Genomic DNA, 269,012 nt, shown 5'->3' with positions numbered 1-269,012 from the left:
TATGTAGGTCTTAGAGTGAGATGGAAGTTGCTGTGGGAGCTCTAAGGTTGTGTGACTTGCACGATGGGGAACATTTTGAAGGCCACCGAGTTAGCTGCTTGTTTTGAGCACAATGTGAGAGGCTTTATTGCTCATTTCTTGGTTTTCAGCATGTGATGTTCTTTAAGATCTTGTTAGGGCTGTATAGCCTTCAGTTAAAGGCAGATGTTTATTGGGGTGTTGATTGTAGTGCTAACTCCTTAAAGCAAGTTTAGTCACTGTGGCAGTGAAGCTTCAGTCAAATCAGGCTTTTAAATCTGCCCAGTTAAGGCACTGAAGTGTTTGTATGAGCTAAGGTAGACTTGAACACCTGCACATTTATAAGAAATGTGTGTTGTAAATAGCACATCAGGCTATACTGCAAAGGCATTACATTAAATTCTGGATCATATGTCTGTTTAATAGCAACACAGTAGGCATCTAATGGTCTGTGCTGTCAGTGTTGGTCGTTAACTAGAACAGCTGTTGATGTGGAGCTGTTGGGCTGTTCGTGTGCTGGCTGCTGTGGATGCCGCTGGAACTGGTTGCCCTGATTCTGCAGGTGTGCAAAGCAAGTTTGGTTTGTTTAATAGGGCTGTTCTGTATCATCAGCCTCAAGCTGAATAGTGTTTATAAAGGCTTTGATAATTCCGATTAAACACATCATGCTTGTGCGCATGGGATGTGAAGACGAGTCGGTTACCTGAGTGGTGATGTTGCGTTGTCTCTGTGTATGTAATTTGGGAGCACTGGGGCAAAGATCAGAAACAGGCGGTGCTGCCCTTCTGTAAAATGTTGAGATTAAACTGAGTGCTGTTGTGAGAATATAGCGTTGGTTTGGTTTAATTTCCCCACAGCACTGACTAGATATTCTTCAGGGTAGCAGCATTTTGTTTGTGTAGAAAGGTGATTGATAGGGCGCTTTTTATGCTCTCAGGTTTCTGAGCTTATTTAAGCATCCAACTGACTTGCACTGTAATGCAAAAACTTCCAGTAGGTTGGTTTAGGCTCTTCACTGCTCCAATAACAGCTGCTGTGTTTCTAGAAGACTTGAGTGAAAATGAAATTACATACTTGCTTTATCAGATATTTTCTATGCCTTTAATTCATTGCTAGAAGAAGTGACCATGAGCCTAGTTTTCTCCAACTTGTAAATCACTTTGTGCTTACTAATGTTCTGATGATACTGGTGTAGTTTGTATGATTACACTATGGGGGAAGGATGCGAGCTCTCCATTCTGCGTATTAATAAAACAGTCACAGGCTCATAAAAGGAAAAAGGAGTCGACATGTAAATTTTAGTATCTAGTTTTGGTACAAAATATTCGGTGTCTTTAATCTTCCAGCTAAATGGGTGGCTATTGTCAATGTGTGGTTTTAGTCAGCCTGAGAAGACTAAACAATAAATGCCCGAAGCATCTCTTCAGAAGTGGGTTTATATGCTACAAAACCAGCAGAGCGCGGAAAGCAAGCAAAAACCTGCTGTGTTCAGGGAGGTGTAAGAACTAAAATATAGGCTGGGAAAAAGGGGTAAAAGACGAGGAATATTTCTGAATTATCGACTTCTGGGGGTGCTGCAAGCCTGGGGCTGGGCAATGCTTTTCATTGTCGCTTTGGTTGTCCTGCTGCACTGTCACTGTCTTGTGTTTCAGGATGTCTTTAGCTCAGGAAACTTAATGTTACCCAAATTCTGCGGACTTGGACTAGTAGCTTTTAGCAAAGCTTGGACTGAGCTCCAAACTTCCACCTAATGAATTTTTTCCTACAGAAATGCTTAGAAAAACAACATTCTGGGTTCCATGGGACCCTTACTAAATGAAAAAAGAATTGCATTTCTGCCTAGTAAAGCGACATGGGACTTCCCTTTGATATATGTGACCTCCCTTGTTTCCAGGAAACTTTACTCTTGAGTCTGGGCCTAATGGTTTTAAAACTAGAACTTAAGAACATCCTGCACTGAAGTACTAAATAAAATTGTTGAGCTTAATAGCTGAACCCATAGAGCTTTCAGACTGCCTAGCACTTAACTTTTAGGTGACTTTACCCTCTTAAGAGCTGTCGATGGTTTCTGCAATTTTTGTGTGTGCGAGTAGGTTTTAGGTAGATCTTTGTCACAAATGTTTTTATGCACAATTTGTGCCTTTTCATATTGGGCAAGGAAACCGTTTCTACCTGTTTCACTTGGTGTTTCATCCCTGTCTATCCACACTAGACTAGGAGAGCAGCAGTAAGGAACCGGTCCTGGCTACTGAATGCCCCTGCTGGCCCTCTCCATCATTTCAAACCTCCAGAAGCTGTTAAATCTTGACTTTTTTTTCAATGTTGATCTCTTTGCACGACGCTGCAGCTGCTTGAACTTGTACATTTTGTGTTCCAGCAGAATCTTTTTGCAGGTCTCCAGCTCTGGCACTGCAGCAAAGCCTTTAAAAAGCACTTAAATTCCTTCCCCTGGGATAAAAACCTTCTGCTCTTGCCTGGTGGCTGTTGGCACTTGCCCAAAAGGCCGATGGATGCCCCTCCAGCCTTCCCGTGTTGAAATAAAGCAGGTTCTGATGTCCAGAGCTCGTTGTGAATTGTGGCTGAGCACATGATGATTGTTATGCTTCCCAGCATTCACTTGTTATTTTGTGTGATGCCTTAAATATAAAACACATCCTAGCTGAATTCAGTCTGTTGGTATCAAGTTTGCCTGCTAACCAAATGTAACTCATATTATTTCCCTCCCCATGAGGCTGTGACGAGCTTAGCTGTGAATTTGTGGGGTTTATGACTGCCTGTGTGTTTCCTATCTCCATTTTAAAATAATCCTGATACTTTTCAAGCCTTATTAAAACACATTTAATAAAGGGAAAAATGACCCTGAGCCTGGTCACTGCTTTTTTGGTCACGATGATACCGCGGAGAATTCCAGGTGTTGCTGAACCCAGATAGAGACTGTGTGTGACTCCTTATCATCTGCTTATGGGATTTTCACTTTTTTAACCTTTAGCCATGTAAGTATGACAACAGTGAAAAATGATACTTGAAACTATGTGTGACTATATCATATATAAAAGCAAAAAATGACTCATCTATTTTTTCTATTTTTTGTTTCGAACTAGAAAACTGTTGTTATTTCTAAAAGGTTTCTTTGAATGACTTTCTGTAATTGTTGGATTTTTGCTTACAATGGGTAGTTTAGATTTTTTTTTTCCTCTTTATGTCGTGCCTATTAATGTTGTTGAGGAATTGGAGCCAACCTCATAGTTGAGGCTTCACGTTCTTTGAAGTAAAGCTGGTTTTTGAGCCTTATCTTCCTCCATATGTGCAGGGTAGTTATCCTAGTGCACCTCACCCCGAGCCGTACAAATACACAGCAAGTATAATGGGAAATTGGAAGGTACCACTTGATTTCTGTAGCTTGAATGAAAATAAAGCTTCTGAGGAACTGAACGTCTTGGCTTCTTGACTCTGTACGGGATGTAGAGAAGTGCACATCAAAGGTAAATGAGTGACATGCCGCTTTGAAATGTGTTCGCTCTTCAGTTTGGAGTTTGTTTGAAAGTTTCCCTGGACCTGGAAAATGAATCCTTGAGTTATTCTGTGAAGGCAAAGGAGACCTGGGGGTACTAGTTGACAGGAAGGTCAACATGAGCCAACAGTGTGGCCAAGAAGGCCAATGGTATCCTGTCCTGTATCAGAAATAGCGTGGTCAGCAGGACGAGGGCAGTGATCCTTCCCCTGTGCTCTGCACTGGGGAGGCCACACCTGGAGTATTGTGTTCAGTTCTGGGGCCCTCAGCTCAGGAAAGAGATTGAAGTGCTGGAGCGGGTCCAGAGAAGAGCAACAAGACTGGGGAAGGGACTTGAGCACAAGCCCTATGGGGAGAGGCTGAGGGAGCTGGGCTTGTTTAGTCTGGAGAAGAGGAGGCTTAGAGCTGAGCTCAGCACTCTCTAGAACTACCTGAAGGGCAGTTCTAGCCAGGTGGGGATTGGTCTCTTCTCCCAGGCAGTCAGCAATAGGACAAGGGGCCATGGGCTTCAACTCTGCCAGGGGAAATTGAGGCTGGAGATTAGAAAGCAATTCTGTGCAGAGAGAGTGGTCAGGCATTGGAATGGCTGCCCAGGGAGGTGCTGGACTCACCGGCCCTGGAGGTTCTTAAACTGAGATTGGACATGGCACTTAGTGCCATGATCTAGTCAATGGACTGGAGTTGGACCAAGGGTTGGACTGGATGATCTCTGAGGTCTTTTCCAACCCAGTCCATGCTGTGATTCTGTGAATTATCTGCAGGCTGCTGTCTAGGGGCATGTGCATTCCAGATTGGTTGGGTAAAACGTAAAAAGCTTAAGAGGCCTCTTAAGTCTGTCTTAATTCATCAGTAGAGGTGAATCTTCCCTGTGCATAAACTGGGGAGGATGAGCTGGGGATAAAGGGCAGAACTAAGATTTTATTTTCTCAGGTCATGAGGGTTGTTCAAAGCTTATTCTGGGGAGAAATAAAGATTGAAGATGAGCTTCAAGCCACAGCAGGTTTAGCTGAAAAGCAATGCACTTCTAACCTTTGTTGCAAGGAACTGGTGTTCCTTAAGCTATTGCAAAAGTGTCACCTCTAATGCTCTATAAAGTTGGTGAATGACTTTAGGACACACAGATTTGTCTTATTTTACCTTGGTTAAATGGGATTTAACAACGTTTTGGGGGTTGGTAATAGTGGTGCAGACTAGGGAACTGTTTTGGGAATGTATTGCAAAGAAAGGTGGATGACTCCTTAAGCAGCAGATGTTATTGCACTAACCTTGTCACACGGTTCTGAATGTGACACAATCCAGGGTGAGTATTCATGTGACATTCTAGGTGCTTGGCCAGAACACGATTAATTCGAATTGAACCCAGCTCAACCAACCTTCCCTCATTTATGCTCTTGAGGCTCCATCTGAAGTGTATGGTTTAGGGTCATCTTTGCTAAAACTACCTTGGGGCAACTCAGTGCTACTCGTCATCTTTTTTATAGGAAGGGAATGGAACACAGGACTGAGCTGTTTGTGGTGACATCTTTTGCTGGCTGCTGCTGTGCCTTGAGAGGCTTTATTTTTGCCTATTTTGTAAGGGTTTCTAAGGATTTCCCCAGCATTGTTGAGCTGTGCTCCATGAAAATTGTGTTGCCAACACCAAAACTTTGAGTAGTTATGGAACAGCGTGCTGCTTAATGCGCTCTAATGCTTTTTAATGCTCTTTAATGTCTCTTCCAACCCAAAATCTTCTATGAATCAGTTGTGCCCATTATTATCTGCCAGCAGCAGGTAGAGGAAGAGCAAAGAGTCCCAGGACTGTGCTGCAGGACAGTGAAACCACCGCTGAGGATCAACCCAAAATACTATTAAAATCTGTAAGTTTTGCCCTAAACATTATAATTCCTCCTTTCTGTAGGTCTGAGCCTAAACACCTCAAAATGTCAACCTTTCGAGGAAACATTTCAAGCCTTGCTGTGTGTGTTTCTGAGTCCAGTAGAGGCTTTTGCTGTGCGCTTTTGGGTAGTCTTTGCTTAGTTAAAATGCAGCTGCTGGGCTGTAAGCAATAAAAATTCCTTTACTGGACATAAAGTTTCAAACCATACCTTGTCATGGCATTAGGGCATGTGCCGGAGGATTTAGCATCATCCAAATGTTCATTCCAGTGAGGAAATGTGTATTAATGATGGTGATGAAGACCAACTGAAGGCAGCTGAGCCAAAGCATCTCCCTGGGCCTTGGGCAGGTGCTGAACCTGGAATTGGACATGATAGAGATGGAAGAGGTTTTACAGCTCATCCTCAGCATGAAATCCTTTCGAGCTGCTCAGTGACGTGACTATTGTGCACGTAACAGTTTTATCAGTTGCTTACCTTAATGCAACATTTCATGTTTTTCTGATTCACCCCATGTTGGCCCCTTCTTAGAGTAGGCAGAAATTGCTTTGTGAAATGGTTTTGTCAGCAGATGGCTCTCGGGTCACATTGAAGTAGGAAAGGCAGGTTAAAACAAGCTTCTGGGACTTCTGCCCAAGTCCATCCAGGCCTTGTGTCCGTGCGGGGAGTGCTGGGGTAGACAATGCCACCCATGGGCTCCCCTACCTGTCTCCTATCGGTGTCCTTGTGGTATTTCACAGAGGGAGAATTCATTTGAGTTTGAGGTCTTATAGAAGGAGAAACAATCCAGACAAGATGCTACTTAAACCTTCTATTTTGGTCACTTAGTGAGACCTAGTGATTTTTTTTTGGCAAATATCAGTGAGCACAGACAACTGAGTCCTTGTTTTCCAATAATTCCAGCCCCGTGGTTTCAAATCCACTCGGTCTGGTCTGTTCTTACCACATTGTTACCCATGCAGAAAATAGTCATTGACAGCTTAAAAATCTTAGTCTGTTGTGGTGTGGTTTTTTTTTTTTTTTCCTTTCAGCAAAGTTTCTTTTGTGCTTTGTCATTAAGCATCATGGGGACAGCCTGTGATTTAGATTTAGGCTGTAAAAAAGGACGGGGATAGGAGTGTGCGGATTAAGAATTTTCACAGAATCACAGAATGTCAGGGTTGGAAGGGACCTGGAAAGCTCATCCAGTGCAATCCCCCCATGGAGCAGGAACACCCAGATGAGGTTACACAGGAAGGTGTCCAGGCGGGTTGGAATGTCTGCAGAGAAGGAGACTCCACAACCCCCCTGGGCAGCCTGGGCCAGGCTCTGACACCCTCACTGAGAACAAGTTTCTTCTCAAATTTAAGTGGAACCTCTTGTGTTCCAGTTTGTATCCATTACCCCTTGTCTTACCATTGGTTGTCACCGAGAAGAGCCTGGCTCCATCCTCCTGACACTCACCCTTTATATATCTGTAAACATGAATGAGGTCACCTCTCAGTTTCCTCTTCTCCAGCTCCAGAGCCCCAGCTCCCTCAGCCTTTCCTCACACGGGAGATGCTCCACTCCCTTCAGCATCTTTGTTGCTCTTCACTGGACTCTCTCCAGCAGTTCCCTGTCCTTCTGGAACTGAGGGGCTACAACTAGAGACAATATTCCGGGTGTGGTCTCCCCAGGGCAGAGGGGCAGGAGAACCTCTCTGACCTACTGATCACCCCCCTTCTAATCCACCTCAGGTACCATTGGCCTTCCTGGCCACAAGGGCCCAGTGCTGGCTCATGGTCACCCTGCTGTCCACCAGGTCCCCTTCCCCTACGCTGCTCTCAAGTTTGCCCTGGATAAGCCCCTCAGTGGCACAAACCTGGGGGGTATTAGGAAGATGCAGCAGGGTGCTGTGCTCCCTCATGGAGACGTTGAGCCAGAGCGTTCCTCTTCAATTCCAGCGCCTTCCCTGGCTTTTGCGCATCCTCCCTTCCATGCACACACACAAAGGAGTGTTTCAGAGCCTCACCAGGTGTGTGTATTATTCCAGATAAGCTTGGGAAAGGCTTAACAGCTTGGCCTGTTCCCACCTCCTTCCTGGCTGAAATGTTTGGATCCTAATTCAAACACTTGCATGGGCACATTTTCCAGGGGCTGACCTCTGGCTATCATCTGCCTGCAAGCAGTAATAAAATATTAACGCAGAAAATTGCAGGTGGCAAACTCAGGGAGGTAGATGTTTTGCACGGGGGCAGTGGGTGGTGTGTCTCAAATGGAACTCTGCTAAATAAAAAGCACGGACAAAGCAAGGCAGAAACCAACAGCGCCTCGTCTGTTCCCCACAGATGGTGGTGTGTTTGTCTGTGGCGTGTGTAGGATCACACAAAACCTTCGCTGTGTTTTCCTGTTGATATCCGCCCCAGCAAGAGGGACCTAAACACAACACATTGGGAAAAATCAATAGACTTCAGCTGCAGGGGGATGTGGTCTGAGGCGACTTCTGCACTGAGCCCTTTGGAGAGCTTGTTTCTTTTATCCATGAGATGTATAAGAGGAAAATATCTGTTGCAGAAAATGTTCCTGTGCCTTGCCACAGCCCAAGGAAGCAAGAAATGCCACGGTTACAGCAGTTCTCTGCAGCTGTCCCGATTAGAAAGGTAGCTCTTAAACCATGGTAGATGCTTTTGAAAGCATTGATGTTGGTTTTCAGCATTCAGTTTGACGTGATTGTTGGTCTCCGTTCAGTTCAAGAGGACAAAACCGTGCTATTTTTGTCCCTATGGTTATCTATTACTATAGGCTGTGGCATAAGTAGGAAAAATGAATTATGTGTAACAATAACACTGGGCTGACAGGAATTTTCTCTCATTAAACTCATGTTCTGTAGACTTAAATGTCACTAAAAAGGGATTACGCTTTACTTTTTCCCCTCTGGTGAAATTCAGGGCTTGTTTATCCTTTGTAGACAGTTTAAAAGAGGAAAAAATCCCCCAAACACAAGGGTTTCATTACTGCTAGTAGAGTTACGAAAATATATTTTATGACTTGAGAGTGTTCCATGCAGAAAATTGCTTTTCTGGCTCACTTGGGAGCCAGGATCGCTGCTCTTGTCTTCCTTTGTATTCTTGACGTGCGCATTTTAAACTTGGGGTTGACAGAAAAGGTGTCCTCCTATCTACTGCCTTGGTTAAAATATTAACCTAACACTGTGCACTGTTTCCAACAGCGGCTAATGACAGATGATGAGAAAACAGCTTAAGAAAGGAAGGATCTGTAATGTGACCTTTCCCCTGGGACACCTTGTCAACCTTTGGCACAGAAACCCGCACCTAGACTATTGTGTTTAATAGCTGCTGATTGATCTGTCTCCATGAATCCAGTGAGTCCATTTCTGAATGAATTCGTGGTGTTGGTCTTAAATGTTCTCATAGCAATTGAATTTCCAGCATAGAGATACATTGCGGGACTGCAGTTCCATCTGTATCATCCTCTTTAGCAGCTTCCCACAAACAATTCTAGTTCTAATGAATTTCTAACTCAGCCTGGTGACAGACACACCAGAGCTACCGCTTAACAAAAGAAGGTGGAGATATTAATACTCATCTTTGCTTTAGATTTCTTTTTTTCCAGCTACATTCTCTCTACTAAGCCTGTTTACAGCTTAGTTTGCTTTTCCCCTTCTGTTGGGTTGTTCGGTGCTGGAAATCTGGTTAACAACTTAATGTCTTCCCCCTAGGGCAATGGAAACCACGCAGTTACAGTGTGTAAATAAAAGCCTTGCGGTTTAGCAGACTGCACCTTAAAAAGAATGGAATTACAGAAGCAGAAAAGCTGATTTTCAACTAGAAGAAGCAACTCTGATCAGCAGCAAAATAGTGCCGGCTGCCCCTTCCAAGTCCACCTCACCTCATAACGAGGACCAGGTTTGTTTCAAATGCAAGCCTTGCTTTTTTGACCCTGGTAATGGTTGGATCATTAAGTCCAGATTTCACTTGGCAGAGCTGTCCGTAGTTACCATGTGCTCTTCGCTTTTCTGCCGCTGTTAAGTCCTCTTTCTGTTAAAAACAGGCAAATTTAAACGGTGTATGCTTCCAAAGAAGCCTTTTCTCTCCTGCATGTGTTAGCTATTTCCAGACAGCCCCATGGGTTCTTGAATACTTTGGGAACCTTGTGACATAACAAATGAAACAGCCATAAACAAAGCCAGCTTAATTTTTTCACGTCAGGCATTTTGCCACGGAAAAGCCAGCGCTGGCTGGTTCAGCTCTGTTGTCAAACAGAAGAGGTACCGGGAGAGGGATGATTCATCACGTAAACTCATATTGCCTTGTCAGGGCAAGGGAGCTTTAGGTGATCCTGTCTCCCTGGGCTCTGCCGACCAGGGGATGCCCCAGCCTGACGGTGCCCATGTGCAGGGCAGGTTCACCTGGAGCGTGAGGAACGTTCCCATGTGGGTGGCACACACCTGTGTCTTCATGCCGCCGCCTTCCAGAGTTCACGCTCCCTCTTCCACGAAAAATACGCTTCTCTGGCTTTCAGAGAATCACAGAATGTCCTGAGTTGGGAGGGACCCACAGGGATCATCGAGTCCAGCTCCTGTCCCTGCACTGACAACCCCACAGGTCACCCCGTGTGTCTGAGGACGTTGTCCAGTCTCTTCTTGAACACTGTCAGGTTGGGGCTGTGACACCTCCCTGGGGATCCTGTTCCTGTGTCCAGCACCTCTGGGTGAAGAACCTTTTCCTCATGTCCAACTGACCCTCCCTGGCACATCTTCTGCCATTTCACAGAATCCCAGATTGGAAGGGACCTGGAAAGCTCATCCAGTGCAATCCCCCCATGGAGCAGGAACACCCAGATGAGGTTACACAGGAAGGTGTCCAGGCGGGTTGGAATGTCTGCACAGAAGGAGACTCCACAACCCCCCTGGGCAGCCTGTTCCAGGCTCTGCCACCCTCACTGAGAAGAAGTTTCTTCTCATATTTAAGTGGAACCTCTTGTGTTCCAGTTTGTATCCATTACCCCTTGTCCTATCATTGGTTGTCACCGAGAAGAGCCTGGCTCCATCCTCCTGACACTCACCCTTTATATATCTGTAACCGTTAATGAGGTCACCCCTCAGTCTCCTCTTCTCCAGCTCCAGAGCCCCAGCTCCCTCAGCCTTTCCTCACACGGGAGATGCTCCACTCCCTTCGTTGCCCTGCGCTGGACTCTCTCCAGTCCATTCCCTTGGGTTCTGTTGTTGGTCACTAAAGAGAAGAGTTCGGCACCTTCCCCTCCCGCTCCCCTTGTGATGAAGCTGTAACCACCACGAGATGTCCCCTCAGTCTCCTCCAGGCTGAACAAACCCAGTGACTTCAGCCGCTCCTCATGCAGCTTCCCCTCCAAACCCTTCACCAACTTCGTAGCCTCTTCTGGACACTCTCTAGCAGCTTAATATCCTTTTTATGCTGTGTCCCCAGCCCTGCACACAGTGAACGCTCCAGGTGAGGCCAGAGCAGAGCGGGACAGTCCCCTCCCTGCCCGGCTGGCCGTGCTGTGCTGGATGCACCAGGACACTGGTCCCTCTTGGCTCCAGGGACACTGTTGGCTCATGTTCAACTCACCATCCACCAGAACCCCCAGAGCTGCTCTCCAGCATCCATAGCGCTTAAGGTAACTACAGTAGCTCTTTGTTCTAAAGCTGACCTTCAAAGGAATAAATGCTGTCAGCTGGATCCTGGTTTGTCTGCTCTGTGCTCTATGAAGAAAGGCTGAAGTGAGAGAGACGTTTGAAGATGCCCTGATTTCCTTTATTCTCTTCTGCTTGCTCTTTACCAATTAAGATCTCATCTGTCCTGGATATCAGAATAGCAGACCTGGAAATGTAGCGCAAGTGTGAATTCACAAGAGCAAAAATCAGATCTGCTGGAAGGGAAGGGTCCTTTTTTCTTTGGTTGTTCTAGTATAAACTAATTCACAGTGAAGCTTGCGAAAAGGAAGGAACTACTGCTAGTGATAAATAGTAGTATGTACAAACCCCCCATTTTCTCAGAGGTATTCTTACTATTTTAGGGAATCTGGCCTGTTGCTGAATTTCAGTTGTGTATGGTTTCCTTGTTTGAGAGTCTGTGGCTGCAAAGGAGTAAAAGCCTCCCCCTGGTGTAATTGCTACAATTTCCCTATGTAGAACTGATAATTTTTCTCTGCTGAAGAAATGTCTTATCAGACTTTCATGTATTGTGTTGCCTCCTGAAAAGCTTAACTCCTTCCTAGAAAAATTTAGTTGGGGATAGAAATACTTTCCAAACCAATTGTGGTTTATTTGTCCACAGGTTTTACCAATAGGGGAAGTTTAATGAATATCTTTCATCTTGCCTCCATAAAACTAGCCTTCACACATATTTACTGTAATCTACCAATAAAGCTTCCTTGAGGCTTACAAAAATACCAGCCATTCCGCTTAACGGCTTCTTTAATATACATTTTTTTACATTCCAAGGGTGAGGGTATACAAACCTTTCAAGAAGCGATAGAAGACAAGCTCAAATAACAAAAAATTCCAGCTATAATCTACTTTGCTGTGAGAAAAGGGGCGGGCGGGGGGAAAGATTGTAGGATTTATGGATACACCACGTTTGCGTTGTATTTCAGTCCTCAAATTTAATTGTAGTAACTATTTGTGTTATGGACCTAGATAGGTAATGCATAGGCTGCGTTAAGTGTCTTTATCTCAGATGTAGTTTCTTAAGAGAGAATGTAATGTAGCTGTAAACTGAGATGCAAAAACTGGATGTGGCCGCTGCTGGGTCCTGCCCTTGCTGCTGAGGGACTCTGAGAACACATCATATACTACATAAATGTCAGTGTTCTGTGCATGGATGAGCTTATTTGCTTCTTGCAACCAGTCAGGTTAAAATTCAGTCATGCTTGTGAAAGTCAATGGAAAAGAGACACGAAATCACAAGCTAAAAGTGTGGTTTTCCCCCCAGAAATTGTTTGTGGTGTCTGTCACAGGATGGACTCCTGCAAATGTACATCTGCCATAGGAAATGGCTTCACAAAAAAGTTGCATAGCAACGGGTGTTCCACGTCTTTAGGTGGGTTCACCCAAGACGTTGTGGATATACATTTGGTTAGGGAAAAAAAGATGTTATTAGTGTGACAGTTCACATCCTATCAAGGAGAGTGCTGTTTGCAGTTCTGGTCTGGGTCACACTGGACTAAGCACTGCATGATGACAATCAGGTGGTGCATCCTGTTAGGTTTTGTTAAAAATGCAGCTGGCTTGCTCTCCCACCTGCCTTGCGGTAGTTATCTTGCCTTAGATGATATAAACTAATGTCACACCTTTTCTCACAACCAAAGCCAAGGCCACTTTCACGGGGGATGTGGTTCCTGTCAGTCTGTACAGCAGATAATAGATCTGATCTGCAGCTGCTGTCAGTATTAATTTGTGGAAGTCCAGGTTTCAAGCTTACCCGGCTGCCTGATGCCACCAGCCTTCCCTTTAGATGTATTAGTTGGATCTGATTTTAGCTTTATTTACCACTAGGCTTGTTTTACTGCTCCGAGTAAGGGTTGGCCCCCTTGCTAGAGCAGAACATGTGGTATTTGTCAGAATGAGACAGCTTTAAGGCCGCCAGATAACCCAACCAGCCTGCAAACAATTTTGTGTGCCCTGCTGATAACGATAAAGCAACTGCACCGAAGATGATTAGGAGATGCTGATGTCTGTAGGGGGGCAAGGCTCTCAGTGGCAGACTAGAACTGCTCTGGCATATGATTGCCATTAAAGAAAAGCGCTTGCAAACTTATCAACATTTATAGCATCTTTTTACTGATGATGGCACCCATCTGCAGTCTTTCCGCTGTCACTGTGTGTCATCAAGCCCCAGATGCTCATTATTTCATCCTCATCAGAATCACGGCTGTGGTTTGCAAGCCTGCAAGAAACTCTCCAAGGTTCTTTGCAAAAGCTTAATGATACCGAGCTCCTTCCAGACCAGTCTGGGTGGTGCTTATCAAAGGATTACTCATTCAGATCTTGCCTGTGCACGGCATCAGGACTGAGTGCAGCTGGATCCAGGGAGCTGCTTGTTCTATTAGCTCTGCTCAATCTGTATCAGAAACTGATTTTTAAGCTTTGCAGGATTAATATAAGCTTTTTCATTTAGGGATTATATAGACCTATGAGGTCATGCTGGTGCCATTTTGCTGGTACTCATGCTATGTGAAAGTTGTGTTATAGATCAAATTCAAAGGGACTCAAGTATTTTAAGACTGTCATTCAAACTTCTATGGGACAGTCAAGTTTATCTGGTACTCATCTATAATGAAAACCCTGAGAAGAAGAGCAGAGCCCTGTTTTTCAATACAATGACAGCAACAGGGAAGCTACGGCTTTAGGTTTAGACTTTAGGTTAAACCTGTCAGGTTTCACCCCTGCAGAGAGGTAAGGAGTGTAACAGCTACATCCTCCCAGCAAACCATGCAAATAGAAAAGCAAAGACTACAAAGCAGAAGAGGGAAGATCTGGCTCTGAGGAGGACGCAGCTCAGGACAGGTCAAACAGAAGCACTGAGTGTCCTACAAATATTTGCTTGATGAAGCACGGAAAGGCATAAAAGCAGCCTGAAAACTCGACTATTCGCCATCTGCAGAAAGAAAGAAGGGAAATCAGAGTGCAGGTATTGCTCTTTCCTCTCTGGCTCTATTGCCAAAGAGCCAAGACAGGTAATGGTTGCAGACACAGCTGGTACCTTCTCCTTTCTCCAGGGGATGTGGGCAACCTCGCAGCCTCCTTGCATCGCTTTCATTTCTGTACAGCTCTGCTTCTCACACCGAATTCTTTTAGAAGATCTGTGGACTGTTACTGCCTGCCCTTGCTTTTCCCTGTGCGATTTTTGCAGCAGGAGTGGATGGGTTTTGCTTGACACGACTTCCATGTCTGCTGCCTTTAAATCACCTTTGGCTGATGTGAGGCTTGAGGCTGGAGTCGTTCTGTGACCTGGAGAAGGTGGTGAATGTGTTTTGCTCTCTGTAAATGCCGCGCATTAAGGGAGACAGAAAACAGGTGTGTGGGAGGAAGCCCTTCCTCAAACCATTAATACACCTAAATGTGAAGAAAGAGGATTTGGTGTCAAAGTACATCTGTTGCCCATGGTTTGATACAGCCAGCATGGCATGTATTGCTAAACCTTTGTTCCAGCTGTCATGAGCACCTAAATGTCCACAGTTGTTTGTTGTGTGAGCAGGCAGGGTGGGAGTGTTGATAGCACATAGCTGACCATGCTGTGCTGACAGCTTTAGTGCAGCAGGATTTCAGCTTCCTGGCTTCAGTTGTAGTTTGAAAGAAATGGAATCAAACTGCACAGCTCTCGTCCTCTGATTCAAAATTCCTAGAGATTCTTGTCCTAGTCTACTCTTTCTTTGCTATAGAAAGGAAAACGCACATACTTTTCCCTTTATATTTAGAGCACAGGCACGGATTAGGCTTACTGAGCAATAATCAGCTTTCAGTGGTTTAAAATTAACTAAAAGAGCACTAGTTTGTTGGTTTGGGGTTTTTCCTCTCAGCTTGTAGGGCTCAGGAGGTGTCTGAAGGAGCCTGCTCAGGCTTTTGTGGCGGGTGAGGAGGGAACTGACCTGCAGCAAGTTCTCTCCATGGCCAGAGCCACGGTGTCATGTCCACCTGGATGGGTTTCCCTGGCCTGGCCTCCCTGTTCACCTATACCCCTAAAGAAATGTCATGTAGGTGCTCTCCTCTCCTGCACTGCGCTGACAGGGAGCTATTTATTTTGAGTTGTAATTGGAATGGGTACGTTGGGGATTGTAAATCCCTGCCTGTTGCAGTGGTTAAGGACACTGAGAGGATTTATTAATGACCTTATCAATGTTTACAGATATATAAAGGGTGAGTGTCAGGAGGATGGAGCCAGGCTCTTCCCAGTGACAACCAATGGTAGGACAAGGGGTAATGGGTACAAACTGGAACACAAAAGGTTCCACTTAAATTTGAGAAGAAACTTGTTCTCAGTGAGGGTGGCAGAGCCTGGCCCAGGCTGCCCAGGGGGTTGTGGAGTCTCCTTCTGTGCAGACATTCCAACCCGCCTGGACACCTTCCTGTGTAACCTCATCTGGGTGTTCCTGCTCCATGGGGGGATTGCACTGGATGAGCTTTCCAGGTCCCTTCCGATCCCTGACACTCTGGGATTCTGTGTGATTCTGTGATTTCACTGCCTTAATTTCCTTCACTGTCCTAAAGTGCTTGAGCGTTCTGACAGAGGATGCTGTACCACAGCCAGATCATTTCTCAGTCCCGCTAAAGGCTGGTGCTATGACCTCGCCCCTACCCCTGGAGAGGAAACATGTTCTTGTTGCATGACCTGACCCTTTGTCAGTGTGTCCCTCCAGCTGTTTGTGCCCATGTCCCTCTCGCTGCCCGTGGGCTCTGTGTGCCAGCAAAGGGAGCCTGGAGCCTGCGTGTGCCCCAACGCAGCTCCTCCCCTGGGGGGCTGAGCATGTTTGATCTTACTTTATCTCTTTCAATTAGAGTGTTCTGGTTTGATTTTCTGTTTGGATGTGGGGGGGTGAGGGTGTTTTTTAACACACCTACCATCTGGAACTCTGTAGTGTAACTTTAGTAGTGTGCATCTTCATCAGGCTCGTGTTACACTTGGTTTGAATTTAGTTTCTTTTTATTATTATTATTTTTTATTTTTTTGGCAGAGCAGCAGCTGAAGTTTTTGCTTTCCCACTATTGACCAGTTGGGCCATGTGAAGTATCTTCAAATCTCCTCTTAGACAGCACTGAACAGCAGGAGACTATTTTCCTTTCCTAGCATTAGGGGGAGCACAGCTGTCAAGAAAAAGAGACCGCATGGTAAAAATAACCAAGATACAAACAGAAAAACAAGTTCCAAACCTTATGAGTCCAGTTTAAACCCTGCCACTACATTATGGTCTGCTTATAACCCCCTTGCCATCAGTAACAAAGCTTCTGCAGATAGCCAAGATTGTAGGACCTTGGTCTCAGAGACATCAGGCAAAGAGGAGGAGTGGAAATGGACAGTCCTATAATTTTTCAGTCACCTAGAAAGAAGCAAATATAACTGAGTGGCATTAGCAATTGTTAAAACCTTGTCTGGCATTCCAGAGGCCTTGTCGACAGCAAAGCTACAACAGCCATCCAGGGATGCTATTACACCACCAGGACTGCCTCTGAAATGTTGTGTTTTATAGGCTATCCCCTCTTGTTTTAGCTTCCAGCGGGGTAATTGCTGATTGTACGCAGGGCCTTGGCTACAGAGGAAAATATTCTTCTCTTGTTGTACGCCCTTGGCTCTGCAGATGGGTTTTGTTTCGTCCTTTGGTAGGAATGTTTCCCAACAAGCTGTGTGGTAAAACCTCTTCGCCCTCAGCCAAAATCACAAAACTCCTATTAATTTCTTGCAGCTGGGATTTCACGTCAGGACTCAAAGTTCGTGGACCTACGTAATTCCTCTGCCAGGATTGTGCTTGCTCCCTCCGCTCAGGAAAAGCACCTTATTGATCAGGTCTCTTCAAACCCGTCAGGATACTTCCCGGCTACTCTGTGAGCAAGGCCAGCAGAATCAGCCCCTGTGTGCATAAAAGATGCCAGACAATGATATTTAGCACAAATATTCTATCAAGGATATCTTCATATGTTTTTCCACAAGTCAGCACATATTTTAATCATTGGAATGGACAGCCTGATTGGTTGCTTGGCTGATTCCCCTAGATTCAGTGCCCTAAAATAAATGTTTAAAAGTTACATAATGTTGGAGCTAGGACTGCTCTCTTGTTTGGAAGCCAGAAGTCCAAGCTGGGGTTTGGTGCTTTGTGGGAGAGCAGGGCAGATCCTCTGAGAGCCGGCAATGATGGGCAAGCCTTGGTTTGTAAAGACAGATCAAGAGGGAGCATGGTGGTTGGGTTCAGCTCCTTCCAGTGATGCCATCGGTTGGTTCTTGTTGGTGTTACTGGCTTGGTTCTATCAGGTTCACAGGAACACGTCAGCATCCACGCATCTCAAGCCAGCTCATTCTTGCACACACTCAATTAGCTGCTTTAGGAACATACCGATGTTAGTAATGCCGAGAGAAGTGAAGGGCAAAGTGATTAAAAAGGATGATTCCTTTCAAGAGAGGAGTCTGGGATGTCCAAAACAGGCATGCATGGGTGGCAAGCAATGGTACTGCTAGCTATACAACTGTATGTGTGGATCCTTCCTTGGTAGTATGATTCAAGTTTCTATGAGACTCGTGTTTGTGGTGCTTCCAGAAGTCAGGGGAGGAGATGTGGGAGAGAGCTGGAAAGGGACTGAAGAAGGAAGAATCTTAGGAAGGACAAGAAAGAAAGTCAAAGAGAAAAACCTTTGCAGTTCACTCTACGAAATGCATGAAGGCAACACATGCCCCAGAGTGACAGTGCTGCGAAAGCTAAAACAGAAATCACCAGTGGGAAGGGATACTTTTCTTTTCCCCTATTAAAAAAAAAGAAAAAAAATCAAAAGGATGGCAGGAGCATGAGGCAAACTGTTATTTATGTAGTGGGGAAGAGACACATATGCAGACATCTGTTTTAAGGAGCTGCTTCAAAATAAACCACGGGAGTGGAGTGTGTTTGCAGAGGCCAGCAGGCAACCTGCAGAAAGTCCGCCAGCAGTGATGCCCTGAGTGCAGACAGCCCCGAGTGCTGCGGGACTCTGTACATCTGTACTCACACAATCACACAATCACAGAATGTCGGGGATTGGAAGGGACCTGGAAAGCTCATCCAGTCCAATGGAGCAGGAACACCCAGATGAGGTTACACAGGAAGGTGTCCAGGTGGGTTTGAATGTCTGCAGAGAAGGAGACTCCACAACCTCCTGGGCAGCCTGGGCCAGGCTCTGCCACCCTCACTGAGAACAAGTTTCTTCTCAAATTTAAGTGGAAGCTTTTGTGTTCCAGTTTGAACCCATTACCCCTTGTCCTACCATTGGTTGTCACCGAGAAGAGCCTAGCTCCATCCTCCTGACACTCACCCTTTATATATCTGTAACCGTTAATGAGGTCACCCCTCAGTCTCCTCTTCTCCAAGCTCAAGAGCCCCAGCTCCCTCAGCCTTTCCTCATAAGGGAGATGCTCTACTCACCGCCAGAACCCCCCACCCTGACCCCAGCGGGTGTTTTACAAATCGAAGGAGGTGCTATTTCCATATTTTCTGCCCAAGAACATCGATCTGTGTTGCGCTCCTTCCCGGCTCCTTTTTATTAAGTCAGCAGCTTTTAAATTCCAGTTTCAAGTCTTTAAAAAAAATAACGCTTTTGGTGAATATCCAAAATGTATGGTGGAGGAATGTGGATTTGGATACTACACCATCCCAAAGATGAGGCCCTGTTCACCTGGAGGAAAGGAAAAGCAGACTGAGAGATTTTGAGGCAGAATTATCACATTTAGCATTCTGCCATAGTCTCTTACTGCTGAGTGTGGGAACGGGCAGCAAACTCAACCACTGATTTACTGAGGTGCTGTAAGAAAGTCCATTACAGCTCATCTGTTGCCTCAGCTTCCCAGTGGGTGAAACAGAGAAGTAAAAAAGCACAGATTTCCTGCTTGTTTTCCTTCTCAAGTCTGTGGATTCAGACAGTTCCCAAAGTGTTGCGGTGTAGGATTCAACACAACCTCTCCATGGCCAAACACTCCTTTGACCAGAACTCTGACAAAACATTCATGAGCGGTTCGCACCCTTAGCTACTTTCCGGTTTTTGGTAGGATAATTAATGGCAAATACCACTTCAAACGGCAAACCAGGTATGCCCCCCTGTTTTTTTAGCCGTCCATTGTAGGTAACAGAAACGTTACACAACTAGGAGTGAGAGTTTGAGATATAGTAGCTGATATCGCTCTAGTAGGAAACAGCTGTATTTCTCTTGTACCCCAGTGGCTGTCAGCAAGTAACGCTGACTGAGCTGACAAGGGAGGTTTTATCCTCTGTACTCCCTCCAGTATTGTGTTTTCTGATAAACACCAAATGTGTCTGCTAAAATCAGTTCATGCTGCAGTAACTCATCAGAATTAAACTTCGTTTTCAGATACAAAAATTCTCACAGCACAAAGTTATTCTGTATTTACCTGGCTATGCCTGGTATAACCATGACTGTACTTTGGCCAGTGTTTTGTAGCCGAGTTTAACTTGCCCTGCAGTTTCATGTGTATGTAAGCCAAGAAAGGGATGTGCTTTGGACAAAATATAGTATTTCAAGAGTTCAGTAGCAGTCAAAACACCTTGGAGTAAAATGTAGCAATAAGGAATTTAATATCGTGCAGTTACTCCATAAATTAACAAACATAGTGGCAAGCAATTTACATCCATCTGTATAAGTGAGGCAGTATCTTTAATCTGGGTTGTTTTAAGTAAAGCACATCTATAGTTGTATAAACAGATAATTGGCTTTATGTTTTTACTGAGGTTCAGGTCACATTGAAACTAATGGTCATTAAATGTCCAGACTGCTTAGGCAATTCCACTGGATGCCTCTTCTCTCATTCTATGTTTTTTATTCTTTCCTTGAAGTATTCCATGGTTTACTATTTTGACGTCTCTTCAGGCCTTGCCAAGATTAAGCTTTTTCTATTTGTTTGTAACCATATAGAAAATACAAACCAGTTAGCTCTCAGTGAATTTGGTAGGTGTTTTATTCTAGCTTAGACTAAGCATATGGTTTTCTTTGTGTAGCTGATTGGATTATTCTAGTTCCATTTGTGACAAACTGGCTTACACCTGCCTCTCTTTTCCTTGTCTGAAGTGGGACCTGAGTGTATTGTACCATTCTGTTGTGCGTATCCTCTGGACATGCTGTTCTCTGCTACGTAACTATGGTAAACTGCCCCAAATTTACCCTGAATCTGCTGTCCAGGTGGAAAGTGCAAGTTTGCACACCAGCATAATTTACCACTAGATGGCTGGACCTGCTCTTTGTCCAGCTCTTGGTTTTGTTGCTGGGCTTAGAGCAGAACAATGGATTTGTAAACTCTCTGCCCACCCCCTTTTGTGGCTCAACATTTTTAAACAGCTGATGCTTTTAGCAAATTTACCTTTAAGATGAATAGTTCAAACTTTTCAAACATACTGAAAGAGCTATGGTAATATCTAAGAAAATGATGGATGTTTAGCAAGACAAAAAGATAAGGCTCCCTACTCCTGTTATTTTTTTCCATTCCATTCCATTCCATTCCATTCCATTCCATTCCATTCCATTCCATTCCATTCCATTCCAATGTACTACAATTTTCATCGAGTCTTTTATTCCATAGGTGTATGCATAAGCGTGACCCATTTAACAGTTCATCACTCAGACTGGGATATTGCATATTAAAGTCCTGAGAAGCTGTGATATAGCAGCCACATATTTTGCTCTGGTGAATCTGGTCAGGTGCTGACGTTTATGTGACTGTGAATTGGGATGGAAATGTCTGTCCTGAGCAGACTTAGCTTTCCTTTAAGAAGAATTATTTTGCTCACAGTCAGTCTCTTTGAAAAGATTAATACTTCTGGGTGAAAAACGTCAACTCTCCTGGTGACATCAGCCTGATCTATTATACAGAACAAGGAGACCTACTCCAGAAGAGAGATGTTCTCCCACCTGAAAGCAAACAAGAGGAATAGACAAAGTCTGTATCTGTGTCTTGAAGACACCACTCTTTGGTTTTTTCCTTATCAGTCTCTTCTTCATATTTGGAGATCATATTTGTATTTACTGGGTCCCCCTTATGTTCTTATAGACATATCTGTATCCTTGACTTCAAAACAGTGGAGAGGTACGTTATAAAATTAAAATCACTTCCATTGTTTTGTTGTTGCAACACTAGCATTTTGTATTTGAGACTTGCAGGAACATGGAGGAAACATATTCCCTGCCTCCAAGGTAGTATAATCTAAAATATCAGACCTGGAAACCTTGGAGCACTTTAACAACTTTGTGAGAGGCTGAAGATGAGTGTAAAGATGGTGATATGTGGCATGGTGAGATAGAGATGAATCTAGAAATAGGTCTGGGGTGGGATTTCTTTTATTTTCCAAATATTGTCTCAGGTATCAGCCACTCACAGTTCAATTTTCTTAAAGCGCTATGACCACAAAAAAAGCTGATGGTATCATGAGAGTGATAGAAGAACAGGAAATGAATATGAGCTCCACCCATCCAGACTCACAGAGAAATGCAGTGAAGCACAGAGCAAATGACAAGTCTCTGAAATAAACAGATTTGAAAGGCTCAACACAACAAGAACATCGGTGGCTATTCTGTTCTCATCTGCAGGAAGGCTCCTGGTTTTGTTGATAGAACAGGAGAGAGTAAGAAATGCTTGGAAATTTACACTTACCAGACTTGCAAACAAGTAAATTGTATATTTTTCAGAAGTGCCTTCCTTTTGAAGGTGCCTGAAGGGTAATATGTGCAGGTTATTTATGAAGTGTGACCTTGCACTTGGAAGTAGTCCAGAAATAGTCTGGACCCAGTTGACTTGCTCTTTGAACTCTCCAAAATACCGGAGTTCCCAAGGAAGCAGAGGAATCATGTGGCTCGCTTGAGTCTTATCTTCTGCTACTGGAGCTGTCACACGGGATGCTACTGCTGAGCACACAGGGCTCTCTGCCAACGATGCAGCTTTGCCACAGGTGTGTTATTCCTCCCATGACGCTACAGGAAGCAAAAAGCCCTGACAACACAGCACGGTTTTGTAATCACAGAATGGACTGGGTTGGAAAGACCTCAGAGATCATCCAGTCCAACCCTTGGTCCAACTCCAGTCCATTCAGTAGATCATGGCACTAAGTGCCATGTCCAATCTCAGTTTAAGAACCTCCAGGGCCGGTGAGTCCAGCACCTCCCTGGGCAGCCATTCCAATGCCTGACCACTCTCTCTGCAATGAATTGCTTTCTCATCTCCAGCCTCAATTTCCCCTGGCAGAGTTGAAGCCCATGGCCCCTTGTCCTATTGCTGACTGCCTGGGAGAAGAGCCCAATCCCCACCTGGCTAGAACTGCCCTTCAGGTCGTTCTAGAGAGTGCTGAGCTCACCTCTAAGCCTCCTCTTCTCCAGACTAAACAAGCCCAGCTCCCTCAGCCTCTCCCCATAGCTCTTGTGTTCAAGTCCCTTCACCAATGACTAATGACTCTAGTACTGCTATTTTATGCCTTTTGAGAATGTTTACAAAAATGTACTTTATTTACCTTGTTCCTAAGCAGGTCCACCAATATAAACGATACAGAATATTGTGGTAAATTACCTGTTTACTGGTGTTATTAAACGTGCTATGTTTGCTGTGGTAGCTGACTTTGCGTAACATCTGAGAAATCGAAAGTGTCAATAGCAAAGGTAAAGGAAACTCTGGTATCTTTGATCCTGTTGTCAGATATGAACAGAAAGGATGTGTACAAAGAACCAGACATCAGGTTAAACATATCAACCACCTTAATCTGGGACATTAATCAGCTCATTTGCAGAACACTTGTACAGTCCTAATAAACTGGTAGAGGTCCTGGATACACTGACGGACAGGAGGCACCGATGTCACAGCACAGATGGGCAGCCATCTGCCACTCCCGTTGCTATGGGTGAGATGAGCAAGCATGTTCCTGGCGGAGGTCAGGAGGGGGCTCCCTGCAGCTGGACTGCACATCTGGGGCTCCCTGCAGCTGGACTGCACATCTGGGGGTCCCTCCAGCAGGCGCTGACTCCCTTGAGCACTTCCATCGCTCTCCCAAGGGGGTTTTGGATCAACTCTCTGCTGTGAAGGTGAATGACATAGAGTCCCTTCAGATCGCAGCATCTCTACAGCCATCTGAATCAAAGAAACAGTGAAAAAAGCATTGCTTATGTTTAAAATGAGAGCTTGTTGCACAGTCGGCTTTTCTTATTCTGTTCTCAGCAGAATGATCTAAGGCCCCGCCTGCACAGAGGTCTGGGAGCTGAATTGCTGACCAGGCTGGCCAAACATCTTCTCCAACACCTTTTAGCTCAACTCTTGGCCAACTCTAAAAGCTGGACTCTGAGATTAATCGATCTGCTAGTCTCCCCTCCCTCCCAGTGTCTGCAGAGTAGGAGACTCCACAACCCCCCTGGGCAGCCTGTTCCAGGCTCTGCCACCCTCACTGAGAAGAAGTTTCTTCTCATATCTAAGTGGAACCTCTTGTGTTCCAGTTTGTACCCATTACCCCTTGTCCTGTCATTGGTTGTCACTGAGAAGAGCCTGGCTCCATCCTCCTGACACTCACTCTTTATATATTTATAACCATGAATGAGGTCGCCCCTCAGCCTCTTCTTCTCCAAGCTCCAGAGCCCCAGGTGCCGCAGGGCTGAGTAAAGGGAACCCTTGAAGGAAATCATACTCAGAGATTATTTAAAACAGTGAATTTGCAGAAAATATTATCACTGTTAAAAACAGAGGAAATCCTCACACTCCTGAGTGTTATTACAGAGTAAACACTGTATGTTAAACCTCTGGGCAGTAAAGTGAGGGTGTCCTGTATTATTTGATGAAGAATGGCTGAAAGCACCTCAGAGGGCCTTGAATAACTTCATGGACCTTAAGAAAATCATATGGTGCTCCATCATGGGACAAACAGTGGTTGCCCTTTTGGACAGAGCATCGTCAAGAATTACACCAGAACCTTCAGGTGTACACAAGCAATAGCCTGTGTTTGGGAAGGGAACAGTTTCCAAATTTGCGGAGTTTGTCCGGTGCGTTTAGCAATGAAAAGAAGGATAAATTTGGCACTCACTGAAATCTGAGTTTATATCCGTATATTATAACCGTATATTATATCCGTATATCCACCACGGTCCTGTAGCACCAGTGATGAAAAGGGAGGCGACTGCGCATATTCTGATTGTAGCCACCCCTAATTCAGGGCTGCAAATCTGTGCCACTTTTGTAGAATAATGTGTATGTTTTATCTCATTTATCTCATTTTGCATGTTTGCTCCAAAGGGACTCTTGGGGCTGCATCTTCATGTCTATCTGCTTAGAGTGCTGCAAGACTTGTCTGGGCTCATCTTGGACAAACCGGCTTGCAGACTGCAAGGAGCAGAGCTTGGCTGAGCAGACTTTGTGACCATTATCACTGATGCTTTGTGGTTCTCTTTTAGCAGTTAGCATCTTGGTTAGTTGCTCTCATCATCTTTGTTCCAAAACCCGCCAAATGCTGGTGAGAACTGGAGTGAATACAACTTGCAGTTTCTCTATATATTTACTCTTACTTTAAGAACACATGAAATAACAGATCTTTACACCAAAAGTACAGCATTTGGAGAAAGAAAATTAAGGCTCAGACACACATTCTCTTGAGAAAGTGAAATCAGACATAATGCAGTTGGTGATCAGCTATTACTTGGTATTGCCTTAGCTTCAGATTCTGGCCTCTAACTCTGTAGATGTATAGACATCCTTAATGCTTTGTGAGTGATTCTAACAACAATGTTGTTATCAGATTACAAGGTTAGGTGGGTGCTGCAAGAGGATATTATCACCCAGTACTGAGAGCTAAATTTCATACTGACAAAGTAACTTAATACTCATCAGAAAGCCACCAGTGTTAGCCATAACCGTAATTAGTCAGTGCTTGCACTTGTGAATTAACTGAAAAGTTGTGTGTTATTCTCGTGGGAAGCTGAAGTCATATTCACAGTTGGGACACGGCATGCAATTCCACCCAGGCCAATGTAACTCATATCACCACTTGAGTTTGGTCCTATGAAATTCTTCTCTCAGAACTCCCTCTAAACCTAAAAAACAACCCCTCATCAATGCTCGTTCATTTCCTAAGCAGAAAACAAAGTGTTTTTATGGTTGCGAAACTATCAAATGAACACAAATGGCTTTACAAGCTGTACGATATTTAGACTGAAAAATATTCTGAGTTAGGTAATACCTCTGACTCTATAAATCTTGTTGCATGTCAGAAAGGTCTGTGGCTTCCCCATGGAAAAATACTGCTATCCTATGAATTTCAACTAAAATGAAGGGTCTAGGAAATAACTAGACGGAGGGACACAGGCACTGAACTTTTCTTAGACCACAACTCTTTATCTCACTAAATGTGGCACGTGATGAGATCAGCAGTGCGATAACTCATAGCACTGGAGTCTTCCATGTGCTGCTTAGCCATTTCTCATCTCCAGCACTTAGGCTTGCATTTCTTCTTCCCTGGAAAATGTCAAAAAATTCATAGATCAAAAACCAGGAGCTGACACAGAGGTGCTGGATCTAAGAAATGATTGAATTGGGGAACCGGGATGAGAGAGCTTCACTTGGTGGGAAGGAAGAATTTCAGAGCCTGCAACTGTACTCCTTTCAAGAAATGAACTTCTCAAACTTCCTGCACTTGGTAGCATCAGATTTGGCCAGTCTTTGGTCAGGAGAAGTGTGTTGATATCTACATCTTACAGATAGGAAGTAGATGTAATCATTCGGGTGGGACTTCTTCTCCGGTATCAGTAGTAAATCAAAGCATTGCCTAGTGTTACAAAACGCTGTGCTACTAGAAACACGGCTTTGTCATTGAAATACTGTCCATTAGTACTCCTGTGACTAGATGAATTATGAACAGAATTTGAATAACTCTCTTGCCATGCTGCAAAGAAAGGTAAATATTGCTCCTGCTTAGTATCACCTCAGGCATTTGTGCCAAGACATCACACTGTAAGTTAAATTTAAAGTGCTGTCACAGTTGTCTTGCTCAGCTTTCAGACCTAGGTGGCCAAAGCATGTATGAAGGATGGTGTTTTGTAATCACTGTTTAGGACAGGGGGCGAGATGTGTTTGTAAAGCAGAGGCTGCTGCAGGTGCCGAGGACTCTGTTCCAGCTGCCATGCTGAGAGATCAATTACCGACACCAAAGCTGTTCTGCTGCCTTTGCTGCCTTGTTGCTCACTTCTGAGGCTGCACAGGAGCCACACACACAAAGTCAATTACAATAAAAAGAACAGACTTCTGTGTTCAACACCCTCTTCAAGTTAACACCAGACATCCTAAATTCTCCTTAAGATGATCAGATTATGGAACAACGTGAAATGCTTTTGACACTTGGCAATGATAATATTATTCTTGATTGTGAAAGCAAGTGAGGTAACGTGATGCTACAATTGATGTAGCTTGCACTTCTTTTCAAGTTGTTGATTGGGAATGAATGGATTAATAGGTAAACCATCTGAGATCGTAACTGAATTTATCCCAATAAATATTAGTCTGCATCTGCAATGTTTTCCTGTTGCCTGTGAAGCATTAAAATGCTGCAGGGTGCCAACACGTGGTGTTAGCTGGGTGTTATGACAGTAATATGATAAATGTTTGTACAGGTTGTCACCAGTATTTGAAGCCACTTGTAAAAACAGCACCTTAATGTAATACCTTATTACCATACTCTAGTGTAAGTGTTGATGTGCTTTTACTTGTTGGTACAGAACCTACGTATTACTAATTACTCACCCTTTTCTACCCTTTTCCTATGGACGGTCTTGCAAAGACAGTGTTAGTGATACTTTAACAACAGACACAGGGATAACATTCACGTGCTAAACTACAGAGTCATAGTTAAATTGTGTAGACATGTTGCGTTAATTTCTCATTTACCAATAACTTTGCTTATTTTCATGGATCCTTTTCAACAGATAGTTTTTCTTCTCAACATCTACTAGACCTGACAGACAAATGTTTCCCTTCTCTGTCAAAACGACACACAACCGAGGCCTCATAGCCAACATGAAGTGATCTTGAACCAAAACTACCTTTGTTGTTCTAACAATGTCATGCTTTCGAAGTGTGTTATCTTTGCGAAGTTGCAGAGATGGGAAATGTGATTTATTACAAAGAAGTCTTCCATATTTTGAATTAAAAGTATTGCATTTATAGCTGGACCAGGAAACTCTGAAGACTTGAAACACTGAAATGATGATATTCTTCAGCAAAGAAATGCTGTTAATTATGCTGTAAATTCCAGACCACGTGGACTCTGAATCCCAGCGTATGAATAAAACTAAGCCTCCTAACTTTGCAGTTGTCAGGTTCAATAGAAATTCAGAGTACGTTAAAATACAAACTCTAGAAAACACCACAAAATAGTTCTTCATGTGTTCCTGTGTGTGTAGTGCATACGGATTCACGTGGGAGTGATCTGAGGGCACCCATTCAAAACCATCGCCGCAGTACAATTATGGTCTTGCTCCTTCTCATTATAGCAGCCAGCCTAGAACCACACTGATGTCCTGGCTCTGTGCGTGCTATGGAGCACTGTCCTGTTCCCTCACACCAGCCGGGCTGTTTATTCCTCGCTGTCTCGGCACTGGAGGGCCTGTGTCATCCCCCAGCAGTTGGAGGGAAGGATGAAACCCCTGGCCCAACAGCTCTGGGTTTTGTGCACCTGCCGAGGGAGGTGTTGAAGGAAGAAAGAATGAAAAAAGCCTTGACTTTGACTTATACAAAGAGACGGGCTCATTGGATACCGTCACTCCTCACGGGCATCTAACACTGAAGAGAAGCTGCTAAGTTAATGTGCACTGTGATTAAGTTACAAAAGACATACCCATCGTTAACCAGTTGACATGATCAATGCTTGCTGACCACCTGCAAAACGAGGGGATATTTTTCAAGTTTTACATCCTTCTGCATGACAAGAAGGGGACAGAAGATTAAGTCACACATTGTTTAAAGCAGAGTGCTTAGTTTATATTTAACTAATCATTAATAGATGTTTGTAAGCAAGAAACTAAATAATTATAACTAACATCAATTTTTTCTTAGAACAGATGTATGTCATTTTTTTCAAAAACTGTAATGCATATATAATAATTATGTGAATATAAGCAATGCAAGAGCATCCAGTCTTTGGAGCACTTATGGAGGATGATCCCCAGTGCTGATAAAATAAAGAATGCCGCTTAACAGCACCATTGACTCTGCTGTTATTTCTTCAACACAAACCGAACTGCACTGACCGCACTCACAGGTGCGGCCCCTGACACCCGTTCCCCGGCGCAGCTGCCCGAACGGCCGCTCCAACGCGCACCCCCAGGCCCGCCAGCCCCGTTACGTAACCGAGGCGGCCGCCCCCGCCCTCACCGCCGCAGACAAAGCCCGGCGGGCACATCCCCGCCGCCACCAACCCCTCCATGAACCGCCCCACTGCAGCCCCTTCTCCCGGTCCCCCCACCGCGGCCGGGCCGCGAACCCGCCACCCCGGCACGCCGCGGGGGATGCAGCGGAGCGGACGCCCCCGAGAGCGCCGCGGAGCAGCGGCCGCGCAGTGGGATTGCCGGGGCGCCACGTCAATCACGCCGCCGGTGCGACCATTGGGCGCGCCTTTCCCCGCCCACTCCGTCCATCGCGGGGCGGCGCGCGCGGCGGCGGTTGCAGCTGCGGGGGCGGCGCAGGGAGCGCAGCGCCGGCCGAGCCCCGCGCGTCTGCCCGGGCGGCTCCTTCCCCGCCGGCCGCCCCGCTCCTGTTCGCTTCCCCGCGCCCGCTGCGAGTAGCCGGGGCCTCCTCCATGCGGGAGAAGAGGAGGAGGAGGTGGGAGCTGCTCGTCGGCCATCCCCGGCGCCCGGCAAGTCGGAGCCGACCCGCCGCCGCGCCGCTGCTGCCGCATCTCCCCGCGGCGCGCAGCCGGCGCTGAGCTCTGCCCGCCGCGCCGCCCCCAGCCCCCTCTTCATCGTCCTCCCCCCGCTTTTTTTTTTTTCTTCATTTTTCCCCGCTTTGCTTCTCACCCTGGCTGCGAGTGAGCGTCTTGATGAGCGCAGAGGATGTCCGGGAAGCACTACAAGGGGCCTGAAGTCAGTTGTTGCATCAAATATTTCATCTTCGGTTTCAATGTCATTTTCTGGGTAAGTGTTCCGGTGTCTTTCTCTACCACCTTCTCCCTCTCTCATTCCCCCCCGCCGCCGGCTCCCGGGCTGGGTGCTGCATTCCTGCACCTCCCCAGCCTGCCGGCGCCTCTTCCCCTCCGAATCGCTTTTGTTTTAGGTGCGAAGAGGCTTTCTCACCTTTTTCCTTTTTGTTTTCCTCCTTCCTTTCCATCCGTTTGCTTTGTGGTGGGAGAGGGAGCAGCTAGCCACCCAGGCCTGGAGGACCCATTGCTCTGCGTGTTTTCGTGCTTATATCCCTGCTAGAATAAAAATGATTGAAAAAATAATAGCAGCTCGAGTTGTCTGAACGGTGCTGTGATTGCACAATGCCGAGGTTGTGTTTGTTATGATTAGCTGTTACCGTGTAGTAGTAGTAGCAATAATAAGAGGGAGGAAACAGAATTCCCACCCATCCCTAAAGTGAAAGCCCACGGGGGGCTTGGTTGGGCATTTGCAGGGATTTCTGGCTCTGCTGCTTGATTTGGCTGCACAGTGTCTTGTTGCACCATTCTAGCACTGGCTATAGAATAGACAGAACTGTGTAGTGAAATGTAACCTGCATATAATAGTACTTCTAGCACCTTCTCAGTGTGTTGGGCTTGGAAGAGAAGCAGCTGGTTTGGGATGTATACACCAAATTTGATAACCAGAGAGGGAAGGGGTGAGCGTTCTCATATGAGGTTTTGTCAGTGAATAGAACGTTGAAGTTGGGTGAATGCTCTTACATGTACAACCTCCCTTGCTTCATGATATAACCCAGGTACGCCAAATGTGTTTTTGAGGGCTTTGAAGGTGAATACATATCTGGTATAGTGGTGTCTTTGAATTAGAAAGGTGAATTGTGAAAAAAAACAACACCTTTAAGTTGTATGGATGAAGGTGGGGAAGAACACAGGAGAGAAACGTTCTAACCAATACTGAGCATGTGGTTGCCACCTTGGTGAGAATAGAGGAGGGTGGTTACGTGGTTAGCGGGTATTCGCAGTTAACTTCATGTCTGTGTTCCTGGAAGCTAAAGATGCCTGAAGAGGATGTTTTGGAAGGATGGGAGTTTTTGATTAATTCAACTTTTGTACTGAAATAACTTAATCAGGAAAGTAAGCTGCTAGAGTGAAGTTGACTTTGGTTTTATGTCAATGTTTACTTGGCCCAAGACCAGCCAAAACTTTCTAGCATTCTGCCCCTGCGGTAGCTGCTTTTATTGTACAGTTTGCTCAGGTTTTAGTGTTGGAGTTTGCCGTGGTTCTTTTCACGTGTCTGTTTTTCCATTTTGATTCCCCTGGGTGTATATTGCTGTGCACACAGATGTTTTTCAGCAGGGAACAGAGCAGCGTGAGGAACACGTGTGTGCCAAGTCCTTGGACTAAAGGAGGGAGACTATGGTGAAATATCCATAAAGGTGTTATCTTGCTCCTTCAGGCACTGTCAGTCTATAGGAAGCTATATACCCTGTGATTTCCTTCGTCTGATTCACTGAAGGTTAATGTGCAGATGGCGCAAGTGGGGAAGTGGTATCTTTTAGGTGTTTTGTTGCTCGTCTATTTCTTATTCCTGGAGTGTAGCTTTTGCAGGGTGTCAGATGTTCCTGTGTTGTAAGTGAATGGGTTAAAGGGTATCTCACCAGGCCATGAGGCTTTATACTGCTGGATGCTAATCTGAAGACCTGAGCGTATCCACCCACTCTGCCATTTCCTTGATGTGTGGCCCCTTGCTTGTGTATCTCTCTTTTGCAAAATGCTAATAGTCTCATTTGTGTCCTTGGCTAAACTTGAAATCCACAGAGGCAAAACACTTTATAAGAGTATAGTAATTTCTTCAGAATGCTGTAATCTCTTTCTCATAAAACCTGCGTTTATTACCACGTCTCTCATGATCTGGAGTGAAAACATAGGCAGTTACTCCTGTAGAATACATTTTAATGTTGTTTATACTGAATTAATGGCAAACCTTTCAATAGGCTATCAGGAAACTGGGCCAGAAGCGCTGTAGATGAAAATGGCAAGTTAGACTGGCTGTTCACAGAAAGTGATAATAAAATATAGCGACTAATGGAGTAATTTTAAACAGATTGAAGTGACGAAGAGGTCATTGTATTAAGCCCATGTCACTCTCCAGGGATCTTGTGAACGTGGAGATACGTAGAACCCCTTTGTTAAAACTTTGGCTTGAGGGTTATTATATAGCGGGTTTAACACAAACTTCTAAATTATTAATGTAAACAAATGGCAAAATATTCTGCACGATAAAACAATGGACTAAAAATAAAGAGAACAGAGTTGGGAGAACAATGGTTTTGACAAGAAAATTGTGCCTTGAACAGAGGAATATTATAGATCTGCTGAAATTATGCGGGGAGTGGTCGTACATGCTACTTAAACTGAAGATATTACAAAAAAATGGAAGCTTTATATGCCAAATTAATTATCAGACCTTTTTGTAATTTTTTCTTCTTTTGTGCTGGTCTGTTATTTCTTTCCTTAAAAACACAACTGAATTATTAGAATAATGAATATGGAAAAGTTGCACTCTAATGCTGTGTATTTAGGTGGAACTAAAGGTGTCATTATGCTCTTCAGGAGATAGTTCTGAGTCTTGCACCACCCCAGGTAACGTGTTCTTGTCTCTATGTGATTCAAACTGTGGCAGAAAACAATATTGTCCACTGAATCTATGCATAATTAATGTACTGGGTGTAATTAATGTTTTTTATATATATATATTTATATATAACTAATGTTCTAGGTAGTTAAGTATTAAAGTTGGTAAATATGCTGGAAGCATTTGTTCAGAAAAACTTATTTTAGGAGATCACAAAGCCCTCGTGGAAAAGATTTAGATGAGGGCTACAGCCATAATATAAGATAACATAAAACCTTTTCCAGCAGTTAAAGCAAGCAGGCTAACAACGCCTCCTGCCTGCCTTTTCCCTTCCACTTCCAGGTACAATTATGTCAAAGGTACAATACAAAAAGTAAAAGTAGGCCTCCCTGCTTCCCAAAAGGCAAGAACCATTGCCCCATCTGCTTTTGCAAGACGGTTTTAAGCTTCTAGTTCCAAGAACTGTTTTAAATTGCTCTCTGTGCTTTATTACGCTCGATGGAAACTGTGGATGTATACTATTAACTCTGAATCTACACTTGATTCTACTGGCCCTAGTGTGGTCAGAAAGATGTATGGAAAGCATTGACACCTCCGACGGAAACCTTTGCTTTATCTGATGGTTCACTGTAAATGGTGAGATATGCTGCGATTATGATACATCAGTGTATTACAAGTCATAATTTGTGTTTTAATTTGCTTGGCATCTGCTGGTTTTGATGGCAACCATATGGGAGTCCAAATAGACTTCTGAATTACAGGAAGATAGTGGGAGGAAAACTGAATAAGGTTATATGAGTGTGCGATGGGAAGTGTTGGAAAAGTGCACTGACCTTTGAGGGATGACAAATAGACTGTGTATTAAATTTTGTACATTGTTAATAGTTTGTTATCAAAGGGGCAAAAGATTGTTTTCAGGGATGCACACAGAAGTTCTGGTTATGTCATTTTCCCTTCCCACAGTGGTTAGAAAAATCAATGTGAAGCTTGTTCCATGCAACTTCCAAATGCATTCGGTGGCATTTGATCTTTAAAAAATTGCATTGGGAAGATGCCCTTGCAGTGGAAGTGGAAGCGTTCTGTTCACTCCCCTCCCCGCCTTTTACGATCAATTGTCTTTTTTCCATTTCTAATTAGCACAGATAACTTAGCATTTAGCAAGTGATCTTGCCAGAAACAGAACAATGACCAGAACGTAAATTCCCCTGGGAAAATACACAAGTGTTTTGTAAGCGTGGAAGGCGATGATGTACATATTGATGAAATAGACGCGCTGTTGTGAGCTTGTGATTCCTGAATTCCTCAGTGTCTCTTTCAGCAGATGTAGCCCCAGTCTTTTAAATGCACATAAAAATATAGTAACTGTTGGCTCCAGGGGACTTGCTTCAGATTTCTAGAGGTTATTATTGGAATAAGAGTCTTCCTTGCCGTGCCTTCCCTTGTAACTTCATGTCAGGCTGTATCCATTGGTTATACAAAAAGAAATAGACGAGGAACATGCAGTTTCCTTTCTCCCCAGTGTTTGTTTTGCCAAAACTAGGTGTTTGTAAATATATTAAGTTGTTCCATGTTTCTAGTTTATAAAAGATTGATGAAGCATAAGGGCACATGAACTAGAAAAAACAAATTGTGTTTGTGTGACTTCTCGTGTTTGGTGTCAACATACTTCAAGTGAATATTATTGGAACTATTAAATGCAGCTTATGTGCTTTTCTTCTGTGTTAAAAATGCATTTAATAAATGCATTTACCAGTGTCCCACCTTAACTGAATTGTCATAGCAAGTTTTACGTGGTGGGACATGTATCTCAACGTGTGAAGAGTTCATTTTGAAGCTTTAGTTTCCCAATCGGAGAAAAGCCGATGCACGTAAATGGCATCCAGAGTAGAGGCAGCCCCAACAGAATACTTGTGCAAGTGTCTTATGGGTATTTGTATGTGCAGAAACAAGTTATCCTTGGTCCTAGTCCCATCCCCCTTGTTGCATGTTGGTAATGGTTTCTTAATAAAGGCAACAGATCCATGTTCTGTAACCCTGAATTTGAAGTCAGCATGCTACCTTAAGTCAGTAAGACAGTCTTTTCCTTTGGTGTATCTTTAGGTACGTATTTAGCTGCAGTAAATGATGTAATAGGCACACAGGGAAAGCAAACATGAGCTACACTGGGGAAGAAAGTTGTGGATTTTTTCCCCAAATGGGAACCCAGAAAACATCTTTTTGAAAAAGAAATTGCTGAGGTAGTGCAATAGATGTAGGGCAGTTTTCAAGAGGAAAATGTGAGGGAGAAGGTGTCAAGTGGACAGAAGTTTGAAAATACGTGTGTAATCTGTCCTTAAAGAACACTTTCTAAAACCTGGTTCCATAGATTGCAATAATCCTGAAGTACTTCTTAGCAAACTTTATTCCTTAAACTCTGTAAGACGCAATAATTAAGGGTTAGTAGAGGATAAGAAACTTGGGCTTAGACTTAGTGAACAACACTTTTTCTCCTGAGGCCCGTTCCTACAAATACAGTTTATAATGCATTTTCAATAAGAAGCGTATTTGGCACCAGGGCTACTACAAGTTTTACATTTGGAGAAGGAAGCTGATGTTTTGTTAATTGCTCAGTCTACGTACAGTTAATATTTCATTAACTGAGGGCACTAACCTGTGAAGATTTGCTATAAGCATTTAGAATATAACGCTTTGCTTCCAATTAGAACTGGGGGTGAGAGAGAATATTTTTGACTCAAAGAAATCTCCTGACCTCATTCTGCCAGTTAGGGAATTCCATTCTTAAAATATAATGCTGTAGGATGGAATCAGCCTTCATATTTTGCTTTGCCCAAAATACGCAGCCCGTTTCTCAAATGCGTGGCCAGTAGCCTGTCAACAGGACCGTAATTGTTTTATTGATGTAGACAGGAGCAAGGAGCTGAACAGCTGATGGAGTAACCCAGCTCAGTTAGTGATGACCCAGAAGTCACTGTCAGCATTAACCATAAAAGTACCTTCTGGAGTGGTAATTCTTTAATCTTTTCTAAATATCTGACTTTTAGCAAGCATTTCAGAGTGACTTCGTACTGGATTTCGTCTTTTTCCCCATTTAAAAATTAGCAAATAATGTTGCAATGCAATAAAGAATTAACAACAAAAGCTCCTCCATTTTTGCCAATGTACTGAATTGCGTTCCACTACCGTTTTACAATGCAAAATCCAGGAAAACACAGATTATTTTTCACTGGTTTGAGGCCTAATTTGTTCCTTTTCCATTGTACTATTGTGCGAGTTTGGAGAACATCCCATTTATTGTGATTGTGCTGCTGCTCCTGCCAAAAATGATCCTCCCTCCTGGATCCTGGTGGATATAGGTTTGCAGTGCATTCAGCAGGACTTTGTTACAGGTATAAGGGTTGGTTGGGGTGGATCACTCTGTCAGTGTGATCTCATATAACCTCCAGATGGCCCGTCTTGTAGGGATGCTAAAAACACTCAGATCCCACTCCTTTAGCTGTAGAAAATACATGAGGCAAATGGCAGTAGCAGTGTTTATTTATTTCAATACACATCACTCTCCACGTTAAATTCTTCAGCTAATGTTTCAACTTCCCAGTCGCTTTCCTCAGGACAGCATTTAGAATAAGTATTGCAGTGCACACAGAGGATCTTCTGAATGAACTGTCAATTTCCCACAGAACTGGGAAAAATCAATATGCATCTTCCAGGCTTTGAAAATCCCTCTGCTCCTCCTGAAGGCTCCATTACATCAAGTGATATTGAAAATCATTTCAAGCAAAGTTCATGATGTGCGGTGATGCAAGTGCGTTTTTTTTTCCTTCAACAAGGCAAATACGTATTATGAAAACAGTACGTATACCTATTCTGTACCTCTTACCATCTGGTTTTCTCATCAGCAAAATTTCTAGTGGAAGAATCAAAGAATTGTAGGAAGTTCTGCCTAAATATGTTCTTCTTCTCCTCAATAGGCACGTAAAATTACTTCTATAAGTGTTTGGTGGTGCTTTGTAGTAATGTATTCAAAGAAAGAATTAAAAGAAGACTAGATGCCTTTAGATATATGAGGTGTTGTCCTGCATATAGTGTTAATGAATTAAAACCTGATTATGTCTACTCTGGTAGCTCCAGTAAGTTGCGTTTATAGGGTAAGGAGTATGATATAAATGAGACTGCAAGGATGCTTGCAATAATTCAGCCTACTGGGTGTTTCCTAGCATTAGTAGCTTACATTTAATGAGAGTCCCGCTTAATTTACTTTGATTTAGGGGTAAATCTTCCATGATGTGGAACGTTATTGTATGTCAGGAATTTGTTTCTCTGGTGCGCCAAGCAAAGGTGCTGCAGCACCATGTGTGGGGTTCACCCCTAGCAGATCCACCTGATACCTCCTTTTGTCAGAGCCTGTGTCACAGGTTCTCCCTGTTGGACACCTTTGCTTTATGTACATGCAGAGGGCGTATATTTACCTTACACTGCACCTCTTCTGTTTTCCCACCATCCGCGATTATCAAGAGCTTGAAGGGGGTTCCCTCGATGTGCTGTAAATGGTTTATATATAAAAGCAGGCACGCTGAGAACAAAAGTTAACAGGTAATATATGGCGAAGGTTTTGTTGGTTCACGCCATGCTTCAGTTAACCATGTCACCTTGTGGAAGAGCTCTCTGAAGTTTGTCTTTGCAGTGCCGTGTGGTTTCAGGCTGGACAGCAGAGTTTGGGAAAGGTGATAGTTCAAAACATTAGGTCCTACCAGCTAATAAGAAAGAGGGTCAGCAAGTATCTCAGCTGGGAGTACTTTGTGATGTTCTTCGATGCACAAATCAAGGATTTCCAATTTTTTCATGTTAGTTTTTGCCACTGGAATATAAAAACAAAAGGGTTCTGTTTTCCATGTGGGTCAAATACAGCATTTTGTAGAAGTCATCTTCCTGACTGTCTGTTTATGTTGGTATATGTCTGAAGGATTAAGTGTGAATTAAAGTAATTAAAAAAAGAAGAGGAAAAGAATTTGAAATTAGAAGCCCTGTTTTCCAAGAAGTGTTGTAATTAATTTCTAGATGAAAATTCAGCCATATGATTTATGTGAAGGCTATATAAATATGTATACACAAATATAAAATATATATGATTGCAGTTAATGAATAACTAAGATCTAGTTTGTAATCAGTATTGCTTGATATCACAAAGATCGTCTTGTTTCTTTCTCTTGGAATCCAGGGCGATATGATGTCTTGCTGCTTTTCTAACAGTCTAAATCAATTTATTTTCCTCTCCGAATGACTGGGAGGACCCATTTCTGTAGGGGGGCCACTTCTTGCCTTGGTTACGGCAGCGGTTTCATGCCTGGTTTTGGGGCTGCCGTCCAAATTCTGGGGTCGAAATGGGAGCGGGAGGCTGCAGAACCAAATGTGTTGGTACAGCTTCAGTGGACTGAGAGAAGGCAGACAATGTCAGCTGGTCTCTTCTCATAATTGTAAAATGACTGTACAAATATGGCCTGTTTCAACTCTAGGTAAGGTGGGTTTGGGCTGTGGAGCACACAGGACATGACTATTATGTAGACATACTCTGCTTGGGGTGCTCCTCCAGTATGCTTTGGTCTTCTCTATTTTAGTAAGATTCATGATTGTTATCTATTTTCTCCTGATTGCTCAGTGATGTTGGAGAAAGAAAGAGTAGTGGTAGTCTATGAGGTTTATTTTAATGTGAACTTAATTTGGATTTCAGTGGACGGCTCCATCATCTACCTCTCTGGTTTCTTTTCCTTTCCATAAGCGTTATTCTCAACACCATTCCACTCCCTGTAATAAGCTGCTTCGGTGGAGTGGCCTGCTGGAAGGGGTGTCAAATTATGTCCCTAATGAGAGTTCATAATGATTATCCATTCCTAAGTAGTATGTTTTTATGGCTTTGTTGCAAACAGAAGGTTAATATGTGTTTTATGTTGGAAATTCATTGATGTTTTTTGTATATATGCATACATAGTTATATATATGTATATAGAATAATGTTATATTTTAAAAAAAGAAGTTAGACTTGCTAGAGCTGAAGTTCATTGACTTGAAAGCAGGACTTGAAGGGGCTGGAAGACCATCTAACTCCTGTTACATGTAAGAAAAGGCCTTTTTGCACTGATCTTCCTCTGGCTGTGTTCTGTTCTGCTGCTGGGAGCTCTGCCACGCTCACCAGGAGCGTTCCCACTTTGCTACACAGGGCTGAGGGTGGTTTAAAAATGGTGCTTTCTTTCACATGTAAGCAGTCTCCTTCTTGCAAGATGTCCTTTTACTTTGAAGATGGCGAAACTGCTGCCTGGGTAGTCAAAAGGTTTGTGGTGGCATCTGAATTGGTGCTTTATTCTGCAGGATCTCTTCCATGCAAGTAACTGGTGCGTTTGACTCGGGAACACAAAGCAGTTACATTTTTATATGTTTTACATCCTTTCTGGCCTCTGCTGTTGTTCATTTTTGCTAAACCACTCTCATACCTGTGGGAAAAGAAGTAGATCCTGAGCAGATGCAGTTAATAGCTTTGCGTATTAAAGAAAACCAATACCTGTCTTGATGCGACTGATACTGAAGGGTTCTTGCCACAGCAGCAGGTGAATGAGTTGTGGCTCCCATCTGGCTGGTTTTTGTCTTCTGTTGGAACTACTCTCCTGTGTCCCATAGATTCATGACCCTATGAGCTGCAGCCTTCAGCTTCTGCCTTCAGCTTTCGCCATCCCAGAACTCTGCGTGTGCTTAGGATGTCCAGTGATCTTCTATCATCCAGTACTTCACTCCAGTATTTTAAATATCATATCTAATAAGTGACAGGTCTGTAATGACCTGTACAGTATTGCCGTGAACTGTATATTGACCTAAAGAAAATGGGAAGAGCAACAGTAACTCCAAAGTGTCAGAAAATATTTAACATTCAAACTTGTTTTCTCACGGCCCAAAAGCCAAGCCATATTCAAATACAAAGCCTCTTCTTGTCAACAACTGTGACCACTTTAGAATGAACCAGTTCCCTGCATGCTGAAGCAACATTGCTGGTCAAGAAACCAGTTTCTAGCATAGCGCTGTTTGTAGTTACTTTTGCCTTCTCAGAGAGACTGCAAATAATAAGATGTAGACATTAACACCTCGTGAATACATTTAGCTTTCCATTTGGCTATAGCTTTATTCAGCGTGGCTGTGGATGAGGGTCGCAGCGGACGATCATTGGAGCCTGGAGAACTTTCTAGCAGAGAAATCTGCTGGCTCTGTTCCTGCAGTCCAGAGGAAAGTGGGAAGCAGAAGCAGAGAAAACAGCACTGGCTTTTTGATACCATTTTATAAGACATTTGTTCCTACTTGACAAACAATTTTTTTCCATAAACATGTGCCTTTTTTCAGTGCAAGCATCTCCTTTTGAAACAGCAAGCCTCAGCGCTGGTGTGAGACCTCCCAAATACCACCTGCAGAGATAATCCTTCTTTAGTTGATGTGTCAAACTGTAAGGCTGGTGAATATCAAAACTATACACACAACTCAAGCTCTGTAAAGAATTTCACGTTTTAGCTCTATAAACAATTGCTGCAGGACTGAGCCTTATAGGATCAGGTGACTATGGTGGAGTCTGGCACGGTCAGCAAAGATTTGAGGGATGTGCTGAGTTCTCCTGTTTGAATCCCATGGAAGTCTTGTCCTTGAAGCACAGGGTCCCAGTAGTGTTGCTTGAGGCTGGAGTACAGGCACCAAATCAAGAGGCTGGTGGTTGTTGCTGCTGTACTAATTAGAAGCATACTGTGAAGTCCTAAGTAGTAAGTCAGAATTGTTCACGTGAGCAGGATTGGACTCCTAGCTTGAGGAGTTAGAAGGATGGACTTTGCATCTGTATAAATGGTGGAGTCAAGAGAACCCTGTAACTTTTCACAGAAAGAGTAGGAGTGGAACATGTCACTTTCTCATAAAACAAAAGGTATTTAACTTTAAGAATGTAATCTTCTAAAAGTGGGAAGGTAGTCGTATTTTGTCTGAATAAAACCTGCCTCATTTTCTATTCCACCTCCATGTTACCTTCTGGGTAGATATTTTTCTGCGGTTATTGTTATCAGAGTGCCACTTTGGGAGCTTTCTTGCCATTATTTCACTCTGTTTTGTTAATAGAACTTCACTCGTTTAAAAATGCTCTAGCATCACCACAATAAGGCAAACCAAACCAAACATGTACATAAAGACGTTTCAGAATTCACAGGAAACAAACTGTGGATCAATTATTAAGTACCTTCCCTCTCCCTTATGCAGTTCCTGATATAGTATTAATTTTGAATGAGCCCCCTGCTTAGCCTGCCTTCATCTGCTTAGGCTGTAGAGCACAAAGCTTTCAGCACTGTAAGTTCTTGGGCCCTTATTACAGACCTGGGCATAGAGCAGCTCCTGTTGGCTTCAATGAGGATCACTTGGTGGCGGCAGTAATTGGTTTTCAAGCAATGTCATGTTTTTTCTTTAAAGGGGGATGTGGGGAAGCCCAAAGAGATCCTCCAAACAAAACCCTGCAAAGACTTTGAAAAGAGCTAGAGCAATTACTTCATTGCCTAAGTAGCTAAGAGCTGACAATAAGGGTGAAACACTAGTCTATCCAAAAAACTCTGGCAGGGAACAGTGGAGCCTATCAGGCAGTGTTTCTGCTAGTTTGTGTCTCAGAGTAAGCATCCTGCCTGCCCATTTTGATGCTTTAAATGAAAACTTCCCCTCAATAATAGGGGCTGTATGTGACTCTAATACTTGCAGCATTGAGAGAATTTAGCTGTTGAAGCACACCGACTCAGTTCATCCACAGCAGGCAGTTGTGACTGTGCTCTCTCTAGTTGTGCAGTAATGGTGTGCTTGTATGAAATGGCTTTATATGTGCTGAAATATCACTTAACAGTGGTTTCTGCAGGCTATGTGCCTTGCCACTGGTCTGGACAGCAAGCTGGTCACCACTTGTTTTTTAAAACTAGTGATGCACTGTATGGTATTGAGTTCTGAGTCCTTGCTTTTGCCAGGCACGTACGTAATAGCAGCAACTTAATGATTTGTCTTTGTCTGTTGGAGCTACTAATGCTCATCTGTTAAGTACCAGTACTTTTGTGGTGTGCCATTAGCCACATAAGAAATCACCACGTTTTATTAATGGCTTCTGAACTCGTAACAACATCTTAGGCTGAAAATAATGGCTTTGCATGACATACATTCCACTACTGCTAATGGTGTCTTATTGAGTAAGCCAGTGTGGCAGATGAAAGAATTTCTGTAAACAGAGCATAGGAGAAGCTATGTATATAAATCAAGCCTGGAAGTCAGTTTATAGCTGAATGGAAACTGAACATCTTGGACTAATTTTGTTTATGCTTTAGTGATTGATAGAGAAAAGGTAGAAAAGTCTGTCTAAAGGCAGAACTTGATGAATATTGCATTTATTTTCTGCTGTTAAATTGTTTCAGCGGTTTGTGGTAGCGCAATATCAGTAGATAGTTATAGTCTGTGCTAATACCAAATGTTTCAATACTATTAAAAGTAAACAGCAAAAATCACCTTTTTTGTTTAAGGAGGGCTCTAAAGAAATGTAAAACTGATTCTTATTGATGGCTGTAAAAAAAGGACAAGATTAACACTCCCTGCTTTTAGGCTCATCGTACCACCAAGGGAGATGAAGAAGTTCTTTGAGCTATTGCAATGAATCTTTAATCCGCTAGATTGTCATGTACATTCAAATGCAACATTAACCTACAGAGCCCAAAATTGCTCCGGGTTTTGCAGATGTGCTGAGCCTTGCCTTTGGACTAGATTCGGTGCAAGGCTGTTCCCTAAGGGAAAGAATCCTGCTCTTTATTTCTCTATTATGTGAAGAAATGATATAGCAATGCACCTCCAACTCTATTAAACAAGTTGAAGATAAGTTCTCGTGATAATTGAAAAAATGTTTCTTTGAAGATTGTGTAGTTGTAGTTTCTGTTGACTTTGTGCGTGTTGCCTTCTGATTTAAAAAAGTGTTCTAGGTATCTAAAAGTTGTCATCTTTCTGGATATTCTTTAATTTCCAGCTAGGGTCTCATGCAGTTCAAAGGTAGTTGAGGGGTTTGATGGTCTTGTCTAAGAGAGCATTTCAAGATGGTATCTTTGCCAGTAAGAACAGCTTAACTCAGTTTGTGTGCCGGTGTGCAGCATAAGATACGGCTTCATAAACCAACTGAGGGGCTACGGTAGAGCATCATAGGAAGAAAGTGATGTGACCGGGGGACTCAATAGACCATTTTGCTACTGAAACACCCAACTGGTTTAACTGCCTTGACCTGAGCTGTGTGTTTGTGAGTGCTGTCCACGTCAAACACCAACCCTGCAACTAGTATTTGCCGTAATTAGTAGTTTATATGGACAGACCCAATCTGGAAAAAAAAACGCTGTAGACTGGACAACGTATTATTTAAGTATTTAATCTTAATTAGCTCTTAAGTCTCTGGATGTGTTGTCGTTGCGCTGTTGTTTTCAAGGTTTAATACCTTTGATAAGCTGAAGCTGAATTAGGAAAGCCTAAATAGTGAAAGGTATGTTGAAATCTGCAGAGCTACAGTTACTACAGAAGTCATAGAAACTAAACCATTAATATAGATAAAGATGTCTGGTATGACCCAGGGTGAGTTTGCCTGGAATGGTGTTTCTGCTGTATTTTCCTGAAGGTGGTAAAGGTGTGCTCTTTGCCTTCTCCCTTGAGCTTTGGGGTGAATGTGTAAGTGTTTAATGAATACTCTTCTTTCTGACTTAACCTGAGATAATGCCAGCAGTTTGGACTTCATAGTCTTTGTAAACTGTTAGGAAATTTCAAAATGAGTTCTCAGTGTTCAGAATGAGAACAGGGTAAGGTTATGAAACTGTTGTTTGTGAAGTGTTCATAAAGAACTATAATCATAGCTAAAGAAACTGGGAGCAAAAGGAGTAATACTCAGTTTCAGAGTGAGTATTAGAAGTAATTTTGTGACTTTTATTAAAGGTGACTCTGAAATTTTGAAGAAATTATGTTAATAAGTATATACAGAAGAATTAAGACATTTAAATTGAGATATAGTTACACTCATAAAGCAGTGTTTTGCCTTTAATAAGGAACATTTTGCATTTAAAATCAAAGGGAGTGTTCTTGGATTTGGATACAATGCAAGAATGAAAACTTGCGCAGGGCCGGACAGAAAGTTGTTTTGAAGCCCGTTAGGGAATATGCTCTGAATGCTCAGCCTTCAGAGACAGAATTAGGAGCTTTGTACATATTATCCCTAGATTGTGGTGTGTTTTTTTTTTTTTTTTTTATTTGTGAATTTGTCTGGTTGGTCCTTGAATCTCTAACTTTTTGAAGTACGTGTCATCGGATTGTTAGTTATACCTTTTCCCTGTTAGTTTTGGCTTTTGGGGAGAGGTGGAGTTCCAACAGACATGTAATCAGCATTTTTCTCTGCTCCCTGCCATACCCTGTCCCTGACTTTTCCACACAGTACTATTTAGAAACAGATTTTGGATACCTTCCTTTTCAGTAATTGAGATGGTTGAGTTACAAGTGTTGGAGGCGTGTAAAGTCGAGTAAGTGAACCAGTCCAAAGCAAGAACAGCTGGATGTCACAGGCAGAAAAACTTGCTGCTGAGAAGCTGTAAGTTTCCAGATGGTGACCTAGTTGGATCTTTACACAGCTCCTCCAGTTATAATGAATTAAACATTTTCAGCCCAGTCCATGTTTGACAGCAAGATATGTAGCTGACAGTTTAAGTAGGATTGCAGTTACCCACAGTTCTGTCCTTGTTCATCCTCTCTTCCCCTTGCCTCCCAAAAGGAAGCAACAAGCAAGCCTACACCCCCAAAAATTCTTACTTAATTCTGCCGTTGGATACGGTGGATCCTTATTCAGTAATAAAATAGGGATGAGAATTCTGTGATGGGCAGGTGAATCTAAAAACTGTTCTAAGGCAGGTGCCAGACTATTCCTTCCTTTGATTACTGTTTTGGAATACTCTAGTAGTTAACTTGAACATAAAAGCTCAAATTGAGCATTATCCATCATTTTGGAAGAAAAGGTGGAAATTTCCTTGCTTGTCTAGGTCCTGAGAAGGGTCCATAGGCAAATCTGTGGCTTTTAGGGAGTGCTGCCTGGGCTGTTTCTGAAGGAGACACCAATGTTGTGCTACGAGTATGATCTTGAGGGGTTGCGTAAGGTAAATCAGCGTTCAAATAGTACAGGGGAGCGAGTCATTAGTGCTGTATAAGCATGACATCCCTAAGTCTGTAAGGCTGTATTGTAGTCCAAGCAAATTCTTTAATCAATACAAATGTATAGAAGTGCGTTATACTGCAGCATTTGACATCTGATAGATAAAATGTGAAACTCTGCTTGTTTACTTGCATAATAGTCATGGGAAGAAAGGAAGGAAGAACGTAAATGGCATGGATTAGTACCATTTACTGACTGACAAAGATGAGATTGGCAAGATAGCAACATAGCTCGCTGGTATGATTCTGGCCAAAAAATAGCAGATCCTTTAAAGCCAGCCGACTGTGCAGAGGCAGAAGGTACATTTCAGATTAAAGTTGGTTTGCTTGGCTTGGGAAGAAAAAACAATCACGTTTACAGAGTTCTAAGGCTTTTTGTTTTCCTAAAGAAATAAACAAGTGCTTCTGAATGCCTTTGAAAGTCCTTGTTCCCAGGGCCCATGTCCATGATCTGATCCCATTGGGAACTGGACTGCCAGGTAAACAACTTTTTAGCCTAAATTCCTGTTGCTATAGGAAAACTTTTTTTCAAAAGAAAGAAAAAGGCCTGAGAAAACAGTTTGCTAGCTGTTCATCCTGAAATCTCTTTTATTTGCTGCATGGGGATCTGTTTTAGAAGCACTTCAATGAAAACTTGAACAATGGAACAAAACAATTTATGGCTTAGCATTTAAAGGTGTCTTGTCTGGTTGATAGTTTTGGTGTTTTTAAGTTTTTGAGTGTGTGCTTTTTTTGGGGTGTGTGTGTTATTTTTGTTTTGTTATATATATGTGAAGTAATTTGATGAATTACTGTTCTCTTGGCAGCAGCCAAGAGTCGTTCCTCCTCTGGCCCACCTTGTTGCTTGTTGTATCTCTGTGTTCTGCATCATGATCTTTGATATGGACCTTTTGCGTGAGAAACAAACCCATCCTGCAATCTGGATTTAATACTTTAGACTAGGTATAATCCCAAAGGTGTAATTGCGAGAAAATGTGGTTCCTACTAGCATTAATAAAATCCAGTGTAAGCAGTGGATGTCAGGATGTTTATTAACATATTTAGGTGTGTTTTTGTGTATTGTTTTCCCCCAGTTCTGTTTTTCTCTGTCTGCTCTGTATCACTATTTCCGAGGCGAGTTGAACGGGACAGCTTTTGCTCTTGCTAGCCAGAAGCTGGGTTTGCAGCGAGGGGTCCCTGCTGGGGAAACCTTTTCCTATGTTCCCTATCTCGATGGGGTAGCACCATCAGAACTACCCCCCCCGTCTGCTCTGCCGACAGCCGCGCGTCCTCCGCTCTCCCGCAGCAGCTGCTGCTGCTCAGCCCGGCCGAGGGAGCATCAATTAAAATACAAAGCTCTCCTGTGGCCGCTCTTGGCTGACACCGCGATGGCAGATCAGACCTTCCTACGTCGTTTTCACTTTCTTCTTCTCCTCAAGAATTTCCTCCGCATTTGTATCAGTCACAGTCTTTTTACCGCTGGGATGAATAGGGGCAGCAATTCAGTCGCTCCAAATGTTTTATGTACTTGAGTGGCTGGAGCAGTTTGTGGGGAAAAGAATTAGCAATGTGAGTTTCTTCAGAAGCCCAGGTTTTTTTTGCTTTTTATACTGCCTGGAGAGGATGGACTATTTTTGTGCTTTTTATGGCTGTTGAAGATCCAGGGTAACTCCTCCTCGTTTCCCTGTGAAGGCAGGAGGGTGTTAGAAACAGCAGAACCATTGTGTGTGTGACCGAAGGGAGTGTTTTTTCCCATGGGTTTTTATTTTCTTGAAGACTGGTGTCTTATAGTGTTCATATGGGGGGTCTTTAACTCATAGGGGGCACAGAGGGAGCTATTTGGTGGCGGGATGGAATGTCACAAAATTTGCTATGATTTCCTGAACTGTGTGTGTGTTTTTGGGGGGTTTGTTTTGTTTTTACCCTGTGTTTGTCATAGCAGAGGTGACAATGATTAATAATAAAATTGTAATTCAAGTAACTATGCCCACCTTTTCTCTGCTTTTCCCAGCTCTGGACCCCACAGGCTGGTTGGCTTATACTGGGCACCAACATTTGGCTCATGCCATTGGTGTAGAATATTCTTCTGTAAGGGTGACTACTCACATTTTTGCTATCCCTATTATATTTATTTATTTAAGCCAGAGCCTGGATTCCTCTATATATATATATATATCTATATATCTATATATATATATATATATAGATATATATATATATATAAAACCCAAACAACGCCGAAACCAAACAAAAACCCAAACCCAAACCAAACCAACCAAACAAAGCAACTGACAAATATTTTGTTTGAGTTTTTGTTGGTTTGTTTTTAATTCTCCTTCAGATTTCTTCATTCCCCACCCCCCATGGAATGGAAAAAACATGGTTAAACTTGCATCCCCTTGCGTTGTTGCTTCTGTCATGATGGATTTCTCTTCAGGGCATTGGAGAATTGGAAGGCAGGCCTCAGAAAAAGCATTTCAGTGAAGGGTTCATCATGCAAGACATGAGAAACTGTTCCTCTGTATCTCCTTGTATGTACTTGTCAGCTAGTCCTCAATGCAGGGTTAGTCTGGTCCTCTACTCATCTGGTTCTCTAGACTATGGATATGGAGGTTCTCCGTGATTTGACTCAGTGGTTTCTCTTCAATCTGGATATATTTGGCTTCAAATCAAGCCTCCACAGCAATGCAACCATCTTTCTGATTTAATCAGATTGCCTCTTGGCAATCCATGATTTGGGTGTAAATGTATTGCTACATCTGTATGTGAATTTCACATCCTTTCTCTTTTTGTTTTTAGAGAGTTATTTAGGCCTTAGCTGGACATGGATAAACTTCAAGCACTTGGGGAGCCTTACTTGAAGCGAGTGGCACTGCCTTTGTATACTGCTGAAAAAGGGTCCTCATTTGCAAAGGCATAATTTAGAGGAAAAAGAATTGGATAAAACTTTGAAAAGCAGTGTAAGCTGTGACTGTCATCAAAAGTGCCTTCAGACTGATGGAGGCTGATAAGAATTTCTCATTGCTAATATGATAAAGTGAAGTCCATGTTGAATGTTGATCAGAGGTTTCTAAATCATGTAGGTGTTCGCCTAAAACTTGCCCTGGTTTTAATTTCTTCCTTGAAAGTATGATAGTAATTATGGAAATTATATAAGCGTATAGTAATGTTTGGAAATAATCATGGGACCAACCACAGAACTGCTGTTCTGTCTACCAATTGGACTTAACAAGAACAAAATTCCATTACTACCTTCGTAATCAGATTTATTTTAATATCGTTGAATAAAATGCCTTTGGAATCAACTGCTGAGTGCTTTAACTGCTTCCTTGCTGCTTAATCAAACAGCGGCCTCGCCAGGCTGCCTGCCAAGGGGGTAGCTGCCTTTCTTCCCCGTATATTCGGTATCTGCAACATTTTCAGTGATGCCTAATGCAGATTATGCAGTAATGAGATGCAAGAGGAGCAGGGTTAATGTCCCCATATCTTTAGTCACGTTTTCCCTGTGTGGTGTATATAACGGCAGACAGACAGCATCGAAGGGTCCCCTTCTTCAAACTCGACACCCAGGTGAACTCTTCTCTAAGACCAGTGGGAAAAATGTTCCTCCCACCCCTCACCTTGAATTGTTTTACTCATTAAAAAATAAAAGCCCATCCTGATAAAAAGGTTCTTCCACAGTACTTTCTTCAGCCTGTGACTTTTAACGGCTGAATTACTCTCACAGCAGGTTTCACTTATTCAATAACAATTGGTCAATATAGAATTATGGTGCTATTAGGTGAGTTGAGGAGGGTGATAATGGGACTGGTGCCTCCTTGCCCACGGGGAGAGTGGGAGGCATCTGAATGGTGTTCAGGATCAAGCTGTTACTGTGGCTTTTTGTCTAATTCCCCAAATCTGGAAGCAATGAAAACTGCCAGTGGTAATTCAAATAACTCTCCTGAATGAATACATAGATTTTATCACATTTCGTCATGCTTAATAATATTCTGCATTGTGAAAACCTGAAACCAAAACATGCCTAAACTTAGAACCTTTTTATCCACAGTTGTGTTACATTAAAATGATTTAAATAATTTAATTTCTAGTTTGGGAGAGAGTGAATTAGCAGGACAGAGACTTGCTCATGCTGCTCCTTTTGTTGTGCTGATGAGGCAAGCAAAAGCTACCCTGGCGATGGGGCAAGAGAGCAACTTAGTACAAGTCAACTGTTACGTGAAAGCAAATGCACACATGGTAAATAATGTATGCATTTTTTTTCTTCAGTAAATCTCGTGCTATTAGCAGGTGCCAGATGAATAGTCCTGTAAGCTGGCATCCTCTGTTTTTGTGTCACATACAGCAGGATGAGCAGGAAAGCAAGTGTCCATGCAGCATCCTTGCTGCAGAGCTTCTGTACCATTAGCAGCTCCTTCCCGGTAAGGCCACCCCGAATGGTACAAACCATAGCAGGTCTGTGATGTGAACTTGCCAACTAGTGCTTGGATTGAGTAAGCTGATCTTTGTTAGCTGCTCTTCTGGACAGTTACTGCCTTTTAAACAGTCAACCCTCTCTGTGGAGAGGATAAGAATGTTTTTGTGAGCTGCTGTTGCTTGACTCCATGGTTGATTCAGAAGATCGGCTTTTGCGTAAAGCTCCTCCCTGTCCTTCTGTGGCTGATTAAATAAATAACATTTCCCTGAACTTTTGGCATACCTTCGTGTTATCCTTTAAAGGTGAGGAAGAGGACTGAGCAGCATATCTGCATCCTCTTCCTATGTAATACCGTAACTAGAACAACAAATGTCAAGAGTTCATGAGGGCACCTTTGATGTTCGTGCTGGTCTCTTCTGCAAGCTGGAAAATCAGCAAACGGAAACAGTACCCTGAAGTACTCGGTCAGTTGTAATTGCCTACTGTCACGCTGCGATTTGGAAAGACTGTAGAGGCAATATAAATAGCATTGGTGGTGGGTTTTTTCTTTCAGGCAATATTTGTTCCACTCACAGTTATGACCAGTGTGCTTTTATTACAGCTCCCTATCTAATATGAGTTGCAGAGACTCTTTTAGCAGTAGCTCGGTGTCAGAGAGGGAGTGTGTAGCTACAGTGTAGAATACATTATTCTGTGAACTGATACTGGTATGATCCAGCTGACAGTTTTTAAGCTCGCTGGTGTGGCCCTTTCGCAATATAAGTCCCTTTGTTCGTTTAATAGTGTTCTAGGTGGTTGCCATGCTTTCAAACAGGCTGATCATGAGATTTTGAGGTGTGGGTAGACTGCACTAGCCCGTGTTTCCTGTGGGTACTAGAGCAGGTGCTGTAAAATAGAAACAATTCTACCTCTCTTTCTGACCCGGCATATTCTTGAAATGTCATTCCAAGCGAAATAACGAAGAGCAAATTACTAACAACATTCTGTGCTGCTGCGGCTTGGTTTTCTTCTCCGAAATAAGAATTCCCTGGAAGCCAGTGGGAACTGGGGGGGCTTTTTAAGGAAGAATGAGGTATGCAAGTGTTGCGGTTTTGCTGTTTGTTGTGTGTGGGTTTTTGTTTTGTTGTTGTTGAGACTGAGCTGCTCGTGTTTCCCTGGACCCTCTCCATTTTTTTTCATGGCACCTTGGGAAACAACTACTGATATATCACCTTCAGGGCATTGGAAAGTGTTGTTCAGAGGAGTAGTTTGCTCTGTTCTGTTTCCTCTGCTTCCTGCTGCAATGAGCCTTGGCCTGGTCTGTGTGTTAAGCAGCCAATTACTCTAAGACGGGATCTCTCTTAGGACTATAGACAAGCACAGTGGAAACTTGCCTAGAATTTGGTGAGGTTTTGGACAGGAATAATAGGCTTTGGTTCGGTGCGACGTGCTCTTTGCTCAGAATTTGGTAGGCTAAGCAGGTAGCTGGCTACTTAGAATACACTTGCAACTTTTTTTCCTGTTAAAACAACACGTATTTTCACACTAAGTAAAGCACTTCCTTGCTGATCTTGCATTTGTTACTAAAAAGTGGTGCTTGTTGAAAAATAATGATCATTTAGTTTTGAGCAGCACAGAGAAACTAATCCCATACTTCAAAATACGAGCTGTGGATTCTTCGCTCCGTTGAGTGAAATATGACTGGTGCGACCTGGTTTATTTGTGTGTTTAATGTACTACATACTTTTTGTCCCTTATTTTTTTTCGCTTGTTTCCAAGGAAACATGCACTGGTATAGGAGAGAACAGTTGTATGGAGACCGCTGCCTGTCTGAAACATTGTTCTTTTGTAGGTGGAAGGCTTGAAAGGGGAAAGAGCCGGAGTTTTCAAAGACGTCGTTATTAACCAAAATAGCACAAAGGTGTTTTTCACGCTGCTGTGCAACTTGTCAATGTATTTATATTTTCTTCGGTAGAACTGTGTTGTAATGGTGTTATCTAGTAAAACTAGTATATCTGCTCCCATTCAAGGGATGCTACAAGCGACTGAATGAGTGACTAATAAATGGTTGTTTCTGTCATTCTTGCTGAGCACCATGCAGATGAATATTTCTAAAAGTGTTTTATTTTTAATTACCTGGAATAGAAACAATAACGCAGATTTTCGGGTTCGAATGAACTTCAGGAAATGGTATTTTTCTTAATGGATTAAGTCAAGAGAGGGCTGGGAAACCTTTTTTAAATATGAAAATGGTCTTCAATTTGTCATGCTGCTTTGCTGTTTTGGGTTTTCAGCCCAATGTTTATTGTTGCAACATTAAAAGAAATAGGTGTGCTTGTTGCAGTGTTAATTTTGAAGCTGTGAGGGTGGGAATGGTTTTGGGGTTGGTAATGCTGAATCTTGCTGAGTGGTGGAAGAAAACTCAACAGAAACTGGCTCGCCGGTTAACTAATGAGAGCAATCTGGGGGGTGATGTTGGGTTCTGAGAATACGGATCCAATTGGAGGAGGAAAATAAGGAGGATCTGTGAGCTTTTGGTAGTGCGTGGCTGGGGGATGAGTTCTTAGCTTTGAAAGTGCTGTGCCATTCCACTTTGGTTTTCTTCACTGGCTTCAAAAACGACAATGTAGGGACCAATAATTGATGGTGGAGGAAACGTAAAGCTGTGTCTCTTGTAATTTGTGACTTACTCTGTCGTTTCCGAACTGCTTGAATTGAGCGTGTAGCACGCGGTGTCAGTCTCTTTAGTACATAGATCACTGATGCCTGAGTTGTGCTTAAGGAGACGAGTTGCTCGCTTGCATCTTCACAGTCTGACAGCTTGTTTCTTTCTTGCTGTTGTTTCAGGTCTTGATAGCTGTTCTGATCATTTTCCTTTTTTACGTAGTCCGCAATGCATTGAGAATATTGGCAGGATGAGATAAATGCATGTATCTCCATGTTTCCCTGCCAGAGCTTTATTTTGCACCACTTTATCCAGCCCCTTCCTGAGGGACAGGCAGTTCACAGTAGCAGCGTATGATCCATGGGCCTTCTAGAAAGGTGAAAAAGATAAAGGGACATGGAGCTTGGTTCCTTTGTTATTGCTTTTGGGTTTGGAATCCAGCAGAGCTAATGCTTTGTCCCTATTTGCCAGTAATATTGATATAATGCATGCTTGCTGCCTTCCCTAAGGATTATAACTTTCAAAAGGCTACACAGCTTTTGGTAATAAAGTGCAGTGAAGACACATATAAGACTCTGAAAATCTGATGTGTGGGGGTTTTGTTTGTTTGTTTTTCAAATAAAAATGTGAAGTTTTGGAAGTAAAACTATGCCTTTAGTGCAAGAACTTGGGGATAAAGGGAGAGTGAAGCAGAATGAAAACCTAACCAAAATACATCTCCAACAGTGTAGAAGCACGTCCACCTGGCGAGCGGAGGCTTTGGATCGTAAAGCCACGAATCTGTGATGCTGGGCTGCTGCTGGGAACCATTTCTGAAATCTTTGAAAGGTTTCTCAGCATTGCTAAAATTAGCTTTTCTCTAAGGTTTTGGAAACCAGCTGCTCTGAGGAACTGAAACTGGTGGCCACCCAGAAGAACAGTGTCAAACAGGTGTCCCAGGTTGATGTAAACTGGCACTGATGGTATGGGGATGTATTCTCATCATAGCTGTGGTGTTACTGGGGTACCATGATGTGGATTAAAGTGTGTGTAGTAGTGCCTACTGGAAGAGTACTTCCCTTACTTGGGGTTCCCTCTAGGATGTTGAAGGGCTTTGAGACATAATGGTATGAGAAGCAGAATATAAGGACTCTTCTCAAGTGTGCTGTTTCTCTTTGTTTTCTTCAACACTGCTCTATAGGTCAAAACTTTAGTTGTGCAAAATCCTGTGTGTGCAAAATAAATGCTTAAGTGTTGCATCTCGATCATTGTCAAATACGTTCTAGTCCTTGCAGAACAGATCTGCAAGAAGGCAATGAGGTGTGACTAACATGTCTGCTGCTTTCATTCAAAGTAGTTCATTATTAGGACTCTTAAGTGGCAAATCTTTGTATAGTAATACTGTTTTCTAGTGCTTCCAGTTATATTCAGTAACTCTTCACAGAGCAAAATAGAAAATAGCGTCCCCCTTAATGATGCTTAGTTTGTTTTGAGGAGCATCCATACTTCCAGAAAAATTTCAGTGAGTTTCAGCCAGGTGTAATACGAAGTGACTGGCTGGCTTGGTGGCAATTCACCATCTGCTGGTAGGTGTCTACTAATTGTACCGGCATCAATTTTGGTTTAACAGCTCTCTAAACCGAAATGAAGTTATATATTTTGCAAACATGCATCAAGCTTTTTTGGTTTTATGTCTTATTTTGTTTCTTTTAAAGACTATATGATTCATAGTCCCAGTTCAGAGAGCAGCTAAAGACTGATGGTAGTGCCTTGAGGAAGAAGCTTCTGTCCCAGGGTGGAGCAGGAATAGTGGAGAGAAGATCTGAGTCTTCAGATCTGTTGCTGATGAATAATTATTTGCATAACCACAGCCTAAACCCTGCCCAGAGAGGCCATCATTATGTGCACTCGTGTGACGTTTGATAGGAAAATCAGCATTAGCTGGAAGAGAACATAGTGAGGCTGCTCTGTGTTGTCAGTTTTCTGCTTGCAAGCTAAATGCAATGAGGTAGTGAATTTGGAATGGTAGAAACTTAAAAAGGCTTCTTTTGAAGCAGAAGTGATAATGGGTGGATGTTTGAAAAGTTTATTGAAGATTGTGGTTTTTAATGGGATTATAAAATCTATTTTGCTTCGGTTGCTTTTTACCTACCTGTAGTTCCTGTGTGTCTTCTGGTTTTTTTTTTTCTCTTCATTTAATACAAGTTGCTCGTTGCCAGGCTACACAATCCTTTTTTTTCTCCTGAGTAAGTTGCTGTCTATTCGTATAATTATGCAATGAACTTTCATTTTGTTGCTCGCTTCATTCTTTTTAGTAGATGAGCAGGTCTCCGTAGCACAGAAATCTCTGCAACTTTTGAACTTTTAAAAATTGTGACCTGCGTTTTTATATGTCAGAAATAGAGTTGAGTGATTTACTGTCAGAGTAACGTGTGGTTTGGGTTATTTTGACCTGAGATTTCTGGGGGATGTTTTTTATGATTGAATTACTGCTTGGTTTTTGGTTTTTCTTTTGCTTGCATGGTGATTAGTGCATGTATACTGAATGGAATAGGGCAGGAAGGTCTTCCTGTCTCTATGCTAGATTATCCTTAGCAGCTTTGCAGAGAAGAGAGAATTGATGTTTTGAATTAACTGCAGTGCTGATGACATTATTGTCATGTAGTCATGGAATCATAGACTAGTTTGGATTGGAAGAGACCTTTAAAGATCATCTAGTCCAAGCCCGTGCTGCCATGAGCAAGGACATCTAATGATGATGGGGCAACCACAGCTTCTCTGGGCAATCTGTTCCAGTGTCTCATTACCCTTAATGATGAATGATAGCTTTGTAATAGTAAGGAAGAAGTTTTTGTAGTGGTCAGGAATAACCTGCCCTGCATTCTCATGCAAAAGGTCAGATCACACACCCTGAAAGAACAAATAGGAGATGGGCTTGGAGGTCTAGGTGCATCCATACGGTGTTTAGCTGGCACAGTTTTTGATAGCTAAGTGTGGCAATGTGGTAGTCTGCTAGTAACTTGGAAGGTTGGTGCTGGTTCTTGAGCAGTATCGATGTTTACCTCATCACCTCTTCTGATAAAGTATGTAGTAAATAAATTAAATGCATGAACATTGCCAAGAGAAACCTGACATAGCTGGTGAGCAGCCCTTTCACTTTGAGCTCTCTGGATGAGACAGGGGCACCCATTCGGGTGATAATGATGTACAATCTTTGTGTTCCGCCTGCATTTTGAGTGTAGGGTGGTTGATGTTTGTTTGTGCTTATTCATGGGTCACTCCCTTCCAGTGCTTCCTCAATTGGCTTCAAACACTGTGTTCCTGCACTGTTCTCAGGGTCGTTCTCTTCCTGCAAGGACTTGGAGTGAAATGCGACCTTATGCTCTGGAAGCAGCAGATGGAAAACTTCTTGTTGCAAAGGTTCTTATGTTGCTGGTTCATCGATGATCTTGAGTTCCTCTTCACATGTGGCTAGGTGGAATTAACGTGCCAATCTGTTCTATCACCCTTGTTAACGTGGCTGCCCGTGCTTTCGGCACACTTCAAGGAAAGCAGCGCTGCTGGGAGGAGTGATGTGGTGGAACCTGTTTTTCATATACAAGAGTAGCAGATCTACCTGCGTATGGAAAGGCCGGTACTCTTGCTTTTATAGTGAACGCGTTCTAGTCAACTGGAGTCAGACCACCTTATCTTGATATTTTCTCCCAGAAGCCGTACTTTTGAGTTTGCTAGAAGTTGCTTTATTGTGGGAGCCGTACTGGCACTGAGGCTACTGAAAGCCTATTTTATGTGACAAGACAGCAGCAAATTTGGGTGAATGCTTTTAAAGCCTTTTACAAGAGCTGAGATTCAATGCTGTGGTTTTTTTTTTAATGGGTTGCGTTTCAAATAAATTGTTTTCCACCCTCTTTGGATCATCTGTAGGGTGAGCAAAGCAATTTGAGGACTGACAAACAGGTGCTGATCAAAATACATTTATAGCAGCTAGTGATAAAGAAATAACACTTTTATAACACTGGTTTTCTTGCTGAATCTAAGTATTGTTCCCTCTTATTCATTTATGTGAGATTACTTTATTCATACATTGAAATATTGCTGTTCTCCAGCCCTGTGTGTATTGATCAAGTCAGAGTGTATGTATCGGCTCTGAAGATGGAGCTTTTTGTATAAAGGTCATGCAGCATCCATTTTCTTCATTTCCTTCTCGCTGTGAGGGGAGCTGCCCCAAGCTGTCAGTGCCATTATATACTGCATTATATACTGCAGCAGCAGGCCTGGGAATAAGCTTCCCTGAATTCCCCTCCTCACACAACAGTTTCTGTTCCAGAGGCTTTGCTTTATGGGAATTCAGTGTGATTGTAACTGAGAATGAAGCCTATAAGGACTGTGATTTGAAAAACTGAAGTTCAGCAAGTCTGTGAGGATCATTCATGAACTGAAAAACTTTTTCTAAGGGCTTTATGCTGCACATCATATCCTAAATAGAGATGGCTATTGGTTGGTGCATCCGCTGCTGTGGTTTTTAATTTGGCTATTAACCAAAGGGAAAGTTAACTTAAAGTATCTTGGAAATGATGCATTTTTAGCAAGGGTTTAACATGGGGAAACTTAGCATTATTAATGCAAAGGTATTTGAAAAAACTGTGTCAGTTTGGAGATGATCTTGTCTCTGGGGTTCTGGAAGTTTGGGGGTTTTCTGCCTTGCATGTGGGCAGCTCATTGACAAGTGGAATTATTTTAGCCCATGAGATTACACTATTGTAAATGTCTGCTTTGTATCTGGGTTAAGATGTAACACTGTGAAGCCCTTTGCTGGGTGCACTGGATGTACAGCTGTTCCTGCTGCCCCCCAGCCACAGTACAGCTGATAGAACCATAAACACTCAATACACGATCAGTCTGGATGATGGAAGCCTGCCTGGTTGCTTTGCTGTTAGATATTGAAGAGTTCTAACCAGGGGATGCTGGGGCTTGGAGAGAATTTGATAAACTTCTACCACAACTCCCGCCTTCTTCTTCACACGCTCTTGGAGCGGTGGAAAGCAAAACAATTACAAGCTTATTTGGATCTGGGGAGAGAGAAAGAATTCATGGAGATTTGCCAGAAGCAGCTCTGATAGCAGGCGGATCGGTTGGTCCCTTCCATGCTGCTTAAGCCATAAAATAAAGAATCTCTTGGGGCCAAGCGTCCCAGTGCCAAGCCTGGGTTGATGTCTGGGGGTTTTCATGAAGCAGCATATCTCCAGAGCTTGGTGACAGGGGAGGATAAAAAAGCCACTCTGTAGCTCCCTTTTCCATCCATCTCTGTATTTGACACAGCAAGACTTGTTGGACTGCAGCAGGAGAGGTGAGGTGAGCGCTGTGTGGTGCCAGGAACAGAAAGGATAGTGTGTTGAGTTGAGTATTTTAAAAATACTTCTTAATTGTGTATGTAGTTACTCAAAATGTGTGCTGTGTAATCCTTAGACCTGAAGCTGGTGGCTTGTGAAGATAATTTTCCCCAGAGCTGGTTAGCGTGCGTTTCTATGTATAAAACACATTTTGTAACTCTTGCCTAAACAGTCCAGTGTCACAATCAAGTTACTGCCCTTTCTTCTCATTTATATAATTTTGATGCATTGTGTTGCACATTTTTGTTTAAAGGCTTGTAGCCAGTTTTCTATGTGAGGCTTAAATTTGGAGGACTTGTCATCAGTTCTAACATGTTCATGATTCATATATAGTGCCCAATCAACACTTTATTCATTTTTTAATTAAGATTATTTTATATCTGGCAGTTTTTTAAAATATCAGTCATCACTCTTTAAAAAATGGTCATTCTGCATGTTTTGAAAATGAAATCTGAGTACTTTGCTTGTACAATTTCTGAGGTTATTGCTCCTTCTGTAAGCACTTGGGAAGAGGGACAGGCCACTCCAGCTAATTGTGTTGGAACTGTCCCGGTGGCTGTGACAAATTGTGTCAGCTCTCCTACACTTAGGAGAAAAAAATGAACTATAAACATAGACTTGATGCAAAGGTCTGGCTTTATTTAATAACGTGTGGTTTGGTTTGAACTCTCGCTTTTCAGCAGCAGCACTGTTAGCTTGATGTTTAATGCATAGTCTGTTTCTGAGGGCTCTGGAGTTGAAAACTACAGGCATATAAGGGTAAAGGATTCTGGTTTATATTTTGTACACGATCTTGCCTCTGGATAGTTCAGCCATGCAGTTCCTCAATTCAACCATTAATTTTGTTTTGGCTTGTTAATTTTACACTGGTATCCCAAAATAGCAAGGCATAGGTAAATAGCCAGAATAATTTGTGACTACTTAAAACTGGGGGTTTTTTTGGGGGGGCGGCAAGGAGGGACATATTGAATTGTGCAAAATCTTGGTCCTTACCGTCCCCCACAGTGGGCTGAACGATGGCATTTCTGTGTGACAATTCTTGTACCACCATGTAAACAGTAATCTTTGAACTTTTGCTGACCTGCTGGCAAGAATACAGAGGAAGGAAGGTGCTAAATGTGTAATCGTCTCCTCCTTCCACCTCTCAAAATTCTCCAACCCTTTGTCGCACATCTGCAATATTTATTGGGAGGAAAATGAATATATGCCTCTAACTATAAGCAGCGTTGGGAGTTCTCACTAGTAACACCTTGCCCAAAGGGGGATGGAGTAGGAACCTGCCACAGAGATCTCATTTTATAGACAAAAGCTTTCTGAGCAGTTAAAGCTCTGAGTCATCCTCTTCCAGAACTTGAGGGGAAATGAAAAGCTAAGAATAGCCAAAGCATCCCTTAATACTTCAGATCGTAGCTCTGTTGTCAAAGGAAGGCAATGGGCAAAGCTACAGATGAGTTAGCGAGAGGTCTACACCTGTGAGTTGTTGGTTGAACATGGGAGTGGTGGCCTGGCTTTCACTTGATATTTGGCTCTGCCATATTCCCTATGACAGGAATAGACTTCTTAGGCAGCAGTATATGCAAGCAGGATGAGAATGTGAGTCTACTACAGCAGTTGGTGAAAACAACATATGTTTAATTTGATGAAGACTTAAAGGCAGATGGTGACCCGTGGGATAATTACATAACAGCCAAAAATTCTCTTAACGAATCTTTTTATAATAGCTGTGATAATTACTCATAAGTAGCCAGTCATTTAAGTCTTTTTCTGTTTCATAAATAGTACAGGGACCTAGTTTAGCCTCACATGAAGTCTTGGGTGAATTTGTTCTTTAGTCTAGGTTATTTTTTTCCCTCGGCTTGTCATCTCTAGTCTTCCCTTATTCTTGACAAGAGGCCCAACTGTGTGCTTCTGTGCAATCAAGTGAAATAAAGCTGAAAATGTCACCTCTCCCTTACATCTGCCTCTTTCAGGGTTATTTTCCTTGCCTCCACGGATTCCCTGTGTTTTTCTCCTCCCAGTCTCTTGTCAGACGAGATTAACATTCCCCGAAGAAATTGCTTACTGCATGTTGCCCTGTAGTCTGCCTTGGAGGAATGGAGCACAGAATTAAGATCTGTTTTCTGGGAACTGCTGGCTCTCATCCAGGATCTTATCCCCATTTCTTCAACTGTCATCTCGCCTGTTTATTGCATGACTGGAGTGGACTGGGAAGTTGTGCAGATTGCTGGAAGAATTTTTAGGACTGGGAGTGAGCTGGACAACTACTACTGACGCATCAGAGCAGCCTTTGAACCACCAGTGGCCCTGATTGATCTGACATCAAGATGAACTGCCTGCTAGCAAGGACAGTTGCCTTTTGTTGAGGATTTTCAGGGTTGGATTTAACAAACAATGCCCTTTCTTCCCTCTCTGTCTAAGCCTTTCAGTATCCAGTAGCTCAAAACCCATCTGCTTTCTGTGTCCAAAGGGCAATTTGCCAGCTCTGTGCAAACCACAGGTTACTCCTTGATCTTAGGGAGAAAGGACAGAGAGAAGCTTTTTTCTAGTTTGTTGCTTCCATCGTGCTCGTGCTGATTTCTGCTTTTTCTATTGAAGATAATATGCTGGGCAGGGATTCAGATACAGGTGATATTAAGTAGGCTGGCCAAGATTAAGGAGATATTAAAGTGGGGAGGGAACAAATTCTACTAACACAATATTTGAAGTGATGCTAACCAAAAATAGAAGCATATATTGAGCAGTAGCCAACTTGTCTGTGAAGTGTGCTGCTTATTTCGAGGCCTCTTTGTGTGAAGCTGTATCCCCGCTTTCCCCAAGGAAGCATTGATGGCTTCCTTGCTAGCCATGGACCTATACCAATCAAAACAGATTAGGGTTTGAAGAAGTAATTATAGGAAATACAGCAGCAAAAGTACTTTGGCAAATGCCACTACAGTTTCTCAGCTGGAGAAGTACGAATGTTGAGTTCCTTTGGGACACCACACTTTGCTCTCAGTGGTAGATGAGTCAGTCTGGCCCTTCACAATTTTGCTTGAGTAAAGTCCAAGAAAGTTCCTCATAGCAAGAACAGCTCAGGACTGCAAAGTAGTAGAGGGACTGTGAGTTAGCCAGGTCATTCCTGTTTGAGAATGAGTGACTCTCATGTGAACCTATGCACTGAGTAACTTACTTTCATGCTGTTTTACAACAGCGTGAGCCCTAAACAAATCCCCTGGAGCAGTCGGCTGGAAGCACATCAAAGGCTTCTGCTTGCTGGGGTGGATCTGTCCAGGCAAGGATCCTGGAAGCTGTGCATCCACCTGTGAAAGCACAGATAAGGAAATACTCAGTGGTTTTGGGGTGAGGCTCTTTGGTAACCTTTGCAGGTTACCAAATGAAACCGTTTCAATAATAACAAACGGAGGAAAATTTCCCTTTCTAGGGTTGAGCAGCTTACTGAGAATCCAACAGATTGGCATTTCTTTATTAATGAAGTTTACCAAGAAAGTATCTAATTTTTATTTAGGGCAAAGCATTCCCCTACATTTGTTCTTCCAATATGATTTTATATGCCATTTTTTCCTCCACAATTTATTGTCAGGATTGATGTGTTTTTTTTATTGAAGATCTGTTCTGTAGTATCCCAAGGTGATCAAAATCAATATTTGTAAATCAATAGATCAAATGACTGCATTCCTTTCATAATGGAGAGCTACTTCTGACCTTTTTCCATGTCCTACTTTATTTCAGCCTATTAAAATTACTCCAGTGTTCTCAGTCTTGTCCTTTTATATGGAGATCTGGCTCATGCTTGGACAAATGAGTACCCAAATCTTGTATTAAAATCTTGTGTGTGCATCTGATATGAAGCCCATTTAGGAATGTGATATATTTTGTTCTGTGTTTGCTCAGTTTGTCATTCTGTAACTTGCTTAGGGACTGTTTGTATATAAATCAAGTTGCAAAGGCACATAGTTTATATTCGTGAGAGTACATAAATGCTTGTTGACTTGTTTGTTTCTGAGAACAAGTGAGAATACTCACTCTTTTTTCACCCTAAAGAATTCCCCAATAGTGTTGGATTATTCTCCTGTTAGTTTGTTTGTGTCATGTGTTGTAATTAGTATTATTTGCTCTGAGAGACCTGTGGCCGGGTGTAGGACTCTGCTGATCTGCAGAAATTATTGTTAACTCAGCTGAGTTAGTTTATAGATCTTGTTGCAAGACCTGGGAGTGCAAGAGGATCACTAGAGATCCAGGACCCAACCGGAGCTTTCTACTGTTACACCTTTCATGTCAAAGACATTTTAATACAAAATGGAAATTGCACGTCTTGTTGCTTAATATGTTACACATACTAACTGCATGCTTATTATTTAGTTATTGTACATGGCCTTTAAAGAGCTTTGTGGTGCTGATATGGGCAATACTTATGTTGAGAATTGTTTGCACTTCCTAAGATGTGCTATACAAGTTCAAGATGGATCTCTTAGACATAACAAGCTTGCTTTCTTATCTATTAATAAAAACATCAATTACCCAGTAAGATGGAGTGATGAAATAGTCACAGCAAGGTGATTTCTGACATTACCAGTGAAAAATACCAAGGCTCCACGATATGAGACTTGATTTTTAGTCGCAATTTATGCTAATATAATGATAGTTTTGGACTACTAATTTTTATCTTTGCCTATGAAAACTAATGGGCCAAGCAAAACTGAGACTCTCAAGTAATGAATAAGTTAGCTAGAGTTAACAATGGGTAGCTAGAGATTTGTGGGAAAACCTAATTATTATGAGGCCCATAAAACACTGTCAAGAGTTGATGCCTCTCTATTTTAAGGATTTCCATTTTCTGGTGCTGAGACTGGGGGAAGGTCTTTAGGGCTTCAAGTAGTATTGCTTGTTGTTAATGAAAAGGGCTTGCATGGTGGTGACTTGAGGGAACAGAACACCAGTTGGTAGGAAACCCCACTGATGTTCCTGCTGAGCAGGTGGGGATGCATTTGTGTCTTGTGTGAAGAACAGGAGTCAGATAAAATGTGAACTGACAGGAGTTTCCTTTTCTGTAGTAGCCTGGGAAGATGTCGCTCCTCTTCCTCTTAAAAGGTTATTGAGCATTTGACCATGTCTGGAGAGGTGCTATTATTATTCCCACTATTCAGAGACTTGCAAATCCTCATTAATGAATGTTGGAATAACCTGGCCTATGCTAGAATAATGCATGTACCTGGATGTGTATTTATATACACAGATTTTTCAATTGCTTTGTATCACAGAAATTCCTCAACGCTTCTTGCATTTTTTTCCAACCTGTTTTGCTTTGCCCTTCAAACAGTTCATGCAATTTTTTTTTTCTTTATACATTATTTTTTGTTCAGGTGGGGGAAAATTCCTAGTAATTCTGTTAGCAATGTAACCGTAGCAGGCATCTGTATTGTTTGTGAGTTATGTTTTTTTGTGAGTTGCGTTTTCTTTCTGCTAATTTAAATGTGACTGATTGCACTGAGCTTGAGGGGGAACAGCTGTTTTTAGGGAAGGGCTCTGAGGTTTCTCCAGTTTAGATGCTCTCATGCTCTTCATCAATAGAAGGTTGACAAGCAAAACGTGTTTTGTTTTGATGTAGAGATGAGGATTATTTAAGACCATCTTACACATTACAAAGCGAGAGGTACTCACTTTTACACATGCAAGGATACATGCAGTTAAACTGCAGCTTCTGTATGGTCCCTATACTGTACATAAAAAAAAAAAACCTGTAAGAGTTCATCACCATTAAACAAAAAAAAATGCTTAAAACAACACTCATACTGTTTAAATCCTCACCATGTCAAAGGAACTTGGAACAACTCAGGAAGGTGAAATCATCAACAAGAAGATTAACACATAGGGTAACTATTGCATGCTTAGCAAAGCTGAATACTGGCAGCAGTGCAATGCTACACTTGATGATAAAAACCCTCGGCCCTGAATTACGAGGTACTGCTTTCTTCACCTTTCACTGACCTTACAATAAAAACAACTGCAAAAACACATATAAACCTTTCTTCTCGTTTAGCATTAATAACTTGAATCAGGAACTTTTACTAACTTTTCCCAACGTCATGAACTTTTATTGCCATACTAGACTGTTTGCCATGTACTATCAATAATCGGCTGATTAAAGGTCTCTCAAGTCCTACAGACACAATAGACCATGCCAGGTTAATGATCCGCTTACTGTAATTTGGTGTAAGATACTTCTACGAATTAACATTTTGTCATTCCACATTAGTCTTCATATTTATGAAGAAGTTTAGAAACAAGACCAAAAAACCTGAAGCTATACATTAGGTGGTGAACTGAAATAATAGAGAAGACAGGCCTGTCTCCAAGCTGATGGTTGAGTACAATACCATCCCTATTGTATAGGCACAAAAAGAGTAGTTTCTCAGGCTCAGCAAGGGCAAAAGTGTTGATGAAACACTCGTTTCTTATTGTTCAGTTTAACAAGAATGGATTTGATGAGGTTTTCTGACAGATTCTTGCTGGTTCACTTCCACTTTAACATACTGACTGTACAAGAAAGAAAACAGCATCTGAAAAAGCATTTAGTAAAGGTTTTATTTTAGCAATACTACTAACGCTCATTTGCTTTTAGCCATACGTGATTACAGTGGGTCACGAGAGATTGGTAGATTTTAACAAGTCTAGAAGACAATATTGAAGGAGGGAAAAGGGAGATAAATGCAGCTGTAACTGAGTGACACTGTTATCATACGATAAAAGTACGGAGCGAAAACCCAGAGGAGATGCAAGAGCAGTACGGAGGCCCATCTTTTCTAGTGGCCTATCTTAAATGCCACTGGAAAATAAACCTAACAGCAACCTTATCCACCATTCACACCTGACAAACTTTTATCAGCATCAGGACATTAAAGGTTGTTTTGACATCTCTTAGTCACAGCAGACGGCTTTACTTTAAAAGATGCAATTACCCTGTCTGACAAAGGCAATTTGTCAGACCAGACATGGCTTTTTTTCTTTATAAAAACCCGAGAGTCAAAGGATGGAGAAAAGGAAAATAAAGCCAAGACCATAAAAAGCAAGACAGAGATGGTTCATGTGACTTGTGCTGTCTAGTTCTTTTTCTCCTTGCTTGTCCTAATTAGAGTGCATTTGGGATCAACACAATTAAGTCTAATAATGCCACAGAGGATTCTAAGAGAGCACGGGCTCTAAGCTTTGACCTTGCCTGAGTCATCTGAAGGGCTGACTAGACCAAGAACTGCCCCTTGTGATATTTTTGCCACCCTCAGGCATCACAAATAAAAAAATCGGGGAGCTCCAGGCTGGTAGGAGTTGAGATCACAGATGGAAGCCAGACAAGTCAATGAAACGATACCAGCAACAACGTGAAAAGAAAGGAAAACCCCCAAATTGTGCAGAAGCTTCTGTTAACATTCCTCTCTATGGCCGTACTCACTACCCCTTATCTTTTGGCTGTTCCAGATTTCCTCATCTGTTCTGTATGTCCACCCAGTTCTCAGAAAAGGAGCAATTCCACTATGAAATGAGGCTTGGAACAAAATCCCCATCCTGGGACAGCAGTTTGCTTCCATTTCATTTCCACTGCAGATTGCATTCACTGAATCAGGTTATTTTAAAAACAAACCAACCACACAACAAACAAGAACAGAAACTTGTTCCAATGTGCCTCTAGGCAGCAACCGGCTTTAATCAGCCCCTCCAGAGACACCGAAAACACACTGAATGACCAACCCACACCCTGCAACGTGACATCCTATGAATTACTGTTCAGTGACAAAATGTTCTTTAATGTTCTCTGACAATGGTATTGGCAATGGAGACTGCAAAACAGATCTGCCTACATTTTTCCATATGAATTATCAGTTTTAAGCAGCTACTAATAATCTTGGATCATTTAAACTAAATATTTGCTGTGCAGCCCCCATGATTACTGTCCTTAAAGGGTAATTTCAAAGTAGAATGTTCTTGGCCTCTTTAGGTTGAGGGCTGAGTTTTTGTTTGGGGGGGCATTTTGTTTTATTTATTAAACAAAAAAAAGTTACACTTACAAATAGAAGAATTTTTAGAATTTTCACTTTTCCTTTCAAAACATTGACTCTGCTCGTTCAAATACTTTTATTGCTTCCTATAGATTGCCAATAATCACAAACAGCAAAGTACATTTGATATCAAAATTGGCAGAGTAGGTAAAGCATATTAGATACAGGAAATGACACTCAATTTTGTAAAGTTTGAAAGCTTCAGAAGGAAGCATCTCCTTAGGTATTCTTACTGTCTTTTTTCTTTAGAGTCCTCTAAGGTACTTTTGAGAAACCAAAAAGGGGGGTGGGAAAGGGAATTTAGGCTACTGCTGCTTTTTCAGCTTAGACAGTAGACGGGAATCAAAACACAGGCTCACGATAACCTGGTTTCACAGAATCCCAGAATGTCAGGGGTTGGAAGGGACCTGGAAAGCTCATCCAGTGCAATCCCCCCATGGAGCAGGAACACCCAGATGAGGTTACACAGGAAGGTGTCCAGGCGGGTTGGAATGTCTGCAGAGAAGGAGACTCCACAACCCCCTGGGCAGCCTGGGCCAGGCTCTGCCACCCTCACTGAGAAGAAGTTTCTTCTCATATTTAAGTGGAACCTTTTGTGTTCCAGTTTGTACGCATTGCCTCTTGTTCTGTCACTGGTTGTCACCAAGAAGAGCCTGGCTCCATCCTCCTGACGCTTACCCTTTATATATCTGTAAACATGAATGAGGTCACCCCTCAGTGTCCTCTTCTCCAAGCTCCAGAGCCCCAGCTCCCTCAGCCTTTCCTCACACAGGAGATGCTCCACTCCTTTCCTCATCTTTGTTGCTCTTTGCTGGACTCTCTCCAGCAGTTCCCTGTCCTTCTGGAACTGAGGGGCCACAACTGGACACAATATTCCAGGTGTGGTCTCCCCAGGGCAGAGCAAAGGGGCAGGAGAACCTCTCTGACCTACTGACCACCCCCTTTCTAATCCACCCCAGGTACCATTGGCCTTCCTGGCCACAAGGGCACAGGTTTGTCATGTACCAATGCAAACTTCTGCCAAGTTTTGTCCCACTTGAAAAAGCAACGGAGTATCCATTAGTTCAGATATTTATCAAATGTCCAAAATCAATAACGGCTCTGAAGCACATCAGATAATGAGCAGCAGCTTCTTTTCCTCCTTTCAGATGAGGACAAATATAACTAGTAAAAAAAGAGATGAGATAAATCCAATGGCTGTCTTTGTATTCTTTATAAAATAAAACCTGATAGAAAGACTATTCCTACTATTTCATGCCCCAAGACTGCACTTCCATTGCACATTTTAGGTGTTCTTACAAGACACTCGCTGCATTTTGATCAAAACCGTTTCCCTGAGGACACAGACACTGCAGCTGCGCAATTTGCAGTTGAAACTATTTTGATTAACGTCAACCTACAAAGTAAAAAATCCTATTCTTACAGCAATATCCACCCACAAGTTCTCTTGTACCTGTTCTGGACCCCATTATCACCCCATTAACTAGTCTGGAGCATTTTGCAGGAATTTTCCTTAAGACACTCTTATAAACAACTTTGGGGAAAGCAGGAACCTAGTAGGATCACAGTAGGAATGAAGAGAAAAAGCTAATTAAGCAAGTAATTACCAATACCTCACTAATGGAAGGAGATGACAAGTAAGTTTCTAGGTGCCTGTCCTATGTCTAGTATCATTCAATATTTTTGTTAAGAACCAGGATAAAGGAAAGCAGCGCATTCATTAAGCTTTCCTATAGCAGTTAGAAGGAGACGTCAAGCTTATTTTAACAAAGTACAGAGATCTAGACAGAATGAACTCATCATTCAGTGGAGACAACACACAAGCAGCCACTCGAACGCTGACACAGTCAAGTGCAGAAGTGCAAAGAACAGCATTGAACACGTGGCAGTTCCTCACAGAAAATGGTTTAAAATAGGATTACTCAGATGGCTCATGCTTGTTTAGAACCTCAGAGCAAGGAAATTCTGCCCCAAACTTCCAGGTCCCGGATACATATACACACATACAGCACTTAGACACTTCTCAGGAGGACTCCCCCACTTCCCATGGCTTTCCTCACTCCAGGAATTACAAAATAATTACAAAAATAAAGCTTAAAAATAATAACACGTTTCAAAGACCTGGGGTAAATTTTAAGTTGAATGAGCCAACAATAAAAAGCTCCCCCACACAAACCACAAGCTTCACACCGGAGCATAAAAATGAAGCGGTATAATCTGCAAAATACAGAGAGTAATCCTTATGCTATATTTAGTCCCTATAAGGCTTAGCTGGGTGTTATATCTAGCTCTAGGCACTTCTACAGTGACATGGATCTTTTGGAGTCTATAAGAAAGCAAACAATTGATTGCTGGCCCTAAAAGAAGAAACAAGCTTAGGATCTTTATTTACAAACCCAAAGGATAGCAAACTGGTAAATGCTTTTAATGACTGCATAAAGAAAAAGGAATAACCTGTAGTCTGTAGTCACCAAAAAGTGGGTCGGGCATAATTTGTCTTGTGTAAAAATGGTGGTGACTTTGGGCTTGTACACGTGCTTCTGGCAAAACTCTTGTGTAAACAGCAAGGTGAGGGTGACATGAGGTTGCTTCTATATACACATTTTCTTGGCGCTTTTTCAATAGAACGATCCAGTTGATGTGTCTGTTGGGGTGAAAAAGATTACTTTCATAAGGAATTGTTTTTCTATGTGAAATGGATAGCAGTAGACTTATTCAAAAGGATTAAAAATAGCTGTCTTTCTACACTTTGAAAGCTAACAATTTGTATAGTTTTATTATAAGGTGTTCCACAGTGCCCTTTCTTAGAGGCATGGAAGGGATAGATGGACTACTGGTTCACCTGCATCAGGTTTAATAACATGACAATGTTACTGAATTTCTGTTCTTTTAATAATGAATGAAAGAAGCTTCTAACGTGAAAATTCAGAGTAAAAATCTGGAAGTAAATATTGTGGCACAGGTGCCCACACATCGGCAGCTTTACCATAGGTGTGGAAAACCAGAAGCACATCATTTCTTGAGGAGCCAGGCCAAGCTCAGAGCCTTGCTCAGTGTGGAAGTCACTCATTGAGCACAGCTCACCTGTTCTACAAACAGATACCGTGTTTTTCCGTGGTATTTTTAATTGCATATTTGGTATGTTTACTTTCATTAGGAAATGAGGCGTCTTGCTAATGAGAACTTACCTGGGTGCTTATCATGCAGCTTATCATGCTGTGCGTTGTACATGCTAAAAATAACAGTAGTTTAGTGTAATTCCAAGGGGACTTCTTCAGATGGGCAATTTTTAAGGTCGTTGAATACAGGTAGGACTATCCCAATTTGTGAGTTTGATTGCAGTGTAAATATTAGGAACGACTTGGAGCTACACACTCTAAAAAACAAAAAGAAGAAAGAAAATAAGGGAAGGAAGGGGTAGAAGAGTCTGAGGTCTGGGAAGTATTTTTATTAGTGTCTCATTATATTTTATCTTTTAGAGCCAGAGAAATATTCTGATCAATATGAAAAAAATCTTATTCCTACAAAAATATACCCAGCTTCTGATTTTGCATTTATTAATATCTCTCATTAACTTGGAAGACTGTGTATTGGTGAGAACTTTTGCACAAAGGTCTAAGTGCGTGCATGTGGTTTATATATACACATATATACGTCCATGATTATTTTAGCATCTATATTATTACCTTGTCTATAGCTGGAGTAATGGGATGGCTGGATTACTTGGAAAGCCCTTGGTGACGGGATTTGGAAGAGTGAATTAAGTAGAAAGTATATGGCAGAGCTTAAGCTGAGCTCTTAATTGCTTCTGTCAGCTGAGATTTACCCATGGAGTAGCTGTCCTCTTGCTTTAGTACAAACTGCCAGTGTTCTCAGCCCCCAGTTATGGAAAGGCTGTGTAGCAAGTATAGCGAACTAGGAAGAAAACCCCTTTTTATTGTTTGCTCCAGTATGTAGGACATGCTGTTGGGGAGCTCAGGGTCTTTGGTTTTGCTCCCACACTTATTGCTGATTGATACAGCAGAAGTAGGAAAAGCACTAGATTCTGTTTAAGTAAGTTACATTGATCAGTGAAGTTGTTGAGGGGAAAGAATGGATGTATTTAGTAAGTATATATGAATATTTTCTTATTACTCAAATTGGATCTAATTATTTAATATTTACTGGGAACTGAGGGAGCCCTTGAACTGATGAAGAGGGAATCCGTATACACGATACTTCCTTTTCTCCAGCAAAACTGTGATCTGTAAGATGCTTTAATTTTGCAAGGGAGATGACCATTTAAAAAAGTAAATAGGACTGATGCATTACATGAGGGAACACAAAATACAGGTAGCTATTCTCAGGTGGAAAGGTGAAACAATTTCAGTTGCAAACCCCATTGCTTGCGTTTCAAAATGACAGAGCAGAAGATCTGGTAAGGCTGGGAGGTATTCTCATTAAAATTAGGCTTTCTAAAATCAAAACTGTTTTGAAAGAGGAGATTCAGGTGGCTTCAGATAAAGTGGTACAATTTTTAGCCTACTGATTCTGTAATATGAATGGATGGCATCTGAATTAAGGAAAGCGTACCAGTTTACCATAATGGGTAATTACCATACTATGTATGGTAATAAATTGGTTCTCTTAAGTCAGGTGGATATTAGCAGTAATTACGGGGAGAATTTTCAAAAGCTTCCAGTAGTTCTCAGCTACCGTTAAGGTCAAGAGGGAAGTCAAGAGAGGATTGTGCCACAGTTTAGTGTGTTCATATATCCCAATTGTATATTCCCAGAGAACTAATGATTCCTAATTTTTTCTAACATTAAAAAAAAATTAAACTTTTTTTTTTCCAGTTCTATTTAATATATCCAGATTGATAATATTAATAGGTGCAGTATGTCATGGGGACAGACAGTTGGCTCAGCCAGCAGCCACAACCAATGTCTCTTAGTCACTGGAACCATTGTGGAGTGTGGGTTTTCTCCTGCTGCTGCTTTCGCAGCTCCAGCCTCCACACGGCCTGATCAGCAGCTCTTTGTTTGTGCATATATGTGATGGTGTTGGTTGGAGAGTGCAGGGGCTCATTTTACCAAATGGGGCTTGTAAGTTCCTGTAGCTCATCCTCGGAGACGTGTGTTTTGTCAGGAGTTGTGTAGGAGACGCAGGAGTGGGAGCACCGAACAAGTCGGTGACAGACTACACTGACAAGGGAGAAAGCTATGGGATAGATCTGTTGTCCTGCCCTGTTATATAAACATCATCTATATTGACTGACACGGCAGGGCAGGGGAGGAAGCCCTTTCCTTAATTTGGGGTGTATCACTTCAACATGTGCATGTTTTTTCCTGAGGCAAGAGCTAGTAGTGCTAATTACTGTAATAACTGAAGGAGAGAGAAAAATCACTTGGTCTTCATGCACGCTGTACACTGTTCCCCATTCTCTCTCTTTCTAATGCCCCGAGGGTGACTGCTGTAGAGTAATTGCTTGATTTGGTGCATGGAGAGGGAGGATCTGACGTGCCACCCTGCACTTGTTTGTTCTCTGCCCGTTTGGCAGCGCCAGGAGGCGAGCAGAGGTCGTGTGAGTACAACTGGAACAGCGTGGCGGTGCTGGGAGCGCGCTGCCATCACACTGGGCTCCTTTCATGCCTCCTGTGTGAACAGCGCCGAACCGAATGTCGTGGGGTTCATTTGGGATTGTTATGGAGATGGATCCAAGTGGCACACACTGAGGAACCCGACCTGGAAACACAGCATGTTGTGCTTTCTGGGCAGGTGGGGAGGGCTGGCTGGGGGTGGTTGAACGAAGGTTTGAATTAAAGTGTGTTGGTGAGAGTGACTTTGGGGCAACGCAGTTATGGACCTGATCCTAGAAAACCCTATACCTGCTGTTTGTATGGCACGAGCTGGGTCATCTACCAGGAGACCCAAGTTTAACACGAGGAGATGTTGACATGTTCCATAATAAAAAGCCTGGCACCCTAAAGGGGCAGGGGTGTCGTCTCATATGCTTCTGTTTGTGTGTTTGCATTTAAGTGTATATTCACTGGGATTCCTCATCTCCCTGGTTTTGCTGAAGTACAGTTAGTGAACCTGCAGCTTTATGCTAACAGGCCCAGCTATATCCTAAATGTTATGGGTCTATGTACAAAAATCCTGAGTTTACTCATTGCTGAGTATTGGAGGGGCACAGCGAGGTCTCATACAGGCGTTGTAATGTGTGCTGCAACACGTACAGTTGGACACTGCTACTGGTTGAGGTGACATTTGAAAGAGGAGCCTGCAGGCTACAGCCATACTGGTGGTGCTGGTCATTTTAGACCTTTGTAGAGATATGGAATTGAGGGAAACTTAGAGAAAGCAATTACATTCTTTCTGAGAAACTTTTATTAAATGTCACAAAATCTTATTTTGCCTTTTTGTATATTCCATCAACTTGCTAGCTCACACACTGCATGCAAATCCAAGGCTGTCTTCTGCCGTGTTTCCAGTGAATACATTTCCAGCTTATAGCAGATATTTTCTTAGTCCTTAAGTATATGATACTGTTTGGATTGTTAAATTCCATTCCATCTGTACGGCACATATGTTCAGCCCTCCTACTGCTCCCGTTTGTTTGCGGTCACCTTTCTTCACTATGTGAAGGGAAGGACATGAGCTACTGGTGAAGGATTCTTGGTGACAGTTTGCACAGCTGCGTGTTGCTGAAGACCTTTTCTCTCACTTTGGGTAGCCCAGAGCAGGATTAATTACAGTGTTTGTGCAGCAAGGGAGGACCAAATTTAAAGGTCTCTTCCTGGCTCCTGATGTTTCAGCTGAAATGAAGAAATATCTAAAAGTACACAAATGCAATTAAAAGAAAACAATTTGTGTTCCAAAAGGTTTCTTACATCCTCGTAGCGGATGATCTAAGGGGGATATCTCCCAGGCTGAAGTGTTATGAAATGGAAGAAAAGGCAAGCAAAGCATTCTGGATTTTCCTGGGCCTGTTAGTTGAGATACAAATAATTCCAGTTGTTGCAAAAAGAGTTCAGTAGGTGAAATTATTGAGAAAAATAAGAAAAGATGCTTGACATTGCTTTTCCTTGCTCTTTTTTGCATTATACTACTTGATAGTTTGGAAGTGGCTTACAAAACATACTTGTTCTTAGCCAAAAGCAGGGCTGAAAACTGGAGCAGCTATGAGAAGTTTCCTTTGCAAATCCTTCTCTGGGCAAGCATGTCATTGCCATTGCCTTTCATGTTGTCTTCTCTCCTGTTGCCTGTGTGTTTGTCACAAGTGTCTGCAAAACGTTTATTCTCTCTGCTAGCGTGGATTCAAATTGCGGTGCAGGCAGGGAGGCTGAACTTGGTTTAGCACTTTGATGCTGCACGTGTTCTCCTTTACACTTATGTTAAAGTTTTTATGCCCACTTTACCATCTTTACATTGATGTTTGTAGCAGGAATTATTAATCTCTGATTAGCAGCTGAGATGCACCTTGTTTGCTGTATAAATACATCATTAGAATAAACCGTTATGTGTAGTGTGGAATTAATCCTTTAGAAGATGAAGCCTTTTAAGCAATGCTGCGAAAATTTCTCTTTGGTGCTTTTGCTTTTGTTTCCATCACAGGTTTGTTAGAACACATATTTCTTCATCTCCTTCTATCCGTGACTTTAATATTAGTGATGAGAAATCTGCTATCGGGGTGGTCGGGCAGCTTTCTGAGCCCCTCAGCCCGACAGAGCTCTGCTTTATTCACTTTGTGTCCTAACGCTATTTCAACAAGGTCTTGTGGGACTCTTAAAGATGGTGTTTTCTATAGTCACGTTGTCTTCCAGCTGATCGAGCCAAATGTAGTGGGTTTTGCCTGGGAAACTGGAGTTGAGGGTCTATGGATTGTACGGGTCCCTTTTGAGATTCTATGTAGGGTGACTGTTCCATGGGAAACAGCCAAAGTTGTTTAAATCAGTTTTACTGCTGGCACTCAATAGCAAAAGCTAAGTGCTTTCTTTTCTCTTTTATAATAATGCCCAGCTGGGCATGGAAACTTACCCAGTATTCACAATTTTATGATTAAATGACTGCTTTGTGCTGCTCATATACCTTTTGTCTTCAAACCCTTTTGGGGCTGAGCAGAAAGTAAAAAAAATGACTTTTCCTATGTAAGGAGGAGTTGTAGTTTGTGGACCAAGTTAAAATGATGGGTGAATGCAGAAAGTCGAACCAAATCCAGTTCCCTGTGCATGGTGACAGTGTTTGTGTGTGTGGTTGTGTCACACACTCGGTGCTGTGACAATTAGAAGTTGTCTTATTTCATGTATTAACATATGCCATATAAATGTGCATTTGCCATTACAGAGTTCATAGTTCTGAGCTGGATTTGATTTGGGGAGGGATGTGATAGGCTATAGTCACATCGTATCAGGGTCAGGGTTTTGGATACCTGAGCTTGTAAATGGCTTTGAACATCTTACTGTGGGGGATCCCTAAAAAAGATCCAGGAATAAGCATTTGCTGGAGGTAAGAGGCAATAAAGCTATTGTAGAATTAGCTGTAAAAAGCTGTGTGTGCACTTGCAGGCCGGGTTTGTGTTCACTGTTTGCTCTGTGTCCATTCCCTTATTTTTGTTCTGTGTTTTTAAATTGGAGAGGCAGATGAAACAGTTTGGCTCAGTTTGTCTGTAAAGCTGGTGGTGCTCACTGAATGTGACATGGCAGCTTGTGTAGCTGGGATGGGAGATTTTGGGACTCATCTGCCATAGCGTACGAGCCCAGTTGGGAGCTGAGGCTGCTTTCCCAAGAGGAAACGCTGAACATTGAGTATGGTGCTGTGTTGACAAGCCTACCTGCTTGTGTTTTCTGGCTATGCACTCTTTATATTCTCAACTACTTAAATCCATTGTGTAGGCAATGTAGTTGCCTGTTTGTTACTATGGAAAAAGACCAGCTCAGGTCCTTTCTGTTTGCTGTATCAAATACCTGAATTATATTTTACAACCTCCCTGCTTGCAGCTGAAATAAGTGAGCGTTTATGGTGGGGCTGCATCTGAATAGCCTGAGGCTCAGGTTTGCACTGAGGTGAGCCAGAGGTGGAGTGGCATTGATGAAGAGAATGATGTGGGATGGAAAAGTAGAGGGACATGAAGCACTTAATTTAGCTCAGAAGCAAAGGCAGGGAAGAGGCCCATGGAGAGGTGCATGCAGCCGAATTTCTCAGTCTTCCCACATAGTCTTTTGGGCTCTGAGAGAGCAGAGAGAGAGAGGATGGTGAAACAAAGACCTATTGAGTGTAAAGAAGAATAGAAGGGAAGGATCTATGTGAGATGAATGTACCAAAGTGACAGGGAATGGAGATGTCTTGTTACTTCAACTCTGTACACTCTTTAAATGTTTCTGAGTGGTAGTGGTGGGGTATTTACCTTAAAGGTCTTCGATTTTATTTTCGTATGGGGGAAAAGGTACTAGTTTTAGGAAATCAGCTACATCTCTTATAAACAAAAACTTTATTCTCCCAAAGGCTTTTAGTGAAGAATTTTACAAAGCGACTGCTATGCGTAAGTTTCGTGTGCTTTAAAAAAAAATCTACTACAAATAAAGTATTTTCTTTAGACAACAGGACCTGAGTTTTAGAGTCTTGGAAAGAGTTAAGTTTAATTTTTCTAGGCTTGAGGGGAGTTGCTGTTCAAAAGTTGGAGCAGGGGAAATAGGGTCCAATTCATCCTCCCTTTTCTGTTTTCCAGTATATCAATTTCTGTGGACAAGAGGAGAGGGACTTGAGTCTTGAGGGACTCTTGCTCCGAGCTGATTGGCAGCGATTACAGTTGCAGCACCAGAAAGCAATAAAATAAATACATAGAGCAACAGTAACAGAAAGCAGATGTCTTGCTTTTGTAATTAAAGACCCAGAGAAGGCAATAAGGAAATAAAGGCAGCTGACTGTGCATTTGAAGGGAGAGGGACTATAGATATTTTGGTTACTTGTCAGACAAACCAGAAATCCCCATGCTGGTGAAAAGGAAAGATACATTAACAGCCACAGTACCTTGCTTTGAAAAATTGGGTCATATGTGCTTAATGTTTCATTAAGAAGCATCATGTTGGGAGTCCTGCAAGGTGGAGCAGGCAGCTTTTCTCCGTGTGTTCTTGGGTCTGTTTGGATGATTCTATAAAATCAGCGTGTCTCTGGTTCGGCTGAGCAAAACGTGTGGAAACTGGGATCTTTTTTCTTTCACTTGTGTGTGTTTTGTATAGGGAGGGAAACGGTATTGCTGAGACATTTATCTGTGAAAGATTGTTTAGTGCTTTTTAAAAGCTGCACAGAAAGTGGAATTAGATTTGACGTCTTTTAGTCTGTATTCAGTCTATATCTGAATGTTGCTGTGAACCAAAATGGCAACTAAGTCACCTACGCAGCATCTTCATTCACAGACTGTGGGACATAGTTTTCCTGCTGGTGATGTCTCAAGACAAAACAAGAAATGGGCTTTAGGAGAACATATCCTATGTAAATGTGTATGTATGCTTTGAGCAGTTTTCCCTTCCCGTGCTCACCATGTATGTTTAGCCGCATGAAAATGAGCTGCTGTAACTGTGTTGAGAATGGAACAGTTATTGGGACTGGAGTGAATGGAAGAAGGAGCAGAGCAGACTTCTGGTACCTTCCTTTCCTGTGATGCTGGGACAGGCAGAAGCTGGCGACTTGAGAGGATGTCCTATTTGCTTTGGTGGAAAGAATGCTAATTGCCATATTTAATGCAGAATACACATGAATGGCATGAAGTGAAGAAAAACTGCGTGAAACTGCATTTTAATTTCTGTTTTGGTGCAGCTTCTCTGCCAGGGCTGTTTAAAAACAAATAACAAACCCAACAATTCTTTTCTGTGCTATGACACAAACATTAGGTTGTGGGGGTTTTCTGTTTGTTTGTTTTCCCGTGGCTTAAAAAGCAAACAGACTGATTTGGTGTAAAATACTTTAAAGCAAGCAGAGAGTATTCTGAGTTTGAAGTAGCTGTGAGTGAGTCTGAGCACAGAGCGCTGCAGAAGAAGAGCTTAGGGCAAAATGGTTCATCTGGGCTTTTCCAGTCAGTGGGAAAGTCTTGTGTTTTCTTGATTTTGATGTCAGGATGGGAAATATCACACTTCATGTAGTCCTGATCACTGCTGTGCTTGTCAGTAAAATACTGTACCTTGCGTTCACGTGGTGTGCTGGCTTGAATCGCATGGAAAGCAATCTCACTTTGAATAACCTACAGCATATTGCCACACAATAAACCCACAGCACCCATAGGGATCCTGGGAGTCTCCTTGCTGACCCTGCGTGCAGAGTCTTACAGCAGGTAGGTGGTTTTCATAACTGCCTAAATAAATACAGGGCTCAAAAACACCCCAAACCAGCTCTTGCAAGGAAACTTTGGTTCTGAACTCCCAAAATTTGGACATACTTCTGCTAGTGCATTTGTGTTGTCGCCGTGAAGGTGAAATGAGGTGGCTGCAGAATAGTTTGCTGTCTCATGAGTGTTTAATGCATTCACGCGTGGACATACATTCATGCATGTGGCGCATTAACCAACCTTTTACTGCTTGGTCTGTGGTGGTTGTATTTCTGGTTGAAAACTCTCAGCTGAGGTGAAAAATTCAGTATTGTAGAGTAACATCTCTTCATAGAAAAGACATTTGAACGCATTAGTTTCATGGTTATGAATAGAATACCTATGGCTGAGAAAGTACTACTGTGCAAGTTTTCTTGCAAGGTTGTAATAGTCTGGAGGAATGTTTTAATGTTCTCCTGCAAATTGTTGCTTAAAAAAGAGAAGTATCAAGATTTTACAAGCTCTGCCCCAGGTCTGGTGACTGTTTATAGTCAATCTAAATGGTCTTGCTGGATGTCTGTGGAGAATTGAGGTTGTTTTTCTCTGTAGGGTGTTTTGTTGATAGTGAGGCAAACTTCCACCTTTTTATTGGCATAATTTAATGGATGTAGGTGAAATTTTCCCGACTTAGCTGAGCTGATGTGTATGCCATCTTACCCTGCTTCAGATGCAAAGAGATTTTCTTTCTGGTTACAAGCAAGCAGGACAAGAACGTCTTGGAGACATCGGCAGCAGGGCTGCAAGATAAATGGGTTATGTGTTCTGTTCTACTTATGGTTCCAACAGCAAAAATACAGGGGGATTTTTGCTAAACACTTTCAACTCCTTTTAGGCTATGCAGGAGTTTCTTTCATATTTGTCAAGAAAATCCAAGGTTAATCCTGGTGAGAGGTATAAATCTGTTTTTTGTCATTAGAGATTACTGAGAGCAAATAATAGATTCTCCATTAATTGATCTATTTTTTTCTTACTGCCATTTAGCTTTTGATTTCGTGATTCCATCCCAAACCTTTTTCTCCTAATGGATCTTATCTGTTGTTCCTGTTTCATCAGCTGCTCAAAAGGCAACAGGACAGAGCTTTCCATTTTGGGATATGGAGAGGACTGAGCAACATGTAATTATTTGCTCCTCTTGAAAACTCTGAGAACTCAGTTTCCCGTTTTTTCTTGGCAGGTTTACCAGAAGCTTTGACAATCTCAGTTTTTCAGGTGCTTTGGTTAATGTAGTAGCGTCTCTTTACCCAATCCATAGATTGAGACGAGCTTGTCCTGGCTTGAGACCACTTTAGTTTGCTCTAAGTCACCTTTTGCAATCTTACCCTTAAATCTCAACTTCTGGTGAAGGATCAGGATGCTTGACTGGATTACATTTAATAAAACTAGTGGATCTGAGCCAGACTTGCAGCTGATGCATATGGCTCTTCGGTTACATTCACAGGCACTGATCAAATCCTTTCATTCTTGTTTTCCGTGCTTATTCTGTTGAAAAACCACATTAAGCTACTATAATAGCAAAATATATTTTGTACCTCTCTACAAATAACAGTTTAAGAATTGTTAGAGTAAGAGCTTAAGAATTTCTATATTTTTCCTTGTTCCTATTCCTTGAATCTTGGTGCCTTTGGCTGTGTAAGAAAGAAGCAAAGGAGCCTGTTACTGCAAAAAAGAATTAACTGCATTTATCTGAAAGTGATTTGGGAATTTCTACAGCTTTATCTCAAGTTTCAAATAATCACTGCAGGCAGGAGGACTACACACACTCTTCTGGCAAGCCGTACATATATATATATATATATACACACACACATATATATATGTATAACAGTAGAAAAAGAGCAGTGTTGATACAGGTAGGATGATTGTTTTGACTCACGTCGGCAGGCTCTACCGACGTTCTCAAATCCATCTCTTGTACTTTGTAGACAATTAATCTTGTATTAAAATAAAGCCAAACCTGTGATACTTTCCCTTTGAAGAATACTGGCTCGTAGTATTGTTTAAATTTACAGTCATGACTCTTCAAGCCAAAAGGGAGAGTTTTATTTCCAGTTAGTTTAGATGAGATTCTGGGTGAGGTACAGGGGGTGTTAGGGAACTTCAGGGTATTGCTGTGATCATATTCAGCTTGATATTCAATTATGTTTTACAGGTATTCTAATATAAAGCTAAAAATGCCTCTTAAAAGTGTGTCTAAGGAAGAAGGAATCTTGCTTTTTGAAGCTGTTAAAATAACTTTTCAACAGAAAAACACTCCTGTTTTGCAAAAGAAAAATCATTAGGATACTTAACTGCTTACACAAATCTTAAGAGAAAGCGTTCTGTGTGCCAAAATAAATCTGTACACCGCAGTGTGCAGAAACCACAAAGAAAACCAGAGTTTGATGTTGAAGCAACATCCTATTACATGCCCCCAAACTAGAAAGAATATAGTTTCCTTTTTAGCCAGCACTTAGGTTTTGAAAACCAGAGATGAAAGTTGAACAAATAGACATTTAGAGATGTGCTTGGACGCCTACTATGTTTTCAAACATTCTCCATGATTAGTAGTGAGTCATGCCAAAGACACAGTGGTGATTTTGGGAGACAGAGTGCTTGTTCTGCTCGTTTCACTGATCCTTAGTGCGGGTTTTCTGTAGTATTTGAAGGGAGGTGACACACTAACTTATTCAGTGGAAGGGAGAATATAACAATATCCTATTCCCTTTTCCATCATGGTGGAAAGATACTGTCAAGTTTGGTGGTTTTGAGTCCCTTGGAGGAGAAAGGGACTGTAACTTCCTTTACAAAATCCAGAAACATTCAATATCAGGTTATAAAATGTCTTCAGGATTGTAAAAAATTCTTATTCTTTAAACCTCTATTATTTTTATTTTCCCCTAGAAATCATGGGTTATATCATATTTAAACAGCTTTCTGTGGACAACATTGCTAAAACTGATAGTACACGGGTGTTCTGGACTTAGTTTTAATGACTTTCTGGCACTGGCAGAGAGCTGCGGGTGCAGCTGTTTGTGCAGGTGCTGATATTACAGCAGTAAAATAACCTGTTGCTTGACTGTGGAGTTTGCTTTGAGTCTGACAAACTCAAAAAGAACCTTGCTTGATGCTGAGAAAGTGACGGTTTTTGCACCTACTGTTCCTATGTGGATTATCCCTCAATGAGCTGCACAGGTTTTATGTTCTTCCAGTTACAATGGTCGAGTTGTAAAATAAACAACCACATACGTATTTTAAAAATCTCAGTAAGCCCCCACAGTCCTGATAAAATTGATTATCCAACAGAGAGGATGAGTCAATATGTGTGTTTAAAATATATATATATATATATATATATATATATATATATATATGAATTTATTGTTCCTGCTCTGATATACTTTTATTTTTATTTCCTTTAGTTCCTTGGCATAGCATTTCTTGGGATTGGATTGTGGGCATGGAATGAGAAGGTAAGTTGAATATAGCACCAACCTCCATGTTTTCTTCTTTCTCTGTATCATAAAATAAGCCTCCTTGGCTTTGCCTTCACATAACATGCCAATTGCTGTTCTTCTTAAACAACAACAACAAAAACCGCAACCAAGAACCAAACCCAAACCAAAATGAAGCCCAAAATCCAAGCCAAACCTGAGGTAGAATAACTGTTTTTCTTGTGCAAATAAAACTGTCTACTGGAACACATTTTGTTGCAAGACTGTAAAATCAACTTGGAAATGGGAAGAAAGAAGGGCAGGGAAAGAGAAAACATTGTGAACCGGAGCCTGATTTTTAGTTTGTTTTGCTGCAAAAGTTGAGAGACAATGAAATATCAAGATGTAATATACTAAACAAGTCAGTATGTGTTGGGTTACTGGATGAAGGGCTTGACTTGCTAAAAGACAAAAGCTAAAACTAAAGCCAGTTTGCTTTTCGTCTTTGTTTGAAAGATTGAAAATAATAAAACCCACTGATAGTGATCGTACAATGATATTCAGTTACATAATGTTTTTCCTTTTAATAGAAAACACTGGGTAAGTTACAAAGAGATGTTCACTTAAGGCATAATAACTGGCACTTGCAGCAGAACAAATAACACATTGGAAGCACTGGAGTTTTGCCATTTAAAAATTCGGGACAAATCTTGCTTTGCAGAAGTGAGTTGTTAACTTAGATTCTAACTGCTCTTTGCATGTACCTTGGATGTAGATAATTACAAATAGCAATGCGATAATAATTAACTCATACCATATACACCAATATATGTATGTATGTTTGCGTACCTTATGATACTCATGTTGGATGGCTTGAATAGGCTTGGAGTTGCTGTGATTTTTTTTTTCATAGAGATGTAAAAGTGAGTTTTATTTCATATTCTTGGCATACTCACAGAGTTTAGACCTATATCTAAGCCCCAGAGAAGAACTTTATTTTGGAATGGCTTTCTAGAAGAGATTTTAACATGTTTATATCATTTCAGTAGGTAACACAAATGATTCTTCTTTAGAATGAATGAGCAGGTAAAGGGAAAACAGCTATAGTCTCGTGTTTGAAGTCTAAAATATACCAGTCTTACAGCTAGAGGGTGTTCTGAATAATGGTTTGTTAGGCTCTACATATTTTCTATATGGGAAGGAACCCACATTCCTAGGAAAAATGTATTCAATTCAGAATTGCTAGTAGCTGGGAGCTAAAGCCACTTGAGATTTGGACATCTGTTATCAAGTCATCTTAAACCATTGGTAATCAGATCCTGAAAGTGGGAGAAAATGCCATGTTGTTAAGACAAGCAAATAAAACCACCTAGAGCAGTTTAATATGCCTTAGCTCAGGATTCAAATGTAGTAGGTTTTATCTATAGAAATTAAAATACTCCAGAGGCCCCTTCTAACCTCAGCCATTCTTTGGAGACTCTTGCTGTCCCAATGAACTACGTCTTTATCAAAGCTGAACTTGGTGCTGCAATTGCATGATGTGTAAACAGAAGTCTGAATGTTTTTTTGGCCCAGGATTGAGTATTCAAAAGGATTCCTCTACTGTAAACTGATTTGGTGGTGGGGAGGGTTTTGATTTACTTCTGCCTTGAGTTGTGGGGCTTTATATCCAGCTGTGTGATTTTATAACCTGGCCATCAACTTGTATATACTTTTACTGCTTCACAGAATCTTTTTAAGATAAAAGGATAACGCGCCAGGCCACATTAAAAATGCTGGTTGTAAAGAAATAATCCACATTTTACAGGAGTCCAGTTAGCTGCTGGCTAAAAACCACTTTGAGGTAGATTTGTGGGTTTGGTTGCTAGTTTATTCCCCCCCCCTTTCCTTCTTCTCCCCCCCCCCTTTCCTTCTTCTTCCCCCCCCTTTTTCCTCTTCTTCCCCCCCCTTTTTCCTCTTCTTCCCCCCCCCTTTTTCCTCTTCTTCCCCCCCCTTTTTCCTCTTCTTCCCCCCCCTTTTTCCTCTTCTTCCCCCCCTTTTTCCTCTTCTTCCCCCCCCTTTTTCCTCTTCTTCCCCCCCCTTTTTCCTCTTCTTCCCCCCCTTTTTCCTCTTCTTCCCCCCCCCTTTTCCTCTTCTTCCCCCCCCTTTTTCCTCTTCTTCCCCCCCTTTTTCCTCTTCTTTTCCCCCCCTTTTTCCTCTTCTTTTCCCCCCTTTTTCCTCTTCTTTTCCCCCCCTTTTTCCTCTTCTCCCCCCCCTTTTTCCTCTTCTTTTTTCCCCCCTTTTTCTTCTTCCTTCCCCCCCTTTTTCTTCTTCTTTTTCCACCACCTTTTTCTTCTTCTCCCCCCCCTTTTCCTCTTCTTTTTCCCCCCCTTTTTCTTCTTCCTTATTTTCCCCCCTTTTACTTCTTCTTCCCCCCTCCTTTTTCTTCTTCCTCTTTCCCCCCCTTCTTCTTCTTCTTCTTTTCCCCCCTCAAGTTGGCTTGAATTCTCTCCTTTAAACTTTGTTATAAAGAAGGAAAGAAGCACAGTATACAGACTTATGACCTTCCTTGCGGCCTTTGCAGGGGGCAAAAGAGCTCATTTGTCAAATAGGCAATAGAATTGGCTTGACAGCCAGTGAGCCAGCCCTAAACAACAACTGGGCGATTAGCATTCTGAGTCATGAACCTGAAAGAGAGCTGGGGTGCGGGGTGGGTGCAATAAGCTTGGAGGATGAATAAAGCCATCTATACATGGGTGCACTATATAGCTCACAATCTCACAGTGTTTTCAGACCCACTAGACTTGGGCTCATACTATTAAAAAGTTCATCCATGGCAGCTGATTTTCACACAGCTCCTCCCTGCCCCAACAATGGCGTGAACATTGTTAATGTATAGATTCTGTACCAAGGCCAAGCAACTTATACGACCTTTGCTCAGCAGCAGAGGGAAGATGTTTGTATTTCACTGGCTATTTTTTTTTAACCACTTCTTCTGTTGACTTTTAAAAAGTAAACTAGACTTGTACAAAATGTCTGTTTTCCTCCTTGGTTCTATATATTAGATAATGTCGTCTTAAGGCTCATCGGGAGTGTTTATGGTATGATGCCAGTAGGTACTTGGAAAGTAAGTTTCCTCATTCTTTCACTACCTCCAGAAGATTTATATTAAAGAGTAATGAGACCAAGTGATGAATTACTCTTACGTCTTCTGAGACCTTGTAAGACTGTCCACGGAGAGGGAGTTTTTAGAAGGAAAGCACTGTGGTTTTGGGGTATCCTTTAAGGAGGAGGTAGCAAAGGCAGAGATACTAAAGTGGGGAAAAAATTCTGCAGATCCTTGCAAAATTTGTCAATTACACTTAATTAGTGTATAGGATTGACTCTCATGTATAAGGAGAAGTGGGAGATGTTGATTATGTGCATAAGTTTGTTTTCTAGGCTTTCTTCTTAAATCAGTGTAGCTGGAAGACACTCCAGCTCAGAAGTCAAGTTGTGCGCAGTTTGGAGAACCCGTATGGTACCTCTGTGTGCCAGCACATTATTCTTGGCTAACATGAGCTTTAAATCTTGATCTCAAGTTCTGAGCTGGACTTCTGCATATTGATGTAAGGTGATTTAGGCCTGCTTTGGTGTCCTGGGACAAGCTAAACTCCCTACGTAGAAACAGTCACAATTTGTTACACCAAGTCCATCTTTCCTTGACCCAAAGTGAAAACTACAGTGGTTTTCAGGAAGAAATTCTCACTTCTTTTAGTGTCCCAGTGAGTGGCAGACATCAAGAGGCAGCGATACACAGTCCATAATTGTTGTGCACACACGTCTATCACACAGCTGCTTTAAAAACAATTGCTGACAAGGAAGCCGTGTGTGTCCTTATTGACTGAAGGCACCCAAGTGTGTATCTTGCTTGTAAGCCAGGACTCTGTGTGTGGATTTTACAGGACTGTGGAGGAGAGAGATGGATGCTAGTATTCACTATTACATTGAATTTAAGCCTCGGTATGTAAAGATTATCTAAAGATCATTTTTCTAGTTGTTGTGGTTTAACCCCACAGGCACCATGCACCCATTTGTTCATTCCCCCTCAGTGGGATAGGGCAGAGAATCAGAAAAAAGGTAAAACTCTGTTCTAGCCAAAACTAGGGCACTATTGTTCCAACACCTTGTCACCATTAATCCTGAAAAATGTAAAAATCTATATCTTGCCTGTATTTATACCAATTATTCACTTATTGAACGCTGCTTTGTCATGAAAATAAAACCAGACCAATTCTTCACTAGACCCTTGAAAAATAAGTCCTTCTGCTATTGCTGTTTGCTGTGGAAAATGCAAACTCAACAAAAATGAAGGAAGATCTGTAAACATCCCCCACCTAGTTTCTCGCTAGCAGAGACAAAATTCTGGAGTGGAATTAATTTGGCATGTTTCAATGACTATTGTTCTGTTCCCAGCGCTCATTCAGATGCGCAGCATGGAGAAACTGCATGGATTTTTATGACTAACAAAGTAGAAAGACATTTTTCCATTTTAAAATCATGCATTTGGAAATACTTTTACTTCCCATCACCCTCATGTGTTCCTGGTTGCCAGTGATTCTGAGTCCTGCAGATGAGTTTGAAAGGCTAATCCTTTGTTTGCAAAAAATAAATGTTTCAGAAGATCTTGTATTGCTGAATCTTTTTCTGACCATTTGGTAACGGGATTCTGCACCAGTGAAGTTTTTTTCCTGTTTTGGAGGAAATGGGGGAAAAGAAAAAGTAGCTGATTTTTTTTTTTTCCCATCCTCATGGTGTTGGTTTCTTCTTTTTACTTTTTAATGGCTCTCAGGGATGTTGTTTGTCATGGGGACTGTTGTGTTGAGTCCTGTTCTTTTACATTCACTCCCATGGGCCAAATTCCATATACTTTGACAGTGTATCACCTCTTTGTTCACTAGGATGATGATTCTCCTAAGTTGCCTCTGACTCAAGATGTCTTTTCATTACTGCATCAGCTTTGCTGCTGCCTTGAGTGTTTTTGCTTGGATCTGTTCTCTCTTGCCCTGCATGTGCTACTGTGCCTGTGAAATCAGCTGTTTGAGAGAGAAGCAACTGTCTAGCAAACTTCTGGGAACATTTCTGGGGCTTGAACATGGCAGTGGATTCTCTACACTAAGAACAACCACAGATGGCCTGGAAACCTCGCTAGTTTGTTAATGCACTTGTGCCTCCCATCTGTTTGGCCACATTAGTAACCAGGAGCACTGTCAGATTGTATAGATGTGCCAGCACCGAGGTGCTGCTCCAACTGAGGTGTCTGTGATGCCATCTACACATTCTGGGACAATAAAGTAACTTTGTGGGTTCAGCATGCAAATGCTGTTTGCTAAATGCAAATAGTGTGGACTAATAGGAGAGGAGAAGGTGTTGAAGAGCCGTTCTACAGGTTTTGAAAGGTTTAAGTTCTCTTCAGCCTGGTTTTAGTATGGTTTTACGGACTGAATTACCCGCTAGTCGTTGGGGCATGAGTTATGTTCCAGAGGCACATCTTCATTTGTAAGTGATCTAGTCTGTGTGCTCTGGAACTGTTCCCTGGTGTGAACTGAAGCAGTGTGTGACCCCTTTAAATGGACTCCTGGATTGGACCTGAAATGCTAATGTAGATGTGCACCAAAGGTGGGAGCTGGAGTCAGAGCGCGCTCTCTGGAAATAGCACATGAAAGAAATGGGGAGAGGGGTGCACCCTAATTACTTTTCTGAGTGACTGTTGCTTCCTTATTCCTTATTGATGGGATAAAGGCAAACAGCTATAGTATCAGGAGGGGCCTTCTCGAGTTACTGTCTTCAAGACCAGCGTTTTTGCTTTGCCTTGTTCTCTCTTGAGCTATGCATGAGATCCAGCTTGTCGGGTGGAGGGCTCTGGCCACGGGAAGAAAACAGCGTGACAACAGATGGTCTGTCACTGGGTTCGGGCATCTCTCAGACTGTTTTTCTGCCTCACGTGCCATAAGGAGGAGGCTCCGGTTCTGCGTGAGCTTCTGGCAGGCCTGGCTTGGTTGTCTCATGTTCCTTGGTGTGGTGGAAGGCACCACCAACGCTCCTTCCCCTCCACCCTTTTGTTGGAAAAAAGAGCAGGTCCTACTGTTTCACTTGACCTATTCTCCCGAATTTAGGATGGGTTAGGAATATGAGGTCAGTCTTTCCTGTTCCATGCCTACCTCATTGTATCCTAGTGACTGAAGTGACATACACTTCACAAATGATTTTATTTCAATTATGGACGATACTTTTGTTGCCTCACTGCCCCAAACAAGTTCTGATTTGTGGTGGATTAAAAGGTTAAATATCCCTGACGCAGTAATGTACAGCAGGCAATTGAGGGTGGGGGAACAGAGCAAACAGATGAGCTGGAGATCAGCCAGGGAACATGTCCTACTGGCTCTCCTTGTGGGACTACAGCACAACCCTGGATTTATGCCATCGTGAGAAGAAAAGTATTAGAATACGTAGCTTTGCACAAAGTATTTACTGCCAAATAAAGATTATGCACATGCCTAAACTACAAAGGAAGTGATGTGTGTGTATCCCAGAAAAATAACCATACTTCCAAAATGAGAATGTGGGTTTAGGGGGAGAAAAATTTCCTCATTTCTTCCTTTCAGATGCTAAAGCACCAAAAGTACTTGCAACTATTTGACAATAAAGCTTGGAGCTGACTACTTCAGTAGTGTTGCTGAGAAAAATCTGTAGAAACCCTGACTTTAAAGGATTTACAGGTGGTTTGTTTAGGTCTGGTGTTGATGCAAGAGATAAGTTGACAAACAGGCACTGTCTAGTCTATGTCTGACTTGTCAGCTTGAGGATTCGGAGTGTGTCACTGGAGGATGCAGTGTTAGAATGTGAGATTCCTGATCCTCTGCACAAGCACCTCTGGAAACATTCCCTTCTGCTTTTGGGTAAAGATGAGATGAAGATGGAACTGTTTGCTACCAGGTGTTTGTACATCTCTGCCAAACTTTAGCCAGAAGTGGCCATTACAGCCAAAATTACTGTGGTGGATAGGAAAAGTGTATGCCTATAGGACTGTATGCTTAGTTCTTCTTAACAGCGCAAAGTGAGATAATATTCCCCAGTCATTGCCCTGCTGCCAGAAGCAAAATATGTTTTTATTTAAAATATTGCCTTGCTGTCTCTTTGGAGAGCTTATTTATATATTTATATTTATAAGTGTCCTGAAAAAAACAAGACTGGAAAACCATGTTTCAGCATCAAGCAGCAATCTTCTATCAGATACCTCAGTGCCTCTCTGGCTGTAAGCAGAGAGCATCGTCTCTGTTTGTCATTCCTGCTGCTAGCTGTTGGTTTATTGTCAAAGCCTCTCTGAAAATTGTATATCCTGAGATGTCTCTCCGGAATACTGATAACTCGGGATTCATATGCAGAGGGCACACAAACGAGAATGACGCCGTATGTGCTTTGTGCTGTCAGGATGTATCATAAGCTAGGCTTATGATTGCCATATGTGGACTAGTGAAAGATGCACATAAAGGTGCTTTGCAAGGATGGCAAGCAACGGCAGATAAAGCCGGTGTTGGTCTAATTCAGTACAGGTCAGATCATGGCAACCCTGGGGAACTGGAGCCAGGAGGAGAACAGGGATGAGATGAGTGACTTTTGCTGGGTGAGTTTCTAGCACTGGTGGCAGTGCTAGGGCATCAAGTGAGGTGGGAAAGAACATGATCAGAAAGACAATATGCAACTGATTCACTAAACCTTATTGTTATTGACTTCAATGGGAGTGTGACAAAATGCAAAGTGGTATATTTCTCCTGATTGACAGTTCTTTATGGTATAACTAGATTCCCTAAGAGCACTGTCCACAAAGTGAGCTGAATTTCACTTGAGTTTCTTCTTTAATTTGAATTCTATTATGTGAGAGAACTTGATTAAACGTAGTAATTTGCTGTGGGTTTTTTGTTTTAAAGAAAGATAAATTGCCGTATGAAGGGAGACTTAAATGACTGTTCATCCTTCTTGGATTTTTTTTGAAGTAAAATAATTATAATACCAAGGCAACATCCTTTCTCCAGTGACTGTTGACTCACTCTACTACACTACAGCCCATTAATTCCAAAATCAGGTAATGTTAAAATAAATGAGTAGTGTTTGCTTTAAGGCAGGATTTCTTCTCATTTTATGGTAACCATACAGGCACAGAGGGGAAACACAAAAAGAACGTAAACTTTGTGAATGAGTCATTTTAGCAGTCCCTTTCTCTTGGAGCAGAGCTCATGTTTCCTGCCTTGTGCATGGCCAAGGCCATGGCTTTTTCAAAGGTCTGAGTGTTATTGGATTATACAGTTTATTTGGCTTGTCATTCTTAGCCAGAATGTTATGTCTTTGATTTCTTTTCTATGGCAAATGTAATGAAGCCAAAGTAGCGGGAGGCTGATCTGTTAGTGACAGATAAGTTATCATTTCAGCCCAGCTTGTACCATGTCATCACTAGTTAGAAAAAGGGATGTACCAACTGCTCTGCTGTGATAGAATAGCAATACCGGCCGGAACATCATTCTGTTATATCGTGCCTTACATCTATTTTTGTCATCTTAATGAATGACAGTAAGACTAGTACTATATGTAACGTAGGAGGAAAGGACTAAATATGATTTATTTAGTCATCCCTCTCTGTCAGGCAATAGCCTCCTGTAGTAGGAGGGAGCGGAATCTGGTTGGAGAATGGGATCCACGCTGTTGGTTTCTTGTTCATGCTTTGGAACTGGGTTGTAGTCAGGTTTTACTTTTGCTCTTAGCATGCTGGGCTTTTCTAAGACACCTTGCTGTGTGCATTGGAGAAATTCATGTGTGTATTTTACCTAGTTTATTGTTGTCCGCAGAACTGAAAAGCTTTGAATAGCGTCTTTGTTTACTACTCGCTCAATGCCAGTTGCACTTGGGAAACTGAAGCGGTTACAGACTGTGTGGGGAACTGTATTAGTGATATTGGTTACGTGACTATTTTTATGTTCTGGGTGGTGCAAAGTGAGAATGAAAAAAACCACAAAACAACCACAGGTCTTAAGACGCAGTTGTGAACAGTCATAACTGACAAGTTTTGGAAATGACAATAACTTCCTTCAGATTGTTGTTTTGGGACTATTTCAAAGCAGCAAAGGGGACGTGAACAGCGAAACGGATGAAGACGTTAATAATTTTGCAAATCGGGTTGAGTTAAAGGTCTGTGGTGTTGCTTTCCAAGCCACACATTCGCTTAGGAGTTTTAAGGGAAAGCGGGAGTCCAGAGCGGACTGGGTTCATGATTCTTGGAGGATACTGGTGGTGAAATGTCAGCTCTAGCAGTGTCCTTTGCACTGACCTACAGCACTGGGGAGGTGAAGGAAGAAATAGTGATACTTCAGCTTTTTTGTTGCCAGAAGCGCTTAGGAAACTGTAGGAAGACTTCCTACTTGCCTCTTGATAGGTCCCATCTGTTTGACATCAGCCAAAATGTGTTCGGAAAAATCAAATAGTATCTCAGGATTGCTGGCGTTGCAACCCAAGCTCTGCTGCTGAGGGGGCAATGGATTGCAAGCAGGCTGTGCCGACTGTCATATCTAAAACACAGCATACGTGGTTTACCATATGGTAATTCTAACCTGCTAGTGGAAACCAGCTCCCAAGACAAGTCCTTAAACTGTCTTATCTCCTGCTAAGAGACTTAACATTATTTTCAGTTTTTTCCTGCTGATTAGCCAGTAGCTGCACTTTGTGTAATGAGGTTTTGGCTGAAGTTGCATTGGCCAGGTATCTAGTTCATCAAAATTAGGTGTAAAATTGACTGTTTGTAAGATGCTGCAATCTAGGAGCTCACTTCTAATTTCTGTCAGTTCTCGTAAATACTGAGCATAAATTCAAGGTGATGTTCTTGCTATTGATTGCTTTTTCTATTGTAAGATGTGTAACTGTGTGCTTACATAAACAATGTATATGATACTTAAAATGCATCTTGGCTTGGTGATATGATTAAGTTTTGTTCAAATATCTATTCTGACTTTCCAGCAGAGCTATATATATATAAATATATATTCTGACTTTCTCAGAGCTATAGAAGCAGCAAAATGCCCTGTGGGTTTCTCACAGAGGACTCTAGAAGCACATTTTGTTGTTCATTCCACATATTGATTCAGAAATTGTGCACATAATTGCTGTTTTTATCTCTTTTTGAATGCCAAGATTTTCTTAATTGTGTTTTCTTGCTGTGCTGCAGAACATTTGTTTGCTGTAGTCTTCTACCTTTTTAGAAAAGAAAAACGCAAGCAGAATTTTTACAACTTAAAGCTGAATAAGCTTGTCATCCCTTATCATTGTTTCTTGCAGGGGGTGCTGTCCAATATCTCCTCCATCACCGACCTGGGAGGCTTTGATCCAGTTTGGCTCTTCCTAGTGGTAGGAGGAGTTATGTTCATTTTGGGATTTGCAGGATGCATTGGAGCTCTGCGTGAAAACACCTTTCTTCTCAAATTTGTAAGTAGCCATTGCAACAGTTCTGTGAAACGCTTTTGCTGGGCTGTTAACACTTCACAGTTCTCCGGTCTCTAGTGTTTACTGCTTTGTTCTGTGGTTGTTTGTTCGTTTGTTTCCTCTGGTTTCAAACTATTGATGGTAAGAATCACAACATGGAACTATTGCTTTTCATATAGATATAGCCTAACATTTTTCTTTGCTGTCATGAAAAGAGAGAAGTTTTTGCTAAAAATCTGCATATTGAACTTCTAAGTCCTAAGAAGCTGCCCATGAAATATGAGTAAAGTAGATACACAGGTGTATGGGAGCCGTGTGATTTCTGCTGTGCAAATTCCCCTCATGGTACAGAGGAGATAGGACCATTAGGAGGGGTTGTTTGCTGATAACCCTCAGTTCTGGACTTTTTAGCTCATTTGAAAGGGCTTCATTGCTTCATGTCATTGTTGGGGCCTGAGAGGGAGAAAGGGAGAAGAATGTGCCCAGGATGAACATATCTCAGTATTCAAAACTCCTTTAGCTGAGTAGCCTGGTTCTGGTTTTTGGAAAGCCTTCCTCCTGTGAGCTTGGAAGGCATGGGTAACAGCACAATGTTCATTTTAGATAAATTCACCATTTATAATAAGAATTCAAGATTCTTTCTTCCACCCCGCAGCTTCCAGAGGTGGGCACAGCCTGGGTAGTAGTTGTGCCTTCATAACTATATTAACTATTAATGTATACATGAAAAGGCTTCCAGTGAAACAACTGCCTTCAAGTGACATTATTTGGCTCTCCCAGACATGTTGTTTAAGGGGAGGAGGCAGTTGAGAGTTACAGTTCTTGAGGCATTTCAAAAGCAGCTTGGAATAGTTGTAGCTTGTTCTTTCTTGTTTTGCTTAAGAAGAAAAAAAGAGGCAGGGCAGCTATTGTAACACTTTTTTCTCCTCCTCCTTGCTTCTCTTAGCTTGCCTAAAATGAACCCATCTGCTGTAGCAGAAATAGCTTCTTATACAGCAGCTGCAGGAGAAATTAAAAATGCATCTGAACAAACACAGAGAGCATATTAAAATGAAACGCAAAGGCACAGTTGCAAAAGGGATGGACTTCCAGTGTATGAGGACCCCTGTGTGGTTTGAAACAGTGTAGACTCGGTGGAGATGCTTAGAGAAAGTGGCAGATCATTAGTAATGCCTTTGGCATCCATTGCATTTGCATTAATCATAGCAGCCTCATTTGGTTTTAATGTGGATGTGAGTCATTCCATAGACATTCCGCTCTGACTCAGTCATTAATTAATTTCTGCTGTTACCAATTTTTGCTTTGTCCGCTTAGGCGAAGCTTTTCCAATGAGAGTATCTAAAGAAAAAGTCACTTAGAAAGCATTTCACTGGCATTATTGATTGTTTCTGCTTTTGAAAATAGAAGTGCCTACATAGAAATGTAAGATGGGTTTTCAGGGGGCCCTGCAGGTGGTGAGGAGTGAACTCAGTTGAAATCTCTTGGACGTCTTTGAAAGTCCCAGTGGAATGTCCCAAGTATGAATTAATTGGCATATTTATTATTTGTTCGAATAGAATTAAGGTTCCTGTACTACAGCCCTAATTAAAACTGGGATATTTTTAATTTAAAATTTCCTGTGTGCTGGAATAGCTTGAACTTGCGCTAAGACAGATAAAGCCCTTACACTGGGCATAATTGTGAGCCTTGAAAAATAAGTGTTTGGTTATAAAACAAAATAACTTTAACCTTTTTCTTCATAGTTTTCTGTGTTCCTTGGAATTATTTTCTTCTTGGAGCTCACTGCTGGTGTTTTAGCATTTGTTTTCAAAGACTGGATAAAGGACCAGCTGTATTTCTTTATAAACAACAACATCAGAGCATACCGAGATGACATTGATTTGCAAAACCTCATAGACTTCACCCAGGAATATGTAAGTTTGGACTATGTTTATTTTTTTTGTAGAGCTTACTTTAGAGAAGTACCTACTCTACTTTTTACTTCCTTCCTATTTGGTTTCTTCAAGGAACAACAGAAATATTCTAGCATATAATACTTTTGAATATATATCCATATATATATATATATATGGATATTTCTCTTTATAGAACTTATATAAACACACATCACCTGTGAAAAGTGGCTCACTTGTTGATGTATTACTGAGCAAACCAAGGTGGAGAGTTGGGGTGACTTATTCTTGAAGACTTCGAGATAGTGTGTCAAATGTGCAAGTTAACTCTCAGTGTCTTGTTTTGGGGTTTTGTGGAGCATATTCCATTTGTGTATGAAGATATTTTAGGGTTCTTGGCGGGAGGGATGTCCAAAATCATTTATTGCAGGAGCTATTACATGTTTAAAAAAAAGAGCTTGATTTGGTTCTGAGATGAATGTTGGTGTAGTTTTAGAGGTGCTACACCACACTGCAGTGTGGCAGAGATGTTTAGCTGGTCTGAGTGAAACAGCATTTTTTCTTTTTAAGTAGGTTTAATGCAATTAGCCTAATAAGGTGGGCAACTGAGGTTTCTCACAGGAAATCTCTAAATGACGCTGTATCTGCACTTTGGAGGGAAGGGTGAAGCCAGAGATGCACATACTTGTGTGGCTTAAACTCTGTAATTTATTCAGTGTGTATAAAAGAGTCTTGCACTGACTTTTGCACACAGGTTGTTTTTCCAGTGCCTTCTTGCCCCAGTACTCTGTCCTGTGTTGATGAACTCCTGTGTAGGGTTAAGCGTTGGTTGCAATAATGTTTATTAATTTTCACACATTCTGCAATTAAAATAATGCCACTTAACTTTTGACTTGCTTCTATATGCCTTGAGGGAAAAAAACAGACAGTTGAGTAGGGAACAGGACGTGGATCCTTGCACTAGTTTTAGTCTTGTCTGGTTGGGAGGAGGCCAGAGATCAGGACAGTCTGTAAGCAATGGGCCACTTGGATGCAACCAAAACGCTACAGTAAAACTTGCCCTCCTAGCTGGATTAGCAACCGTAGCAGATAAGTCAGGGACAGCGCGAGTCTGGAGAGCAAACTACTCTGTAGTGGCTCTATAGTATCCCTGGTGTCTGAACTTGTTAGGCTTGTGCAGCCCTGTGGTGTCATGTAGGCTTATCAGCTCACTCCATGGGTTTCTCTCCAGAGAGCAGCATTGCAGGGAGTGAAGATAACTTTAATCACGTGAGAAGTTTGGAACAACTTACAGTTTGGAACGGTCTTAAACCAAAACAAATACAAACAAACCCAACCAACCAGCCAGACAAAAACCCCAAACCAAACCAGCTTCAATGAAACCAGAGGGAATCTCAGATTTTGTATTGAAAGCTAGAGGGAGACTGGCAACCATAATTCATGTTACTAATGCTGAGATTTGTTTCTTCTGATAGTCAAGGAGCTCTCTTTCTTTGTTCTAGTGGCAGTGCTGTGGGGCTTTTGGAGCTGATGACTGGAACCTTAATATTTACTTCAATTGCACAGATTCCAATGCGAGTCGAGAGCGCTGTGGGGTGCCGTTCTCTTGCTGCACTAAAGACCCTGCCGTAAGTGACAGTCGAGAGGGACAGGATGGGTCTGGTGTTCCAGTTTTAAATCACTCTATATCAGATTGGTTTTTTTCCTGGAAGTCATGCATGATCATTACATTCTCACCAACCTGTGTATTTTTCTACTTGCAGCTCAGCTTAACCACTAAATTTTCTGCAGTTGGAAAAAGCCTGAGCTAACATAAGTCTTCATTCTGTGCTGTTTGCTGTTTTTCATTAGAATGAAAGAACTGTGGACTTGACTGAACATATACATTAATTTTAGCAAGTAGAAAAAGCAGAAGCCCTTAGTGAGTTGAAGGGTATGAGCTTTCAATTGAATATCATCAGGATGTTACATTCTCTGCCTTAAAAACCAGCAGCTCTAAGATCAGACACTCTAAAGGTCTCACTGACTCCAGGGTTTGCAGCCAGTTTGTGCTTGGTAGTGAGTGAGTCTGTGCCTGAAGAACTGACGCATGTTTGTTAGAATCTCAAGTCGGATATGGACATATTTACACGCTCTTTTTTCCCTTTAAAATTACTGCTTGTCCTGCAGTCACCTGAGAACAGACTTGAAAGGTCAAATTGTTTGAGGGAACATCTTTTTGTAAGTTTTCATGTCCTTTTAAATAGTTATAGTCTCAATCATCAAGCAGAAAACATTGGAGCCATGTATTACAGGCACAGACATGATCAAGAATGAAGTGTAGGGGAGCAGTTCACTGACAGTGAAAGGCTTGGAACAGGGATGGGCATGCACATGGGAACTGTTAGGTGGCTAACACTGCATATATGACTTCCATAGAGCTTAAAAAATGTTTTAATAAAATGTTAAAACAAAACAGAAATGCTCAAGCATTACATTATGCTTAGCATGCCCCCTACTGTTTGCTTATCTGCCCACCCACCTACACAAAGAGGTCATCACAACCCAGTTTTAAATATATAGTTGTTATAAAACCGAACCAGCAACAGCAGTACAAGGTAATCCTATAAATACATAATCCGCGCTAGAGTTATCTCTCCCTCTTTGTGTGTATATGTTTATGCAGTTTCTTAGGGGGTGATGCAATAACCAGAAATTTGAAGATAAGCCTCATTAATTGTAGGGAAGCAGCATGCTTAATTGTCTTTAAATAAATAATAAAATTAACAATATTTCTAAAAATTTCAGATGGATATAATTGCAACTGTTTCAATTGCAGTGATAAACACACATTTATTCTATGGGAGAGCAAATTTGTCGCTTTTGGAATGAGAATGCTGTGTTGGACTGATGCAGGAGGTTATGTGAATGCTTGATTGAACAGGACTTAGTTTTAGTTTAGCCTTTAGTTAAGCTTGAATCAGGAAGTGCTGAGAGGTAGGCCAAAATAACTCTCTTTTAAAACAAGTTTAGACTCCTATAGTTTATTTTGCTGTAGTTTAACAGGTTGAAAAGTTAATTTATTTACATTTCATTCTTCACACTATCTTTTGGTTAACAAATTCCAAGGCTAAAGGCAGAAGACACTGATGATAAAGCAAGTACAAAGTGGAAAGCTTAAAATCCCTCTGGAATCTTATCTGCTCCTACAGCCTTGAAGTGCTCACTGTTATATTTTAGATCCTGGAACACAAGCATTCATTTCATTAAAAGATACATATTGCTCAAATCTTAAAGGTCCCTTGAGGGAATCCAACATGGGCAACTGGTGGGATGTGACCTGTTGATGTGCTTGCCCCAAGTGAGGAAACACATAGAGAAGGAAACTTTAACTGCTGATGGGAGGAGATACCTTTTTCAGTTTGCCATTCAAAATCGATTTCTCTGCTGGCTGCCTTTCTCACTTCCCACAATTTGGTTAAATTTTGCTGTTCGTTACACCTGGCTAAGATCTGCTGATTTTCCCCACTTCCTTGAGTATTTCCTTCTTCTGCTCGCTGTCATTATATGAATCAGTAACTTAATATTTTGCTGCCATTGTGGCTGACACCAAAGCAGTTGCTTCATTTTATTGCCCTGAAATAACGCTGTATACAGAGTAAATGCAGCTTCAGCTTCCAATGGGTAGCACTTGTTCAGCAGGAAAAGTCTGGCATAGCTCATTTTATTACCTTTGCTTTGGGAGTACTAAAGCAGAGGCACTAGGAGAATCATCTCCTTTTCCATAACTATTAAGCTCCTGTAAGAAAGAACAGGCAGTAAGGACATGTTATCCCATCTCTTATTTTTTTTCCCTAGTTTTTGGAAAGGAACTAGGTACTGTGTGTATTTCTGCAGACATCCTAGGTAAGAACTTGCAGCTTCTATGACAGAACTGCCCCTTCTCAACTCTTGGCGCTGCAGACTGAATCCTGAAAATATTAACAGTAGTCTTGGCACATTTTGCATTATAGACAAAACCTTTTCAGCAGAAGGTTCTTTCACTTAAAATAGATGTTCTCTAATCTCTTTACTTTGACTTCTGAATGCTTTTCCCAGCTTGCTGCCATGAGAACTGGAAGTAATTTTTGACTGTGTGCTTTTGTTTGTTGCAAATAATTAATAGCGCTGAATGGAAGAGGAAGAGGTTTTTAAAAAGCAAAATGGTGACCAAAGTTAGAGTGATTGTCTTATTTACGTACAGGACCAACTCTGGGAAGCTGGGAGAGGGTGTTTGGGGGACACTTCACTAACTGCCTCTCTCCTGTCTTTCCTAGGAAGATGTTATTAATACTCAGTGTGGCTATGATGCAAGGCAAAAACCAGTAAGCATGTTCTTTTTTTTAAATGTGGTATCTTTACCATCTGAATCCCTTTTGCAAGAACAGGTTATTCTACTGCTGGGCTAGTTGAATGTAATTATCTCTGTTTTCTTCTCTCTTCTCCTTGGCAGGAAGTCGATCAGCAGATTGTTATCTACACTAAAGGCTGTGTCCCTCAGTTTGAGAAATGGTTGCAGGACAATCTTACCATAGTTGCTGGTATATTCATCGGGATAGCATTACTGCAGGTAAACATTACGTTCCCTGTAATGAGTTACACAAAAGAACAACAGATAAATAGAATATATGAGGGGGGAACTGTATACGGTGCCAGTTGCACTTAGCAGCATAACATCCATAGGTTTTAGTGAGGGGAACCAAATGCGTGAGGCTTTCTTTGTGTTAAGGAATATTTAATTTGTATTTGTAGGGATGCTTTCTTTTATTTGCAACTGCCTGCAGGTCAAAACTAGCACTCTGTGTTAGATGAAGATTAGGTAGAGGTTTGTATAGACAACCTACTGTTCCTGATGCTGCTTAAAGGAGCAGCAAAAGCCTTTTGAAGTTGTTTTTGTGAAGCAAGTCTAGAACTGTTCAATTTCCTGGAAACTGGTGGCACTATAAAAATTCTGGGGTTACAGAAGTTATTTTTATGTTCTTCCAACACTTAGTTTGATTTCTAACTTTCTGTTGCTTGTTTTCCTGTCAAAGTTCTGTATAACCTAGGAGAGTTTGCCTGTGTGAAAAGAGTTGTCCAGTGCTCCAAATGAATAAACTATTGTCTCTTCCAGATATTTGGGATATGCTTAGCCCAGAATTTGGTTAGTGACATTGAGGCTGTCAGAGCCAGCTGGTAAAACTGCTGAAGTAACCACAAGAAGACACTGGACAACCGAAACCCTCTGAAACCTCCAGTGCGTTGCTCCGACACCGAGCTTTATGGACGTGGGTGCCAGGGAAGCCTTCTCTCCCAAGTACTCTCAAGTATAAGTTTGCAGTGAACTACATTTCTTTGGGTTGGGGAGTGAAGAGTGGGCTGTTTAAAATCTGCTGCTCACTGGCCATTTTATTTTTGTTTTAAACCACCAGTTTGAAAGCTGTTGAGCCGTGAATCTCTACTGTATTCTTGATCCTGAGTAACAAGTGGACACTTTTTTTAAATTGGTGTATTGAGTGGGACAGAGTTGCATCGTTGTAGTCTGTGGATATGCTGTTTATTCTTCGTGTCATGAGCTCTTCGATAGCTGCCAAATATTCCTGAGATGGTCTCTCTCCTCACCACTCTTTAAAGGAACAATCTCCTTGTTTTCACAGCTAAACGTAGCTACAGGCTGAAACCCATCGAGCAGGAAGCAACTTTCTATGCATCTATTGTACAGTAGAAGAAATTGTTTTTAAAACAAGTGAACTTTTTTTACGCAAGCTTCCAACCATCTCCCTGTATGATTTGAGTTTGGAGCCAGCAAGCTCACCAGGCGAATTGCCTAATTTTATCAGCATCTTTCTTCACCCTTTTATGAAGGGAAAGGAGTTTTATATTCGACAAACTAGGGTGGTAGAGCCTCTGGTTGCTGCCATTCCTTAGGACATCAGTCTCTTAAGGCAAGGATGGGATATAACTATATAAATGTATGAAAGCAGTGTGGATGTTGGGTCCAAGTGAATAATATTATTTAAAGAATGAATTATATATTAAATTAAAAAAAAATCAAAACATATGTATCTGATGCGGCTAAATATTTTGTTTCTCTGGAATTTAGTGTAACCTAATGTATTTAGGGATCTCACTAATATTAGTGCTTTGATATACTTGTGCAAAACTTCTTTTAAGATAATTCCTTGGTCTGTTCCTAGCTGAGGCTTTGGTCCTTTGGTTCTTTTTCACTTGCATGAGCTGTGGAGTAAGAATCTGTGACACTCCAGTGCTTTAAATCTGTGCATATGTTTTAATACAGTCTAATTCAAACTTATTTATTGGTAAATGCATGTGATAATGGAAAGATCATATCCCATCCCCTTGGAAGTTGGAGAGAACAGCTTTTGCCAGAGTAAATGCTTACCTCCAGTGAACAAATCCTTGCTATGGAGATGTCTCCCTTTGTTGCTCTAAATGCAACAAAAAGCTTTCTTGAAGCAATGGAATAAAGTTTTCAAATAGAAGCGCGTGTTAGGATCAGCCAAGACAGACTCTTTTGAATTGGACAAAAGAGAGTAGAATTTGGAATAAAGCACAAATAATGGAAGAAGAATTAGATCGGACTCCATCCAGCACAGAGTTTTTGATTTGTTCTTCTTCACCAATAATACTGAACTTACAAACCTGACCATGGCTTGGGTAGTTTTAATGCACTTTGTGTACATTTCCTGTGTTGTATAACCCTTCTCAGTGTCTGCAGAACCAGTCCTGAAAGCTGTGAGCTCTCATCTCCTCCTTGGCTCAGGCAGTGGCAAAGGGTGTGTAATCTCCTTGTAAGAGCTTAGCATCTTTCCGAGGTGAGTTTCCTAAAACGAAGCGTGTGGGGTAGGAGAGGTGAATGCATTGCTGCCAAAGCTTCCTTGTTCTGCGGGATGGATAGAAGGCAGGTCTGACCTATTAAGGTCCTTTCTGGTCCCGTGACTCTTCAACATGTGAGTATACGCACCCTTGCACATTTTGCCTTTCTGTGCTTTAGCTGGCTGTGTTTTTTCCCCTCTGAAGCCTGGTGGGCAGCACACCGGTGCTCCATAGATGCCGCAGACAGCCCTGTTGTCCTCTCTTTGAGCATTACCTCATCCTCTTCTGGTTCACTCCCACTGACTGGCTCTGAATCAGGCAGCTTCCATATCCTTTGGTATTTGCTGTTAAAGGCCAGCCGTGACTCAGAGTAATTTTTTCATTTAGAGCCTTTGAAAGCAATTACAATTCGCTGTCCTTAATAAAGCTAGTTCCACCTCACCGCAGTGTTATGTTTTTCTTAGCCACTCCTCAACTTGAGGAGTTGCTGGTGTTTGTTTCCTCCCAAAGGGACGCACCGTTTTGCCCAATAGCAGCAGGACAGACAGATCATCAACATCAGTGTTGCTGCACCGAGACAAAATGATGCGTGGAGAAATCAGGGAAGCGTGGTTGATGAAATAACCGCTCCACCCAATAGGCCTAATTGTGACCCAGTGCTTTGGTTTGGAGAAAAAGAATAATAGTGTACATTACAAGAAACATTCCTTGTTGCCACTGATACTGCTGTTGCTGCTGTGGGCTTCTGAAGACGACTTCATTCTTCTACTTGAATTTCTGCAGCTGTACTGTATTGGCCTTCTGTTTTGTCACACTGCTCTCCGAGTTCCAGTCTGCGGGACGTGCTGTTGGCAGCGTCAGGCTGGTAGGAGAGTAAATGCTCGGAGGTGAGCGCTGCTTGCACGTGTGCGCACAGATGTGCAACACTTCTGTTGAGCCCCAGAATGACTGACTGTTCTTAGAAAAACCACTAAATAACTTATTTTTCTAGAGCTTGTCTTAATTGCTGCAGATGTTGATCCTTCCCCCTTCCCCGCTCCCGAGAGATGCTCTTGTTTTCCTCATTTTTGCAGTTGTTTGATGGGTACATACTGAATGTTCAGGATTAGCTGTCTATATTGCACATTTAAATCCCACGTGGTGTTTTTTTGTCTACAGATCAGGCAAGATGTCCTAGAAATAACGCCCCCCCCGCCCCATCAGCAGCATAGGTGTCCAGTTTGGAAAGCTTGTGGGAGGCCCTGGAAATCAATCTATTATTGTCAGAGCCTGCCAAATGCAAGCGAGCTTTCTTCCAGAAAGCTTTGTAAAAAAACTTCAGGTGAGCTGCAACTAGAGCACAACTGCTGGCTATACATGGGCTCATTTTCTAAAGCAATAAGATATGGTAGGTGATACGACTTCTTGGCGATTTCGAGCCAGGCTGGTGCGGTGGTGGGGTAGATGCGAGTTCAGAGGGAGCTCTAATTAATGTGCAGTAGTTGTTCAGAAGTTTGTTGTCAGGCTTATGGCCCTTGTGGAGCATGGGACAGGATGGTGGCGTTGCTAACGAGAGGTCTGGTGGCTTCAGCAGTAGCCCTGGCTTTAAAGCCATTTACTGGTTCTCCACTGAGCCCTGCCAAAGGATATCAGAGTCCTTGCTCCTCTGGTTTTTACATGCTCCCCATATTCACGGGCCTTTGTTCAATCCTTTTTTTTTAATTAATAGCCTAATAGACAAATGTTTGATTTGTCTCTGTGTGTCTGTTTCAGTAGCAGTAGGATCTCTTTGCTTCAAAATCCATAATTTTGATTGTGCCCCTCAGAGTTTGAAGCTGCGGAGATGCTTGCTCAAGTGTATTCTGTCCTGAAAGCCGCCTTCTCTCCCCTTTGAGAGAGATGCTCATTGTAGCTCTGGTGTGTAAATAGTGTTTGAAATGTAAATAGTAGCATGCAGATTAACCGATTCTTGCACATGACTGCTTTTCACCCTACAAGTGTTTATTATAGATGTGGAAGGTGTCCACCGTGAGGATTTGCTGCGGAAAGCCGAGCGGTGGCTCAGGCGTTGCCTGGCGCTGGAGGTGAGGCGGGAGTGCTGGGATCCAGGGGCACCGGGGGACGAGAGACCCCGGGCAGCCCTTGGGGCTCTGGTGGCAGCAGGACCTCCCTCACCCGTTCCCTTTGCTGCTTGGCGTTACAGCAGCGTTAGGCTGTAAAACACGGGGTCGGAGTCAGCACCCCCTACCAGCTATGGGGGGTTGCCATCACTTGTGGCAGGATTAATCATGGTGCTATAAGAACTGCCCTGGACGTTAGTCTGTGTTTTTACTACCTTAGAGATGCCCTTGGTAAAACTGATTCTGATTAACAGTGCTGGTTGCAAGAGAAACTGTCCTGTGAATTTTTGATTCTATTTCCCTTCTTGCTGTGTGTGCTTTTTGGGTGCATTGAAATGGCAGTTCTGTAAATACCTAGGAAGGAGATTAGATCTCAACTGGTATCAAGCACTGCTGAAGGTTCCATTCCCCATCTCCTGTTCCAGTCCCTCCCTCCCTCCCTTCAGATATCAGCAATTGGTCAGGAAACTGTCTAAAGCAAACAAAATGAAACTGCCCTTATGGATCCATTAGCTACTAAATTTTGCCACTTGAAGAAAAGCAAAAAAAACCTCTCTCCCTTAACATGCAGTATAAAAATAAGTGTTGTGACTGCTCGTGTGCACCAGGCAGCACTGCTATAGCTCCCTTTTGTGTTTGGGCAATATAAATGTGTTAACAAAAAGCTCCATCTGTATGTGTGTTCATGTTCATGCTGTGTACATAGCAGAGATGGACCTGATATGACCTTGACCTCTGGGGAGACTGGGATTTGGGTTTTGTGACTCAGACCCATCTCTGGTGCGTATATTCCAGATTAGTTCCCACTGAATCTCTGGTTCATCGTGGGGTGGACGGCAAGGTGTTGATATTTACCCTTTGTGTATCATTCCTTTTTATACGAATGTATTGTTCCTTTTTTTATCAGTTGTAAAATTGATTGTAAAAGCCAACTACACTTACCGATTGAAAGTATTGCTATCACAGAACTGCATGCCCGGTAGAGTTTGACTGGAGCTTTAGTTTTCTGATTTCTGACCGGTTATCTCGAGTCTAGGAGAAAAGCATAGATCAGGTGCACAATGCATTCCTTGTCATCTTTAGCATTAGACTGTGGTATTGTATCACATGCTGATCTCAATGGATGTAACTGGAGTCTACTGAGGGAGTTAATGCAACTTCCTGGTAATTCATTGTAAGCTATTGAAAGTGGTCTTGATCATGCTACTTGTGTTCTTGGGTTTTTGTTTTTTAATAGAGGCATTTTTTAGGAATGTTTTAATACACTTATGATGGACAATACAATAGTTTTAATAGTTGTGCAGTATTCTGTATTTACTTGAAGTAAATCATTTTATATGCAATTTGTTAGATAATTACAGTTTTATAAATAAAATTGCGTGAAATACGATGTTGTGAATGTGTACTCTTGATGCAGCACTTAACGTAAACCGTGCAAAGAAATGTTCATGCAAAATTCCTCCAGGAGAAGACCCTCCCCTAAACTAACAGGGGAAATAAATAAATCCCCAAGTCTCTCATATACAGTGTAGAATATTGTCTTCTAATTAAATCTCAAAGCACATTATCACGCTGCCAACGGCTGCCTTAAATGGATAATAAGCTTAATACGTGAAAAGCACATCCCACATGAGGACGTCCCGTGTGTACTGTCACCTGTGGCCGAAGTCCCTGGCTAACGAACGTGCTCTGCTTCCTTCCGACAGGTCGCTGGCGTTCCCCAGGCTGCTGTGGCTGCTGCTCAGTGTTGGAACCCTCCCCATAATCACTTCAGTGACCCTCAAGCGTTGGGAAGTCGCTGCTTTGCAGGGAGCAGCACAAAGGGGATTTGTCGTGACGTCATTAAACTTTTGTAAAGGGTGGTGGGAATTCCACTTTTCCAAGTGCAATGTGTCCTTACACAGAAGCAGTGAGAGCTGGTGTATTTGTGCAGGTAAAAATGGGTAATGATGTCTTGTGCTTGTTTAGACAGAGGAGGAAGAAGCCCAGATTTTTACGATTCCAAAAACTGCAGAGCAAGGTAATCCAATATCTCCAACCACAAAGCACCACCGTGACTAACTTAAAAGCGTGTCTCTATATCCAAATCAAAGTCCGAAGTCTTTTGCATATTTCAGGCATATACATTTATCTGAACGTATGGAAATGACTCGGCGAAATAAGAATGCAAATGTGGTGGCCTTGGTGGGGAAGGAAGAATAAAAATTAATCAAAAAGAAGTAAAGTCGATGGCCTTGCCTAAACCTCAGTAACATGCAATAGGTGTGACATAAGCCATTTACACGATGGAGGGGGAGACTAGGAGTGGCTGCCTGCATTCTGTTGGACTCTTAACAGAGTTGCATACCGTTTATTGAAGTTGTGGCTAGTTACCATTCCTAGGACTTTTAAATTATCCTTTACTGGGTCTTGTGGTCTATGTAGTGTGGCAGCAGCCATCATTTCAGCTTTGTTTGCTGTGGCAGTAGACAAAGGAAAAGGCCCAATATCTGGCATCACTGTCATTACTGTAGCAGCACCTTGCACGCTTTGCTTAGGTGTGATCTATCTACTAAACGTCTAATGGGAACTGTTGTCGGCGATTTCAATTGACTTCAGTCGAATAGTGCAATGCACATGATAGTAATGTCCTTAGATCCCGTTTCTCTTCTTAAAAGAAGCACCAGCTACACCGAAATGACCTGCAGGCTGCAGCATGCCCCTGGACATTTGTCTGGATAGATGCAATGTCTTCAGTTACCTCCTACTGCGACATACACCCATCTTGCAGACTTTCCTTCTGTGTATAGGATTTTATCTAGAAATGTAAGACACTTGATATTCCATCCAGGAAACCATCTGAAAGTAGGAGGATATCAGTGCTGGCCTTTGTTTGTGGTTGCTGTGACAGTGGTGTCCCTAATAAAAATTTGGTGATAAGGATATGGCTGATGCTTAACCTGAGGTCCAGTTAAACAACCAGGTGAATGGGAATTTTGTCGGTGTCACAGCTTTGTTGGTTATGTGAGTGTGAGCACTGCAGTTTATACCAATGTCAAAAGGAATAGTCTCTTTCTAGAACCAGGTAAGTAATTGATAACTGGTCTTTCAAATGTTTTGGGATCTGTTTAAATAAATGGAAATTATTTCCATGCCGGGCTTGCATGGGTCCACTAATTGTAAACACGCTGGTTATGTTCAGCAGTGCAGAGGTTCTGTGGTGTTTGGAGCCTGATGTCGTGGGGTCCTGGTTTGTGTTTGCAGCTCTATGCTCTGTCAGTGCCTTTATTGCATTTATTACTAGTAAATGTCTTTTGAATTTATTTTTTTAAACAAGAGGCCATTGTACAGTTTGGTGTTAGAGGCTCTTTCTGTGTTTCTGGCATTGGATTAAATGGGCACAGAATCTCTGCTGCATGGATGCTCCTGCAGCATCTGCTGGGTTTTGGTACAGTCTCGGAGCTTAAACTGACTATTTGAGTCAAGTTTCTTTTCACACCCAGCTTGTGTGCATAAGCCCTTTGCCAGCATGACCGGCATCTTCCCATCACAGTGTCTATGGGATAACCAGGGCTTTCACTGAGCTGGGAAGTGAATTTGGGGAGGTCAAAAGCAGTGTTTTTGAAACCAGGCGGTCTGGGATCGCATGGGTGCTTGGCCTCTGGGTTTGCCTCTTCTGCTGATAAACAAGGAGCCTGAAACTTCTGAGGCTGGCACTTGAGCACTTGGAGTGCTGAATTCACTTTGAAAGTTATAGATCCTATCACCTTTGTGCGTTGTGGGCTTGATCAAGCTAGACAATGGTATCGCACAGTCTGACGTGTGCTGGCTTGCTGGAAACTGCTGTCTCAACTGCTCCCTGTTTTGTCAGAGTCGTCTGCTGTTTTGCGCACTGGCATGTTATAAAACCCACAAAAGAGGTGCTGTGAAATCAGATGATTAAACTGGCAATTTCCCACATCCTTTACCTACGAAAGAAGAAAAAGGAAGACTTGCTTGCTGCATTTCTCACTTGATGGGGTTCGGTTGAAAAGTTCCTGCAAGAGAGGGCTTTAAAAAGCCGTCTACAAGAAAACGCCAACAAAATCCCAGTCCCAAGCGAGCGTGAGAGTGCTCACACCCACACGGCTTTATGAGATAAGGATTGTGTAGTGTATTGCAGTTCAAACGCGCAATTGTTAAACCACACAGTGCGTCTGTGTGAGCGCACACAGTCAAAGTGGCTGCGATTGTTGCCCTTGTATTCGCTCAGCTGAAAGGCAGTGATTGCATCAGGGCCAGAGCCAGGAACGAAAAGGGCTCCTCACCAGTGCATGGTGGTGCGGTCGCGGCTTCTGTGTGTGAATACAGAAAAGGACAAACCACAGGATAAAGTGAGAGCACTGAAATTTTTATTTGTTACCTCTAGGTACCACGAGTTCGACATTAATAGGCAAGACCAGTGAATGAGCAGCAGTACATTGCATTCAAACCTGATTCTCCAAAGCACCAAAAATGGAGCTAGATTTACTTCTTAATCCTATAGTCAGCACTCTAGCCTGGACTTGCTGCATCTCGTATTGTCCCTAATTTAGTAGTACGTTGTTCTGCAGTTAGGGGGCGTGAGGGAAGAGTCATTGTGTAGTACCACTTCTACATCATCATAGGACTACAACATGCACATTCTACTATGTGGCCCAAGCAACAAGAATACAAGTAGAACAGTTACGGGTGGAGACAGGTTCATGTTAACACCACCTATGAATTTGTAGAAACCTTTTTTGGACGGGTACCTACAGCAGTTCATCAATTTGTGTGGGAACATTACACGCATGCACGAGTGATACAGTGGAAAACACAGCGGGAGCGGCAACAGGACAAAGGACAAAGTTGAAACCTGTGATGGGATGCACTGGAAACAAGACCTTCCTCAGCTTTCTACAGCGAGTCTCTGCTCTGTTAGCGAGGCCTGCTGGGCGACAGTTTTGTTCTCATGGCTGCGGAGTTTTGATACGACTTCTAGAAACGCCATGCTCTGCACTTCCTTCTGAAGAGGTTCTGGAAAAAAGAATGGTAAAAGAAACGGTGCTTTGTATGAGACTGGCAATAGAATAGAAAAGGCTGGCGGTTGTGGGAAACTTCTACTGAGCAGTACTCTGTACACCCATAAGCACGCAAATGTGTGTGTACATGTCATATTTTTATTTGCTTTTTAATTGCTTTTTGAGGATGAAGAGAAAACTGTGGGGTCTGGGGCGTACAAAGACTGCATGGGTTTCAGGTAGAGATGAATGATGAAGCTGCCATGTAGCAGTCAAGAAAGTGCACCTGGACTGCCTTCCAAAACAGATGCTTAAGAAGTAATTTAATGAAAATATTTTTGTGCTTTATTCCTGAAACTAGCTTAAGTGAGCTTGCCTTGAAAGATTATGTCACTTGTCTGTATCAAATCGGCTCTGGGGGTGTGAAGTGGGTGAAATGGTTCTTTAATGGATGTGTCAGCGCTTGGTCACTGATAGCTGTCCATTTACAGTTCAGCTCTGAGTTTAATACAAATACAACACCCCATGCTGTGCACATGTATACAGCCCTTATGTTTTACTTGAAACTGTGAGACAGCTTTATGATCCTGATCCTGGATTGCACGGTAGGAAAGGTTTGGAATAACCCATAAAATTAACAAAACTCATTAAAGCCCTGTACTCGAGACATCTCACAGTTGAGATCCAAAGCAGTTGGTTTTGTTTCATGCCCAGTTCAGGCCACTCTAGTGAACTCCTACTTAGCAACAAACACCTACATATATTTTTTGCTTCCCAGGTGCCTGATACTGTGCAGTTTCTGCAGTTAATATCCAAAACTGAGTTAACAGCCCCTTTCCTGACACTATAAATTAACACTACAAATACAGTGTCATTGTAAATTGAAGCCTTCTGTGTACGTTCACTGTGAACGGAGAACCAGTCTCAGAGTGTGTTCGCACGTGTTTGATGTTGAGGCTAAAAGACAGAACTAAGGGTAAAAACATAAATCTCTTTCTTAGGAAAGCAGCCCCTCCTCAGTACTTACCGGATCCTATAAGGGCGCAGATCAGCACCATGGAGTTGTATTTTATTTCTGGAGCACTCCTGTCATCCGAGAGCAGTCTGTGTAGAATCTGAACAAGCTGAGCATTTTCAAGATCCTTTTCAGCAGTGACTGAAATACAAGTGAAAATTTAGAAATCTGGAAAAGTGTGGCTTGCTTTGATTCTTCTGTATGTCAGCCATTTATTTAAACATGGATCTCTCACTGTAGTGAAAGCAGTGCTGTGATCTATGGCTCATTGGCATAAAACTGAAGCACATATTAGATGGTATGACAATAAGAATCACAGCTCTCGCTAGGCAAATGTGCAATAGCCTCACTGCTTGAAAGGATGATCACAGAGTTTAATTAAAAAGTCCAATCTTAAATGTGCAGTGAGCTGATGGAAAAGCCACCAGAGTTTCTAGCTATGTAGGCCAACACCTGGAATATTTCAGCTTTCAGGGCTTCCATGGCCTCAATTTGCTTTTGGAAGTTTTGTCTCAGTAAATACAGATGGTGCAATTCTTCATTCTGTGGTAGAGGGAGCTCAGGGTCCATTGTAAAGGCTGTTACAAACTTCTCAAGATCAGAGTGAGTTACTTTCTATGTGGTTTTCTAAGAAACATTATATATTGAATTTGTGCCATAAACCTTTACATATCTGAAGACAAGATAGAGAATGGTTACATGATCCATGTGAACAGGAACTTTTTTTTTAAAGTAAAACAATTTCCTAATGCATTGGCAATGATTTGGAAGCTGAACATAGCATTCCTGTAGTACAACGATGGCAAGAGCAAAAATATGTAATGTTGCTTGTTTAGTTCATTATCTTAATAAGCAAATAGGCTAACAAAACCTCTGTTGAGCTTCACCTTTTTGTTTTGTAAGCTGAGGCATTATAAAGGCAGGTCAAGATGTTATCAGCTCTGCCTTGCATCTACTTTTGTGCAACTTTATAAAGACGTTTCAGGGGCATCTCCCGCCTCTGTGTGTATTCTCTGGTTCTCCCTAATTAGATAAGTGAAAGCTTTACTTTGATAAGCCCTCTCAAAAGGGGATTAACCATTCCAGTGTAGCACTGTAGTTGGGTCATACCAGCTCTAAAGCGTGACTTTTCGTTACTGTCAGCCTTTTGGGTTTTAGCCACAATCTGAAAGTTGTGAGAGCCGTTCTAGATCACCTACCAGAATGATGGAGCACGCACTAAGCAGCAAAGCCCAGTTTTCTGCACAGCTGTATTGCCTATGTCTGCATGCACTGCTGTGTATTTCCGTGCTGCTGATGGCAGGTGGAAGGAGGAGGCTGCTCTGCACTGGAACGAAACTCGCCCAACTCTCCCTCTATGACTTCTCTTGGGCATCGACCGCAAAGCAAACAGGTAGAGCGGACTGCTGGGATACTCACCTAACTCTAAAGCCGCTATTAGTGCCAGCGCAACGAGAGCTTCATTTTGCATTATTACGTGTTCACTGGTTGCCATGGTTACTAAATGCTTGATGCCACCGCTCTGTACGATGGTCCTTATTACATCCTAAAATAAATGACATTGGAATGAAAAAATACTGCGTTGCGTCCAAACTGTATTAAATAACGGAGCTGTCAAGGATGCCGTGTTATCTTTGGGTAAGGATACTCATTGGCTTTATGCACGTATCATCACTTTATATGTCAATGTACATGCATGTCTGTAAACTTTCTGCTATTACTCTGCAGCTGTAAGATACAACCTGTTAAACCAAGCCAGTTAACCACATAATTAAGACACACGTAACACTTTTCCAGGTTATACTGTGTAACTCAAGTCCTTATGGTGTGCACAATGAGCCCACTCTGCTATCCTTGTACTCAGCTGATATTCAAAGATGATTAGTTTTCCTTTCCTTATATGTTGTGATGTTCAGAGCAGCTTATCAAAAGCACCAAACAAACCTTATATTTGAGATAAGGAGGCACAATAATATAATTTTAATACAGTTATCAAATAATGAATCTTCAGAGTTTCTTCAACGTGTTCAGAGAGGTGAGATCACAAATATTACACCTGACTATGTAATAGAGATGGTGTAATTGAAAAAAGATTGTCAGAAATGGGTGGGAAAAGGAGCAGCATTTGCTTTTCTTTCAAGAACAAAACAAGTTAGGGAAGGATAGTTCTGGGACACCAATATGCAGCTGGGATTCCCTTTTCAAGTCCAAATTTTGATCCAACTTACATACATGACAAAGGATGATTAAAGATTTCTGGTGTCTACAGGTCTTTGATTACTTGTTAATTGCCGTTAAAAAAGTGAGTTTGCACCTGATGTTTTTACCACGGTATGTCCCAAAAATACTTGCAAAATGTTTGCCTGAAAATCAGGTACCTTGTCATGCCAAAGGAAAACTGCTCAAGGAAATGTGGTTGGGTTTTTATTATTTTTTGATTTGTTCTGTGGGTACGCAAAGTTTTGAAATAGTAGTTATTTCTTGAAAAAGATTTAGATTTTTAATCAACGTGTTGTATTTCCATTTGAAGCACACAACCTGTTCTAACTCCAGCCACGAGTCTAAACTCATTAACTGGTATGTGAGTTTAGAATTAATTATGTTCCAGTGCTTGCACAGACTGTGCAGTAAAATTGTCTATGCAAGGAAACAGACACAATATGATCATAATCCTTGAAACCTAGATAACCAGATTGAAGATGCTAGTGGCACAAGCCATAGCCTAATCATTCAAGAATTTTGTGTTTAAAACCTATTTTTCCTGAATGACATAATGTACGTGAACATGTAAGTACTTTTATATTTTTCCTTACTTGTAATGACGTATCTTGTTATTTTTGATTTTTCTGGTGGATCTCCAGAGTAGTTTTGAGACTTCATGGAGTAATCTGGGAACTGCTAATTTCTATTTGAATAGGTGTGGGATTTTGGCCCTATAAGCTTTGGGAATCAATCAGCACCATTGATAACAACATTGTTTTAAATTTTGATAGTGAACATCACCCTCTAAGAGGCAGCACCAAATAGTTCAGGTTTGGTGCTCATGTGGCTTAACTCACAAGTACCTACTGCATTTTTCAGAATGAGATGTAAGTTTTCTAAACCACTGTTGCCTGTATAAATATCAGCCAAAATCCTTTCAAATTAAAACCGGAATTCAAACCTGATGTGCTGTAAAGAACCATATAGTCGTACTCATATTTGAACCTAGAGGGCAGTAAAAGCATTAAAAACCCTGCTCTGTTGTCTTCCAGTTACGTTTCCTCTATGAGTACATGAACCACACAAAAGTGATCATTCTGTTAACTCCCATATTAATATTTACTTGGTGCCATCAATAGAGTCTCTGTATTTAGAACTGTTTTCCTGTAGAGACTATTGATAAAAGTGCACATCTGTGGTGGTGTATGCCATCTACGTGTGCATCTTGTGGACTGGGCTTTGGCATGTAGGAAAACTGAGAACTCAGAAAAAATGAAATCTGATCAGTTTTAGAGGCTGAACAAAACACTGAGAATGAGCATTAGAGAGACAGGAATATTAGAAATCAGCAAAGATTTAAATTTCTAACATCTCTTGATTTTTTTCCAGAGATGCTCAGTATAGATTAAGTCCATGATACGTTTTTCACTTTGCAAATGCCGTGCGGGAATGAAGAGGTCGCTGTTAAGTCTGAGTTCTCCAAATCACGCTCGTTATTTAAGCTCAGTCACGCAGCCTGTTGGTGATCACACTAAATGAAGTCTGAGCCTGAAACAGCTTGTTTCTAGATCAAAACCCACCTGGACACCTTCCTGTGTAACCTCATCTGGGTGTTCCTGCTCCATGGGGGGATTGCACTGGATGAGCTTTCCAGGTCCCTTCCAATCCCTAACATTTTGGGATTCTGTGATGGTTTTGTCCCTTCTCGGGCTCTGTTTTGCCTGACACACTGTGCCCTTGGGCTGCTTGTGTAAAGGTATTTAGCTGATGCGAATGTGATGGGTGAGGGTGGCAGAACTATTTGTCCCAGTTTCTCTTAATGTCATGCCTTTTATCATGTACAAGCAAGCTTCTCCTGGAATTTGGAATAAATGATAATTTATAATGATCCATTAGAATCTTAAAACTCTGGAATATGCTATATGAAGAGCAGTGGGACAGGCTATTCCTGGGTCTCAATTTTATATAAATATATAGCAACATCATAACAACTGAGCGCAATGACTCTTCATATATAGCATCCTTAAAATGTACAAAATGCAGCATGCTGAACTTCTAGAGGATACAATACAAACGAGTCGAGATTTAGCCACATAAATGTGAAGAGTGTTCCTTCAACCAGCCTCCAACTCTGAAATTGTTTTGCTTTGTTTCAATTTACATTATTTTTTTAACCATATAGTTCCAGCGAGCCCTTAAACCTGGCACTTGTGTCTGACCGGCAGGTCGCAGAGGGGATGCAACCCATGAATTAACCAGCCTGGCTCTCTGGAAGGATCACACACCTACCAACACCAAGCGCAGAGGTAACTCTTAGCTATTACAAGCTCACCTTTTTTATTACTGACTTACTTTTGATTTGCTGTGTCTTATAAGTGCAGAAAGTAGTCTGTTGGACTCTCCCATCACACCTGCGTGGTCCTTGGCTTCACACCACTCCACCAACCGTTCCACCAGTTTGATGTTTTTGCCCAGCTGTTCAGCTGCTTCTGCTGCATGATGCCGGAGCCAACAACACAACAACAAAGTTACTAACTAGGAGTTGGTTAAACAGAACTTAACTAGCTTGCACTAGCAGTGGGGAAAGTCTAAGCTGCGTGGGAGCAAGTAAAGCCAGTCAAAATGGAAATAAAATGCAGAAAAACATTCATAATTTGGTTTTTGAAAACAACATCAGCCCAGTTAATACGGTTTCTGCGTTGGTTAACAGCAGGGAAAACACAGGCGATGTCACATCCCCGGTGGGCTAGATCAAAAATATAAGTGCAGAAGGGAGCACTGTGGTCAGTTATTGGCTTTTATAAGTCACATAAGTTTCTCCAGTGAATTTCTATTTCAAGTCTAATAGTTTTGCTGGAACTAGAATGGATCTTCTGCAGGACTGGGTCAAAAATAAATACTTGGCTAATTTATTTCATTAACTACTTTTGTTTTTTAGCAGACTTCTGATTTTATAAATTCTTATCTTGGAACAAGGTGATGAACTAAAAGGTGCTTGTTCCTTTTTGGAATTGCAGTTAATTAATTAACAAGTGCACTAATCTGCTGCAGGTACAGGCAGGAAATGCAGTAAGTGAACAGCAGAACAGGAGTGGTTGCGTAAAACACGCCTCAGTTACACACTCGTAATGTGACAGTAGGAGTGTTCTTCAGTACAAAAGTAAATAAGCATTTGACGCCTATTTTCTGGGTCCCTGGCAGTCAATTTAGGAGTTCTGAAGAAGAAAAATCAACCCACATTCCTCTCCCTTTACATATATATTAGATTTATTCCAAGACTTCAAGAATGAACCCTCTGCTTCCCTCTTGTAAGAATCTTGGCAGCATATCACAGACTGAACCAAAGAGAATCACTTAACATAGAGAACAGTTTATTTTTACCTTGTGCATCTATTAACATTCTTAATGTTCCCAGCAGCTTGAATTGAACAGGGGGCATCTCCGATCTGAGAAATTTCAATACAGTTTCTGCAACACCAGCTGAGAGCATCTTAGCCTTATTTACAACTGCATGAATAAAGAACAGGAATGATCTCAAGAGCATTTCTGGAAGATGCAGCTTATTTCTAAAACGGTCTTGAAGCAAATTTTCAGACAGTTTGAAAACCAGCTTGTGAACACTTCAGGAATGTGAGTGTGCACTGATAATACTGAGTTGTGGAAAAACCTCATGGTTGCTACGACACAGGTGTGAAATTAACTGCTTTTCCCTACCATGTACATCTAATTTCCAGTGTTCAGCCTGAATGTAAACTGAAGACTAGACTTTGCCCCCTTGCGCTAGGGAAGGAGCTCTCTACAAAACGCGTGAAGCAGAAGCTCAGGGTAGTACTTGAGCTCCCAAATCTGAGGAAACTTCTCTGATTCCCAAGAACAACCTTCTGTTTCACATAGGCAAAGGCACTAAAACATCCAATTAGCAAAGTAACTTCTTACCCAGTTCCAATACTTTATACAAACAATGCTGTGGCCTGAAATGTCTGAGCCTGTAGCTGCCTCAGACTCCTTCATCCCCTCCGCTAGTCTACGTTCTCTACTTTCATGAACCTCTCTGCAATATACGTATGGTGCAAACTTGGTATAATATGATACTTAGAAAAAAAAGTACTTATTTCATATTGAGAGTAGTGTTTAACAAGCAGTTCACCGCTGAGGCCAGTTATTACTTGCTCATTTTTCTGTAATAATATACATTATATCTTCCATAGGTCTCTGGCAGACATCCTTGAGCACAGGCGGCAGGGAAGCTTGCGGACTGGTGAGATTAACAAAATTACTCACCTGAGAAGGGTAAGCAAATGGCAAACCTCTAAAGCTGCACGGGTTTAGTTATGTATGCATGATCATTTTTAAAAAGTTATCGTTTGTCAAAACTGAAAATAGTAAAACAAGGTTAAATGGATGAAAGACTTTATTTTTGGCTCGGTATGAGAAGGCATAGACAAGTATTACAGACTTGCTTTGTTTTTATGCGCATGTACTCTGCCTTCTATGCTTGTGTAATCAAAACTCATGCAAATTAAGTTATTAAAAATGACAAAATTAGCGTTCAGTTCATTGCCTACAAACAGTAACTAACTGCAATAGACTGGCTATTCTAACAGGCTTCCGCCAGCTCTAGTTTGGGAATTGTCAAAGCCTGAGGAAATGACAAGTGGGCACTGCTGTCTGGTGGGGACGCTCAGCTGTGAGAGACACCCCAGATGGAACAACAGCAATAACCAGGACGTGTGCTCTGGACAGAAAGGATGGAGAAACCATCCTCGGGGGCTCCTCAGCTCCCTGCCTATTACAGAGCCGCCCTTTCCTTAGTTGGGGATGATACTGGGGGGTCAAAGTGGCAAAAGACGGTCAACAGTCCTGCAATATATTTAAAACTGCTGGTCACAGCTGCTGCACAAAAGACATAAAAGCGATGACGGGCCTGAATGAAAAGCAGCAGTCTGAGCTGCCTCCAGGACTGTCAGTTCTCCCACCCTCGTGCAGTGACAGAACACAATTTCACCTTTGGGTAATTGGCGATGCAAAGTGAGCTTACCAGGAATAGCCAGGTTTCTGAGAGCGCTCAGTGCAGCGTGTTGCACAGTTACATTTCCATCCTCCACATGTCTGTCTAGCAGATCCATCAGGATTTGAACTATGCCATTATCCACCATATGGATGCAGTTTCCGTCTGTGCGAGATGAGAGAAGTCACTTGTGAATGGAAGATTATTACTAAGATTTTTACAAGAGCTTTTTAAGAATAGAAGGGTTATTTCCATGCTCCTTCCTAGATTTTATTGTTGAGAATTTGACCACCGTTGTCAATGGGAGTCGTAGTGCTCACGACAAATTCAGAGGAGTGATATAAGAAACACTGAAGAAGGCAGGAATCACCTATAGCTCTCTACAAATGTGAAACAGTATTTTTAAAGCAGGCTTAACGCTTTTTGGGACTGTAAATATAAAACTGCTGATGTTGCTATATAGCTTAATACCAGCTTTACCATGATGCACAGCTTTTGTTTGTAGCTGTACAGACAGAGCATTATAGAAGGACACATATAAATTAACATAAGCTACTATGGCATATTCTTACCATTTCTGGCAAAATTTGCAATAGCCAGTGCTCCTGCAAGCTGTAGCTGATGGCTGTTGGAAGGAATCCATGAAAGTACTCTTTGGAACACACTGCCTTTTCCTCCTTCAAATAACTTCTGCATGGATTCATCTGGGGTAAAAAGCATAGACAGTCAGCAAGCCAGAGAAGTGTTTGTTAGGGAAAATCCTTCTCTTTATGTCCGGGAACTTCACTACAATTAATCCAGCCCTGCAATGGGATGAGAGACAAGATCTGCCCTATTGAATGTTAACTGGCAGGTAGCAGGTCCTCTAGGTTATTTAGACAATTAAATAGTAAAATTCAGCAGCCAAATGGCACTACAGGTACCTGCTGTTGCTTTGCAGAAGGTGGCGACACACTGTACTTACCTCCAAGCAATAATAAAACCATAAGATCAGAAGCTGTTTTAAGCTCTGCAATATCATCCTCTCTGTCACTGTCCACAGTCTTCTGAACGATCTCAAGTAAGCACTCGACCAAGCCTGCTTCAACCAGCTGCAGCTTAATGACATCTGAAGAACAGCAGGGGTAAGAGCAGTCAGAATCATGACTTTAAGTATATCTGTTGTACATACATGCAGGGCAGACTGCCAAGGGAGGTTTAGATTGGATATTAGGAAAAAAATCCTTCCCAAAAAGGGTTGTTGGACATTGGAACAGGCTGCCCAGGGCAGTGGTGGAGTCACCATCCCTGGAGCGGTTTAAAAGGCGTTTAGATGAGGTTCTTAGGGACATGGGTTAGTGCTGGAGTTGGGTTAGGTTACGGTTGGACTCGATGATCCCGAGGGTCTCTTCCAGCTGAAATGATTCTATGATTCTATGAAAAGAAGCAGTGATGCCAATGATCATCTCAGCAAATTAATTAATTAATTTGCAAATTAATTTATTAATTAAGCAAATTAATTTATTTTGACAAAATGTGCATTTTTAGAACTCAAAAAAGGAATCCTATTTTCGCATACCGTTTAAAATAAAAAACAAAATAAATGTTTACTTCAATTTAAAAAGTTATCGTGATTTATACTATGTACAACATATACAGTGTGTGTGTGCAACACAGTAGGATGAAACCTAACAGAGTCCACAATTCTATCTCATACTTGATTGCATTCAAAAGAGCTTTAGTGCTGAGGTGATTAAATCAAGGTTATAGAGCCATCTATAGACTGTGGTGTCTCCCACATTCAGAACGGCCCCCACTTCAGTCCAGTTCCCCCCGGTAACTCATTTCTGTTTCCTTTAAGGGCAGACAGTAGGTTACACAAACCACCCAGAGCTCATTTGGGAGGAACATCCCGGCAGGGGGATCCTGCACATATTGGACCTTTAATATTCCCACTGGAGGTACAGGGAAATAAAATATAACCTAATCAAATACAGAGTGAATCAGAGGTGGAACTGGCATTAACAGTTTGTTGGCTCCTATGAGATGCTCACACAATTAAGACCTATTCATGTCATATCAAACTGTCATCGCAACCATCACCCATGGCTGAATGAGGCAGCTGGTTACTTTGCACTTAGGTCCTGTAAAAGGCACCAAAAGACATATAAGGGAATGAATTTTTTTTTTAAAAAAGTGTAAGAAAACAAGAATCCTCACCATTTTCTGCCAGGGGAGCCAAAACTTCAAAAATCATTTCTTTTTTATCATGTTCTATTTGCTTCTTGAACAGTTTCACAAGCTCTTCAGCAATGTTTGTGTAGGCAAACTGCTCTTTACTTGACTCTGCGAAGCAAAAGGAAAAATTCGGTATCAAGTCAACAAGCCACATCAAAAGGTAGGACTATTTTTTCTCTTTATCACCAGATTTATTTGGTAAGATGACTAAGTGCTCTTCACAGACAGGAACAATAGACTCATGCTTGTCACTAAATGAAAAGAAACATGTCTAACACTTTATGATAAATGCACTGACCTGAATTAATTATGATTAAGGCTGTTAAAAATCTATACATCTATTATCAAGGCTGTTGGGGCTGCTTCTGCCCAACAGAATGTACAGGTAGCCATAGAAACAGTAACATTAAGAAAATATATATACATATATATATATATATATATGTATATATAAAGTCTTTGATTCTGCTCAGCTTAACAGGAAGACTGACAGATTATATGCTGTATTTTCTATGGGAGAGATGAAGTGCCACACTGAACCCTTTAATATTGATGTGGTTGTATGACGGTGGCATTTCCTTTGCAATCCGTGCGTTGCTGTTGCGGGGCCATTTCATACTGCACAGACAGCATAAAAACACCTTTACAGATGGGCTCCCTCACTACCAGGAGGTTGGCCAGCAAATAATGGTTCTTCAAATATAGATTAAACAAAAGCATCTCTTGCTGCAGTGCCTGTATCTTATTCCCCCTCGCTGGCAGCATTACAGGGGATGCAGGTGGTGGGGCTGGTGTTCTGCATTCTCCAGTTGCCACCTCCTGAGAGCCATCTGTAGTTAGGAAAACCTTCCAGAAGCTTTGCTACTGCTCCAGTGGAGGGTTAGGGAGGATTTTAATATAGAATTGACTCCAAGCACTGGGGAAAAGCACAAACTGCAGACCCAGACCCTTTTGTGCACCCTCCATTATTGTTTTCTTTCAATACGCACAACTGCATAGCAGATTCAAAGTAGATTTTTAACCTTTCCTGTATTTTGAAAAGCAGAACCATCATTCACTTTTTTTTTTTGGGGTTTTTGCCCTGCTTTGACACAGAATGAGAGTTTCATATAATGCTTCTCAAGGGATTTATGCAATGCAGTTGTCTCTGAAGTGATGAAAAATGATAACCTGACAATAAAATTCCCTGAAGTTACAAGGCAAAAATAAACTATTACAGTTACAATGTGATTGACTAAGCTATTGCTTAAGGGAGATTAAAGTATTACAAGCTAAATTAATTTTGTGCCAGTCTTAAAGGACGAGCATCTTTCCAGCGTGTGGGAATGGAAGCGGCTGCTGTTGGGCTTCCTTCCCATGGTTCTTATTTCTCAACTGTACAGAGCTGGATCTTTCCAAGAAGGACAGGGAATGTAGTTCTCAGTGAATATACCATTTGTTATATTTAATATCCTTACCGTTTTAGCTGCATTTTAGCACTAGAATTTCCAGAGTATGACTCATATTATACTTTCTGCTGTGCAGACACAGTACATAGTGCCCACCTTGAAGACCTCTGATCTATTCATTTCTTTAGTGCTATTTTGATGGCTCTTTCTGTTGTTGTTTTGTTGAGTAGACTTGGCTGCTGTAAGCAAAGGTATTATGTGTGTGGTCAGACTACACTAGACAACATGATATTCTCTCTGGCCTTGAAATCTATGAACTTAGGACACTTGTGAATAACTTCAGGCCACCAAATAGTACAGATTCCCAGATGGGTTTTTTTCATATTTTAAACCGCCAAATCTTCTTAAAAATACTGGATGATATCACAACTGCTATATTATTGTACTTCAGTGCAAAAAAACCTCATAAGACTAAAATTTCACAGAATAGTTTAGCGAAAGGACAGCAATGTAAAACATGAGTGATAATAAAACATGGGCCCTAACAACCTTTTGGTTTACACCTTGTGAAATTCCGATGAAAACTAATCCCCTTGCAAAGACATTGGATCAAAGCAGGACCACAAACTTCCATTTAAATGAAGTTTTAACTAAACTTAGGAAAAATAACATCTACAGCTTAGTAGTTTTAATGATTTATACATGCAAGTGTTTAGTCTGGAACATGTTAAAGCTCTACACCTAAAGGAATCTTGTATAGGCAGATTTATGATCTGAGCCTGTCTCAGTTTCATTCGGTGATTTCCATGAGCCAAATTTAATCCTGATGTAACTTTGTGGAGCTACACCAGGATACATTAATTATATTATTAATAAATAATTCACAGTAAGTAGCAGCACTCAGGAAATACTGTTTAGATGATTTAAAATGTGCCTAAGTGAACTTTAACATAAAACATAAGGTCGTACTAAGTATCTACATATATTTCAGTTACTGAAGGGAGACAACTATAGATTTTAGAGACGATAAGCAGAAACTGCTTGCTTTAAATACTGAATGTACCAAAAGGAATGGAACAAGCGTCAGTGCAAGGCTTCTGTTAGTCTTAACTTTATGAAAACTGGATGTAAATTTGAGATTAATACTGTAGACTTACCAAGTTCTGCTAAATTGCCAAATGCAACAAGGCACATCTCTGTCAGAGCTGCGTTTTGGCAATGAATGCCCAACAATTTCACTAGTGTAGGAATAACACCCATATTGATAAGCTGCGACTGCAGGGTATCTACGTAGAAAGAAAGTGCAACAGTGAGTTAACATTCCTGTTTGTAGTACTATTCTTTAGAGCAAAAAAAGCATTTTTCACACAAAGCAACTTCTAGGCTAAGCAGCATTAAATCATCTGTCTCCTCTACTCTTCTACACTAGTATGTGGTCCAGATTTGAGATATGGACTCATAATTCTCCCTGGCAATGGGACATATTCCCAGAAATGTTCCCTCCTGATCTGATCATAGGGTATAGTGATTTATGCAGCTACTGATAATTTGGTGGTTATCAGGTTACTAATACATGTTGGGTTTGATTCTGAGCTCACTGAGACGAGCTGACTGAAACCAAACAAAACTACGTCAGTGAAATCATTACTTATCTGAGAACATGTTCCTATATACTGCTTTCCCTTAGAGACCAAAACTGGAAAATTAAAATCAGAATGAATATAAACTGGCACTGAAATAAACATGAAAAGTTTTATAAACACAGGAAGTCACAATGAGGAGCTTGAGAAAAAAAGGAAGTTTAATAAAGACAAAAAACTTGGAAGGTTTAAGAAAAGTCCTTAGAAGCCATTCTGATAATTTCTTGCATAGGATGAAAGTTTATAGTATTTACAAGTAAGAAAGTTATTGCTCCTAGATGTCTGCAAATAGAAAGATGCGTTGATGGTTAGGCAGAAACATGATTGTTTTAAAGAATTATTTATGATGATATTTTCTCTTACACATTTTACCTATAACACAGTAAAGAAGAAAAACATTGTTTCACAGCTGAATACAAGCAAGCAGACAAGAACACACCAGATGTTGTTTAGTAATTTTCCTAAGCGTCTTTTTCCCTTTGTTTCTAAGCACTTTAACTATGTTTAAATGTTACCGACTCAAAAGACAATGATCCAAAGCCCAGTGAATTCAAAAGAGTTGTATTACTTCATTTAGCTTTGGGTCAAGCCCTAGGGGGCAATTAGGTAATTTATTTTAAGGAATTCATTCTGAGCAAACAAAATCAGTTGGAGTTATTATGTGTATGGAATCAGAGCCATAAATATTGCAGCTTTTTACAGGGAGATAAAAACATATTACATCCTAAGTCTATCAAGTTTAGTATCATCTCATGCTCTCAGAAAAATCTTTGTCTTCAAAATGGTTCGGAATTCTCACAGAATATAAATTATGAAAAGATTCTGGAATGTTTAGTTCATTTATATTCAGTGTAAAACACTTTTATAATAGTTATCAATTTGGCACGCTAAATAAGTAAATGGCGTGGTTATTACAGGTTATTGGGGATGAGCAGGAATCCTTATGGCTCGACATCGTTAATAAAACTGTATTACTTACCAGTAACTGAATTTCTTTTTCTATTTTAAGGGGAGGTGTGTGTTACCTCTTCCACAGATTTGTGGTCTTTAGAGGAATTTATGCGAACGCCATCAAAGAGCTGTTGAAGTTGTCAAATTTCAGGTAAGTACAACTAGCGCATGAATTGAATGCCACTTTACCTCTGGCAGGTGTGAGTCACTGCTCTGCCCTCCTACTTCAACTGACTGCAAATATCTACCTCTGAATAGGGAGGAGGGAGCTGGAATGGTTCTGGGGGGGAAATGAGCCTGTAGGAGAACTCAAGTTACTGGTAAATAATCTGGTTTTGTCCTTGGTTTGTGATTGTCCCCTGCAGACAATTCTGAAGGAAAAACAGTAGTCACGGAGAGTAGGAGAACAAAGACACAAACCACAAATGCCATAGAAAATTATGTGGAAAGAAATTGCTTTTTTTACTAGACTGCCTCAAGTCGCTCTAAAATCACTTTATCCAACTGTAATGGGCAAAGAGACAATTAATCTCTATGGGCTTCATTTGGCAAAGCGTTCTGACATCAGAAACGTAAAGTCTCTATTTGGAGCAGGTTTGGGTTCTGGGGGTTTTGTTGTTGTTGTTGGTTTTTGTTTTTTCCCTTCTGCTGTCTTTTTCTTAATACAATAGATATAAAAAGTGCAGAGGAGAAAATGAGTGGAAAAAGGGGAAACCACATCCATCTTTTAAAGTCAACAGGAATCTTAAAAGCCAAATAGAAGGATCTATTTTGTTGCTCAAGGGAGCGTGGAGTGCAGTGATTAAAGGGCCTCTAGAATTTCCAAGTAGGAGAAAAGAAAATAGACTAAGAAAGAACAATTGTACTGAGTCGAAAGTCAGGTATTACACCTGACTCCACAACAATCCCATTTCCCTGGGGTAGAAGGAAGGCACCTGAGCGCAGGAATGGTGTCCAGGGGTACGAATGGGATAACAAGAATTGCCAATAAGGCAAATATTGGTGCCATAACCACAGTAATCAAAGGGAGAAATTTTCTCCTCTGCCAATGACAAGACAACCCTGTGAGTCACAAAGCTGCATAGGAGGCAAAACCTTTGAAAATAAAAGGCTGCCAGCAGCTATTTGCTGTGTTAATGCTTCAGCCTGAGCTTGCCATACAAATTCTGAAGTCGTCATTTACATCTGTCATTACCACCAGTAAGAGGCTCCTTTTCTAGTAAACAGAAGAGCAAAGTCTATTAAGAAGTTTAAGAGAAAAGTATTGGGCTTGTCGCTGACTTACAGCACTTTTTAATTCAGAGAAATGAAGAATTTGTAAGTGGTTCGGTCTTAGCTGAAGGGACTGCCAGCAGTTGCCAGGCTCTCTTATGAAAGACTGTGGTCTGGGTAGCTGGGAATAACAGTGTGTGCAGCCTTTCCTTGCAGGATGCAAATCCAGGGGACATGGGCTTCCATCCTACAAGTGGTTGCCTGACACGGGGCTGAATCGAGCCACAAAGCCAGGCAACGTCGTGTCTCAGGATGAAACAGCTTTTCTATCAGCTCCCTAAGCAGAACTTTATGCACAGTGAGCAGGAAGCATGAAAAACTGAATGTTGCTTCTGAATTTATGACTTAAAGCCACAAAAGAAGCGGAAATTCTGCACCGCTCTCACGTGTTGCGCTGGTGAGATGGCCCTGTGTTCTCCTGGGGTGAAAAGCACTGACAGTGATGCTGCACAGATGCATATAAAGGTAGATTAAAAGGCAATCAATACATGCGCCAGCACAAAGAATTACCTACCTAAAACTTGAATTTCAATGGCTCCATGTCCTTCGGTGACACACATGGAAACTCCAAAGAGTAAGATCTGGGGAGAATATCCCAAATTGAGAACTTTATTTGGGGCATTTGAGTTGAAAATGCTGATTTAGGCTAGTTCATTATTTTGGACAGAATTTCAGGAACCAACTAGTCATGTTGTGTTTCATCAGCAACCGTGATAATAACACTAATGACAAGTTTGTTTTGTACAGATTGGTGGCATAATTTCATACGCTAGAGAAACCTGCTTACAATCCCCACGTCTGCATTAAATCATCATATAACACAAAAGTGATGACATTAACTATCCTACTATCATTTTTATCTTCTTCTACATGCTTTAAGTTACTTTGCATTTAAGTATATTTAGGTCTTGAAAGCACGCTAGACCTCTTTAGCTGTGATGTAAATGAAAGAAAAACCATGGCAAGCATGAAGATTAGCAAAGGTAAGTCCTAGAAGGAGGCAGCGCTGAAATATTGCTGTTAGGCCATAAATCTCCCTCTCATTTCTTGTGTATTTACATAGCTTCTGCAGCTGGTAAACAGTGCAAATCAGTCCCCAGCATTCATTCCAGAGTTTTGTGCGAATAAGAAAGGCTTGGTGGTTGTATGATTTAACATCAGAACGTTACATTTTACAAAGGCACTGAAGGAAAGACAACCTTGACAGACTGAAGTTTAATATGAAATGAGATGAGGACGCAGTTTATAAACATAATTATTTTGGTCTACATATATACGCCCGTATATAAAAATGGGTACTTTCACACATGCATACTGTGTCCACTTGACTTCTCCAATTTGACTACCTAATAAGCCAAATGGCCTAGCTCTTTCATAATTTCGGTATTTCTTTAAAAATGCTTTCATGGTTTGTTTTATAAATCTCAGGAGACAATTAGCTCCCTTATCGACTGATCCCATTAACTCATAAACTCAGCTCCCAGGATTATGAGATCTGCAGAATAACTGCTCATGTCACTTTTATCTGAGTGTTTGCATATGATTGCTAGTTTTATTAGATTACTTACTAGTTTTCTTACTCTTTATCCAAGCCTGCTTTGCCTCTTTTTGAGCAGATTCATTGCTACACAGAGACTGTGTGAATTGATAAACCTTCAGATGGGAGAAGCACAACAACATATGGAACCTGCTGAAAGGTACCCAAACAGCAGCTTTAAGCACAGGTGCTCTGTATCCCAAATATAGTTTACATAGCTTGACAAGGAAAGAATTATTATCGTTTTTTTTTGTCAAGACTTGCTTCTTTGGGGATTAAGCTATAAGCAAAAACATTAACAAACGTGGGTGATGCATTTGTTTCATTCCTAGCCTTACCTGCAACTTGCATTTTAAGAACTAATCATGGAAAGCAGGGATGAGCTATTTGTGTCTGACTGAATTTGGGTGGTAAAATACAGAGAGGGTCAGGATATTCTGGGCTGTAGGCAAAGGGATGTGCCTCATTAGGAAAACCCTCTGATTTCTAGCAACACAATAAAAAATGGCCACTTTAAAAAAAAAATAAGCTTAAAAGAACTGCAAGAGATGCCAAAGGGAAGTTTGTTCTGTAACACCGTAGCGACTAATGAGATGATAAGATACCAAGGAGGCAAAGGGAGAATTGAGAGACAGCAGGCAAAAATAATTCCTGAACACAAGCAGATGGCACAAGAACCTTGTAAAGGGAATCTTAGTTTTAAAGCTTAGACAACAGTGTTAGGAATGCGGTTACAATTGCAAGCTGAGCGTCCAGAATCAGGACGAGATACAAGAACGCTCCATTCATTTGCTATTTAGGAAGAGAAAATATTACCTGCAGTTGCTCTTTAGTCGCCACTTTTGTAAAACTCATGCATGATATATCCCAATGCTAATTCAAAACCTTAAAGTACTCAAGAATGAGTCTGTCATGTTAAAAAAATAAGGTGGTTGATAGCTATTAAAAATACAGTGGTGGCTATTGGAAAAAGAGGGCAATTAGTTGACTGGGAATGATAAACTGTTTAGAATCAAATAAAATGATTTATATACTGTTTGCTCATGAAATTCTAAGGATTAGAAAATATTAGTGTGTTCACAGATAATTAGATGCAAATAAGGACAAAAAGTGCTGTAATCGTCCTTATCTGGATAGCTAGCGCAACGTAACATTGAGTGCGAGTCATTAAAAGCGGTAAAGAAATCTTCAAAGTCCCCACCCGTAGTTTTGTAACGTAGCATGCTAAGCAGGAAAAGACTACAGAAACAAGAAATAGAAGGTAGAAGTGCTATTTCAAAGACTGAAACGCTTCTTACATCTCCAATATTTTGTCTTTTATTTTTGTCCAATTAGTTTCCATAACTACAGACAAAGCAATCTGGAACTGGAGGCTGCAATCCCATACTCCTCATCCTTCAGCAAAACCAAGGCAGTGTTTATTTTCGCCGTGAGTAACATGGGACCAAGCCTTGGCAAGCAAATCCTCAAAATGGTATCTCCTGATCTGTGAGCAGAACTAACCGTCTGATCTGAGCTTTCATGTTTAATAGGTCAGGAAAAACTGCATTTAATCAGAATATTATCCACCTGATGCTGCAATGCTTGGAAGTGTTTGTCTTGGGTTCATATTTGACATTGGCTGTTGTCCTGAGAATTTACAATGGTCTGAGGGTGATGTTTTTAGAGCAGTTCACAACTATGATCAAATTGTACCTGTGGCTCTTAAAACAAAACTGGCAAGGCAGGTAAACTACCTGTCCTGGGACAAAAAGAGCCAAAAGGTCTGTTCTCATGGACACCATCAAGGAGGTGGGTAAGATGAGGGTCTGGGGACCCCCCAGCATCGCTCCTGGATGTGGTGGTTTGCACCCAGCCCCAGGAGCTGTGAACACTCCTGTATTTCTCACGTCTGACATTGCTTCAGTGTCTCCTGTGAATATTGCATTAATTGTGAGCTTGTGCAAGATGAAAGATGTCACCTGGCAGGGGAGAGAGCAGCCAGCGAATCCTCCTTGTTGTCACTGAACCACACAACTGCTTTATTGATTGCACCAGAATAAGCTATCTTACTAGATGGAACGAGTCATTTATTCAATGTTCATAACAGCTAAATGGTTCAGAAGCTGCTTGTTTGGGAGATTTATCTCATAATTCGTTTTCCTGAGGAAAAGCTGCTGGGAGCTTGGGCACTGAAGTAAAACTGACAAGGTATCTCCACACAGTGCTTTGGGACTGGCCTGTCTTCATCCACCCAATATCCTGGATGCTCATTAGTCTTAGTTAACCCAGAGAATTCTGGTAGTTTAAAGAAGAAAAGAATAAAGAGTATCTGTTTGCTCCAAATATTTTAACAAATAAGGAAAATACAGAGTTAACGCCATGAAATGTAATAAAATGTGACACTCATGCAGACATCAAGCAAAACAGTTCCTGAAAACTATATGAAATAAAGGAACTAGAAAGTTGCTATTTGGAGAAGAAGAAAGTAGTGCTGTGAACAAGTGTTCCTAGATAATACTAGGAAAGGAGGAGGAAAAAAGAATGTAAGAACAAGAGAAAGAGATAAGACATACAACAGTGATATTTGGAGATGAATAAGTAACACTAAGAGCTGAGAGCTCCAGAGAGATGGCACAGAAAACACACAAGGAAACTATACGAGAAGAGATGATAAAGCAGGTTGAAAATTTATGCAGTAAAGGGGAAAGAAAAAGAAAAGAAGAAAAACAAAGCCTATGGACCATCCTGAAAAGCAGAAGAGTTTTGGGGACAGGGGTTTGGAAAGTGAGTTACAGAAAGCGATAACTTGAAGGAAATGGTGAGCAGCTAATAAGCTATTTCTTCCTAAGATAAAACTCTACAATTCAGGAAATGGGTGTGATTGAAGAAACGGTGTGATTAGCAAACTCCATCTGCAGTCTGTGCCATTACGAGTCAAGAGAACGGCCTCTATTTAGCTTTCCTCATTTATCCCCATTTTCTTAGAGATTCAGATATTGAAAAACTTGCAAATGTGCGATCACTGTATAATCTGCTTTGGCACATCACCACGCTTGCGTGCAGAAGCACGCCAGCTACTAAAATAGCAGTGTGTTTGTACAACTAGTGTAGAACACTATTGTTTTACCCTCCCTGATCAAGGATTTCTCATTTAATATACTATCTTTTGGTTTTGTCCCAGCCCCATAACATCTCCATTTAATGCGATAAAGAACATAAACTTATAATTTGTAGACACAGAACAGTGTTGAACATACACATAAATTATTCCCTATCTATCTTAGAGGAAAGTTAACATGGTTTTATATACATTTCACAAGGAGAAAAATGATCAAGGGAAACTGATATCTATACCTCCAAATAGTCAACAGGACAACACTGCATGCCTGCCACAAATTAGTCTCATGGTGTTGTTTGGTACTAAAGGAAAAAGAGAGGACTTAATGTAGCCTTCTAGTTTACTTCTGTAAATCTGGTTTTCCCTAAGGTGGATGATACATCTCCATGTGTTGCTTTTAGACAAAGAATTAAATTCTAGATGTTGAGTTGAAAACTTCATATAATGTGCTAGATGGAATTTCATCAGGAAGTTATCTAATTTTTTGGGAACATAATTTTACTGAGACAGAAAATTGTACATGTAAATTGAGGTACTTGATCTTTTCAGAATAACTTAGTGTTAGTATCCACAATGTAAACCTACGGTTGACTTTAACTTTTCTCTCATTTTTGCTGAAGTTGTTCTCCTGGTAGACATAAAGCAAATTGTCAGTGTTGTTTACCATTCTCATTGCTATAGTTCATCAGCATGCCACAAAAGACAGTCAAGAGCTTCTCACTGGCTGGATCTGTTTTACTGCACAGTGACCTTATGTGGTCTACTACAATATGTGCACCACCTGCATGGTCAACTGCATTCCTGCCCTCATCTGTAAAACAAAGAGTTACATTAAAAAAAAAAATGAATCCAAACCCCACGGTAGAGTCCCGAACACAACAATAATCATACAAAACAAAGGATTTAAACAGCGTAAAATCATTCCTCCAGTGTTGTCAAATTCATCTATAGAGAGATGCTTGAGGGCCAGCTTTGAGGGCAACAGAGCTGGGAAAGGGAAAACACCTACAACAAAAGGGATTAACCACCCGGCACTAATACCTTGGTAAAGAAATTCAGTGTTTGAGGCAGAGCCGCTGGAGCCAATAAATAATATTTGGAAGTTATGCTGGGTTTTGCCAGAGGGAGGTTCTGAGCACTATACAAAGCCTAATCCATCCATACTCGTGGATTAGGTAAATTACTCTTACATAGATTGAGAAATTTAAAGACAGAAGACAAATTGCTTGTGTTACTTAAAACAGGGAATAAAATGGACCCAGCAGACAGAGGTTCTGGTTTGCAGTCACAAGCTCTGCTCGTGCACTCGTTGCCATGCAGCGTGTTCTTCGTACTTCTAGACCTGCAATTTAATACCACTATCAAATCGCTCTGCATCTATAATAGACTCCAATGTTCCGAGGTTTTGTAAATAACACGTCATAATCTTTGTATGGAATTCCTCCTGTATAACAAATTGGATTTGTTGCATCAATGTAGGTATAAAGGAAAAATTGGCCTTATTACAGTAATCGACAATGCTGCTTCCGTTCCCAGCAGGCAATCAGCAACAGCAAATAACCTAAATTCCAGGGCTTCCGAAAGGAGAGATTTCCAAGTGAGTTACAGTTGAAATCAACTAAAATCTGGATGAAAACAACACCTTGGTATGAAAAATCACTGAAGTTTTGCAAAATGAGAATAAAACCCTGTCCTCTCCTCAATTTCTTAATGGCTCCACAGGAAATCTCCTCTTTCCCTTTTTATTCACCACTGTCATCACTCCTCATCATTCTTGGATGTCAAGCCACCAAGTTTTCCTTATTCTGCAACATATTCCATACGAAAACCAAGGTTGTCCACATTTATAATATGATCTTCCCCTATAAAGTGTTACAGCGCTCTGGAAAAAGAAGTTTCTAAATCTTCCAATTCTTGTTAATACTATTTATGAGGCATCTATTAACACACTCCTTACATACTATATATCTATATAAAAGGGTTATAAGTATTGTATATAGAACTAAACTATATATATTTATAAACATAAATATATATATATATATGAGGGGTGTGTATATAGGGACTTGAAATACTTTGCTGAGTGAAGCTGAAAGAGGAAGGGTAATTCTTGGTGAATCTTAACTGTTATATTTATTACCAAAGTAATGTGTGTTTTGCAGGATAATTGAGATACGTGCAACAGAGGAAAAAGCATCACTGCCATTGTTGGCTCTACCTTGGACGTGATCAGGTATCAGGGGACTGTGTCACTGCAGGTATGTATATTCCATTTGGAAAAACAGGAAACTGCATCCTGTTTTATGTATCCTCTTGTGGTATTTTTTTATTACCAAAGCTATGCAAGTACATGATTCCATATTTGACACCTGTTTTGTGAGTCAGAAAGTTTTTGTGTGCAAAATGAAACTGAGCCTCTTATTCTGGATCAGATGTGAGTGTGATCCTCAAATTACTATAATGCAATTGAAATCAATAAACTAAAAGGGTGATAAAATTAAGCTTGACATAAGAATCAGGTGTCAAGCTTGTTCCCATGTCTTTATCTATGGAACAGCATATAAAATATGTAAGCAAAGAATATTATTAATGTGGAGTTGGGTGAGGGTTTGGAAGGAAGAGTTTAAAAAACCAAAAAACACAAGCCAAGTTCCTTACCTGGACAGAATTTGGCACAACTCCACTGAAAATAATGATAATATGTTGCAACAAATGAAAATCTAACGCATATATACTTTTTTACTTCCATTCTACTGGTTCATCAAAGAAGTTACACATCAAAACGTGCTGTATCCTTAAGTAGGTAGTAATCTCTCACTTCAAATACATGGCAAAATTCTAGAGCTCACCCTGCGTAGCTGCTTCTCAGCCCTCAGCAGCAGGGTGAACAGACCTGGGCTCCTGCTATAATTAGGATCTCATGGTGCTGCCTCCTTATCCCCAAGAGGATTAACTCAGCTCATTAGTTCAGGGCCACAAAGAATCCCGCACCAGATGTAGGAGGCAAATTCTGAAGGTCCTGACTATCCAATGCAAGCTCAGGCTGTGACACTTCCTTCCATCCCCAAGCAAAAAGCATATTTGTGACTCAGAATGCTCCATGTACTTATTATTACCCACTCGCTTCTCCCTGCTCTGTCGCTAAGAAACAGATTTTGCACACAAGAATACTCAGCAAACTCCAAATCATTTACAGTCAAAACAAGACCGCAGCATGTTGCTGTGTCTTGTTCTCAATCCAACTATTACCTTGCAGTTCAGCAGCTCTATGAACTCCCACACTTCGCGTGCTTCCAGCCTCCCAGACGCTGTGTTGAAATTTTTTCCTGTGACCTTTTTAAATAAACATTTGCTATTCCTAAGAGATCGGTGATTGAACAGTTTAATGAAAGCATTCACATTTCTGCTTCAAAATGCTTCACTGCAGCTCACAAAGGGCAATGCTGTTGTATAGCTTATTTTTTTAAGTACATGCAATACTGTTTAAAGATGCCAGAATTACAACAACCCAAGAGACCAGAGGTCGGGGTTTTTTCCTACAAAAGATTTATTACAGAATGAGTTGTTACTTTCACAATGTTCTTTAGCCCAATGCGACATAACCATCTCTAAGAATTAGTATGGCGTCTTTTTCTATCCTGAGTTGCTTACAGGAGTTTAATGCAAAAATGGATTTTCTTGTGGATTATCAAATGACTGTGATTGCTCCCATTCCCCCTTATGGTGGTACAGACGCCCATCCCCAGGGCCACCTGGTGATCTCAAGACAAGCCAACATCATGTTCTCAAGTGTTCTGGCTTTGACCACAAGTGTAGCAAGTAGAAATGAACTGGTGTCCCTCACCCGGTGACCATTAGGCCAGCAGTATGTTCCTGCCTAGGTGACAAACATTGTCTTGACTGAAGGGTGCGGTGAATTGGGACAGCGAAGCGCTCCTTGTTTGGCGACCACAGGGTGACCCAACATTGTTCTTGTCTTGATCGGAGAGTGAGTTGGGACAATCAGGTGCCCCCTGATTGCACCTCAACTCTTCCCAACTGGATTGTTGCCCAATCTGGGAAGTACCAGGTGAGCCTGAGGTGAGTTGTGGACAAATACTGACCAAAGTCAATTATCTTGCGACCCTATAAATAGCGATTCTCAAGGGAGACCCCATGAGCTGTGCTGGATGGCAGAAGCTGTGACCCAGGATCTCCCTGACTGGGACACGTTCAAGGCCAATTTCGTAAATGTTCAACAATCATCTACTGATGAAGTCATAAAGATCGAAAAGCCTAATTCCGCACGGTTTTGATGTTTGTCTGCTGATGGATGTCAACACATAAAAGTGTTGATAAAGTGTTGATAAAGATGATGAAAGGGGAACGTTAATCATAGGTTAGGCTCCAACTGTGTGCGTGCATGAAATTTGATTTTAGAACTGTTTTTTTCCTGTTTGTGTACGTGTATTTTAATTTACCCTTTTTTGTGTTTAGTTAAGAAAACCCTGCTCTAAGTTTAGCATGAACCTTGACATTTATGAATCTTTAAATAAGCTGCTATTTTGATTGATTACAACGCATTTCATTGAATCACTCTATTAAATTGGCTGCTGATTAAGTGCTATTAGTAATTATACAACCTAACCTTGTAATTTACCACAAAGTATTAATAAATCCTAATTTGCTGCTAAATCAAAGCTGTGTAAAAAAATTCCATCCACAACACTCCTATGAACAGAGGAGATGAACATTTTTTTAGTGCATGTGAGTGGAAGGTCTTTAAATGCAGCATTTGGAGTAGTTTCAATTTGCTTTTCCCAAGGTGTGTTTGCATAATTTTCCCTTCAGTTTTCTTTCCCAGTTTACTAAACCCTAAAATAAACCACTTGGGCACAAAAGGTTAACAGGAAAAAACAATTAAAGTCACAAGTATAAAACCAATGTAAAGCATAAGCTATACACAGTCAATGAGTTATTTCTAAAACACATGCACGAATACTTTGATTTTTGCCACCATTATTATTTCTGGACATATAGTTACGTCAGACAAAGGGCTGTGCTGTAGTATAGGCAGATACCCAAAAATACCTTTGCAAATAGCTGACCCAATGATCTTCAATCTAAACCTTATATTAGCTTTGTTGTTTTCATACTGGACCCTTTTTAATATAAAACTTAAGCTCTGCCAATCCAAGTGACATTTAAAGAAGCAGATTAATGTTCTATTTGGATATAGACCTGTGTCTTCACAAGGACAAAACAGCACAGTTTCAGACAGCTGTAAAAACTCACATTATTTCAAACTTTTCTCTTTGTCATCTCTATTATTTAAACCACAGTTAAAGGAATAATTTGTCCTTCAGAAATGATCGTGGTCCTGCAAAGATGCACATTGTCATTTTAGAGTGTATATGGTGAGTAAACCCACAGGCTGATAAAAATCAGGTAGGTGTCTATGATTCTGGTGATGATAGCATCACAGCTAATTAAATAATGACTCAGTAAAAGCACAGAAAATTATGTTCAAATAGTGATGTACTGAATGCTGTTTGAAAGCTTGTCCATTTTTCTCACAAAAAAGGTAAGGTATGAACACTGTGTATTACCTTTGCCTATCAAATCTTTACATCATGATGGCCACAGTGCCACTGCTTTCCAAACAGTTCTTTAATAAGTCTTTGTTACTCTATCTTCATTCTGACATGTGAATTTTGTGTTTCGCAATACAATTTCATATGTAATGATATTTCTTGGTAGGGGTCCTGCGCTGGTTTGCAGACTCAAAATGCAGAAAGTAGAGCTAACCTTTAAAAAGCACCAGAAATCACAAGCTACCGTGTTATTGTAATGTTTATGATATATGTAGGCTTTAAAAATACACCAATTTCTCAGAAAATCAGCTAGAAAACTATTTGACAGCATTTCGTAAGAACGATCTTTTGGGGTTCAATTTCAGATTTGTGCTTTGAAATGTTACGGTTTGTCTTGCAAACGGAAACCTGACTTTTTCTTTCTCCAATTCATGTTCTACAAAAGTTAATTGATGTAACTAATTGCACTGGTATGAATGGTGCAGCTCAGCATGGAAAGAATGGTTTGTATGATCAAGGTCTCTGATTTGCATGAGCCAAGCTGCCAAGACAGCAGCTTTTGGTGACATGGACAAAATACAGTATTTCTTTTAAAATTCTTATAGTCTGCAATGGGGGATAATGATCAAATAATTTAAAGAAAATAGCAAATATTAAAAGCCACTATTAAATGGTAGGGGCAAAACCTTACCTAGTGTAAACCACATTATCTATGTAGACATAAGGAAAAACTTTGCCACTTATATAAACTGGGAATTTACCTTTTTTTCTTTTGCTGTCTGAAAAATGTAAAGATGAAAATGAAATGCAATGCTGTCATTCTGTTTTAATACTTGACCCTACTTTTTTATCTTGAATCCGTTTGTGTGTGCTTTTAAATCACTAGATTCTGGACCCCGCCAATTCTGGACGACTACAGACTACAATCCTGTTGCACAACAGAGAGCAGCATCGCATTAATTTTATGTTCAAGGAAAGAAAGCTTCACGTAATTATATTGCACTGTTATTGTTCACTGTGTTTTCCATGTCTTCTGTGCACTTGCACTTCACGTTTTAATAATTTGAAAGATGTTTTCTGGGATTGCTCTATCTCAAAGTGAAATTTCCTTTGATTCCTTCAGGAATTGCAAGACTCTGATTACCGGAAGTACAGTTTTATTTGCTTATTTGTTTAAAATCAATCAATATAGCCTTAAAGTTTTTGCTTTATGAAGAAAAATAATCTTGAATTAGTCATGCTTGCTTCAGAGAGAAACAGAATAGTCTTGTCATCAGTTCATCTTAAATTGCTGGCAACTCTCCTCAGCCCTAACTCCGGCTGCATTGGGGCACTGTCTCAGAAGTTATTCTTTTAGAAAGTATTGCTAAAATAGTAAATAAGAGTAAACTAGAAATGTTAATAGAATGCTGTCTTTTAATATAGTGCCTTCAAGGACTTAAAATACGTACCATTGATGTTTTTGGATAAAACTGTTGCCAGTGTATCTGCTGGCTAACGACAGCTGATGCAGCAGCGAACTGGCCCTCTCATGCAACTGGTTTATTCTAACAAATACAATTTAAAAATGTATTCAAATTGAGATCTAGAGGTGGTTTTGGTAGACTCCTTGTCATATGTCCAATGTGTGGACCATAGATTATCAATGCCAACAAGCGCTAATCTCACTTAGGAGTATTGTGGGATTTATCTGCAGTCAGGACTTTGGGGTAATGGTTGAAGGGATGGGTAAATGCGCCAGTATCGCAATCTCCCTAATGTTATGCTGAGGCAGCAGTTAAATGCGAGCCAGATTCAACTCCACAATTTAATTCAAATAAAATTTGCTTATTTTTCATATTCCTTTTATGTCAGATAAATAGAGAAAAATAATGTGTTTCTGATTTCAGAGTAAAGAATAGTGATGAGTTGATTGTCCAAGACTTAATACTTCACTTCCAGTCAAACTCTACTAGGGAAGCTGAGATTTCAATGTAAAGGCAGAAATGTTTTTATTAGGAACAAGACATAAAATACTACTAGTCACAGTATTGGCAGGTGATTTGTTCTGGATTCCAAGGAGATTTTAGTTTGAAGGTGTAAGAATTTCCACTACTGAATTCTATTTGAAAATAAACCAATGAAAAACTTCTACTAGATATATAAAAGTCAGGTAAAAGCCTTCAAAGTTGAATGTAGCACTTCTCTCTGCCTTCCTTTTCATGTGCAATATGATTACAGCAGATCCATCAGTTGATTTTTTTTATCTCTGTGCAACTCCTTAGTAATTCCATTGCAGTCAAACAAATTACTCTAGGGTTATGCGAGCATAAGTCAGAGCTGAAGCCAGCCTGTGCTCGTTATTCCATACAGCATGAAATAAATTATGGAATCCAATTATACAGGAAAACATCAGGCAGTTTTTCTACAGTGGTAAATAGGCATTTATAGCATCTAATGCTATTAACAGATGGAGCAAGAGGACTTGGCCTTCCAAGCAACTCCAAGCTTGTTGGTACGTGGCCTGCACGGAGGAGCTGACCCATAGGAGACTCTTGTATCTGAAATGTCGCAGGATACAGCCTGAGAAAGACCAGCAAAGTGTTTTGTTTTAGGAAATATTTTACCCCTTTAGCAGAAGGGAACCCACCCATTTGACTGGAGAGCACCCAGCAATGCAGCCCAAGGGACCAGGTGGTGCCAAGATGCGGTTGATAAACTGGACACTGTCTCAGGTAAGTGCTTTACTTAACTCTTTCCTCACCATCTTTTATCAAATACTTAGGCTGCAACTTCCTCTGGTGTGCACGGTCTCTTGATTATATTAGCGTACAAAGAGTATTAGAAAAACCCTCTGACTAAACAGACTCCTGGTCCCCTGGCTGAAACATTCAAGAGCTTCACTGTAATAAGGAACAGATTTTACCAACATAGTTCGTTACCAGTAATGTCCAATTTCTGTTTCTGAGAGTCACCCGTATTCCTTAGATACAAACGCAACAAAAGTAACTGAATTTAGGTGGTTTGCATGTCGTACGTTAACTCCATGCTGTCATTGCACTGTATGCAATGCTATATAAAACCAGATGCCTGTGTAGCTATCACATAACTAAAAAGCTTGGCCCATGCACTATATGTTGCAAAAATCTGCAGAAATGGATCTGAGAGCACAACAAAATTATATTCTACATTATTAAGAAGATATGATTATATAATTAGACTGTATTAAAACACAAAGTTAAAAGGAGAAGAATGATGGCTGCAAGATTAACAACAAAAAATCATAAACACTTCGCAATTATACATAAGCAACACTTAGCAAGATGCTAACATTCTTCTGTTTTCCAATGTAATTCAGTTGATGTTCTCTACTATTGCTGATTTAGTGACAGTTGATATTTCTAGTCACATAATGCCTGCTTTTCTAAATAAAGTAGAATAAGCTTCGGCCACGTCTAGAGACTTGACTAACAAGCTTTGTTTTCTGAGGGGCTTGAAAGCAACAGCATGTAACTCTGCTGTTACCTAAAAATATGAACAATTTCAAAGTGAAAAAAAGACATGAAAAGGGAGGTTGAATTGAAAGGAAAAGAGTTACATATATTGTGTTGTTCACTTACTGAAATGCTAAAAGCTTTTCTTCCTGACAAGGAATTTTTTTAGTCTTCATAAATACCAGGGGAATGCCAAGTTCTTGCCTTTCCTGCTTTGTCGAGCTTTGAAGTGTGATGAAATAGCTCAGTCCTTAACCAAAATTTGCATCCTTAACCTGCTTTTGGAGTGGCAGCAAGATCTAGTAAACACAGCCGGTTTTCTTTCAAAGTCTGCTCATGACCCCCTTTAAGACCCTGGAAACACCCTCCATCTCTTATTTGTTTTAATTTCCTTGTTGCCTGTAGCTTCTATTTCAACTGCAAATTAAGCAGGTGTTTCTGAGCACTACACACACTTTACAGACTGTGAATGAAGTGCTGGAGGGAAACGAAGGAATCAGAAGAAATTGGCTTTGTTTCATGGGGGTTTTTTTGGTACATGTACTGACAGAATTCTGATCTACTTATTTTGCTTATTCAAATAATTTTACTTGGAAAAAAAAAAAGAGGAAAAACATTCGCACTGCAGAAAATAAGCAGGACCTATCATACCTATACTCTGGAAAACAAACAGAAAATCAGGCCTCATTCATTCATCTTAAAGTAAGGAAAAGTTGCAAAACACTGGCAATTTTTTCTTTCCCCCCCTTCTTCTGTAAATCTTTGGCTTAAGTCATGAGAATTTTTCCACTTGTTTCAATAGGGTTAATATTTATAATGTAGATTTTAAAAAGAGTAGTAGCCTGAGAATGACAATTCATGTTTTTCATATTGCCTCCCGAATGGTTCTTTCTGATGCTCTAGGAAAATTTCCTCATTCTGATTCCATTTAGGCCAGCTATAAAATAAGTAAATTAGAATAATATGGTTTAACAGCTTCCTAAGAACATTCATGATTAATTGCTGATAAGTACTAAATATTCCTGTGAGAGTATGTGTTGGCATGCATATGGTATGCTCAGTTTCTAGCTGATGCAATACTTGTGCTGCAGAGAAAAACATTGCATTATCAAGGACTTCTAACTTAAAAATGCTATCATTTTCTAAGTCTCTGTCATTCCTTAGAGAGGGCAGATCTTAAGGTAAAACTGTATTATTGTACAATTAAAAATTAGAATTTTAATTCCCTGTAAGCTGTTCTAAACAATCAGTTTTCAAGCAACAAGTGAAAGCCTCTGGTCTCAATTTCATGGTATTGCTTGGGAACCAGCTGAGTAGGTGGGATTTGCATTTGGTAGGACAATACAATGAAAAGTGAAAGACTGTGGTAAGATGCATGAATCAGGGTGACCTTCAAAAGATTGATTAGCCAGCAGTGTGCCATTACCAACACCAGTTGTGTTCTAGGATTCTGCTGGTTTTCCATATGGTACTGAAAAAGGTTATGCCATTTTTTTGAAGAAAATGGAATTTGACTTCTTTCCAGTATGTTAAATTCTTAAGCGTCTGGTTTTCTGCTTTAGATCCTGAAATTAACCTCATCTCCGGAGATGGAAATGTATGTAACTGTACAATTAAGTGTTTTCTTATTTTTGTACTTAGCCTTTCTTAGCAGATCTCTGCAAGAGGTCTGTACATCCTTATAGGAAGGGCAGCTGAGCATACAGAATTTATAGCACATGTAAGACCTTTTTAACCAGAAGTACTATAATGTTCATGGTCTGATGTTCAGGCTGGGATCAAGAAAGATCTGGGTCTATGTGAAAGGCCACATCACTGAAAATCCAGCGAGGAGTCTTGCCAACAATACAAGACTGGGTAGATAACAAAGAAATGTACAGCTTGGGAAATGAGAAAAGGATTCAGTAGATTTCCTGCAGAAAGAGGTAGATAAGCAGCTGTCAGAGGAGTTGGCAGTTTTCGTTTCTTTCCAAATCTATGTATCTGTTTATATCATGAAGTATGGTTGGTGAGAACATGTACCCAGTCTGGTGGTTTCATGAAGGAACCAGGTGGTGGATGGGCACAAAAAGCAATAGCTTTGAGATTCCCCAAGGAGATCTCTAAGCACTAACATTAATACGAATATTATGGAAGGGCAGAACAGGCAATTTTTCATTTGCCTTACAAGGTATATGGCGAGATTATTTCCCTTTGATAACTTTCAGAATATGTGGATGCTTTAACCAGCAGGAAGGAATTATTTTCTAATGGGTAAGAGTCTAATCTCAATCAAAGTCAATCAGCATGACTCCCTCTAGTCTGTATGGCTATTGAATCACTTCCTTTTATAATTAGCACTTTTACAGTAAAATGATGGTATCTTCTACAGTGTGCTTAGTGCTACATAAAAACAAAGGAAAACCGTTTGTCAATCAGTTCAAGACTTAAGTGTGTAGCAAACTACCTGTGGAAAAATTACTGAGATTAAGATAGCATGTGCATCACAAATTTAATGATAAAAAATAGTGAGGCTATTATTTGCTAAGAAAACGCTTTTTAAATATAGCGTCATTTTCCATTAGAATTCTTGAATCTGCTCTGACTTAAGACATTGCTTTTTGTGGCAAGAACCACGTTATATTAAACATAGAATGGAGGTGAGATCTTCGTGTTGCATGTGGACCCAAAGAGCAGGGGGATCTTAGAAGAGCTTTGGAGGAATGTGCTGTTAGTCTGTAATGTCTGTACATCTGAAATGGCCCTAAATGAACAGACATACTAAAGCAACAGCGCTGGGGAGAATGGCACAGGGAGCTGGAAAGAAAGGCAGGAGAAAAGCAGCTACAGTTTTAGTCATGGAAAACGGTGGGGAGGCAGCTAGAACGGTAAGTCTGGACAATGTCTAATAATTTAACTTTGATTATAAGCAAAAAAACCCACAAAACTGGTGGTTAAAAAGAATGAGTGGGCTAGGAGCTTCGCATCTAGTAGTATAGTTCAAACAAAACTCTGTCTGTGAGTGAGGAATCTGCTGTCTGGGGATACAGAAATAAAAGCAGCTGTACTTGGTACAGGCTGTAGATACAGTGGGAGAGAAAGAAGGAGGGAGAGGAGGAGAGATCACATCTCCATTGCTTTGCTTTGCACTTTCTGCTCTGACGAAAATTTGGGGGCTGAGGTGTATGTAGCATTTACTAGATAAAGCATGTAGAACAATTACAGGCTGTACAGGAACATGCAGTAATGTATCTGTTCTGAAATTGTAGGACAGCACTGAACAGTCTGCATACTCTGATTAGTTACAATCGTTGCTTCTGACTTAAAATCCTTTTGGCTGCCTCAATTATTTCTTCCATCTCTGCATACAAGGAGGAGGGTGGGAGACTAGAAGCCTCATCAGTACTAACAAACCTTCCTTCTACTCTGCTTTCCAATTATTATATATGTGCCTGTATTCTTGATGTTCAGAGACTCACATAAATACATGAAAAGGATGCTCTCAAGGCTGCTCGGGATAAATTTTAGCTATTTTTTTCCTCTTCAAATTTTACAAAATGCATATAATTCTGTGTATTTTCTTTCATGCTCAGATAGGTGATTCAGTATTATTTTAGGGGGCTAACACTGATGAGCACCCAGACAATAACACTGTGCATATGTACCTGAAACTTAATAGAGAAGAAAATCTGTCAGTAAGTCAACAGGTGAGGAGATGGATTTGGTCAGTAAGGTCTCTGGCCAGCAAGCGTGGCCATTCAATATGGGCTTGATTTCATCACTTCAGCCAAGCACTCACTTATTTAGGACTTCGAAACCTTCCTTACTACTGCATGTTATAGTTACATGGGCAGTAGAAGTGAAAAAATGCTCATATATATAGTAAAATATAGTTAATGATGTATTTCAAGTTCCTATATGAGTCCCAATTATCAGAAGGGTAACAGCTGCTTTTTCTCAATTGAAAAGAAAACGACTATCAATACATAACATTTTTTATTAGAACTATTGGCCTCTACAACTTGTGTTTGTTATACTTTAAAGATCTTTATTAGGGAAAAATAATAGTCATAAATGAAAACAAATTTTATAGTACTAAGCATATTGAAAATAATTGTCCTAAATAAGAATTTAGGATAGGGTACATAACTACATAATCATTATACGTTAAGATAACATAGAAAATAAAGTCAGATAGGGTAGATGTGATAAATAAGCACTTCCTTTCAAATCAAAGATGCTAGTCTTGATTTTTGTGACATTTTGTTACACTTTATTCATTAATCTTGCTCAAATACCCAGGGAAGGTAGTGACTGTCCCTCCCACATGGCGTCTGGAACACACCATCAGTGCCAGCTTTGCTCCATACAACTCAACACAAGGTGTGTAATACAGCTTTTCTGCACTGCATAAATCCTGCACCCTCAAAGCCAGCCATAGCCCACTATATCTATATACTACAAAACTATTTTTATGTGTCCTTGTTGTATTTCATGAAAAAATGTGGGTTGAAAGACAATGAAAGACAATCACCCTGAAATAAAAGATAGTAAATAAATTATGTTATAGAAAGCTCAACAGCTTCTACTTGAAGTTTCCATGGAGAAGTTTCCATGTTCAGTTGATTGGTCACCTTAAAGCAAATCCTGAATGAAAGAAGTATTCATTAGCATTGTCAAGCAGTAGCTGTCTGTAAATGGAAATGCCAGCATGGAAAATCTGATTAACTTCGTCAGGTCAAAGGCAAAGTAATTTAAAACAATATAAAATTCCAAACTAGGTTAGCAAGGAGAAAGGGTAGTGATAATTCAGGTTTTGCAACAGACAGTATTCAGAACAGCAAAACTTTTACTAAATGCAACATATAGTACAAAGAAAATTCCTTGCCATGTGAAATAAGGCACTAAATCTCAAGATAACGAAATGCTTTTACAATTTCATCTCACTTCCCATCTGCAGACATCCATAAGCTTCTAGTTCCTTCATGTGCATAGAAAGATGTTCCTGGTATCTCTGATTCTGTGTCATATTTATCATGCACTGTCTTTTATCAAAATATTTAAAAGGAAGGGGCAATGAAGCTGCATTTTCAAATCACTGCAACCACTGCTTTGGATTTGCCATTGGCACACCCGTGCATGGGGTCAGCACATGGACTCACAACTGCATTTCAAAACTCAATTGCAGTGCAAAATTCCTTGTGCACACAAAAAGCTAAAAAACCTCCTCAGTCTCCCCCCTGACTACCAAAAATGCCAGTGTGCAATCTTGGAGAAACTGATTGGCCACATAAGAACTCTGAGAATCAGCAACAGAGCTCAGGCATCATTCCAAATATATATGTAGCTCTGCACAGCTTTGAGACTGGTAGAACATGAATAATCCCTTGTGACTCTGTCTATTCCTTTCTGAGATGTTCTGTTTGAGGAAAAATTAACTGTAAAAATCAGTAGCACCCAGTCTTTGAAAAGCTAACTCATTATGTTTGAAAAAAAACAAACCTAGAGTCACAAATCTTTTCTATTCTTCTATTCAGTTGAATCACAATATTGAAACTTCTTTTTTTCACCTTTCTGTCACAAAAGAATAACACAAATGTGCCACTTAATTGTCCCATATAATCAGAAGAGTTGTGTAAATAAATATCAAGAGAAGTGAAAAATGACCCCCCCCCCCAGTAGACTATGTACAGAACATCAAAACATTCCCCTCCTTCCTACAGGAGCATCTACAAAATATGGCATATTTCAACACTCACGGCTATCGTAGCATATATTGCCCAGGGCACGTCCTGTTTGGAGCAAAATTTCCTGGTCTTTGCAGTTTAACAGCTGCACCAAAGGAGGGACCAGCCCAGCATCCACACACGGGTTCCGCATAAACTCTGCAAATAACGCAAAGCCTGTTAAAGCAAACCGCCTGGTTTCAGCTTTGTCTCTTCTAGTTACAGCGGCACTAAAACTGGGCCTTTTGTGAGAATAAATGTATGAGCAGTCAAGCAAGGTAAGGCCTCGTGCAAGTTTCTAGAGAATAAGCCCAGGTCAGGATTTGGGCTTGTGTTCTTTCCATTATTTGTTCATTTAGAAGTAATTAAGAGTATTTAATTGATTTCCATGGAAATTAATTTAACATAGCTCATGTTTTCAGTATCATAAAGAAGCGCAGAAAAGAAGAGTGAATTCACATTTTTTCCACCCCAACAAATTCCACGTAAATTAAAATTCCTAAGTAACAGTTCTTCTGATTCTGGATCAACAGAAACACTCACACCTACAACTCAAAGATTTCACACAATACTTGAAGTACAAATACATCTCTGTATATACTCCCTTTGTTGCACGTATTACAATGTTCTTTGATGTTTCTGTAGCTACAAAATCTTGTATCTTTTGTAGTTAATCTGGCAGTATTATTTTAGCTAAATAAATAATTGTCACAGAGATATGCAATTCTCATGTGATGATAAACGTTGATGTATCAGCCAGCAGATGAAGTAGAATCAGCAATATCTATACACTTGCACAGGTGCAACGGCAGGTAGTAGTCAGCAAAACAGACCCACCTTCCTAAGATACTGTAGACAGATGCTCTACTGTGATAAATGGTGAGGGTAGCCATCGTAATGAATAGAGCAAATATCAGAAAAATCTGTCCTTTAAAATCTGTTTCCACGTCCTTGTAACTTTTTCTCTTTCTTTATCACGCACTTTCAGCTTCATCTCAATGCTTATTTACTTAATGTATATATTCCTGCCTCTGTCTCCTCTGTTCTCTCAGCCTCTTCCTCTCTTAACTGCCTATAAAATGGTAACTACAAGTATATTTGTAGGTGATACTACACAGAGGTAATGGAAGAAAGAGAAGGTAAGCAAGAACAGGGGCATTTACGTTTCCACTAACCCGGTGGGGAAATGAAGCAGATCCTTTGAAGGAAACGGTGAAGAATTGCTTAAGAAGTTTGGAGGAGACACACTGAGGACAGAGTAACAAACCAAAGAAGGACAAGATTTCAAAGGAGAAATGTAATTGTGTTATACTATTACAGATTGTGAAGATGATGTCCTTATTCCTACACCTGGCAAAGAAGAGGAGACTGAACATCTCAGAAAAGGGTTTAGAAGGTCCACAGTGGGGAAACTCTGTGTAGTAAGTGCACTCAAGCCTGTAGTATGCTCACAGTTGAAAGAGAAATGGCTGTAGCTGGAGAGACAAGAGTGACTAAAGGGAGTTTTGTGCGTTTGGATATTTAAAATGGGAGAGACTAGCATGAGCTCACAGAGGGAGGAGGAAGAGTTGATGTGACCAGATGTGTGTGTTTGTGTGTGTGTAGGACCAAATGAGGGGAACAGGAAAGGAAAACAAGAATTGGGGATGGAAAAGATGCTCTTTTATCAGTAATGCCCAGATTCAGAGGCACTACTCCCCGTCCTGCCAAGTGCTGCATGGCGTGACCATAGGGAAATCAGTGCAGTTGCCTGGGTTTAATGCCTACTATCTGTAGGATGTTGATAACACACATTTCTCAAAGTGCCCTGAAGCTTGTTCAAAAAAGGTGCAATACAAGAATGAAACTCTTTTATTCTTACGTAAGAGGACAAAGAAAACAACAGAATTCAAGTGAGGTGTTCCCTGCTGTCTTGATAAGCAACTATTTCAACAGAGTTAGATTCCAAAGAGAAACACCCAGCTCATCTCAGTCTTGAAAGCACTGGGCACCTTAAATAATTTCTGAACACCTCTGCTTTAAGTTTGGCTGCCAGAGGTCCCAGTTACAACAGCTATTTTGTATGACAAATCAGGTAAAATGCCAGCTTTTCTGAAAAGTGGAGTCACCACAGCAATTTAAAAGCTGGCAGGGAAAAGGATACATTAGAAACTATTCAGAGATTTCATGTATTAATTCAGATTTGAAAGATACTGGCTAAGTGCTCTGTAAGAGAATCTTGCAGGAAACAATGCGTAGTAATCAGTGCAGATATTGTGAACATTGCTCTTATTACTAACTTACCCCCTTCTGAGGTAGGAGCTAAAAGGACTGACTGTGAGGACATACAGTTGCCTGCAATACTCTTATTGTATTTATTATGTACTTATTAAGCACAGAGAAAAGAATGTGATACAGATGCATGAATCTATCATTTTGAAACATTTCTAACTTTACATTTCTATGGTTACATTTTTTACTAGCTATTTACTTAAATAATTTTAAAACTTAAAAACGAACAAGGTATTAATGTATCATCTTTTCCTGTTAATGTTGTTTCTGAATATCTATATATAGCATTGTCACAAAATCAGTGCATTGCGTGGAAGAGGTCACACAGTGGTTATCAGTAAGAAGCTGTAGTATTGTGATTCCAAAAAGAAGGTGGAAAGGGAATGTTGAAATAGTCAGTGTATCATTGGGTGAGTTTTAAGATAATTATTTCTAAAGAAAAAAACAGTTTTAGTTTATCTCCTACATTATATGACAGTATGTATATAATACATACTAAAATGGACCCTTGATTCTCATCTGGGATCTTGGGCTCTTACTCTAAAACATATAATTCTGTTTACATAGGAGTAATTGGTTTTGGTGGGATATCAAGGGCCTCACAATGGTACTAATGTTATCACAAATCTCAGATCAAAGAAACAATCTACTAACCCTTAACCACGTGTATACATACTACTGTTGTAACTACATGCATTGTGTGTTAACTGGAAGCACAAAGGATGCAAAGGTAATTATTATTTTTTTCTATATGCATTTCATAAAGCCAGTGGCATGCTGCTTCTGCCCAATAAATTATACTATTGATGGTCTTAAAAACTAAATAGCATGGAAGTATTGACTAAACAAATTCCAGCAGCCAAATGCTGTTTTGATTGTCTTAGAAAGCGGAGAAACAAAATTCGACAAAACAAAAACAGAAAGAGTGAAAGGGAGGGATATGAAAGGTGTCTAATCTACAAAATGAAAACATAAATGAAGTAAAACATACTGACAAGTGAGGTGAAAAACTGAAGATGTTCCAGCAGAAAAGTTCTTGTAGAAAACCTCACCATTTCTGGCTACTTCTGCTATGACGTTAGCTACTTTTGCTGTGCAGGAAGATTGTGGCATCAACAGACTCGCGAACACCTGAAGAACTCCACTTTTCTGGATTTTTTCACTTGTCTCCATATCTGAAAAACACATCACACAGAAATGACTTATGCATCAGCTTGCTTCGGGAAGAAAAGAAAGAAAAGCAGAACGGAAGTTAAGTCTGCTCAAAGGTAATTAATGTTCTTATTTTTCCATATTAAGAAGCCAACTACTATTTCAGTGATCATATTTATTTTATATGATGTGCTTATAGAACTTAATACTAATAATAATACTTAATACTAATCCTAATCAATTGATCTTTATAAGTTAACTGTATTATATAAGTAAATACAGATAAATACTTATATACACAAACTACTGGAGAGCCTGGTAGAAGGACTAAAGGTCATGGAGTGATATGCAGCATCTTAAAACAATGTAAAAAAGTCAAGGAAAAGTACTCCGAAGCAATGAATTATTGGAAATGTTCAAGGAATGATGGGGGGAAGTCCTTGGAGCTGAGGGCACAGCTTAATGCAGTGAAGGAGTCAGAACTGGAGCTTTAATACCTCTGTGTTACTCTGGTAAGCTACAGTAGCTCCACGATAATCTCAGTAGAAGGGAGAGGGAAAAATAACACTGAGCTTCTAGTAGTAGAAATCAAGGATTGGGGCCAAAACTTTTCTCTTTCTGCTGTAGTAGAGAGGCCAACAGCTCTGTAACAAACTGAAAATTAACATTGATTCAACTGCAATTAAAGGTACTAGATGCTAAAGCATACTTTGCCAATGCTTTCAAATAACGACATACTTGAGGTGAATATTAGTGTGACATAAAATACGATTAGATGGCAGCTATTGCTTTAGAAAAAAGCATGACTCCTTACGCCGTTCATAATGGAAGTTACTTACATTCTCCAAAGATGGCTGCGAGATACTCTAATTGACTTTTGCAAACCAAATCCATCTGAATTCAAGTCTGTTGTTCAACAGCCCTATCTTACGGGGGACTTTTAAGCCCTACAACATGTACAAACCCCCTTACATCACTTAAAATAAAAGCTTTATAGTAAGTGCAAGTTTAAAATCACTCGAGCTTGCCAAGAACAGTGAGAAACAGATGTAGATGTTTCAGAGTGGAAAAGACAGGCCTCTGAGCACCGCTTTCTGCAATTCTTAGACGTGCTGTTACTCTGGTGTGAGAGTTATCAAGACAGCCAGGCCAGGCAGCAAGAACAGTAATCAATAGATTTTGGTTTCATATAGTATCTATCAAATCTGGGAGAAAAGGGAGGGATATTATATACTCTTGAACAGCAAAGGAGAGGAGCCTTAAACTAATCCAATAGTTTTTCAATACAATGTTCTTTGTTTTCCCCCTAAACAAGTAAATGTATATTTTGTGCACCACAGCCAGATAGGGCAGGTTTGCAAGCACTCTCGAGCTGTGGTTCACCATGTCCCCCTCCTCCCTTTGTTGGTCTTTCGCTGGGATTACCCATCTACAATATGTCAGTGATGACATCTGATTACAGACAGATTAGGTATAAACTGAAGATGGATTAATTTCAACATGTCATGCATAAGTGCTAATTATTAACCCGTTTGCAATCTAGTTAACTGGAATTTTTAAAATGCGCTGAGAAACCATCTCAGAAGATATAATATAAAGGGCCTTATGGCTTATTTGGAAGCTTCTATAAGTTCTGACATACAAAATATACTTAGTAGATATATTCTGCCATGGATATATATAGATGAAAGAAAAGGTTGAATTCAGATAAAATCACGTCAGCACTAAAGACTGATCCAGACATCTTAGCTGTCCATTAGAGAAGAGATCCTTCTTCTTCCTTCAGTTCAAAACCAAAAGTACAGAATTCAAAACTGAAAGTGTAGATAAACGTGAACCTGTATTAGTGGACAGGAGATATTAATACATTTTCTCCTGCCACACTGCTGAGATACACAGTATTCAGTCTTCTTCTTATGATTTGTAGTTTAAGGGACTTATTACTGTGCAAAGCATAAATTAAATAAATAGAACAAAATACATCCTGCAAGAAGCAGGAGAATACAATTAAATGCTTCTCTAGGCCAGTCGTGTGTGGCAGATATGCACTGATTTATTTTATTAAGATAAGCAAGTGAGCACCAATAAAAGCACAGGGCGCAACAGACCTGTCGGAAATTGGGAAAAGAGCTGTCTGGGATCACATAGATTAAAACCATCCCGCTGATTCTTGTTGCCAAGGCTGAGCACCAATGTCAAACTTTTGAGGGGAAAAGCACGTTATTCTGGCATCATGCAGCAGGACAGTTACTAATGCAGCCCACTTTTTGCCAGTAATTGCTTTGGGTGTAAAAATTGCCATGGGGCACCTCAAGAATGTCTGCTCCAAGTCTACCTAAGCCCTGCTCTTCCTCTGCAGAACACTGACAGTTTACACTTGGTGTAATATACCAATTAATCCAGTGTCAAAATAGATATGACAGTATGACAAAGACATAAAGCTGCCTGCTACATGGCCAATTAGAAAATGCTAATGGCTTCAGCTTGGGCAATCCTCAATTCTTGCCTTTATTTGCTCTCTCCACAGGCTGGAGAAGGCCAGCCTGGCTTCCTTCTGCATGTGTCTGCACCAAAGAGGTGTTAGTTGTGAAGGTTTTGAATCTGCTGCATGCTCATTTCACTCAGGGCTTCCTATTTTGAAAACTTAGTTCAGTTGTTGTCTTTTGAATTGCTACTTCAATGTATTGTGAACTGGTTTTGGAGCAAGCAACACCAAATGTTTTCCTAGGAGCATGCAAGATCTAGGCAAAACCTTCAGCACAGTCTCCTCCTGTGCTTTCTATACAGAGGAAAAGGAAATTATAGCCAACGTTAATCACATGTTAAATAGCTGGCTAATGCTTGCCATTTTACCTCCTTTAGCAGAACTGCATCCCCTTTCAAATCTGTTCCCTTTGTCTCCTAAGGAAACCTAACAATCTGATGTTAGGGGGCCACACCTCAAAATCCTTTTGCTATATGTGATGTCTAGATTTCAAATGCTGGCTTTTAAAGCCTGATTTTTCAGTCTGCATACACTAACCCACCCACTGCCCTCTATCTTAAAGCAAGGAAACTGTAGGGCTGTAATGATGCTGCTTTAGAAACAGCCCTTTTGCACACAATATACTACAGTGATGTGTCACGGCAGCGTAATTGGGGGAAAAAACCTCTAAGGTTAAACCTGCAGCTTTAGATGTCTCTTTATATCACTAGATATCAAGACAAAGGGTATGTTAGATCACATAGTGCCAAAATCTTATTAATGTCATAGCTGGGTGATTAAAATGTCAATATCTTTGCTTTTCATGGTTTTTGCAGTGCCTAAGGTCAGAATAATTAAGGGTATAGGCAGGAAATTATTTAATGCCATAGATCAGAGCTGGAGAGCTGAGCACCATGCCTATCAGACTGCTTAATTAAGTAGCAGAAATCACTACAGGAATAACAATCCAATGAGTGTCTCAAATTAAATTCCACACTCTCTCCCCTCTCAGCTCTATTTCCTGTGAAATTTCACTCCTCTCTATTTCACTCTTTTCTCCTCTCTGCATCATTTCGTCCACCTCCAAGTGAAAGAAAAGGCAGGGAGGGGGAAGGGAAAGGCGTATCTATCAGAGGTACTGCTGCTCTGCCCTTGCTCGCAGAAGGAAAATATAGGTTCACCATTCCTGTGAGTTTAAGTTACGCTATTAGATGTAACCTAACAGTAGTGAAGGCCAGCACTGCAATAATTTCCATGTTGTGGAGCTTTACATGAGAAATGAGGCACATCACAGAATTGTAAATGAGCTGTTCCGTGAGCGTCCTCTTTATTAAGCCAACTGTGTTTGCAATGTACTCTTTTGAAAAATGTCTGTATTTCTACCTGCAAGGGCATTTTATAAACCTCCTGAAACTACTGCAGAAAATTACCTTGGCTTTATAATGTCCCTCCTACATGTACTCTCATCAGAAAGAGAAAGATGAACACATTAATAAATAATGATGAGCCACGTACCTCACGAAAGGAACATTCCATCTGCTCTTTCAGAAGGCAGAAGGGAGGCGAATGAAGGGAGCAAGGGATATCTTCCTAACTGACACATCCTGCGAGCCACGACAGTAACAAACATTCATGTGACAAAGAGCAAGTATTGATGCTCTCTCCATATAGGGCCTCCCTCAAGAACCACTGTCTCACTCTCCACAGCCTCCTACTCTGTTTTCCAAACCACAAAGTGAGGATTTTAGTCTGACTACAAAAGCACAAAAAGTGGGTTGTAAAGAACCTCAGTGAAACAAATGATGTGCTGCCACGCAACAAAGAATGCAGCACTGATAAGGAGGATTTTGCTTAACGTAGCTTAGCCAAAAAGACTGTTCCAATTATCAAGAATTATTTTACAGAAAAAATAATCCTCTAATGATAATTTTTATATAGAAATAAGTATATAAATATAACTTCCTTTTGGCATGCGCCTCCTCACATGGGGAAAGTCCAACAACTACAATGTGCCTGCTCAGTTGTCCTTCAAACTGGAGCCCTAAAGGCAGGGAGGGGAGATTCTCCCTCTGCTGTGCAAATGTTCCCATCATGGGGTTCGCTCTGTTCTGTCTCTGCCAGCAGCAACAGGGCAACTTCAATTCCTATTTTTCATGAAGAAACAGAGATAGTGCACAGATGTTTGTAATTAAAATCTCAGCTCTAACAAGGAAGGAAGGACAGATGGAGAGACAGATTCACCAGCCAACTAGCTGCATGATTCCCACCAATTAAATTCTCCAAAAGCCATACACAAAGAATAAAAGTGAGTTTCAGTGTAAGGCCCACCCCTTGAACAGCCTCTTCCAGGTACCAATGAAGTAATTTAATACAAATACATGCCAGCTTTGCCTTCAGTGAAGAAATATGTAGACCAATACTTCCACGGATATGTGACAGCACAAGGCAAAAGGCTTTTGCTTAACGTAACTTAGCCAAAAAGACTGTTCCAATTATTAAAGTTGGGCATATTAAAGGCATATTAAAGTTGGGTAACTCAGAACCCCTGAGCTCCTAAACTGCACGGACGTAGCTCAGAGCCCTGACACAGAGTTTGGTGGATTCATCTGAGCAGTTTCCTGGCTCCCCTTTGCTGACTCACCCCCACAGGAGGGAATGCGGTAGCACGGTTGCTGAAAGAGTTTGGTATTAGTGCCTCAGCTGCCACATTCATTGTCTGGCATCGTAGTACAGATGTCATCCTCTGCTATCGTCATGTTTTCTATTCAGCTTGGGTGGACATTTTAATCTGCCTCCTCTGATACTTGTACTAACTGGACATACTACAGGACCCTGGGTAAAGCTTTAAGAATCTCCCTGCTTTAGTTTTTCAATCTCTGTAACGGAAATACGAGGCCCGTAATGTAAAATCCTTTTGCCAAATCCGATTTAGTTTAAAAATCAAATCAGATTTGAAAGCTGTGCGTTATACACATGCAGGAAATGCTTCATATTCCTTTTAAGCAACCTCTTAAAAGTGCTCTCAAGCAAGATGAAATGCCTGCTGTAAAATCCTGCCCAGTGCTTATTGGAAAAGTACGTCTACATAAAATGGATTTTTAAGCTACTGATGTTTTTAAAAAGTTTTGTTGCCAAAACAGATGAAGGAAAAGCAAATCTAAAGAGGATCATGTTTGTAAGTCTTACAGAACTGGGACAAAACTAGGAATGACATTTCAGAGCTGAAATTGCCAATTACATGATCATACAACGAAACCAAAACACCACCAACCAAACAACAACAAAAACTAACAAAACCAAAACAAACCACAAACAAAACAAACAATCTTTTTTTTTTTTTTTTTTTTAAAGCAGGCCTTTCCTTTGCTTCTCTATTTCAGGCCTTTTCATTTGCTTCTGTATTGCATTTCAAAAATGTGATATAAAAAAATTCGGCAATTCTATTATCTGGAACTGCTATTCACAGATGTCTTCTGTGAAGAAAAAATATATCATATTTAATATTTATTTGGCGCATTGAATAACACTTGGAATTTAACACTTGGATAAACATCATTTAACTATCTGGCACTAACTAAATAAATCACTATTAAGAGGAATTTATGTAAAATATAATCCCACTAAGCAGCAGTGATTATCATTCAGTATCATTAGGATACACCAGTTTACTGGGAGACAGCCCAATAAAAAGCAGTGACCTTGATTTAGTATGTTCCAATTAAATAGGTAAACTGTAATAATATATTAGATACAGCACTTATGATGAAACATTTCTGGATTATGATTATGGGTATTCAGTGCCAGGAAAAGGCAAAAACTTCATGAGCTAAGATGCAACAAGCATCCTTGTCCAGGAAAAAGAAGGAATGCTTTATAACAGTATTTGAGCCAAAATTCCCGGTTACAAAATATCCATCAGGATGCCCAACTTTCAGAAAGGCATTAAACTAGAAATATTCTCAGGTAAACTTAATGGACTGTCATGTTCTTAACTGTCAATGCAATTTGGCTCCAATAGATGATTTGCATCAGGGGCAGACTAGAAATTCTCACTTGTATGAGTGCACTGGTCTAAGATGTGGGATTTGGGCTTGACTGCTTCCTCCCAGCAACCCCTTCCTGCTGATGTCGCTCAACTGCCAAAAGCTACAAAAATCAGAAAAGTCTGTTTTGTTGGTGATGTCACTTTCCGAGGGATGTGGTGGAAGGTCTTGTAGCAAAGGAATGTTTTACCCAGAAGAAACTGCACCTGTACTAAGCTGGTTTCCATCCTCACAGGTGCAAAAACAGGCCTAAGCCTTCCCTGGAAGCTGAATATAAAACCTTCCTCAGGGTTTTATGCACTATCTTCATTTTCTCAGCAAAACCATCTCTCTATATGAAAATGCTCCTGTCAAAATTTTTTTCCTCTGTAATCCATTATCAGCATTTACGTGAACTTGATTGTAAACTTAAAATGCCCACCCAATGGGGAAAAATGAAAGTGATTTCAGGTGATGTTTATCTTCGTAAATAAAAGGCATTAATAGAGACAATAATACATTTTAAAATTTCAGAGAAGCAGATTTTGTTCTCCACTTGAGCCCTGAATTTAACCATAACAAAACATTATCTCTAAATTCTCCATTATTTTTCTGCTCCAGTAGAGCAGTTTTTCCATCTTCTATGGCCAGTGAAGATCAGAAAAAGGAACATCAAGTATAGGAAGAGCATGAGTACTACCTAAATTCAAGAACATATGGAAGCCACAGCTATAAAGAACAGAATAAAATGAAGAATTTCCCACTCAAATATAACCTCTGTGTTAACATATGGTTGTGAGAACTGGAAATCCACCAGAACATGAAAGACAGGAAACCAGAAGCCTTTGAAAGTAAGTGCCTAGAGAAGATTCAGGGCATCGGATAGAAATTCATCGCTGATGAAGGAATGTGAGAAATCTGCAGTCTCGGCAGAAATGCAACATTTTCTTAAGCCTTCCAGATGCTCACACATCCATCAAACAGGAACCAACGCGTTTCAGAAAACCCACTGGTGACTTTCAAGAGAAAACCTGAACAGAAGCTTTAGGTAGGAGGACTGAGCTCACGATCTCAACACCAAAAGCTGAAGCAGCAGGAGGTGATGGCCAAGGCTTGCTAAGCAGCTGCCCAAGAGCTTTGAAACATCACGGTATTTTCTCCGATACAACTCTGCACTGACTTATGTTAGCTGGGAATCCAGAACTAAAATATCTGCCTAAATGGGAATATTTGTCTCTCTAAAACATGTCTCCTAAAGAAATCAGCTGTGCAGGATTTTCAGACCCAAGTCTCAGATGCAAATTGCTATACAACTATCTCCCTAGACAAATACCAGCTAAAACCATTTGAATTTGGTTTGCCAAATATTTACCAGCAGTTATTATATTCAGCAAACCATGTGATTCTTGATTTGATTGCTGTGACAAATGGCAGAATAGCTCATAAAGCCAGAGAGGAGGTGGCACGTTCCAGGGCACTACAGCCTGCCTGGGATTATCAAAAGATGAGTTGTATGAAAAACAAAAGAAACAAAACAAAAACAAAAAGAAAAACAAAAGAAAAAGCAGCAGATTACATAAAAATAAATTAAAAACTACAATATTCATCATAACTTTGCCATCCCTTTCTATATGGTAGATAATACCAGAAGAAAGTAGTTTGCAATGCTTTAACATAAGGAAAATTTAAAAGATCGTATGCAAAGTAAATGGAACTATAAGTACCACTATACTGAGACTAAGGAATTTAATTTATGTTTCCGCAGCAACCACAACCCTATGCTGCATGCAGGCAGCCAGCAATTAAAAGCACTGTCATGCTCTCTCAAACATTCATATGTACATGCAATGCACCCAAACTGAAGTTGTGGAAATGATGATTTCCTTTGTTAAAAATCTCAGTGTTGTATTAACACTGGGATTAACTGCTATTTTTGGCTGACAGGAGATGGGATTGGGTTGCATTAGTGTATTAGTAATATACTGAATTTTATAAGATAAAATATTTTATAAGATAAAATATAAGATAAATTTTATCTTTATAAGATAAAATATTTTTCTCTTCAAGGCTTAATGAGGGAATAAAACTTCAAGTTCTGTGACTTACGATACCACCATGAATTCCCAATGAAATCACAGTGCTATAAAATTATCTTAAACTCTATTCCTTACATGGCTCATTTTTCTAATGTTACCCCTAATATGATGAACTATAATCAGAACGTATACTTCATTAATATAATCATACACATGGGAATATACTAAAAGAGAGCAGAATAATTATTTGGGAAATCATATTTACATTAGTTCTGTGTTACAATTAACATGTTTTATATAAGCAATCTGACTTCTAATTATTGTTATCTAATATCTTATACACACACAGAGGTATAGTGTGTATCCCATATATCTATATGATATCATATATATGTGATAATACACACTGTATCTAAAAATCAGTCAATCAATAAAATCCATATTAAGATGTTAACTGGATGGATGAGAAAGGACATTCATTGGTTGTTTGGTCAACGGAAGGACAGTCATAATATATTGGTAGCCCAATAACAACTCAGAGTCTGCACTGTTTAGAAAGGTGAATCTATAACTTTTGTTGAATCAATCAACATGCAATTTACCTCATTATCTCTCAAGTCTCTTAAATGCAGATCTCACAAATTTATTTCAAAACAGAAGGATGTTTTTCCAAATCATCAGACTATCTTGAGAACTAAGGTATCCAAGTGTCTAATTCACTTGAAAGGGAATTGATATACAGGCTCCTAAACCAGCAGCAAGCTGTTAGAGAAACTGCCCCTTCTAACCCATCTCATTTTCAGTGAGTCATCTTAGTTGCCTTCAATCTTGGGCAACTGAAAATACGTCAAGACATACATCACATGGCAGCTCAGTGGGTTTGTATCTGTGTTACTGACTTACATGCAAAGAACATGGTAAATGGTAGAGGGATTATAGATAATTTTTTGAAAACTACCTAAAAGAGAAAGGTCAAGATCCTAATAATCAATCTGCTTGTCTGATCTGGCAGCTGTGAGGCTAGAATGGAAAATATTTTGGAAGGAAAAGCAAAGCCCTAGACTGAAATGGAGGAAAGTAATCTGGTTGCAAGGAACCATTGCTAAGTTTGCTCTATGTTAGTCAAAATTATTCTGCATCTGCCAAACTTGTTTTGTGAAATAGCTACGTGACCTTCATAGGCACAACAGTAAACTCTGTTATTTACACTAAGTACTTTGTCATTTTTCATACCATCCTCTTTTTAGTACTTACAATTAAGTTTTACACTTAAAAGTACTGGAAATACGAAATCCAATTGGAAGTTGGATTAAAGTATTAGATAAACCTTATAAATAAACCCATAAGAAAAATGATTCCACATCTTGAAAAAAATGGGTTGATCTGCACCCCAAATATTTTATTATTTCCTCGCTGACATCCCCTTGCAAAATAATCAGAATTAAAGCCCCACTACCATTAAATGCAGAGACTGTTTTAATCCATATTTGATTCTATATGGATGGTGCTTATATTCTATTGTGAAAAAATCATGACTTTTTTACACCAACTAAGCCAAAAGGCTGTGATTTATAGAATACCATCACAGGAAAGAAACAGGACTTATTAATAGTATGTACTTTTGAGGGTATTGATATTTACAAAGAACTAAGTCCTTTTTTTCAGATGAGGAATTTCTAATCATGGCTTGTATCTATCCTGACAAGCTTTTCAACCTGAATTTGTACACAGGTTTTTCTTCTACCACCATCTGAAGCGCTAAGAAAGTTAAACTTGGAAAAGACCTATAAGCTGTCATCTTCATTTCCCATACCTTTCTGCCACCGAGAGTGGGGACACGCATTCTACAGCTTTAGGTGGAAAAGATGTCTTGTTCTATTCTTAAGTCATTTTTGTTGTCATACCACATCTCAAATTTGGAACATCTTTGGATATCCAGCCTATTTCTGCCAATTGAAACTACTGGAAATAAGAAATATGGGATCAGAAGTTTGAGGAAATACACATAACAAATAGGAAACTATGCTCTTTTAACAAGAAATAGCAAGCAGCTCCAATATCCCTCTCCCCAGCTTATCAGCCTTATTTCTCCATCCATGTTCTTTGTTTCTTTGGTGATCAACTGGAAAAGTAATTGTGCTACTTCATCATATTGGAAAAAGGACTGGAATGTCCAGGTATCTGTTGTCACTTTATTCAGTTCTACCTGAATGTTACAGATATCTAGGTTAAAAACAATGAAACCCAGCACAGCCAATCCAGCAGCCTACTGCTTGAGTCAGTCCTTCTGTCACATTTTACTATACCCATTTCAATTCACTGATCTCATTATATGATTTAAAATTTTAGAGGTCCGTACAACTTACTGTTTTGTGCCAGAGCCTGAAGCAGACAGTCCAAGCAGCCCTCCAAGCTATCTGCTGTGCTGTCACTTGTCGTTATCTTCAGCTTTTTCAGGGCATCACTTAGATTATCTGCTTGGGAAACACAAAGAAAAGAGAAATCAGTGTCCTCGTCAATTTGCTAACAGCATTATAGCCTTGAACGTAGATAGTTACTGTAAAATAAACAAGATCCTGTATCAACGAAACGGGCATGTATGGTCTGTATCCTGAGGATACAAAAAAACAGGATCAAAGGTTATAGGTGAAATTCAATTTGTCAAGTTTAAACATACATTTATCATTCTGCATCTGAGAACAGGATGCTGGCAGGCACTTCATGAAATGCCACTGAACAGCAATTTAGCCATCAGTGTTTTCTCAGCCTAGTTGGTGCAGAAAACAGCAGCCATTTCTTTGCTTCTATCTTTGTTTGTGGGAAAAAATACGATGGAAATAAGTACATCTTGATTTTTTTTCATCAATAAAGGGAAAATAATTGAAAATGCCATTTTCTGCATGCTGTGCAGGCTTCCATCTTGGCAGCACATTTGCAGATCCCTAGTGCTAAGATTATAGCCTTTTAAGTATTATGCCATTTTCCAGCACAAAGTTACAAGCACCATTGTTTATGTGAACTGTGCTAACTCTTGATCCATAACAACAATAAGGCATCTTCTAGAAATACGAAAGTTCTGATGTGGATTTCAGATAATTAAATAACTCTTTGCTCTTTAAAATAAAAACCCCAACATCCAAATCACATAGCTCTCAACAGATGCAAATTTCCTCCCATAAAAGTTGGGGTAAATATGACTGTTAACATTTTGAGCGTTCTGTGTATTCAGAGCAAGGTATAAGTGTCGGCAGCTGCAGCCCGAGTGTCTTTGGGTTGCGTGCTGCTGACGAACCTCACTCTGAATGGACCATCCTCTTAAAATACAAGTGCTGATTTAGTTTCCATGCCAACTCTCAATAAGCAGAAAGTGTTACTCAAAACAAATACTGTTAAATGGTGTCTAGCTGTCTCTTGTTCCCCGGTGACTAATCAAAAAGCCTTGACCCAAGCCCTAGAGAACCATATGTACGGTTCCTTTGCAGTGCATCAATGGTACCTCCTGAGCCTTGGAGCTTCACACGGATGCATAGCGACCTTGCAGCTGCTGTGCTTTGCCTCCTTTTCACTTGCCCACATATGGGATGGTGCAAAGGACAGGAGGGATGGCAAGAATTGCCCTTTATTTGTCTCGGAGGCACTGGCCGTCCTGTAGAGACACAGCAGGAATCCTGTGAAGAGGGTGGAATCTCACTCCTCTTGGAGCCGCTCTGCTCCTCAGCCGAAGCTGTGGCTCTTGTCCCACCTCCACTTTTGTAGCCCGATATCCCATACATATATGGGTAAGATGCTTGATTTTTGAAGTGCTCAGTATTTAGGTATGAAACTGATCATGAAACTGTTTATCAGGCAGTTAGTTTGTCTGTTTAGTAAGGAACATGTTCTTATCTACACCATAGCCAGAATTTCATGACTCCAAAAGGCAGAGCCAGCAGCTTTTGGGGCAGCTGCACTTGTTTGTGCTCCTTGAGATCTCAAACCTGCCTCCCTAGCACCTCTCTATGCTAAACTGACACCACCTGGAAAAAGCTACTGAGATAAAAACCCCAGATTTATCATATTCACTTGTACTGACTGATGCTACTGTCTAGCGGGCTTATTGCAGCACATGCATTAAATGACACTTAGCGAACAGTAGAGCTGGACATGCACTGCAAAGCCTCATTGATTAAATAAATTCTTCAGGAAATATAACTGGAATTTGTCAAAAGACACAGGTGCAGGGGACCCAAAGACCAGTCCCAGTACAACAATTTAACATTCCATGTCCCACCTCCTCTTATACTTTCCTCGCCCACCTCCCGCTCATATTACTCTCTTCAGTTTTTCTGCTAATATAGCACTAACTCTCTTCCATTCTACAGGCATCTCATTCTCCTGTATACTCACACACTTAGCTTTGAAGCTGTGGCAAGCATTTATATTGAGAGGACTAAATCTATATATAAAATAGGGGTTTCCATAATCTGGGGAGGAAGAAAATGCATAGGTAAAAAATCCACCTTCATACCACATTTTGCAGGTTATGGAGACAGGCTGTTGTTATCAGAGAGCACATCCAGACTCTTATTTCTCTCTTATAGCCTCTTCTGTCTTGCATGTGCCAAATAAATCACCAGTTCCCACTTATTATTTCACTTTAGTGTGCAAAGAGATGAGTGCTTTACCTCAAATAGTTGTAATTTCTTCTACTCCATGCAACATCAGAACCTGCAATAGACTTAGCAAGGTCTCCCTAGGCTTTTTTCCTACCTCCCCTTTCTGCTCAATTCCATGTTAATTTTTCTGTGGAAAGCCCACTATTTAAATACTATACAGTTACATGCAATATACAGAATGATACAGTTTGTGGAAATCTTTAAAATGTAACTATCCAAATATTTCATTCCCTAAGACAAACAGCTCAATTTTTCATGTCCATGCCACAGACATACATGGGCATTTAACTTCAATTCTAGACACACAACTAATGGTGTGCCATGATACTTTTAACATAATTTCATACGGCATTTTACAATGTATCCCAGTTTGCCACTTCACTAGATAAGATTGGATCCTATAAGAAATTTAAACCATATGCATAACGTGTTTCTAAAATAATTACAATAATCCTCGATTTTCTAACAAGCCTACAACTCTAAAATTATTGCAGCTTGAGACTTACTCCTTCTGTGCAAATGAAGAAGACATACGTAGGAATACTGTGGAAACACAGAGGAAAAACAGTCCTTCAGGAAAGACTTTATTTGCCCACTTTGATTCTTTCTGTCAAAGTCGGTCTCTGTTCTAAATAGGGTCAACAGCCTGAAAGATACATTTACTTCTGAAACCTGAGGATCTTGGATATACGCAAATGCATCTTAAACAGGTTCAGAGGGTTTGTTGTTGTTTGTTTTCTTTTGCTGCTCTGAAAAGAACAAACCACTACAGTCTGAGATGACACAGACAGGGATGGAAAGGAAGGGCTGTAGTGTTCCAGCAGCCTTTCACCATAAAATCACACGAGGCGTCCTGACTTCTGCAGCTTCACAGCTGCCCTGAACTGTCATTTAGGGAAGAAACTGCAGATGCTTGTCTTCCATGTACAAAAACCCCGTTGTTTTCTTGTGATCATCTCCTGCTTATCTTTCTGTCTCTTTTTCTCTTTCTATAGAAGCTGTTTCCAGTAGGCTTGTTACTGCATAGGCTGATCAGATTCTCAGAGATAAAAACGCACGGGATATAAACAATACAAGGAATGTTGAGTGTCAAGGAAATGTGAATAAGTAGATTTTGTCAATATGCAAGGTCATATGCAAGTTCACACAAAGAAAGATCAAAGGGGGCAAGATCAGGATGGTAAAGGTAAAAATAAGGCTAGTAACATTCCCTAAGGCACAACTGCTCAGCAATCTGGTATCAGGTAATTAGTTCATAAGGCATCGAATCACAAGTTTAACAGAAGTATGAACTATTTTGTTGATGACCCCAGGCACAGAGAGTCGATCATACTTAGACCTGGCTTACCGGATTGCTTTCAGAAGAATTAGTTCTCTTATCTGGACAAAAAGCCCTGAATGCCACAGAACCGAATCCCATATATCCTAATGACACAAACTGATAAATCAGGAATTGTCAGAGCTGCCTCACCCATTCCACCTACTGTTGCATTTTGGTTTCTCCTGATAACTGCTCCTGCACAAACACTCACCAAAATGTGGTGATTTAAACACTACAATAGCTTGTGTTGCTTTTGGTGGCACCGCATTACTACCATCTCTTGCAAATTTCCCTTATCATCTCTTGTGCGGCATTTTTACAGAGAAAAATAGTCAGAAACTAGCGTAAGTGAATGCTTAAACATTCAATTTCATTTCACCGTACCTTTTTTTCTGAAAGCTTTTCTGTGATTTATTCCTATTTTCAATCCCTAATTTGTTTTTTATACAGAACTGTTCTTTCATCTCATTAGAACTCGGTAGTTATCAACCTTGCTTAGGGTCAGGGCCACTGCAATGCTGACCAGGCTGCAAAAAGTTTTACACAGTACCCAAAAGCATATCTAGGGATGTTGTTTCTGTGGACAAGAATCAACTTGCTAATTTCGCCTTGAGTTCACCGCATCTTCAAACCCCAGAAAAAGTCAAGGTGTACAAAAAAGCCATCTTCTAAGACTGACCTTTAAAAAACAACATTTGGAATGTTTTAGCTGAATATTTAGATGGATAGCTTTTGTCTGGAAAGTTTATTCTAACATATAATTTATTCTTATATATTTTGTGATCTTTCTGTCCAGTATAGGCATTTTCTTTAAAAAATAATACTTTGAACATATTAACATTTCCCATATCTTTGATTGACACCTAGTATACTGTTGTTATTACGGAGACTATTACATTATACATGCAACTTATCAGATAAGGAATTCAAAATTGATAGATATTGCAATGGGATGTACTGAAACAGGCTGATCAGATAAGGAGTTCAAGCAGTTCTGGTGTTACAGGGATGGTGGTTGTATTCACCTTAGAGCCTTTTGCGTCTATGTTGCTGCCTCTCGGGAAACAGTAAAACACCAAAATGAGCAGAAGGGATGATGCCATTTTATGGGTCTCCCATTAGTTTCCAGGACATCAAATAGGCTGGTAGGAATGCACAGGATCTTCAATCTACATAAGGAAAAGCTAAGATGTTTCCCCTTGGATACCTTGTTAGGGAATACCTAGTCCCATACAACAGTTTATCTACCTAGACATGAAAAATACACAGAATACACACAATTTCACAGAATCACAGAATGTCAGGGGTTGGAAGGGCCCTGGAAAGCTCATCCAGTGCAATCCCCCCATGGAGCAGGAACACCCAGATGAGGTTACACAGGAAGGTGTCCAGGCGGGTTGGAATGTCTGCACAGAAGGAGACTCCACAACCTCCTGGGCAGCCTGGGCCAGGCTCTGCCACCCTCACTGAGAAGAAGTTCCTTCTCAAATTTAAGTGGAACCTTTTGTGTTCCAGTTTGAACCCATTACCCCTTGTCCTATCATTGGTTGTCACCGAGAAGAGCCTGGCTTCATCCTCCTGACACTCACCCTTTAGATATTTGTAAACATTAATGAGGTCACCCCTCAGTCTCCTCTTCTCCAAGCTCAAGAGCCCCAGCTCCCTCAGCTTTTCCTCATAAGGGAGATGCTCCACCTCCTTCAGCATCTTTGTTGAGGACAGAAGAACTTCGTCCTCATGCTTAGGCCATTGCCAAAATATACTCCCTTCCCTCTTTTCTTGCAGCAGCTGCCCTGAAGTGTTTTCTGTCAAACCACCCAAATCTGTCATAAAAACAACTCTCTGTTCTTAGCCCAGCAAGGACATTTTGAAACTTATCATCTGATCAGGTGGTAGATATACACTGTCAGAGGTCAGCAATAAAGAATTCTTTTTTAATAGGTAACACCAGGAGAAACTTGGCTGGCTATTGTCTCCTAAAAACAACAGAAAGTAACAGAAGTAACAGTGCACAACGAGGAGACCTGGTCAGGACAGACCAGGCCAAATGGTCTGTGACAACCCAAAGATCAACACGAAATAGAAAACTATTTTGTTATTTAGATTATTGCTACGCACTCACATTGTTAACGTTGCATACAACTCTAGGAACCTCATGCTGCAGAACTAAAAAGGCACAGATAAGGCTGAGCAAAGGTAAGGAACAACTGTTCCTCAAGATATTAAATAGGCAAGGACTAGTCTGAAAAAAAGATGACAGGGTAAAAAATTATCTAAGTGTTCGACATCAAGAATAGGACTAAAGTAATGAAAAGAAAGCTAATATTTACTGTTTCTCCTAACAAAACAACTAGAATATCAAAATTATCAAGCAACAAACTTAAAGAGAACAATGTATTATCTATGTATATTATATATTATATATTTCACATGGAATTAAACTGTGGAACTGTTAAGAAGCTGAAACTATAAAGAGATTAATTTATTCAATTAGGAAAAAAAAATATGAGGAGACTAAAGTCCATGCATGGCTAGTAATACCATGATATGCATAAAATATCTGGATTTGGAAGTTCCTAAATGTCAGATAACTGGAAGCTGGGAGAACATCACCCTGCACTGGCCCAGCTCCTGCCCCTGCCCAGCAAGCTGGAAAAGATTTGGGGTTCTGTGGTTCCTCCACAGCCAGTGAGGTAATTCCTGTGTTAACAACTGCATCTTTGGTGCTGAACAGGTCCTGAGGCTGATCCTGGCCCCAAACCACATTAACACTTAAATCCACGCATCCAGACGTTGGTTTGTTTGGTTTGTTTTTAACAGAAATCCTGCTTGTTTGTTTCTGTCTTACCATGGTCATTGAGGTGGGTTAACTTTTTTTTTTTTTTCCCAGCTGATTTTACTAGTTCTACAGAAATACTTGATAGATCATTAACTTCAGGGCTTCTACTGCAACCTGTTTTTAACTTAGGTGCATTTGCTCTACTTTTCTAGCATAGTAACTAATTTTAAAGAAAGTGCCTATTTCTGTCCACTGTTCAGCTTCTTCATTCTTAAACACTTTTTGAATCTTAGATCTATACCATCTGCTCTTAGACACTTGTTACTCTTTCGCTTACCCATTTGCTTCAGCATCTGTTCTTTTGACACCTCGATCTCTCATGTAGCTTCATTTTTGCTACCTGAAAATACTGATGCACTGTGACTCATTGCCACCTGAGCAGTAAGCCACCTCATTATTGTTGGTAATTATCAGATCACTCTATACACGCTAACAACTACTTAGTTTGTATTTAAAATCAGGATAGAAACCCAAACAAAGCAGCACCAGCCAGCATTCAGTTGGCTTGAAATCTCTTGCCAATGCCAAATATTCATTTTGCTGTAGAATTCTGGTTAATTTTAAGCAGAAAGAATGGTGTGGGGTTTTGGTTGGCTTTGGTGGTAATTTGGGGGTGGGGGGGGCTTTATTTCTTTGGTTATTACTACTTCTGAACTCCCTCAAGAACATGTCCATAAGTAGAATTAAAAAGATCAACCTTAAAGATAAAAAGATATTAGCTAAAATGATTTTCCCTTGTTTTCTGTTTTGATCTGGTGGTTTGTTTGTGTCCAATTTGATTTTGTTTTTTACCTTGGGGGGAACTGGAAATCTTTGAAAATAATTTTTGTGTATCATTTTTAGTGTAGTCACAGACAAACAATACATATTAATACAAACATATTTACACTATTGCAAGGTAGGTTAATCTGTAGATGTTGTAATTGGTTTCTGCATGCTAATGATCCTTTCCCTATTACTTAAAACCTGAGCTGCAAAGGCTGGACTAAAATAATGACATTTCAGAAGATTTTGAAGAACCTTGAAAGATTTTTGTCTCTTTAGAACAATGTGGTAGAGATTTAGGTATCTTTATATTTCATAAGTAACCACTGGAGGTCTGGAATTATCTTGAGGTTCAAGGGAACTGATCAAAGTTTAGTTAAATCGATGTAACAACTTTCACTGATTCACAAAAAGCCCTAAAAGGTCTGGCTTAAAGCAGGTCCTAAAAGAAGGATTAAATAGATCTTTTTCAAAAATAGAAAAGAAATACATTGTTTGATAAAGAGAATCTGTACTGGATGAATTGAACCTAAAAATCAGCTAATGATAGAAAAAGCATCATAATTATTTCAACTAAAGATGATGACATGTAGTTCTCAGTTTATGGAAAGACTTTTTCTGGTACTGTATTACTAGAGAAGTAGATAAAATCACATGCAAGACGGCTACCAATTTGTAAAGGTTTACATGTATCTGACAGATAACTACACATTTTATTTTCATATAGTTTCTTTTCTTCAGGTACCTGATATTCACTGAGCCACATTACGAAAACCCAGGAGACATGCAGAGCACAACAGAAAATATTAATTGGGACTTCTGATAGACAGAAGCCTTTTAAATTCTCACCGGATCCTTAGTAAGCAAGAAAAACACAACATCTCCTGCAATCAAAATCAAACCACTTCACTGGCTTTATTCAACGCTCCATCATAAAACTGATAATAAAGAAGGTAAGAGGCCTGTTTTATCCTAAGTGATGTGATGTGCTGTAGCAAGATCAGGCAAATTTCAGGGAAAAATCATTTGGGTGTTGAATGTAATAAAAATATCTTATTGTCTCTACCCTAAGTAACTTATAATTTTCCTCTGTGTCCTCTGGTTTAATTCTCACATGTTCATATGGCTCTTTTTATGAGTATATTAATTGCATAAATCCATGCACATCAGTTGGTTTCTTCAGATTCGCCCTACTGAATAGATTTTACCCTTTTCCCTTGCATTTAAACCTTGTCTTTAAAAAACTTTCTAAAGTGATTTCTCCCTCCAGATTATCACTCAGCTATCTGCATTTTTGGAAAGCAGCATCAGAATTTTGAATACAGAGGAAAATCAAAGTTTCTTGTAGCAATTTTCCCATCTGGGGGAAAAAAGCTAATACAGGGCAAGGCACCTGCCCCGTGTCCTTACAAACCAGAAATGTCCTTTGATATTTCATTTAATGTCAGCAATAACGCAGAAAAAAAAGCTGCAAGATAGTCAAAAGCCTAACTTTAGCATCTTGTGAGTTGGTGTAGTTCTTTTCTGCATCCTTAGGTTATGTGTAGTGTCTAAACCTCTTCCAAGGAAATCTGTGCAGGTAATGTAGTACAGAAATAGCAATTTTTCTAACCTTCCTACTGTATTCGCATGAAACAAGTACCAACTCATCTCACAGAATCCCAGAATGTCAGGGGTTGGAAGGGACCTGGAAAGCTCATCCAGTGCAATCCCCCCATGGAGCAGGAACACCCAGATGAGGTTACACAGGAAGGTGTCCAGGTGGGTTTGAATGTCTGCAGAGAAGGAGACTCCACAACCCCCTGGGCAGCCTGGGCCAGGCTCTGCCACCCTCACTGAGAAGAAGTTTCTTCTCAAATTTAAGTGGAACCTTTTGTGTTCCAGTTTGAACCCATTACCCCTTGTCCTATCATTGGTTGTCACCGAGAAGAGCCTGGCTCCATCCTCCTGACACTCACCCTTTATATATCTGTAAACATTAATGAGGTCACCCCTCAGTCTCCTCTTCTCCAGCTCCAGAGCCCCAGCTCCCTCAGCCTTTCCTCACATGGGAGATGCTCCACTCCCTTCAGCATCTTTGTTGCCCTTTGCTGCTCCCTGGTGAGGAGATCACACCATCATCAGCCATAACAGCTTAGGTATAGATAGATGTAAAACCAAAAGAAAATTATAAAATGTATATCACAATCTAAGCCTTCAAATAGTGAGTCCTGTTAAGACTCAACTTTTTATATCCTAAGAATATAGCTAATGCAGGAGATAAATAGCCTGTGCATCATGGTGTATATGAATTTAGCCCAAACTACGGGAATGAAGTGTTTGGTTTGGTAGCCTCTCACACCAGATCCCAATCACAGTTAAAATTATGCAATTCCCAGGCTGTCAACTGTCACGATATTATCATGTACTAGCTGGTATTTCTCCAAAGACACAGCTCGCAGGGAGTCTCAAATACCTCAATATACAAACAAACAAACTTGAAAATATAAACTAGCTATTACAGGAGTTAACAGAAACAACCCAAAGGCTTATCCTTTACAAAATAATGACTTTTTAAGACAATCTCATTGTTTTCTTTAGTATTTTGCTCATCATTCAGTTTTTTCAAGTTCCATTTTTTTCCCACAGTTACGCACATACTTGTCATGGTTCCCCTAAGCTAGTTAGATTTAAACAAATGTATTCCCTAAACAAGTAAAATATGTATCTGTGCAAAAGTTGCGTGTATTCCATATTCCATATTATAAGGTCTCCATAATTCCATTATCTTAGAGATAGGTACGTATAAACACACACACACATAGTATATACATACAGTACTCCAAACAAAAAATTGTTAGAGCGATATTAGGTTGCACAGTCAGGTATTAAAAGCATAGAAAGTTCCAGAATTCAACCAACCTACACATATTTGACTGTATAAAATATTTGCCATACAGTACAGTGCATGCCAAGATATACACATGATTAATATTGTTTTGTCCAAAGGACCCTTATCTCTTTCAGGACAAATGTTCTGTCAAAGAACAGCTACTTAATGTCTTTCCTTATCCTCCTTCTTGACATGTGGTTCTAGTCTTATTTACCAGATACTATTAAAAAATCATGTTCTGAAGGATTACTTCCTTTCTCATTGGTAATTATAAAGTTAGTATCATTACTTTATGTCATAGTGTTTCAAAGATATGAATGTGCTTGTTTTCACAGGGTATTTATAAGGTAAGATGGAACCAATATACTATGTGAGTGAAAGAGAGAACTGAAACTTGGAAGATTTAAGGTCAAAAGTATTTGTATGGGAATTTGGGGGTTCCAACATGAGAGAGCTCCTGATTTTCAGGTTCCAGAGATTCTAGATTCCTTTGGGGTCTTCAGATGCAGTTATGAATTATCCTTAGCAATTTCACAAAGCAGACTGCAACAAACCATGGGTAGGTATCAAGAAAGCATGAGATATGATAAGAGATTACCAGGGATATATTTGGTTTATGAATAAAAAACTGCCTACCATATTTTCCTATAGAAACCGTGTGTCAGTGGGGAGAGGAGGATCCAGGTCTTTGTGGGAACATTCAACTATTAACTGTCTGACCAACTCTTCTCTACACATGCCCACCCCTCCTTAATTTCTGCCATGGCTTCCAAGTACTGAAAATCAGAGGCAGGGTCCTTGAGGCAACAGGTCTCTGTCACCAGATTATCCTGGATCAATGCCCATCCTATGCACAGAATGAAAACAGTTTTGTGAGGAAAAACAACAGGACCAAAATAGGCTCTTAAATGACTACTGATAGTTCAGACGATAGTCCAAACCTGTTTCTTGCTAATGCTAAAACAAAACCCCACCAGGTAAATGAAAATGGACAGCCTGAAGCAAACACTTGGCACAGAATATAGCTCTTCCTGAAGAGTCAGTAAATGACTGAAACAGGATCTTGTAAATAAAGGGGTAACCTTAACAATAATCAGTGTTATCGTTCCCTATAGAAAAGCAAAGCTATGGGTGTTTGCACGCATTTACACACACATACAACTAGCAGGGCTTGCATCTCTTCACTGGCTCTCTTCTCCATTTGTGTTCACTGATTTATTATGTTCTTCTGTTTCCTTTCTCTCCCTTCCTCTTCTGCCCCTCCAGATGTTTCTGCCTGAGGCATTTTAATCTAGCAAGCAGGAGACACTTTGTCAAGTCAAGACAGCAAGAACAGAAAAGAGGTGATGGAAAACAAACAGAAGAAAATTCATGTACAGAAATAGCACACTCTAGAAACAGCACATTTAAACCTGTTAGCTCTTTCAGCTTGAGCTTTTCTGTGGGATGATCTTTGCCGATGCTACCGCATAGAACCTTTTCCAACCATACCTACTTTGAAAGTCTTGATCCTAATGCGATTCAAGTGACTACAGATAGCAAATGCTAATCCAGACCTTACACAAACAAGTAAAACGCTTTCCTAAAATGTTTTTGAATTTTCCTTTAAATTACTTCCCTTACTATATTAGAACAAATACAGATTTAATAGATAGATATTACAATATTAAACACTGAGTTTTTTTTTCCTTGCGTAATTTAATAGGGCTACCAATTCTCTATACTTTTTCCAAGTCTCTATGAAATATGGCTCGTTAAGCAACAAAATAACACATATGTAATAACAGAAGTTAGTCCAAATGGACATTTACAGGATTCTGTAATGCAGGAAAATGATTTAGATTTGAAGTAGACATTCCTAATCTATATAACAAGGTGAATCTACTGTTGGCTTTTTCAAGAAACAAGTTAAAATGACTTGTTCCTCTTGTAACAATACTGGAGCTATCATCTTCTCCTACATGAAAGGTATAAACAGGCTTTAGTAAAAATAAAAGAAATAAATGAATTAACTAAAATCAGGCAATACAAGGCTGAAGATACAAAGTTCCAGGACTGGCAATGGTACTGAGGTAGAAGCTGAGAAAAACTCTCATTGACTTGAACAAGGTGTGGATCTGGTCTTTGGCCCACACTACGCAAGTAAGTACATATAAATTATACAGTATAGGTCCACAGTGCAATATCTGTCAAAACTATACTTAGGCTATCAGTTTGAGTTACTGAATAAAGATGGGATGTGAATCTGTACAAAGCCCTCAGGCTCATCTTTCACCAGCAACAATGAGAATTTTGCCCGAATAAGATACCCAGGCTTAAAATTAGTACTAACTCCAATTGTACGTCACACCAGTGTTCTTGGTGAAGCCTCGGGTAAGTCCGATGTCATGAAATATGAATGAGTAACACAGCACATTTCCAGCTATCCGGAATTCCCTGAATACCTCGAATATGGAAAGGAAGGACTTGGAAGTCACAGGGCAAACACTGAGTCCACAGTGTGGTACAGATTGTGTTTCTTCGCTTCTTACTGTCTCGTTTCAAAGTCATCCTGCAATTTACCAGAGACAATGGGGATGTTCAGCTTTCAGATATGTCTTTCTGACAATAAACCCCTGATGATGCCAGAAAAGGATTCACATAAATTCACATGGTTTTTATGTTCTCCAGAGTCCTTACAAGGAAATCTGACATCACTACTGTCAGTGGTGGTTGTTGTCGGAAATCAAGGTTATTTCAATATTTAGATATTTTCTGTTCTCTCTTATAAAAATACCATCTTTAAGTCTGTTTATTAAAAAGCCTGTTTCTAAATTCTGTTTTTAATATGACCACTGTGTATATATATATATATATATATATATATATATATATATAATTGTGTATATATAAACACCTTTTTAAATTCACTAAAAGTTGTGATATTTCAATTACCACACATCTCATCTCTATTTTCTTACCCACCTTACAGAAATACCAAGCGCTGAAGCACTCAACATCTTTGCGTTAAGGGAAGGTATATGTGTAATTTTGTGTAGTAGGAAAAAAATATCAAGCTTTCTGACACATTCTCTACAAGTGTTTCAAATATAGTAAGTTAAGAAATAAAATCTCAGCCCTTGTCCTGTTGAGTGTTAATAAAATTCCATCTGGTCACTTAGGAGCTGTGCCAACATTACCACACAAAGATTCTTTGAGCCATTTGAATGTTCAAGAGTCATTTGACAGCTTTTTTATTTACCTTTTTTGTGGTTGTTGTCAAATATGCACCTAATAGTACACAGATGGCTGGGTTCTAACAAGTTTACTTGCATGTAAACTTGGAACTTAACCTTGAAAGTCAACTGCTGAGGTTTTGCTTTGGGTTGTTGCTTGGGTTTATATATTTTTTCTAACGTTTAGGATTGTTCAGTCTACTGCTGCTCTGAGTTCCTTATTAGGCAAATACAAAGTGAAGGTGAAAACCTAGTGCCTAATGGTTCTAAAACTACAAAGACAGTAAGAATGAGCTCAGAGACAAGGGAATGGGAGTAGGTACAGTGGGTTGAAGTCACAGTAGACAGCACATTAAAGAAATATTCAATGACAAAAATCTTCACAGGGGAAACAAATCTCAAGAACCACTCTGAGCAATGAGATTTCAGCAACTGATGGGTACTACGCTCAGTATACATTGAGCATATACCTTTTAGTGCCAAAATCAGTTAGAGATTTATTCTCTAGTTACCGTGCTAAACTTTGTGTATTTAATAGATAAAAATAAATTCTACACTGTAATTTATATTCAAATTTGCCTCGGAAAACCAAAATTCGTTTGCCAAAAAAACCGACCCTCCTCCAATTAAAAAAAACCTATTTAAGTGACTTGATCTAGCTTCCAAGTTAGCCCAGCTTGGCACGGGAGGCTGTATTAGGTGATCTCTGATGTCCTTAATGACTTTATTTTTTGTGTGTCTATCTGGCAAGGTTGTATACATCATAACCACAGAGCACTACATTGCATGGCCCAGTCTATAGCCTTCAATGCTAAGCAGATACTAAAAGAATCATAGTCATAGCCACAGCAGAGAGGATTCCAAACATTGCAAGGCTGGCAGAGCTAATTTAGCTGATCCACTTCTGCGCGATATTGAGTTAAAAGCCTCAGGTAAAACAATACTGAATGCTCCACCAGAATCCCAGCTAGAGGATCAATTGTCTGGGATGCGAGAATTATACAGCGAGACAAAAATGCTATTTCAGTTCTAAGAAGTGGTTTAATAACGCTCCCTCCTTGTTCCTATCCCTCAACATCTTTTAGCTGAATCTCAAGTATAAAACCTGTAAATCGATGGGATTAATTTATATCTCAAATGTCCGTAGGATAAGCACTGAGATGATGTATAAGGGCCTTATTCTGTCACTAATTCTCTGTGAGTAACTTTTTCATTCTTAGTGGAGTACTTTAGTACTTTAGTTCCACACGTGCATAAAAGCTTGGAGGTCCTGACATGTAATAAGATACTAAAGGGAATAAAACTGTAAAAATATAGACTATATTGATTGTTATTTTAAATCATTTGTGGGTAATTCAACAAAATAGAGTTTTGGAAAGGATCTGAATAGAAAGATCTTTGATTTGACATTCTCTTTCAGCTCTTGGTTGTGGACTTCATTAAAAATAGCTACTCCAGTCTTCAAAGCCTTAACATATATGATTAGGATCCAAAGAGCGATCTACTACAGAAAATAAAACAGGGCTGAGCAGTGGAAAAATAGAGATTAATCTAGCAAAATCTGCAAAGCTTGAATGAAAGGCTATAAAAGACCTAGAAACAGAACATAACAATGTTTCTGTATGTGTTGTTATTACTTAGTGCTGCGTTTTTAAAGGTCTCAGCACGTTAAATGAAGTTGTCAATGAAAACTAACATTTTATGTAATCTGCTTTTGTACTCCTGGATTGAAATCTCACATTTTTATACTTTAATAACATTTCTTTGTTTTGCTACTGTCTGTTTGCATGTGATTACGGGATATAAACTGTCGTAGCTGCCTGCAAATGCATCCCATTCTAGAAGGAAATCTGGACCTCAAGCATCTTTCTGAATGATAAGCCCTTTAAAAACTCTCAAAATACAGAGACTTGAATTTCCCAGTCCTTTTCCAAGGTAAGAAATTGTTTTCTGGATCTACAAGCAGCTAGTTTTAAGTTCAAGGTTGATCAGAGCACTCTGGCAACCCACTTACTCCTGGCCCAGCTATGGGCTTTAGTTTCTCCATGGCAGCTGCTCCCACGGTGTCCTGTGCTGATAGAGTTCCCTTAGCATTAAAAACAGATTTTAAAAAGTTATAAATGAAATTAGCTTAGCTGTTCCTAATGAAAAAGCCATACAACATTCTGCTATGCAATAACACGCAAGTTTCATCTTCCTTCTCGACAAGATAAATATCCTAAACCAGCTGATGTACGATGCTTGTCCCCACGGTTCTTTCTATGCAAACTGCAGTTTAACCCAATACTGTCCCAGCAGAAGGTTGGGAGATGCAGCCTCTGCATCTTGTCAGACTGAGGGACTTCACAATGATGTCCCAAAAGGCACGTATCCCTTAGATTTTAATTCTTAAGAGTGGTCTGTGCTGTTCTTTTAAAATTTGCTTGTAAATTGTTTAGAATTTTCCCCAAAATGACAAAAAAAAAAATCACTACTTTTAATTACAAGCTAGATGATAATTGCAAACTATGCAGGAAAGCTTTCAGCCCTGAAAATATACTGTTTGAAGGTGATGAGTACATGCAAACAAGCTTATAATGGAAGTGACCTGCCATTTGTATGTTTTTTGGTTTTCAGTGAAAGTCTGTTAGATCAGTTGCAAATTTAAACCCCTTTATGTCTTATAAGTAAAAATTCATGTGGTGGTAACTACTTGTTTGCCTGTATTCTCCTACTAAAGTTACTGTCAGCAAAACATTTTTGTCCTAAGGAAGGGAGGGAAAGACTATCACATAAGAATGTGCCTTTTCTCCTGAAAACACAATCATTAAAACCTATAATTCAAAAATTTCCTTTAACCACAGAAGCGCTGATAAGAGTATGAGAGTCTCCTCATGCCTTGGAGTATATTGTAAACTGAAGACTGGGTTGTCAGCATCATTCGTCTATAAGCTTTCAGGGCCAAAATGTACTCTAGAGTTTGTTTTTATAGGTATCATGTACTGCCTTAAACCTGGTGTTGCTAAGATTAGTAGACATCTGTGGTTAATCCCTCTAGTGATAAATATTTACCTATAAATGCGGTTATTTGGTCTCACTTAGGAATGCGTAAGATGTAGAGCATCAACAAAAACACTGCAGTGATAGGATCAGCTCAGATGCTCTCTAGAGGAAAAGGATTCAACTGAGTTTTCATGTGAGACTGACATAAAACTGCATAATCAGACAGAAAAACTAAACCGGTGCACAAAATGCTTAATATAACCCTATTTTAGAGAAAGATTTCCACAAAACTTCCCCTAGTATTCTGCATGACTGCTGCAGTTATAAGTGATCATTAACCTCTGCGCAGCATTTAAGAGCTTTATTAAGTAAAAATTATACAATAGCGACAATGCAGTAAACATGATGCTGATGTTCTGAGACAGCACATTACAGTATGTATGTACAGCCGAGTAAATCAGAACCCAAATGTTATAGGCCTCATCTATTACTTCAAACCACTATGACGAACACTTGAATGAGTGAGAAGATGCAATATGGGTCCACTGAATATATGGTTTTGGAGAGAGAAAGTCTGACAGTGCAAACCAAGGGAAAAAAATTCTTCAAAAGAAAAGGTTACTTTATATGTCTTAAATGTCAATTAATGCCCCATTCTGCAATCAACTATGTTTGGACAACACCCCCAAAACAAGTGAAATGCTCCCAAGCACATGTATCTGTAGCAAGCCCAATAAAAAGGGCAACTGAGATTTTTTTTTTCAATAAGAAATACATATTTTAAAGACAAAAAACATTTGCAAAATGCCACTTGTTACATATAAATTGCAAGTCATTTGTTTCCCCCACAAGCAGGACCTGAGTGTTTTGCAAAGTGGAGGAGAGCTTTGCTTTCGCTGCTTAATACCCATCTCTCAGACTAAGTAAAGAGTCATATTGGCAGAATCTGCAAGGAGTCAGGCTCTGCATACAACCTGCAGGTCTCACGAATGACGGGCAGAGCTAACAGCAGATTGGGAAAGACAAACAAGTCCTTGGGATGGTTTCACAACGTTCTGTGACAACTGGATACAGCTGCAAATGTTATAGCCCCCAAATCAGAATGTCCACTGTACTCCTAAATACATTTACCCCTCTGATGATCAAGCAGATCTTAAATCACAAGAGAGAAAAAAAATCAGGTTTATACACAAAGTGAACTCTAGGAAACCTACCTCCCATCTACCTGTCACCAAATTCTGGAGGAATTTCACATTTTTTCCTTTGAAAATTCCACTTGCATTCAGCTCAAGCCCAAATCCAGGACTCTCCTAGTCCTCTCAGGCAGCTTAATAACCAAATTCATGTATTAGCCTTATTGGGATCTCTGAGGCAGTGACTATTCTATAGCCTCTCTTCAAAGGTGCCCAGTACACACAGGCAACATAGGAAGACTTGGAGAAAAGCATTAGTGCCCAACAGAAAGTAGATGAAGTTTAAGTGCCTTTTGCACATTAGCCTAAACATGAAAATAAACCAAATGCTATCCTCTGGCTGAAAGGATTTAAACACAATTTCCCAGGAACATACTCAAATCAGATCTTTGTATCAGATCTTTGGACTGAAACACCACCTACCTCTTCTATTGAGATATATTTTATATTACACAACAAATGAACAGTCATGGGAAGAAATGCTGGCACTAAACACTTCCATCTTCTAAAAAACAGGTGAAGGTAGTAACCCACTTGTGCCTCTTCCTCCATTCACATTTGAAAAGAAGGAGGAATGAAGGTTCAGACTTTCATAGAAAAGGTGCAGGCATCCACCTCTAAGAAATAATGCCAGGCGCAGAAATTGTGCTGATCAGAAAATGGTATTCGTATTAATGATGGGTGGTTTCCTGCTGAGCTCAGTAGTTCTCTGAACTCTCCAGGCACTGCTCGAGAGCCCAAACTCCTGGCTCAGGTTTCTGAATGCAACACTGGGAACCAGCACCTAAAATCCAGAGCATATCTGTAATGCAGTCTTTCCCAAACACGCGTCTACAGAGAAACTTCTACTGCACTAAGTATTTCAGGATATTAACGTTATTTATTTTATGCCACATTCAGTCATTGTCTCAGAGAACTCAATCTCTGCAGTTGTGCCATTATACTGGACTTTAACAGCAGTAAACTACCCAACACAGACTCTTAGAGGACTGAGCCACTGATTGACTGCCAGTACTTCTGTCATCAGGGCTGAAAGATGCAGTGATACTTCAGAAGGCAGAGACAGAAGGCAAACCCGTGATTTCCTCAGAGGTGGTTTCTTGACCAGCTCCTGTGTGTAACAAGGACGCTGGCGCCTTTAGCATAACTGAGTGCCCTGAGGAGTTATTTATGGTCTGCTTGACAGTCAAGAGACACTAAGAATCTTTGCAACAGTCTGTCCATAGTCTGCAAACTCCAACAATGTGCCCTAGCCCATCCTCCACTAGGAATCTTGCACCAACGTTAAGCACTAGCACAGTCCTCTCTGTATCGTGTGTTTATAGTGTTTGTGCCAAGGAAATTTCTCTCAGTCAGCATATATAAGTCCCACAGATGCTCACCACAAAGGGACCACAGCTGAGAAAAGAATCCCTCCTATTAAGATTTTCAGTTATGCTTTTCTGAAACTTTATTTTCTCGATTATAATTGATCCCTTGAAAGTGGAAGTAGAGAATAGTTCAGAAGTTGCCACACATTATGGGGGCAAAGCTTATAGACACATTTCTTAGAGTAAATGTGTGGATTATGCACAAGCCAAAAGCTGCTGCCAATTTTAACTACTGTTGGTATGCTGGAGTTTTAATGAAATGAGAAAGACCAGGATGCTTTCGTATCAGCAGGCATAGATCAGCACAGCTTTATTGCTGGCCACATTCCATTTACTTCCAGAAGATGTATATAAGAATAAAAATATAAAAAAGCATTATCAGGTTTAATATCCTCCATCTCCATTTTATTAACACACAAAAAAACCTCATATGGAATGTTATTGAGGTAATATTAATTAATACAGACAGCAACTGATCCTTAAAGCAATATTTATCAGGAAAATTGCTAATGTTTCAGCTATAAGCACAAGATAAAAGAAGTGTCTCTCCTTTCTCATGTCCCATTGAAATAAGCAGCTAAGCACAATGAGAATTGCCCCAAGCATCAATGCAGGCTGGGAAGAAACCGCTGAAAAGACCTGGGGGCTACAGTGGATGCCAAGTCAAACATAAGGCAGCAGCGTGCTCTCAAGGTAAATAAAGCAAACTGTATATCGTCTACATTAGGATTGTGGCCAGCAGATCAAGGCTCTGCTTGGTGCCTGGCAGGATTGGTGTATCGCACAATTCTTTGTCTGGTTCTGGGTGTCCCGGATCAAAAAGGATACTGGAAAACCAAAGAGAACAGGGCTACCAGAATGGGCACGTACCCACAACACATGATATGTAAGGGCAGGGGGAGCTCCTTTAGTCTGGCAAAGAGGAGGCTATGGGGGCCTTGCAGCAACCTGAAGGATGCTACAAACACTATGGAGACTTCAAGTAGTAGCTACACAAACTCATAGTTGACCCAATTCTAGTGCTGGCAACGGTCCTACTTCAAAATCCTTTCAAACGACAATTCTGTCCTTCTTCCATGATTTCAGCTCAAAACACCTTCACTGTTTCTACCACAGGGCTTATTACAGTGCCTCCAAGTAGGACACCTTTATTACAGGTACGTCCAAGTCGTTCTGTGGGATAGAAATGTAACTGCTTGGTCCTACTAAAAATCGACAGAGTGCAGATTGGATTAGTCAGATCAGGATTTTTCCAGCTATCCAACTCTTACATACCAGATCTTTTCTTTCCAAACAGGTAAGGAACACCTTTTTGTTCTACAAAACATGCCACAGGTTGAGGCTCAAGAAGTAAAATCCTCAGACACAGGTAAGAGAGAACTTATTTACATGTATAAAATCATTACCTTACTGTTAGTTTTTATTGTGAGATCCTTGTCTTGTGTTTACCCAATAGTATATGTATTTTTGGTATTGACTGAATTCCCACATATGAGAACACAGACTGTGACTGTAAAATATCCTCTAGGCTATGTCTTGTTATTGGGAAAAAGCAACTTGTTGAGTATCATGCAAAGTTATCTTGATTTGGTAATTCTTTCATATTATTCCAAAACAATCTGATTAGAACATGAAGAACAGATAAAGTGGATTCCCTTGCTATGTGGTCTTCAGTTATAAAGGCAAACAAAAAGAGCTTGAATGACGCTTGCTTTCTGTAGCTGTATTTTAATACTGAGGAAAGGTTATTAATTATTTCTCTCTCTGAAAATTAAAAAAAAAAGGACTAAAAATGTGACTTCTGGTTAAAAAAAAAAAGTCAAAATTTTTGAGATGACAGTGTACATGACACGGAGCAATTTTGTGAACTCTTTACTACCCTGTTTCCCCGAAAATAAGACCTACCATGATTTTCCAGGATACTTGAAATATAAGTCCTACTCCAAACATAAGCCCTAGTTACAGCTCATTAAAAAAGTCGATTTAAATAGTGTCCAGGCAGCTATACATGTAAAAAAGTAAGCGTCTTTTGGAGCAAAAATTGTATAAGACTCTTTCTTATTTTCAGGAAAACAGGGTAGTAGAAGCATAAAAGTGTATTAACTCTCCACACTCCTACTAAAACAAGTGGTTGGGAACTTCCCAGCCTATTAATTGTTAGGAGATCGTATGTATATAATGAAATAATTATCAAAATACCTAGAAACTTTACATTTTGAGGTGAATAAAGATTTGTCGTCTGAACATAGGCCTTTGAATATGCTTTTTTTTAATTCTAGCTGTCATTGTGACACATCTTGCACCTCAGTATCTTCTTTTAACAATACAGTGTCACACGAGAAAACCACAGTTTAGGAGCAAACGTTTTCACATATATGAAACCAATATTTATTTTGCATAGTGTGCCTTTCACTTGTTAAGCTATTTGTTTACTTTCACATTTCAGAGTTCAAGGTAAAAATGTAGTTTTCACTTATTTCCTACATATGTATCTGGGTCAACAGCAGCCTACTGCAGTACATTTAAATGCTAGAGCTCAGTGCTCTTACCTTATCAATAACTGTTTGTAACCCATGGCGAGCCCATCTACCTTTTCTCTGTAATGCATGAAAAGTCTGATTTCCTCATCTGTGTCCAACATCCATTATACACCGAACCGACCAGTCTTTTGAGAATACAACTCCTAATTCCCTTGTGTCACAAATTATCCAGTGTACTAAACATCTGCAGCTTTCCAGCTGTGAGCCACCACAGCCTCAAAACCATATGCAGATCTTAAACCCATTCATTCTACTAAACCACGATGAGTATTTAAAAACGAGACTTCTTCAAGCCGTCTCAAACATGAAGGCATCATTTTATTACCCATCGCTTTATTACCCATTATCCTATGGTCATTTATGCCCAGGCAGAATATAAAAGCAACAATTTGGGCCCAATTACCATCTTAAATCAAATCTGCAGTCACTTTATGCGTAATGCAGGGCAATGGGGAACTGAGGTCATAAGCTGACTACAGAGGCTTCTGCAGCAAAGCTGGTTTCAACAGATTACCTTTCTAAATGCTATGCAACCAGGTCACTTAAAGCATTGCAATACAGAGTCATTTAAAACTACAACATACACTTAAACCTGTCATTTGATTGAATTTGCTGTATCCAATTTAAAGAAGTCATGTCTCAACACTGAATAAAAAGTTTTACTTTCATTAGATTAATGCCTCTTTACAAGCTCTGTGTTGAGCATGCAGATCTTTCACACCAAAGCAACCAGACTTTCTTGTCTGATGGTTTTCATTACCCCTGGATTGCATGAGGTGAGGCAGCAGAAGCCTCTAGAATGAAAAGATTCAAACGATATGCTGAATTCTGGGGACCAAATCATTCCACAAATACAGAGCAGAATAGCAAGCTCACGTAAACACGCGGGATTTGGCTTCTAAACTTGCACTGAGCCTCTGAAAGTGTTAAAAAATAACACCGAAGTCCAACACGAGCTACTTGATCAAAGCCCAAGAAATACAGAATCTTCTACTGTTATATAAATGCGATAACCATGGCAGCCATCAAAAAGCTATTCTGATTGTTCTTTGAGAGGCCAACAATATAGGTGGGAAAATAAAAATTGTTAATATATTTTTAAAAATATATATATATAAATTCCAAATTGTGAACAAAAATAGAAGAGGCCTGTTTTGTTACAACAGCTGTTTTTGCAAGAAGTACACGAATCTGGAGAGAAGAAAGAAGGAAAATAATCAGGAGCTTGTAAGAACTCCTGAATTTTCAAGTTTGATATATAGTCCTTGATCTCAGAGTTACATCTCTGTCCAAACAGGGTCTAATCTTAATCTGCAGGCAGGCTCCTCTGCTTATTTCTGATTGCAAGAACTAAATCTCTGGTAATGGGAAAAAAAATTAAGAGGCTCGTCTATTCATTTTTTAAGACACAAAAAGGGTCAAACAGAAAAGCCCGTGTTTCAAAAAACCTGCCAAATATTAAGTCATTTTGTAAAATGTGCCTATTAGCCAGCTTTCAAAAAACCCGGCAAGTTCTTTATGTACAGCCAAAAATGCTGGCTTATTGATGACCATTTCTGATTTTAGAAAAGCAAGCAGTTTAATTTGAATAGTTGCTAAGTATGCTGGCTTCCAAGTGACACCTTCCTGTTGTGATCACTGAAGTACAAAAAATTATTCAGAATTGGAAGAGCTAAGTAGGGTCAAAACAATCCAGTAGTCCACAGCTGTCACTTTTTATCAGAAATCCTATTTAATATCAACTTAAAGAAAAAAAAAGTCAAACAGGCCACTCCTTGCTAACATTAAGTGCTGTATTATCTAGGGCACTTCTCTCCATCTGTTTTGGACTGGGTACATGCACTGAACTCAATTTTTATGTTCACAGGAGAACTCTTCCAGTCTCTTCCAGACTCTTAAATTTTACCTTGTTCTCAACAGCCACAAAAAGAACTGTGATGCCTTCAGCCTCCTCATAAAGGGAGAAGTTATGGCCTTCATAAAGATAAACAAGCGCTTCAGATCATTTCTGGGATGAAGATGCATTCTGAAGAAGTGCACTGAGTTGCTTTTTGTTTCTCTCCAACATTCTTGCCTTCAAAGTATTAAGCGTCCACAGAATCACAGAGTGGTTGGGGTTGGAAGGGACCTCTGGAGATCATCCAGTCCAACCCACCTGCTAGAGCAGGGCCACCAGAGCAGGTCACACAGGAAGGTGTCCAGGTGGGTTTGAATGTCTCCAGAGGAGACTCCACAACCTCTCTGGGCAGCCTGTTCCAGGGCTCTAGCACCTCAAAGCAAAGAAGTTTCTCCTCATGTTTAGATGGAACCTCCCGTGGTTCAGTCTGTGCCTGTTGCCCCTCATCCTGTCATTGGGCACCACTGAAAGGAGTCTGGTCCATCCTTTTGACACCCACCCCTGAGATATTTATAAGCATCAATAAGATCCCCTTCTCAGCTTCTCTTCTCCAGGCTGAACAGCCCCAGCTCTCTCAGTCTCCTCATCAGAAAGATGCTCCAGAACCCTCATCACCTTTGTGTCCCTCCACTGGACTCCCTCCAGTAATTCCTTGTCCTTCTTAAACCGGGGAGAACTGGACACAGTACTCCAGATGTGGCCTCATTTATGTGTCATCAGAAGCACACGGTGTGGCAGTCCCGCAAAGAGGGGCTCCTAACATTTTCTGGGAATATCAGAAAGCATCGAAAGCCATCACCTAATGACTACAAAGCGAGTTTCTGAAAACACAGTTTTCTTTTTCCTTATGCTGCTACAAGATAGAACAAAGGTCACTGTATGTATATTAATAGCTTATGACATCGTGCTTACTATTCCTTTTACAGGAGGATGTTTTAATATGATTATCTCCATGTTAAATTAATTTCTTCTTTGATATATCAAACTATATAATTCATCAATTTTTAAGAAAAATAAAGTTCACCAAATCATTTTCTTTATCATAGGATACAGCTCTTTATTCATTTTGCAAGTTCCTTCAGATGCTACATATTAGTATAGCATCTTACCTTGAATAAAAGCCATTTTGAGAGTGGTTCTGATGGTCAAAATTGGTGCAACATCTGCCATTTTTCCCACAACTGTATAAACTGGAGAGCCAATATTACTACATCTTGAAAGGCTGGGGCGATGCATGCCCATTTTACATGGTTTCACCAAAACAGGACAGTTTAAGCTCTACTACAGCTGAGTCAGAAAAGCAGAATCCCAACAACTTCAGCGGTTCTCAGTGTGGGCTTTGTGTGGGTACAAGGATGCTGTATAAATAGCACTTAAATGAATAGGGCCCAATTCTGTGCAATCTCTTTCCTACAAGATACATTTTTTTCCATATATTCTCACTTATTGTACAAGTACACTATGCAAAACAGATGCATGATTTTAAACTGGTTCTAAATTACTGATATTTAACTGAAGAGAAGAAAAAAAAAATCACTTCAGCTCCTGAAATTACAAAGTGGAGCACTAGTTTTTCAATCCTTTCCCTAACAAATATGGGTAAATGGTGGAAGAAGCTGTCAGGTATTTAATTAATAAAGACAGAGCCACAGGAGAAGAGAGAGTGGGAAATGGGAGGAAAGACAGAAAGGAACAGATAACTGGAGGAGGGAGAGGGGAGGAAAATGTTATAGAAAACCAGACAATGGAATAAAGAAGCCTGGAGGAACAGCATGGCTGTGGAAGAGAGTGCAAAGAAGAAGACAGGATTCTTAGGTAAAATAGAATAGACTTGAAGAAAATAAGTACAATATTACATCAGATAGAGAAGTGTGGATTTTTGCCTGGAAAGTGCGCACTGTATTTTGGGCACTGCTGCACATAAACGTATTCATTAGTATCTCTGATTGGACTGAAGCACTGTCTTGCTGTAAATGGGTGATGGAACATTTATTGTGATGGTTAAAACAAACCAAAACCACCCTGAATGGGCTTGGTTCCTGTCAGCAATCCTTTATGTACATGTTATATCTCTTTCCCTCAATCACCAACATTTCCCTCTTTTTTTCCCTAATTCCATACGGCAGGAGCCAGCATGTCTGTATATTCTCCCTGATTTTCATGGAGAACCAGGTAAGAAAGTGGACTGTCCAAAAGGTTTTGCAGGATGGGAAGAAAATGTACTTGTATCAAGCCTATTAATGGATTTCTAAATTCACGTAATCATATCAGACAGTATTACAATTAATGTGTTTACAGAGCAGTGTTCTGTTGTGGTTGGGCTTTTTTTTTCCCCCAACAGAACACCCTGATCCTAAAACTCAGTTCAACACATAAGCACAGGAGAAGAGGGAGGAAAAATAACGGCTACTAGTTACTTAGGGAAGAAGAAGAGAGAAAGGGAAGCGCTGCGACTTCTGATAGTCACGTTCACTCCCTGTGTACTGCTCACTGTAGTTTAGGAGGGTCCTAATAAGACCAGCAATCCAGTGACTTCCAGTGTGCACATCAGGCGATGGCTTGAGGAAGGGGCCATAGATACGAAGATGCTATTACTAAGTGCACTGGACTAGGAAGACTGACTTCAGGAGCCCAAGAGAGGTAAGTTAAACATTCTGTGGATGCGGAAGATTTAGATAAGAAAGATGTGTACAATTCCGCTTTGGTTTTAAAATCCTTTTTCTCTTCCCATGCTTTGTTCCTGCTGTCAAAATAAAACAGCATTTTGATTTAAGGAAATCGTTGCAAAGCCTTCATGTATCACAACCTGCTATTTGGCAGTAATGAACTCAAGTTATTCCTTCAGGGTACTGGGTGCTGTCAATTGCAAGCACAATGGGATTCCTCCATCCAGCAGGGATATGGGAATGAATTTAGCAAGGCTAGAGAAGGGAACAGGTACACTACTGGCCCTGTAAAGTGACATGTACTTGTAAGGTTACATTTAAAGCTAGAAATGCTAAAACAGTCCCATTAATTTAAGTCAGTGGACTGTCACGTCCAACATCAAAGACAGAAAGCATTTCTAAATATGCAGGGTGTCCTCAGCAACGCACAGACCTCCCCAGCCAAACACCCCACGCACCCTACAGACCATCAAGGCTTTGTACGGGCATCCGTGTTGTCTCAATTTATGCATATTTTGAACTCCAACTACTTCAGCCACTCACATATTTATTCCCTGACATTTTGTATCAGAATTTGTGAAGGTGTATCTGAAAGTGCTTCAAGTCAGGGATATTTCAGAGACACGTGCCTTGCCAGCACACACTTGTACAGTCAATACTGTATTTGCAGGTCCCAAAGCATCCTGCACTAAAGTCTAGACTCTATTTGGAGTTAAATGCACAGCAGTTATCTGGCTTATAGACTCAACAAATTCTTCTGAGTGTCTGCTGACATTGTAATCTACTTGAACTACAGCTTCAGAATGGCAGGAGATCAGCAGGGCTCCTGCACAGCTGCAAAAAGCTCCCTAAACTAGAACTGTGCGACTCTCAGGCTGAACAAGTGTCACCAGGCTGAGCGCAGCTTTGAGGCTCCTTGAACCACAGCCATTTGTTTCACAGAGTTACAAATTCTGTTAGGCATATCTGGAGTGCACATAAATTCCAATATACATCAGCTATTTTTTTTTCACTAAAAGGAAATTCAACATTCAGAAGTCTGTGGCTTTTAACAATCATTTTTTTTCTACCCAAACAAATTTTGCTTGTTGCCGTTATACTAAAGTCTGTAAACAGAAACATTTTGCTAGACAGTATTTAACAACAAGAGGCCATGGGAGACTGTCCTTGCAGTGAAAGCTGCTACTTATAAAATCCCTTACTAGGAAAAGCTCCTTGTCTAATTAAAATCGAAACTGTCATTAGAAAAGTTTCTCCATTAGCTAGAGAACACACATCAACATTTTAAGACTTCTAATTTCCAGAAATTTAGATTTAATTCCTAATCTGTTTTAATCTGGAAACAAACTAGAATCTTAAACGTAATGCGTCCAACAGCATCGACACAGCAGGGATGCTCGTTTTCTTGAACACACAGCATGTGAACAGACCCCAGTGGACCAGTCAACAGTGGAAAGTGAGTTTTCTCTTATGTAATAACTGGGTCACTGTTTAATGTCCCTTTGTCACCCTAAGACGTAAACGGCATCCTGTGACAGAGTTAGGAAGGGATAACAACCGACCTCCTTGACAGATGCCAAAGATGAACCTCCACAGCATTCTCCTCTGTCAAACAGCGATGACATTGTCTTCCCCTTTATTAAGCAAATGCCGGTTTATGTTCAGATATTTTTATTTATTTTTTCGTATTTATAAATAATTGAATTCTCAGAACTTTAGGGAATAAATCAGCTTTGAGGAAGATAGAAAATTAGCATGCATCTTGTCAAGGACTGTCAGCAGCAGCTAAATGGTACTTAAAGTAAAAATTATCTGATTTTATTTGCATTCATACCCCAACTATTTACCTTTTTTTTTTTCTTTGGGGGGGTGGAGGGGGCAACACAGAGCTTCTAATTTTTTTCTCCTATTTCTGTCCTCTGTTGTTCCATTCATGCATTTATTATCCCCATCTTTCCTCTGTTTCTAGTACTTCTCTCCCTTCATGCATTTCCCTTAAGAGATTTTTGTTCCCTTCTACTCTTGTCTTGGTTGCTTTCTCACTTCTATTATCACAGCTTTGTTTCCCTTCAAGGTTTCAGCTGTTCCTTTGCCCTTTCTCTTTCCACTTCTATTTTGACGCTGCAGAAAGCCAGATGTTCCTCACAGACTCCTCAAACTACCTGGGAATATTGTGTTCTCTGGAAACACACTTGTCAATGAAGCCTTTAACCCAAAGCTAAAGACAAAATCGCTTGGTTTCAGTCTCACATCATAACAAAAAGATCACAAATATTGGCCTGAGCACAGGAGCTCATTAAGGAAGGTCAGTCAGAACGAACCTCACCTCTCTGGCTGCTTTGAGCACACTTGGAGTAACATCACTGAAGCAAAAGAGATGCCATGTAAAAGTAGTTTTTTCTGTGTTTTAAAGACAAGACTTCTCCTAAAATCAGCCTCTTTTTTTAGGAAACACTAATACAACATTTTATACTGGCTTAAATTGGTGTACTTTGGCTGGCTGGAATTAATATGTTGTTAGCAGTCTCATTGTTTTAGCAAAAACTTTAATTAAAAATTGTCTTTTTGTGCAATTGATGTATCTCTTTTTCCAAGCAGTTTATTAGGCTGACTTGCATCTCTTGTGGCAAAACTAGTAAAATAGCTCTCAAGATGGAAGACTTCTTTTCATTAGCTTTCATTCCTCTCACGTCTGAGGCTACTCATTGCATTTTTTAATAAAAAGCAGGCCAGTTTATCCCTATTTTCCCCAAAAGCAACATTGCACACAGCCATGCCTGAAGCTTCACACCCTCCTGCCTTCTTTATTTCACAAACCCATGTCCTGAAGAGTGAAAGTGACTTGTTAGACCCTCATCTGTGGTTGTTTAGATTTGGGTTTGACAACTGAGGCAAAACTTGCTACATAGTTGCACATTGTAATTCCTCAGGGAAACTGGGAGGGGAAATTGAATATATTGGGAGAGGAGCAATATAAATATTTGTTTTGACAACAGTGTAGCTAAATGGACAGTACTTAAATAAATCCATCTACATTATAGCCTGTGCACCTTGTATTTCTTATCATTGTGCTATTACTGGTAGGTATTGCAAAAAGATTCCAACACATTGCTTTTGCAGTTAGTTGCCCAACCTAAGTATGCATTAAGCTTCACCAGAGCAGAGGCTGCCTCCTATTTCTTGCCAACAAAACCAGGAGCCTTAAAATAGAAGAATATTTTTATGAGCTTTCACTATAACAGATCATAACATCAACACTTCAAACAGATACAAGGCACTAAAAAAAAAGCGATCTGTGTTTGTATTCTGCACACAAACTGTCATACATGGTGTTTCTCCATCTTTTGGGGCCAATGGATTATTGTTGAGTGGTCAACATGTAACCGAGTTCCTGATTTTAATGTTATTGATCTACATCTGTGGAATAACTGCCACCTGCTTACAATAACCTCTCCGGGCCAATGCTCCAAAATAGATTTTATCTGACACGGTGTGTTTGCATGACTATACCAGTTATTTTTTGAGGTTAAAAACAAGAATTGACTGGGGAAAAGGGCCATTCCCTGTGAAACTGCAGCAGTAATTGGAAAATAAAAACCTATAACTGTTCTTATAAAAACAGAAGCACTGGTGGTGCACATGTCAGCTCAAGTATTCAAAGTGCTCTAATGCCAGGAGTACTTAAGGCAACTTTCCACTCAAAGCCAAGAGCTGAATATTGTTTAAACTGTAACCAGACAGAACTTTAAAAATTATACATGCAAGCAATAAAAATGATAATTCTGGAAAGAACTGATATTAGCGAGAGGAAAATCACTGTCCTTTAGAAGGAAACAACTGCCATGATAATGTCTTCAGAGGGAGGAACACACATTTGGAAGCAGAGTGGCAGCAGAGATTTTTCTATACAGTAAAGATAATGCGGAACCATATATATACATAACAAGTATTTTTAATGACAGAAATCTTTTGACTGGAGTTAGAATATACCTGCTTGGGCTTCCGTTTTATATCATTAGCATACAAACCAGCTAATACCATACCAACCTTCATAAATACAGAATAGACCATATGGCTAACCACAAGACATTACTGCACTCTGCTACAAGTGCCTGTTTGTTGAAGGCGATTTATAGAAAGATATAAAGGCTATGGGAAGAATAAATTAATCCTTGATTTAACCCTAAGGATTTTCAGCTTTTATGCAATGTGTTACCAAAAAAAAATACTATAAGCTGAATCAGGGAAGCCAGTGCATTGATGATATGAGCTTAAACATAAGATCTTAAACATGGAAAGTCATTGTTAGTTGCCAGCTGAGGTGAAACAGATTTCAGTCTTTGCCACTTGCAACAAGATCTACTGCAAGGGGCTACTTGTGGGTTTGCCTTCATTTTAAAGACAGGGGAATCAGGCCCTGATATGTGCTCTTTGGGCAACTACGGAAGGGCGCTGATAGATTCTACAGGAAAATTATTTCAGCCTTCCTGAAAATAATTATAACTACTCTTACTTACGCAGCAAGCTGTAGCAGATTCTCAAGCTGTTTACAAACTTGCCTGCAACTGAAGTGTATTGTCATCTAAAAAGGAGCGCTGTGCTCATTCTGCTCCGGCTTTTCTGAACAGGTTTTAGCTGATGGCCTGAAGTTCTTATTTTTGGAAGCCAAAACAGAGCTACAACTAGACTTTGACCAGGATTATGAGATTAATAGTCCTACTTTGAGAATGGAGATGGGAAACACAGGCAAACTAAATCCTGGTGTCTTGTTCTTTCAGTCCACATGAAAAAAAGAGACCATCACTAACTACATTGTTATAGTTCTACCTCATTCTGAAAAAATCTGAGAGTTATTCCTCATACCTGACCCTGGTGGCTTCTAATCTGAACCATTCCCCAAGGGTTCTCCATTGCTTTAAAGGAGTTAAATAAGTATACATACTCATTTCACAACCAGAAAGACTGAGGCACTGCAATTGCTTCTTTCCATGGAAACTTCTAGTTAAAAGTGAAAGATGCATGTGATCTGCAAAGAAACTACTGATTTACCTAAGGCCACAGGAAGTGCTGATGTCAAACCCCTGAGCCCAACTCAGGAACTGCCACCTCCTTTACCCTGGCTGTGAACCACAGCTCTTTGCGCTCGGGATCTGCAGCCTTGATCTCACCATCACCTTTGACAGGCTGGCTGGGTCTTTGGCAGCTACACGTGGGACTCCTAACCCATCCCTGGGATTCACGTTACAGACAGATTTCTGCAAAATCCGTCTTATGGTGGCAGTTTAATACTGGGAAAGCTGTAGCTTGTGCAAGGGGACAAGGTGGACTGAGCACTCCGTAAAGAAAAATCAAATACTGTACTTCCTAGATTCACATGGCATTTGTTGGAAGCTCCGTGCAAGTGGTGATCAACGTGAAACTACTTAATTCACAATCTTAAGATAAGAAAGGCAGAGGTAATATGGCTGCATTTGTAGGCATGAGTAATGCTCTTTTAAAAGCCAGAGAAACACGGGGATCCGTGTGTCTTCCACAAACAATGAACGGAGATCATAAAATAATCCTAAACGCATTACCCCAACTGTCTCCATTATGCAAACCGTAACTGGGAAAGCGTCCTGAGGGTGCTTTATATAACTCCTTGCTCTTTAACCCCCCGCTTCGCACTCGGGGAAATTTATCTTTCCTTTTAACCCACTTGAATTCAGCCGCAGGACCGCGAGTGCCGTGCGGGGCTGAGCAGCCGGGCAGAGCCGGCAGGAGGGGCCGCCCAGCACCAGCGCAGGAGCCGCGGAAACTTTGCGCCGCAGGGGCCCAGCAGCGGCCACGGCAGCGCCAGGGGGGGGATCGGCGAGCCCCAACCCTCCTGCCAGGCTACGGCACGGAGGGGAAGGAGGCGGCCGATAAGGAACTCGCACCAGTCGCCTCTCCCCGCCCGCCGGGGGCAGAGGGGCGGCGGCGGGGGCTGCACAGCGCGGAGCTGGGGCGACTTACCCATGGTGCCGCCGCAGCCTCGGCCTCCTCCTTCCCCTCCTGCTGCTGCTGCCGCTGGCGCGGGAGGCGTGTGCGCGGAGCGGGGCGGGCGCGGAGCGGAGCCTGCGTGCGGGGCCGCTATGAGTCAGGGCAGCACATCCGGGCAAGGCCGCCTGGGCGACACCCCGCCCGCCCGGCGGCGCCCCGCCGCTGCTGCCGCTGCCGCCGGGGAAGGGCGGGCAGACACGGAGGGAGGAGGCGGAGCGGCGCGGGCAGCAGCGCCCCCGGCTGCGAAGGGGAGCGCTGCGGGGCGGGTCCCCGCGGGCAGCCGTGCCCCCCGCCTCCTTTGTTAGCAGGGCCGGGGTGGGGCTGCCCCGTAGGAAGGGAGCGGGGGCCACCGCTCCCACCGTTAGTAAAGGCTGCGGGCGCCCCGCTCGCACACACCCGCAGCCCGCGGGCGGGTGAGGCGGCTCCTCGGTTGTGCCGCAGCCCGCACCTGCCCGGGTCCTCCGAGGGAAGGGGCGGGAGGGCTTTCCCCGCGGTGCTGCCCATCCCTAAGTGGCTGTTGCTTGCGGTGGGTGAAGGGGAGCGGGGCTGGAAGCCGCGGCGGGTGACGCACCGGCAGGGCCGCTCCCGGGCAGCCGCCCCTCGGGCGTTCCTGCGGCCGCCTCCCCGCAGCCCCGCCGCGAACCGGCCACACCGGGAGGAGGTGGGGGGGGGGGGGGGGGTTAAAAACGGGGAGCGCGGCTTTTAAATTCATACTTTTAAGTATGGGCTCGGGGAGCGGCGTTTTGTAAGAAAGGAGGATTAAGGTGGATGGAAAAGCAGGTTTTAGGTGGGCTGTTTGAGGATAAGAATCAGTAGAGGAAACCAGGTGAAGTCCGATCGCTGTACATTTTGCTGAATCAACATTATGAGTTTTCAACCCAAACCTGAAAGGCTTCTGCACAAGGTAGTTGCGTGTGGAAGGCATTTTTAACATAAAAATGAATTTATGTTCAGTGTTGCCTTTTCATTTCCGTCATGGGATACTCAGAGTGGTTCCAAAGAATGTTTATCGGTATGGTGATAGGCGCTTTATATATAAAAATATATATTTTTTTTATATTTTGCATGTATAGCATAAGGTTCCTGAGAATGTTTATCGATAAGGTGATAGATGCTTTATATACATAAAGATATGTACATTTATATATATTGCATGTGTAATGCAAGGAACAATGAGGAATGTTTGCCTTTCCTGTCCTCTCATTACAGCTTTCACTGGGTACCATTTAGGGGTGAGCTGAAATTAACTGAGTAGCTCCTGTAGTGTTTTCACCTTTTCTAAATATTTCCGTATTTATATATTCACAGACTTAGGTTAGTAAATCCTCAAGTACAGTTAAACAGAGTAGGACCAAAGCCTGTGATACAGGGTCTTGCTTGCTCTGTAGAAATGTATAAACCAGGGACAATTCGGATGAGTGAAGCAAAAAGAAGCTGTGGATGAGTCAGTCCCCACGGTGGCTCCACAAGTGACACCAGTAAGTCCCTTTCACCAGCAGTCAGCAGCTGCCAGGGGTTTCCACTCTGGAAGAGGTCCCGGAAGCTTTCATGTCTGTAAAAGGGCAGTGTGATGTGACAAGTGAAGAACAATTCATCAGTCCTTCTGCGGAGTACAGGCTGAACATGTTGGGGATTGTCCGTTTACTTTGGGTTTAGCTCTATGATTCACCAGCTCTTTCCTTAGAACATCAGCACAGTTTTGCAGTTGACTTCAGCGGGGTTAACCACTGTCTCACTATGCAGGACTAGACACTGAAAATATGTAATTTTATGATCAGCTAATATTGAAAATTACTATGTTTTTACAATGGCTAGACACCTAAAACATTCTGTTACTGTTGCTGTGACTGCAGAAAATTCAAACCAGAACATGTTGGTTTTTAACTGCAGGGTTTATCTAATTCAGTACCTAGTGAAATACAGAGATTCTTAAATGAGTCTAAGCGGTGAAAAGTTGTATTTTTCTGCTTTTGTGTATATTCAACTCTTGCTTGAAATTTGTCTTTCTTCTATGTTTTTGCCTTTTATTTCTTTTGCTCAGCAATAAATTTTGCTTTGGCTTTATAACTGTGTCGCAAATGTTTCCTCTACTTGTCTGGGGAAAAGGCAGTGAAATTCTATTCTTACTGATCTGTTTCTGAGGGATCATAGGGGAGATATTCCACCTATTATTCCATATTATTTCCTACTTGAATGCTTGAGATAGGGCAGAGCAGTCTCTAAAATGCATGGGTTTCACAAGTTTATTTGCATGTCTTAATTGAAGTGCACACATATATCTTTGCCAGAACCAGAAAGGTGAGACTGTTACTTGCTCCAAGAAAGGATTTTGAGGACAATGACTTCTAAAGAATTCTGTTTTCAAAAAAATTGCCAGAAAGAGGCCTGGCACAACCCAATGTCTTTGATTATAATTGTTTTTAGTGGATCCAAAAGACCTGTGCAAAACTAGGGAAACTTTCTGATATTTCGACAGCATACTTACTAGTTCTAGGAGAGAGGAGTGAGAACTTGATTTTTGTCAGTCCCTCAATTAGGTACAAGTTTACAACAGAACAAAGAGGCTGTTGTAAAAAAGCCCTCCAAATAAAGCTCTGTCATTCTTGTAGTTAAATGCAAGATCCTGTATGTATGGCTACTTAGTGCAAAAGGGCAAGGAGTCTTCATGAGAGGAATTTCCATCTCCAGGAGTCTATATGGAAGAGCTTTGGGCCATCAGGCTTCAGATACCATATCTAGAGAGGGTAATACACAAAATCAGTGTGCTGGATTTTTTTGAAGTGATTAGCAGCTGTGAAGCGTGGTGTAGCGATGCCTGTGAGAATTTCTCATTAAAAACAATGAAACAATGATGTTCTTGATGTATTCATCAAAGAAAAATTAATTAAAGAACAAGTTTTTTGAAGAAAGCTGGGAACTAGAAGCAATATATTGAGTTACCAGTGAGACATTGGGGAGAAACCTGTGCAAGAACATTCTGTGGATTTCAGGGGATGTTTAATTTCAGCAGCAGGGAAGAGAATGAAAGATTCTTTCATTAAAATAGCCTTAAGAACAGCTTACGAGATCACTGCTTGTTTCTGCACTTGCAGTGCAGCTGTGAAAATTCAGTTATAGACCACAGAAATTATCAAGTTATTAACAACCACCGTCTCTATGTTCCCAAACACTATGTCTCTTGTCCAGCAAGAAAATGGACTTCCCGGTGCCTACTACTTAATTAATTTTCTTTTTCATATCTTACATCAGTTTTAAATTCTCAGCACATCTCCTCACCCCTGACATTGCAACTCCTTAAGAGTCTTCTTGTACATATAATTTAATCTGGCACAAGGGCACATCTAAGGAATATATTTTTCATTGCCTCTGTACTGATGTTAGAAACCTACATGAGGAACAAGAGGATGTTGGGATGCTTGAACACATAGGGAAATATTATATGATATGGTACTAGAATTTAGTAGAATTTGGATCATCTGATGGGCACTGGCTGTTCTGTAAGTAGAAGCAGCACAAATATGGGTAGTTTCCTTGTTTCCTCTTAGAGGCAGAGACAGTGTTTTGAGTCCTGACATCTTAATAAATTTAATTTCTTGTAAAACTAAAGGTGTAGATGGTACAGGGCTATCTGTGAACTTGCACATGGAAAACAGGACAAGCTACTTCTTGAGACCTTCCTGTGATATGTGAATGGGAAGCAACAGAGTGTGCATGGGGAAAGAGTGTTGCCAGGAATGACTTGATGTTCCTCTCCCTGAGAATAAGCTGCCTCACATTTTCCATGGGATAAGAGCAGTTATTAATACAGAAGCGAATATCTGACCTTGTCCCATGATAACTCACTCATGTTCTCATGCCCGGTGTGTAAGTGTTCATGATAAAGCCTTTCTGGTAAGTGCTGGAAGCCAAAATCAGAAAACTCCAACCTTGACGTAAGGTACAACTTTCCGACTTGTGAGAGCAATTTAAATACCAGAATGGCTGACGTGGGAAAGCAAAATGTGAGAAACTCATGGCTTTTTTGTATCTCTCAATCTCAAGCTTTCAAAAAGGAAACTTTTAATCTGGCCAAAGGAAAGATCTGTGCATGAGTGAGTGCGTATGCATCGTGTGTTATGCTGGAAGATTGCAGGAGTATTTCCATGCCCGGAAATTTGGGATTTTGTGAATGACCAGCATCTCCTACTTTCTGGGTATTGGGGAGAGTGAAAATGGCATGTGATGCTTGATACGGTCATAACACGTGAAGACAGTAGCTATAGCCTAGTCTTATATTTTAGAGCTGAAGGAGGTTTTGTGCATAGTCAGGAGGGAAATTTCTGCCTTATTCCCCTCAGATGTAGCGGGGCGGTTGTATTAATTTTTGCTTGCTTGCTAGGTGTTTTATTTATTATGGCTTTCCTACAGCCCTCAAGAAGAGGGAGGAGATTAACTGGACAGAAAAATCGCTCCAGGATTATTTTGTGTGTATAAAATCTATTCGGATGATCTAGCCACAAGATCTGGGCTTAGGAAAGACTTTGCTTCCAGGTGAGATTGGTAGAGCCTTGGCTACATTTGTCTCTCCCTTCACTATGGGAGGTGGTTTGCTATTTCATTAAATTCCATTAGGGTTCAGGTGAGTAAAATCAGACTAATCTAGGTTAAATTTGTTGCCCTGGGATACACAGGTGACCCAAAGGCCCCTGATGGCATTATGCTTAATGAAGTGATTCAAGACAGCTGATAGGGTTGGGAGAAGAAAGTAGAAAAGGATGAACTAACTGTTTGGCTTATATTGCTTAAAGGCAAGCGAGAAGTTAACTTTCCTCAGCTAGTTTAAATGCTGTAAAATAAAAGAGGTTAAAAAGATTCATCAAAAAGGGATTTTGTCTGCAGATATCTCCAGCTGTTCTGTAAGTATATTCTTCCTAATATTGACTGCCTACTATCACCTAATTTTAGTTGTTTTCTTGCTTAAGTTAAAGGAATGTGAAATAGAGTGGAAAAAAGCCTTTTTATAGATTCACACCACTATTTCTGAGCAAGTGCTAATACACATTTGTGCTCCTGGGTAAAGGTTTATTTTGGAGTTTTTAGCTGTACAAAGCAATTATGCAGTGTTCTTTATTTTCAATTGTTTACCTTTAATATATTTTAGTTTGTGTAAGTCATATGTTTTTGGACTTAACCCAGTGAAGTAGATGCATCTATGGCAGAGTTTGCTACATTGTGTTTTAAGTGTTATGAAGCATTTAATATTTAAATATAAATTATTACCATTTAAATAATGTTGTTCGTCTAGTGGTACAATTATACCCTGTTTATTTCTTTGCTTTCACCAATTTCTCTGCTTTGGTACACATAAAACTAAACTTCATAAGTAGCTTCTAATTTGTAAAAACAGTTTCTGACTTGATGGAACTAGTAGAAATAATTTGAATTCTACTTAAGCAAAAATAATTGTGAGAGTGAAGCTGTAGCTCAGTAAGGCCACTGGACTCAGCTGTTAGTGATGCATAAACCAGAAGGTTACAATACAAGGAAAAGGATATTTTAGGGGACAGTTACAACAAAGATCTGGTTTTAAATCCCTCCTTTTGTATTTCCTATGTGGTATAGGCATGTTACTTTGGTTTGTGATTGTATGGCCATGGGGACAGCCTTTCAGCAAGTTAAGATGGACAAGAATCCATCTGTTGTATATTTTATGTATTCTGACAGAATCAAAGAGGAAAAAAAGTCCAAGAAAAACTGTGTTGCTTTAACACATAGTATATCCCTCAGTGCCATGTTCAATACTACAATGCTTTAGTAACATCTGTAAGCTCTCAAGATTTAAATAAGACCTTACAGGGGTGTGTATGCCAGCCTTTCTTATTTCAGTCTGCCTTTTTTTAACCTTGCAACCCAGTGAGCTTGTGCTTCCCCAGAACTCTTTAACTCTTTCTCTATTTTGACTCCATTTGCTTCATCCATGTCAAGAAATAATTTTGCCACTCTTGATGACTCATTCTGACTGAAGTTAACAAATGAATAATGTGGTATCCGGACAAGCGTCTGCAGAGGAACTTGCAGTGTCTTGCCGCATTATTGCTCACAACAAGCGAGTGTTACATGAAGCTGGAGAAGGGAATATGCAGCTGTCTGGACTGTGTCCTTTTAAAGACTGTCTTCAGTTCAGGCAGATGAAATATGAACTCTGCAGCTTATTAAATTTTTGGTTCTTTAGTGCAGGAATTCAGGCTATGTTTTAAGGTAGCAGAAATCTTTTAGTGTAGTTTGTCCTTTCGTAACTGTGAAACTGCCTTCAGGTTTCACTGAATTTCAGAAACAGATCTTTCACTAAATATATACATAGCTATATCTTCACATATATTTGATGTGTATGTGTTTACATACACACATGTGTATACATACACAGATAGTTCTGGGTTATCTTAAAAATTGGGTATGAACTGGAAAAGGGGTCTTTTTGCATTTGTGGACATCTGAAATAATGCTGAATACCACGAAGTCCTTAGGCTTTAATTTTTCAATATTATGGAACTTGGCATTTTTCCAAATACGCTACAGTCTTCACATTCCTTGAGCTACTGCTCCCCATGTTTCTCTGACCTCATTCCACAACATACATAATTAGTTGTCCTGGGGTGTTAGAGGTAGGTAATGCTTGCTTTGCAACCAGGGAGCTCCAAGTAGAACCTGGTGATTTGAAGCAATTTTTTGGTCATTTTTCCTAGGCAAGCTTTCAACCCTCTTGCTGTATTTGAGACATTGCAAGAAACTCAGCCTGTAAAAACATCTGTGATTTCTATAGCTGAAAGCATGCAGCTGGGCAAATCTGAGAAGAAAACTGCATTTTCAGATAGATGTTGAACTCTGGTCTGCTCTGCTCACTCTTGAGCTTCTTTTTCTTTTATTTACTTCTACCATGCAGCTCAGGAGATTGAGTGAAATACCAGTTTACGCTGTGAAAGTGATTAATGCATAACAGCAAAAGCGAGGTGGGGGGGTGTGTGTAAAAGGTGCGTGATGGAGCAATTAACCGTCAGTGCTACTTCAGGCAATTAAGATGTTGGTGAAAGGATCAGCAAGGGTCTCTTTCAGTTTTGTTAGTTGTGAATTTCGTGTTGTTGTTTTTTTTTTTTTTTTTTTGTGCGTGTGTGTTGAAATGTAGGTACCAACTCTCAGTAAAAACAACATCCGTTGTAGCATCAAGAATAAACAGTAGCAATTCTAGAGAAAGACAGTATTCCAAAACTAGAATTAGGGAAAATGTGCAGCTAGGCAGCAGCAGTGGGGTTGTTATCTTCTCTGCATACTGCAGGCAGCTCTTGGCAAGCTTGCCTGGTCACTGAGGCTGAGAATTTCAGAGAAGCAATTCAGAGGCATTCAAATGCCCACAGGAGCTACTCTCAGGATGTTGAGGCATTTCACTCTTTCTGTAACTGCTTGATAAGTTAAATCTAGATGTTTGATTATTCAGATTTCTTGGGGTGTGCATCCGCAGAAGGCGTGATATCTCAAAATGTGGCTGTCAGCTTCTCCTTCCTTGATGTCCTTTCCTTTTCCACAAAAAGGGTGTTAGACTACATATAGCAGCAGGAGAGCTCGGAAGTTGTGATATGTGCTAATTTTAACAACAAAAAACCCAAAACAAACAAATCCCAAGCAAACAACACACACAAAACCCTGCTGTAATGATATTCCAAACAAATGTATTTATTTTTCCCAGTGGGACTGGAAATGCAAAAATAGTGTTGTTTAACACAAAAAAATCTTGTCTTTGGGGACAGGTTCGGTTGCCTCTAAGCTCCTTGGTTTGTACGTAAGATTTGTCTTCCTTGGGAAAGATTGAGATTTCAATATAACAGGCAGTCAAATAATAAGATACAGAGCATCAGTATTGCCGATGAACATGAAGGAGAAATGTTGTTGCTTAGCCTACAATCTTTAAGGTGATACTTGAAAGGGCTGTGAGGGTGGTCGGACTTGATGGATGAGGATTCAAGGTATATGGCAGCAGCTTGATAGCAGATGCAACAGTCAGGCCAGGAACAGACTAAGGAGTTACAAAAGACAATAGGAATGTGAGGAGTTTATGCTTGTATTGTGAAATTGCACTTGAGATAAAGAAGATTGTTATCTATTATAGTCCAAGTAGTGAGGGAAAGCTGATGTCCGATGCACTAGGAGAAAATAAGGCAATAGAGAGATTAAAAAAATTTGATGTTTATACTGCATGATGGAAAAGATTTGTGGCCAGCAGTGGTGTTCTTGTATGTAGAGAAAGCTAGAAGACATCCAGGCTATAACAGCAGCAAAAGCGGATCAGGTCATAGACAGAACTGAATGCTGGTGCAATTAGAAATGCAGAGATCCTTTAAAATTTCTATGTTTTCATTATCTACGAAACAAGCCCCCAAAACCAAAAATAAAATGTGAATTAAGAAGAAATCAAAGCCAGCCTGTTGAATCATTTAAGGATTACTTCCATCAGCATTTCAGGCTGAAGGCACAGGTGTGCTCACAGTATTTGAGACCATTCCCGAGCACGACCATTTACTAGCATTAGATGCAGCCTTGTGTATCTTACAAGTAGCACGTACACTTGTGTTCACAGTTGTAACTAGCTTTCTAAAAACTCCTAGGTCTGCGCTTTTTCTAATACTGGGTATTAATATACTGGTTTTACTCATCAGTCTTTCCAATTCTGAAGTTGAGAGCAGTTGCCCTATTTTAGTGCCACATATGTACGTTAGCATATTTTTCCCACCACTGCTGTTAATTTAACCTGTCAGGCATTGTGACAAACTGTGAGACCTCACAGGTACTTGTCGTGTCTGGAAACTCCATCCAGAGCAGCACAAGTGGGGGTGGAAGTTGCAACAAAGGTAATTACCAGTTATCTTGATCCTCAGGCGATGGAGGTTGCTCCTAGGAGTGATTTTGGTATTTTTCATTATAAGGACAGCTGGAATTGAAACCTAAACACTGTCTCCTGCGGGCCAACAATGAACAGAGAGACCTTGGAAAAAATGAGCTTTGAAGCCCTGAAGTTCTTGCTGCAGGGCTGCCTGCAGCTGCATTTTCTGCATGTGCTGCTGGCAAGGCCTGCAGAGATGTTTAAGGGAAAGAAGAGGTTCCAAGTAATCTCATAACTGCTTTGTATTGCTGCATTTTGATTTTTTTGATGTTTCATTTGAGGTTAGATCCTTTTTCTTTATATATGAAGCTAACTATCCAAACTTTAAATCTGAAAACATTTTAAATTGGTTTAAGATCTCTGGTATTCTCAACTAATGGTCCCCAAAAATGCTTTATATGCACAAACCTAATTAATAATCAACTAGCAGCAAAAACTTAAAAAAAAAAGTCATGAACCAATATAGTTAAAATAGCTGTTTACTTCCCTGTTTGCTTTGATACATTTGTTTGGTGTGAATCTTTAATGACTGTTTTATTTTAGGAAGTTTTCTAAGCTCCAGTGAATGTTATCCTAGATGGAGGCCCCGGTGAGAATGCTCCTTAATGAAAGCACATTTCTCTGCTTTCTTGGACTTAGGAATGATGAGTTTATTCTGGAGTGTTTGGAGCTCTTGCCAGAAAGATAAGGCTATCATTTATTTGCTATTGCCATTCATTATATTTGCTGCTGCATGGTGATGTGCCAGGAATAGTTCAGGGATTAGCTGGAGCTGGGACTATGGGTACACCTGTGTATTCATGCTAATTTTGTGAAAATAATGGACTTGGAAGTGTAATTCACGTGTACTATGAAGTATGTGCAAATCTGCGTGCTTTGTACCTGCAAGTTACACAGAGCTGTAGGTCTGAAAAATCTGGAAACTAGTGCAGGACACTTGCTTAAAATTGCTCAGTTAGAGAGCTATGCCTGTCTCATTGTGTTAAGAGACAACTTCTTTTCTTTTTTTTTCCCCTGGTACTGTCCTCTATATATTGTATTTTTTCTAGTTCACCTTCTCCAAAGTGATTCTGTAGGGTTCTGTATTTTCTAGGAAAGCCTCTTGTGTGTTCCCTTGTCTAACTGCAGGCAGCCTCTGCCTCTCCCCTTGGGCCAACAATGAGCCCTGTTGCTCTATCGAAGCAGCTGTGGATTCTGACAACATCAACACACACCAAAGTCTCAGCTGAGCCTCTGAGACCCCAGATGGGCTCGTACGCAGATGCCTCTGGGATCCAATGCTTTCAACATTCAGCATTACAAATGGCTTATCTACATAAAATATCTGAAAGTGAAAGCGACCAATGTCTAGCGAATGGACTGCTCAGAAGGGAAAAGCTAATGGTTGGGGCTTGATAGCATATTACCCTGATAAATTAGAAGGCTTGAAAATAAAAACTCCATGGATGATTTTACAGGAGGGAACAAACATAAATAACTGGAGTCTTCAATAACTGTAATTTCTGCCTCAGAGTTTCAATACCACCTTTCCCTGATATCTTACTCTAGCAAATTAGAAGCATTATTAAGATGGATGATATTTACTTCCCAGAGAGAAGGCCTAAAATAAAGGGATACTGCACTAGGGTTCCCTGTAGGCTTTTGGACCCAGGTCTGTCTTCTCAATCTAAAATATACTACTCTTCCTTAGGTTTCTTATCCTAATGGGAATTTTGAGTTGTGCAGAGTGGATAGAACAGCTTCCAAAAGAACAAACACATTTCAGATACAACGTTTAGCAAATATCTTCCAAAGGGTCAGACTTCTGTTCAGAAAAAGGAGAGTCAAACCCTGATAAGTGGCTTTATAAAACTCTGAGCTCAAGGAATTCTGCTGTTGTAGACATTTTTTTGCAGAGCTTTTTATTTCCCAGGCAAAAACTCATTTGCACTGTGGTATTGTTATGTGTTTTCCTTTGATCTCCTACTTTGGATTTCTAAGACTGAGTGCTATATTTTTTCTTGCAAATTTGCATTGCCCCAGGATATGAGAGGTTTGTTTGAACTCATTTAATTGGCCAGTGATGTGAAAAATGATCATTTTCTATATTGGAAATGAGCTCAAGTAACCCCTTCATGGAGTCCTTATAACCTACTGTAGCTTTCCGTGCATTTCTACTGACTCAGGATTGTTCTGTGTGGAAGGAAAATTAAAACACTTCTCATCTTCTCCAGGTTCTCAGCCATTGATTTTGGGTTTACAAGACACCGTCATAAAAATACAGACAATCAAAAGATGATTAGCCCTGCTCTTCAGTGTTCTTATTTGAGTAAAAATGATACAATTCCAATTAAATCAAAGGAGATAATCCAAATAGGTTATGATGTGCCTAAGAATAAAATTGGGCTTGCTTTTTTACATTTGCTTTCATGCTGGTTTATGTTGTAAACCTGGGGAGGTTACCTTTTATTTAAACAGAGGCTGTATTTTATGGAGTCTTTGTGACAGGGTTTAATTCTTTTTCCTTTTGTGCTCTGAAAAGCCTGCATGGAAGAATCTAACCTGTAGTGTACAAAAGCTGCATGGTGATTTATTAACATAATTTTATTATCATGACGTTACAATTGCTTATTGTTTTTTCAAATATTGGAGGGGGGGAAACAAAAAGTGTCTACATTATAATTTCAGTGTAAAATGCCAAATTAAAATGCATTAAACTAGAAACTGTTTCTCCAATCAACCTTCCTAGGTTTCCAGCCATGTCTTTTGTCCTGCCCCACCACTGAGTCCTACCCTATAACATTTTACTCACAGTTGCCAAGTGCTGCAACCAGAGGTTTTGTACCTACTTTTAGTCCTATTTAAAAGGAACTTGTATATACCTTGAAGGTGGGGAGTGTTGTCTTGTGATTACGATGAAAATATGGTAATTTGCTTGGTTTCCATGATGTTCAGAATCATCAGGTCCTGCTTTGCTCTCTTTTTCCCCATCTTTTCTGAGCTCCTAATTTAAACCATGTGAAGGAAATAAGTTTTTGTTGTGGTGGGTTGTTTTTTTGTGTGTGTGCACTTTGGTTTTTTGTTTGATTTCTTTTTATTTAATCTTCTGGTACAGCTTGTCTGTATGACACTAAGCAGTTCAACCAATGTCCTGGGGGAAGAGTGGTCATGTAGTTTGCTTCTGGACCTTACGTAGCAGCACTTTCAACTCATTACTGAAGAGGGAAACTTGTAATTGCTCAGTGACAGGGCCCATATGGGGCATGTGGGTAAATACATGATAGTACAATTGCTGTCTTGTTATTTGTGACTACTGTGCCTTTGAACTTGTATGTTTTTATTGAAAAATCATAATTAATCTTACTCCTATTCTTCAGTGCAGATGTTGAGTTATGGTGGTTTCATCTGTAAAAATGTGACCATGGTTCATCATATAGTTTTACATTTCTGTGAGGCACGTTGGTTACAGGAAAAAAAAGTCATAAAGATAAGTCATTAACAAGTCTGAAGAAAATAAATCATTCTTAACTACTGAAATTTATGAAGAATTTTGCTATTTCACTGCCTAGTATAGAGCTAAAATATTAAGATTATGGGGTGGCCAGTGTTTATCATTCAAAATTTTACCTTTGACAACTCAAAGTAATTTCTATAGTATGTATTTGGTCAGTTCTACTGGATGTCTTGAATGTGATCCCCTTGCAATGGGTGGCTATTGCCTGGTTGCTGTGCAAAGGCCACATCAAAGATGTTATTTTAGTGCCCTTAGCATAGTTCTGCAAACTGTTCTGCAGACATTCTGTATAATAGAATTAACTTGTCATGCTCGGGCTTTCCAAAGTGAAATTCCAGATTGAAACTGAGACTGTCATTTGCATCACATCACAGGCAGCGCAAGAAAATAATCACAAAGGAAAAAGGACAGACTGCGTTCCAGGCATTTTATGCTGTCTGCTTCTATTTTAGAGTGAACGTGCACCATAGGTAGAAGTATCCAGACTGGGAAGGTTGTAACAATATGCTATTTTCATTTAATTTTCTTCTGAGGAAAATCCAGACCTATAGATTCATGTTATCAAATTATAATATTTCATGGTCCATTTCTCAGAATTTAATGAATAAGAAATATTCCAGGAAATGAACGCAAGATTTTTCTTCTGTAAATGATGTATTTTTGGAGCCATCTAAAAGCAATAGCTGCAGGACATGTATAGGAGGCTGGTCTGCAAGCTGTTTCCAGGATGACTTCCTTCCATATATTTGCAGCTTGTGACGTCTCCTGTGTATCCAGCAACAGATTCAGCAAATTTTTGCATGGAATGCTTAGTAAAACTGCCTGAGCTTAGCTTTCAATAACTATTTTACTGATTTCTATACTCCCACAAGCTTCTTTTTAAGTTAATACCACAGGTTATTTGTGTTTGCAATTAAACATATCTGTCTGTGTTCTCATTCTTCTGTTAGTGTTCTGAATCCATTGGGTCTTTTAATTAATCAAAATCTGTGATTTTTTTGTCTTTGCTTTTTATGTAAGTACTGCATTATTTCCTGATGTTACCACATAACTTTTCTTCTTGAAATTGAGAGTTGGAGGTAAAAAAGACATGAAATGTGACTACAAGTTCAATAAACCCAGCAGAATACTGATTGTTTTCATATTTGTCCTTGGCTAAAAGGGAAAAACGATAAAACATCTCTCACAGGATACCCGTTCAACACAAGCTCCCAGTGCGGACAGGCTACATTCACACCCTTGCGTGTTCCAGAATGTTATAGATTCCCTCTGCAGACGAGCCCTCAGCCCAGTTGACAGGAATCATGTTTCATCAATGGGTGTATGCATATCTTAATTAAGGGTACACGTTGCTGAATCTGACAGGAATGTCACGCTCTTTGGATTCCCAGAAATACTCTAAGCCTGACAGATACCAAGCCAGCACTGGCTAAGTGCATTCAGATAATTTTTCACAAGAGATGAGTCATTCCTCTTCCTACATGAATTAGTACCATGCCCATAATCAGCATCTGAATTTTTCCCTTTCTCTGCAAGATTTATTTTTTCTAATGCTTTACAATTTGGAAACAGAGATGTATATATTATACCACCCAACAAATGCTTAAATGCAAGAGTATGCTACGCTTTTCAGACATACGTAGGATTTTATCTCAGTTAGGAAAACTCACTAAACTTACCAAGGACATATATTGAGATACAAATGTATCTCTTAAAAGAAATTTTCCTGTTATTCTGGACAGAGACACATTAGCTATCAAAGCATGATTAAATCCTGGCAAATATAAAATGTTCTGTAGCTGAGGGGAAAAGGGGGTTGTCCTTTCTAGGTGCTTCATTTAAGTTGTCTCACCCAAACCTTTAAAGAGCAGATCCTAACATTGTGTGGTGCTTTGAGTAGTTACACTGGCCTAGTAAACAAAGGTATATAAAAGTGGCATACTGATAGAATCCACAGAGTGGAAGCAATTTTATGGGGAAGATATACTTTAAACATATATAACTAGGAGTAGAAATCACCTTTATATGCGCCAGTAGAATAGCTATTGTTTACTTATATCCATTGCATCTCAGTATGTAAACCTACTTTTCTTTCTGGAATTTGGTTCAGGGAGTCCTATAGGTCAGATCTGCACTACAAAGTTTTGCTGGCAATGCTATTGTTACTTTTATTTAGCAGTTGATAGCCACTGATTTCTCTTAATCTTTTATTCATAATAACCCTTTTCTTTGTATGCATTTGCCGATAAAATAGTGTTTTAAGTAGAAGACCCTGGAAGTCTGAGATCTACCTGCTGGAGCAGGGATAGATACTAATGAGCTCAGTGAGGGAAATAGATTTATGACTCATGGGCGATTGTCAGAGAAATTAAATGGACTGGGCATGAGGTTTTAGGTGCAGGCAGGGTGTAATTGCAGCCCTCAGACAACATGGAGGAAATTCTTTGAATGCTACAGCTAGGACTGAGAAGGAAAACAATCTAAGATACCAAGCACTCTGGTAATAATGATAATGAAGACAATTTTCAGAATACTTGGAAGGTAATTGCAGAAATCGAGTATTTATCTTGGTATGAACAGCGATTGCAAGTTAAAGAATTGTGTAATGGTTCGGTTGTGTCGGTACTAAGTACTGTTTATTATTTCCTCATTAAGTGTAAGTTTTCTGCCAATATTAATTTTGATTAAGGGCATTAGAACTGGATGTTTCCCTGGCATAAGTACAAAAACACATACATAGGAGGATTCTATCTATTTTGCAGCAGTTGGGCCTTAGTTAAAGTAGCACAAAATCTGCGTGGACAAACCAGAAATGAAAAATAAGCATAAGTAAACATGGCCCCCACCCCCAAAGAAAGAAGTTTCAAAATGTAGCATGAAAGTCTTCCTGAGCCTACTTGTGTTGACCTGATCCATTTGGAACAAAGGGCTAAATGAGCAGAAAGTGGCAAAGAACAACTACTTCAGTTGTTTCGGTCTTGCTAGTTTAGTGAAATAAGGGGATAAATATGGGCTGGGTTTTTGCACATCTTTCAATCTAGCCTGTAATCGAGGATCTGCTTTTTTCTTTTGCAAGAAACAATGTGGGTTTCAAGAGACTTAAAGCCCTGGATTAATATACATGCCCCTCTTACTTGATCTCCTGTTAGGTGGTCAAATACACACATCCTTAGTAATGCCTCCTCTTTAGCATCTTGTAGATCTCTTGATCTGTTTCTAACATGAAACTTCAAGCTGTAAGATGTCTCTTATTAGTTAGATCTTATTTAGAATCTTTATATGATTACCTATGTTCATGAAAATGGAGTACATATCTTTAATGTGGAGTATAACCTCTTGTGTAGCCTGAAAATGCAGGCTGAAAGACCATGTTTCTTTTCTATGAGTTGAGACAAAAATTGGAGAGGAAGAAAAATGGAATTAAACTGGGGATGACATAGGAGCATAGCCTGTTCATTGATTAGCTTAGGTAGAACAGAAGAAGCAGCTTTTTAATTAAAAGAAAAATGAGACTCTGGGACAGCCTTTTGAATAGCTGAAGTACCTGACTGTTTTTTGGGGGTGTTAGCTTGGCCTGTTGAGGATTTCCATATCTAGCCTGCTGCTTGAGTGCTATGTTAATGACAGAAGACAGGCATTTAACAACTGGACAATAGTGGACCTTGTGAACCCTGTCCCTGTTCTCTGTTAAACTTTAAGGGCTGTAATATGTGAAACAATAAAAGTGCTATCCAAGGAATTCAACCTACATAGAGACCCTATCAAGTTCTCCATTAGATGTGGGCTGAATTTTGAGTGTCAAAGTGAGAGAGTTTCCAGGAAGGAAATTCTAAGGTAATGTTCCCAGTAAACCCAAACAGAACTGTTACAGAGATGCTGGGAGCACTGAGAGGCAATTAAAAGATTGCTAGAAGTCCACAAAATGAGACATAAGAACTAGAGACTTTGCAAAATGAATCGAGATGTGGTGTCCCAGTCCCTTCTGGGAGCCTCCAGTGCTTTGTCAGAGGGGATGAAAACTCTGTTAGCCATGCAGTTAAAAGTGTCTGAGTGAATGCAGAAGCCAAATCACAGAGCTTTCAGTCTGGAAGAGCAAGACAGACTGATAAGGTGCTCAGTGACCCAGCTGTCATGGCCCAGAAAGTTTACCAGGAAATGGAGGAGACATAAAAACTACCGGCCAACTTGGAAAATGCTGAGATAAGATGCTATAAGTAGTGAAGGAACTACATAATTAGCTCGCAAAGAAAGAAAAGGATTTCAGGCTGTAGTAGGAGGTTGTTTTCTGGGTAGGATCTTTCAAATATCCGAAGGGTTTAGGTAAGAAAGGTTATTTTTCCATCCTATTCATAATCTGCGAAAGGCAGAGGCAAGAAATTGGATTACCTCAGTTTAAAAGGTGTTATCTTTCAAGAAAGAACTCCTTGTGATGATTATTTGACTGTAATAGACAAAAAGAGGAATTTCAGGAGACAGCTGAAGTGACCCACTTCCGAGGGTGCTGCAGAATTTACCCACAGGAAAGGAAATCTCATCATCCAAAGTTTAAACAAATCTGTAGTATGCCTTAGAACTACTCATCCATCTCTGTTGGCAGAGGCACTTGAGCACTAGAAAGAATAAAAAAAATAAAGAAATTTCATCTGAACTGTTAAATGTATGAGATTATATTTGTTCCTTACATAGCCAAAAGCCCTTGAGGCATTCTAGAGGAGATTGGGAGTGTGCCAATTTCTTGTTCATTGGAATATAAGGTTAAAGATGAAAAGCCCAAGCAGAAGACAAAACAACTGCTAGTGAGAATACTAAAGGGGAGTGCGTTGTCTGTATGAATACTGATGTCATGTGGCCTGGCTTGAAAGAGTCTGGCAGTCAGTGTTCTTTAGTACCTGGGCTAGGAATCTATAAAATCGTCCGAAATCTAGCCAGAAGGAATCCAAAATGTTATAACAGTTTCTAAGATGTTTTGTTGACAAAATTCTTCATACTTGGGGTTCTGAATTACAACTATTTAATCCTAATTAAGTTTAAAAAAAAAAATCATCAAGTATACTAGCACCCTTCTCAAGTCAGAGACATCAAAAGATGTGAATCTGTTAACTACTGTTTCTCTTGATGGCATGCTCAACTGTCAATAGCATGCCAGAATATAATCTCAACTTCTGAGAGCAGTAAAGAACTTGTATAATTTTGCAAATAAAACCTTGGCTAATTCAGGTACTGAGGGTTGCAATGTAGAAACCAAAGAATGTGGCAGGGCTGGCTAAGAGCCAAAGCTTGAAGCCTTGCCCAGGTCTTGGCAAGGTCTTGCCTCCTCTTGTCTCTTATGAGGCAACTTGGGTGCATGAATATCAGACTTAGATATTTTAAAAAGAGCTTATTAGCCTGGTTGCAGTGTTGGGTCTAAGGTGACCGCGTGCATTTGTGTTACACCTGATGTGTAAAACCTTTTATACAGCGCAGAGCCCCAGGGGTCATGCCATTTAGGCATGTGATGAGAAATTAGCTTGGGCAAAGCCAGTCTTAGGAGCTCTCATTTGGTGGTTGTTCTGCTGAATGTAAGCCAGCTCGGCCAACTGCCTTCTCTGGAGTTCAGTTTCTAATTGGGAGCAGGCTGAGGACTGCCTTCGCTTCTCCAAAATGATAATGTTGGGTTGCGCAAGGAGGTGCTGGATGCCTGGATCTAGTCTGGTGATTTGGAGAAGGAAGGAGCCGTATGGGAGAAGAAACATATGGAAGGTGTTGCATGGTCTGAGGGCTCCCTGATTCACTGTCTATAAGGTTAAAGCTGAAATAGCCTTTGGGCACTTGAGATCATGCAGCAGCTAAAACTGTCTGTGCAAATTCTGTGTTGAGATCGTTAACACGAATATTGTACGCAGTCAATAGGATGCCTGTCAGGTGGCTCTTACAGTTTTAGGGCAAGCAGTAAGTAACATTTAATGAATTGTGATACAATATGTATGGTTTATACACTAACCTTTCAATCCCCAGAGGTTTTGCAAAAAGCCAAATCAGAGCAGTATGTACTTTGCTAGCTGATTTAGGAATTGTGGGAGACTTGCAAGGCTGGGGGGGGAACCACATTAAATGGGAGCAGGCACTAGGAAGCAATTGTGGCCTTCATTCAAGATAGGGCATGAACTAGTCATCCTTTCTGAAAGCTAAGTGGAAGAGACAGTCAAATTACTTTATTGAATATGATAGCTAAAAACTCAGAAGTCTTTGTCTGGGATCTGGTGCCATGAATGCATGTATAAGAGGAAGTGAAACTTAACTCGAGAACAAGAAAACAGTCTCCAGGATGGGCTGGTTGCAGCTGTGGTTGTCCATGGTAAGTTAGATGTGGAAGGTAACTGGAAAAAATAAACACCAAGTAGAGAAGTCATGAGTGTGAATGTGTATTTCATTGCTCAAACATTCCAGGAGTAATGTGGTCTCTCCTTTTTACCCAGTGTTTCCAATTGCACTCTGTTTATGTTTGTGAATGTGTCTGTAGAAATCCATGCTCTTGTTTGAAAACTAAATAAGTGAAACAAATCCAATAACTGTAGGTATGATTGAAGATAAAAATCAGAAGAATCAAGAAAAGTTTTTATCATATGAAGTCAGCCACCTTGCTAAACATAAATGTGTTGTAGAAAACATTAATAATTCAGGAAACATCTACACTGTATATTTTTTCCAAGCATAATAGAAGAGTACAGTGCTTCTTAGTGTTTTGGGAACAATCTTTCCTTCTGGAAAATGCTGATTGAAGCTATCAGTCATTCCTCAGATTTTACACTTGAACTGTCTGTGTAACAGTGTATTTAAAGGAAAAAGAAGTCCTTTTCCTTTTCATCAGCAACCTCCAGGCATGTAGGTTAGATCTTAAATTCTGTGTCACTGCTGTGTTTTTATCTTTGCTTACAAAGCAGATATTTTAGCAGCATATACACATCTCAGCTAAGGTCAAGGTGCTAGATACCGCACAAATATATCACAAGAATCCACTCCCTGAAGAATTTACATTTCTAGAGATGGAAAGCAGGATATAACACATTTACATGTATTTTATGCATATATATATATGTTAGTGGAATAGCAAAGTATATTATTTGGCAAAGGTTCTGTTAGATCCACAGTGTATTAGAGTTTTATTTCTGTATTTATTAATATCAAAGTGTGGTTTGTTTGGGAGAGAGCTGAGCTAAGCTGAAACACACAAGGAGGATTTACACTTTATTTTCAGGGAACGGGAGGAATGGAAGCAAGTGTGGGCAGAGCAACACCTGGGCTCAGAGGAACAATGTTCCCCTGGATTCACGACAATGTTATTACCACCCTCCTGTCAGCTCTAACAGAGACTCTTTTACCATCAAACATGCATATGGCTTCTTGCTGGAACACCCCAAAAGCTTTTAGAACCTCTCAAGCTCTTACCTACAGTGAACAGGCAATTTGTGCTGGTTTACTGTTTCTTTCCTGTTACTTTCTCCCCCCAAAAAAATTTCTAACATAACTTTTGCCTGTGTTTCAGGGCCAAATCACCAAATGGTATTATACATTCACAAATGGAAGCCCAGCAGTTACAAATGAGGTGGAGGGCCACCCATCCACAGGACAGGGGATGGGGACACAGGATGGGGAGTAGGGAAATTTAGGGAAATTTAGGGAATGCTGCTGTGGAGCCTATAGTGCCTGCTGTTTATAATGCGTACATTGCTTGCTCTGGGCTCACAGTACAGCTGGTGTGCTATCAAGTATCCCAAAGGGGGATTTTAGGGAAAGCTTTTTAATAACTAGCATTTTTTAAAACTGAAACTTAGCCATCACTAAGTAGAGGAGAAGAGCCTAACAAAAACCCAATTGTGTAAGTCCTTGTATTATTTCAGCATGTATGTGTCTTTGCAGAGCAAAGAACAAATACCCGTCTTTGCTGATGCAAATACTGCTCCTAGAGACAGTTCACATCTTTCCAGCTTACTACTCCAATTAGCTTTTTGGTTTTGTGGTCTGAGTTTTGAAAATTTTTCTCCTTTTTCTTTTGGTAATAGCTTGGTTTAGCTTTTGACCCTCCCTTTTCCCTTCACCCCTAAAGTGCTGATCTAACTTCTAAAAGCTTTGAGAGAGATATATTCATAAAGTTCTTTTGCCTTGACTCCTTCCTGACTGCTGCTGTGCAGTGCAGTTCTACATTTAAACCTGTCCTTACAGTTACCATAGAAACTGGCCACAGGCTGCGTAAAGCCCCCAATGAGACAAGGAGGAAGGGATAAACCTTCTAGTTCCTAAAATAGAATAATCAGTGTAGGGCTGAGAACAAATCTCACTCCAATTGTCCAGGACAGACACCCAGCAAAGCATGAATTCTGGTGGTGCTGTAGAGTAGCATTCAAATAATATATATCATTGAAGGAAATGTATGCGTTGCCCCAGCCCAGCTGTTCTTCTCGCACTGCTGTGCTGGGTGGTCATGTTCGCAAACTGCCCTGTGACTGAATGAGCTGTTATGGAAGCTGATAAAGTTTTTGTGCCAGAAAACACCTCAGAGTCACAACAGTTGAAACAGAATGGGTGTAGGGTGCTTTGATCTTATTTTAACAGGGGAAACTCTTGCTTTCCTTTGCATTTTCACTGGCTTGTGCAAGAGAGTTTTTTGGCCTGGTGAACAAGATTGAATTCAGCTTGCTTCAGTTCGGAGACAAAATCCAATTTATCTTTGGAAAGAGGTGATACTAATTTTTCCTTAGCTTTAGAGTCAGGGTTCTGGTTACAGCTGGGCAATGTGAACATCGAGCACAGGTATTCTTCTCCTAAAGTGATCTATAGATGGTGTGAATGATCACATAATGTGCAAGTCAAAGCCATAGGGTGATGAAAGCTGCAGCCCGGCAAACCTGCAACCAGTGAAGCCGGCAGAAACTCATCTGACAGCCAAGCTCAGCCTCTGCAAACCCTTTTGCTTCTGAACGTGGGTGGGATTTTGGGTGCCATTGAAGTGATACCACTGCGTGCCCAGAACACTGAGAAACTGGAAGCTCAAGTCTTTTTTTCTTTCCGTGTCCTGTCTTGCTCTCTGATTTAAGCTTATCCAATGGTAAGAAGTTACTAGGAAAAGCCCCACTTTGCTGGATTTACTAAAGCTTCAGTCTGCCAGCTTCAAGATTTAGCAGGACACAGATATAGTTATCCAGCACTTTGGGGATGCCTATTTAGCACAAGGGTTAATGAACAAAATGGTCTATATACCTAAATGATTTCTTGATGGAAGGTGAGGAAGGGCTTTGAAGAGTGGCCCATGAACCGCATATACTCACAACCTATATTGTAGGCAGACATGGGCAAGCGCAACTTGCCCTTAAAGCCAACCAGAAGTTATGTGACTGTACCAGCAGGGTCCTGAGCTGAAGCTTAAGCTGACATTCCAGAAGGGCTTATTAGTCCATTGTGATACTAACTGCAACCTCATGGCTTTGGCTGGTGTGGAATATGGGCAAAACTGCTGAATCGACTGACTTTTTCTCGCTGTCAGCTTGTGAAGCTGTTTGTTTTCCCAAGCTGTGCAGCTGTTCACTGGCAGCTGGATGAAGAACACTGTACTCTCAGTTCCCACAAGCTGCTCAACAGTTGGCAAGGGGAAAACTAACGCTTATTAACTACTTTTCCTGGCTGCATTTGAATGGGGAACAACTTTGTATCCAGTTAACAGGTCTTTATAAGTGCTGATGCTAGATCCTGGTCTAATTTATAGCGATTAATTTGGAATTATGCATTGATTTCATCACACTTGCTTTTTAACCTAATTGTATTATAAATGAGACAAGACTGGCTTCCTCTTCCTCTCCCCACCAAATACTATTCTTCCTTACTAAAGTCTTAAATACTATATTTGTATCTCCTCTGTGGTCTATTTCAGTGGGTCTTATTCAATGTCTTTGTGCATAATAAAACTCAGTAATAGTTGCACTTGCCGGAATAGATTTATTTTTCCTTTGGAATTGCTGTGTTTTTAATATAATAATGGAAAAAGTTGTTAATAAATTCTAACATGCTATATACAGCATATATTTTAAAACTACCTTTTAAATAGACTTTATCTGATTTGTAAGTCTATGGAACTTAACTTGAAAGAGAAGTTACTCAGCTGCCAAGTGGAAAAAAACCCCACAACATTAGTTTATAAACAAAGGAAAATGTTACAGATGAGATTATCTGGTGCCTTTTTGATATTGACAGTGTGTTTGCTTATCCAGTTTGTAATGAAAACAACAGATAGAACATAATAAATTCAGCTAGCTGTGTAGATTATGCTGTCAAACTAGTTTTATTTTAAGAAGTGTCTACTTGCCATAGTTTTGGAGACCACCAAGCATTTTCTTTTTCTACTAATTACACTTCAGGTTCAGAAATTTTTATCAGAGGCTCCATGGTTTATAGTCACAGATCATTATTTTCTAATAACGCCAATGTGATGATAGAACAGCAACAAGCCCTGCAATTCTTTCTTTCGTATGCGTGGTTGAATGCAGAGAATATAGCTAGAACTTTTAAACTGCTAAAAATATATCTCTGGCCCATAGTGTTTGCTGCTCTCCTTTTTGAGATAGCTGATGGAGTTTGTTTCCAAAGGACCAGGCCTGCAATAATGATGGTCTGTAGGAGAAGATGGTTATTCTTCATGAGCTTTTAACCAGCTTCTGTCAAGAGACATTTGGATTGATAGCAAGGGTAGATAGGTGCATGCGCTACAGATGTTAACAGAAAATACTGCATGGTTAGAGTTAAGATAACTAAGTATTCCAAAGCATTTTATCTGTAATAACAACCCCTTTGGAGAGCAGAATTATAATATGTAATGTGTCTATATTGCATGGTGTCAAAGCTCAGAAATTCTCCTGAATCGCAGCTGTAATATAATACTTTTATTTATAATATCCTCTTTTTAAAAAAATAAACACAGAAAACACAAAAACTATGTCTTTAACTTTTTCCCCACTGTTCAGAAATTCAATATTCAGCTTCAGTTAGTAATGTGACTTACTACCCTCTTCAACCTACAGCATGTCTTGGAAGTTGTGCAATTGTTTCTAACATATTGTGGCAGTACAAAGTGCAAGTCTGCAATCATATTTACCAATGCAACTTGCTCATTTCAAAAATTATTCTGGTGATGGAACTGTTTCTCTATTGGCAGAAGTCTCTGTATTCATGTGTATGGACTGTACTTGAGGATTTAATCTGGATTTGGTGTTTTGGATGCAACAGAAATTACATATTTTATATATATATATATATATATATAAAAATGATAAACTGAAAATATGCATGAAGAATTAGAGGACAGTATTGGAACTAGGGAAAACAATTGGAACAGAAAGTATGTCTTTATATTGGAGCTGTCCTCAGCCAAACCAGTATCTCCTCTACATAAACAATATATGTATGATTTGTCCCTGCAGTACCCCAGCTGGTAGCAGTAGTTCCAGTGTTGCAACTTGCTGCTTGTGTAGCTAATTTGGAAATGGGAAAAGGAAGTGAATCAACACATCTCACAGCAGATTAGATGATGTTAATGCAAGCAGAGTGAGGTCTGAGCTGCAGAAAAAACCCTACTGGAAAACTATGGTTAGACATTTTCACATGACAAGCTTGAAAAATGAAACAGATGCAGAATCTGCAGTAGGATGTAGAAAGAAATGCTTGAGTAAGGAAAATAATCTCTTGGGGATATTTCTAACAGAAAGACATCTGTCCTAGGGTTAGAAATCTGGACTATCTCATCTGAATAATTTTAAAACATTTATAATTTATCTGCAGCTGCCCTGCTCGCTGTTTGTTTTGTAATAAGCTTGTTTGTACTGTCCCTCCCAACCTTTTTGTGTGTTTGTTAAAATGTAGTTCTCTCTCACTGCTACGTTGTCTTTAACCAGGATCTTCGTATGGTGTAATTCACAGAGCAGATGAACACCAGAGTCTATATATCTTAGCGCATCAGAAATAGGAACACAGCATTATTAAATCACCTTTTCACACTGCTTGGGCACCTCTTTTCTTTATCTTTTAAAGATATTCAATATTTTGTATTTAAAATATTTATGGTTTTATTTTAAAGATATCATTTACATTATTTACCTTCTACAAACTTCATGAAACACTGTTCATAGGAAGCTTTCCTTCATGTCTAATCACTCCATCTCCCATACTGCATTTTAAGCCTGTAACTTCTCATGTAAACCACCCAAAAATGCATATTTTTTTTCTTCTAGTATTTTGGAGAACTGCTTATCTGCTAATTTAATGCTGTGAAGTAGTTTTGTAAAGGGATGCCTCTGTGAGTCTTAGGAATTTCTTTTGGAAATGTAAAACGCATCTATTTTTATTGGCTTCCTCACAAGATTTATACTACAGAAATGTCTTCCCAACCTCAGATGGGAATGTATGACTACATACGACTCAAATAGGGATAATACCAGAAAAAGAGAGGGGTAAACACTAGCAGTTTTAGCTGCAAGGAGCGTGCTCCAGAAATAGAGAAGCAGAGGGTTCTGTAATGCAGTTATTGGTACAGCACAGGGCCCTGGATCAGAGGCCCACACTTTAATCCTCACATGCATATTTAAGGTGTTTTTTGGTGAGAACTCCATTAGCATTTCACACATGTAACTTGTAAAAAAATTAATATCTAAAGAGGAAGAATACCACGTATGACAGAAGAGTTTCGTTATTGATTTCCACTTGCAGCTGCTTTTTAAAGTGATCCTTATTGCATGTAATTCTGGAAGGGATGCTGATGAAGCACAATTTCTTCATGGGAGTAGGTAGTACAGCAGGGCTATACTTAATCTCAGAGCTGTGTTAGTCTGAATTTCTTATTTATAGTATTTTTGTGTGTGTGTGAAAGCGCTGAAATGGGAAAGCTTTCTGCTGCATCATGTTTGCAATGGTGAAATGGGCAGAGTTCAGTGGTACAGCACATAACCTGAGGAAAATTGAGGAAATACGCCATCTACAGCTACCTTTGTAGTATTTATTTTCTTGTGGTTGGAGCATGTGTGTGTATATATACATATCTATATATATCTATACATATATATTTAAATGTCTTTTCTACAAAGCTGCTCTTGAAAACCCCATCAAGAATTCTGTCTGTTAGCACCAATGAAGATGGATATTTTTAACCTCGTGTATGTTGCCATTGTTTTCACATATACAGACCTAATGTTAAGAAAAAAACCAATTCTATTGACAAATAAATTGCTCTGAGCTTAAATTTCCTTACTGTAGTTCAAGTTTTTCTTGCACCTACCTGCACAGTCAGATGTGGTCACAAGGAATCTGCACCAGTTCTAAACAAATGCTGTTTCTGAATGGAAGACAGATGTTCCCAGAAAGTCTGAGGTGTCTTTAAATAGGGGACTCAGAACATACACATGTCATCAAGGGAGAAGTGTGTTCCTTCATTTGTCTTATGTTTTCTAAGCAGAAAGAGGGCACATTTGAAGCGAGCACTGCGTTTAGAGAGCAGATAGTGAGGCTGATTGTCAGCAGCTTGGAAATCAGTGCTGCATATGGACATGAGACTGGAAACTATTGCATGTAGCTCAGTCATTGGTGTGGGAGCAAAAATTTATTGGATCAGCATTTGCCACTTGAGAGTTTTGGGAAGTAAAGATGGAAACAGCACAACATGTAATTATTATTGTAAGTATAAGCAATAATCGTTAGTTTAGCATCTTTTGAGGCTTGCTGGAGGAAAGATTTGCTGCCTGGTTTGGGGACATGCTACCTGTCTTCCAAAGGTTTGTGTTGTCTCTCTCTGCTGGAGAGAGTCCAGTGCAGAGCCATGAAGAGGACGGAGTGGAGCATCTCCCTTACAAGGAAAGGCTGAGGGAGCTGGTGCTCTTGAGCTTGGAGGAGACTGAGGGGTGACCTCATTAATGGTTATAAATATCTAAAGGGTGAGTGTCAGGAGGATGGAGCCAGGCTCTTCTCAGTGACAACCAGTGATAGAACAAGAGGCAATGGGTATAAACTGGAACACGGGAGGTTCCACTTAAATATGAGAAGAAACTTCTTCTCAGTAAGGGTGCCAAAGCCTGGCCCAGGCTGCCCAGGGAGGTTGTGGAGTCTCCTTCTGTGCAGACATTCCAACCTGCCTGGACACCTTCCTGTGTAACCTCAGCTGGGTGTTCCTGCTCCATGGGGGGATTGCACTGGATGAGCTTTCCAGGTCCTTCCAATCGCTGACATTCTGTGGTTCAAAAGTTTATAAAATCCTGATACATTCTTTCTCTTGGTTTCTTTTGCCTTTACTTTGATGCAGTTTAGAAACAAAGTGACAAGTAGATTGAAAACTACTCCAGTGACCCTGAAGATAGTAACACATTTGAACACAACAAAATCTCAGTTGAAAATAAATTTGCAGTTAGGCATTACCTAATTCACAAAGAAAGAGGTACAATCTTCACTTTGTTTTCAATGTACTTTTATTGATCCTACACTTTCTACTTAGCGTATTTATTAGGGTATGTGATCATAATGATCCTAGTTTAAAATATTTAAGTTCCATAGCAATTTTAGAGGTAAATGGTAGGGGAGGGGGGAGTTGGTGCCCGGGCTGCCCAGGGAAGTGGTTGAGTTACCATCCCTGGAGGTATTTAAAAGTCGTGTAGATGTGGTGTTTAGGGAGATGGTTTAGTGGTGGACTTGGCAGTGTTAGGTTTACAGTTGGACTCGATCTTAAAGGTCTTTTCCAACCTAAATGATTCTATGATGGCTGAAGTTTGAAACCTTATTCCTAGGATTTCAATCATCAGCAGTATTCGTGTAACAGATTTGATCGGCATAGCCTCTTTTTACCAGTAAATTGGCCAACAATGGAGGAAAAAAGAAATAGGAAGACACCATTTGTATGATCATTATTTAACTTCATGTATTCTCTCTGTTTCCCCTGGTTTCTTCTTTTTCTTCCCCCCCTCCTGTATTAAGATTCTTGTTATGTAGCCCCTGAAGCTGAATGCTATCTGATGTTTAAATATCTCAGTTTTGCATTGATTGTCTTAGATAATTGTTGTATTTGCTAAACATTTCTTTTATTACTTATCCAAAATGCTAGATTGTGCTGTGCTTTGTAGTGTAATGAACTAATAGAATGCTTTCTGAAGAAATAAGTGTTGTGTGTTAGTTTTGTTAAATACGTGTCTGTTAAAGAGAGAAGTGAATTTGGCAGATATTGAGAGCAAAGTTAGAGGCCTTCCCAAGGTGGGCAGATTTTTATGGCTTTATTTTACACATACATTTATTGTAAAATAAAAATAACAAAGCAGAAACTTTGCAATTTAATTTAATGACATTGTTTTTTATATGTTTAGTAGTTGTTTTTGTTGATTAATGTTGTGTTTACTGAACTAGAAATGTAACAGTTTGAAGATTTTGCAGGTGTGGGATAATGGAAACAATCAAAAGGCCTTTGTTGCTATACAATTCCTTAGGAGCAACAAATATTTTGTGTTAGTTGCAGTTTATAAAACAAAACAAATCCCTAAACCCAGACAAACAAATCCCTAAACCCAAACAAATTACCTCTAGCTGAGTCCTCTCAAAGTCAGATCATACAAATAAGTTCCAATCATACTAGGTGACAAAAGCAGAATTACAGGGAAGATTTGTGTTGCCTCTCTATATTTAGAGCTGAGATCTCATCCAGTCTGGTGGTGTGCTGAGGGTGACACCGAGCTCTTCAGACTAAATGAAGAAGTGATTCATGGAGTGCAGAAGAGGAAAGCTAAATTTGACCTTCTGAGCAGCATGTTACAGAACATTACTGCTGACCAGCTAGTCTAAGAGTGGCCATAAAGTACTTAAATTTAGCATTCTTGAAAGAACAGGAAAAAAAACCCTAAATGCATTTAATCTATAACTACCTGAAGGGCAGTTCTAGCCAGGTGGGGATTGGTCTCTTCTCCCAGGCATCAGCAATAGGACAAGGGGCCATGGGCTTCAACTCTGCCAGGGGAAATTGAGGCTGGAGATGAGAAAGCAATTCATTGCAGAGAGAGTGGTCAGGCATTGGAATGGCTGCCCAGGGAGGTGCTGGACTCACCGGCCCTGAGGGTTTTTAAACTGAGACTGGACGTGGCACTTAGTGCCATGATCTAGTCAATGGACTGGAGTTGGACCAAGGGTTGGGCTTGATGATCTCTGAGGTCTTTTCCAACCCAGCTGATTCTGTGATTCTGTGAATTTCATAAAGGGAAATTGTATACTCCTGTACCTCCTGAAGAGAGTTGCTGCTGCCTTTTCTGTTAGGATAGAAAAGTAATGTAAAAGCATGTGACAATTCTGCTAGAGAGGCTTAGTATGTAGAGGCTGTGAAGAAACCTGCTTATGCTTTTTTACACTATTTACTTTCCTAAAATAACAAAGCTATGAGAAAATGATTCAAAGAATTCAAGGCTAGCAATTAAAACAGTGACAAAGATGTATTTCTTTCAATTTAGTTGTTTTTTCTGTGATTAAAAAAAAAAAACACACACGTTTTTGAATTCTTACAAGGAGAGTAATGGGGAAAAAAAACCAACTCATCACTCTTGACATTTTCATCTTTAATTAAAGGTTATAATTATAGGTCAGTATAGTGATGTATTAATTTATTTCAAAAGGTACTTGGTGTTTAATTGTGTGACCCCTGCTGCTAACAGAGTAGTTGAGAAAAAATGGCAAAAAATGCCAATTTCAAAGCATGTAGGTTCCAACTTTATTTTTGCTCTGAAGTCTCTTTGTATTGTCTGTATTTTTTTTTTTTTTTTTTTTTTTTTTAGTTCTACCTCAACTTACTGCTTATTTAAAGAATTAATATTTTAAAGTTTTCATACCATTACATCACTTTTGGAGCTGAAAGGCTGTAAATCTGCTATCAAATCTACATTGCAAAATGACGTTCTTTTAATTATGAGGAGACTTTTACAAATTAGCAGTTCTACTTTATGACCATTTTGAGACATGACAGATTCAAGTTCTGTCGTGTGGGTTATAACTCTTGCGTTCTCTTGTGAGATGTAAATTTTTACAATATTGTAATAAGCAGCGCGTTCTTTAATGTTTCTGTCACGTCTTCTCAGATTCCATGTGAAAGGCTTTTAGAGCTGCTGTTATTACAGATGACTCTGAAGTAGCAACATCAGCTATACATAACATTTATTATAAAGGGCGCGCTCGAGCAATGCTAACTGCATAGAGTGAATTATGGTTCATAATTAACCAAAATAAAAAAAAAAAAAGAAAATAATTAATTATTTTTGGCCACTATTTTTTCCTTGTAATTTTTTCCCAATAAAAACATTAGGGGGCAGCAGAGTCACGTAGTGATTCAGATTGTGACTGTTTCTATTTCATACTAGCACTTGGTATTCAGTATTTTTGTTAGGAATCATATTTTCTGCGAATGCTGTTGCCCAAATATAAGGTATCATGTTTTCCAAACACTGAATACGCAGAATCAATCAATACTCTACAAGTAATCACATGTAGAATCTGTGTTTATCTGTAATAATTATAGTTACACAAATGGAGAACTAAGGCAAGGAGAATAGATGGTATACTGAGAAGGTGTTTTGGAATGTGAGAATTTCAATCTGCAGTAAGCAGGTTTGGATGATTTCAGGTAGTATTTTAGCTACCTGTACACTTTTAGGAAGGAAGAGGCGAAAGGTCAAGAAGTCATAAAGTTTTTATTCAAAATTTGTATTTATTTTACATAATTTGTTCAGAAGCGATTTTTGAATGCTAGCTTTATCTGATGGTGTTAAAAGACAGTTTTTCATGAGTATTTACAACTTTGTGTTTTAAGGAATGTTGATCATTTCGTTACTGTTAAAAATCTAACTGGAGTATTTGTTTTGTATTCTGCTGTGAGTGCCCAAGAATTTTGAACTCTTTGCATTCATAGAGAACTCTCAAGGAAATTCCTTTGTAAATACCAACTATTGCTGGTGTTATAGAAGAAATATTACCAGATATGGGTATAATAGAGCTTAAAGAAACTATATAAGACGAGCAGGAAACTTCTGTCAGGTCTTGGGGACTGTAACATATCTTGATCTTTCACTGTGGCAACTTTCATTTAATTTATTTTCGAGACTGGTGGTATTTAAAGAAAGTTGATGACTTCTGAGTTAGTTATCCCACACAGAAGCATAAAAATCATAAAGCTCTCTGAGGACTAATTTGTCTACTATATATATTGAATTTGTTGAAAAATAACCAAAACAACAAATGGGACTTTTGAGGACAAAGAGGAGCTTTGTTTCTGCCTGTTCAGGGAAATATAGAACACTTCTGTGGGGAAAGATCGGCATCTTTCAAGAGTGTAATTATTAGTTTCTGTTTAAATAACTGATCCATAACCAGAGCAAAGTGTTTGAGTGCCTTAATACGTTTAAGTCAAGTCCTTACTGTAGATTTTCTTAGTGGTCATTGCCCTATCTCTAACTGCCCTTCTTTCTTACGAGTAGGTTATAGAAATGATGCTATATGGTCCTGTTTGGTTTTGATTTCTATGTTTCTTGTCTAGTTCCTGTTGGTTTCTTTTAATAGATTTTTTTCACATCCTGGATTCATCACTCTATCACATTTTAGAGTTGGATACAGCATGGAAATACTGGTCACAGTTTGAGATCATACTTTTAAAGTAGGGTTGTTCACAACCAAGGGTTAGAGGGGAAAACATTGAAGTGATTCATTGGAGGATATTTCTTCATATGTTGAACCTTTTGTTTGGTATCTATGTGTTGGTTTTAATACGATATTTTTCTTGATATGTTGCTGATTCTACGATGGATGGCGATAATCATGCCTTAGTCTTATCATCCTGTTTCTCTTAGGATTGACAATTTTTCGTTAGCTCTAAGGACTCATTTGCAAGATAATACTTCATAGAAGAAAGCCTGTTGCAGATGCATGTTTCTCTTAATATTTATTTACAGGATCAACGGAATCAGTTAATACTGTGTGTGGATATAGATGAGTATTAATAGCCTTCAAGTGTATCAGATACACACACCAACAACACAAAACTAAAACATTATGTTCCTCAGGAGAGAAAGGGCTTTCAAATACTCTGAAAACATTTGTGTCTTTTGGGGGTTTTTGATGGTGCATTCTTGTTAGCAAAAAGTACTTATTACGTATTTTTGTTTGCTTAATATAAATTTGCTTAAATAAAAATGGCACATAAGCCTTAATAACTTAGGGTTTTTACAGTTAAAATATAGTACCACAACAAGAAACAACATGAAAACCAGATATAATACATAAGTTCTGAAGTGAATAATAAGCTATTTGGAGTATTCTTTCAGCACTTGCAACAGCTGTTTTGGCCTTATCTTTTCCCTGAAGTAGTGACAGAGTATGTGTAGTAACTGTTGGGTTTAACATTTTATTTTACACAACCACTATTTTTAGGCCTTCAAAGCCCAATTCACTCATCTAAGGTTCCTCAAGTTGCTGCTTTTTTTCCTTACAACGGGTACATATTTTGGATAAACAATGAATTCCCCAAGCGCGTTTTCACTGTCAAGCAAATGCCGATGTCAGTCCAACAAAGCACTTAACTGTGCATTTAACTATTAACATGTAACTGTTGCATTTGGCTGCAGTAGGACTGCTTGCATATTTTAAGCTATGGGTGTACTGAAGTACTTTAGTGGATTGGTGCCATGTGTAATGGCAAGGAAGAGCAACAAATTTGCATTCTATTACAGAGGTAGGCCCTCTGATACAAATATAGATCTGCAAAGTCTTCAATTAAAAAAAATCCTATTTTATAATGCAAATATTTTAGCTATTTAGATATCACAGAGATAGATATCACAGAGATAATTAAATCTTGCTCTTATGGTGAATATTACTATGCTTTGATAAATTGGCAGTTGCTTATAAAATGTGTAAGGATGGGTGTACCAGGCTGGGACATAGAGAGCTCTGCAGATTTAGGGCTGCTTGTCCATATAATACATTTTGGAGGGAGAGCTGGAGGAAGTGAATAATTCTGTGGTGTAAAATGAGAAATAGTGTTTCAACAAAGAGGTCTGTGCTGAGAGGAACTCTTAGTTTAAGTGTTCTAACCTTCAATAGTATAATGGTGCTTGGAAGTTCGTGATATATTGTGCTGAAAAAGAGGAAAAATATGGAAATGAAGTTGTTTTTGAAAGTGTTTTATTTAAAAAAAAAAACAAACCATCCACAGTTGTTATGCTACAGGTTAGTGGGGTGTCTCTAAAGGCCACGTAAGCACTGTATGTATGTAAAACATCTGCATACATCTTCAGGCAATTGGATGTCAGGTCTTGCTCAAGCTGTTTCATCAGTGCACATAAAGTTTCAGGTAGTATTTCAGAATATGAAAAATACGTCCTTTCAAAACAGCATGTGTAATCAGCCTAAATCTGCTTTACGGAGTTGGGTATTCAAACTAAAGGGTACTGCTGGAGTCTGACACTGATATATTAGCTAATGTTGATAACATGCTGGGAGCTACCTGTGTGCTGTAACACTGGAAGGCAGTCCATTAGTGCCTGAATTAATGCACTCAGGGACTTTTAATTCTTCACAGAATCTATTTCCATATTTAATTACGGGAAAGACATAGAAAAAAGTTACAAAGCACCTTCTTCATCCATTTCGTTGTCAACGGGAGTGGCGATTAGTAATTCTTCTTCAAGTTATATTGCAGTGTTCACTTAAAATAATGCAGCTCCTTGCTGAGTTTGCTCCAATTAAGCCATATTTTATTTGCTAATGACTTACCAAGTTGACGATGACCTTGAAGTTGGTATTGTCAACACTTCTTGGCATAAAGGGCTATATGATTTAGAGTTATTAAGAGTGCATCAATTTATTCTTCGGTTTTTGTCACTATTTTTAAAAAGCTTTTTAATTCCACTACAGATAAGGTACTTTACCTGAATAATGTACAGGTTAGTAAGTTAAGTAACAGTCCATTTATATTGTTTTTACTGCAGATTTTAAAGACATATATATATATATGTGTGTGTGTGTATATACACACACATATATATATATATATATATAAATAAGACAACATTTGTATTGTTTTTGAGTTTGAGAAAGCATATTAAACTGTCTCATCTTTACAACTGAGTAGCTTTTGTCACTACAAATTCAATATATTACTGTCATATTTGTTGGCCATAAGTTGCTTATATAAAAACATATATAAATATTTAGATATCAAATTTCACTGTTTCAGAAGTTATACTTTATCATGGCCTAATTTATTCCACTGTATTTTAAAAAAAGATGCTAGTGTAATTGAACAGAATAAGTTGTTAATTCTTTATGAGCGCTTTACGGTAATTTCAAATGAAGATGAATAATAAAATTACAGGCTTAGAACACCATAGTTGCAGTTTAATCATAACACAACAGCCGTGCCTTTAGATGTAATTTACAGTGGGATAGTTTGAACATTTTAGTTCAAACACAACATTTAGCACAAAAGAGTGCAGTACTGAACGCTGTTTTGTCACTAAAAATATTCCTGAACTTCTCAATTTGTTGTTTTTTATCATATTTGTCCTTTTTGAAGCTGATATTGTATGTTGTCTTAAACCAGATGCACAGATAATTGTACTGCCAATTCATCCACTTTATTTGTTGGGAACCAGCGTTAGTTCCTGCTTCCCCACATTTTTGTTAGATCATATCTGTCTTCAAGGGTAAAAAAAGACACTTGATGAGTTCAAAATAGAAGTAGATATCTCTACTTTAAAAATATTCTACGTTAAATTTCATGTTTTGATTTGATGCATTTAAGTAGTATTTTAATTGTTAAGAATATTGTTCTGTATACTGAAAATGCTACTTACTGCATGCCATTTTAAAAAAGTGATCTTTCATCACACAGGTCTTTTAGGAAAATACTCTTTTTGTTTTCAAGAACTGAGTTGCTATGCCAGAAAAAATGACTTTAATGGAGTCATCATTATGTGCATATGCCATAACTGAGAAACTGTATGACCTAATTACTGTAATCAGTTTCTTTCTTAAGTCTATATCTCTGTTCTCAGTTTCTGTATCATGCCTAATAAAATATCATATAGGCTTTGGGCTGTTCAATCTAGAGATTGTGAGGTACCTAGGATTTTTTGAATATTGAAATGTTGAATAATAGTGTGTGTGTATATATATATATATACATATATCTCTTCCTAGGGAGTAACAAGCACAGATTTCAGCTCAAATACTCACTCATGTACACAAACTTAAGTATACAAATTATTATTATCTCTCTGTGTTATAAATTTCCTTTAAGATCACTTTTCTGTTTTACAGTCAATGGAGTAAATTGTGCTGAGTGTTCTTCTGTAGATGTTAAAATTTGGCTAGAAAACCCAGTAATCTGATTGGATGATGCATTTCTATGGCAAAGTTTTCTTGCATATTATTTCTATTTGGAAACGTAGGCTCATTTGAATTAGCAAGGCATTGGAATAGATAATTTTCCTTAAGAATACAGAGTGTGACTAGTGTTTTAAAGGCAGAGATCACTTCTAATGTTTTTTTCAGGATTTTGGTTTTTCATCAGAAAATACTTTTCAGTTCAGTCAGAAGTGGTATTTGAAGTTGCTCATCATATTGAAATGGTTTTTCAATCATATCGTCTCACTGCTCTGTCTCTAGGGTATACCTACAAAAAAAGCAGCATCTGCATAAGATGAGAGAGTCGTTTTAATTTGTGCAAAACATGGAAGACTTTATACCTTCTGGAAATACATACTTTTCATGATCACAAAAACGAATAGTATGGCATTAAAAATGTTTAATATCTGTTTCTAAATGTACTGCTCTTGTTCTGTGTAAAGTTCATTCACCTGTCAAGTATTGCCCCCAGAAAAGAGAAGCAAAACACTATAGATTAAATAATACTATAGTAAGATGGCAATCAGCACATTTTATTCTCCCTAACAAGCCTTTATATTTTTACAGTTTATTGTTAGTAATTTAATGTAATTCCTCTAGACACAGAAGCTGACTTCTCTTTTTTTTTTTTTTTTTCAAGCTGACATCCCTCTGGGTGGGATTCAGTTTGAAGTTCATTTTATATTTTTAGCTGCCAGAGGAATTGAGTGTAACTGATGTGAGGCTGCTATGTGCTCAACGTTTTCCCAGATCACAGGGGATATATTGGAGATCAGGGCCATCCAACTCTTGAAGACCCCCACCAGCGTGGTTAGAATGTACAAGACTTTTCCTGCTGTGACAAGGTTCTGTTCCATTAATAATTATACAATGCTATTCCTTTATTAGTATCATAATAAAATGTAGGTAATTCCACAAAATTAACCATATTAAAAAAACCCCACAATGTGCTTATCCTTGCTATAAACTTAAAAAAATTAGATTTCTACAGGATCTAATCTGTCACATTTTAAACTAATTTTAAGAAGTCTATTCTGTACATATCTGGACAATAGTATTTGCTTTCTATCACACATTAAACTGTAGTAAATATACCGTACGGAGCCACTTGATGGTGCTGTCACCCTTTTACTCTGAAATTCAGTTTAGTTCTCATGACTCCTTTGTAATAACAACCATCTTAAATTGTTTTAAATGGTGAAGGAGGATGAAATATACAAGCAAGGAAAATATTTTTGTTTTCTTTTTCATTTATTTTGTTCTTTCTTGCCAAGAAAAGGCAACATGTTAAGAAAGAAATGCATGTTTATTCTGCATGTACATTCTTTTAATGGTAGAAACTATATATATATATATTTTTTTTTCAAGATACTAGGAAGTTGATGCTCTTTGAACAGAAGCTGAGTATAGATAGCCAGTCTTATTCCCAGTTTGTGTTGTTGAGAATGTTCTATTTCTAACAAATCTGATACATTGACCACAACGTAAAAGTTGCTGTGAATTGTGTTGACGAGTTTACAATCAGGGAGAGAAGTTTTGGTAATGTAATGTATTTGCTGAACTGATTGTTTTCTGATATCTAAAGACATTCAGTCTACATGCCATGTTAATTCACAGAATCACACAATCTTAGGGATTGGAAGGGACCTGGAAAGCTCATCCAGTGCAATCCCCCCATGGAGCAGGAACACCCAGATGAGGTTACACAGGAAGGTGTCCAGGCGGGTTGGAATGTCTGCACAGAAGGAGACTCCACAACCCCCTGGGCAGCCTGTTCCAGGCTCTGGCACCCTCACTCAGAAGAAGTTTCTTCTCAAATTTAAATGGAACCTTTTGTGTTCCAGTTTGTATCCATTACCCCTTGTCCTGTCATTGGTTGTCACTGAGAAGAGCCTGGCTCCATCCTTCTGACACTCACCCTTTATATATTTGTAAACATTAATGAGGTCACCCCTCAGTCTCCTCTTCTCCAGCTCCAGAGCCCCAGCTCCCTCAGCCTTTCCTCACACGGGAGATGCTCCACTGAAAAATCTCTGATTTTCACTTTTTTCATTGTAAAAACATTCCTGAATTGAGGCTTTGCACTGAACTTTCTGGGTTAAAGTACTCTACCTATTGATTTTCACACTAACTCCTATAAGTTCTGCTAAGAATTCCAATAGCTTACTCTTTGTGTTTTTTTGCGTGATGTAACTAAGGCAGGATGACCTTTAATAGTCTAAACTGAATTTCATATATATGCATAGGGTTGAACATGAAGCCGAAAAGTTAGTGATGAAGGGAAAGCAAATATTTGGACAGACCTCTGTGAGTTGAAGTAGATGTGTTCTGTCCAGCCTAGTCCATTTCCTTCAGCCATTTACAACTCATGACTACAATAGAAATGTATCCATGTTGGAAACAAGCAATTTAGGCTCCAACCTGGGGAGGGGGCAAAGTATGACATAAGCGCACGATAGAACAAAATGATACTAAATGAACGTAAACTTTGAAAATTTTTTTATATACCTCACATCAAATGGAATTGTTGCTTCTGGTCTAACTTCCATAAAATTGGTTGAACAGAATGTAACTTGATGTATGTTTGACAGCTTGGAAGGCTGAATATGTAGATGTGTGTAGGAGGTATAATTGGACAGAGTGGTCTGTCGAGCAGGGTTGTAGTAGTGACCTCTGTAACTACTTGATGAAGACACTGATAACCTGAATTTTGTTACATTTGTCATTTTTATGCACTCTGATCTATACAGTTTCAAGCTAAATTTTCAATCAGTACTTTCTATGGCAATCATCACTGTATCTCTGCGAGAGGTATCTGTGCTCTGCCTGATGTGTTCTGTATGACTTAAGAAACAGCTTTGTATATGAAGTCAAATGAACAAGCTAATTTGAATAAGTGAAAAAACACTTGAAAAATGGTTCTTCAATGAAAAATGCTGTCTGGAATCACAAGCTTCCTACCTGCTGGATTGCACTGGAGTTGTAAATCCTCAAAGCTCTCTTAGCTGATAACTGAAGTTACTATTCTCTGTAGCTTTACCATTACCCATCATGATGTCGTTAGTGAAACAAACTGATGTAATTAGGGAATTGTTGGTTTCACAACTGCTATTTGAGGAGAATAGTGAGGCTCAGGGGGTTAAGGGTGGAGATTGTGTGAGTGAGGAAATGAAGTGGAGGCCTTTGCAATGTAATAAAATTAAACCACTGCATGCATTATATTGTAATTATGGTATAACTAGCAAAACCCCCTACATGTAAGGTTCACTTCAAGTATGTGAGTAATGTTTCTACCTTTTTTTTCCACTGGTAGCTATTACATATTTTAGCTGTGCTTTGTAGATAGGGCAAAAACTGGAAAATTCTTCAACTGATTTTTTTTTTTTCTTCATGTAAAGGAATACATTTTAGCAATTTAACTGAAAAAGTTGTAAGTTTGAACTTCAAGGAGGACTGGGACCTGCACAATATAGTGTAATTAAGTAAATAAAAGTATGCCAGGATATTTTATTTATCTATTTGTTCCAGAATTGTTATGTTTACTTTTTAGAATTAGTTTGGGTTTTTTTTTTATTTTTATCTGCCATGTGCTTATGTGTTTTGATTGTCTCATGTTTTAAGCCTTCTGTTTGCAGTGGTCAGTCTCATTTGCTGTTCCCGAGCTCCTCATGAAGACTTTCCTTTTGCATACGCCAACTTTGCTGCTTGTTTCACTGGAAATGTAATCCTTACAGTTGTTAATTTTGCCACGGTTTCAGAGAGCAGTGAGCACACTTTCAAAGGTTTACTTTACCAAAAGCCAGTTTACGCAATGGCTTATGGAAAAAAAATCTACTTTCAATAACAAGGATGAGCTTTTGACTCATCCACATGTGTCTTCTGTCACACTTGGTAGCCTTCTTGCACATTAGAATGTTCTTTAAGGAGAGAGTTATTGAAAATCAATCAGTTCAGCTCTCTTGAGCCCCTTGGCCATTCAGAGCTGTGCCCTATGGGATACAGTCAAGTAGATCCCTGAGCAAGTCAAAGCCAGGAAAGGTGCTCTGCAGGGCTTGTTATTGATGAAAAAGGACAAATTCTCTGGGCATGTGAAGGTCAAAGTGATGGTGGAATTCAAGATCATGAGGGAAGTGTGCAAGGCAAACAGTAAAATTAATCCTTATTTAAGTAATCCTGAAAAATAAAGCAGTCCCCTTCAGAATGTTCTGTACACATGAAGTTCTGATATTAACACTTGTGTTTATTTTTAAATGCTAAGGCCGTATTTCTGGACTGTATGTTTTATTTGCCAATGACATTGTGAATAATCCCATGAATACACGATTACTTTGTTCTGGCTACACTTTTGGTACCCATCACCCATCATTCCCAGAGATTTCTTCTCCTCACCCCACCTCCCCCCATTAGTTTGTTCTCATGGGATAGCTCAGTGAAAGCCTCTGGTATAAATCAATTGGCCGCATATAGTTAGTTTGATCTTATATGTAATGTTAATAGCTTCTCACAAAAGAGAATTTTTAGGATCATATAGACTGGAGTTACTGGATCTCGAAGAGCTTCTATTGCCTCAGGCAAAAGGCTGAGGCTGCTTAATCATTTCTGTTCTGGGAACAACAGTAAATCATCTGTGAATTTAAATCTGTTTGAAAAGGTAACTTACACTGGAGTCTCTCTGGCATGTACTAGGCAAAACTGCAATTTATACCCTCACAGAGTAGGCATAAATTTCCTTATATTTACTGGGAATCATTGCTTATGTGGAAGACAAGTTTTCAAGTGTCACTGACTCATTAGTTTTACATGGATTTTTAAAATATGGATGAAAAAGCAGGTTCAATACATACACAAGACTAACAACGGCTATTTCTGATTTTGTTAAAAATTTTTGTGGCTTAAAAGTTGGAAAGGCTGTTTTTTGTCTTTTAATACATAGAATTAAAAGTTGTTCAGTGTTACCTTTTGTCTGTTGAAATTTCAAGAGTTTCTATTAGATTATGGCTTGGATAAAAATTATAGGACTTCATTTCTATTTTTAGCCTAGGGTAAGGGTGTAACTACACTCTTCTCAAATGTATTTTGCTTTAAAATGCCAGTGCCTCCCTCCTCCAGCTCCCATCCTCCCCTATATGAATGTATTAAGCCTTGTGAAATGAATGCGCTGTGATCCTGATGTTCAGTTTATGGTTAAGAATGTAGAGGCTTAATGAGGTTACAGGTTGTATTAAGGGTTATTCAACAGAGGAGCATGGCAAGGAATAAAATGTTGCCTTCTAGTAAGGATATCTTCCGAATTTTTATGAGACAGCTACTGATGCAACATATAACTGACTTAATTCTACTACAGGATTGCTTTTTCTAATACACCATTACCTGGCATATCTGGTTAAGAATCTTTCCCAGTGGGTAATTTGCAGCACTTGGTATATTTGGGGTTCCTATCTCCTATTAAGTAGAGATACATCAGAAATTAAGTTGCTGGATTTTTTTGTAGTATTTCAAAAAAGAAATTAATTGATTCTGAAAGCAAGATATCTATTTCTTCTCAAAAGCTGTTAGATAAAAAAGCTTCATTATTGTGGGGTACTATGGTGGGTCCATGGATTCCCTGATGGAGGGCATGGGAACAGAAATTAGCCTTGAAGATATTAAGGCCTACCCGTGAGAAAGATGGGAGTAAAGGAGCATTCGGAGATGTTAAGGATGTACCCGTGAGAGAGAAGGGAGTAAAAGAGTAACATTGACAGCAAAAATAGCCAATGAGATGTTACTGCTGTAACTTGTAACCAATAGTGAAGAGACACATGAATTGGTGGAACTGTATAAAGATGCACTTGTGGCAATAAATGGCATCTACTACTTTCATCCTGGAAGAACCTGGTCTATGTCGTTTGTCCATCTCAACCATGACACGTTATCTTTTTAACTTTACATATAATTTGATTACTTCTCTATACTTTTGGATAGTACTGTGACTTTGCTTTGTTGCAGTTGTTTATTAACAAAATCCTGGCAGACAGTAACATTCTCTGCAGCTTTCACTCCACACTGGCTCGAAGTCATTATATTTTTCACTATAGGATGCTGTAGTTTTAGTTCTTATTTTCTTTCCTTTTTCTCTAGAGAGACTTCTCTCTCTGGAGTTTCCCCATTGCAAATCTTTCTGACATTTGCTCACTACTTGAACTGATGAATGGTTGGATTTACATCAATACTTTGCTCATAAGTAGCTGGCTTTTATGGTGCCATCACCTTCATGTGGAAATCAAATCCTCACTGGCTTCTGTGGTAATAATTTAAAAAACAAATTAATTCCCTTAACTTGTAGTCTGTGTGAATGGAGTTCATTGTAAAAAGTTCCTTCCTATGCTACTGTCAGGTTGTAGTGTTTAGAAGGTGTGGCGAAATGTAGGGGTTTGCAACTGATAGCTATTTCCTTTAAGATTTTTGGCTTTACTGCTAGTGTCAAAGGTCACGTGTTTATAAATTACTATCAATATTGGGAACTTGTATTTTTCTGGGTAACAGAAGTAAGGAATTTCTTATTAGATCTTTGTTTCAGCTTCTCAGGTTATTTCGGGTTCTCCAAAGAAAAATGGGAGAAGACAACATTAAAGTGTGTGCGTATTAGGGAGTGTGACAGAGGTATCCTAGTAAGACTAATGATTACCTGAAATACTTGTCTTTGCTTTTGAAGCTTAACCCTTTTGCCCATCAATCAGTCAGCAGTGGCAGGTAGTGACCATTAGGTGGATTCATTAACACCCTGCAGCCTTCTTGTACAGGGTGACCCACATCTGTCTTCATTAGAAGTTTGCTACTTGCCAGTAGTGAACAGATGGGTCATTATAGCCTACATTACCCTCTGGGCATACCTGGAGGACGGGCAAAGTCGTCCAATACAGGACACAGATGCATATTTACTTCATAGAACTGGGCAAGATATTTCTGTTAAGGGTAGTAACATTAGCATTTTCCTTAATTAGCAAGCTTATACTTAGTGCTTTAATTTTTATTATTTATTCTGTCTGGTAACAGCTTTAAGAACATGAAAGTATGGCTAAAACAGAGACTTGAATTATTGATGACCATTCCTTAAAAAAATATTATAGAATATAACATATAGCAATGCTGAACTGTTAACTCCTCCTTGTAACTCTAGGTACCAATTTCACCATCTTGTTTTCTTTTCCTATGACCAGAATATTATCTGTCCGAATTAAATTAAGATTTTTTTATTTATTTTTTTTAAAGATACCTATGAAGCTGAACATAAAATGCATTTATAATTTTGTTGCCAGGAGAAAAACATAAAGCTTGTTTCCCTATTGCTTCTTCATCCCTGTTTGCACTGCATGGGTTTAAATTCTGTTCTACCATCATGGTAGAAAACATTTTTGGAAAAAAACACAAGATACTATGTATCAATTGTTCACTATAGGTTGCCTTCTTTCAAAGCTTTGGAATAGTTAAGCATGTATTTTCAATGTTAGCAGGACTATAATTGATATTTCAGGTCAGTTGTGTTCTTGAGAAAATTCCACTAGTCACTAAGTGGGAGGCAAACTGATTCCAGCTAGAAAGCCTGACTTTGATACCAGTTTTTCCCCTGGGAAGTTCTCCTGAATGGAACAAGTACTACTGTTATCATTATCAGTGAATAAATCTGCCCCTTTCTACTTTAAGAAGGTGTTGCTGAATTATTAGGAAAAAAAAAAAAAGCTCCCATCCCCCCAAAAATCTCATACAAGATGTTCTTCTCTCCTTTACTGGACAAACCTTACAATTCATTTCAGCATAAATCTTATAAACAGACTTTATTATAAAACGATATTTTTTTAATTAGCTTTTTGTAGCAAGTCACCATCCACTTGGAAGTTTGCTGTATTTAAATAAGTATATTGTTTCTCTTGTCATAATCTAGAACAGATACTACTTTTGTCCGGTTCTTTTTTTAGTGTTGAGATATTTCTTTCTTTTATAAACTATATTTCTTTTACTAAACTTTCATGAAACTTTTTCTGTAAGGAAATGTAAATTCCATGTGGATGTGTGTGAATATGTGCCTTGTTGTAAGTGGCGTGACACTTGAAGTAGAATTTAAAGGCAAAAGTGTTTTGGAGCTTGTGCCTGTTTTGGTAACAGAGGCCATTCTCCTTAGGAAAGTATGACCTTGTTCCCCCGGTTACATTTAATGGAAGAACTGTCTGTATCTGTAATCACCTTCTTCATTTAAAAACTAGGAACAACATTTGTTGAATAGATTCTACACATTTAGTGAAAAATACCATTAGTGAAGCTGTCAGAAGTAATAATCTCATGAATGACAAAACTGATGTTTGAACTTGTATGTACAATGGATGAATCGGACAGCTAATGAAACCCATGTTTTCTACTTGCAAGGAGAGATGATTTATGAGAGTTAATTCTGCTTGGCACATGGACGGGAGCATTAATAGTTTGACTCATGAGAAGTGCAATATCTTGCTGCTGTTGCTATATTTTGTCAATTCTTTTCAGTTGAGACTTATGTAGCTCTTTAAAAAGGTGGCAGAAGCTTGTTGTTGTCACTGAAGGAAAATATTAAAATCTGTTAACCCCCTGTTTTTGAGCAATAGCATACTGTGTTAGCATGTTGTATGTATTTATGATCTCAGATTACCCAGCGGTAAAGATCATATTCAGCCTCCATCTAGAATACCTGCATGTATTTACATTGTTTACAGAAGCCATTGAAATGATCTGAGGGGCTTTGATTTGAGATTGCACAGGTAACCTCAGTATAGCCTTGTTATAGCTATAGTGCAAAGTTGTTATTGTTATTGTTTGGAACACGTCTGTGATGGCATCAAATTACACATTAATGAAAGTGTCTTTTAACAGTGAGGAAACAATGTTGTATAAGCAGTTTGAAAGCCATACTCTGTTGTGTACCTGTATAGATCTTGTGGAGGTTATGTCTGATGAAGGGTCTTCTCTGTAAAAACTCTTGAGGGAAGAAAACATGGGGTTTCTGCTCAGAGCAACAGAAAGAGAGATACAACATCACAATTTGTTGATCTGTAATACACCTTTACTGTCTGGCTTGATTAAGCATTAAAAAATTATGCAAGGAAATAATTTTCTTAAGTGGGACCTTTTAGAATTAGTGTTACTTCAAAACCAATTCATTTTTATGCCTGATGTTTATAGCTTAAATGCAGATAGAAAAATTTGACCCTTTTAAAAAGATTGCTATAATTTAGCATCATTAACTATTTTCAGCATGATATTAATTAGAATATGCAAGTTAGCTTGCTTTTTGGAGATTAAATTCATTTCACGGAGGTGGTATTGGTATAAGGTAATACTGGTGTAATACTACTTTATATTATTTCTCGGGAAGAGATTGTTTATTGTATCAAGAAATCTTTAGTAGCTTTTGATATCTGCAGCTATGTTGTAATTTGAATCAAAGCTTCTGAGAAACTGGAATATCTGAGCCAAGAATAATCTGCTATATATTATATTAATACAGCAAATTTTTGTCACTTCTAAACTCAGTCTGGTTTGGGAAGTAGGGAAAGTTGGACCAGTTTGTCTTTAAGCATTATACCTTATCACTCACTCTTTGGAGTGACCCTCCAAAGAACATAGATATAACTGTCGTTGTTTCTGGACAAGGCAGATAGGGAAGTGGTATTAATCTGCTTTTGCCACTTTTATATTACTTATAGGTGCATCTTGGTTGCTCCCTGTCTAAACAGAGCTGGCTGAATTGTACCATGTACTGATCAAAGGGTATGTTTAGTTGGGCATGAATGAAGTATTTCCTCCTGTGGATCTTTCTCCTCTAGAAGTATTTTAGTGTAGCCCTAGCTGTACTTATATTAGTATGACAGAACCATGAGAAATTTACTTACTATCAAGAGAGTAAAGTTTGGGAATTTACCTTGTGTTTTTTAAGGTCCTGAAAAGCTGTTTAGATATGTTGGTTTAATAATGATTGAAACTTGGACTTAATGCAGGCAATCTAAATACTTTATCCAATCCTTATTGAATCAGTAGGAAAATTCCATTACTTAATGGAAGTTTGGCTAATTTGTCTTTATTTGTTAATAACACGTGTCTTAACCAACCACAAACAGAACAAATCACTTGAGTGTTCTAATAGCATAAGACTTGCATTTGTAAACACATGGTTTATGGAAATTAGTGTACTACCTGGAAAAAAATTAGAAATATTCTGTCTCATTCAAAGAGAAATATTGATTGAATGAGAGAAAACAGTGAATGAAGACACTTTGAACTTGAGCTTTTCTCTGTTTGATGACTAAAAGAGGTGCAATAAGGACTTGCATGGTGTGCACAATAAATTATCCAGGAGTAAGAAAGTGACAGGACTGCTTTTTAAATATAAAGATGCTACCACTTTCGGGCTCTGTGCTTTGATATATCAGGCAGTAAATGGGGAAAAAAGAGGGTAGATTCTGATATGGGCTGTTTAATCTATATGTAAGAGATGGCCAGACTCTGGATTAACCTAAATTTAGGTCTAGAATAAGTCTATCGAAGTAATCAGAGTTTTGGATCCATATGGCTGAGAGAGAAGCCATAATTTGTTGTACAAATTTCTTTATCAATTACTTTAAATAATGTATTGCCTGCATAAATCATGCTATATGCTTAATTAATAAAGATTTTATTGTGATGTGTGTAAGCTTGAACTAGTAACTAGAATTGTAGTATCCTGTGCATAGTGAATTGTATTGTAGCCCGTACAACCAGACGCAGTGGGTATATATAGTAGGTTATATAGCTTAAGTGGTTTTTGAATTATGATTTTGTTTTAGCATATTTGCTAATACTTAAGGATAACTAATTTAATAGTACTTTGGACTTTTACAAACACTTCTCCAGTCAGAGTTCCAGCAGACTTTTAGAAATAAGCTTAAGGTAGTTTGCTTTTGTCTACATTTGCATTTATACATTTTCAGCAACAATTCAACTCTACATGGCACTGACATTGTCTTCAGGTGATTTACACTTCTTAGTATAGAAAATATTAAAGGCTTAGAGAGTATTGGAAAAGCTGTTAATACCAAAACTGATGTCTGGTAGTTCCTAGAGAAAAAAGCTACAGAATTTCAATTTGTAGTAGTTCTGTCAGTGTGATGCGTTTTGGGAACTATCACTTTAGAGAGAAAATATTTGAAGTTTTAGGACAATAAAATGGTACAGATGTACAAGCAAATAGAAATAACATGCTCAAATGAGCATCATGGTAGGCAATATTTACACATTAGGGAAAAGGAATTTTCCCCAAATAGTGTGAAATATGTAATAATTTACATTTCAAGAGGTATGCTTTTTTAAGTGATGGCATCTTCTTAAGTATGTGGATGTAACAATTGGTGCTTTAGTTGCCACAATAAAGACTTCCATACCTTAAAAATATAAAGAATATATTAAAATCTCAACAGCTGGTGACATCTTCTCAGACCTCACATGCAGTTCTATAGTTTGGAATGTGATCATTCTGTCTTTGCCTTTAACTCCTCACATTTTTTGCTGGTTCTTCTGAAACAATTGTTCCATGTTTCCTGTAACATGCATTTCAAGAAATATGGTATAGTTGGCTATACAACTTCCTTTTGGAATTTTATATGGACTGTGTGATCTCAGTAATGTGAATCTGTTTATAAGGATAAATTGAATAATTATATTGGTAATTGTTGGTTATGTCTTGTGTAATCCATTAGCATTATAAAATTACTTCATTTTAGCTTAGCTTTTAAAAAAGTATATTCTGACTGTAAATAAACTTGGAATAGTATGATGGTTTTATATAATTAAAAGATTTTTATTTCGACTTTCAGACTAACTGTTGCCATGCTTAATTTTTCCATTTTTCATTTCTGCTCTACAACTGAAATAAAGTCTCTGGAAATATTTCTGTTTCCTGCTCTATCCTTTTTTTTTCATACTCATCTTTATTGGGGCTTGTCCTGCTTTCCCTGTACCTGGTTACTGTACCTGGATTGAAAGCAATTATCTAAATATTTGTCTTTAGTATATTGGATCAGTATTTTGTTGAAGTATTTGTTTCTGTTCTTGGGGAGGAAATAACGGTCTTGTGGGTAACTTGTAAATGACTTTGAGTAGTCTATTTTGCTTAAGATTAAAATCTACATTAGGATTCCTCTTTCTTCATTAAAATAGGGATGAAAATGCTTTCAAGTAGAAATGAACTTAGTACGAATTTACTTCAGTAATCCATATGCAGACATTCCAGACTTTAAGGCTCAAGAATGTGTAAATATACAGTAGACTGTTCTGTTATAGAAAATGAAAATGTTATAATTCATGGTTGGACTGGTTCAATATTCTTATACTTCCAAAATGAGCAGTGACACTTCACGTAAAGAAAAAATACTAATCGTTCAAGTAAAAGCACTGATGTGACTCTGATTTGTATTTCCACCACTGATGATTATTCTGTTCATAGGTATCTGTGAATCATTTAAAAAAATGTAAGCAAAATGTGCAGTTTCTTTCATGTTTTGCTTGTCTTACCACATAGAATAAAAACAGCTTCTGAACTCTCATAAAGTCTATAGCTGATAGCAAATGTAATAGTGTGCTTAAATAGTCCTAAATTAGTTTGTCTGATATGTATTCCCCACCCATTCTGGACTACAAAATTCAGATTCCTGATTCAACAGGACAGCTTGTATTGTAATGATATCAGTTTAATGACAGGGTAAAAATATGCAACTGATAATTAAAATCTGTCAAGCTTAATTAATTGTAATCATATCTTTTTATAGCAGAGGTGCCTGGAACAAAATTAATTCTTGTCTAGTGTAATGAATAACGTGCATACAGCAGATTTTACTAGATGGAGTAAAAATTTAGTAAATGCATAGTTCTAAGATAGATTTTTTTTTTTTTTTTTTTTAATTTAGGAAAATAGGGCTGATATATCAGAATTCTATTGTAAACAATATATCTAAATTAATTTACAATATTGTGCTTACCATTGATTGAAATTATTTTATTTTTCTGGAGACAGCTGAGATCCCATTAAGTGTGTAATATAACAATGTATGTTACGTACTTGTACTGGCTTTGCTGTATAATTAGTAAAATTCTCAAATGTGTAAAATGAAGAAAAATGTGTCTTTTTTTACTTGCACCTCTGAGTTAACTTTCTGTATTGGAGACTGGTCGCCTTTGTTAGCTATGAAGATAATGATCCTCTTCATTGCCGTATTTATAGTCTGATTTCATGGAGGAATATTAGTTCTCGTGGTGTGTTTTGAAGAGGACTTTAAAAGTCGTGTAACTTTAGGAATACATTGGCTTTCAATGAGGCTTTTTTTTTTTTTTTGCTTAGTTTACACCTACCTACAGTAAATCTAGTTGTCCAGGGATTGTGCTTTATACTAATGATAAATCTCAGGCACCAAGGCCAACTGGCATCACACAACTTATGTCCACAAAGCTAAACTATTTTCCCCTAAAATATATTGACAATAAATTTACAGTTCTTCCTCCCTTTATTATTCTGCTGTGTGTGCTTAGTTGGCTTGTGGTGTTTAAGTATCTGAGTATAAATATACTTTGATTTCTGCAATATTGTATTCAATATATACCACGTGTAGTGCCAGCAGTGATGTAAACTGCAAATGGAAGGCATAATTTTTCAAAGGTAGGTATGTCTTTGAAAATGTAGCTATACCACTATTGCATGGGTTGACTAAATAAACATTTTGCATATTGGCAGCTGTTCGTTTGGATATGTCTTTGTGCACATACATGCGAAGTATTTTGCATGGCCAAGTGGTGTTAATACTTGCTGTTAATACACTGCTGAAAATCTCTGCTACATGATGAGGAAGGTTCAAGCTGGTAGCCACCACTGTGTCTGAATTACCTTAAAAGAGAAAGAAAGGAAGGAAGGAAGAATACTGGAAATGTACTATACTGATGTAAACACTTTCCTTTTATGTAGTTTCCGAATGTGCTGTAGGCTATCATTGGTATATTTTTTTCCCCCTTGTGCTTCCCTAGAGATTCTCACCTGAGAAGTTAATTACACCAAACCATGGAGTGTATAACAAACTGTATACAGCTCTCAAGTCCTATAAAATATCAAGAATTAAATAGATCCTGTTTGATCAAACTGTTGTTTAATTTACTCAAGACTGCAAGCTAGAAAAAGCTAGAAAAAGCATCAAGTTTGCAATTAATTTAAAGACTGCTGGTATTCAGGGTACATAACCTAATCTTGGCAAGACCAATATTCTAGGACATTAGTAATGAATCTTGTAATTGAAAATACGGTAAATATGAAATTAAGTTGAAATGAAAATACTCTAAGAATTAGAGAAAGTGTACATATTGGATTTTGACTGAAGGAATGGAGATATGGTTTCCAGCTCACCATTATTTTGAGTTTCTAGGAGACATGAACACTTTATCTATGTAGACTGATTTACAATAGTATGTCTGATTTACCTAATTTATAGGATTGCTACCTAATGAAGCAGCAATATGAATAGCATCTGTGGATGCTGAAATTTTCCTCGCTTAGGTCTAGTATTAGTAAGGCCATTTCTCTAAAATACAACCTCTATAGCTAACTATCAAAAAAACAACCCCAAAACCTACCGAAGATGCAATCTTAATATGGAAAGCATGATTTTACATAAGTGAATCCATGAATAGTGAATTATGTTTTCACTCTACTGGCAACATTGTATCTCTCACGAGATCAGTAGTGGTATGTGGATGGAGGGGCAAGCAGCAGAACGCACCTCTAAAAGACACATTGACCTACCCTGTACTGTTGTGGTTTTTGCGTGATTATGTAAATCCAATGGTATGTGGTGGTATACCAGTTCTTTTTGGTGATCTAATGGGACCAGTCATTTTGAGCAGAGGTGTGGTGCCCTCTGTAGCTTTTTTGCATTTGCTTCTCTTGGTTTTGTCCTCAAATGCTCAGATGTTATGTGAGTCATCTGCAACCCAGTGGTTTTCTTGAAGTTCACTTTTTACTCTGCTTGACAAATGTAGCAGTTGTGTTTTATCCACTGACTTGCAGGCCGGTTGCCTGTGCCATCTATCATCTGATTATGAAGCTACGTAAATGTTAGAGAAGAAATGGAAACAAGAAAAAAGAAGATTGGTGGTGAATTGTTTTTGGAATAACAACTTCCGAGGCTCTTCAGCTTTCCTACTTATATTTTTGTTTCATAGCCTTTCTGGTCTTTGTTTCAACTTTCCTATCTCTACTTGAAAATAATAATCCCTTTAAAATATGTTATTCACTATTTGCATAATGTGTTGTAGTCTTATAACGTATTGCAACCTAGTTATGTCTAAATCATCTACTCAAGGGAAGCATTTAAGATGATGATTAATTCTAAGCATTGTAAAGTTCCATTGCCAGAGTTCCATGTTTATGTTGAATCACAGGTGAAAGCAAATTATCATTTTATTATATTCACAGATAAATAGCTTGTTGTTTTTGAAATAGATAAATTTAAATTCCTCTGCCCTAAGTTCTGAGAGAATCGTGCTCATTCATCATTGCTGGTATTTGAATACTTAAATCTAATTTGATTCAAGTATGGAGTACAAGGACATAGTTTAATGTACTGAAATGTGATGAGAAAATGGATGAGTTAGGAAGGTAAAACAAAGATCACAGTAACTGCATAATTAGCAATTTTTTAAAACCCAGAGCATCATATATATTTACTATAACATACTGTATCATCTTTAGCAGTAACAAATGCCTTAAAACTAGCACAAGTTTCTGCCTCAATATTCAACTTGAGGATCTGTTTCTTACAAAGATTAAACTGCTATAAAAGAATAAATCTGGAGACTGGAGTGTGATTTGTCCCTTTCCGTTTGCCACACTTAATCACTAAATGGTCTGTTGTTTAGGGACTAAATTTATGCTGTAGCAGTGATGTCTGAGGGGAGTCTAATTCTCTGATCATTAAAAATATGACCATTGCTCCCTTTCATATGTGGTTTTTCCATACACAGAAATGGGGATGATGGTTTTTGCACAGTCACATATCACATCTATATAATGAAATTCATTGTTGCAGCAATAGTATTTTTGAATAAGGAAGTGTCAATAAATAAATAAACCACTATAATAATAACAGTTTAAAGTAAGTATCTATGTTAGTACTCATCCTCATTGGTAAATTATTCTTTATTACATTATTTTGTGGAGGAATGGAATATATGAAAATGAGCAATAATATTTCTGAACACTATCTCACCCTGTCATTATTGGTAGGTGTATACAAAAAGAAATTAATGAAAGATTATTTGTGTATGTTTAAAGGGTCAGTGGAGCAAATAATACTAAAAGTACTTAAAGTAATATAATGCAAATTACTTTGTGATCTATATGAAAATATTTTCTAAATCTCCTTTTTAATTCTATATAATATCTACTTCCAATGTAATCCTCATGTTTTTATTTAAAAAAAAACAGTGATATCCTACGTATTCTTATATATTATGAAAATATTTAACCCTGTATATGCTGATAGCCTTTGAGGGTGACACATAGAAGTGTTATTTCTTGTTTTCAGTCAAATAATGTAAATTGTAGGGGTGAGTCTTATAACAGCTGTGCAGATTTGTGCTGCAAGACCTTCCCTCAGCAAAGAGTATGTGCACTGTAGTCTAAGGTTATGCATGAGACCATGTTTGTAGGAAAGAGGAAAACTATTTCCATTAGAATAACATGTATAGAGTACATATGTGTGTGATATGTGTGTGAGGAGATATGAGAAGGGGAACAAAAGCCTTTGGGAGCTTAAGCCCTTCTTCAGGTGATGTTTAAGGAAATATTTTTCCAGTATGGTTGCATTAAGGGGGACTTTTGTGCCTGAAAAGTCACCTAATTTCTCCAGTTTAATTGAACTGCTCTACTAAAAGCAGCTCTTTATATTAATTTTGTGGCCCCAGTAGAATGCTGAACCCATTGAGTGCATAGGCTGTTGAAATGAATAGGATTATTCATAAAGTGAGAACATCTCGAAGGCTTTTTTTTGGATAGGACTTCAGAATCTGCGTGTTATTCTTCGCCAATACTCCAAAATTTCATCAGTTGCAAATTTTTTGTGTTTTGCCTTCTGAAACCAAATCACATCCTTTCTGGATGTGTCATGGGCATACTTGCACCCATATCCTACAGGGCAAGTTAGATCATTATAGTCTATCTTATAACTGGAGGTAATCTGTATAAAGAGAATAGGTTTGTGACTGTTTAAAACACCACACTTGTGTCTGTGGAAATGTGCAGGCTTTTTATCTCTGTGTCTATTTTGGAGCTGTTTAGAAAGAACAGTTCTCTTCACAATGCTTTCAGCAAACTAAATATTAATCCAGTTATTAAAATCTACCATGGATAAGAAGAAAGTTTCTGTAAAGTATGAACTATAAGATAAGCTGAAGTTGGCAGGTTTAATCCACTATGAAGCTGTAATCACGTAAACTGCTGATAGACTGCCATTAAGCTATTCATAGTATGCAGTACTCTTCAAGAGGACTTAATTAAATATAGTCTTTCATGGCCAAAAATACACCAGTATATTGTATTGCTGCTTCTGCCCTTTACCTAACCTTTCAATTGCTCTGCACCTGAAATGAAGAGATTGATTAATAAAAATTGCATGGATAGAAAAAAAAGTCAAATAAGTTCAAGTAAGTGTTAAAACATTTAAATCCACAAAGTTATTTCTGTTTCAATGATGTGGATACGTTTTATTGTTTATATGTCTAAATGTCTGTCAAGTCTACATAACATAATATGTATTACTAGTCTGAAGATATACATTTAAATTTTTTCTGTTTTATATGTAGCTAGTACTTCAGGAGAGATTAGTGGTTTTAGGTGGTAGGGAATATGCCTGTTACTTGTCTTTTATAGTATCCTCCATTATTCCATATCTGTTTTAAAAAACGGAAAAAGAATCAAACCCAAATCCTCCCTTTGCATATTTGATAGTCTAAAACTTAGAGGAAATGGCAAAAAAAAATAGAATTCAGTAATGACTTTCCATATATGTTTGAGATAGTAAACATTAAAAGCATTTAGGTGGTGATATACATGATTTTCTTATTTCTTTACTTTTAGAAGGCTGTATTAACTGAACAACAAAAACTGCTTTGTATTGCATTGTCCCTTGAATGTCTTGCCTGATGTTATTTGTATGTATCTGTTCTTGCTTTGATAATACACCATTTTATATTTTCATCAATACTGAAACTTCTATCTTAATGTATTCAAGTATCTTTCACTGCTGGAATTCTGCCTTCAGGGAACTGTGGAATAACCATCTCAGGAATAGAACTGTAAGGGACATGGTAAGACTGGTCACTATCAAACATGTGCATCAGTCCTAATAAAGCTTTTTTAACACTAAGGTCTCTTCCAGAGACATTTACATAGGGATCCCAGGTATTCAGAAGTGTCTTGAAGCTTTGTATTTCAGTCAAGTAACAGTAGGAACAGAAGTTCAACAAAGACGCTGAAGGGAGTGGAGCATCACCTGTGTGAGGAAAGGCTGAGGGAGCTGGGGCTCTGGAGCTGGACAAGAGGAGACTGAGGGGTGACCTCATTAATGTTTACAGATATATAAAGGGTGAGTGTCAGGAGGATGGAGCCAGGCTCTTCTCGGTGACAACCAATGGTAGGACAAGGGGTAATGGGTTCAAACTGTAACACAAGAGGTTCCACTTAAATTTGAGAATAAACTTCTTCTGAGTGAGGGTGCCAAAGCCTGGACCAGACTGCCCAGGGGGTTGTGGAGTCTCCTTCTGTGCAGACATTCCAACCCGCCTGGACACCTTCCTGTGTAACCTCATCTGGGTGTTCCTGCTCCATGGGGGGATTGCACTGGATGAGCTTTCCAGGTCCCTTCCAACCCCTGACATTCTGGGATTCTGTGCTCTAGAGGATACTGTCTGAATTTCTAGCTGAGCTGACGTCCATAAAAATGCAGGAGAACATAGTTTTGCAGAACTCTGATTTTAGAGATCTTTATTAAATCAAGAAGCCAGTTAAACTTTTTCTTTTGCAAAAAAAGTAAGGGGTAAAATAAAGTGTCAGGTGAAATTATCAGGAAAAAAAAATCAGAGACTAATAAAGGGTTTTAAAGGAGAAAGAGACAAGTGTCTCTAGTGAGGAAACATCATAGACATGTAGAATAGCTTAGTATATGGGGGAAGAAACAAAAGAGGCATGAAATGAGACTGGAGCAAAACAACGAAACACACACAAAACACAACACAGAAAAACCTAAAAGGAAAGCAGGACTTTATTTACTGGAAAACAAGAAGGAAGCAAGTGAAGAAAAACAAGTAGTTAAACGATTTTAGTAGAAATGTTTGTACCTTGTTTATTCATGAATCTAAAAGAAGGAAAGTGTAGGAGTGGTGCTAATGATAGAGAACATAGGTGGAATGTAAAAGATCGTTGAATTTTTTTTGTCATTTGGTATTTCAGCTTTGTTACTAATGGAGAAATAAAATACCAAGCACTGTTGTTTTTTTTTTTCCTGATATTTTTCCTGTGCCAATAATGGAATATTTTAACCATTCTGAGTGAAAAGCACATGCGCAAAATGGGAATAAATACAATTCTGAAAGTGCTAAGGCTTTTTTGCTATTGTTACTACTTTTTCATGTTCATTAAAATCCTTGCGTTCTTAAAAATAGCTGCTTTGTAACCTTATTTCATTTTCAAGTTGTAAATGTATGCAAAAATTTAAAGTATTAATACCAGGAGAATAGAAAATCTATTGCACGTTGAGTGATTTAGTAACTGGATTGCTTCTAGCTCTGTTCTCTCCACAAGAGTATCTTGTGTAAGCAGTTAAGTGGTTTCTATTTAAAGGCTAAGTCATTTTAGAATATTGTCAGAATTATTGCTTTCACACTGAATTGTTAATAGAACCACTTTGGAGCCATATTAAAACTAGTGCGCCCCACGTGCTTCATTTAATTGAAGAGTTATGACTTGCCGAGTTATTTTGTGTCATTCTGAGTTGCTGACCAAAGGTTTTAATTTATATTGTGATACAGCGATTCCAACTCAGTCTTTTGGATGATGTTTCTATCTTCAAATAGGTTATGGATGATTTCATTGCTCAAAGTAGGCGGGTATACTATGAAATATAAACTGGGTACAACTGGCAGTGGCAAGTTTCCCATCTTTTGCTGCTGTTTAAGTGTTTTCTTAGTGTTATACTGAATTCTTAGACTGTTTCCTGTGTTTACACAACTATTTTTTTAATTGACAAACAGCAAAACATTTTGGTGTAATAGATTAGTAAATAAAAATGAATTTATGGCTATAAGAGTACTGTTTTGAAAACTACAATTACAATACACATTTCTAAGTCAATATACAGGAATATTTGCTTGTTTTTTTTAATTGAATTTTATTTCCTGTGTGCATACTTACCATCAGCCAGTTTACTAGTAAGGATTGATATTTGAAAAGTGATCCTAAAGAGGAAAGTGGGCAAAGTATCTAAGACAACTTATTTGCAGGCAACTAGTTTATTTGTTTCTGAGGCGGATCTAGCGTAACAGAGGTAATATTGTGGGGAGGATGAATAACTGAGGTGTCATACCATAGGAATGGCATGGTGCTGCTGTGGTAGGCTTGGTTCTGGAATATTTAAAGGAGGAAGGCTTTTTCTCCCTGGTCCAGTGGCACTTTTTGTTGTAGGGAATGAGAGAACCCAGAAAAGAATCTGCTAAGAAAAGGCGGTTACCTGATTTCCTCTGAAGATCACATATGAAGAGAAGGTGGAGATGCTGAGTGAAATAGCTGTTACTTAATGAAAAGAAAAATCAAAACATGGACAGAAACTTAGGGCCAACAGATGGGAAAATTTCTTTAGCGGCGTTAGTTCACTCCAAACATTTTAATACAAATATCTCCAGCCTAAGCAGCTGCAGAGAGAGCTAGAATGGAAAAGAAACTCCCTAGCTGCCCTAGAGCTGTGGATGTATTCAATGTAAATACAGACTTAAAACTGAGCTATGCCAGGAGATATGCTAAACCTGCTGTGAGTGTTTACTACCTAAACGTTTAGAGTGGAGACCAAAAAGTGGCATCTTTGTCAGGTGTAAGGCAGGACATCCCTTCCAGAGCTTTTCCTCAGTTTTCCTTCCCTGTGATTCAGTGGAAAAAGACATGTATTACTACGAAAAAGATATCTAAATTTCACACTAAATTATAATATATTTGTAGGTTAATATTTTTGGTTGTACTGTTCTTAATTATTGCTTTCCACTTGAGAGCAGGTACACCCTCAAGCCAGTGTGTTATGCATTGGGGAATGTCCCAGGTTCACTCTATTACTTTTCATTTCAGGAGCGAACAGTTCAACTTCATTGTCAACCGCTGTTATTTTGTGTTAAAGCTATATTCCTGTCCCTTCAAGAAAAGCAGTCCCATTAAAATGACTTTTAAACTGGCTGTTTGAGGCTTGAAATTTTGTTAGGGTAAGGATAATAAAAGTTTCCATTGTTTGGCGTTTATGGTTTTGGTAATTTCTTGAGACTACAGTGCTTTGAAAACAAATGGTGTATAAGCACTAGAACAACAGTAAAGCCAAGTGCAACTGAGGCTTTCTGCTTACTAAGGTATTTAGATCCTAGAAATTTTTGCATGATTTCATGTGGGATTTCAGAATTTATTTTAAGAGATAAATTACTCCATTAACTTTACAATAGGTAGCTATTATTTTATGCTTATCTAATGCTGTGATGCCATATGGCAACGGAGATCTGTGAGCCTCTAAATGCTTTACATTTATTTTTGTTGTCTTGTGGTAAATTATATTTCTGGAAAATAGCACTTCTTTATGTAGCTACTATGATTGTATTTAGATTACTGTGATTTCTTCTTTCCAAACTTAGTTTTTGAAGAATCTGTGATCAGTTTTCTTTCAGTTTTCTTTCTTAACCCTGTTATATAAAAAGAATGAATGTTTTCCCAGGCACTCAGTGTTTCATGCCCAGTGAGTGGCCTTGGTTGGTGCTATTGATGGTTTTGGTTTTGTATATGTTACCTTTAGGATAAAAAAGTGACTTTCTATCTTTTGGATTTTTTGTCTTCCTTCTTAAAGTAGAATCTTTGGAGATCTGCAAAAATGGAGTTGTTATACGCATTGAGGATTTAAAAAGACCAACTCTGGATTTGAGTATCTCTGTGGAATGTTAATTCATGCCCAAGGTCTTTTGTAATTTTAATTTGTATTTAAGATGCATTCTGTTTGATGAAGTTGAATTCTGAGTCGTAGGAGTTGAATTGCCAGATTTGCGATGTGATTCTTATAATCACAGGGATAAATGTTATTTAAACATGGGTGGGTTTTTTGCATCTTCCTTGTCTTAGTAACAAATACACTTCATTGTAACTGACACATTGCATCAACAGCATTCCAAAAGCCGGTTGCTGTCTTTACAGTCCAGAGCACAAAAAGTTAACTTGCTGTGTAGATGGCCAGCCATGAATACCACCTTTATATTCTCATACGTACCTGCTGTTTAAAGGTTCAGTTTAGTAACATATAATGTTTTGTGTCACGGATATCAGCTGATAAAATCACTGCACTGAAGTAATAAATTTCATATCTTCTGTTTTGCTTGACAATGTGTTCTTAAGAAATAATGTGATATAGCAGCTTTCTATTGGCTAAGCTTTCTTATATGTATAAATGAAGTAGATGGATTTCCTGCTAAAAGTAGAATGCTGTTAACTAATGCTTTGTCAGAAGTACAAAGAATGCAGACATAGAGAACTACCAGGCTTTTAAACTACAGATAGAATAAATACTGCTACAGCGTCTGTAAGTATAGAACCTGACCTTACCATGACATCGATACAGTTTGTCTGCTTGGGAGACAGTGAATAAACAGGTTTTGAGACATGTCTGAATTACTGCATACCTGAGCAAAGTGAGAAAATGACAAGGGAAGAAAAGTGTCCTAGTTGAGTAAAAACTGAAATAAAACTTGAAGAAAGCTAAGTATAGTCTTTTGCTCCAGTGGATTTTAAAAACTGTTTGTGTGTAATACAGTAACAATGATTGATTGGTTATGTTTGATTCATCACATGAAGTTACATCACAGAAGCAGCAATGTATGCACAGTTGTTTTAATACAACTTAGCCAATTCCTATAACCATTCCACTGCCCACCATTGAAGAAGATAAGACTAGTCTTTCTTTTAAAGTAACATAATTGTCACGGTTGAGACGGACAAACGACATAGACCAAGTTCTTCCAGGAGGAAAGTAGTAGATGCCATTTATTGCCAGTTGTGGGCCCCTCAGTTCCAGAAGGACAGGGAACTGCTGGAGAGAGTCCAGCACAGGGCAACAAAGATGATGGAGCGGAGCATCTCCTGTGTGAGGAAAGGCTGAGGGAGCTGGGGCTCTGGAGCTGGACAAGAGGAGACTGAGGGGTGAGCTCATTCATGGTTATAAATATATAAAGGGTGAGTGTCAGGAGGATGGAGCCAGGCTCTTCTCGGTGACAACCAATGATAGGACAAGGGGTAATGGGTTCAAATTGGAACACAAAAAGTTCCACTTAAATTTGAGAAGAAACTTCTCAGTAAGGGTGACAGAGCCTGGACCAGGCTGCCCAGGGAGGTTGTGGAGTCTCCTACTCTGGAGACATTCAAAACCCACCTGGACACCTTCTTGTGTAACCTCATCTGGGTGTTCCTGCTCTGGCAGGGGAATTGGGCTAGATGATCTTTTGAGGTCCCTTCCAATGTCTCACATTCTGTGAAGTGCATTTTTATACAGTTTTACCAATTCATGTGTCTCTTCACTACTGGTTACAAGTTACAGCAGTAACATCTCATTGGCTAATTTTGCTATTGTCACTGTTACTCTTTACTCCCTTCTCTCTCACGGGTACACCTTAATATCTCCGGATACTCCTTTACTTCCATCTTTCTCATGGGTGGGCCTTAATATCTTCAAGGTTAATTTCTGTTCCCATGCCCTCCATCAGGAAGTCCATGGACCTACCATAGTCCCCCACACCTTATCATGTAATAATTTCTTATAGTGGTGCTAGATACCTGCTCTTCAAGATTTTGCCTCAGCTGAAAAGACTCTGAGAGATCTTGTTAGTTATCATTGCTTATTTTGGTCAGTAGCAACTTCTAGCAATGTTTACACTTTAGTTCCAGTATCTGTTTTAATACTTCATTTCTATGAAAATGGAGGTAGCAGCTTTCTAGAGAAACTGTCTCATGTGAGCAGAGCAACAACGTGCTCAATAAGGTGGCATTTGTTTGAGATGATTTTCTTTGAGGATGAATTCTTTTACAGTCTTTTGATACTTCTGAAAAAAATGAAGAAAACCATCCTGATTTTCCCCTAATGCACCCTTATTGTGGAAGTTTGCATATGTTTGATCTGCCTCTGAAAATTCTGATTTCATTCAGACATGGTAAGGGTGGTGGCTTCTTTTCACACTATTGCCTCTTGCAGTTTTTCAGCAATATGCTATTCTTTCTTAATCTACTTTTTTTTTTTTTACAATGTAACATCTTGATTTAAATATTCTTTGAATATCCTGAATTCAATACTCTATGAGATTAACTCTTTACGGATAGGTATTTTTAAAAGGGAATTGAACCGGAGTGTTTTCTGGCCACCTATTTCTCATTAAAACAAACAGACTTAAGGACTTAATCTTATTCTTAGCAAGATAGCTATAATTAGAAACTATTTCTAGTAGCAGTTTTGCATTTTATTTGTGACAACATATTGTAGAATGTAGTATAGCTATGCAAGAAGGATTTTTATGTAAGATGTATACATCAACAATCAGGGAAGGGAAAATGGGTATGTGTTATCCTATTCAAGCTTTCAAAGGGATGGGAGCATAATAAGTAGAACTTAGGTTTATATTTAGGTGGTTGCAATCTAATTATGTATATAAGAAAATAAAAAAGCAATTACTATTATTGCAATAGTAACACTAAAAAATAATATGTTTTATGCCCATTTCAATGAGCATGAGTGTGACTGTTAGGGCCAAACCATCTCTTCTCATACCAAGCTGAGAAGCTAAGTCCTGGTGATACAAACCTATTGAGGACTAAATGGAAGAAATGTTCCTTATTGCCTACTACTCTTACAGGCTGTATCTTGATCAAAACAGTAAGAGGTTCATGTTCCTAGTTCCCAAGTAATTACAAGACATCTGGACTGCCTTGTTGTCATGGAACAATATGCAAATTTTTTTCTTTATGAACTTTTTTCTCTGCTTCTTATCTAAAGACAATTTCTCTAGTAAGTGCTAATCTCTTTTGGCATGTCCTAATCAGTTGTAGAAGAATCAGTGAAAGCCGCAATAGAGGGTATTTATTTTAGTTGAGTTTTTCTTTCCAACTTTCATCACTAATGAAGTACACAGAGTGAGAAGAAACACCTATGTGACTCTAAAAATGGTAGCTGTGAAAACGGGTAATTATTTTTGAATGGAATATGATGAAAAATCAGTGATCAACTATCTAACCATTTTTTTGGTGTTTTTCAAAATGTTCAGGCATGATATTTTTCCTTCTAGACAATACCTTCTCTAAAATCTGATTTTGCTTTCTATATCTTTATAAAGAACCTTTTGATCTGGATATCAGTACATGAAAAGAAAGTGAAAAATAATTATCTGTTTCTGTACTGAAAGACATGCCAGTCTTTATAGAAAAAATCTGCTGCAACATTTATAGTATTGAGAATGTCATGTGCCTCTAGCATCCAGCTGCTTAAGTTCCCCAGATCTTGCTGTTTAGAAAGTCAATTTGTTTTCTCACAGAACTTATGTTCTTATGCAGATAAATTTGAGACTATCACTAAATAAGACACAGCAATCAATTTAAACTCAGCAGTTGCCTGCTATTAATTGCCATTTACACACATTTAAATGCAAAGCTCATGATATCTCAGATTCATGAAATGTTGAAGATATTTTTAATAGGGAAAAAGTCTTGAACTCTGTATGTGGCAATAAGAATTTACATTCCTCCTCAGGTAGGTGTCTTACAATTCTGTGAAGATTTCCCCTTAACACAGGCTCATTATTGTGTCTTTGAAAGCTTATTTAATACAGAGTATTGAGCAATAAGTTGTAAGAAAATGATGTAATATGACAAAAACCTGGTATTTAATGTGTTTTCATTTATGTTTTCCTTAGATAGCATTAACTGATAATAGTGATAGATTTTTGTGGGTTTCCAAGTTCTCGCTCTGATGTGCAAGGTCCATGCAAATCCTATCTGCATAATCTCTTATTTGTACATGTCACTGAGACATGCTCATCTACTTCTGTAATTAAACACTTATTCTGGAATTAGTTTATGGATAACTGATGTGTTTTGAAAAGAAAGAATTTCAGAAAACATAATAAATGGAAAGCAACTTGCCCCAACTCCCTGACTGCTTGTTATCAAGATAAAACATTACCTTTATGAATTTATACGTATAGGTGTGTATATATATAATGTCATTGAAACTTAAATGTCAAATTTGTACAGTGTTCAGATCGTGAAGTCTGAATTTCCTTGATTCATGCAGAGCTACACTATAAACAATGCCAGTGAAATTTGCTTCAGAAGGTTTCAAAAGGCACCAGGATACTGGATCCAAATGCAACTTCAGGCGAACTCAATAAGATTAATCTGATCAGAGGAGTAAAATTCTAGCACCAGGAGTCTGTGATCAGACTGGCATTTATTAATTGACATTTATTGCCACTCGACAGCAGATAAGTACAGAGCTAAGATTTAGAACAAATTCATGCTATCAACAGGCAGTATACTACAGTGATATCATTTGGAGTAACTTCTCAGGTTTGGAGGAACTTCTCAGATTATTTTTAATGTGACTTAACCAAAGTTTTCCTTGAATAAATGCTTTTATCTGTTGACTGTCTTTTCTCTTGATGATATCAGGTGTTTTAAGAAGAGTTGCGATACTGCCACTTTCTAACAGCCTTGCATCATGTCTTTCAACCACAGCAATGTTACTTCTGCAGTTCTGGTTTTAACATCTAAATAAATTTAATAGAAAAAAGGAGGGAAAATATCTGAAAGCAAAAACTTAGAGCTTTCACATTAATGAATATTTTACTAAATCCATGCAGTATGCTTTCTGTCTCTCTTCATATCATTTTAAAGGGAAACGCCTTCCTCCTCAGCCTATACGTGAACGTGCAAACAGCTGGGCCAGTCACTTTAGTTCAGTGTCGTGTTTCTAACAGTGATCAGTATGTTATTGGTCAATATAAGCTAAAATAGAAGATGTGGAAAGCAAAATGAGAATGAAAACTCTCTTGATATAGCTCTTAATTACTTTTTCAATATTCACATATGCATACACACAGTGAGAATGTGACTCCATACAAGAGGATTTCCAGCTACCATATTAATATGGTTTATAACATTATTTGGTGGCAAAGTTAATTTCTTGAGTTGTAGTTTCAAATTTATAGTAGTTATAACTTTGTGGTCTGGGTATAAACTTGTTCTGTAAGAAAGTGACAATTACATATTAAAATGTACTGGCAGGAAATTCTCTGAGCCGAAGAATGAGCATGATAAAGCGAATGATAAGCAAACTCTTGTATACCAGGTTTTTCTGGGATGGCATGCTCTGTTAATTAAAAAGAATGTATCCAAGAACTCAGTTACCATAGATGTTCCAGGTGGTTACATACAATACATCCAATTTAATAAATTTGTTATTTATTTATGCATTTATTTTTAGATGAACTGGATCTCATCCATAGTGGGAGTAAATTGACGTGTTCCCATTTCTTCGATAGATGCAACTCTAACTAGTACCTTCACAAGCCTTATGCAAATTTGCTTGTTTGCAAGTTGCATCTTGAGGGAAATCTGCTACTCAGTAATTCTTCTACCTTACTGTGTACTGTAATGAAGTGTACAAGTAGACCTAATCTTGAATTATTTTCAAAAGATTCTGAGAAATGTATCTCATAAAACTTACCCTAAAACTGCATTGTTATTAGTTGTATTTGGAAAGCTTCTAAATATCAATTGCTTTGCAGTAAGGGCTTGCAAAGACTTTTTCTCTAGGCTGCTGTTACTTTGTTGAATTATGTATTTGTATCTTGAGCTTCAGAAAATCCATTGTGATGTACAAACGTCAAAAGAAAGCAATTTATCAAATGAATGAAGTTACATGCATGCTAGAATGGGTTTAAGAAGTTGAATTAATGAGCAAAAAGAAGGGATGGTGACAAAATGTATTGGCTAAATACTGCATGTTCACAAATTTACTTAGCGCAGTTCAGCTTTCTGAGCAGGTGGTTGGGACTGGAAGGTCTAAGTGGCCACTCCTGGCTGGTCACGGGTAAGTCTAAATGGGAAACACACAAGATTTTAGTGTTTTTCTGATTGACAGAAAAATACTGAAATGTATTTCAGCAGATTAGATGAATAATACTGTGTATTGAGGTGGGTTTGTACAGTGAAATTACAGAATAAATTGTTTATTTTGGAGTAGAATCAATCTCTGGATGCTTTCATGTTCTGAAAATGATTTGTACCTGTCTGTTCTCAAGATACTTCCATCCTCTGCCAGTTTTTTTAATGATCTCACAGATCTCGGAGCTTAAACAACCTTTTCATAAAAAGAAGGGGATCTCCTTGCATCTTTTTTTCTTCCATTTGTAGAAACTACTTTCCTTTAAACTGTGATGTATCTCAAGGTCTAAAGTAGCTCAGATTGTTCTGTTGGGGAAGCTGTTAAGTCATTTTTTCTCTATAAGCACAGACCAGTTCTCAGGTAGGGACATTTTTAATGCAATGGGGACACATTTTGATTGTGTGGATGATGAAAGAGGAGGGAATAAAATGCTGATGATTTGACTGGTTTCTTTGTAGCTTAAAGGCTCTATAAAATTAACTATTCTTATTTTGAATTACATCAAGATGTAAGTTGCTGAGTAAATGGTATGTCTTTGTAAGTATGTCTTTGTAAGAGGATGAAATTTGTTAAATGGCTATAGAAAGCTAGTTACTAAACTTTGGTTAATTCTAAAATACTGTGTATTTTCAAAACTATTTTTGCAGTATACATGCTATGACAGTAGAGCATTAGGAGTATATATAGCATATAGTGCTGTGATGCTTTTCTTGTCACTCAGATTTTTTGGATATGTAGAGTTGCCACAGCAGCAATTCCTTTTCCAGACAGGCACATTCCGTATCATTTAAGTGCATGTGTGCTGAGATTTTTGTGATTAAAAACAATGTCTAAAATTTGATACCATTAAGATCAATGAAAAATACTTTTTTTCTTTATAAATGTATTAAGAAACACTGAATTCTACTGTAATAACGTCTCTGTATATTTCTACTATGTATATGTATACATGAAGGATGTATCTAGCTTAGAGATAAGCTACTGTTCTAGAAATGTGCTATTGGAAAACCAAGTTTGTATCTGGGCCATTAAAATGCAAAAATCAGTTTGTATTCTGTAAGGATTGGTGATAGGTTTAGATCTTTAGATATAGTCAGATGACAGTTGTCTTGGTTTCTTTATTTTTATTTTCTTAAAACCCTTTCTATGTGGCTTTACTGTCAATTTTAAAGGAAGATATCATCTTTTATCACCAAGGTAGAAGACTCGGGAAAAAAATGGGGTTGTGAGGAAAGGCTGACAGAACCTTAACTATAGCAGGAACTAGCAGGTGTCAGTATATATAAAAAAAGTGATTGAGAATGATGGCTATAAATAGATGAGGCATTTTAGTCATTTGCCTTTGAAAGCAGTTTAATAATTCCATGCTGAGTCCCCTTTCAACAAATTTAATGAAAACCAGCATGATGTTGTGGCACTTACTATTGGATTCTTTTACCATCTTCTTGTGTTTCATGGTGTGAGAGATTAAAATAGCATCTAATAAACTGCATTAACGGTTCTACATTCCTCATCTGAGTCACAATTGCATACAATTCCTCCTCCTCTGGAGGGTGACTTGTTTTTCTGTTCATTGTTACTACGCCTAGGAACTAAGAATTGCTAAATAGTGATTTCGTGGCTTTATTCCCTATTCATTATGGTTGTCAGTGTGGAGCTACTCTGAGGCATTCTGAGCAGGAAGTAATGATTTGATTTGCAGCCTACTGTGAGAATTTATTAATCTGAATGGACCCTTCTGAAATTCTACTTGATGAGCATAAGAATAACAGATGCCTGTATCAATGCTGTTACCTATTGATTTCCATAGCTATAAGACAGAGTAATATTTTAAGCTTAGAAAACATTCTTATCCAGATATGAATTACTTAGAAGTATTTTTTCTCTTGTATTTGTCTTTGCATTCAGGATTGATAATCAAACTAAGTGTTTCTTGCAGTGCTTGAGAAACGATGCAATTTCAAGGGAGTTCAATACAGGCTTCAGCTCCTGGGGTACTTTCTATAACTTATTTATTTTTTACCCTTTATGGTTTCCAGTAAGTTCACATAGTCTGGTATAACAAAGCACAAAAATGGTGACTGCATTTTTAGGGATTATTTTAGAGATACTGTTTGTGTTTTCTTGTGAAGTGTCAATATACTGTTGGGAGACACTTCAGTTCTTTGTGGATTCAAGGTACGGTGTCTGTAGGGTGTTCTCATGTTCTCAGGCTTTAAGTTTGGGAACTGCTCTTGCTGTTTAAGAAAACCTTCACTGTAGAGGAAGGGTGACTTAATTCAATATTTAAACTGTTGATTTTTTTTCTAGTGTGTGCTAGGTATATATTATTGTCAGTCTTGTTATTTTTATTTAACAGAAGGCAGATTATTACAACCCCAGAGCACTGGACTGTAGTGGTGTCTCTCTTGGGTGCAATATCTATTGCACCTTCAACATTAATAAGCAATTTAATTTGAAGCTCATTTTTGATAGTATTGATGGCTATGCTACACTGTTATCTTGATAGTATTTACTGAGTGTTGGCTGTCACCAGGAGGAAACCTTGTTTCACACCAGATACAGGGTAGCATGAATCAGTTCAGATATGTCATGAATGCCCCATAACTCCTGTGCTGCTTGGGGTCATGAGGCAGTAGAGGAGATTAGACATGGCACGTAGTGCCATGATCTAGTAAATGGACTAAAGTTGGACCAAGGGTTGGACTTGATGACCTCTGAGGTCTTTTCCAACCCAGTCGATTCTGTGACTCTGAAATGAAGGAGGGGAAAAACGGAGGTTGAGAGAGGACATTGTTTTAATTTGGTCTTTGTTTCTCACCATCAAGGTCTACTTATATTGGCAATAAATTAAATGAATTTTCTGCGGGTTAAGTCTGTTTTGCCTGTGACAATAACTAGCAAGTGATCTCCCTGACTTCATCTCAATCCATGACCTTTTTTCATGTTTTTTTTTTTCAAGTTATTTTCTCCACCTGTCCTGTTGAGGAGGGGAGTGAGAGAGCAGCTCGGTGGGTGTCAACCCTCCCCATGAAATTATCCCTGAAAGCAGCATTCAGCTGTGGAGAGCTTTGGACTCTTGTCTGTAAACTGAAGATGGCTAGTAGCTCATTAAATCATCAGACCTTAAAATATAGTACTACCACTTCTTCCAGAATCATCTTCATAGCATCTGAAAAGCATTCTAATTAGTTACTGTTAATTGTATACTTTAACATTTTTTTTAATGTCTAGATTCTGAATCTGTGAATAGTTCTGATTCTATATGGCTTAAACATCTGTTTAAAAATGTGTTGGAATAAATGGAATTCATTGTGTTTAATTTGGATCAGATTTAGGTCAGAGGCTGAGATATTTACTTGGTGGTGTTGAATAAGAAAGAAACTTTCATAACTTTTTTTTTTAAATTTTATTTTCTCTGATTCTCTAATTCATATATATTCATACAAGGTTTTTTGATTATTTGGTCAACATCATTGTACAGTGATGTTTAACCTATGAAATCTAATTATAGTCATTTAAATTTGTACAGAAGTTTATGCTTTTCCTTGGAAACTGAAATTAGAAGCTAAGGCTTTTAAGTATCTTAAACCTACTGATGCGTATCTGTACATTTATATATTATGTACTTATGAAGCAGTTAGATTTCTCTTTCGAAGAAAATGCATCTAGATCCTGATTTTTGACTGATTACCAAATCACTTTGTACTTGCTCTTGGAAAGAGTATAGTACTATGATATAGTCTTCGCTTCAGGAGTTTCTCATTGCAAGTGATAAATTGTTCCAGTTCTATGGTTTGGTTTGCTGCTGAAGAAAGGAATAACTTAACTCTGTATTACTGACACAACCAAAATATTAAGAAAATATTTGCACTTAGTTAACTAAGAAAAAGGAATAAGTTAGGTAGAAATATTTTTTGAGATAACTATCTTTGAAATCAGTTTATATACTTGAATCAGAAACAGTTTTTCAAGGAGGTCATAACATGTGAATGAAAGTGCATACCAACCTGTAAATACACTATAGAATTGCTTATATAGGATCATGCAAAGGCAAATAATAAGCTTTTTGTTATTTACTTGCATGAGAAAGATCAAGTACTTTTAATATGTTTACTTTTGGCCTTTGTATTTTGTACATAGTAGAGTACATGAAGGATTAAGTGTATATGTGTCTGAATGATATTTTACAATAGCAAACAGAATACCTCTAAGAAGAGTTAAGGTAGATGTGTATTTTGATTATATATGGCTTATGTAAAGACTTTTCTTTCAAAGAGTAGTATATACTAATTACTAAATTAAAATAGTACTGAGAATGTTCACATTTTTTAAAAGAGCATATATCTACTGCCTACCCATGTGTAGAAATACCTTAATCTGTAGACATGGCATTCAGAGTTCTATTAAATTGTGTTACGGTTTTGTAACTTAGGAATTGAGCCACTGAGATCATCTTATTGCACCTTCAAAATATTAAAAGATTATTTGTATGGATTTTGAAATTACTTACCTATTGTTTGATGGACTCTGAACGGTTGATGGAAGTGACAATATTTGTACTTTCTTCTTGCATGTCCTAAATATTATAGGCAGAATTTTGCTGTTTTCTTTTGATGTATTAAGCTATAGATTCAAAATGACTGTGATAGAGACATTTAAAAATTATGTGATAAATAATGCAAAAGACAATTTAGCTTAATCCTGCAAAAAACATGGTAAAATTCAGCAGTAACTTTTAACTATGACAGTTCCTCAGTAATATTAATGAATGAAATAGTCTTGTATAAGATGCCTCATCTCTTTGTCTTACATAGAGATGACTAAAATTGCATTACTTTCTGATTCAAATTGAATTACAATTACATGCCAGACTTTATGCATTTAGATATTTGAAACTGATTTGAAAACTACAAGGGAATATGATTATATTTTTAAAGGGTCTTTTACCAAAGAATTTCTGTCCCTTAATAAGCATATAATGAACATTCCAGTCCACCTATTGTGTCTGTTGCCCAGTGGAAATGGACAGCCAAGTCAAAATACTCCAGGTAAGTAGGAACCATCAGCCACTTAGGACATGAACAGATGTGGTCTTTTTGGTTATACAAATAGTGAAAATGTGGTGTGCTTGGTGTTGAGATGAATAAAGATGATGCCACCTACTGGATTTGTCAGCTTCCAGCTCTGCTGTGTATTAAGCACAAAAATGAGAATAAAATGTAGAAACATATGGACCTGAGATAAAAGAGGAAAAGTAAAAACACAGGAAGGCCTTGTAACTTAGGTGTTTTCATGCTTTCTTGTCTTGGTACTCCTGGTGTGTGGTTTGTTTACAGATGGTTCAAAACCACTACACCAAAAGGCAGGGCATAGTGACTAAGGATACTTCATCTTTTATTGTGATGTAGTCACTTAAAAGCTCATCAGATCATCTGTACGGGCTCCGCAGAGAGTCCTCAGTGTTACAGTCATCTTGCTTATCAAGCCACAGACAGATGGGAAGTGTTGTGTTAGTGTAGAACCTTTATCTAAGGACTTCAGAAGTTGCAAAAATGGCAGACTCTGAGGACAATGTGTTCCTGAAATGAAGTTTTAGCCCTTGAAAAACAAAGCAGTGAGCTTTTGGCCTCGTTTTACAAAGTGTGGTTTGGCCACACGCAGTAGTTATTAATATGCACCTCTGAACCTTTCCTATGGGAAAGCATTATAAGTTTATGTAATCTTAATGCCAGTTCCACTAAAGTGAAACAAATTCCTTGCTTTATATGAGGTCAGGTTTCACTTGTATTTATTTATCGCCTATTTATTTATTTATGGAGTCAATATTATTGTTTTATATTGGGTTTGTCATAGTCAGTATGCCATTTCAAAAATTTACAGCTGTTAGTTTTTTTTTTCCCCAAGAAACTGCTTCATGAAAAGTGAACGGGTGTATTAATTGGAGGGGGGATTGGAGCCGGTATGTCACTTTCTCCAAAGCTGGTGCTGTTAACTACCACACTTAATGAGAATCCATGTGTTACTATGTAGGATGAGATAAACTTTGTAGCTCTTCTGTGTGGGTTAGGAAGAATAAGCAGAAGTCTATGACCCAGAAAGTCGAAGCAGAAACTTAGAATTTCTCCCCAAAGCTATAAAAGGGCAGCAGCTGGGACCAGTGGGATTTGTCTGAGTTGAAGCCTGGAGACACTGTCTGCCTTAAAAAACCCCTAAGGACCATTTGGCCAGCTGATCACTTGGGACTCATGTAAGACTGTGGATGTTAGGTATCAATATGTTGCTTTCCATATAAACTAAATCAAGTGTACCTTGTAACTGAATAGTTACTGAAAAGAGTATTTTGAACACTGTGGAGGAGGAGCATTAAGAAAGGCAACTGAGGTCAGGTCCTTATCAGAATAATTTGTAGCTCCCTAATTGCAAGAAAAGAAACATCAGATTCTTCTCTGGCAACTGGTAACGTCCTAAGCACAGAATGCTGAATAAAAAGAAGAGGTGGACAGGGAGGGCTGTATGATTCTTTGTTTCCTTAAGTTAAAATTTTTTGAAGAGAAAGTATAACACATAAAGTAGGATAACACACCTTCCCAGAAGTGTTACCCTGGTACAGGTTCTCCCAATCTTTCTGTATTGTGACCTCAGAAGAGAACGAATACCTGGGTTACTTCTTTTGGAACACAGGAATGCCTCCCTGAATTCTACGTTTGCACCCAAGGTTGATTTGTACTTGATGGAAAAACCCAAACTACAATTCTGAAGTTGGTGAAATTAGTTGAAAAGATAGTTTCTAAATGTTCCTTGAGGACTTTCTAGATGTTTTTCATGAATAGAAGTGACACTGGGAGCTGGGAGATGCTGCCTTTCTTTTTTAGCTCCCCTGAAAGAAGCCTAAATGAATGTCTCAGATTGTGATGAAGAACAAATCACCAGTTTGCACCTCAGGGTTTGTTTTTACAGATCTTTCTTTTCCTCCACAGCCTGTGGAGAGAGAGCATAGGTAGTATAAACTCAAAGTAACTGTAATCACCTTGACAGCATGGCACAGGAAGAGAAGATCTAAGTGCTTCTAGTTCTGTTCATTCTGAGTCAGAAGCTTTTATATTCGCAGAGCACCAAGATGGCACATTCACAGAGACTATTTTATCTGATAACATTGGAGCTTGTGTCTGGGACAGAAGCATTAATACTTGCTTGAAAAGAGAAATATCAGTTCTACTAAAGTGCAATAGATCTTCCAATACAAAGCATTATGTGCCATTAGTTTGAACAGGCAGAAGTACTTTTGAAGCAAAAAAACCTGTTTGCTATTTCAGTTATACTAACTTTTTGTTGCACCTCTAAAATTAGCACATAAACAGCATTTCAAATACCTTCTAAAAATTAATAAATTGTTATATGCTTTATATAGGAGACATCTGTGTATTATGCTTTGCAGATACATTTGTTTGAACATCTCCATGAGACTTTTAGCCTTGACAATACTCACAACCTCTACTAGAAAAATTCCTAAGGAAAAAAAAAAGGCAGATGCAGAACAGATTCTTTCAAATACAAAAGTTCTTGCTTGTGGTAGAGGAAAGACTTAATGCTTTGGCAAAATCATAGAGTGTTGAACAACAAAGCATACTGCTAATTATAAGGAGCAATGTATTAAGGATGTTAATGATATAGCCTGATCCACATTTCCTTCCTCTCTTTTTCAAGTGTTCTTTTGTTACCAGGCAGTAAATTAATGTACCTTTTGTCTTGAGTTCTAGTCTTGGAATTGATCTAGGAAATTACCATCTAGCTTCCTAGAAACAAGAGAGAATTACAGCTTAAAACATACAAATGTATATAGACTTTGTAAAAGCTAACAAAACAATCATGTTTTCCTTTAAGCAGGACAAGCAGTATAAATACGAGTGTGGAAAAAATATATTAAAAAATGTTCATTTTGTTAACACTCCTGAGTATTCTTTGGTCTCATATCAGAGGCTTCCTTAGAGATTCCCCTTCCTTCTGTAATTTTTTAAACTGAAATGGAGAATCTTGCCTTTTTTCTCCTGTTATCATTTTAGCTGAAAGGTTTCCTTATTTTTTCTATTCTGTCAATACTTGATTTTTCTCTACTAGTCTTTTTGAATCGTAAAACCTGGCTCTGGCACTTTGTTCTGCTTTTGAGAGTGTAGTTTGTAAATTTGTCTAAGATGATACTGAAAGGATTTAAGGTGATAATGGTCTTTAACTTGTCTCTAGAGGTTGTGTATTATATAGTCAGCTGTGTCAGCTGAAAATTTGGTTTATTTCAAGTTTTTGTTTCTGCCTGTTCCCTTTCCCATAAATTAGACTCTGTATGGTGGCCTGATTGCTAGTACTAGGAAAGGGAAGAGGTAGGAACAGGTAGATGATTGGGGAGGGATGTACAGGTAGGAACAGCTTTCTTTAATCCAATTATGTGGGCAGCCTCCACTATGGGTAATGCTCAAGAAATTGATTGATCTAGGATGTGTTTACTGCTGCTGTATTTATAAGAGGATGCTTTATGCAGCTGCTAATTCTTTCTTGGCAGAATCATTGAAAAAGGAAGGCACCCCTGAGATCATCTAGTCCACTGCCCCTCTGTTCAAACCTGGGTCAACTATCTCAGGTTTTTCAGGGCCACCCCCAGTTGGGTGTTGAGTGTCTCCAAGGAGGGAGACTTCACAACTACTTTAAGCAGTTTGTGTTTGACCACCCTCACAGCAAAAACACAACCAGGAAACAAAACAAAACAAACCCCACCAAAAGAAAACAACTAAGCAAAACCCAACACAAAACCACAAACCAACCAGCCAAAAAAAACCCCAAACCAACCAACCAAGCAAACCCCAACCAACCAAATAAAAATAAAAATCGAAAAATCCCACAAAAAAAGTCAAAGAAAACAACAACAAAAAAACACCAACCAAGCGGAAAAACTTGAAGCAAAACAAGACTGCCCTCCTGCCAACACTTATGTTTAAATGGCTTTTCCTGTATTTTGAATATGTCTATTGCCTCCTGTCGTGTCACTTGATACCACTGAGAAGAGTCTGGCACTATCATCTGTATTCCCCAAATCAGATATTTATGTACTCTGATCAGATCCCTTTGAGTTTTGCCTTCTCCAGGCTGAACAACCCCAGTTCTGTCAGCCTTTCCCCATATGATGGATGCTCTGTCAGCACTTTTCTCCAGGCTATCCAGGTCCTTCTCAATGGCAGCATGACTGTCAGATGTATCAACCACTCCTCTTGGTTTTGTGTTCTGCAGACTTGCTGAGGGTTTGCTCTGTCCCATCTTCCATGCTGTTAATGGAAGATGTTAAACAGTATTGGTCCTGTGTTGACCCTGGGGAACCTCACTAATGACTGGCCTCCCACTGGACTTTGTGACGCTGACCACCACCCTTTGAGCCTAACAGTTCAGCCAGTTTTCAATGTTTAAAGCCCAATCTATTAATAGATGTGAAAGCATTACTTTCCAAATGTAAAAAAGAAGGTCTACCAATAAATACATTCACAAAAATAATTTGGCAAGTGCTCCTCCGTAATCCATTTACTGACATAAGCATCATGCAGTTTCATCTGAAAATATTGATGGGACTTTCTTCTGCCCTGCAGGTTTGTTGAGGAGCTGGGAAAGTGCACTAGGTATGCCCTTTAGGTTTTGCATCCTTTTATTATTTCTTTGATTGATTTCTAACATTAAGCACGGAGATGCTGAAATATTTGAGCTGTGAGACAACTGTCATCTAGTCAGAGAAAGAGTATGTCATTTCAGACAACATCTGCTCTCACAAAGGATATGTATAGACAGAGAATTATTGTACACACAGAGTGAATTTCTAATTTATTCCTGTAGATTTAGTAAAAATACACGGTTTTCTTTGTGACTGTACAATAAGTGGTATTAGCTGTAAGTGCATCATAGCACCTGTGACATGCAGGTAGAGAAAGTTTTTCTTTCTTGAAGCTGTGAAAAGGTTCTGCATCCAAAGAGCCCCACTTAAACTTGTTTAATCACTTTGTTTCTTCCATTTGGTTCTTGCTCAAAATTCTTATCTTGTGGATCATAGCAGTGGTTACTGTGGAAGCTGTAATGTCAGAAATATGGAATTATGCCTTCATGTAGACTAAGGGCCAATATGCTTTTTTTCCCCTCATCTTGCCAGTTAATATTTGATAGTTGTTATGACAAGCCTAAATGAACCAGATGTTGATCTGGTTTATAAAGTGTAAGACTTGGAAATAGGTGGTATGGACCAAATATAGATCCAGAGTGTTAGTTTTGATCTCCACCGTTCCTGGTATCGCAAAGGATAGAAGCTTGAAACATCTCTTCCTCTTTACTGACAGATACTGTTCCGACAGTTTACTAATACTAGTTAGTCTAAACTTAGACTAGGAACATGCATTTTATAGTTGTCTGCTTCTCTGGAGACATTTTCTTTGGTATGCTTTTTCTGGTAATTGTTTAGGAAAATGGGCATTATGTGCTTAGCAGATTTCAGAATGAAAAGCAATATCAAGTAAGGCTGGTGACAGTGAGACTTCTGTTACTATATTGAATTTTCCTTCATAGCTTTGCAAATTATTTTACATGATTTTGTATCATCAACGTTGGTAGCCGGATAGTGGAGAAAGAAGCCCCTAGTCCCTCGCTGTGGTAAAGGATACAGTGCTGATTTGCCCCTTAACTGAGAAAAATCAACAAAGCAGAGAGGTTTTTTGAATTCCTAGCTACAGGAATGGCTTCAGTTGGAGTGTTCACTTATTTGACATCAAATAGTTAAACTATGAAACATTAACCTATGGGAAACAGAGTATGATTGGTTCTGTTGCTTATGGAACAATTTATCTTTATAATATACTGAAATAATTTGTTCATGAAGTACTAAAATATGGAATTGAAGAATAAAATTAGAAGTGAAAGAGAAAACTGAAGAGAAGGAAAGTGATTCAAAATCACACACAAATGGAACGTAGCTGTAAAAATTGTTTACTTTTGAAAAGTTGTATTTGTTTTTGAATTATTACTTATTCATAGCTTTCAGTATAAAAATATTTAATTAAAATGGATCTAAGGTTATGGGCCTGCTCTTCAACAGCAAGAAGTCATAAATATTGCATTCCTGGTTTTCTGTATTTAAATATCCTCAATATTTCATTTTGATATATCATGATGGTCTGCTCCTGTTTTCAGTAGTATTGCATCTACTGATAATTCCAAACACCGTTGCACTGTAGTTTGGAGTGTTTCAAAGGGAGGTGAATCTGCTGATCGTCCCTAGTTTATTAGAGTGTTTGAATACCTTGCATACTTTTTGAAAAAAAAAACCCTAAAACATAGCTGTTCTCCAGCTAACAATGGACAACCTGTTCACAAACGTGGGTTAGAACAAGTCATATAACTGTGATAATATTTAAAAGGAAGGTCATTGTTTGTAGCACTTCAGCAGTTTATATTAGAAATGTCTCTAAGATTTCTGCATCCATAAGGAAGAATCTAGATGCACCTACCATCTTATCTATTGTTAGGGAGTTATAAAAGAAAATTTCCTGAGCTTTTTCTGAGGCTATAAAAGATAGTGGAAGGTATTTTTACATTGATTCACCATCCAACAGAAGATAGAGGAAGGTTGCTTTGACTTTTTTCCCAGCAGTGAATTGAAACTAGAGGGAGAGTTAAGTGGTCAGAGGGATTATCATTTCTAGACCTTGAAAGAATTTTATAGGTTTTCGCTGTGACTATGGGGACAGGTTCCATGTCTTGCTCCTTTTAACAAGAAAAGTGGCTTTTTAATCATAACTGTAGGAGTCTGCTTGGTAAAAACCATATGAACTCAACCCAGAGAAATGACTTTGGAAGTTCCTTGGGCCAAGGATACCCTAGGAAGCCATGACCTGCTGAGCCATGCTGAGCTCTGGGCTGATACACAGAGCAGTGATTGTATAGAGAAGGTGTTGGTGGCTGAGTTGCCAGAACTGAGGGTGTAGCAAAAAGTGGGTCAAGGACAGTCTGTGTTTAAAGGATAGAATCTGCACATGCAGCTCCACTACTGCTATGAGCTGCAGTAAAGGAAGAGGAGCATGTAAATTCAGCCCAATGCTGTGTCTGCTGTCTCCCAGCTGGTGACTGAGAGGATATGGGTTACTGAATTGTCAATAACTAAACAGGAGAGAAAGGTTTGTGCTGTGTTAACGCTCGCTTGGATTATTGACAGTGGCTCAGAAGGCACACTTGTGTGTAAAACAAAAGTGCCACTGCAGACACTCTTGTTTGTTGGAAATCCCTCATTCAAATATTGACTCAGTCCTTTCCTCTTTACTTGATAAACTCTAATTAGATCACAGCATGCAATGATAACAGCTGTACTGCGCTCTGTTCTGTTTGTACATTGTTTAAACCTCAGTTAGTAGCAAATTAAGAATAAAAAGGAAAAAAAATCTTTTTGCCAGATGAATGAAAATGAATGAAAATAAATAATTTACCTCTTTCTTTCAGATGAGAAAGCTTTTCTCTACCTCTTCCAAATTTTAAGATTTCAGGAGCCTGTAGAGTTAAGTAAACAAAATGTAGTTAAGGACTGTGATGCTAATCTTGTAAGAACAGGCTTGCAGAGTTGTCCCCAAAGTGATATAAAAGCGATGGGTTGATGATAAAACATTTTGAAATAATGAGGCTTTCGAGTGTAATCACGTAATCAGGAATTCTAAGAGTCGTTGGCTGTTAGAGCAAAGTGCCAGCAATGTATTATAGAACGAACTAATCCAACAGGACAAATAAAGCTGAAGTTTCATAATGGGAGTATTATTGTAGTCTATTGTCTAATATTTATGAAGATAATTCAGTGCTCACTTAAGCTCTTCAAAGTGCATTTGAACTTATAAAATAACTGCGATGTCAACAATCTGCTTAAAAATCTTGAATTTTCCAGTATTATGGAAATGGTGAGGCAGTGTTATTTACTTAGTATGCATATCTAGAACATTTCAGGCTCTGAAAGCATTTTGTTTTGTCTCTATGGTATTACAGAAATCACCACAATTTTCAGATCAGAAGTTGAGGCTCACAAGTTGTTGTCTTGAGTTCACAGTATCACAGTATGTTTGGGATTGGAAGGGACCTCAGAAGATCATCTAGTCTAATCCCCCTGCTGAAGCAGGAATGCCTAGGTGAGGTTGCACAGGAACGTGTCCAGGAGGGTTTTGAATGTCTGCAGGGAAGGAGACTCCACAACCTCCCTGGGCAGCCTGGGCCAGGCTCTGGCACCCTCACTGAGAAGAAGTTTTTTCTCAAATTTAAGTGGAACCTTTTGTGTTCCAGCTTGATCCCATTACCCGTTGTCCTATCATTGTTTGTCACTGAGAAGAGCCTGGCTCCATCCTTGTTGATACTCACCCTTTATATATTTATAAACATTAATAAGGTCACCCCTCAGTCTCCTCCAAGCTAAAGAGACCCAGCTCCCTCAGCCTTTCTTCATAAGGGAGGTGCTCCACTCCCTTAATCATCTTCGTTGCCCTATGCTGGACCTTCTCCAGCAGTTCCCTGTCCTTGAACTGAGGGGCCCAGAACTCGACACAACATTCCAGATGGGGTCTCACCAGGGCGGAGTAGAGGGGAAGGAAAACCTCTCCCTATCTACTAACCATGCCCGTTCTAATACACTTGAGGATGCCATTGGCCTTCCTGGCCACGAGGGCCCAGTGCTGGCTCATGGTCATCCTGTTGTCCACCAGGATCCCCAGGTCCCTTTCTCCTACACTGCTCTCTAATATGTAATTTCCCAACCTATACTGGAACCTGGGGTTGAGTTTTAGAAAATATTTGTGGTGGTTTTTTTTTTTTTTTTTTTTTTTTTTTTTTTTTTTTTTTTCTGGAATGTTGGCTTCTCTTTCAGCTGCTTTCACTGGTTATTAGCTTGAAGGACAAAAGGTGTGGCCGACTGTCCCTTTTGTGTGAAACTAAGTGGTGCTGAGAAAGAGTTGTTGTTGCCCATTGAGTGGTGCAGAGCTTCACCCATGCTGCTCTGCAGGTCCTCGTCTGCAGTCTTCTTCCTTTTGCATCATAGTCACTAACACAGAAGTTTTCAGGTTATTCCATAAACAAAATTATGGTGCTTTTGTTGAAGGGAGTGGAATAGCATCCCAGGGATAATTTTTGCAATGAAATAATGTAATTTTAATAAGCTTTGCTATATTATTCTGTACTTTATAGAGCAGTGGCTATTAAGACAGCTATTGTATTAAGATGGCTAATGTAGGCCCACTGATGAATGAGGTGGGTGCCCTGGTGACAGAAGATACAGAGAAGGCAGAGTTACTGAATGCCTTCTTTGTCTCTGTCTACTCTGCTGGAAGCTGTCCTGAGAAGCCCTGTACTGCTGAGGCCCCAGAGGAAGGCAGGACAATGGAGGAGTTTGCCTGGGTTGATGAAGACTGGGTTAGGGAGCAGTCAGGCAATCTGGACATCCATAAATTTGTGGGTCCAGATGGGATGCACCCAGGGGTGCTGAGGGAGCTGGCTGAGGTCATTGCTGGACCGCTCTCCATCATCTTTGCCAAGTCTTGGGAAACGGGAGAAGTGCCTGAGGACTGGAGGAAAGCAAATGTCACTGCAGTCTTCAAAAAGGGCAAGAAGAAGGACCTGGGTAACTATAGACTGGTCAGCTTCACATCCATCCCTGGGAAACTGATGGAACGACTTATCCTTGGTGCCATCTCAAGGCATATCAGGGATAAGAGGGTCATTAGGGGCAATCAACAGGGCTTCACCAAAGGGAAGTTGTGCTTGACCAACCTCATTGACTTTTATGAAGACATAACAAGATGGATGTCCTGACATTCTGTGAATCTATTGAACTACAGTGTCGTTTTAAAAGTAAATTATAAGACAACATCTAAAATACACAAGATTAATTTGTATCAGTGAAAACAATACAGATAAAATCAAATATGGTGACAGAGTGAATGTAAATTACAGAGACATTTTAGCTGCAATGTATCAGATATGTATTTTAAATGAATCATTAGTCAGATGTAGATGAATACTTTTCATTTGAAGCTTGTATCATGCAAGAGTTCTGTGTTCACTGCATCTTCATTTTACGTTAAGTACGTCACTATTTCCTGGTTTTCTGCTTCTTAATTAAACAATTTTAGAGCCATTAGCATGACAGTGACTTTGCTTAACTATATGTGGTTGACTTTTAAGTATTAAAAATTGATTTCCAGAATGAATGGGGCAATGCCATGTAGGTTTTCAGCATGTGTCATGTGCATTTCTAAATCCATAGCATTTTTGCTTTCAGTGTGTTCTGCAGAAATAACAGGGATGGCAAATCTGAACTTATTTGCTGGAAGTTTTAGATTGGTGCAAGATCTGCTAATCCTATTTAAATCTGTGGTAAGAGAAAAACACAGAGAAAGATCATAAGTACAAATATTTTTCATACCAGACAGACACCAATATTTTGGTGTTCCTTGTTCTGACCCCCCCCCTTACAGAAGTCACTAATCATTCCCTCAGTGTTGCTATTGACATTTTGTTTTTGTGATTTCTGGTTTTTTTTTTTTTTTTCCTCTATTTATATTTAGGCTCCTCTTTCTCCCTTTTACATACTCTACAGTGATTATATGCTTGATAAGCATGCCTTGATATTCTTCTTTTAGACTGGTCTTGAGTTTGTCATCCCTGGATAACAAATGTCACAGCTGCTCTTGGGAAACTGGGGAAATGTCTTATCTGACATTATTTAAAGAAAAAGAAATGGAAAAGAGCAATGTATGGGAAGATGGCAGCTGCTTTGGCTAATTCAGGGTAGTTCTTTTGTACCTTGTGTTCTTTTTATATATTTATGTATTTTCTTTTTAAAGCTGCTGCTCAGTGTTGTTGCTCCTGCTACCTTTGCCACTGACACCACCAGAAAGGTCTGTTGTGTACGATCTGCATTCATTGCATAACACAACTTAATGCTTGGCCATGTCTTTAAGGGACTCCCATGTGGCTTTTAATATTGTGAGTAACCGACATTCCAGAAAACAGTACTTGTGTTTTCCCACTTGGAGCTGCTGTCACCTACTGCTGCACGGAGAGAAAAGCTGTGTGTGTGGTGCTCACACCTGGCTCTCCGGCTTTATTTTTTATAGTGGAAAAAGCACATAAAACAAGTGAAGAAAAAATACAAAGATTTTCTGTATTTTCAGCAAAAATTGTTTCAGAATTCAACTGCACCACTAGAGTTACACATACTGATCCTGCCCTTACCTCTTTCTCTGATCAGTGGCCAGAGACATCATCTACTGCTTTTCTACATTTTACAGTTATTGGTTAGTGCATTGAATGTTAGCTATTTAATTGCACTGTGTTTTATTTCTGATGTAATGCTAACAAAAGACTGCAATTTATTTTCTTACTCAAATTAAAAGTAATGGGGCAAAACAGCTATTAAAAGACATTATCCAGCTCCAGTGGCTTAAAAAATTAGGTTTTTTTTTTTCCAACATAGTACAAGGTGATTGTGAAATATAGGTATGCAGGTTCTTGTATTAGTAATGGACATATGCATATGCTTACTTTTAATTTCCTTTTCTATTTCGGCACATTGTGCACCAAAGGAGAAAATTCAAAATGGGCCTCATTAACAACCTGGCAATCAGTGTTCTTACAGCATTTTTCAGTTAAGCTAAGCAGGATACATTCATGCCAAAAAACTGTAGAACTCTTATCTAGATGCAATTTTAGATAATTACGGTGAGTGTTTTCTTCGGTTTCAGTCTCACTGCTTATTCAAACATTTCCAGACACGTTTTCTGGTACTTGTATTAGAGTCATCATCTTAAAAATGATTTGGCTTTACTTGCCTCTATTTTTTTTTTCCTTAAAATTAGGCTTTTAAAACCAAATTTTAAAAATGCTGTAGAAGGGAATTGAGAACAACTTGTTAATTTGGAACATAAACTTCATGAGTACTCCTTATCCTTTTTTAAATAATCCAGTGCTGCTCTTCTAAGATCCATTCAGAATCTTTCTGATTTCAATGATTTCTGATTCAACCCCTAATGAGTTTTAAAACATATGGAATATTGGTGGACAGTGGCAACTCCCATTGTATAAAATAATGTATTCAACAAATGAGGCTATTTGACCAACACCTGAATAGAAATGAATATTTTTGTATAAATGAGCCAGTTTTTTGAATGTGCCATCTCAGTTTACAGACCATGCAATCTAAGAATTTTTAATGGGAACTAAACCACTAGTCAAGTAAGCTCTTGAGAGCAGGTAAATGTTGGTATGTTGTTGCCTCATATGTGATTCAGAAGTGTGTGTTAGTTGCTATTGTCCGTTATACCGGAATCTTTCTTTGTTTACTTCATGGTAAGATGAACGTTGCCACCACTAAATAAGCTAGGCAAGCTCCCAACTTGGCTTTATTTAATAGCATGTAAAATATTTGTCAAGGGATTATATGTATTTCATAGAATCATTGTGGTTGGAAGAGACCCTCAGGATCATCAAGTCCAACCAATAGCGCACTTGGCCACTGAACAGTGTCCCTAAGAACCTCATCTATACGGCTTTTGAACAGGGATGGTGAATCAACCACTTCCTTGGGCAGCCTGTTCCAGTGCTTGACAACCCTTTCTGTGTAGAATTTTTTCCTAATAACCAATCAAACCCAGCCCCCCCGGTGCAACTTGAGGCCATTTCCTCTTGTCCCATCACTTGCTACTTGGGAGCAGAGCCCAACCGCTCCATGCTCCAACCTCCTTTCAGGCAGTTCAGACAGCGATCAGGTCTCCCCTCAGCTCCTGTTCTCAGGCTGAACAGCCCCAGCTCCCTCAGCCGCTCCTCATCACACTTGTGCTCCAGCCCCTCACCAGCTCCGTTCCCTCCTCTGCACTCTCTCCAGCACCTCAATGTCCTTCTTGTGATGAGGGGCCCAAAACTGAACACGGGATTCAAGGTGCAACCTTGCCAATTTCAAGTCAATCTAAATAATTTTTGACAACTCCAAAATTGTATTCACTACAAAGAGACAAAATGGTACTATATAAAATCATAACATCACAGTAGAGCATGAAAAGAGATTATAGTTGTACAGTAAGTCATTTTATTTCTTTGTAAATGAAATTCACTGCACAGTATCACTTTCTGAACTGTGTTTTCCACTCAAGTTACTTGTAAGGATTAAATTAAATTCATTCCAGGGTACATGCTTTCAAAGATTGTAACAGTTCCTATTTGTTTGAAATATACCATGACTTTCTTAACAGTGAAAGAAAAAGTTCAAAAGACAGTTTTCCACCTCATTGCTTCTTTTCATAACAGTACTCATACTTCAACTGCAGGATTTGATTGAATACAAATTGAAGTGAACCTATGTCAGAATGTGCTTTGCTCTTTGCAAGTGTGGGTAAATGTTGTACCACTATTATTACTTAGAACTCAGACAGAAGGTGTGTGAGGTTTGAGTAATAGCTGTATTTAAAGTACTATGAATGTGTAGTGCTTTCTCTACATAAGTCTTTTCCAGTTTGATTTTTACTGCCTTCTGAAGTAGCAGACTCAAATGTGACAATTTGTCTGACCTTTCACAGGAAAATGGGGCACTTCGAGAAGGTGAAAATGTCTAGCTCTCCATTCCTAGGGATGACCAAATGAACACATTTACTTTGTGTCTTCACTAAGG

General features: G+C 39.5%; 2 protein-coding genes and 1 long non-coding RNA gene across 8 annotated transcripts; 2 read left to right on the top strand and 1 right to left on the bottom strand.

The window, feature by feature from the left end:
- The first annotated feature begins 28,738 nt into the window (after positions 1-28,738).
- Positions 28,739-102,000, top strand: TSPAN5 (tetraspanin 5). Its single transcript, XM_082050524.1, has 8 exons — positions 28,739-29,227; positions 79,292-79,342; positions 89,642-89,788; positions 91,528-91,698; positions 93,180-93,305; positions 95,973-96,020; positions 96,149-96,265; positions 96,809-102,000. The coding sequence occupies exons 1-8, from the start codon at positions 29,147-29,149 to the stop codon at positions 96,872-96,874; spliced, it is 807 nt and encodes a 268-aa protein (XP_081906650.1). The 5' UTR covers positions 28,739-29,146; the 3' UTR covers positions 96,875-102,000.
- Positions 102,001-104,958: 2,958 nt separating this feature from the next.
- Positions 104,959-187,164, bottom strand: RAP1GDS1 (Rap1 GTPase-GDP dissociation stimulator 1). 6 transcript variants are annotated; one of them, XM_082051623.1, is made up of 15 exons: positions 186,946-187,164; positions 155,003-155,113; positions 144,015-144,137; positions 140,725-140,850; positions 126,605-126,751; positions 118,598-118,726; positions 116,035-116,160; positions 114,800-114,943; positions 114,408-114,539; positions 113,866-114,000; positions 112,209-112,334; positions 111,180-111,319; positions 108,045-108,171; positions 106,638-106,766; positions 104,959-105,626 (listed from the first exon to the last, which is right to left on the bottom strand). In XM_082051623.1, exons 1-15 carry the CDS (start codon positions 186,947-186,949, stop codon positions 105,499-105,501), a joined length of 1,827 nt encoding a protein of 608 aa, XP_081907749.1. In that variant the 5' UTR covers positions 186,950-187,164; the 3' UTR covers positions 104,959-105,498. The 6 variants fall into 6 exon arrangements, with proteins under 6 accessions (XP_081907749.1, XP_081907750.1, XP_081907751.1 ...); XM_082051624.1 differs by having other exon boundaries at positions 155,003-155,110; XM_082051625.1 differs by lacking the exon at positions 126,605-126,751.
- On the top strand, positions 144,114-166,659 carry LOC309439272. The gene is made up of 3 exons (XR_014183953.1): positions 144,114-144,230; positions 162,958-163,169; positions 166,355-166,659. It is a non-coding gene; the product is annotated as an uncharacterized lncRNA (long non-coding RNA).
- Positions 187,165-269,012: the final 81,848 nt, after the last annotated feature.

Source organism: Streptopelia decaocto (genome assembly GCF_964273445.1).
Source record: "Streptopelia decaocto genome assembly, chromosome: 4".
Classification (NCBI taxonomy): Eukaryota; Metazoa; Chordata; class Aves; order Columbiformes; family Columbidae; genus Streptopelia; species Streptopelia decaocto.
This window is presented reverse-complemented; position numbering and strand designations above follow the sequence as displayed.

What these genes read in the sequence shown, in the direction of transcription:
- TSPAN5 (XM_082050524.1), top strand. Translation starts at nt 29,147, where the DNA reads ATGTCCGGGAAGCACTACAAGGGGCCTGAAGTCAGTTGTTGCATCAAA. An exon ending in TGTGGGCATGGAATGAGAAG is followed by an intron (nt 79,343 to 89,641) that starts GTAAGTTGAATA and finishes TGTTTCTTGCAG; the next exon opens with GGGGTGCTGTCCAATATCTC. An exon ending in ACACCTTTCTTCTCAAATTT is followed by an intron (nt 89,789 to 91,527) that starts GTAAGTAGCCAT and finishes TTTTCTTCATAG; the next exon opens with TTTTCTGTGTTCCTTGGAAT.
- RAP1GDS1 (XM_082051623.1), bottom strand. An exon ending in AATAGCGGCTTTAGAGTTAG is followed by an intron (nt 106,767 to 108,044) that starts GTGAGTATCCCA and finishes CTTGTATTTCAG; the next exon opens with TCACTGCTGAAAAGGATCTT. An exon ending in CTGCGCCCTTATAGGATCCG is followed by an intron (nt 105,627 to 106,637) that starts GTAAGTACTGAG and finishes TCTTTTTTCCAG; the next exon opens with AACCTCTTCAGAAGGAAGTG.